The following is a 288358-nucleotide window of genomic DNA, read 5'->3' as shown; positions in this document are numbered from 1 at the left end:
GAACATGGCCACCATGGCCAAAGCTGTCCTGCAGGCTGCACAGAAGAAGGTGGTGTCACAGGTGAGAGGGTGGAGTCAACATCAGACGGCAGTTACAATACAAATTTGGTGATAGAAGTTTCCTGTTAGAAAGTTCCAGCTATTAAATAACATAAAATCAATTTCCTGCTTTGATTCACAGGTCCAGAAGAAGGCCTTCATAGAGAACACTGTTCCTCTCATCATCAGCCTGAAGAGCCTGCTAGAGCAGAAACACTCACCAGTCCTGAGAGACCTCATGGCCTACCTCCAGGTGACACCACCTCTCTGCATATTCATTCCATTGCTGTGGGGGGAACTGGTGTGCAGCATGATGACATACACTATCATAAAAACAAAACCATGTACATAGATCAAACATAAGCATTAAAAGATCAAATATTATAAGGCAAAATTTATTGAATGCTATTATATTTAACATTCAAGATGTGCAACAGCAACAAGTGTGGATCTTGGATCTACAATAGTAGACGGCCATTGGTTAAGAGGCTCTTTTGAGGCTACACCCATCCTCTCTGTGACACAAGGCTGCTGTTACCATCAGGTGACGATGCAGGAGTACAGCAACGAGGTGAAGGAGTTTTTCTGCGGAGACGAGCAGCTGGCGGCTGAGGTGGAGTTTGCTCTGAAGACAGCTGAGAAGGAAAGAGAGATGGAGGAGCAGATGGACAACTGCAGCCTGGCAGGAGACGCCAAAACTCCCACTACACAGGTTGGAACACAAAACATACACAACAGAACTCTAATAGTGTTACACATCATAGTGCAATTTAAAAGTAAACTGCAATCCCTGCATTACTAATAATATAAGCTGGTGCAGTTTTCTTGCTATTGGATTATATCTTGCAATTGCCACTATTCGATAACAATATTCAATAACCTTTTAAAGGTGCCGTGTGTAAGATTTAGTGGCATCTAGTGGAACGGACTTTTGGCAGAATTGGAATATAATATTCATAAGAGTGTTTTTAATTAGTGTAAAATCACCTGAAAATAAGAATCGTTGTATTTTCATTACCTTAAAATGAGCCCTTTATATCTACATAGGGAGCGTGTCCTCTTCCACGGAGGCCGCCATGTTGCATCGCCATGTTTCTACAGTAGCATAGAATGGACAAACCAAACACTGGCCCTAGAAAGGGTTTTTCGCAAGTTTCGCGGCCACACTTGCAAGGGGACAGGAAGGGTTTTCAGTTGGTTGCAATCTGCAGCCTCACCACTTGATGTCACCAAATCCTACACACTGGTCCTTTAATTTGATAGTTCCATATACTTAATTTGCACTCAGTTGTTCCACAATATTTTAGTTGATTTTAGAATGATGATGTGGATGAATACGTGGAAAACAAGTTTTTGCAAATACTATGCCGTTTGTTTGTTTTTTAAATACTGCATTCAAATTTTAATTGATATTTACGGTTTGACTTGATTACAATTTTTAAATAAAAGTTGTACTGTTCTTACATTAACAAGTGTGGTCCAGTGTCTCTGAAGGTAAAATGGTGATTCTGGTCTCCGCAGGGTTCAGTCCCAGTTTCTCCTGTCAAGTCCAGGCCCCTCGCTCCATTTATCTTTGCCACTCCACAGCCGCCACGTCCACGTTCCCTGTCTGCCAGATGGACACTCACTGACAGGTAGGTTTACATCACAGGCGCTGACCAACACATGTGACTCACACTGCGCACTTTTGTTTTTCTTTGATAAACAACCTCTGATTATATGATGCTCAAAGAACACAGACTTCATGAGTCCAGAATCAGACACCAGCATTGTATGCAAGTGCAGTTTGTCTTCAGTTTCGCTTGGACTGAGCAGGGGGAAGTCACTAAAAAACTATGCCATGGTTTAGTCAGTTTAATTCAAAATTAGCTGTAAAGCAAGCTTCTTTTGGCATTTTGTCTTTATTGGATAGTAGCACAAATACAGACAAGAAACATGAGAGAGCGAGTTGAGGAATGACATTCAACAAATGTACACAGCAAGGAAAATCAACATAGAGATCTGAAATTTGCTTGAGTTAGGTTATCTATCCCAGTGAACATTATGTCTGCTTTGATTGTTGGTGCATTATTGTGTAGTATTCAAAGCAATGTCCACTTACAACTCTATTATCACACAACAATAACATAACTTTAAAAGATAAGCAGACGTGATGTTCACTGTGATGGACTACCTAAATCAAAGTTTTAGCCTGCAAAAGGATTTTCATGCTGTTCAGAAGGATTGGAAAATAAATTGTTCAAAAGCTTAAAACACTGTTAACAGTAGGATAGCCGGCAAATTAACTTTATTACGCTGTGGAAAGTGTACTGTACAGTTTTGTACAGTACACATGATTTGAAGTAAAAGCATGCTAAAATACTGGGCTAGTGCTAAAAGATGAATAAAATAAATAATCAACAATAATGGATCAGAAAAAAGGAACTCCTGTGTGTGTGTGTGTGTGTACCAGGTATTCCACAGGTGGTTGATGTAATGTCCTCTAAATGATGGAAACACGACTCTTTATGTGTGTGTGTGTGTGTGTCTGTGTGGTTGCAGGCATGTACACACCAGATCCAGGCTGGAAGAACACACCAAGTCAAAGTCAATCGCTATGGAAAGAACAGGTACGACGCACTTAAGATTTAAACTTTACATGTTTAAGAAAACTCAGCTGAACTTCCACTGAGTGCAGTGAGCTTTAGTTTGGAGTTGTGTGTATTCATGTCGTGTAACTTTGTTTCCAGTGATGCCTAAAGGAGCTGTGAATGACAGAGCTATCAGCACACCTAAAGGTATGAGCCCACAGCACTGTTTAAACCTCTACAACACATCCTAACACCTGTGGCCTTTTTCCATTGATGAACCATCTTGGGAGTCGAATCAAAGCACACCTGACCCGCCTCCAAGCAGGGAGTGGTGACGTCAGATGGACTTTGTCATCATTCAGGAGCCGGCTAACTTCTGGTTTAGCCCCCAGCTAACTTGAATGAGGATAAATGATTCAATTGTACGGCCCTTCTAGACTTTCCAAATGTTAGTGGAACAAATTAATCAAATTCTGATAGTGAAACGAGTCATTTGAGAGTGGTTGTGATGCTCAAAAAATTTTATCCACCGTTTCACAGCCGCTCCTTTGACCACTAGTCACAGCCCGGCACACTTCCTGGGGGCTTGGGTAAACAGCACTAAAGAGGGCGCTGCTTTTAAACGTCATCAACTCAAGACAAGCGTGTCATCAGTTAAAGACACACCTTCAGGCGGGTAGCCTGCCCAGCCCAGCCCTGTCACGCTGGGCTGACGCACTGAGTCAAACCGAGTCAAGCCAAGCCAGTACATGTGTATGGAGAAGGGCTCTGCTGTTCAGCCTAGCTAGCTGAATAGCAGGCTAGATGTTTGCCCTTGTTAAGTGTTCGTGTCAAGCGGCTGCCGGAGGTACCCTCATATTTACTACACAGATATGAGACTGGTAGCAATCTTATCACCTAACTCTCAGCAAGAAGCCTATTTTCCAAAATGTCTGACTATTCCTTTAACATGATGTTTGTTTAATCCTTACACAAAACATTCATCCATTCATGAGCTACATGAATGGATGAGCTACAGCTACTTATCTTCTATAGCAGTGGTTCCAACTGGTCTAGCCTCAGGATCCATATTTTCCCTTAGACCTGGTCCAAACACTGACCAGTAGGGGTGGGTGAAAAAAATCGATACACATAAGAATTGTGATTCTTATCTCTTACGATTGTGCTTCGACTCACAAATGTCAGGAATCGATTTTCTAAATGTTAATTAATAACGTTACGTTGACGGATCAAAAAAGGCAGAACCAGCGCGCACACTAGAGTTATCTTGTTCATCTTCAAGAAAGGCAAGCGTTTGGGCGCTTTTTTTATGTTGATTTAACGATTCAATAATAACCTTTGGGAGATGAACATGAAGTATATTATTAAAACTTTATACGCCATCAGCCAGGAGCATTAAACAACAGCATTAAACAACTTAAACCATCTCTAGTGGGGTGAAGAAAATGACTCTGTGCTCAGTCTGTTTCACCTCAAAAACCCTGCATCTGTGTAGCCTCTTGGACAGTGGTGGCTTTCCCCAGAGATAACGGTGCAATAGAGAGGCTGCAGAGAGACATGAGGTTAATAGCAACTCAGTGGAGCAATCCACCTTTTTCTTCTGTTTTATGTTCCGTGTCAGTAAAACCAGCTGAAAATATTCAGTGTCAGTTTTGTTCGGCTGTTGTGGAGCAAACTTCCTCGTCTCTGAAAGACACAACAGTCAACATATGTGCAATGAGAGGGTCACATGATCCACAAAGCTGACATCAGTAGGTTACTACTTCTCACTATAGCTGCAACTAGGAAGCAGGAAGTGGTGTTTTAAAATACAAGCACTGTTCTAGACATTCACTAGATTTCAAAGTAAGGTTGTTTTTGTTTATTTGTTTTTTTAATTTTTTTTAAAGTTTGACCAAAGTGTTCACAACCCACTCACAATGAAAGTGAACCATGACCCACCAGTTGGAAACCACTGCACTAGAAGGTTGCAGGGGGCGACCTATCCCAGCTGACATTGGGCACCTTGGACAGTCACCAGTCAATCACAGGGCTGACACACAGTGACAGACAACCATGAACACTCACATTCACATCTACAGGCAATTTAGAGTCAGAATTTAAACTGCATGTTTTTGGAGGAAACCAGAGCACTTTCAGGAAACCCACATAGGCACAGGAAGAACATGCAAACATCACACACCCACACACACACACACACACACACACACACACACACACACACACACACACACACACAAGTAAAAATTATTTTTTGATTCACCACAGAACAACAGCAGTGTGTAAAGCCTGTTTTTGCTTCTCTGTGTTGTACAGTCGCTGTATGTGTGATACAGGCAGAGCATTGATTTAGAACTTTAGAGCCAGCCAATCAGAAAAGAGTATTTTCCATAGTTGGTGTACTCTGTCAGCAACTTAGACAGCTACCAAGATGTCAAGATAATAAAGAACATGTATTAACCCCAGTAATATCTGCAACAGTTTCCTTTTTTTATTCACATAGTTAATCACTTACAGTAATTACATTTTAGATGACTTTTAGCAGACATTGCAGTTGAATCTTAGTCTTGGCAGTATGGTGAAAGCTTTGTTATTTTGTTGTGTTGTTACCTCATTGACAAGAACTTCATTGTCCATCCTCACTCCCAAATGTTCTTTCTCACTCTGATATAGGTTGCAACGTCAACGTAACTTTTGATGAGGCAGTCAGCGCCATCTTCAGTGACCATGGTAGTAAGAACCTCATTATAAATCAATCCTAATTTCTGTGTTGAAGAGAAGTTTTAAGTTAGCTTTAGCTTTTAGGTGGTTTGAAGTTTAGGTTTAGATGAATGTGTCTTCTGTCTACTCACAGGTCTTGACAGGGAGACCAGTGTTCTTCATGTGCAGTCACCTGAGCAGCAGCAGTAAGTAGCACCACTTTTGTCATTGTTCTACATAGTCCATGTTTCAGTGCCAGCTCTGCTTTTGCAGGCACCTTTTCATGTGGGCTAAAGGAGTGTACAGTACCAATAATGGCATCTAAGTACATTTTTTGTCTTTTTAGAAATCTAAACCAGACATACACAACCCTCCACACGTTTGATCTTGTGTTTCCAACACAATTCAAGAAGTATTTGAACATTAACTATGCTCAAATACAATAAAAATGTGTCTTTCAAAGTGTTGGTTCTCCCAAATCTCAAAAGGAAATGTTTTCTCACTTATCTCTAGAGATGCATTCCTGCCTCCTCTCCAAGATCAATGGAGGTGAATGGAATTGAGTTTGTGGAGCACAGAAATGATGATGTCCTTTTTTCAGTCTGGTTTATTCATGGAGAGCTGTTAATATTCTTCGATATATCATTTAATTTAAATGGTGAAGCTTCTAATATTATGTTGCATTTAAAGCTGTATAATATCCCATGTGTAAGGTGTGTCATCTGTGTTTCAGGGGGGCTGGTCTGAGGCAGTGGAACGTGCAGTCTCCTCTCCGTCAGAGGAAGTCAACCAAAGTTTAGTTGACATAAAGCTTCATTTCTTCATGTCTATTATTTATCTTTACTACAACTATCACCCTTTCTACTCCTTAAATATGAATTTCTGTCTATGTACTGTTATGTATTAATGTTCTATCATCCTTATCTTTCATGTTTGTGTTTTATCTTTTTGGTAATAAAGGTGACCTTGACTTCAGAATAGTTTTGTGGCCTGATTCTTGCAGGTGGGCACCATGTTGTCAACAAAATCTCTGTTCTCTGGGGAAATTTCCTATTTTTTGTGGCAAATTGGTATTACTATCGTATGTTTGTTTTTTCCCAGGTCTACAAATTTGGAAAGTCAGATTCAGTGAAAAGACAGCACTGCTCAATGCAAATAATTGATTATAAATCAGTAAATTCCACAGCAGTGTATACAGTACATTAATATGGAGAAAACTAAACCTCATCAGTTTGTGTTTCAGTATCACTGCATAGAGAAATGTTTGTACAAAGAACATAAATCTCATAATCATCTTTAATCCTGAAATCCAATGCATAGCATGGATTTGGATGTCTGTGTGTAACAATCAGGTTACATCTCTGGTTCTGAGTCCAGGTGTTACTGAAATTTACATCTGTTGGTAGATTTCAAAACTCAGTCAGTACAATAACTGATGGCTCTCCATCTGATTATTTGAAAATTTCATCCTTCCCTTCAGAGTTTTGATCCTCCTACAGAGAGCAAGATCGTTGATGTATCCAAATTGCAAAACTCTGCAGCAGGTCATGATGGGGCTGGGCTTACATTGGTTACTGAAATAATTTCTTCAATAGTTAAAACACTTACTCATGTATTTACCAAGTGGAAGCTGTCCCTCACCTGAAATCTGGGGATCAGAGATCATTTTGCAATCATCACCCTATCTCTATCCTTCATTCGTTATCCTTCGTTTTTAAAAAATCTTGAAAGTATGGATGAATGCATACGCTTTGGGTATATTTTTGGACTTAAAAGCTTTTTAAACTGGAACATAATATTTTAGCAAAGATATCTGAAGAAGACTTAGCAAGACAATCTAAACAGAAACCAAAGTTTATGTGGAATTATATAAATAAGAGAACAAAAATGAAAACAACAGTGGGAGACTTATGTACCACTCAGAATAATACTAACTCCCCCCAAAAAAGACAAAGATATTGAAAATGCATACATATTGTGAGAATACTTCAGCAGTGTGTTTGTGACTGAACCTGAAGGGGACACACAGTGCCTGAACTGCCAATATTGGAAATCCAGCAAATAGAAAGTTTAATAAGAACTACAGAGGATACAATACTGCTTTTTTCAGAATATTAACATCTATAAATCACCAGGGCCAGATGCAATACATCCTAATTCTAAACAGATTGGCTTGTGTGATTGTTGAACGTCTAACAGTATTGTATAATCAATCATTAGAAGAATCAACCCTGTGAATGGAAAGAGGCACAAATCAGTGCAATTTTCAAAAAAGGAAACAAATCAATAGCAGGAAACTAAAGGCCAGTTAGGCTAATATCTTGTAGGTAAGATAATGGAAAATCTAATTAGGACATATATATTGTTGACCATATGAAGTCAAACAGACTTTTTAGTAATAAGCAATATGGATTTTTATCTGGAAGATCAGTTACACTTCAGTTTCTCAGGGTTCTTGATAAGTGGTCAGCAGCTTTGGATAGAAGACAGTCAGTCAATTGCATATATATGGACTTCCAAAAAGCTTTTGATACAGTTCCACATAAGAGACGACTGGCAGAATTCAAATTATTTTGCATAGATGACAGAGTTACAGACGGGACACAGTGACCTACAGTTCCACTGGCATCTGTGCTGGGCCCTGTACTCTTTGTTGTCTATAAAAGTGATTACCACAAACCTTAACATGGTAAGGAAAATGGGCTACTTCCGCGCAACAGGTCATCTGGTCTGCTCAGAGTAAAAACAAGGATAAAATCTTGTGATCAAATGTTGAGTAATGTAGCGGTTATGGTTAAAAATCAACAACAAATGAGAGAAAAAATACAGCTTCTGTGCTCCCAAGACTCGGCTGAAAGAAAAAAAGTGGTGCAGACACGAAAAATATTCCCATTGAAATACATTTGAAAGTTGTGCTGAGTGTCATGAAAAAAAATTGGAAAATTCGTGTCCATGTACACGAATCTATAGATTAACTATCCGACCCTAGTAACTTTAGTCTATGTGTGGCATTGTGAGGGTTGGGAGGACTATGTATGATAGGAAACCAACTACACCACTTGGGGAATTGCACCCCGGGAGATATGTACAACAGAGAAATGGGTATTACCAGTTACCAATAACCTTCAGTTCACAATTAGACAAGGCACACAGACTCTATTGAGGGGACAGAGACGTGATTCAAAACAAAAGTATTTTTATTGTCAAATAAGAAAACTGGAAAATGGTTGCTGAAAGACAAATTAGTGATTAAAAGACAATATGAAGTTGTAAAAATATTTATTACAAAACTATTTAATATAATTAAAATCTTTTACCATTAAATATAAGGGTGTTACTAATATTTTCAAAAAGACAAAAACCTGAGTGGACTGAGGCTGTTAAATGGGGTGGCAGACTACGCAGAGGTGTGTCTAGGAGTGCTACCTTAAACTCACCACAACCTAAACTCACTCACACAGCAATGGGTGAACCACTTGTGTATCCCGGTGCTTTGAATCACAGCAAACAGTGAAGGGACCTCCTCCAGTAGACTGGCCCTCAGCACCACTAAACTAAAGAAATAAAGAGAACTACTAACAAGGTTAAACAAAATACAGATGCCAGTTGGTTCTACCCTACTACAATGTTTAGAATATGACACAATGGCAACACTAAAGGATGGGCAGGTGAAGACCTACAAAAGAAACATATGATTAATATTGTTCTCCACCTGCATTGGCAAATTAATTCAAGTTTGGTGCGGGCCCTTCTTACCACCATGGTATTGAGAAGTCTATAAGCAGGAAGACTGACTGGAGGCACTAGCAAGGAAGCTAAAACAATGGTTCAAGTTAGCCATCTATAAATACAGCTACTTTCTATCAATCAAATAGCCTACATACCTCTGACCAGGGCACATGTGTTTTATATAATCTTGGCCTGATTAGTGGATTGGTTAGAGGAGGAGTCAAGCCTGGGGCTGTGTTCACTGACACTGCACGTGACACTATTCACTTGCACTAAGGGAGCATTCCCCACCACATATGGAAGCTGCCAGGACATTGCATCTTTATTTCCCACTGTTAGACTCTTATTAGACTTTCTTAGAGTGTAATTTGTGACACATTACAACAGAACTGTACCGTTAACTAAAGTGAAATCACATATCAGCTTTACTTTCTAAAATGGTCCAAACAACATCCTGCCTGACCCTGTTAATGTATAACGATAAACCAATAAAGTAAAATAACAAATAAGGAAATCAAAATATATTTCTCACAGATTTTACCATATTACTCACGGATTTTACCGAGTTATGTGAGTCCAGTCAAGTCTAGTCTGTGCATTTTGTCACATCAGAAGGAGATTATCCACAGCTGCTCCAAGGTCCGAATAACTCCCAGGAATTAATTGCCCGGTGGTTTCAGCAAGAAAGCAACACAGACTTGTGTGCAACATGGACTTTAGACAAGAAAACAAGAAAGACAGATGACAACAGCCCATTTTCTGCTCAGACAGGGTTCTTCATGCTTTGTGCCATTTTGGACTTTGAGCATCGTCACCACATCACCACTTTTAATGGTAGGTGAATGAAGGGGTTGGTTTATGAGTGGGGGGTGTCTGTGACAGGCTGGATGGTAGTGATAGCAGTTTGCTACAGTATCTGTTATTGCAAAAGAACCCCTCAAATATGTTCTGTTGTTAGTACACAATACCTGCTTGTTGTGAAATATATTCTCATACATAATAAGGTGAACAGTAAAACAAAGTACATTTACACTGATACCGTTTTCGATGCCTCGATCGGGTAGATATGAGTGCATAGGTGCATATATTATCATGTCATATTGTGTTTTATAATGAGCTAATTTTGTATGGCTTTTAGTTAGTTCTATCTTATTTTATCTGTTTTGAAAGGTGATATACAAATAAAGTTTCTTATTATAATTATCACATGTTTGTTGTACAGAACTGTTAATGAGATAATGGCCCTTTCATTATCAATTACAATCAGGGTAATTCCCACACCTGTGGCTTTTCAGATTCAATCAAATGGGTGGGTATAAAAAGGCATGCAATCACAATGCATAATGATGCACAATGGCTGATTTGGCACTGTTGCAGGATGTGGCAAATGGAAGACTTTGGAGAGAGTGAATTTTCAGAGACCAGCAAGATATGCTGGCCAATGATGATGAGTGGCTTATGAGCCAGTTCCGATTTACATGACCTGTCCTCTTGGATCTCTGTGCTCTATTGGGCCCAGTGTTAAAGAGAAGCACCTGCAGAAAGCACACCGTGTCAGTCCTTCAAGTCCTGATGACACTGGGATTTCTAGCAACTGGCACTTTCCAGAGGTAATTGGCTGACAGGTCAGGGATATCTTAGCCAATCTTTAGCCATGTTATGCCAGACATGTTAGGAGGTATAATTGGTTTGTCGCATATGTACATAAAGTTTCCTTACATGGTGGGTGAACAGGCAAATAAAAAAGTGCAATTTGTAGCAATGTCCGGTTTCCCTAATGTAATCGATGCTATTGACTGCACTCATGTTGCTGTAAGGGTGCCAAGTGAGAATGAATTTGCTTTCATTAATAGAAAGCATTTTCATTCCCACAATGTCCAAATTTTATGTGATGCAGACATGTTACTAACAAATATAGTGACTCGATGGCCTGGGTCAACCCATGACTCATTGAGACACAGCAGTGTTGGGCGCAGACTCAAGGCTGGAGCTGTGCATGATTGCTGGCTTCTAGGCACAGATGATTAATGTATTAAACTCCAAATACTGCAGTGCCTAATCCATTTACTGATTTTGCAGGTGACAGTGGATATCCACTCAAGTGGTGGCAGTTGACCCCTTTCCCCAACCCACAGACTGCAGAGGAGAGGAACTACAATGTGCGCCACAGCCAAGTACAATGTAGTGGAGCGCACTATGGGGCTTCTTAAGTGTTGTAACATAACATTTTTATTAATATAAAACATAACCAAGTCTGAATATTGGAATATGTCGGAATATGTCAAGTTGCCAAATAGATGATGAAATAGATATAACTGCTAATTTATTAAATAAATAATTTTTGACCACTTCCAAGAGCCTGGCAGGAGAGTGTATGAGTATTTAACTCTACTATGTAAGTTATATTCAAAAAGTAACGTCATTTTTCCAAAAACAGCTGTTGGAAATGGGCGGTTGTCTTATAATCAGGGTCACCTTATATTCGTAGTATTATTTATATTCATACCTCAAGCCCCAGGATGTAATGCCATCGAGAGCTACTGTGACTAAACGCAGTGAAAAACACTTTGAGAAGACAGATGAGCTAAAAGTCAAGCTAGCTCTGACCACCAATTGCTGAACAGCTCTCACAAACAAAAGCTAAAATATTTTGACAGTAATTGTTTGGGTCAACGGGCATATGCATGTAAATTGGAGACAGAGAACACCAGAGAACACTACACTACAAAGGACTTGTGAAAAGGCCTGTTTGTGAAAGGTCCAAGTATTTTTTCAGAGGTCAAAAAGAAACTGAATAAATGAGATGCTTACTGGGTTGCAGTACTAGAGAAACAAATATGTAAATAAAAATTGCACTTTTTTAGTTAATTTATGATTTGCTGTATACTTAAGAAATAAAGTCAAATTCTCTGAATCGCATTGTGTCGAATCAAATCATGTATTGCACTGCATGCATTGGCAGTTGCTTCATGTGTGTCTTTAATGTACTAGTTTGTTGGCAATGCATGGAGATGCATCTTGCATCGGTTTCAGTAATGCAGATGCACATCCCTACTGAACACACAACACATTACTTTGCACAGTGATATGCATGTTCCAGAGATAGTGTTACTTTGTTAAATGGTCAGCAGAGGGTGCACAAAATCAATATTACCCTGACTTAGTATATGCTCAGTAAACAAGTATACAGTATTTCCATCATGCTTGCCCATTTCACCTACTCCTTTTTCCTCCTTCCCTGCCACTGAACCTCAGAAAGAGGAAACAGATTTTCAGGTCACAAAAAGGCCAAAATCCAAACACTAAATTCTTCGGTAAAATTAAAAATCTTTCACAGTAGTGTACTGTGTAGAGGTTATTAACATACTGTATGTATACAACAGACTGATAATGAGTTACATGAAATATGAAGAGAGTAATCAAGGATCACAAAACACAGAATCAAAAGGATATAGGAAGACATTAATAAATGGAATGACAAACTGAAAGTTGAAAGCCTTTTAAAAAGTATTTTGGAAAATCCCTTTAAAAAATGACTGTTATTATTAACCACCTTTAATGATCATTTTTTAAGTGTCATAATCAATTGATATTAATGTCTTACTTACTTACTTAGGCACATTTTTTTATTCTGTACAAGTATTTTGATGGCTCGATCAAGACTGTATACACTGAAAACTTTTTTCTTTCAAAAACAGTTTATGTTTGTGAAAAACAGAAAAAGAAAAACAGTTGTCAAAAATGGCATAAGAAAAGTTTGGACGGGCCCTGTATTCTGCTTGTTGGTTTTTCTCTTTTACTGTAAAATAAGAATGAATCACTGTGTGTGCATTATACTGGGCTCAGGTTATTACTGAGCTTATCAATGAGCCTGTGTGGGATGTAAAAACATGGAAATGACCCATTAACCCACTTCCTCCATCTGAGCTGCTGGTGTTTTCCTGGTAGATTACAGTGACAGGTTTTCTGGCGTTTGTATTGTTAATGAGCATGACCGTTAGTTCACTGTGAGGATGAAGTGTAGGGTAAACACACTTTAAATGTATTTAATCAAAATCTTTTGACATATCGGTTAGTTATTTACACTGTTACTGCAATAAGAAATGTGTCACAGTGTTAGGAGACACTGATTTTCAGTCCATTTAGTCCAAGACACTGATTTTCAGTCCATGTTCCATGCCATGTCATTCCAAACACATGCCATGTCATTCCAAACACAAATACATTCTTTGACAAGACAATATTGTCTTGTCAAAGAATGTATCTGCAATTCAAAGTCCAGCTGTTTTCCACAGATTAACAGAGCTAATAACAGTGAGGCAGAGTCACGATGGGATCCCATGGGGTGTGTGTGTGCCGTGTTCTGGCTCCGACGCAGTTTTGCTCTGTCCTCTGCATGGCGTCCTATCCCACCGGGAGCATTTAAGAAGCAGAGCGTCTTGATTGTGGGGAAGCTATCTGCCTTTTAAATTCAGTTGCACTCCTACTACAGTAATTATGGCAGCCTAGTCAAAGCTGAAAAAGCACCCTTAAGCTACTGTAAATACTGCAGTAGCAGGGCAACTAAACTGCTCAATTTTGTGTTTCTACTATGGTTAAGTAAACTATGTAGTTAAATGGTTTCTTTTTTATATACCTTTACTAGTCTTGTTAGATCCTAGTGCTGCATTTGACACCATTGATCATCACATCCTATTACAGAGACTGGAACATTTAATTGTCATTAAATGAACTGCACTAAGCTGGTTTAAATCCTATTTATCAGATCATTTTCAGTTTGTACATGTTAATGATAAATCCTCCCTGCATGCAAAAGTTGGACATGGAGTTCCGCAAGGTTCTGTGCCTGGACCAATACTATTCACCTTATATATGCTTCCTTTACGTAATATTATTAGGAAACATTCCATACATTTTCATTGTTATGCAGATGATACCCTATTATATTTATCAATGAAGCCAGATAAATCCAATCAGTTAACTAAACTCCAAGCATGCTTTAAGGACATAGAGACCTGGATGACCTGCAATTTTCTGCCACTAAACTCACACAAAACTAAAGTTATTGTGCTTGGCCCTAAACACCTTAGAAACACATTATCTAATGATATAGCTACTCTGGATGACATTACCCTGGCCTCCAGCACCACCGTAAGGAATCTGGGAGTTATCTTTGATCAGGATATGTCCTTTAACTCCCACATAAAACAAATTTCAAGGACTGCCTTTTTTCACCTACGTAATATTACAAAAATCAGGCACATCCTGTCTCAAAAAGATGCAGAAAAACTAGTCCACACATTTGTTACTTCTAGGCCGGATAATTTCACTTCCTTATTATAACGCTGCGCTTACAAGTCTTTAAAGATTCTCCAGCTGGTCTAGAATGTAGCTGCATGCGTACTGACAAAAACTAGGAAGAGAGATCATTTCTCCCATTTTAGTTTCACTGCACTGGCTTCCTGTAAAATCCAGAATAGAATTTTAAATCCTTCACCTCACCTACAAAGCCCTAAATGGCCAGGCACCATCATACCTTAAAGTGCTCATAGTACCCTATTACCCCACTAGAACACTGTGTTCCTAGTTTCTCCAAAAGTAGAATGGGAGGCAGAGCCTTCAGCTATCAGGCTCCTTTCCTGTGGAACCATCTTCCCGATTGGTCTCTACATATAAGAGTAGGCTTAAAACTTTCCTTTTTGATAAAGCTCATTGTTAGGGCCAACCAGGCTTGCCTTGGACCAGCCCTTGGTAATGCCGCTATAGGCCTAGACTGCTAAGGGACTTCTCATGAGGCACTGAGCTCCTCTCTACCCCTCCTCCTCTCCATCTGTACACATTCATGTACCATTAATAGACTAGCAGGGACCATGGCTGCAGGGACGCCATGGTGTTGTGGTCCTGTGGGTGTCCTGCCTTGACACCACGCCTGCTGTTATTGTTACTACTCATATTTCTGTTATTATTATCGTTTTATTATTATTGTTGTTATGCTTCTCTGTCTCTCTCTCCCCTTCCCCCCCTCCTTCTTTCTCTCTCAGCCCAACCGGTCAAGGCAGATGGCCGCCTACCTAGAGCCTGGTTCTGCTTGAGGTTTCTTCCTGTTAAAGGGGAGTTTTTCCTTGCTGCTGTCGCCAAGTGCTTGCTCATGGGGGAATTGTTGGGTCTCTGTAAATTAAAGAGTACAGTCTAGACCTGCTCTATGTGAAAAGTGCCCAGAGATAACTTTTGTTATGATTTGGCGCTACATAAATAAAACTGAATTGAATTGAAAAAATTATTTGTCTGTTTTAATTGTGTTTATTGTTGATATAAGATCGGAAGTATGCACGGGGGGTTTTATTTTGAAAATTGACCGGATGCTCTGTGCTGTTTCTGTGTCTGACTTCCTGCCTAGCTCGAGCTGCTCCATGCAGCTTGACGCGTCTTCTGTCAAAAACAGACAGGACGCGTATCTTTAGCACAGTAGAGTGGAGAGCCGCTTCTGGGACACTTCTGAAATGCGCTGTGGTGGGATCACAAGCATTTCTGTGTGGCTAGAGTGGCTGCAATCAGCTCTGGTGGCCATGTCAGAGCTGGAATGTCAGTCTGTCTCAGTGGCTAATTGTCACTGCAACTAAAATAAATATTTAAAACCCTGATGTCCAAAAGGCTTTTTCAAGACTGTCCTACTAAAAAAACCAACACAATAGGTTGTAATGTCAGTTGCCCAAAAGCGACATATAATTACATTTGAGTAACAGAGGCCATCTGGAGGCCGTAATAATTATGACAGAGGAGCAGTTGTACAGTTTAGATGACGTATATAAAAGTTGACAAAATTCCTAATTCAGAGGAGGTGGGGTGGTGGGAGGCTGTAATATAGTTTTTTTAAAGAAAAACATAACTATAATTGTCCCCTAACCTTAACCCTGAGTTATTATTATTGTATAGGAGTATGCCCAAATACCAGTATGTTATTCAGCAAAGCACAAATAGTGGAGTTATTTTTACAAATATTTGTTTCATGCAAATATTTTAGAAAATGATTTGTTTTCGAGAAGAAAAAAAAACCCATGTCAAATACCAGCGTGCAGATTGGTTACATCACTATCTCAGTCTTTCTCCTCTGCTCTGCTGTTACATCTATCAGCAGGTCTCAATGAGGGGAGTCACATCCTCCTGCTACATGATGCACATTTCCTAATATGGACATCACTCCCAGAGTTGGAGGTGTGCCCCAGAGATAACGCTGAGCTATTGACACACGCGAAGTGCTCCCAGGGGACTCTCCATAACCTATTGTTCCCCTTCTCCTGTCCACAAAGTTAAGTTGTAAAAAATAGGCAATAAATGAAAAGTGCAAAGCAATAATCACCTTTGAAGTTCTTCCCTACACATTACAGGGTGTGCTGTCTCTCTGTGTCATGGGTGTGTAAATAAGTAGAGGTCTGTCTGTAATGAGTTGATGAGTAAAGCTTTAGCTCAGTAGTCAGCACAGTCATCTATGATCTGGGAGACTCTAGTTTGAGACCCGGTGTAGGGACCTCCTTCGTAAGGTAGTTTATTCATGAACACTTATTGTAACACTTTAATGTTCTAAAATTAAAAGCGTAATAAAAAGAAAAACAGGATTTTTAAACCTCTTTCCACTTTTATTTGAATACAAATACAAATAATTTTGCTGCCTCAACAAATACAGATACAAATACAAATACTGGGCCCTCTGCACATCCCTATTATTGTAGCCATGACGACGGAGGAGGCCTAACTTTAAGAAAGTAGTAACTTAACCTTAACTATAACAAAGTGATAATTTTAACCCAAACCATAATCTTTCCCTAAGCCTAACCAGACCTTAACCACAGCGTTGTCACATCATACAACATCATTATTTTCTAACAGTGATGTGTAACAGTTTTGGCAAGCACAGACAAATTATGTTGTCCTCCCGATTACTGCCAATAGGGTCACCAGATTAGAAGACGCTCCTGTGTGTCATTCTGGAGTCACATGCTCAAATGACATATAGCCTTTGTCTAATTTGGAAGGCTTGTTGTTTTCTTCACAGACAGCCATCATAAAGAGACGTCTGTAAAATGATGTGTAGCTGTAGTTGTGAAAAGGCCTATTGTTTGCTGACATGTTAGCCAGAACAATCTCACAATGATACTCATCAGTTACAGTCACAGTATGCAGGAGTGGATACATCAGTAAGAGGATTCTTTTAGTCTTTTCTGGAGCTTGACCTTGATCATGAAAAGGAAGAGCTTTAAAATATTTCATCAAGTTACTTTTTGTTCCGATATGATGCTTGACCTAAGCAGCAACAGTTTCTCATGTTCATAGAGGCATTTTTAGATGATTTCAGAATCTCATCTCAATACTACTTTGATCCGGGAAAGAAAATTACAATTTTTTGCAACTTTTCTTTACTGCTAGTGTCAAAACCAAAGAATTACAATGTCCGCTGGTCTGTTTGTCCATTTGTTCATCCAACAGTGGTTCAAGGTGTTGAATGCATTTTAATACAATTCAGGTTTCTCAAACTAGGTATCCATCGTGGAGTTGAAAAGAGGCTCTTCTTGGTTGTAATCGAGCTCAGGGTCCAACATGTCACCTTTGCTGGGACAGAATGACAGTCGATCTCCTAGCACCCTGTCCAGTTCCTCGTAAAAGGGACAGTTTATCCTGTCCTTACCAGACTTGTTGTTTGAGTCCTTGGCTTATCTGAAAGCATTCTTGAGGTGTTTGATTTTACGTTTGCATTGCTACCATGATTGACTGTAACCATTACCCTCCATCTTTTTCGAAATCTCCTCATAATCGCTGCGATCATTGCAATATGAATCATCCAGTTTCCGTTGTACTGATTCTTTGGCCCAAATGGAAATTAGACAGCATGTTTTTGTGTGTACTCCATCCATGAGAATCTATTTTCAATGTGGCCCAGGACACATTCATGTGCACGCTGCTAAAAGAATGTGGCCATATGCGGCCCAGACCACCTCTGAATATGATCTGAACAATCGGATCTCAGTGTGTCCTCAATGCGTCTTGGGTGTATTCACACCTGTACTTAGAGCTGTCCGCTTGTGATCAGATCACCCAAGACGCTTTTTAATACCAACTGTGAACAGGGCCTCTGCCCTGCTTTCAACCATCCCACTTCTGCTCGATTTAGTTAACTCAGACTGCTGAAGCTGCATATTAGCTTCAGGTGAAATTTGGAATGCATTTTTACACAGAACAAGGGCTGTGGATTTAATCCCTCATTTCTTACAGTGTGGTTGCATTCTGAGAGAACAGCTTCAGGGTCAGTATAGAGTTGGGATTGTTACAGCGACCAAGACCCATTTCCACATCCATAATGGCACATCAGTATGGTATTAAGACAGACTTGAAAAAACCCAAACTTATCCTCTAAGTTCAAGTAAAGCTGAACATAGTTACAATAGAGATACTATAGGTTACTATTTGCTTATGATAATATACAACACTGTATCAGTACATGACCATTGGTAGGAACTACATTATCACAGAAGAGAGACAAATAATCTTGGAAAGGTATCACATTATCTTACTGGCAAATGTATCGCCAGTATATTACCTTAAAGGGGACATATTATGCTTTTTGTGATTTTCTGTCATTTATATACTGTTCTGATGTCAGATGTTCAAGATGGTCACAGGTCCAAAACTTGAGGTGAACTAATGTAAAAAAGCACCATGCAAGTCAAAAACCAGGGCTTCACTCTGCTCTGAACACTTCATTTGTAAAGTTACTTCTACTTGCTCCTCGTGATTATGTCAGATTGTTTGTGCACGTCCACAAATGGCCATCTGTTCCATGGCCTTTGTTACTAAGGTTGTTCCATGGGTTGTTCACGTCGTCCACTCTCATAATTCAGATCTGATTCAGGCTTGAACATGTACAGATGTATTTGAGAAGTTTCCATTTCCAGTAACGAAATCCTACTACTACTACAGTGTCTCCTTTATATAACTGTAAAATGGCTTACAGTGTTTTACTGTAATGTTTCTGAGAGTACTATACAACAATTGCTATTACAGTACCATCTATTGAGCAGTGACACAAAGTAACAGTAAGTTACAGGTCAGTAGGTTGCAGGTCGTCACAGTGTGTTAATATACATAGGCCATGAATGGTATTAAAGTGTACAGTATGTGATTGTCACGGTGACAGAAGCCAGTATTGGTAAAGTATCTGTCAAATCCAATGTGTACTGTGTAAACAGACACTAATCAGAAGGAAAAAAAGAGTGAAAGCATTGCAATTCACTGTGTATGTTGTAGTTTCTTGTGCATAACGTACTACCTGGTTAATGATGTTTGAGGGTTTTTCGACACAGAAAGCTTCCTTCTTTTCAGTTTTTATTATGTATCTGTGCAGTTACACAACACTCCCAAATGTCCAAACATGTGCTATGGAGTTCACATAGAGGGCAGGGGTGGATCAAAAGTTGAACCAGTTTCAAGAAATTCTAACTGAAATCAATACAAATAAGATCTTTGTCAAAAGAGCTTAAGATAGCAGAGGTTTAAGTAAATATGAAACCACATGATGTTCCACAAATTGGGTTATAAAGGAGCAGATGCAGTGTAAATCCGCTGGACCCACTGCAACAGCATTACTCGCCATTTCAATTGAGAATCAATAGAGCTTTTAACTCACAGCTAAATGAAAAGCCCATCACAAAGGCTGTGGTGTAAATTGTGATTAGTGATATATTAATAAGTAAAAAGGCATATATTTTCAGCCAAATAAACAGCTGTCTGCTATTTTGTGTTAACAAGTTGGGGATTACCTACTGAACATAGTTAAACATTTACGTTTACAGATTCAGCCTTAAAAATGACTTTGTACATGCACTGAAGACCTATACTGCAATTCTTTGTCCTGCCAAAAACTACATGCCAGGATTTGACATGAAATTTGCTGTGCGTTTTGCTATCATTATTATTATTATAACCTCACCTGGCTAACTTAATTGTCTGTTTAGATGATGACATATCTGTACTACGAGTTAATGAAAATGGCTGTGTGAATTGTGTTGAAGAAAAAAAATTTCAGTGTATATTCATGGTCTCCAGGGATCACCAACATTACACCAAAGTTTTACACTTCCACAAACATCTAATGAAATACTACAATCTTATTATTAATAATGTATAATAGTAACAATGATAATGGTAATAATAAAGAATATTTGACTTAACTTTAACTTCAAGCAGCCTACTATCTGTGTGATTAACAGCACAGGGCCATGTCTTACTCCCATTGGTCAGTTGGTACAGCTGTGTCTATTCAGGTTATAAGACACAAGGATTACCCACACTATTTGCTGAGTAAAAAACAAACAAGTCAACATAAAAAACAATTTAAAAAACTGTCCTGTTTGGAGTTATCACACTAAATACAAAATAAATGCAATAACATTCATGTTTTGAAATAAAAAAAACAACAGACAACTGTGAAAACTCATGTATGTATAAAGAGAACTGGATACAGTGTCGGAGGCGGGGCCTCGTTCATTCCTATGAAAGTTGCTCAGTGGTGCATGAAGCAAAAAAAAAATCGATTTCCTGGTATGAAAGTACCCGGATCTTCTGCATTGTGCGGCCCATAATAGAGCATGTGCACTTGTGACTTTCGCTGGCCGAGTTGGCTACTTCCGGTTTAGCCCTCCGGCTAACTTGAATGGGGATAAAACAATTCAATCATGCAGCTCTTCTAGGCTTTTGAAATGTGATCGGACCAAACAGATTTAATTCTGATAGTGAGACGAGTCGTTTCGCGGGGGTTGTGACGCTCAGAAAAAATTATCCGCTGATTTACAGACGTCTCTTTCACAATGTAAGTCTATGGGAAAAAGTCTTTTTGGGCTAGTGTGCATCACGTGATGTTGTAATTACACGGTTTGGCTGCTATGCCAAATTTACTTCAAAGCCTGGCGCTCTTCTTGTATCCAGTTCTCTTTATACACCCATGTGAAAACTTAGCTGAAAGTTTTGTCTTCTTCTTTTTTAAAAAAAAGTTAAATGACAGTTTCAATCACTAGTCTGTCACATGGCCCCCAGGCTCAAACTGTCAGTGGAAAACAACGCAGGAACTGAGCTCTCACATCTAGGAAGACCTCAGACACACCTGATACTGTATGTTTGCTTAGCTCTGAGCCTATTGTTAGAAGCACAAAGCTTAGTTTATTAAAAGCAGTGGGAATGCCTTATGATAACACAGACAGTAACTGAGTTACTGAGGTCAGAGCACATTTGGAAATAGCTGAGAAACTCCCATCTTAAATCTCACACTGACCTAATTCTTTTAAGTTCCACATAGACACACTGATGTAACGTCAACACCTCTGAATAGTGCAAAATTGCAGGTGGGACAGACTGTAAATACAAATAAGCAGCCTTGGACATGAAGATGATGACAGGTCCTCATGAGCTCAGTGTAAACCAGGGCTCAGAACAGCATGGATATTTTTAAAGACAGATGTTGAACATCAGCAGGCTCAGCTTAAACCATACATAAGATGAATATTACAAGCAAAGTTTACAAGCTTGGTCAAACTAGAAAAGCCTCTCAAACAACATGTACACATATCACTGTGGTAGAGGTCTTCACAGGTCTGTTGGACCCGATCCAACATGATGTGCAGTATACATTCAAAATAAAGACACAATCAGAGAGGGACCTAAGGTCAGTCAGACATGATCAGATTAGTCTAATTAGACCTGATCCAAAATACAGTCCACATGAACAGACCTAAACAGAGTCTGATAGCAGCATCATGCTCCACCAATTAATGAGCAGCCACTGTGGAAAAGAACAACTGCACATGCACATTATTCCTGCACTTCACAGTCCACACTTGTCTTGGTTAATAGGAATAAAGTGGAACCGTAAAATACCTCTATGTACACCATGGAACAATGAAGGTCTATATTGAAACACTCCCTGATTTTGTTTTTCTCAAATAACCTCTCATTTCTACCGTGAACATGAGACATTCACTGTAAAACACAACATCAACAATGACAGCTATTGCAGTGAGCAATGCTATTAAAACAAGATTGGTAATTAGTAATATATTGACTGTAAAACTCGCCTTTTCTGTTCTTCCACTGAAACAAGCAGGTTTCTGACCAAATTTCCCCCCAACCCCCATGAAAACAGACAATAAGATAAATATAAGAAAAGAATACTGTATTCAAAAAACAGGAAGAAGAAACTATTAGCCTATAAGAAAAGAAATGTTTCAGAAGAGAGAGAGGAGGACAATGTGCAGCAATAAGCTCCTGTCAGTGCTGGAAGAAGTATTCAGATCCTTAAAGTAGCAATACTGCAATACAGAAGTACTCCATTACAAGTTAAAGTTTTACTTGTCTTATACTTGAATATTATCATTATACATGCATTAACATGAAAATAACATTTCAATTTTAATTTTAACATAATCTTAACCACCTCATGTGCTGCTGGATAGTTTAAGTGATGTATCATGATTTATCTACTAGAGATCTTTCACTGGCTGTTCCAGGGTGCAGTTCATGTCAGAGAAGCAGAGGAAATTCAGGTAAATGTTTGCATCTGCATTAATCACCAGCGTCTTCAATACCAGTAGTGGAAAGTAGCCAAGTACATTTACTCAAGTAAAAAAGGGCAGCAAGGGTGCGTTCCAATTGGGTGCTCAACCTCAAAAATACTAATCAGCTCAAAAGTGGAAAATGTTGATACACACCGCCTGTTAAGCTTCACATTTTATAAGAATAATGTGGCTGACTTGTTCAGATCTGCTGTATGCCTGTGTTGAAACAGGTCAATGCCTTCATTGTCTTGTATACAAGTGAATTACTGTAAATACTATTCATGATCTGAGGAGGGCCTGTGGTCAAAAGGCATCAGCCATGATATTCTAATAAAATGTGAAGCTCTACAGGCATTGTTTGCTTGATGGTGTGCCACCTTTTTCCACTTTTGAACATTTACTCAACTTGTTCTACTACATGTATCTGACAGTTTGTATTGGTTACTTTGTAGATTCAGATTTTACACACAAAATGTGTGATCAACAAAGAAAATATGAGGCATTATTATAATTTAAACTACCCAGCAATAAATGAAGCAGTTCAAATGAGCTTGTTCTTGGATCTAAGTAAATGTAAGTAAAGATCTGAGTACTTCTTTGAGTACTTCTTCTGTCTTAGACAATACCAACATTCTTAATTAGAGGGAGAGTGAAAATAAGGCACAGTGGAGACTCCATGTCTGTTTGACTAGGGCCCCTAAAATCTCTAATTCCCCCTCTGGGTGCAAGCTCAGTATAACCATGTGAAAACCCTCCAAAACAGTGGAAGGGACTGGTATAATTGAAGTTGGAAAGAAAACACAAATAAAGTTTAAACTAAGATTATGACTGGTCACATAGAGGGAGGTAAAGGGGACAAATCAAAACATTTTAACAACCTTCCAGTCTGATCCTCCCTCCCACAGTAGTAAATTGCCCTAAATGGGGTTATTCTTAGGCTAGTCAGCTCTCAAGGCCTTTTATGTCCATCCAGTAATTGTCAGAGAGCACTCCTGAGGAAATCACTCTTACTCTAGTTGGCAGATAGGATCACGGATGTTGCCTCCTTCCCTTTGCCCTCTAAACGTGAGAAGGAAAAGCAAAAAAAAACAAAATGTTAGCTGTGATGAAACCCTCGCATGTCTGTGTGTTTATGAGTGGGTTACTCAGAGTTTACCGGAATTGTGTAGAGGGAGCGATGGGTGGGGTACAGTACTGTGTGTGTGTGTGTGTGGGGACGTGCATATGTAGGCCTATGTTGGTAATAATTTGGGACTGATATATGTCCTCTTTGTCAATTCAACTCAGTTTTGAGACGTGTCTTCAAAAAAATTGGACTTGGCCAACAGGCTCAATGCTAGTTTTATTTTTGTTGCTGAATATCAAAATATTTCATCATCTTAATTCTCTTGGTTCTCTTGGTCCATTTATCCAGTCTATTTCATGTTTACGCACAGATATTACTAACAAACCAACATGAAGTCACTCACACAGGTCTTTAACCTGTCATCCTGCTGGACAAAATCGAAACAAAAAAAAGTTTATTCTGGTGACTGAAAACAAGTCATTGTACAAGTATTGTGTATTTAAATGATCTGAAAGCAATTGCTGCTTGCAAGGTAGGAAATCAATCTAAAAAACATTGCTTTATCACATTTTAAAGAGATAAATTAAACGTGACAATAGACTAAACCATGGAAAAACTCCTGCTATGGTTCTTTTAAGGAATTGTGCAGATTAAACTCTAAGTGTCCATGTGCAACAGTGTTGATATCTTCAGAGTCATGACTTTGATGAATACTGTCTGTAAAATTGTATTTTCAACCATTATTTATGCCTCCTCCATCACTGATATCTTTCTTTTGCTCTTCTCTATTCCTGGAAATACATGCCAAAGTTGTGAATGTGGGACACTTGCAGAAAGGCAGAGATGGGTTATGAAACTTACCGAAACTTACCACACTAAATTTTTTATTTATGAATATCAAGAAAATATTAAGAATTTCTCTGCAACTCCCCTTTTCTATGACCCCAGTGTGAAATATATGAGAGATTACGATCAAAAATAAACAACATGACGTGTGTGCTGGGGTTAACTGTGTCAAAATATGCAGGAATGAGATTTATACTCCCCAGTTTATGATTCAGAATGTGTCACATACACAGGTCAAAAAATGAAACTTCAGCATAATGCTCTCTCCTGCAATGGAAAAAGGGTAGAGATCATGCAGTCTAATGGAGTAAATCACTTTCCAATCCAACACAGATGTGCTTTTATTATTTTATCAGCTCCAGAGGTATTAATTCAAGAGAACAGAGGCCATTCGGAGAGACACATGGTTTCCCTTATCCCCAAATCTTCTCCCTGACTGTAATCATTTCATAGATGGGCCAAGACACACAAGCTCAGAGTCGTTTCTTGACAAGACAGACTCTGCTCAGCTCTCTGAAGTCCAGGTTCTCAGGAACATGATGAACTCTGATAATATTATGGAACCTCTGGCCCTGCACGGCTCTCCCACCACAAGCCAAATGATACATCATTGACTCCAACAAGGCACTTTAGTTATACATCAGGGCAGGACTGTTAGAAAAGATGAAGATACACCGTTCAAGTACAGTACAGTTATCTTGTCTGTCTTTTTCTTGGTTTTAGCTATATCACTTATTCAATTTAATTGATTATTATTTAGTACATTTCATTATCTCAGATTCATGAGGTTCGATCCAGGCAGCAACTGCCACGGCTTGAGGCTGAAGCCAGCGTAGAAGTACCTTAAAGTGCAAGGCTACTGACGGCCACCAGATGCTCCAACTGACTCCCATTCAAAGAAGCCTCAACTTCTCTTTGGAAAGTCAATCATTTTGTTCAACAAGTCATTATAGTCTCAATCCCTAAATTCAGACCCTCTAATAAGTGTGCTGGTGGACATTTTGGAAATTATTGCTCCATTAATAAGATTTAAAGACTTATAGTAGCTTTGATGTCTGCTGTGTGGGCATTGATTGACAGTCGGCTCACCTGCTGCTCTCCCCGGCTCCAGGACTCGCACTGAGTCGCACTATTGTTGCAATACAAAAGTAAAAAGAGTACAATAGTAAAAACACAATTAATAACTGTCCTTTAAAATGGCGCTGTCAAAGTCCAATACCACTAATGGGCAATAAACAGTTCAGAAAGGGGAGTTATGTACCTAAGTTCTTGGGGGCAGCACAGGGGGAGGGAATTGTGATGGCTGTTGTCCTGTTGGCTTCTCTGCTTCCAGTCCAACCGTTCCTCCGCCTCGTCGAATCTGCTGCAGCTGCTGCGGGGAGAAAAAAAAGCACCTGCAGTTGTGGGTTTACACAAACAGCAGCTCACACAACACACAGGATGGGTTCACTTGGTTCACGTTCCTTTACTTACTCTATAGTGGGCGTTGAACCAAGTTTTTCCACCTCCCACCTGGCTCGTCCACGGCTGTCCATCCGGTATCTCGTCTTGGGCCTTACTCTCATTCTGTCTCACTGTCTTCCATCAGCAGACTTTCCCGGTGGAGCACCTCAACTTTGCTGTCCAGACTAATGGAACCCCCCTGGGGTCACATGGTTGAAAAAAAAACTTGATATGTAAATCTGTGTGAAAGGATTTGTAAACTGTGCGCATTGATTTCCGAATTGTGCCCTTGGATTCACAATCTGTGCACATGGATTACATGCCCTCTTCTGTTCTTCAGAGAATGGACCTGCCTTGCATAGACTGTAGTAACCACATCCACCCAGTGCGTTCAATTTTATCTAGATTTAATTGATTTAGCTTTGTGTTTTGGGAGTTTCACTCAGCTTTTATGTGTACAAACATACAAACACAAAACTAAATCAATTTAACTGATGCTGATAAAACCTAAACTAAATAACAAAGTAAAGACATGCAAATGCTGAGATCAAGTGAATAAAAAACTAACTTTAAGAATGTCCCGCTGTGACTCTGAAGCTTGAGTCTGAGTAGTGGGGCATGTTACCAGAGCGTGAAAGGCACAAGAAGAAACAACGCGCACTCCTTATTTGAAAGGTCTCGGCTCCAAACAGAAAAGACGGCGCCAACCATAAACTGCAACTCTATGCTTCAAACCAGCTAGAGTGAAACCAAAAGGTGACTTCACACCTTGCTATGTCCATCTTTATACACAGTCTATGATTCTATCTGACCTTTTGTGAACAATGACTTATTAATATTTCTATTCTTCGACAAGTTAGTAAGTTAGTAACATTTTATGTATGTATTGTTTTGCATTGATAGCTCTAAAATCCAGGCACATCACTGGTAGGAGACCCTGGGGCAGACCCAGAACACACTGGAGGGTCTACATATCTCTTCTGGCCTGGGAACGCCTTGGGATCCCCCAGGACGAGCTGGAGGGCGTTGCCCAGTTGAAGGATGTCTGGGTTTTCTGACTCAGTCTGATGCCATCATGACTCAGTCCCGGATAAGCGTCAGAAAATGGATGGATGGATGGCTCTAAAATTTGAGAGAAGAAAATGTTCTGTCTAAAATCAATCTCTTGGTTCACTAAGTTTCCAAATACTAAGCATCATTTTTACCTATTTTTACCTTTATCTACCATGCTGGTCAGCTAGATTTCTAAGTGTTTACAGCTCATACTAATGTTTGTTAGCAATAATTAATGTTATTATTATGAAAATGCTCAAAATAACATATATTCCTCCTTCATTGAAAAATCTAGAATCTATAAATATGTGAAGATATTTTAATTTCAGAAGTTTAACTGCTTGACACAAGATGTTTCCTACTTCACTGTAAAGTCCATTTTCAGGGGTTGTGCACTGGAGGCTTCAAGTTTCCACATCACACTTGTGTAAATTGAATATTGGACCAGGATTGGCTTCCAAACTAGTTGTGATGTCACAAATCAGCATTATCAAATGCTTGTATATACCCAATGTCACTCTACTGATAACTTCAGCATGATCAGTAACACTGCAATAATAGTATTAGAGTCCATAGTATAAAATCAATAGAACAAAATAAAAATGAAAATAAATAAAAGTAAACTAAAAGAGAGGGGAAAAATGGAAGAGAAGTTTGATTCAGGAGAGATTATCCTAATACTCAGGGTCTATCAGAGTGGGATATCCAACCAATACCATTATCCTATAATCACTTTTTCTCTAAGGGTTCTCATGTAGCTCTAGCTCCTCTTCTACATATCTCAGAAAGGTTGCCAAATCTTATGAACCTTGCAGTGTGTGCATAATTTTTTTCTAACCTCATATAACACAAGATATTCCTGATGCACAGCGTATGAGATTCAGGGGATGCGTTCTTCCATTTCAGTAGGATTAGATGATGAGCAAGCAGTGTACAGAATGCTATGACGTCACTCTAGAGCTTGTTCAAAGAGTAGACATCAGAGGGTACTCCAAAGAGAGCTATAATAGGGTAGGGGTCTATAGTCACCTCAAGGACCTCTGAGAGTGTCTTAAACACAGAAGTCCAATAAACAGCTAGCTTGGTGTGGACAGGTTTAAATATAGCATCCCAAGTTTTGTCTGTTATGTTCTCACCCAGTTCTTGCTCAAATCTATGTCTTATGATGGTGAGGGAGGCGTTTTGTTGGGCAAACAGTGTATTATATAGGTTAGATATTGTGCCCTTAAATGATCGTACAGGTGCTGATAAGGAGTCAATATCAGAATCTGGGAATTGATAGTACTGTTTCTGGACAAAAGGTTTGTTGTCTGATTCTGGACGTGCGGATAGCCAATGGAGAATTGGCCGAATACTAGCTGCCCAGCTGGCATCAGAAAGTTGAACTGGGCTCAACATTTGCCACAACACAACCCCACATCATCTGGCAAGGTGCTGCATTGGCGAATTACATACATACAATTACGTACATGCCTGGTGGATTACTTTGTAACATGAACGCTGTAGTCACCTGTTCACAATTGTTGCAACGAAAGATAAACATTTGCCATTGTGATGATTTCCAGAGTTGTAAAATTCTGTCTGTGAGTATTACAAACCGCTTTGCATTGTTTTGGCTTCTGATAAGTCCTTAAATGCAGTTACTCTGTAACTCTTACTCGCCTTCCTGGATCATATTTCATTGTCTCACGAGTACTTCCCACAACACGCCCCTACCACCATAGACCCCTGCACTGTAGTGACACACTGCCAGATTTGGTCTGAATGCAGCCTTAGTTTGATTTTTGGATTGAAAGTGACATTTGAGGTGACAGAAATCACTGGGGTCAAAGTTTCATCCTCGTTCAATGACCAGCTGAAAATAGCAGTATGTAGGGTCTTTAAGGAGTTTTAAACACTTATACTTAAAAAAGATGCTTGAGTGTAAAGAGCCGCCAGTTTTGCTGCTCTTTAATTTGACACCCTCCTCCTGGAATCTGTTGTTTTTGGAACTCTTGTTGAAAACAAACCTTACTCAGACACCTTTTAATGACAGGCTACTGTCAAACAAGCTCACACATGCTGCATCAACACAACATGTGCTTTTCAGTGATGTTGACGGTTTAGTTATTTTGATGTTCATAGATGATATAGAGAGATATGATTTTCCTTCTTCAAACCTGCTAACTCTATACTGGAGGTGGTGTATGTGCAGCCTTTTGTGCAGCTTTCCTTCTAGATATTCCCTCAGCATATGTTTAATTGGTAGACTTTTATTCATTATGGATAGTTAATGATGTTGATGTATCTGTTCATGTGGTAGGAAAATGTTTCCACATTCAGCAGAAATAATAAACTGCATTAGTCTAGAGATTTGATCATTAGAATAAAGAAATTGCCATATAAAGCTACCTGTGCTGCGCCATTTGTGGGCAAGTTTCATGAACAAAATGTCACCAAAGAGTAAAAAGCAGAACTTTTCACTGCAGAGCTTCAAGTCAATAAACTTAGGAACTTAGGAATTATAAAATTTATATAAAATAAAATAAAAACAAAAACAGTTGTTTTATCTCAGTAAATTGGCAGCCATGTGGCACATCACACTGATACAGTTATGAGCAGAATATTAATTTTTACATTAAGTTTTAAGTCAGGGGACTCTGAGCAATACCATGTGTGAAGATGTGTTAGGCTGAGTGCCTCACCAAATTTGATTTATTTGAGCAAAAATACATTACAATACATTGACCTGTGTAAAGTGTTCCTAAGTAAGTGTAAATATAAAAGAAAGAATAAGTAACACTAAAAGCAGTGTTGCAACATTAGTTTAGAATGTGATAAGCCCTGCCGTGCAACAAGACACAAGAAGCTAACATAGCTGCAGCTAGCATGGAGAGCTTGGATGACAAGACGGAAGCTAGCAGTGGCCAACAAGTGATTTTCCGTGAGGTAAGGAAACTGAATGCGTAGCTACTCTTGAAAATTGACGAGAAGGCAGAAACACAAGCCACTGAGATCAGAAATAAGTTTGAACAGTTAAACGGAATGTCGCCATCTTGGAGCAGAAGAATGAGGACTTAGAGGCAAGATCTCATTCGATGCACCTTGCACATAATCAGTGTGAGGGAAAGATGAGAGGACAGGAAACATATTCCAGAATTCATTTCACACTGCTTAAGGATTCTCTCGGGCTGGATAAAGCTTCCTTGCTGGACTAGGCACACCGTACTTCCAAGGGAGAGACTGGGAGATGACCAACCAGCAAGAGCACTGGCAGTGAAGGGCCACTACTTCCAGGAGCCAGAGGGCTATACAGAAAAAAGAGATTGTAACTCTGGATGGTGGCAGGATACGTATTCAACCCGACTACACCCAGAGGATCACCGATGTCTTTGAGATGTCTTTGCAAAAGTACTTGAAAAGAAGCTAATGCCACCCAGCATTATATAAGCCATAATTTCAGTCTTACATAAAAGAGTCAAGGATCATTTGAAATGTGACTCATATTGGCCTATAAGTCTGCTCTCAAACAATTATGATTGTAACTAGAGCCCTTGTATCAAGACTCAACTCTGCCATACATTCTGTAAGTCGTCCAGACCATTCAGGGTTTATCTCTGGGCGACAGCTTTCTGGAAATCTATACATATTATTTAACATACTCTACTTGCCTAATGGACCACCCTCACTTGAGGTGCTAATCTCCCTCCATGCCCATAAAGCTTTTGACTGCACTGAATATGAATATCTAAACTTAGCACAAAAAGTAAGGACGTTTGTGTTTGGTAATAATCTACCAAATACAATTTTCCTTACTTTTTGCTCCTAAAGGCATGCATCAGAACTAACAAGGTTATATCAGAGTATTTTCCCCCTTACAGCGGTACTATGCAAGGCTGTCTGATGCCCCTACTCCTGTTTAATATAGCCATAGAGCCCTTAGCTATCGCAATAAGAAAAGAGATAGGCATGGGTATAAACAGGGGTGGCCACCCCCATAAACTATCATTGTACGTGGATGACCTTATTCTTTATACCTCTGAACCTGACACATCTATCCCTAAAGCCTTGGACATTATATCTAAATTTGGGAAAATATCAGGTTATAAAATTAATTTATTCAAAAGCATAATATTTCTGATAAATTATCATGCACAGTTAGATTTTGATCTGTTCCATTTAAAGTACTCAGCAACAAATTCACGTACTTGGGTTTCATTGACACATAAATATAAAGATTTGTTCAAATGCAATGTGTTGCCAACGTTAGAGAAAGCCAAATAAGACTTAAACTGATGGTCACGTTTCCTATTTCACTAACAGGGAGGATAAATTCCGTCAAGACGACTATTCTACCAAGACTGCTGTTCCAAGGATTGGAAAATCATATCTAGAGAGATGGAAGGAAGTGGGGGGATTGGCATTAACACATTTTTGCATTACTATTGAGAATTCAACATTCACAAAGTTATCTATTGGGTACTAAATTTCTATCAGGGCATTGGACCCATATCGGCGGCGATGGAACACTTTGCTTGTAATCCAGTGCAACCCATTCTCACATCAAAATGTGTAATAGCTACGTTAGTCCACAGTGCAAAATGTAATAGTTTCACAATAACGGCTCTAAAATTGTGAGATGCCTACATTTTTTTGGCCTATTCTTTTGATTGGCCTGCATCCACGTCACGTGACTGTCAATTTTCTCTCTGCTCAAACAAACAAAATGGCTGCCATTCCTTATATTCTCAGTAGAAAATGCAATATTTTAAAACTTTAAAGTTTTTGGCATTAAAATGCATTTTGATAACATTTCTAGCAATAAATGTGCTTTTTATTTTCATAATCTTCATTCAATGAATGTATATGATGTTTAATTTGTCAGTTATTACGAGATTTAGATTAAGATTTTTGCAGGCTTTCTATCGTTGCTATGGTGGTTCCTATGGATGCTGTTATTGCTGAAACCATGTAGTTGCATGCTGTGTAGTTATCTCAGCTATTATGTTATTTGTTATTTTATGTAACTGTTTGATGATGTTCTTTCAATAAAAAACATAGATTTTAGAGTGCCCCAGGGATTAACTGAATTTGAAATCCAGAATTTGAAGCTTTGCAATTGGCACAAAAAGCACCAGATCAGTGTATAGATGTATGTATTTATTTTATTATTATATTTAATCCCTATTTCATTTTTAATCATTCCATTTACATACCTGTTTGTTGTGTACTTTATGTTGTTTGGTATGTTGTCTTGACTTCATATATTTTTGAAAATTTCAATAAGAAGATTTAAAAAAAGTTTTAAGTTAAAGCATTAATAAACATTCTCAAGTTAGTCAAGTGTTTTCCTTGTGAAGAACAGCAGACTATCTGTATTTGACTCTTGTGAGAGGTTAGGATCACTCCTGAATTTTGTTCAAGAGACGAAAACTGTTGAATGTGACAAATTCTCTGAAGTGAGTTGTATTTACCTCAAAAACAAATCTATGGTTCTTGCCTGAGGCCCATTATACTAAAAATAAGTTAAATTATGGTTGATAATTTATTAATGTGTTGTCACTGGTGAATATTTGTATATATAATCGTGTAGGAAAAAATCCAGCTACATCTGAGGAAAAGTCTTCTCGAACTACATGAAAACATAGTCCAGAACCACTGAAGAGCATAAGATCAGGGGTCAAAGGCTGAACAATACTTACCTTCTTTTTATAATCATATAATTTAGTTCCACATTATCAAAGACAGGTTAGAGGGGAAGAAAAACTAAAGGAAGGAATTTAACATAGGCAAAAACTATGCTTATGTCCTCATTTACCCCAGCTCCTGCTCACTGTCCAGTTTATTTTATCAGTGGCTCACATTGTAACTCTGACAGGCTGCTTAGATAAGACAGGAACACTGTGGAAAACAACCTCAGCCCTTTCTTACTATGTTCTGTCATTTTCATCGGTAAAATTTCCTGTCATGTTAAAGAATAGATACTGTTTAATTACAAAATCAGACAGGCATAATTTTAAAGAAAATATACTCTTGAACATATGAGTGTATGAATGAGGTCAACAAATATATTGGCAACCTGCTTATTTGATTATATGGTTCCCATTCTTGACATTTTGTGAATTTTATACCCTGTGGATTTTCAATGAAGTAGTTTAGAGTTAAATATCCACACTGTAAAACAATGCAACAGGGTAAAGAAAGCACACCCTTTCCAGAAGATTTGAGGGTGGAATTTTCCTTTAACTACTATGGCATACTGTGATAGACAATAGAAATCAATCACTTTTTTTCTATTGGATGGGCTGGTAATGACACTACTGAGGACAGTCATACTTCCCAGAGGATCAGCCCACTCCATTTTGGATACATTTTGTCTTTGACTGGTGAAAAAATTCACAAAATGTCAAGAATGAGAACCTTATAATCAAATAAGCAGGTTGCCAATACCTTTGTTGACCTTATCCATGCTCAATCAATCAATCAATCATTAAAGGCACAAACAATGGAAAACTTAAATGACAAAATTAAGATCTTAGATCAACTTAAAAAGGAATGAATGAATGAAATGCAGCATGAAAAAATATAAAATATAAAACAAGAATCAAAATAACGATATACAATTTTATATACAATAACAATAATGTTATAATGTTATAATAAATAATGTTTAACTTCAAAGTTATCTGAGTCTTAACTATTCTTAAAGCATAGCAACATCTTAAAAGCAAACATCAGTCAATACAATTCAATCATCAATATGAAATTATCAGATTGTGAGTCAAGCAAGAGGAAAGTTAAAGTTAAAGGCAGTCTCAAACCACTCTTGGATGGAGGAGATGATGAAGAAGTCCATGAATAACACAATGCTTGACTTTTTATACCTCTTTGTTGGACCTGTATATGTGACTATTGATTCTACAATATGGGCAAAGCTTCCTTCTTGTGCGACTTATTGCATAGCTTGCGGATTGTTCATGTCTGTACATGGACAGGATTGATGTATACAGTAGAGTGCAAAAGTTTTAAACACTAAAAGCAAAGTGAGGATACTTTCAAAAATAATGCCATGAATAGTTTTTATTTACCTTAATACAAAGTTCAGTAAACATCAGAAACCTAAATGAAATCAATATTTGCTGTGAGCAGCTTTGCCTTTAAAACAGTAGCAGTTCTCCTCGCTACACCTGTACATAGTTTATCAGGTAGTTGGCAGGTTGGTTGTTCCTGCATCTTGGAGAAGTTGCTGCAGTTTTTCTGTGGATTTAGTTGTCTCAGCTACTTCTGTCTCTTCATGTAATCCCAGACTGACTCCATGATGTTGAGATCAGGGCTCTGTGGGGGCCAGACCATCTGTTGCAGGACTCCTTGTTCTTCTTGTTGCTGAAGATAGTTCTTTATGACTCTGGCTTCATGTTTCAGGTTGTTGTCATAATGCAGAATAAATTTGGGACCGATAAGATGCCTCCCTGATGGTATTGCATTATGGATAAGAATCTAAACATCTTAAGTGCCTAAAACTTTTGCACAGTACTGTATATCTCTTAAGCTTATATAGAAGTCCAGCAGATAGAGAATATCTATGAGATAGCTCTCTGCTAGTCAGAACTTGACTTGTCTTCCTCCTGCTCTCCTAATTGCAGCAGACCTATGATCTACTCTGGGGACGAGGGACCTATTGTTACCTGACCCCCCTTTCACCCAGACCCAGAGAGGTGGGGCGGTCAGTCATATGCTCTGGATTGCAGAGCAGCTTTGTATGTGCAGACTTGGCGAGTAGGTCAAGGCAGGGTTTCAAGGCCAGAGGTGCAGTGCGCAGATAGGCCATGACAAGATCCAAAGAGCCAAAGCAATGAGGTAAAAAAAGCTAAAAAGCTCCTCAGGGGATCTTCAGAGTTTCTACAGGTTTTCTATATGAAAAATCTTTTACATTGCATTGATTTGATTCAGAGTTAATATGAAAAGGAATGATTAGTGCAGCTTTAAGCACATAAGAGAGAGAGAGAGACTACACTCCTTGGGTGGTGAATGACTGAAATGGAAGTCCTCCCCACCCATTCCCATTGCAAATTTCACATTCATAGACAGATTTGCTTAAGATTCTTTGTATTAAAATGAGTTAAATCAGGTATTCAGAGAGCATGTATCTGTTTTACATAAACTAAAGCAGCACAGGACATTTGACAGTGAGTGTTGCCAAACGTAACAGAACAGGCAGGTTCAGATCTACTGCTGTGGAAAGAGGAGAGCTCTGTGATTGTGTTTTTACCACTTGACACAACCTGATCTGTATGATGTAATGGACTTCAATCAAGAACACCTGTGAAAACAATGACTGCATGAGTATACCCTGCTATTGTGAATTATTCACTCTTGCCTCATTCAGGCGCCACCGCCAGCATTCCTCATATGACAAAGATGACTAATGTAGTGATTCCACCTGAACACTATGGCAAAAAATCTCACACTTCCACCTCATCAGGATGGAGTGAATGTTTCTCAGTCAAGAAGCAGACCAAGGTTTATTAATCTTGAAATTGAGGCCCTTTTTCACCCTCACTGTAGTCAGAGTATCTTTGCTTTATCTGGCTTTATATAACCAAACAACGGCAATTCTGGCTTAATTCTGGTCTCCAGAATTTTCTGCCACGCTGCAGTGTTGTTTCAAACTGTGTGAAACTTTGCAAGATGGTTACATAACTGGCCAAGTGACAATACCTGCAGAGACTCTTCACTTTCACATCAGAGACCAGCTGAATCATTTGGGGCTTTTGGATTTGTCTCTGGAAGAGCTTCCAACCAAACACTAATGTTTTTAACCAGCTTGGCATTAGCACACACACTGTGCTGTGTGTAGTTTGCCGTTGTGATCACCACAATCCTATTTTTGTTGGCATGAGCACTCGTATGCATATTCCATTATCTGTGTTTTGACAACAACCCCAGCAAAGAGCAGAGTGGTTCCGTGTCATCATGTGTTAACAGAGAATAGTTGTCAGCAACATGGGAAACACGAGTAGTTCTGGTTTCTCATTGCATCATTTTATCCAAGAAAAGACTGTTGTGTGATTTGTACTCAGGAGCATTAAAAGAAAAGAATTTTTGCAAAAATTTGTGAACTCTAAGGCCAGGCCTCCTTCCACTGCATTTTTAATTATAATGAGTTATAATGTCTCAGCTTTCAAAATGTCCCTGCATGACAGCATTGTTGATTTGATTTAGTTCCTTATTGCAGCCCACAATACAAAAAGTACTGAATGGAATGAACAATATACTGATCATTTTGGTATTCTAACCAATAATGGGACAAAAACTGGTATTTTTCCGTATTTTTCTTATTGCCATTAAATCCCATGAAAACGCCAAAACCAGTGTGTTAGTCCATTTCTCAATACTTTCTGACTTCCCCACCCTGTAGGGCTGGGCAATATATTGGATTAATTTGATTAATTCAAATTTCTGTTTGTGCACAGTGTAAAATGTCTTAATTTGAATATCTAATTATCATATGCACAAAATGTTTATTTTTAGTCAAAAAATAACAGTTTACAGAACTGTGGTGACTCTAGATCGACGTCCAGTTTTTGGCCTACTGTACTTACCTCCTGATTAAGAGGTTTAGATAATCTAGATACATTTTTGGCCTGTTTACTGTCTGATCATCTGACTGTATGTATGTGCTGGTTGGATGTATAGCTTTGAGTTTAAAGAGATGTCCATATAACCCAAGAGAGCTCAAGAATCGCCACAACAACTTCTCCTTCTGAACTGTCCTTGAAGTAAACATTGATCAGTGTGGTCTACATACAGTCTGAACTCTTCTTCTGTTAGAGAAGAGAGTGACACATTCTTTATCCTCCTGCCTTTGTCACCTTATCATTCTGCTACCCCCCCCCCCCCCCCCCCCTTCCCCCTCCCCCCTTGTTTGTACCCTCACCACTCCACCTGTCAAAACAAAACACCTCTAAAGTAGCTGTTAACCTTGCACCACAGGGGTCCCTTTATTAAAACTAACAGAACAGTCCCTGCGTTAGTCAATACTCGCGCTAGCAGTTTATTTTAGTTAAGACAGGTGCTTCAAAGTTCACTGTGCTGTGCTTAAAATAGTTTCTGCAAAACAAAAGGAATTCCTTAAGTGTATTAAGTGAATCTGTTGTCTTATGGTTGAAATTTCTCAGTTTTGTTGGGATACAGTTATCCACATTGTTATCCACTTAAATTTGTATAATCTGACTACTTCTACAGGTGCAGGGAATAAACAATGACCCTAGTTGACTAAATGTCTTTTTAAATGAAAATACTTCATTATTGCATAAATGTGTTTTTGTCAGGATTTGTTTTACAGAATACTTCCAATTTTACTTTACTTAAGATTATTTTGGGGTGTTTTGCCTTTAATTGATACACAGTAAACAGTTGAGACAGACAGGAAATATGAGAAGAGACATAGGGGAATGATATGCAATAATAAAATAAAATGTTTATGATTATTATTTAATCAGTGTGTTTATGTGAATTTACTGCATGTAACTGGTTAGTTAGATTTCAGTCTGTTTTCTTAAACATGATGCATACGAGAAAACCAGTTTCCATATCAACCCAGTTAGGAGATTAGAGAAACCTGATTTCCCCAGCTACAACACCAATTTGTTGTAGTCAGAGTTTGTGCATCTATTCTTGTTAGGACATTGCATTGACTTTCATTCATTGTGGACAGCCAAACCCAAACCCTAACCCTAACCTCAACATAACCTCAATTCACACCTTACCCCTAACCTTAACCAGGACCTCAGAAATGACATTTGGCCTCATTAGGACTGGGCTTTGGTCCCCATGAGGACTACTGGTCCCGACAAGGTTGGAAAAGGTCCCAATGAGGTAACAAAAATGCACACACACACACACACACACACACACACACACACACAATGGTTAACACAGTATCCCATTGTGCCCACACTGTTGTTTAAATGGGTTTTATGGATTCATATTGCAATTATTATTATTTTGTACTGTGCAATTTCTAATAAAAAGCACAATTGCTTCTCTTTAATTTGAATTTTGAAATGTCTAAAATAGTTTGAGACAGAAGTGCAGCAGAGACAGAGAGACATCACTGAGCTTCATAGAGAGAGAGCAGAGAGCAGTATGTGGGTGTGTCTGAATTCCATTACCTTGCTTTGTTTTTCCAGTTAGTGAAGGAAAAACAAGGGAAAGAAAAAAAGCTGGGCAGGGTGATATCCAATAAAGGGTCAATATTTGGAGGGAATATGATATTTAAATAACACCCAGCAAACACTGACATGTTATTTGACCGTTGTTTGAACGTCCCTTCAAGGCGTACTGTAATGGTTCAAAAATAGTTCCAAAATGAAAGCTGTGCTGATGTTACCTGGCTGTCAGTTGGATGTTCTCCCTGGACTTATGTATACAGTTTATGTATACAGTGAACATTATGCAGTTTTATGCATACTATATGTCTAGATTAACAACATCATATGGTCTACTTTCTAAAATGGTCCAACTGACGTCCTGGTCTGACCTGGATGTCTGTTATACCTTTTAATAACATGTCATTTTCAAGATAATCCTGATAATAAGTTATATATAACCACAAACATAGCATAACGTCACTATGCAACCAATGTTTTCTGAGTAGAAATACAATACAGTCCACTGCTGGAAGCTATGACAGTATATAAGTTGTTTTAGTGATTCAACAAACATTTTATTTCATATACTGTAAAGGTTTCTAAAATCAAGAGTCACATTAATGAAAATGCCTTTGTTGTGAAATCTTTATCACATCATCTGATCCATACTTTGGTATTTCCTGTCTTATGAGAGTTAATAATAAAAGACAGCACTGATCACTTCCCTGCAGCTCTCTCTCTCAGGTCAGTGGTTCCTGCACAGACACTCTGGGTGTGGATAGAAAGAAAATCTCTGCTAAATCCTCAGGTGATACCGTATTTCTGCGAGGCATTTAGTAGAAGTAAAACCCACCTGATCTCAGCTTTCCCACCTTTTCAAATCCTAGACTAGAATTGATCTTTTGGTGGATATAATTCTGCAGGACCTCAGTTCAAATTATACACATACTGTATAGCACATAACTTTACTGACAACTGATGTTATTTGTTTTAGTGTCAAAGAGCAAAATGACATGTTGTCCACACACAGCAGGTGTTATCACCTGCCCCATGCCACAGGAATTTCATACTTACTGTTTCTAGAAAAAATAACATTGTTTTAATAAATAAAAATAGGTGTGGACCCTAATCTTGACCAAAATAGTTTAAATGTTTAAATTTGTGTAATTTATGTGCTATGCCGACAAAATAAAAATTTGTAGTCAGGTTACAGTTGCACTGTGTATCGACTCCTCTATAATGCTGTACACAGAGTTAAATTAAGTTTCAAGTCATGCGAGTTTGTTACATCAGTTGAGCTTGTTAAACATGTGCCTGTTCTATTGACATAGACAGTGCACTGTAAGTGGAGTTAATTGCCAGAAAAAAGTGGCAACATGCTCCACAACAATCAGGAATTAAGAATATCATGTATCCAATAAAACACATGATATGACCATACTGATTGAGCATCAGCTGGAGAATATTAATTCCTGAGTTTTTAACACACATATGCAATAAGCCATTAGAGTCCCAATATCTCTGTTTTGGGTGCTTTTCTTAGAAGACAGGCAAAATGCTGCACTCCCTGTCTGGAGATTAGTTCAGGTGAAGTCAGTTGGTTTGCCTCTTCGTTCAAGCACTGGATAGAAATGGTATTGTCGATACCACCATGAGGAAAACTGAGATATAGCACAAAACCAGAAAAAAAAATCACCTTTTGTGAATTTGCTCATAATCTTAGTTGAACATATACAAGGGATGATTATTGATTATTCTGACAATTGTTTTCTCATTTAATCAATTAATTATTTCTCATCTATAATAGTGCCAATCCTAATTTGCCGGAGTTCTTTGTTTGATCTGACCAACAGACTCAAATATATCTAGTTTACTATCACATCAAACATAGAAAAGCAGCAAATCTTTAGAATTGAGAAGCTGGAACTACATCACGTTTGGCATTTTTGCTTGCTGATTAATTTTCTGACAATTGACTTATCATTTGGTCGGCTAATTGTTTCAGCTCTACTGTTACAGTCAACTTGATAGTGAATGCCAGCTGGTGTTACCACACAATGGCTTACAAATGATATTTCTGAAAAATAACAATTACAGGCCTATAAAATAATTTATACTGTCATCTACTGTGCTGTAAAACATGGTGTGGTTGTTTTGACTGTCTCAATGATTAAACAGTAGCATTAAATCTGTGAATTAAGTTGCTTGTATAGTTTCACTGTGTAATTCTAACCATGTGTTCATAAGTGTCACTGTCTTAAAGCTGTGATCAGTGTGGACTGATAGAAACTGGCACATTATGTTGATTCTTACTATAAAATGTCAGTGGCTGACATTCATTCATTTCCTGCTATATTACTGATTTCTCTCTTATCTGACCATCGGCCGCCTCCGTCTTTAACCATCTTGCCTTTCCCTCCAGCTCTTGTCGCTCCCTGTTCACCTGCAGGCTGAGTGTAAATCTCAGTCCACCTCCTCCACCTCTCTGTCTGGCTGGCTGCCACTCCTCCTCCTCCTCCTCTTTCTCTCATGACTCTGAATGCTCCGGTGGAGCCCAGCCCCCTTTACTCTCCTCAGCTGGAGGAATTGGATACATTCACACATGCTCTCACACACAATCGCTCAGGCAGCCAGCAGGCGAGGAAACACAGGCATCATGACCCTGCCTGAGGACACACTCCATGCTGAATCTTCCAACAAATGACGCCTTTTCCACAACTGAACTTCAAGGCAGAATAAACCTCTTTGACAACATGATGAGGAATCTCTAAGGGAGTTTTTCTTCCTTTTTAAAAAACTACCAACAAGGGTGACAAGTTGAAGTTTCCTACACCTCAGGGATTGTTACAGCAACATGAGTGTCAAGAGGAAAAAGGCTGGGCTGGTCATCAGCTGGCAGAAGTCATTCTCTATCCTGGCTCCTTGGAGGAAAGGTACAGTGACCTTTTATCTTTTTCTGTGGCTGTACCAGTGGCTTAACCTTCCCTACCAGCTTGCAATTTCTGTGTCTGCTGTGAGATGAGACATCACAGTAATTTCAGTCACAGGGTGTGTTTTATTTTACATCGCTGATCTCTCATCAGCAGACAAATGCTCTCATCACAAAGCGATGCTGCGAAGCGGGCATTTGTCTCAGCGAGCAGAGGGATGATTAGCACTCTGCTGTGCTTTGTATTGTAGGAGGCTGACATTTTGATTGAGCAGAAGAAGTCTTAAAACAGTGGGTGTACAGGGGCATTTTGATGGGAAGCAAATCTGTTGTTGAGCTTAGCAGCTCCATCATATGACTCAAGACTCAGCTTAATAAGAGTTTAATTGGATTCCCAGACAGTAGATTAACTTCTCTCTCTGAAGGGCAATAAAGTGAACCCTGTAAACAGTTACAGTGGTTGCAAACCAACTTTTTAGACCCGATTCTTCATCTTCTCTTGCTGTTAACCGTAAAACTTTTCATTTTGTTTAAAGATGTGGTTTGAATGGAAACTGAGAGCTGTAAAAATTGTCTGTGCAGACATGAAAATCACATGTATATACCACCTACAACATGTGTTGACTGTAACAGAGAACAGGATAGATAGCAGCTTTCAAAGAAGGACAATTCATACAACAATGCAGTTCAAGGGTCTTTACGTACTGCTGGGTAATTGAGAACTAGCCTTTATGTCTGCTTGACAAAACAGCCATGAAAGTGCTTACGGTTGCTCCATTAAAGCAGCCGTGTGCGTATGACTTTGATATGATATAATAAGGCTCAAGTAAAACACAGATGTGGACTTAATTACAGTAACAGCTGATAATTTATAATGACACAACTGTAAAACGTAAACTCTGGTAGCATGATTCATCATCATATGAACTCATAATTAGAATTTAAAGCTGATTTGATTTTATGGTGATTTTGAAACAGCAGAGCAAGCTAATAACACATCTGACATATAAAGTTGTTATGGCTAACATGTTAGCAAACGGTTGTATTAGTTTTACAGTTGTGTTTTTTTCCACCTGATGAATGTAAATCTCTCCTTTTAGCTCTGGTTTGGAAAACCAAAACATTTAGCTAAAAGAAGCTAAAAAGCTTCGTAAAATGGCAGAGTTGATGATCATTCTGTAAGTAAATATATGACAACTTAAGATCTGCGGTATTAATTTTTTTTTACCACTTTGGGGCAGCAAAAGAAGTTAGAAACACTGAAAAAACACATTTACTGTCATGTTTTGATTTGTGTACAATATTCCCTCTCCTTTTAACTCGGGTTTGGTCTCGACCAACCCTGAGAAAATCATATGTCTCTTAGCTGCTAAATGCTCCACTATGTTCACCAGCTAGCCTCTAACTGTGTCTGTCTGCTGTTTGGTGGTAAGTAGGTAGTGTATAGTGGGTTTATTAGATTTATATCAATAGAGCTGCAAAGTTCATATTAATTCTAATAGATCCATTGTTAATATAAAAACATTGATTAGTGGCGTTTTAAGGGGTTTTAATTATTACATTATCTGTCTGAAGAGTCTACTTTGAGAGTTCTACATCTCATCGCTCTTTCCTTTCTAATCCTGGCGTCAGGTTGCTGCGCATTCCTCATATAAGCCTTGGTCAGATATCTCTGTCAGCTTATTTACAGTACAAGCCTCCACACCTGCCGAGGTGCAAATCCTCCAGCCGCTCTGTTGTGGGAGGGATGATAAATCTGCTCATTGTTGCGGCTGTGAGGGAGCCCCTACGCTCTGTTGACAGCAGTCACATTGTTTGCCATGTTACTCAGAGTAGGAAGAAGAGGGCCATTGTAAAGATAACACTTACATTGTGTACAGTGCAGCAGGGAGCAGCTCTTAATTGGCGTGTTCTTATGTGTCTTTGTTATCGTTTCATCACTGTTTAGGTTGAGGAGAGAGGGGGATATTGTCTGCCTTTCTCCAAACTGTAACACAACATCACTGGCTGAAATATGATGTTCTTTGTTTCAGGAGACTGTAGAAAACTGTGGAAAACAAGCAGAATCCCTCCCTCAAAAGTGGCATGTTTAAATTCTCTGCTCATCATTAGGTTACTAAAACCCTGAAATATGCAAGACTGAGACAAATTCAGTGGAATTCTGTAAGAGACAGGATTATAATTTAGAGTATGGTTGTTAGACATTATTCAGACATCAGGAATTTGAGTTTCACACATGTAGAGGAGAAGGTTTCGCTCACTGTTTCACGTGGAGGGTTCGAAGATTTTCTCAAAGGATGCTGACACTGATTTTTAATGCTTTTACTACATCATTTTTTGTGGGTATTTCAATGTCTAACTTTACCATTACAACTAAAAAAGGTAGCATTGTGAGGGTGTGAAAATACCTGTGTTGGTTAATTTTGGTGCCAATCATAGTTGAAGGTTATACTGTACTACTACTACTATGTGGTTTTGCATTTAGTTTCCTTTGGGTCCGGATGTTCCTCACCAAGAAAACTACAGCACTGGTCACCCGTCAAGCAACCTTTTGTGGTCATGTAAATAATGACTGTTGTCTGTCAGAAGCATAAGTAGTGAGACGTAGAGTCTTCATGGGTCCACTCATTTCTAAGGAACCCAGACCCAGGTCCAAATTTTACTCAGTGTAATCAGGTCCAGTAGGGTCTGGTTTTACTGCCATGAATCTTGGGTCTGTATGTCAACATGTCCAGTACCTGAGTGGATCCAAATGGACTCAAGTATACGTGGTATCAGTTCTGATAGTGTGGTACATCACAATCACTGGAGAAAAAGAAATTGAGGTGTTCTTTATTGACAGGAGGGACAAGTTAAAGGAAAAGGAATACAAGGAGGTAAAACCAACTGGCACATCAGCTGTTTGCTCCTGTTTTATGCAAATAGTTGATAAAGATGAGAAAAAGGTTCTGACAAGCAAACTGAACCTGAGCTTAGTTTAGGAAACCCAGTAGACCTAGTCTACATGATTTATGCTGTTAAATAAATGAAACAAATTCTTGCTGTTGGACTTTTGGAATTTGATTCACAGATATTAAATAGGTTAGAACATTGTTGTTATGTCTGTTTATCACCACATTTTGGATTGGGTCTAATTATCCTCAGGTTTATTCGGGTCAGGTTTGACTGTGCTCAGGTCACCCTCTGATCGGGTACAATTAATTTATACACTTAGGATTCTGGTAGGTTGTCCTTGGGCTTGTTTTGGATCATGAAGATCTCTAGAGGGGTGTCATTATTGAGCTGAAAGAACCCCTGTTGGCTGGATTGTCTGACTTTGACCATAGAGACCACAGTTCACAGTCTGCCTCCAAATGTCAACAACAGATTCTTTTAACCATGACCATGATCTTAAAGTCATTTTAGTTACCTGAACTGAGAGTTTTGTGTTGTAAATATTGTAAACAATTTGATGTGTAGCCTACATATTGATTGAATTGATTGGCTCAACCTGAGATCTACACCAGAGTCGAATCAGGTGAAATCTATATATGGACCTTCTTGGTCACACATTGCGTATTACTTGATGAAGACTTAATGACAAAATGTTGTAATTCTACTTAATACATCAACTTTTTGGGAGCATCTATTCAGTGTGCAGGCACTCTTTTCTCTTGAGATCGTCTAAACCTAAACACTACAACAACTACATGGATTTAGTTTAAATTTTAGATAGCAAATGTGGACAAAGCTAATGTGATTATATGCTGTATTAAGTTTTGTGTTCTTCAGTATACAGAAGTTATGAGGTTCTTGTTTCTTTTCATTTGAGTATTTTCCATTTTTGGCTACTTTCTCTCCACTAGATTTCAGAGGGAATATCATACCTGTCACTTTGCAGAAAGACATTTAATACAAAACCCTTGTGTACAGCCATTGTTTACTGTTGCTATTTGGTGCTGTGTGATTCAAAATGACTGAATGAACTTAAAGCGTAAAAGCTCTGAATGCATCCTAAAAGTATTTTGGGTATATGCAGACCTTGCTGACTGTCCTGAAAATAATTGGCTGCTTGAACTCCTATGTCCTGTATTTTGGAGGGATGAGAAATCAAACTCTAAACTGTCAGAGGAAATTAGCCAAAGGAGTTTTGACTTGAGTTACGGTGCTCCTGCACATTCTTGCCTTATCCTAATGGTTTCTGATAGGACAGAGCAGAGTTGTGGGCCCCGTTAACTTTGATAAAGAGAGGGAGTCTGGGTATCATCCTTGCGGGTGATGACGCCATGGGCGAGAAAGCGGTGGAAAACAGGGAAGGGATCCTAGCTCGGCCACGTGTTGATAGATGGGTCCAGAGGTGGACTGCCTCTCCTGGGTTTAGAGGACAGTGATAGTTGGGGGATGGGAGGAAAGTGTGCAGTGGTACGTCCTGCTCATCACACATCTGCTTTATGTCAGCTGTACTGGCACCAGAGCTGATTATTAACAGTTGTGTCATATGACTAAAATTACATTTATAAATCAGACTCCATAAAACAAGATGTTCAGACTTTCTACTGCTGCCCCAGCAGTACCAGTGGTAAGTCTTGACCACTGACCACCCAGTGCTAACAGGGAGCTGACATACCCATAACCCACCTGGGCTGTAAAAATAGCCGGCTTGTCACAGCCTGTTTTTGACCTCTCCACTCAGGATCTGAGAGGCCAACTGAGCCAATTGTTCAGCCCGAGGGCTTACACATGCCTAAATGTGGTGCCTCAGACAAACTACCAAAATCTCAGAAAACCTCCTAAAACCTGTCTTCTGCATTAAGCAGCAGCCGGACAGCACACACCTGCTGCAGAGTGAAGACTGTGAATCTGTAAATGGTGTAAACGGATGAGGAAAACACTGCCTTTTTCCAGTTTCATGAGTCACTATGAGCAGCTAGAAAAACAATTTCAGGAGAATGTTGTGGCTCGGAAAAGAAGAGTTTCAGTTAAAGAACACATAATAATATTTGCAAATAACTCAGATCATGAGCTGAATATCAACATTTCTATGTCTTCGATTTGTGAATTTAAGCTCCCTTTGCATGCAGTTATTGTTTATGTTCCATATATAAATCATGTTTGTCTTGGAAAACATGACACAAATGGCAGGCTTGGAATGTGGCGCCTGAATGATAGTAGAAAAACCCCTGCAGGAGTTTCTGTAGGTAATTTGAGCACAACACGCACACGTATGGTCACATGCGGTGACTCTTTTTTTCCACTTCAACAAGCTGCTGGAAATATTCCACTATAATCTTGGAACATGTCGACTATATCATGTCACTCAGTTCTAACAGATTTTTGTGGCATATTTAAGCTGTTACTATTCCTTTCCAACTTGTTCTGAAGGTCCTTTGGATTCACAACTTCCTACTGAATTTAAGCCACTCTCACTTTGCTTTAAACATCTTGATATTAGCCCAAATTAGCTCAAAACACGGTTCCTTCCAGCATGAAAGCACTACATAGTACAGCGAAGCACAGCTGTGAAAGTCGTGTAGAATTGTTGCAAATTGATTAATCAATCTTAGCTCACACCATAAAACAGTATGACTGGAATGAATTTGTATTATATTTCATCTTAAATATTTTTTTTCAATATTAAATATAGAAAGAAAATATTATATTTTATTTCAATATTGCTATAGTAGTAGATAGTTACTGATAGGTAGGTGGTTTGATGGTAGAAGCCAAACCACATAATTACTGGTAACAACTTGGTTTGGTGTGAACATAAACTGTGAAACTTGAAAAAAAGAAAAAAAAAAAGATGGCATGACGCCCCTGCACATATTCTAACATTTAGTCTAAAAGCAGCTGCCTACATGCTTTACACCTGTGCTGTATTTATACATGACTCACTGTCTGAAGGAGTCAGCTGTTTGAATAAAAGAACTAGTACCAGTGAATGTATTTGCTCATGTGTTTATTGACTCCAACACCCACTGGGCTCTGTTAACCCCTGGATGCAGGCTTCCAGCCTTCCAGGCAGCTTAGAGCTTTGTTCTTGTGGTGTCCAAGCCCAAGGTATCAGAGAGGGCAACAGGGCAATCCACAGACTCTACCTTAACACCTTTAGTCTTGAGGACTCTGACTCTATAAGGCACTTACTTGAATGACAATACTAGCAATGCCTGGAATGTGAAATGAATATGATGGGAAATGGCTGAAGGACATTTTTAGACAGAAAAGAGGCTTAGGATGAGTCTGGGGCAGGAGGATGGCCTGTCTGTAATTATATGTTGTGGGGTTTAGTCAAGCACAGAGACTGGAAATAGGCTGAGTCAGCCAGTGTAGACAATTACAGGATAGAATATCTGTTTGTGTTGTTTGGGAGGGATGAGGACAGCTGGATCAGGGCGACACCTGTCCAGCTGACGGTGATTGCGTGGAGAGGATTGTATGGGAGGATGGGGATTGTATCACAATAGCAAGAAGTCAGATTACACGGCTGAGTTGGCCAGATGACTTCAGCGTGTAATTAAAGTCAACCTGCTCTCCTTCTTATTGTCTGCTGGTAATTCACAGGAACAGGCATGCACTGAAAAGCTATGTGGGAGAATAAATAAGCCAGATAGCAAGTAGAGTAAAAACCAGCGCCTGATGTTTGGTCTCCAGAGAAGCAATGTGTTGTTATTCTGCTTCATAAATTTCACAGCTTTCACATTCTCATCTGGTGTTTTTTCAATTTCCACATTCCTGGTCTTTGGAAACAAATTCTTGGGCTGTTCTGTCACTGAAGATAGATCGGCTTCCACTTAATGCTGTTAATTGAGTAAAGATGACTTGGACACCAAAGAGGACTTCAACAGAGCTGCAGCATGCAAGCCAGTATCCTAAGGAATTATGTTCATAATGGATGGTTCACATCTCAGGATTTATGTCCAGTGCCAACATGGGAAGTATTGTGTTTTTTATGTAGAGAGGCAGAATGTAGGGGTGGTGGATGGACATGTGATCCAAATTAGCAGTGTGGCTCTGTGGATTGCTGTGACAGTCAGTTGGTTGATCGGTCCACTATTTAAGTCCGGACTGAAATATAATTATCGTATGTATTGCCATGAAGTTTGGTACAGACAGAAGATGCATCCTATTGACTTTAGTGACCCCCTTACATTTCATCTAGTGCCACCAGCAGATCAAAATTTTCACTTAACTGGTGAAATGTGTAAACATCGATGGATTGGTACAAAATTTTGTACAGACATTCATGGTTCCCAGGCTGTTTCTTAATGAACCTGACTGTTTATCTATGAACTTGGTATTTTTGGTTTTGAGTGGTAACTAAAATGACTTTGGTCATGCTCTGACTTTTCGACACCATTATTAGGTCAGAATTCTAAAATGTTCCAATAATTTGACTAAATACCTGCAAAATTAATGACATCCCCATCAACCTCATCTGTACTTTGTGTTTAGTGCTAATTACAAAATGGTAGCAAGCTAACATTCTAAACTAAGATAGAGAGCATGGTATGTACAATACATGTATAGCTGCTAAAACAGTAGCATGTTAGCGTGATGATGTTAGCATTTATCAATCAAAGTCGAGCCTCACAGAGCCACTAGCATGACTCTTAGTCTTGTTTAGTTTTGATCTTTTTCTAATCTCACCATACTGCAGGAAGAAAGAATTTTGGTGTAGAGCATTGCAAAATGTTGGCGCTGAATGTAACCTGGGGTTTTACAGAATTGTCCAATAGCAATATTCTTGCTGGTGATTAAGTTGGCATATAACTGGTGTCTTGAGTGCAGTTTGTTTGACTATAAATGACAGAGGTTCACTTGTGCAGGATGTGTCAGCTGTAGTGATAGCTTTATTGCCTCTTACTCACTCTTGACATGTGCCGTGTAATTGACAGATTGAACACAGAATGATTGATGAAGTAGATCAACTGAACATTGCAAATTCAATGAATATTCTCACTAGCTTATAATAGCTGGTACAAAGAAGAGGGGAACTGGTTGCTAACACACACTTCCTGGTAAAAGATTTAAGTCCTGAATAAAGTTATTGTAGGTAAAAGTAGGCTTGATGGAAACAAAAACATGCTATCTGCTTCATATCTGGCTGAGATCTGAGATAGCCACTGACCCACATTTTGTTACTGGTATTTTGCTCCAAAACATACCTCACTTATGTTCATACTCATGGAAAGGTGCATTACAATGTACTGCAATATTGAGATTCCAGGCTGCCTGGTGAGTTACTGTTTGATCTCTTTAGTGAGGGAGTCCAGTCCACAAGCTTTTAATTGGAACTCCAGGTGGATTTAAGAAGCAGAATGCTGTCTATTCTTTAACAATGACCCAATAAAAAGCATCAAAACGTCATATTGGCTAGAAACTGGGTCAGTGTGGGGCAGTTTCACAGTCAGATACTGTTTGGGTTAACAGCTGTGCAGATTGACACCTGAATGCAACATCCATAAATATTTTGGTAATTTTACAATCTTCCTGCTTGTTAGTACATGTTCAACTCACTCTAACAGTGGTAAGAAAGACAGGAAGCAGTTTGTAGTTTATGTCTAATAAGGAGTTTCATGTTTCAGTTTTCTTGTGCTCATTTGTCACAGTCACAAAATCCATTGATGTCAGGTTTTTCTGCTACGTTCCATGGTGGAAGCATTGCTCAGGGGGCCTCCGACCATGGGGCCCCTTATCCCTGACTGACTTGTGGGTGAGGCCCCTTGTAATCGTAAGAAATGTAGACCATCAAAAAAACAAATACAAACAAAAACTTTTTAAAAAATATTGCTTGAACCTCAAATGGCGAGACAGTGTGAAATAAGACAAGGGTGTTACTACATCTTATCTGCAGAGAACAAGCTCAATTCACACAACCCTGGCTCCTAGAAATAACGCTCACATTAGGGGTGTAACGGTACACAAAATTCACAGTTTGGTATGTACATTGGTTTGGGGTCACAGGTTGGCACATTTTCAGTACAGCAGAAAAAAAGAAAGGCAGAAAATAATATTTTGGTCCTTTATTTTGAAACCAGGGTAACCAGGGTAGCCATGCTACAGCTAAGTGGTGCACTGCCAAAACGTTCTGGGTGAAACTTGTGCTCTAGAATTATTTTGACAGTAAGTAAGTATTTTAAAAGTAATTTTGAGTCATGGAGTATACCAAACTGAACATTCTGTGCTGAACATTTCGGACGAATATGCATATCGTTACACCCCTTGTTCATATACAACTAAATTGTTTTCACAATTACATTGCATTGGCAAACATAATCGCTTCCTGGATGATGTTCAGAGGCATTGTTTTTTTTATTGAATTAGGTGCATTTATATATCACATGGAAGTCTGAGGGAAAGGGTCAGGATGGATGCTGGAGAGACTCAGGATAATTGAACAACAATGTATCAACATTGTTCGGTATCCTACTTTTGACCTGGGAAAATTAATTGCAAGGCTTGTTCCAGCCAGTGCTTTCTATAATTGCGTCATACAGTAGCAGCAAGGGGAGGAGAGGGCCTCAAAGACACTGTGCCCAGGGGCTTCCACAGCTTCATCTCTGTAAAAGAAACAGCTTAAGCTTAGATAACCACAGACACACTTTAAACACAGCGAAAAATAAAGCCCAGCTTCTGACTTTGTGGTGCAGTATTTAAGTTTTATCTTCAGTAGAGATTTTTTATATCACTACACTGCTCCTTGACATCATCCATGTTTATTTGTTGACCTCAAGTCCTTGAGCACAATTACATGTAGTGTAGATTACTTCTAAAACTTCCAAACCAAACATATAGTAAAGCTGTTCATTAACTCTCTGTGCCTGCCTACATGGTAGTTACTGTACTATGGGTTATCACTGCTGCTCTGTAGCCCTCTTAATTCTTTTATCTCCAGGATAAGTGTGAAACACAGCAGCTCTCCTGACTCTGGCACTCATTACACAACTGACTGGACACTGTCTTGATACAGGCAATTATGAGATTATCAGGAGCTGCTGCTGGAGACACTGGACACGGGTGTTAAGCCTTTCTATCTCCGGGTTCACAGTTCTGTCAAGAATACAGTCTGTACTCTGATAGTATAGAAAACTCCCGAGATACACCATCTTTACTTCATTTTACTCAGTACACTGGTGATGTAGTTGATATTTGTTTTGCACTTTTAGATTGCCCATGGATACTAAAGCTATTCAAAATTCATATCAAAGACTGAATGTGTCTGAATTACACCTGACCAAATTACAAAGACATAATTCAACATACAAATTGGAATGATAAACAACAATAACATCTTTTTCAATACATGAATGAGTGTTCATCTGAACTTGGAAAGTCAGTTATGTTAACTCAGTTCCCTTGTTACCTGCAGTATACAGATGTATTTTTAGAGCCTAGTTGCCCAATATATTAGTCAGGAAGTTGGTTAAATGTCACCAAACAGGAGTAACCCTAGCTGTCTTGCTAACTACAAGTTAGCAAGCTAGCAAACCATGCTGCATTTCTTTTGTGAAACACTTTATACTCCAACAGGGCAAGCAATGCTGCTTGTTAGTACATGTTCAACTCACTCTAACAGTGGTAAGAAAGACAGGAAGCAGTTTGTAGTTTATGTCTAATAAGGAGTTTCATGGGCTCTTGTGCTCATTTGTCACAGTCACAAAATCCATTGATGTCAGGTTTTTCTGCTACGTTCCATGGTGGAAGCATTGCTCAGGGGGCCTCCGACCATGGGGCCCCTTATCCCTTGTTACCTGCAGTATACAGATGTATTTTTAGAGCCTAGTTGCCCAATATATTAGTTAGGAAGTTGGTTAAATGTCACCAAACAGGAGTAACCCTAGCTGTCTTGCTAACTACAAGTTAGCAAGCTAGCAAACCATGCTGCATTTCTTTTGTGAAACACTTTATACTCCAGCAGGGCAAGCAATGGTGGGACACCATTTTGAACTCATTGTTTCTCTCTCTGTCTGTTCCCTCAAATGTCAGCACTGTCAAACATGGTTTGCAGTTCGTCACAGCACTAATTGGTCTGTCAAGCCTCTACTCTCTGCTCCAAGTAGATTTACTTTGTGTCTGCAAGCAAATTCACTGATTAAAGTAATTCCACTGAAATAAATGGATTTCATTCTGAAATGTTGCTGTTACAAATGCTGGTGTGACTTGGTCCTTTGGCCAGAGTATGCTCGAAACAAATTGTAACATAGCTGAAACACTTTCAGACAGTCTCTCCTCAAAGACAGTCATGGTGTTCACTCAGTTGTTCACATGGAAACTGACAATAGAAGTGTGCAGAATGAAATATGTGTATAAATAAGTGTCAAAGCAGAAAGGTTCTGGAGAAAATAGCAGTGAGAAGGTTTTCCTAAATGGATAATGCCTCTATGAGCTGGAAGCATTTTGCATTGCACGACTATTGTTTGCATTGCCGGTGACTCTAAATCCTTTTACATCACACTCTGGCTTTCAGTGGCTTCAGAGGTATTGCTCAAGAAACAGTCAACAATGATTTAGGCTACCAAAAGCTTAAACACATAATGGGCTTTTTAATTCTCTCCATACAGTGAGGTCATTGGGAAAAACAATAAGCCTCAGTGGTGACCTGCTGAAGCCACAATGGAAATAGTTGCATGCATTCTACTATTTTTCCCAGCATTCACCAAAAACAGGAAATGAGTTTTCTAGCTTACACAGAACAGAATTTATTTTAGGAGTCAACAGCTCGAATTGAGCCTTTCTTAAAACTTTTTTTTATGTAGCATAAGCAGCTCGAGGCAGACTCCAACAACAAGAGCTAACCACAACCAATGTCTGTATAAGAAAATAAATTGGTGGAATCTAGTAAAATAAATGTTAGGCTTGACTGTACTGTTGTGAAGTTACACTGAAACTTCATGGTAAGCAGAGGAAAATATACAGAGAGCATCATCATATTCACTGCCTTGATGAAGCCACAATGTGATTCAGTTAGCCAGTTAACAGAGTAAACAGTGGAAATTTAATTTCCTTCAAAAGGGTCAGGTTAAATTCTTTTGAAAATCTAAGAATAATTTCTGCTTAACTGGCATTTTTGATGTCCAATATGCTGATTCAGTTGCAATATTCAGTTCTACAATTGTGTGCATCTTTGCACAACAATATGTACAGTATGTATGGAAAAAAAGTTAAAAAAAAGTTGCCATAATCCAGCAATTGAATATAATATCTAACTTTCTGATAGCAAATGACCACAAGTAATAATAGACATGTAGATCAATAAATTATGAGTACTCACAGTGAAATAATGATGGTTTGGCTTTTCAGTAATTGCTGTGAATATTCCAACAAGTCTTTCAAATTTAACGACATAATACAATTCATATCATTAACAAAAAACAACAACAATAACAACAGCAACAATAGGAAAAAAAAAACAAACCAAAACTACCACACAACCTATTGTCCCTATCAGGAGGACATCATCGAATGCCTTCCAAAAGTATTACGAATGACCGTTTCAACATTCATATGAGTGTTTTTCTAACTGCTGTTAAAAGGGAAGTACGTTGAAACATTAGCATTGTTGTGTTTCTAGGTGTTGGGGTGTACTACTGCATATGGGAAAAAGTTGTCTAAAACTTTTTGTGGCTCCAAAGGGAGCTGTCTGAAATCTGATAAATTGCCTTAAGTGATGTCACTTGAGTCAGCATGGGTTGGTGCTGAAGACTACAAGTTTGAAAATTAAAAAAATCTGGGGGTGTGGAGTTAGGAAGAAGAGAGGTTTCTTCTGTACATAAGCACTGTGTAAGCACAGGGCAAGCACACTTTTTTTTAGAAAAATGACTAAGTACTTCGTTTTGTGTTGAACCATGGTGGGAAAACACAGGCCTTGTTTAAAACGGGAAGAGACCTGATTCTGAGCCTTTAGAAGCTGATATGGTACAACCAAACACTGTACTATCAGTGTTTTGGCAGAGCTGCTTCTATTCAACAACAGGGTTATCAAAACAGTGGTCATTTTCTAGGAACTATGGGTGCGTCGCTGTTTTGTTGAGTGATTGACTTTGAAATCAAAACAAGATGTTTTCTGACGAAATTCTGCTGCAGTACAAACCAGTGTTTCCAGTTTTCATCGATTTGATGCACCTGCAGTTTAATTAGAGGCGAATATGGGGTTGTTTTTTATTGGTCCAAATCATAAATATTTCACATTTTCAGCAGATAAAATAGTTGTGCCAAGTAAGAATTAAAGTTATAAAAGTATCCATTCAGTTCCAATCAACATCCTATGTTTCTAACTAATTACTTGTGAATCATTCATCATTCAGTGCGGGCCTCCACCCTTCACAATCACAACATCCCCTCTGCCTCATCTAAACCACACAGAAGGAATTCCACAGTGATTGTCCATATCCACACTGCATAATTACTTTTAGTTTTGCTTTGCTGTGCCTACTTTCAATAAGCCAAATACTTCCACGTCTGTTCAAGTTCTCACAACATGCTTTTGAGAAAATTCCCCTCCAAGGACTCCCTCCTCCAAAGTTCCCCTCAGAGAGGATAAAAGCATTGGATATACCACTTCAAAGAACTTTTAATCTCATATTTGCCTTGGCAAGGTCTCCAATTCACCCTGCAGGAAGTCGCCCAACCTCTTCTATTGTTGAGGTGAGATCTCGCACTCTGGAATTATATTATTCCAAAAACGGTGCTTAGCTGCAGTTTCAGTTCAAGCATTTTGACTAAACAAATAAATCAACCTTAATCTTAATCAGGGCCCCTGTATTTCCCTGAGGGGATTTTTTTTTGTGTTTTCTTTGAAAATTCAAAGGTTGGAAGGAAGGAAATAAATGTCATTTGATTGACAGCGAGACATATCAAATTGCCCACAGTGAGAAACAGGAGAGGACACATATGACTGCTCCCTGTAATGGTCTTAACTGGAGCCTCAGATCAAAGCTGGACAGTCAGATAGGGGACACTGACAAATTGTATGGATCTTGTGGTATTTGAGTTAAAGAATGCAGGATTACATAAATACCAGTCCTCGGGTTTCACCAAAGCATCCACTCATACCACTATTGATATACCTTCTATTAGTGTGTCTGTGCAATTCACGGTCAAAAGACTGGAATGATGTTAACAGAATGGTTGAAATACATGTAGACAGTCTTTAATTTTGTTGTTAAAATACCCTTAGAAATAATCATAGTTGTACAAGCCATGAATTATATAATTCAGCTATTGTTGAAATACCTTAAGTCAAGCAAATCCACGCTCTGGCAGTCCTAAGCTACACTTAAGTTTGGCTCAAAATCAGGTATTTCAAGGTCTTTCATTTCCTTTGAGGTATTTAAGAGACATTAATTCCTGTGTACATTACGAACTGGAAGCCCAGTTATGCAGACGGAGCAGACTGTCCTCCCAAGAATAAGTCATTTTAGCAAATGCGCAATGATGACGTATATGTTTACATTTACGCTCAGGTGACAAAAATCACCAGTGGTCGTAGGAAGGATCAGTCTTCATTTCATCAAGTGCCCCAAAATTATATTTATTTACTTTCAAGTGACAATGCCCTCAAGCAGCTGCTGGAATTATGTCTCTTGTTCATTGAGAGCACAGGAAGAAGTTGCGTGACATTATGTGAGAAAGAGTGACAAAGTACGTATACGCAGGAGTTCAGGGTGGATGAGTGGGACAACAAAACATGGTCCTTTGCAACAGTTCATTACCTATCAACAGTCTGACTATGATTGTTCCCTAACTTCAGCCAAGTCATCATTAACCCCAACCTGACCTTAAAGAAGTTGTCATTTTAACCCAAACCATAATCGTAAGCATAACCCTAACCCAGTGATTTGTACGGTTTTGGAAGGCACTAAGAACCAATAGGGGTGTCCAATCAGAAAAGGCTTGTTTGTGTCATTCTGGAGGGCAGTTATTTTGTGGTTTAATGTGGAGGACTTGTTGTGAAGTAGATATTTTAACCCAAACCATGATACTTCCTGAACCATAAACAAGCTGTTTTTGTGCCCAATCCAAACCAAACCAAACCGATCAGAAAATTCTCAGATGGCTGTTACAAATAATGTATTTGTTGTTTAATTTGAAGGACTTGTTGAGATGCAGCTATTAAAATAAACTTGTATTTCTTGATTTGCTCTTCACAGGTAAAGGAGACACGTTACTGGACAGCGAGGTTGTTCTGACAAAAATGAAGCTTTTAAGCAACTTCAACGAGAGGCTCCTTATGACTGACGACTCTACATCCACCATCTCCACAGTGTCGGTTTCCAAGCAGGACGTCTCGGACCCCACCAAAGCTCCCAAGGTGAATTCCCACCTTTATGTCAAGTCCAGGCAGCCTCAGCTGGAGTCTGGCTCAGACTACCTGTCTGCAATTTTCTCAGACCCTCAGCTACCGAGGCTGTACAAGTTTGAATCAGAGGACTCTGGAGTGGAGCTACCCAGTGGAGCTAACTCTCCGTCCACCCCGACAGGCTCTGAGCAGAGTTTTGTGGTCCACAGTCGAGAGTCATCTTGCGACTCCTGCAACTTAAACTCTGACCCTGCCACTCTCCCTGATGAACTATCCACACATGGACAGAGCCCTGAGATTAAACCGGCAGAAGACTTGGTGGATAACAGTCTGAGTACAGCAGTGGATACTCAGGACAATGTGCTCATGCCCTTAAATGAATTCAGTTTTTCAGCTGAGAGTATAGAACTGCACATAGGTGAGAACCTGGACAAGGACCAGTGTGGGGCTTCAGGAATCAACCCTGAAGGAGATGAGGAGAGGTCTGAACAGCTTGAGGAGAACAGTGCTGTAACTGAAAGGATCTGTTCAGAGAATACGAGGCCTAGGATACAATCGTCGACAGAAGCCTATGATGACATGACAGGCAATGACTTTGAGCCGGAGCCTTTAAGAAGGAGTGCCACCACTGACAGCCTTGAGGAGTACATGGACGAATGCTGCAGACTCAGTGAGGTAAGAAGAACATGATGTCTAAACATGCTTACTCCAAACACTGACCTCAATCACTTGTGCATCCAAATGCACAAATGCTGCCTTAAAGGAAAACTATTGTTTCTTACAACTTGGGTGCTATTTTCATAGTTCTAGTTATCAGTTCAATCCGTTATGATAACATTTTAGCCTACTCACCAAAGTAATTGCTGAGATCTTGGAATGCGCAGGAGAAACTCAAGTAGTCAGACAATCAGACAACGCTTTCGCTTGATTAGCTACCACTTTATTCAAAGGTAAAACTGAAAGTGAGCATACCTGTGATGTCGCTAATATTCCCTCTTTGCACAGGAAAACTGAGTACACACAACTATGCCAGGTACAGTAGGTCAAAGTTTAAACAAGAGCTGGGTCTGTAAACTATGATAGATGTTTACAACTGATTGTTTGGGTAATAATTTTATTGTTCACCTTTGTTTTCTCTTCCAAATAAGTTTGACTAACCTGTTTGTTTCCAACTTGTCTGATTGTCTGACTGCTTGTGTTTCTTGACCTTTCTGACCTATTTTTTGTGAAGTATTGCAAGATCTCAGCAACTGCTTTGGTGAGCAAGTCTGTTGAATTTATATGCAATCATGCTGCTTGTAAAATTCGCAATACATTCAGTCTTAACACACTTTAAGAAATATTGTCTAAACAAGCTCTTACATGTCTAAGTTGGATGTTGTTACTGTGTAGTGAGTCATCTCAGGTTCAAACACTTACTGCTGCTGAAACACAGTGATAACAACCCTTTGCATTCATACTGGATCATCTTGTGTGTGTGTGTGTGTGTGTGTGTGCTGTGTTCTGTGCTTCCAAAATTGTTGAATACGGACAATTATGGTTCCTCCAGACTTGAGGGAAATCCCCTTTGGATGAGCAACAAATATATTTTATGTCCTCTGTCATTAATTCTAATTTTAAACCCTTTCCAGCCTTTATGTCACCAGGTAATTACATCACTGCAGCTGTAATAAGGTTCTCAGAGTCAGTACGTTTCTTGACTGTATTACGTAATGGGTGAAGGTCCTTCAATTTTCTGCTAAACAAAATAATGTAAATAGTATTGAAGCTATACTTGTGCTTTGACCTCTTCCTGTGCCAGGGGCATGACAAAAAAACTGTACAACTGTACTCATTCATAAGGACCTGCAAGGGCATGTTTCATTCATGTTACAGGAAAAAAAGAGCCACTTTACTGTTCACATCTAAAATGAAAGAACAGAGTGTGCTCTACAAGGAGAGCACCTGACAGCTGTGGGAGCTGCTAAGTCAAAATCACCTGTTTGATCTCCTGAAAACATCACAGCCAAGCTCTGAGACTGTCTTTCATTATGGGCAGCCATTAGCGTGACAATCTGATACAGCCATAAGTTTTCCATATGAATGCCATGTGTTGTTTGACTGGAGTGAGACAAATTGGAAATAATGAAAAAATGTTTGATACACCTTTGAACCAACAACCCTCTTTTGAAACAGGGAGTATTGTTTAAAAGGGGAATTTATTTACTTGTAATTTTTTTCTATGGACCTTTTTGACCAGTTTAATATATAAAAGAGCAAAGTAAATACTTAGAAGAAGCACAGTGCCATTACGCACAGTCATTCACTGTGTTTACCTTCATTATATCACCTGAAAATGACACCAGACTGCTACAGAATAACCACACACACCTGTACACACATTAGACTGGTTGGTTATAACTTGCCTGTTATTGTGTTATGTGGGTCACCAAGGATCATCATAGCCTCTTTTCCAACTTTCTTTTTAGCGAAAGTTGCGTTCCATGTTTTATTCCTGAAATGCATTGTTGTGCAAGCAATTTTGTGTCATGGACGATGTGACCATTTATGATGTGAGATACAGTAGAGTTAGAATTGAAATACAGTCATTTTGACACCATCACATAAACAGCTTCACCAAATTTTGTTATTATTTATTTCTACTGTCACTGTACCAATCATCTGTTAAGAATCCCACATTATTTGCCTCTGGCTGCAACACTCTGCGCCTCCACACAGCAACATGATTTCCTGAAGTATTTCTATTTGATGAGCTAATGTTGTCATACTTCATATGTGGGATGACTGAATCTGGTATGGAGCCTGGTACTGAATCTGGTATGGAGTGCCAGTAAGGAGAATAAGCTAATATCTGCCAATAATATTGGTCTTGCTGATGTATGGTTCAGGCTAGAGACCTTTTTTACAGAAAACATTTTTACATGCCACAGTAGGGAAAGCACAGTTGCTTCAACTGCTTCAGTTTCAGGCTCCTGGTGTTGTTCATGCTGGCTCACTGTCACAATGTCATGTCATACTGAGACACTCGAATAGAATAGAACACCTGTACTTTTTCTACTATGCCAAGTCAAAATGTCTGCTGTAAAAAAGGCAATCACTTTTAAATCCTGAATATAAGGTTGGGCACCACAGATTTATCAACATACTAGAACACAGGGTTTAAACAGCTCAAACTCTTCAAGCTATTACTGCTTTTCAAAGCTACAAATGTTGTGCCACATTCTTCCTCAAAGTCCTTTCAAAACAATGTCATGTTCAAAGGCTTTGGTGTAGACAAGGCTAGCAGTCAGACAGGCTGTGAGGTGGGGAGGGCATGCGTTACAGTACGCGGCAGCTTTTTCATTGACCTGCATGTCATGCAGCACCTGTTCATCTGTGCTCAGAGACTGGAGATTTTCCTGCAGATACTGTTTCTGACCGCCAACTCCTCTCTCATCTGGACCCTCCCTGCTTTCCAAGCCCAGAGGATGGTGGCCTACCTGGATGCATCAAATAGGTGTCAAATATTTCAAATGACTCACATATTTACCCAGATAAAGGCTCTTTGATAGGTCTCTGGGGCCCTTGTGAGGTAATGGCGTGTGGCAGTGGCTTTTAGGGGCCCAGCATGACAGACTCTAGGGGTACATTGTTGACAGGCAGTTAGGTGGTATGCCCCCCACCCCCATCATCATCACTTGTCACCACAGCTAATAATGTAATTCCTTTCCCTGCTAAATGGGACTCTGTAGTCCGGGCTGAAGGATATTGGATTTTCCTTGCCCCAAATACTTGAACATCAAGGACTTTCTCTATGTTTACCTCCATGTCTTTTCTCTCCCACACTGTTCCTCTGTCTTAACATGGATAACAGTTTTTGACACAGTTGTGCTGCAGAAGCAAACTTACTAATGTTACCATGACAAGGAAATGCAAACACTGCCAGGTTGAATTAAATACATCAAGAATAAATTCTGTAATGTCTGCAAGTTAGATATATTTTGTGCATAGCTGTCATATTTCCATCATCAGGCAATAGCGGTGATCATATGGAACCGCTTAGCTGTGTGTCTGATCTCACGTTTGGTATCCACTTTCAAAGCATATTTACCTCATCAGCACTAGTGTGAAGTGTAATTAAAATACAGAGCCTGGATGCCTCTGGTTTACTTGAATTCCTCAGCTGCACAACATAAATGAGAACAGCACACACATGTTCCTTCTCCTTCTGGAGAGTTGTTTTCATTCACTTACACCATGAAGGATTTCAAGTCCCAGAAAAGACAGTATTGGAGAGCTGCAGGTGAATGATGTCTACTTGATATACCACTGTCTAGGTTATGTCTATCCACTAATCCAACTGATAAACACCCAATAACACGTCTAAGACTAAGAGGACAGAGGCAGTGTTCATTTCATCAACAAAAACTATGGAAAGAGAAGTTTGTTGATGTCTTTCCATGACTAAAACATTACATAAAACTAAATAAAAAAAACTTGCATACATTGTATACTCCTGAATGGTAAAATAGTATCCTTTGTCATCCCAAAACATCTCTCTGCTAATGTTAACTAACTTTATCAGTACTTGGAGGGAAAAAAGTTCTCAAAATTCAAAATTCTTCAACTGTCCCATTGAAAATTAGACAAGGGGTGGTAACAAAACAGCGAGGACAAAAACATGCAGGCCAGCACACCATTAAAAAGGAAAGTTAATAATGATATAACATTATCACAATAACAAAGATTTTAATGTTACTTTCATTTATTGTTACATTGAGTTGGCTATATTTCAGCTTATAGGCTACTGACAGGAATGAGTGCAGGATTAATGTCAGCTGTCAACCATTTAAATCTTCTTCTACAAATTAGAATATATATATATATATGAATTCTCAGAGTGAATTTATGCACTGTATAGGGTCAGGGTTAGGGTTGCACAAAAACAAAAGGTTGTGTCCATGGCACATACACTACCTTTTATAACAATAATAATAAACTTTATTTATATAGCACTTTTCTTAGAAAAATTAAAGTGCTTAACAGAAAAGAAGTTGCTGCAAGAGGTTGATTTGCTAACAAGCCCACAAAGTAATGCTTCATATTTGATGGATGCAAAAATTGCAATAGTGCAACACTACACCTGTCAGACACCTGATGACACAAAATGATCATGATTCATACATGTCCGAAATCACACAAACACATTTTTTTTCTACTTACCTCACAATACAACACACGTAACCCTATAACCAAACCATACTATACCATGCCATACCATCATACTAACTGTACACATCAAAGATGTTGACAGCTGTAGTATCTACAGTAAAAGCTTAGAGGACATAAAATTGTAAAAAAGCTTAACAAAAATTAGACTTACTGACAAAAGCTAAACTGAAATGACTTTATCTACTACCTTATGACAATAATGAAACAACTAAAACTGAATCAAAATCAGAGGCCAACAGTACCAGAAGAGCATATCCAGGCACATATGTAGTGTCTTCCAGTTCCTGTCTGGGTGCTTAGAAAGATATAGTGCAGGGAATTGAGGATGAAACGCTATCTGTGTGTGTTAAAAGGACCGGTGTCTGGCTGGGAGAAGCAGTGTACGTGATCTGCTTGTACCTTCCTCCCTATCTGGATGCTCCACACACATCTGGTGCTTCATTCCTTTCCACCACTGTCATGTTTAGGAAAGTATTTTGGATGCAGCAGAGATAATGGAAACATCTACAAGAGAGGGCCAGGAGAGGCCTCTGTTTCCATGGTGATCTTAGATGTTATTGTCTTATCATGCTCATATTTTGAATAACTTGATGTGAAATGGGGAAAATGAAATCACAAAACTATGGTAACAGCAAATGAGCTCTCAACTTATAAAGATAGTGCCCAATTTTTCACAAAAATAACTAGGACAGTCCCGGCAACAGCCATAGTAAATGACATGCTCACTCTTTTAAAAAAAATTCCACATTTACACATGGAAGAGTAAAACCTGTGAGAGCCATACAGAGAAAAAACATGGTTCCACAGTGGCTCTATGGTGCTGTCCGTACCTGTAATGACTCAACAACATGGTCATTTGTTAAAATAAAAAAAGGAGGGTGGTTCTTTACAATGGTTGGGTCAGAGCATCATATTTCTTGTAAAGTCTTGTTAAATCATTTGAATGTGGTTCCACAGAAAACCTTTCTGAGCTTTTACACCACACTTAAAACCCCGGAAAGGGATGACAATGTTGGTTGGCTGGCTGGTCCACTAAGCCAGCCCAGACTGAAATACTTCAACAACTACATGACATGTGGTTCAGACATTCATGGTTCCCTTATAATGGATCCTACTGAGTTTGGTGATCTCCTGCCTATTCTTCTAGCACCACATGAGATTGACATTTTTGTTTTTGAATGAAATACTGTTCTTCAGAGGAGGTATCTAAATCACTCCTCCAGCAGGTCCAAGTTTTAACTTATCCAGTGACATATCTCAACATCTACTTGATAGATTGGCACAAAATTTGTACCAATTTGAAATAGACATTTGTGGTTCCTTTACGAGGAATCACACTGAATTTGGGGATCCCATGACACTTTTGATTTTTGAATGAAATACCTCGATAGACAATCTGACAGATTACGAAATTTGGTACAGACATTTATTTCCCCTTCAAGATGAATTGTAATAACATCTGGGACCATCATCAGGTCAAAATTTCAGTTTGATACTTGGTTTATCACCAAATAGCTGCAAAACTAAAGATGTCCCCATCAGACTCAGCTGTATCCTTGTGTTTGATGGCAATTAGCAAATGTTAGCTGCTAACACTTGGCCCAAAGGTCGAGGTCTGTCCCAGTCCCATACTACCTTCTAACTGTGTACTAAGTGTACTGTTGTTGCAGTTGGTATACGAGAAATCAACTGACTTCATAGTTGTATACTAACAGCAATACTTGCTCTGACAGATTGCAGATTTAAAGTGCCAAATAAACATCTGTGAGTCGCTCCTTCATTTTCTTTAGGCAATCTTGTGTTTTTAGTATACACACAAACTTTTCAAGGTATACCTAACTTCACTTCAGTGTGAACACACTACATACCCAAAACCTGCTTAGTCATTCATTAGTATGTAGAGTAGAATTATGACACAGCTTTAGTCTTGTTGATATAGTAGGAGCGTATTTTGTGAAACCCTTTAATGTGCCTGAATACACTATATTCTGAGCCATTTCCAGTGGTAATCTAACTAATGTTTAAATAGTTTGTTCCCTTTCTGCTCATTTTCAGTTTATTTCTTCCCTTTTAGTCCCAATTCCATTTCAGTCCAGAACCATTTACACCCATGAGTATGAGGGCTTCTATTCAAACAATATGAATAGTCAATTTTTTAAAATGTTAGAATTATGATCTGGACACTTCTGCTTAGCTGCACCATAAATGACCCTCAGATGATAATACATAACAGATATACATTGCTTCCAGCGCCCTTCCACTCACAAGGCTCCATTTATCATCCTCCTAAAACCAGTGGAACTATGGGATTCCTGTTCTGACGTCATGTTCACCTTAAGCAATATTGGATGCAGTGTTTCATCCCAACACAAGCGCATGCTGTGCAGTCGCTGTAGGCCTTTAGCATTATCCAAACTTTATGTCTTATATCAGACATGCAGCTTTTCACATCCTTGTCACCTCCTCAGTCAGTCCCATGTGTGAGACATTGTTGCCCCTTGACTCATGGGCCCAGCAGAAACACAGAGGAAGTGCAGCAGGGTGTGTGTTTGTTTGTGTGTGTTTGCCTTTTTTAAAATGGCTCTGTGCACGCAAAAGGGGGCATTCCTGAATCCCACTCTCTCTTCCCGACTGTGGATCACTCACCGGTCTCTGTGGGGCCACAGATAAGATCCGCCTTCCACCCCCAACAACTACCCCTGAGGAAGTGAGGGTCATCTCCTGGAAGGAGTATTCTTCCTTATCTTAATTAGCCACCAATAAACTTCTACAGGTCTGATAGTCTGGATGCAGTAAAGAGATTCTGAGGACTCAACAGATGAGGAAATCCATCAGCTAAAAATGACGTTAACCCTTTGAACCTAATTTTGTGTCAACAACCAACCCCTGCATCAGAAAGTCTTAACTCAAATTTGAACACATACATAGACATCATAAACACACTGCTAGAAATCAGTGATGTCCTTCCAGTGGATAAATGTCCCTATAGATATTTTTGAGCATCGTAAGCAACCCAGGTGATGCTGTCTGTACATCCACGGTTACTGCTAACAGGTGTTAATAGTTGCTTATGTAGCATGACTTTCTATGGAGCAGATTTGAAATATAGCCAAAAAATAGAGTTTAGCTACCACAGTGACTTTCTATTTATCGAAAGCATAATGGGAACCCTGGTACGAAACTTGCAAAAATATATTCACTTAACAAGACAAAGAATAACAATCATAGCTATCTCCTTTTTTGTTTTATGCTATCAGTAGATTTTTGCACAGAACTTAAGCTTAGAATGTCCAATCAACAATCATTTTGAAGCAGCATTATGTTTCCTTTTTAAATTATATTATTTATTATTTTTATTATATAATATTCACTCTCCTTTTAGCTAGGGTTTGGTCTCCATCAACTCATGAGAAGAATATCTGGTTCTTTAGCTGCTAAATGCTCCACTATGTTCACCAGCTAGTCTCTAACTTTATCTGTCTGCTGTTTTGTGTTGAGCAGGTAGTGTTTATTTTTTTACTGAAAGAGTTGCCTGCTGCTGGACACCACGTTGATGAGGGCAACAGTTGTGAGCAATAAAAAACAATGAGCTTAAAGAGGCTAAAAGGCTAAAAGGCTCTGCCGTTACTATGAGTGACCCCTTTCACACTGTCATTTGATCCATTGATAATATAAAATTATCGATTGGTGCAGCTTTAAAGATCTCAAAATATCACATCAGTAGCTTCAATCCAAAGATATCCGTGCTTGTGCCATGAAAACAATAATGTCAATCAAGTCATACTACAGATATTAAATGGAATTTAAAAATCTAGTTTTAGAGGTACAGCGATCTAAACTCCAGCTCAAAGTATGCTGAGTCTCTTATTATGTACTATGACACAATCAAAGTGAGAAAGAAAGCTTGAGGCAAAGTGTCCTCTGCATCACTGCAGTGTGGGAACTGGTTCATGGTCAAGAGCCTGTGTGATCTTGCAGAAGGTTTGTCCATCAGAGGAAACGAGTGATGTCAGTCCTCCAACCTGTTATGGCTGCTGGCCCATTGTTTGGCCAGTGTTTCCATCATAGCTCCCAGTTGACTGACTGGAGTTTCAGCGTCAGCAGCACAGGAAAGGGGTTTCAGAGGAGGGGGGCAAAGACCCCGACCTGAGCTCACATCCTGCTTTTGTTGGGACACTTTTAGGAATGTTGATGACTGGATAAATATTTGCTCAAAATTTCCTTTTTCATAGTGTTGAAAAATGTGAACATCTGCAGCTCGGACATATAAACTTAACAAGTTTTCATGCTTCTGTGGGTTCTTGTGATGCAGTAACTCATGTTCAAACTCAAACAGAAGTGAGTTAAGTCCTGCACCACTCATGTCAAAACTTCTTGTTTGAAGTTTTACCTTGATGAAACCAGTCATTATTCCCCTTTTAATAGTAGTATATGTTACACACCTTTTTGCATGGAGCTAGCATAACTCATATCTGTAGTTTGTATTACAACACCTTCATTTGTACCATGGAAATGTGGAAAATAAGAAATTTGAAGATTAGTCAAAATGACATCCATTCTGGTATTCTGGTATGTGATGATTACGCAACTAAGTCAGGATGAAGGCTGAAGCAAAGATAAAGAGCATCACATCAACCATAATTCCTTTTTATTCTTCATCCCTACTGGATGATAACATGAATTTATTGGGAGACAAGCAGCCAATGGTAATGGAATGCTCTTACAAGTGCAGTTTATGTGGCTCACTTGTGAAAGTGCTTTAAGAAGCCATAAAGTGCAATGATAAGAGCATAAACAATGTGTTAATGGGTTATGTTTAGAATATTACAGGGGATATCATACTTGACAAATTACATCATAACATGAAAGTTTAAATAATACATTTGGTCTCAGCTTTTTCAATCTGTATTTATTAAAGGCAGGCAAAACAAGAACTTTGTTTTAAAGAACACATCATATTTACATATTTCTTAATCACATAGTTTAAAGTCACCCTGATGTAAATTGTTGAAACAAACAGTGCTACTGATCTATTTCTTTTAAATACATTTCCCAGGCAGGGTAAGACTCAAACCACTAAACAGTCAGTGTGGGTTTACATGTTCTTCCACTCATTTTGTTTCTGATGTTTACATACTGTAAACTGCGGACATCACATACAATGTAACTCTCATCTGCTCTTGCAAACACAATAACAGAATGTATTAGAACTAAATGTGAAATGTTGAAATTTCAGATAAGGTGAATGATTTAATACTTAGGCCCCTCAAGTTCTAAATACATTTAGTAAAATGAAATCATACATTAGTAAACTACTAATCAACTTTAGAGGAGACCTCCACTGGAAACTGCTCAAGGCACTGTTGCTAGAGTATAGTCTACACCTGCAAGAGTCCTGTGTCCTTAATGGGATACTTACTATTCGTGTAAAGCACTACATAGATGTAATCCTTTGGCACTTGACTAAAGAGGGACATACTTTTTGTAATACTGATTTACATGGTAGCAGTAGTTGGGTGTACAACAACAAACAAAACAAAAACAAAACCCCTCACGAACAAAAAGTCGCACTTTTTTTTTTTTTTTTTGTCTCCAGCCACTCCTCTTGGTATATTGTTATTGTGTTCATCAATGGAAAAAAATGTCATAGTCATTAGCTTAAAGCCAAACTGTGTGGAATTTCCTGTGATGTAATTATAGCATCTCTCAAATTATGTTGACAAATATGAGACAACCCTGGTGAAAATTGGTGTATATATGCCTGCACAGTGTGTGACAGTGTGACACAGTGCATACAGGATGCATATTATAGACAGTGATGTCTTAAACCTTAAACTCATGACACGATAATGTGATGTGAACAAGCTGCTCTGCTAAAAATATCTATCTAACATCTATCTATAAACAAGCATACATCTGTATTGAGGGGAAACAGAGGTGGAGGTTATTCTGAAATGCCATGTTCAGTGTCACCATGGCTTGGGTCTGTGCCTCCCCTTGGCCGCTCCATTCAGAATGGCCTGGAAAGGCCACTAAACAAAGGCCTACAGTGCATGAATTTCTCCTGCCTTTGAAATGATTTACAGTCTATTCTCCTGCGCTACAGAGCTGCTAGCCTTTAGGAATGTCCTTTATATCAGTGTCTGTGGAGATTTTGTCCCATGATATTTTGAAGCTTTTCCATCCTGACAAGAATAATACTGGAGTCGACCCACCTGAATCATCATCAACATCACAGGACCCCTGCTGGAGTTGCCTGCAGTTTGCCTGCCTGGGCAAACAGGTCAGTGTATGATACAGTCAACATGGACTGCACTACTTCCTGTATCACCTCGACCCATGCACGTATGCAAGGATCCTGTTCATGGACTTCAGCTTGGCATTCAACACCCTCATCTCAGAAGTCATCCTCACCAAACTCATCCAGCTCTCTGTGCTCGCCTCCACCTGTTTGTGCCCACCTCCACCTGTCAGTGGATCACAAACTTCCTGACAGACAGGAAGCAGCAGGTGAGGCTGGGAAAATCACATCCTGCACCCGGACAGTAGTCAGCACTGGCGCCCCCCAGGGATGTGTGCTCTCCCTGCTGCTCTTCTCCCTCTACACCAATAACTGCACCGCAGGAGACCCGTCTGTTCAACTCCTGATATTTGCAGACGACACAGCAGTCACTGGCCTCATCTGAGACGGAGAGGAGTCTGCATACAGACCGGAGTTTGAACAGCTGGCCTCGTGGTGCGGTTGCAACAATCTGGAGCTGAACATGCTCAAAACTGTGGACATAACAGTGGACTTCAGGAGGAGCCCCCAGCACTGCCGCCCCTCACTCAACAGCACTGTTTTGGCTGTGGAATCCTTCAGGTTTCTGGGATCTACAGTCTCCCAGGACCTGAAGTGGGAGTCCAACATCAACACACAAAAAGGCCCAACAGAGGACTTGCTAACTGCACCAGCTCAGGAAAGACAACCTGCCTCAGGAGTTGCTGATCCAGTTTTACACTGCAGTCATCAAAGTCTGTTCTCTGCCCATCCATCACTGTCTGGACAGGAACAGACTACAATGGCAGAAAATGTAATTTGTGCCAACCTGCCCACCATCCCACCGATACACCTCCAGAGTCACAGAACGGGCAGGGGAAATCACTGCAGACCCCTTATACCCTGGACATAGCCTGTTCCAACTTCTCCCCTCTGGTAAGTGCTACAGAGCACTGTAAACCAAAGCCACCGGACACAGGAACAGCTTCTTCTCCCTTGCCGTCACACTTGTGAACAGTTAACTAACTGTGGCACAGTGCAATAACCCTGGAACACTACCTATTGCACTTACAAATTACATATATTTATTTTAGTTTAAAATGCAAAATGTGCAATACATTTCACTCATTACTGTATATCTGAACAGGCTGTATATACTGTACACAACCACCTACTATATGTACATAAAGTGACACTTTTTTCCTTACCATTAAATATTTATCTCAGCACTCCTTGAACTCCTCACTTCTTTGCACAATTTGTATCCTGGTTACAGTTCACAGAAACGGCTCCATCTGTATATAGTTATTCCTAAACTGGAGTCAGATTCCTTGTATGCATAAACATACTTGGGCAATTAAAATGATTCAGATTCAGAGTCAGATTCTGATTGATGTACATTATGAATTCAAGGTGATGTCTGGCATGATTACAACTGAATTAAAAGTACTGAATATCAGTAAACCGTTCTTCAAAATTTCATAATTTAAGATTCAAACAGCAACAAACTACTAGAACTCTCAACTCAACAAACTTCTAGCAAACTAGCTCACTCCTGGTGTCTGGCTAACCTGCACACCCCCTGCTTATCCAGGTACAGCAGAGTTCCAACCCTCTGGGCTCAGGACTGGGATACCTGGAGCACATCTGCCAGCTTATTGAGAAGATCGGCCAGCTGCAGGAGACCAACCTCCTGCTGCAGAGACAGATCTGCAGCCTGCAGAAGGATGGCAGGATGGCAAAGACCAAAGAGGTGTGTGTCTGTTAACACTGCAGTGCTTTTACTTGTGTTTTTTTCTAATCTATCTCTTGTGAGTTCCACAACTTCATGGAAGTGCAATCCCTGAAGAACCACTTTAAATCACTGTTGAGTAATTAATTGAAAGTAGCAAAACGGACATGAATTTAATTAAAATTTTCCAGGTGCACTGTTTCACCAAATTCCCAAATTAAAGTACCAGATATCTACATTCAGTACAGTTTGAAGACAAACTCCAAACCAGTGGTAGTAAATTGAGACCGAGTGCTCAGTGACCGAGTGAGAGAACAATGTTCTGCAATACAGCTGAAGTAATTTATTGCTTTCTAAAATTAAGTCCATATGTAGAGGATAGGATAGTGATTTTAGAACACTCGGTCTTTGTTCTAAGTGTGGACTGAATAATATAAAAGCAATGTCAGCAGGCAATTACAACAAATTTGCCTTTTTCTCCTGTAAGCAACAATAGCTAGTATTCCAGTAAGTGACTATTAAATGTGTACAGTTTGGCACAGCAAACAATGTGGGAAATAAAATCCAGAGCCTGCTTTCCTCACTCACTCTGATCTCAATGACTACACTGGCTCTCTGTTATCTCAGTGCTCCAAAGAAAAACACAAATAACTTGTGTTGTTTTGAAATGTTTTATCAGAGCTGTGGTCTTTTACAACAGGACAGCACCTATGAAAACTTGTGGGAAGCATTTTCAACATGCGCAGTGAGAGACATGTTTTGTGGGGTTCATGGCTCCCAGGACAAACTATTGGAGTCCTACTGATATTAACATTTATTTAGGTTTCTTTAGTAAATATTCGAATTAAAATATTAGATTGTTTCTGCAGTGACAGTGATCTGAAATCTGACAAAGTTGGCGCTATAATTTGATATACTCTGATAAGGAAATGCTTTTTGTCTGCTGCACCTTATTAAAAGTTCCGACTATAACCATTTGCTCCAGGTCTCATCTTCCCAGATCCTGTCTCAGTTGTCATGTCTGTTGAGACACCAGCTTGAGGTTAAAGCTGGCTGATGCGTGGACACTCCTTCACATTGATTTGTGCAATATCAGACACTAAAAATGTTGTTGATGTTTGTCGTGTTACTTTAATTTGATAGCAAGACATTATCCAGCTGGGTGGTGGAATTTGTTAACTGTACTCTTTGTCATGATCTGAATCAGAGTTGTACGTATTTCTGAGGTCACAGGACTAAATCGTTTGACCGTATGAACATTTGCCTTGAACTGTTCTCTAAATAGGAGGAATGTTGCTTTCTTGTTTGATGCCTTGGCACAGGACAGAGAGGGAGGATTCAGAAAACCTGGACTGACACTAGTCTAGTAAGTTTGGGCTCAGGGGCCGGAACAGCTTTCCTCTGGAGCATTGGGTGAACCCAGCAGGGGTCAAGGACTTCAGAGTTTCAGAGTCAAAGAAACGAGGCAAACAGAGTGACAGAGTGAGAGAAGAAATGTATTTAGTTTATACATGCAGGTTTTATTAAGTTTATAAATGCTCATACCTTTACATCCTTATGCAATATTTCTATATTCACTTGAAGACTGAAAAGGTCTGAATCTTGACTCCTGACAGATGGACCACACCGGCTGCTCTCCCAAGCCCTTTTGTCCAATTCCCTGCTGTGATATTATCAAAGGCAAATCCACGACTGGAGACAAAAATGACACATCAAAAGAAGAGCAGCCCTAACTGGAACACTGTCTGAGATCTCTGAATAGACCATTAATGACAGCTCAGTGTGTATGTGACAGCTCTGGTTCACTTGTCACATCAGCACCAGAAGCACAGCTGGATATACTGAGAGCAGGCAGAGGATAAACAAAAAAGCGGTTACACCTACAGTAGGAAGACCCCCCACCCCCATCAGCAGTGCAGTAGACCACCAGACCACCACAAGTTACATTTCTATTGCCAGAATACATCCCATAGCCCTTTTTGACATATCACTAATGCAGCGTTATAGAAATAAAATGTATGTAATCAAGAAGTAGAATTACTTTACAGTACACATCTTGCTCCACTATTCTCAAACTTGATCTTCCTCCTTGAGTCGAGTCTCCTCAGTTATGTGGGGACAGGAAGCAATGGAAGGGACATTCCATGGTGTTTTTTTCTCCTTGACTGACTGTGAGATACTTCCAACAACCTTATCCTTTGCTGATGGTTTAAGGGTCATTGACTCCCCATGGGAATCCCTAAAGATGTGATAAACTCCTGTGTGGGGTTCTCCATACAGATAGTGTGTGCCATAGTAGCATTTGACTGACTACTATCATCTACAACAGTCACTCACCATGCTTAAATATTAGCATAAAGCATAACACTTTGAAATAATTATTAACATAATATTAATAATAATAACATGAAATTTTAAATAATAGTTCATTTAAACACACTTGTTGAGCATCCTTGGTCTATTAGTCTTTTTAATTGGCCTAATGCGTTGTTTAATTAGCCAAATAATGATAAATGATATACCTGAAGAGAAAACAGTCATGAAGTATAACAACTGGCCCTGTGAGTACCACGTGACAATCAAGATGAGCTTCTTGGACTGGAGCAGTGAGACGGAGCTGAAGGTGGAGTGTCGAGGGGTCCCGGACAGCGAGGAGAAGTGGACGAAAGAGGGCTGGAAGAGATACTACCTTGAAGCTATTAAACAGACTTTTGGTTATGGGGCGCGGCTCTCTTTTGCCCTGTTGCCTGTCCGCTCCCCTCCCTCTGCTGCCACGTTAGGCTACAACTCACGGATACAATGTAACAAACTCGCTAATGAACTTGTTCCTGTTATAATACATAACAACACGCATACCATATTCATTCTTTTAGTTTTTTTTTCTCTTTAATGTGAAGCACTTTGAGCTGCATTTTGTATGAAAGGTGCTATCCGAATAAAGTTATCATCATTATTATTATTATTATTATACTTGTAGGCACATTTAGATTTACTCAGTAACACATAGGCCTACTCCGTTCCTATAAAAAAATGGAAAAACAATGTCTAAAGAAATAGGAATCGAAGTTTAGCACCACTCACCAGAACTAAGCAATGTTGGGGTATGTTGAGCTTGGCTTGTTCTTTCTGCAGTTTTCTCTTCTTTTTCCAGCTCTGTGAAAAAGTCATCAACAACTATTCTGCACAAACCCATGGCTCAGGTCTTCTAAATATCTTCATTGCATTGGTGATGGCTAAATGCAGATTATGGCCAAAGCAACTTAGCCATTGCCAGCTAAGTTTTTGAATTGCAGCCACAATATTGGCCCCATTGTCCGTGGTAATATAGGCCATTTCCTCTCGTCCAGGAATACTCTTGGAGGGAGGACCTGAGGGCTTCCGCCAGGTTGTCACCTGTGTGGCTTTCTGGTGTGAACACAGTCTCTGTTTGGGAATTACCAAGAGAAGTGTGTTCGCTATAAGCATCAAACTCCAACTGTTTACTTTATGCTTCTTTCTTTAGTGTCTGTGTGTATATATCCAATTGAATTTTATCTATAGATATCATGAGTACTCAAGCCTAGAAATAATGAATACTAATTGGACACACAAAGGAAATCCCCATATGTTTAACAGACTGTCCCTCCCCCTCATGCGTGAAGCTGAAGTGACGAGCAACTGATATGTTTTGTTTCTCCAGAAGCCCTTCACCCCATGAAGGATCTCTGCCAGCTCAGTTGTTATTGTCCTGTGACTGATGCTCTTTGGGTGACCGGGTTTCCTTTTTCCGGGCCTGTCTTCACCTAACTTTTGGAATATGACTGTGGTGCTTATAAAGAATGACCTGTGCAACATAGATGTTTGCCTGAATCTCATCTTTACAACCACACTGTTGCTGATTATTTTACACAGGTTGGAAGCTTCAGTGAAAAAACACTGGTGTTGGCTCTGTATGTATGTTTCAGTTGAACAGTGAATACCTAGAGGTTTAACAAAAACAAAAACCATGAGGCATAACAGCAACAGGCCTTTATCTACCCCATAACTAATACAAATGACCAGTGGTTATGTAATAAAGCTGGGAGAAGGGTGCTTTTGTGTTGATATCAGGGGAGAAAATGTGTGTGTGTAGGCTGATGTGCACTTGGACGTGTTGTTCTAGAGGCCCATTTGAACTTTTGCCTCTACAGTAGGTGAAAGGTAACTCCAGAGCAGGCAAAGAGATATTTTGGCAAAAATCAGGAAATGACTCACACAATGAGCCACTTGGGTTGCATGATGAAGCTGTGCAGGTGGTGTGTGTGTGTGTCTGTACACATACTCTACACACACATAGAATCCTTTTTCTGGGCAGGAGTATAAACGTGATTCCACACAATAGAGCAGGAAAAAACACATCTCATCCCCTGGCTTTAATCTCATCCATGTGACACTTCTGTTGCAGGCTGCGTTTATATAGTTTGAACTATTATGGGATTTTACGTGGAAGTGATGTCATACTGGAGTTCCCTTTCATTTAGCATGGAGGGATGTGAACTTCAATTAGACTGATGCTCTGGGATGACTCAGTCGATTGTATTGTTCTTTGTCCTCCTGAAGTACAAGTCATAGGAGGAATATACAGTATACTGACTCACATAATGGTGCATACAGTACAACCAAATATGTAGGAGGATGACTGGTCCATGAACTCAAACAAAGTAACATTCTCCAGCAAGGCCATAATGGATTAAACTTGCATGCACAGATGAATAATTCATGCTTTTGAATTACAGTCAGGGTACTGCAGAAGCAGTTGTGGCTCTTTAAGTCAGTTATGGAGGAGAACCAGTAGAGTTAGAGGCAGGTCAGCAACTATGTTTTTGTTAATGAGGTGCCAAACAAACTAAATTAATTGCTTAAAAAATATGAGGCAGTGTTGGGGAAAGAGTTACTCGTCCTTCCCCGGCCTGGTCAAGGTAAGTAAGCAATGGGTCCCAAAGAGCTGAGAATTTTTTTACTGAATTGGTTCTCAAGAAACTGAGTCTTTCAATCTGTATGACTGAAATTATGTCAGCCATCCATCTCTGGAACGAAGGGGGAGAGGGTGATTTCCATTTCCTCAAAATTAGTCTTTTGGCGACAATCATCCCCAGCATCAAGGACTGTTGCATGGCTGTAGGAAAGCACACAGTGGATTGTGAGCAGCTGAAGATGGCAAGTCCAGTTTCTCATTGGATGGTTCTTTTATAGGCATTTGAGTACCAATTGAATATTTTGGGCTAGAATTCAGTAAGTGAAGGGCAGAGCCAGAAAATGTGAGACAGTGTGTCATCTGACATCTGTCACACAGTGGTGAGACAGAAGGGTAAACCTTGTGCAACCTCGATGTAGAACAGTGAAGACGTTGGACAATTTTGAACTGGATCAGCTGGCGTCTACCGTTAATTGAGCAAGACTATTATAGACAGACTCTTATCCCATGCAACTTCAGATAATTCAATGCCCAGTTCCCCTTTCAAAGCCTCCTTTTCACAGTAGAGGCTATAGTACAACCATCAAACAAACATACAAACTTGGAAACAAGATGCCTGGAGTCAGGAGGATTCTTTAAAATATCAAAAAAAATTATGCTTCCCTGGAAGGGATTCAAAGATACGAATCTTGGATTGGACGTAGTGCCTAATTTGTAGGTATTGAAAATAATGTGAGTGAGACAGCTCAAATTTATCTCTCCTCTCAGCAGACTGAATGATGCAAACCATCTATCTACATACATATCTTCAAGAGAAATTTGACCCCTCTGCCTCCAGGCATCTGTCTGATCATGAGGGTAAAAAGGAGTGGTTGAACTTGCAATATCCAGCTGCACCTCAGTCTGCATTGCTCAGTTGTTTTGATGTGTTTCCTGCAAAAAATCTTATCCGCATATAGAGATTTAAGATGTTTAAAAACTATGTCCTTTTTAACAGCATGGGCAAGCCCCTTGACATTCCACAAAACTATTGTAATATCCTTGCCCCCCAACTTCATTCTAACATGATACCTCTGCATATGCAAATAAGGAAGAGATTATTTCGGTTGAGCACAAACATAGTAAGCAGTGTAAAGTGACTTCCAGCCTTGTAAAAGTGCTATAACGAGAAAAGAAAAAGACAGACATGCCTGAACCATAAGTAAGAACAACACACATCCCCACCCACCCTCCCTTGTGTCTCCCTGGAAACACGAGGTTTCCCGTTTTCATCCAAAGAGAAGCTGTTGGGCAGGTAACTAACTCTGCTATCACAAAACCCCCTCTTTGCGAAGATTTAAAACACAGGCTATATGATACTGTTAAAAACTGGGGATCAACTCTTTGACTTGAAAATGGTGGATGCGTGCCAGGATGGTTTGCAGCTTGGCATCGGTCGCCGGTTTCAGCTGGGGAGAGTAATGCACACGGTTGACTTTAACCGGGTGCGGGAAATGCTCTTCCCCAAGCATCTTGGGAATCAGTCTGGGGACTAATTCAGTGGGTTTACCTTCCTCTTCTCCCTCTTGTATTCCCAAGATTTCAATATTGTCTCTACAGGAGTGGGCCTCTATGTCAAGCACTTCGGTTTGGAGCTGGTAGTTGTGCTTCATTAGCTCTGAGTACTTAGCTTCAAGTTCTTGCATGTGTGCTTCACTGGGAATTTGCTCTGGGTTAACCATATGGGCTTGTGAGTAAGCCTGTGACTCCACAAGTGACTGAAAGTTGGTTTCAAAAGCGTCAAAGCGTTCGTTACTGGCTCAGATATTTCCTTGCATGATATGCAATAATATATATATATATGATATATGCATTAATAATGCATAATATTACAATATTCAGCTGTTTGTGTCTTCTTCCTACTATCTTTCTGAACAGGACTTTTTCCAACAGCACTGCAGCTGTGGTGCAGCCAGTCTGGCCTTTCAGGACGCGCAGAAGCGACACTCCAGAAGTGAGTTTTTGTCACCTAGTGGAACGCTCTCTGACCTGTCCACCATCCCTGAGGTCACCCGGCACCCACTTCTATCAACCAGGAGAGGTAAGGCTGACATATATTTTCCTTTTTTGTGTGTCCTTGAAGGTGCTGTTGAACAAAAGTCCTTAACAAACCATCTTCAGGGTGACAAATAAGCACATTGTAGGAAGCATACTGAGACCTTTAGTTTAGTTTGTGAACACACACCCACACATAGACACACAGACACACAGACACACACACACACACACACACACACACACACACACACACACACACACACACACAGACACATACCCAAAAACACGTTTTCCTGTGCAATGAGGGATTATTACTGACATTTCAGGTGGATTAAATAGACTGGATAAGCTTTTGGCTTCTTTTCACAACTGCCCACTTAAGCTACAGACTCATTCAGTATTGTTTGTTGTGAGTCCATGACATGCAGCTGAGTCCCCTGTAGGTTACTGAAACCATCCCAAATTGAACTTTGCATTTAATTACTAGTGGGATCGGCATTTAATAACCTGCTCCAGTGGGAAGTGTCAACAAACGTACATGCGCACAACCATGTATTAATGTTTTAATTTCAGTGTTTGTCTGGCACTTTCCCGAAATGGATCTAATAGGTGTGTTATTAAAAAGCTTTAGCAGTACTTAAGTTTCATAATCTGACCCTGCAGCAACCCCATGTGTTTTTAGGCCTCAGTGTTTACCTTGTCATCAGACACCAGCTCCAGGTGATGTTAGTCATTTGGGAACACAGTCATCTCCCCAAATGTTATACTTACTGTTGTGTTTTTGGAGTGGTTAATGCTGCCCTAGGTGATTGGTGGCCGATAGCTCAGTGGCCCCACGGGGAAGATGAAATTATAACTCGAGCGGGGACACGGGCGGAATTCCTGGCATCCTGCTCATGACAGGAACACATAATGTCCCGTGGACTATGGAATGCCTCGGTTCTTCCTCTGACGGGCAGGAAACTGGATCTGGAGAAAAGGTTGAGAGGTCATGAAAGATGGGAGGCCCTGCTTAGGTGTAGTAAATAGGAGAAGAGAGCTCTGCAAGTGCAAATGTTCAATATGAGACTGTGGAATTGAGTTTTATTGTTGTATACCAATCACAGATTGTTAGGAGTGTTTATGTTTACACAGGAGCATGTGCATGGACTAATGAATTACAGACTACAAAAAAGGAGTGTTTTTATTGGGTTTGTTGAAGTGCAAGGTTAGGGTAAGGGTTAGGGTACTGTTGTATTTTTGGGTTGTTGCTGTCACTGACAAAGAGATAATTTGCACAAAATCATTCAAGTTTGAATTAACTGGCTTTACTTGCGCACAAATATTAATGACAAAGCTGTAGTCTTAATGTGGGGGTTTCCTTTGTCTAGCAGAGTGTCATGGTCAGTAGAAACTGTGAGCTCCTGTGATAAGGGAAGATGTATTTACATGCATGTGGGAGAAGTTGGGAGTGGAATGAACAGAGGTAAAAAAACAGGCCTGTGCTGATTTCCATCACCATTCGTCATAACAGTCATCGCTCCCTCCTCAACATGGAGCAAAGGCCTCCAACATGTGAACAAACACTCCACCTCCCAGACCAAACCTAAATACAGTATATGTGCACTTTAAAGCTAACTCATTGAAATTAAAAATATCTCTTATGACATATGTTGTAAGTCACAGTGACCATTTACATTTATGAACATGTCTAAATTCTCCTGTTTGACTGAAACTGGCTTTACAGTGATACCGTTTTGGGCCCTGAGCAGATCTGAAATGACTATGTCCAGTGTGCAAGGTATTGCTCATGCTGATAAACCCACAGAGAATTATCACCAACTCTGCAGTTCCCCTCATCTCTACTGAACTTTTTAGCCTCTTTCAGCCAATTGTTTTGGTTTTCCAGTCCTCAAATTCTGCTCTCATCAGCCTTGTTTCGAGCAGCATCAGGCAGCTGAAAGGCAAAGTTAGACACTAGCTGTGAACACAGCTAAAGAGCCAGATATTTTTCTTAGGAGTTGGTGGAGTTAAAAGGATTGAATGTGGAACTCCCCTGGAAAATATTAATTGCAACAGCATGTAAGTTCACCCAAAAGTCACCCAAATGTGTTTTCTCTACATAAGGAAATGATTTTAATGAATGTTAAAGAAAGTGTATAAAAATCACAAAATGTTCACACTGAACATACGGTACTTGGTTAGGGAAAGATTGTTATCATGGTTAAATATCGGTAAATAATTTACTTTCTCGAGTAGTCTTAACCTAACAACATATGAGAAGGAACATGTCACAAGACCGCAGCACTTTGTAGACTGGAAAAATGGTTGCAAGTAAACATAAACAGCACATTAATTACATTTACTCCAAAACACTATTATTAGTAGTAGTATATTTAGTGGTTGTTTTGCAATTGTTTCCTTTTTTTCTGTTTTTTCACCCTAAAAAGACAGAACAATACACAAGATAACAGACACAATTCATACTTACAGTATGACAATAAATGAACAGACGAGGTTCATCATATGAATACAGCTTTCACTGTCTACCCGAGTGAACCCTCTCCACACACACAAACACACACACACACTGTAACAGCTCCTTGTATGTGATTTGTTTTTCAGACATGAGCAGCGAGGCTTTGACAGCCGTACCTCTTTGGAGGAGAGGCCTGAACCGAAGGAGTTACACTGAGGGGGAGGTCCACTTCCTCGGTGACAGCACCGAGGGGCTCTCCATCCCCCAGCGGAGGGTGAGTCATGTGCACATGCTGTAGATCCACTGCAAGAATCACAGTCAGCATAGTCTTGATGGTATGGAAGAGCAGGACCTCTTCATATGAAGACAAATAAGCCAATTTGCTGCCAATAATGAGGAAATTTGACTAATGCCCAAACAGATTTCCTCCCATCACCATCAGCTGTTTTTAGTTTTGATAGCTAGTTTGCTTCTAAGCACTAGTCATTCAAATATACACTAATTCTTGTTGTGGAAGTTGATCCATAGTATCTAACATATTTCATGACTTATATGATTGGTGACTGTTTTTTTTTAAAATAGAAAAATTATTTATTTTAGCACCAGTTGTATTGCAACCATCACATGCTTTCACCTTAGAAATCTGACTTTTGGGTTAAGCAAGTCTGCAGGGTGCCCCCTAACCCCACCCCCCAGCCAACACACTCTGAATCACTTAAAGTTGCCCAATGTCCACATCTTCTGTTCACTGTCTTTATGGCAAACAGACACAGCAAAACTCTTACTGATGACACATGATGAATGAGGGGCCTGGAGGAGTGATTCTCCTTCTGCAAAGGCCCCACTGTTGGGAACTAACTGTAATTAATGCAGCAGGATCATTTTTTAAGATCCAACACAATAAGTCTTGTTTTTAGCTTGATTACTTTTTTTATTTTTAACTTTCCAAAGGTTTGACACATTCATCTGCCTCATGGTACACTTACAAACTGTTTTTTTCTGAAAGTCATCACCTCCATTTGCTGATAAATACCATTAGATGTTGTTGGAAGCCCAGGAAGAAGCTAATAAATTGACCTTGAGTTAAGATTATTTTGTCAAACTACTATTCACAAAGTCAAAACAGAATTTTCACACTCAAGTCCTTCCAAAGGGTTTTAACAACCTAAGATTTATACAGTTAGCAGTGCATGTGCTCTGTTTGAAGTTAAATCATGAAAACCGCTTGAATTTAATTGAAATTAGAAACTTTTTGTTTATTCTGTCACAAATTATAAAATATCATCTTGATAATCTGATAGATTTGTGGATATGAAAGGCCTTGGGGCACACCAACACCTGGACCCTCAAGCTTCATTGGACCATGCGTGTCTTACTGTCATCAGTAGATTTTGCTGTGTGTTCCTGCAGGGTCACTAGTTTGTCACAGCTAAAAGTACATTAGTATTAAATTGTTGCTCTTGTGTGTCTGTTCTGCACTCTCACTGTTCAGCTGAGTGAAAGCTACACATGGGGCAGAGTCAAAGAACTAGTGAGGAAAACTAAGCTGAGGAACCATAGCAGACTGGGACTGAGCTCCACCTCACTGAAGATGTCCTGTCCACAACTGTACAGGTGAGCAAACAGCAGTGGCAATACACAACAGACCACAGTTTTCGGTACATACCGTCTGGAGTACACTCAGCAGTAGAGACACTAAGGAAGAGAAATATCAATGAAGGGTTTAGCAATCAACCAAACTGCAGTTTTTATTCCTACTCTATGAAGACTTTCCAGACAGAACGCAACAGAAGAGATACATATAGTTCAAGTTCAAATGTTGACACAGATTGTCATATTTTTTCATGAAAGACTATTCTCTCCGTATGCTTATGGAGAGAATAGTGCTTAATGATAAAAGTATGAAACATTGAAAAATATCAAATCTGCTCCCAAACTCTCTGACGAAGCCCAGATTTTAGTGTCCTTTGTTTTCGTGGTGATGTCTCGACTGACATGGCATCAGTTCAAAACCACTGAAAAGGAGCTGTGCTCGCCTCCCTTGTTTGCTGAACAAAACCAAAAAAAAGGAGAAGGAATGCAAGTTATTTGACTGCAATGAATAAAAGCCAGCATGAGGGGAAAGAAAGGCATTTTTGGGGTGGAAAAGTGGTGACAGCTTCAGTGACTTTTGAGCAAGAAGAAGAGAGTGACAGGTTCCTGGCAGGTGGAGATATAAGGAGCTATTAGCTTCATTTTTGCCCGGGAGAGGAGGGGTCTGGGTGTGGATGAACTGTGGTATTTCTGTATTTGAGAGGTTGTACAGTGTAGGAATCTGATGGGAGGCCCTTCAGCTTCTCTCTCTGTCTTGACTGGGGCTTGGCACGGACCCAGGCGGACAGAGGAGGGGGTGGAGTGTCAGGCCTGAGGTATGCCTGGAGGAGTGGGAGAATTCCCCCGTGGATTTAAGCTGAGGCCTGGTGAGATATGGCTGCAGTCCAGGATTCATTAGAAAGAACACCGTCCTCCTCCTGAGATGTGCACACCAGCCTGCTGCAGTGCTTCTGTCAATTTGGGAATAATGAACAAATGTTTTCTCATACTCGCAGACTGGGCTGTCCCACATATCCACCAGAAATACTGTAAAAAGCCAGAAACTCTCAGTAATAGTGGTCTGCTCTTCATTACAGGCCTGATCTGGGACCAGTAGAACCTGCTGGCAGAAACAGGAACTCCATGATTGCCCTGGGCCAGCAGAGCAAGTTGGACTTCCCTTGGCTACAATAAACATCCAGGTAGTGCACTAGTACCATATACTATATTAAAGGCCTGTATCTAGCAAGATACAGACCAATCCTCAAAATGCTTATTGTTAAATAATAAAAATGTCAACAGTGACTATTAATATGAGACAGGCGATGGACCCAGGGTGCAGGCGTGGAAAGCAAATGCTGATACACGACTACGGTGTAAAGCCTCACACTACTAGACTGCATTTCACTCAGCTGTAATCACTGTCCAGTGGAGTTCTTGACAAAGGTGACGAGAGCACTTTTCTAAACCCTGCCCAACATCTTTGTCTCCCCCTCAGATCAGATCCAGATGGCCTCACATGGGAGGAGAAGGAGGACACAACACAGGGGAGATGATTCAAGACTGGGGAAGAAACAGTGAAGAAGAAAATGGAGGGAATGAATAAGAGAGAAGAGCATGAGGGAATTAAAGGAGAGGAATCTCGTATGAGGGATTCAGTTGTTGCACGTGAGGGAACATGAGTGTTTATTTGAGACTTGTTAAATGTATATCACAGTGAAACTTAGAAGTCTGATGTTCTCATATAAAATAATCAAGATGGGGCTAATTATATACATCTAAAACGATCTAAACTGTGACATACTGCATTATACATGTTGATATATTTACAATAGGATAGGTTTCCATTAGAGCGCTGCAAAAACTGTAACAATCCAACTAATGTGAAATATAAACATATTTCATATTTTTCATTCTGTATTTAAGTTTGTAAATGTGTTATAGACAGACTGCTTTGTATATAGTGTGTGTATATGTGTGTGTGTATGTGCGTGTGGTGTTGTATAACTGGGGTGCATGCAGAGATAATGTGTATGACGTGTTCCAGTGTGTGGATCATACATCATGTTAAGGTATGGGCTGAGGATAACATGTCAGATAGAAACCACAGCCTCACTGCAGGCTACTGTCTCCTCTTATGTAACCTTTCAAAAACTCTCTTCCATCAAACAGCAGCCTGCCTTAACATTCACTTTTTTCATTCTCATCCCATAAACTCTGATTATAGGAGGCTGCAGAGGAACATCAATCTCTTGATATAACTAGAATACATATAACTAGTGTGTTTAATAACATGCAAAGCTTGAGTTTGCCACATTAAGCGCTCTGATTTATGTTCTGTGCCAGTGTTGCGTCACTGGAATTCTCTTGTCTTGTCCCAGATAACATGGAGTCATGAGTTACAGTAGCAGAAAAGAAAAGTTGATGATTTCTGAAATTGTGTAAAGGCCTCATAAATTGGAATCATAAACATTGAGTATAAGCCCAAATTTTTCTCTCAAGCAGAAACAATTTCAATGAATTCACATCTGCATCCAAGCAATCACACCACCTCAACAATCTGCAGTATGTTCAGTCTTAACACACCTTTGAAGCTAACCCAGTTTGAAATTGGTGATAAAGGGGCTATTTGCTAGCACAGTCCTGTTTTTCAAGGTTGCACTGCAGCTTGATCTATGTACATTAAAGTCATTAAATTGAATACTGCATAGCTGATATTTCTGCCATTTTTTGTGTAGTTTAAGAAACAAAATGATGTGTAACTCCTGACTTGTCATGACTTGTAAAGCTGCACTCAGCAGGACATCCAAGGAAAATATGTCAGTGCAAAAATTCAGTGATTCAGAGCAAAAGCAGTGAGTGATTAGCTTTAAGGATGGAGACTTGGTAATAATAAAAAATAACAAGAATGACCTTTTCTCTACAGAGTAACCAGAGAAAAAAAAAAAGTTTTTGAATGCCAAATTTTGTTAGGACAAGGCTTTCCACGAACTGCCACAGCAACAGATATAGTAAGTAGCAGCTGCTCTGTTGTGTAAGACAAAGTGCTTCCAACACCACAAGACAGCATTTCAGTTCTGATTAAAGGTGGAAATGCTTCAGAAATATTGTCTAGGTATTATAATACCAAGGGATGCTCCATAGTACGCTATTCTAATGAACTCCAAAGTGGTAAAAAAATGTATTTACTGTATACTGTACAATAAAAGTGTATTCCTCTTGTGTCTGATCAGTCAGCAGAAGGAGGGATGTATGTAGAATTTTGTAAGGCAACAAGAACTGTTTGTGTGTAAATTATAGCTGATGTTTCTGTGTATGACGTCAGACAACTGTATCTGTATCTTTATTGTATGTTTCAGTATGCACCAATATTCAAATTTATTTTTCAAAATAAAGTTAAATCAAAAGTAGATATTTATGCGTACTGTCATTGTGTTCATAGCACTGGTTTTACACCTGCCATAGAGTAATGTGGAGTAACAATTCAATGCTCTCTAATCTTACATTCTCTAATATTTCAGTGATAAATCAACCACTGTGAGCATATTGTTGCCACAGATGTACGCAGAGGTTGATCAGAATGACATCAAAAATTATTCCACACTGTGATGTTATAATTTAGCTGTAACATTTACCAGACACTTGTCACATGGTAGGAGAAACTTCCATTAAATGTATAGTAAATGAATATTAGACCTCCTGTTTCAGCTTCCTACATGTTACCAGTAGTTATTGTTTTAGATGAGGAATGGTGATAATGTGGAAAAGGCAACATTTTCTGAAGAAACTATGATAAACTGTGTAGAGAACAATAAATACCCATAACTGTTATAGATGGGTGTCACAGTGATCTCTCTATGGCCAGGTTTCCATCCAAATTTAGCAGAATTTTTAAACAAATTTCCAGAAAATCAGCGAAATCAACGAAAATACAAATTCATGCATGTTTCCATCAGCTGCTGTTATATGAATATTAGGAGTTGGTTCATCAAGATAGTGGTTTTAGTGGTGCTAATTCTCCAGTCAGTGCCATTAAACCATTGCAGAAGAGGACAAAAGAGTGGCAGTATGCAGTGAAATACAATGTAGAAAACATGATGGAAATATGATATTTCAGTTTTTTTCCTGTATTAATTTGAGGAACATTATAGTCTCCTCATCACTCCACACAGATGTTTTTGTGTCTTCAGTGATGTCCTATGCTTCATGTAGGTCATCATTTATTTACTAAGTCTGTTTGCATTACACTTACACTCATTTTTCTTTTATGGATACACCAGCTTTTTCACCTCAGCCAAGCATCAAATGCTTTTGTGATTTTTTTTTTTTCAATTTTTGCCATTTCCAATCCAGAATTTTATGTGCAAATTATGTGAATAAAAACAGGTGGATGGAAACACATCTTATGTCTCTATTTTTCTGTCTCTCAGTACTAGCTGTCCTCTGACCTCTCTCCCTCTCCCACCCTCCTTTTTTCTCTTTTCTTCTCTCTCCTTCCTTTACTTCCTGACTTTGTTTTGGCTGGCTCCTGTTGTTGCTTTATCTGTCACTACTACAGTCAAGTATTCAAAAGCTTCGTAGTATTAACCCCTATATTTTATTGATCCACCAGAGGTCCCTACCTGCCCCCTTGGATGTGAGCTGGGCCATTGCAGCTGCCTTTAAACAGCCGTCAACCATCAACCAGCCCTGCTCCATCAGCTCATCAGTCTGTGGGCAACTATACAGTCTCTCACTTTATCAGTCATGCTACAGAGCTTACAGAGTTTTGCCTTTTTTGTGCTGCTAGCTTGAAACCTTCAGTAAAACCCAGAAGAAACAAACTGCCTCAGTCTCTGGTCTGTTCACTGCACTCGGGTCCTCACTCTCTGCCATCCTCACATTATCCACACATCTGTGATTCTGGACACAGATGTGTGGGCAAGCCCCTGTTTGCTCTCTGCTCATACATGTGTTTACATCATGTGTTGTGTTGTATGTTATTGATTATATAGCTTCAAGTCATTGTTGACTTTCTCTGTTTTGAACCACCACCTTTCCCTAACCTTAACGAAGAGCTGTGAGTGTCTAAATGTGACTATCAGCAGATACTGTATTGTAACATCAGATATTTTGATGGGAAACAAATGAAATACTTTGTCAGTGAAGCTTTTTATTCTGATATGATGAGAATCAACATTTAGAGATGTACCAGATTTAATTAATATTTCCTCATTATGTTGAAAACAAAAGAAATCTGGGTGGCATTAAGTTTACTCCAAAACGTATTTGTTGTTGATCGATAGCTGTTGATAGTTCTGTCTAAACATCTCCAGGAGAGAGGGTTGCTTATGGAGACATAGATGGAACAGATTCATTATTGCTAATTCCACCTGTGCCTTTCCTGCTGTGTCAAATCACAAATCCTCCTTCAGAAATGGCAAAACTCATATTTTGGTTTAATTCGTATTAATGTTAATATTTCATGGCATTGCATCCAAAGTGTTATGCCAGTTTCATGCACACTCTGCGTTAATAATTTAATGAGTGTTAACTGACCTCAGGTGGTCAGAGTGATTAACTACAACTAAACTGACACTCGATCCTCTTCAGGAGAATGGTGCTTTGCAAATGAGCTGTCTTAAAGGACAGGTTCATAATTCTTAAAAAAATTAATTGCTGAAATTACTGATAAATTGATTACAACAAGCAAAACCTTTCAATGTTTCAATGTTTCAAACCCCGGTTCCTGACCGACAAAGGAAAGGCCATGTCGAGGTCATGGTTCACAACATGCCTCCGTCTCCACTGCAAACGATGTGGAATCCTTTCTCTGCTGTACATCTCTCAGTCCTTCCATATCGGTGCAGCTACCTTTGTGGCTGCCTTGGTTCCAGCATCCACTTGCTGGCAATGGGTCGCTCGTCTTCAGCAGATACAAATGTTATGTTCACCCAGGAGTAAATGAAATAACATTAGCTCAACAAGCTATGAGCACTAATACATAAGGAGACAGACATTAGTACCTCATTGTGTGATAATAAAAATGCTCCATTTAAAAATGGTTAGCTGGGTTTCATTGCTCTCATTTAGGTAGTATGATCTCATATGGGATGCATGCTTGCATTCCATGGCTTGGTACAGTTCATGCCTCAGATCATCTAAGTTAGACTTGTAAAGCTCTGTGAATGAAAAAAAGCTGTTGCTGATTGGATGGAGTGCTTTAACACCTCTAATTATGTTGCAGTTGGGCTTGTAGAAGCGTTTCTGTAACTCCCCAATCATAGAGTCAAGGATTGGATAGAAGATGTATAATTCCATGGTTGTATTTATTATTTGTTATATTTATTTATATGGCATCAGTGCACTGAAATTGTAAACTTCACTGGGAATTTAATAATCATAAATAACTATAAATTAAAAAAAAGCATATAGAACAAAAAACATATGCATGTATATATTAAACTTGAATTAAGAAAAAGGATAAAATATACATAGAATGCTGCCTATATATCTTTAAAAAAAAAAAAATCGGTGCATATCGGACAACATATACGCCGATACAGACATATCTGTCATGGTCAATATCAGTTGACCAATATATTGGTCAAATGATATTGACCATGAACTTTTGATCTTTGTTAAATTGCTCTGGGTGCAATGTTATTTCTCAAAATGCATCTCTGCCTGTGTTGCTGTAGTGTATCAGTTCCGTACAATCAAAATCTTGGCTTTGCTCCCTCACAGTTTTCCAACCCTGTGTCTGAAGCAGCTGTCTTTTTGCACAAAACTTGATGCTGTCTTAAGCTGATTCACACAAAGAGGCAGATTTCAATATTCAAACAAAATGTCCAATAAATTCAAAACAATGCAGCATACAGCCGAATTATTTTGTAAAACACATGATATAGAGAACTCAGGATTTCAAGTTCAAATCAAATAAATCTAGAAATCTCCTTGTGCTGTCCTGGATAGCCTTAATCCGTTCCTCCTGTTTTGCATTCTTCTTGGAGGAAGTGCATCGGGGTGAACCACGACCAAGGCAAGGATGACAATGAGGTGTATGCAACAGAATGTATTAACTGTGTCACATTATGACATAAAATGCCTAATAAAAAGGTATAATACAGACACAGCACAGAGCATTTACGAGTATAATGTGAACCTCACTTTGTATTTTATTTTGAGGTTGTCCCACCTTAGAGATCTGTGTGGGGCTGACCTCACCCTCCGACCCCATCTGCTTTATTGCCCTGTAGAATTCAACATATGTCAGAATACCCCCAGCTGCTGACTTCATTACAGCCATGACATGACATTAGTGTTACCCATTCACCATTTCACACAGTGAGAGTGAAAGCTAATATTTACACACAGGTCCACTGCAGACTGAACTTCTGAGTACATATAAGTAGCTTGTTCTTCTATTCACAGTGATATTGTGAACAAGTAATGAGCATTGATATCAGGAGAACACGTGTAAAGTATTAATGGTATTAACAGAACAGTGGGGTGGTGTTGTATCATAATGCACATAATGAAGTGGTATTATATTGTTTTCAGTAAATAAAGGCATAAGTTTACAGTGAGATTAGGTTTACATACCCCTAGGCTTTTTTGGCTGTGTATCTTGCCCATTAAGTGGGTTATTTTCAGTCCTCATTGTTAATTGTTTGTGGGTTTCTTCTGGTTCATCCCTGTAAGAGAAAACTGTTCTGTCCTGACATCTGCTGGTGATCATCAGTAACACATTCACTACACTAAGGCTGCGTTCACACTGCAATCCTTATTGCTCAATTTAGATTTATTGCTCAGATCCATTTTTTTTGTTTGGCTGTTCACCTTATTTTTTAAATGTGGCCAATATCAGATTCCAGTGTGGACATGTCATTGGCCTGAACTGACCAGCATGTGCAAAAGAACAATAACAAAGACATCAAATGCAGCCTGCTGTTGTACAGAATTTAATATGGAAGCCACTGAAGTCAGCATTTACGGTTTCATTTATAAGATGATGTGCAGTGGAAGCCCGCAAATTCATGAGCAGATGACTTATGAGGTCTAACAGCTCACTGTCCCTCCACTGAGTACCTCCCTCGTAACTGTCTTCCATGTTTGTATTCACCGAGTGACTCTCACCAGCGCAGAATTGTGACGAGTCGATCTAGAGTGATATAAAAGCTGCATTAATTCTGATATGACTGTTCAGACTGAGGTCGCATTGCAAAAATCAGACCAGTATCTGATTTACGACCACATATGAAAGGCTACATTCAGACTGCAGGCAAAAGTGGCCCAAATCCAATTTTGTTGCTTATATGTGACTCAGATCTGTATGTTCATAACAGTGTGAACAGCACAAATCACATGGAATCTGATTTTTTCAATTCTGATGGGCCACTTTCATACGTGGTCCTAAATCTGATACATGTCTGTTTTTTTTTATTGTTCTTTTGTGCATGCTGGTCAGTTCAGAACCATGAGCAGCTCACACTGGAATCTGATATTGGCCACATTTAAAAAATAATGTGAACAGCCAAATAAAAAAAAGGATCTGAGCAATAAATCCGACTATGTTCACACTGCCCTCAAAGTGACCCAAATCAGAATTGAAAAGATCAGATTCCATGTGATTTGTGCTGTTCACAGAGTTATGAAAAATTAAAAAAACAGATCTGAGTCACATATAAGCAAAAAAATTGGATTTGGGCCACTTTTCATAATATCCTCCTGACAACTGCCTGATTGACACTGACATTTTCGCCCTCTTTTTATTCCATCTCACAGTTCATGCCTTAGGCTAGTCTGAGGAGTTAGGCACTGTGGTTGATAGGATATGAAACATTGTCACTCCCTCCAGAAAATACATGGGACCACGGTTCTTCAGATACAGATAGCTTTATCTCCCCTCCTCATCACCATCATAAATCACCCTAAGCCACTGTTGAACCGTTCAAATAAACAATTGTACAGAATAAGGACACATTAGTTCTTGAAACCAAAACATAAATCTTCAACAGGCAATGCAGTGTTGCTCTTCTTAAATTTAAAAACTTCTAAATGGAGTTTAGTGTACTTCTCCTGCTTCACATCTGTTTACATGCTCTGCTTCAGGCGAATTGTAACAACAAAAAAAACCAACAAGTTCCTACACAGTGGTGCTACACACATAGATCAGTATCCAGGAAAATAAATCATATAAAAATAAATATGTAACCTGTGACATAAATATTATTTATGGCAGTTAAGGTTACATTTTGCATTTTAATAAAAATATAAACTTGTTTTTCATTGTTGTAATGCAGAGCCCCACATCTTACATCTTAGTCCTGTAGTTCAAAAGAAATTAGTTAGACTAGCTACTTCATCCACCCTTCTTTTCAATGATCTAAAACCGTCTTTAGTATCAGTAAACTACAAACTTGTATGTTTATTCACAAAATGTTATCTCAGCACTCACTGACATGTCAGACTTAGTGTTTTGACCAATTCAGTCAGTCAGTCATATTCTATTAGACAGTCTGAACATCTTCGTCTTTTATCTACTAGTAATGTGGTTAAATTTTTATTTAGATACAGAAACTGTTTTGTGGAATTCAAACTTACATATTGTCCATGACTCATCATCTTTATTTATTAAAACACATCTCAAACAAACTTCCCAAGTAGTGTTGACTGTTGCACATTTTATTTTTGTGTTTATTTTGTGGTGTAATTTCCATCCATCATTATTTTTTATCTTCTCTTAGTTTTTAGGAGAGGTCTTTGTATACCTCTCCTACTCAAGCATGTGTGTATAGCTGAGTATATGTAGATAAAGGTGTGTGTTTTATATTGTTTGTATTGCTTTGTGGACATATCAATTACATCTTTTATAAAGTTGTATCTGTTTAAAATGTGCAAACAAATAAATAAAGCTATTATTAAGCAAAAGTCAACCAGAAAGTATAATCAGTTAATTAACAGGGTACCCCTGCCATTTAGTGTTGCATTTCTATAATGCTGAAGCAGCTGTCTGCAGTTATGAATCAGAATCAAATGGCACTGTGGTGACAACAATAAAATGATGTAAATAAGACTGTTAGAATAATTTCTGAAAAAATACTGAAAACAACTGAATTGTGTTTGTCTTTTTCTATTGATGATGCTGACTGTAACCAACCTTTCTGTTTACCTGTGCATCAGTGAGTGTATATGTACAATATAAGACAGCTTTGGCAGCTGAGAATACAACAGTGCTGCTCTCTTGTAATGTCTATAATTTCCATCCAGCTTCCCCATACCACACCACCCTTGGTACTGTGGGAATGACAAATAATCAAACACTCACAGACCTCTGTGGCAGAATTCCAACTTTGGACAGATGGAACATTTCTCTTTCTGTTTGGAAGGGAAACAATGAGCAGACTGTTTGCCAGAATCCACCTCCAGAGGAATTCAGAAACAAATGTGTAAAATGCATTCAAATGTGTTCTCCCACTGGGCTATTACACCCACTGCAGCACATACCATGGTGGGCAGGCAAAAAGCTCATTCAGTTACAAAAGATGATCTGTTATTACAGCAATCATATCAAGTTCATATTGACCTCATGAATAGTAATTTGCCAAAATAGTCTTTACTCAAGGTCCACTTACTAGCTTCCCCCCCTTGAGCTTTCATCCACATATCATAGTCTTCATTAGCAGATAGGTTTTGGATCAGATGTTCACTCCAGGCCAATGGGCACAAAAAGATAATACAGATGGCTCATGTCAGTCAGTCCATCATTTAAGTTATTTAAAACAAAATGTATTGTCAGGGTTATTTTCTCAGACTTGACACAGAAGACAATATACAACTGTTTTCACAGGTTGAGTAGTCCTCTTCCTGCTTGAAACTTCTTTTGGGCAAACAGCTTTCTCAATTCAGGGGGGTAATGAGGAAGTCCTTAACTGAAAATATGTCACAACTAGGATCACTGTAACAGTTTAAAACAGTTTCTGAAGAGTAATCAGGCATTAAGTCATGGGTGATCAAGTTAATTTATACTTTACTGTAATTTGTATTTCATATTTTGTGTTTTGTACAGTACAAAATCTATATTGAACAACCATAGATCTGACTCAAATTCTGCATTAAAAAAAAAAAATTAAAAAATTGATACAGCTGTCAAGAAACAATCATCCAAACAACAAGTCCCCTCTCTATCTTTCTCTCTGGTGTGTTCTCAGTTCAGAATCAATTGACATTAACTGCTGAGGGCCTCAAAGGGATACATGATCAAATGATCTGTTAAAGCAATGAAAGTAGATGAAATCCTAGGTAGAGTTAGGTAGAGTATAACACCTCTGTTTGAGTTTCATGAAGCATCTGTGTGGCCACTGAGACCAGAGAAACAGTTGATAAGCAGTTAACAGATCTCCATCAACTGGGGGTGGCCAACTACCATTAAGGTTGCAATGGTGATGCTCACTGCTCTATTCCATTTGTCCTTTAATTGAAGCTTATTAAAGTTTCAGGAGCAGGACCACACCTCAACTGCGCCACTTCCAGCATTTCTATAAATACCCACCCAACCCTCTCCTCTTTTATTCTTGTATTCTGCACCAGAACCGAGATCACACAACATCAACTTGAGCACTCTAAAACAATTGAGCCACTACTTCATCATAAGAGCAACATCTTCCATCAACTCACCTGATGTTTCACTGTTCCCATCAGATAATGATCTACTGGGATGAAATCGGGATCCAAAGTTTCCACCTGCCCACAACAACAAACCCAGTAACAGAAGCCGAAAATTTCCCCATCACCTCCATGCCTGATACCCCACTCTCTGTAGTCCAAAAAGTCGTCCAGGAAGCACATGAGTCTGGCAAGCATCAGCTCAGTTTCTTCCATGGTCCGTGTCCCGCCCAGTTCGTCTCTCCTCAACATTCAAGACTACCCAGCTCCTCCAGTCCGCATGTCAAAGTGTCCTTGGGCAAGACACTGAACCTCAAATTGCTCCTGATGGCTGTGCCATCAGTATGTGAACTGACAGGTTGGGACCTCGCATGGTAGCCCCTGTACCCATTCAGCGTATGAATGTGTGTGTGAATGGGTGAATGTGAGTGTAGTGTAAAAGCGCTTTGAGTAGTCTGCACTATACAAGTACAGTCCATTTACCATGATCGGCCCATTTTCTTGTCCGCCATTTCCTAACTCACGCATCAGCATCCTCCGTATCACAACCAGGAAATAGTTGGGAAAGAAATGCATTATTATCAATCTTTCAGCACTGCATGGCAGTACCACCCCCAGCATTAATAGCTTGATTCCAAGCGAAGACTTCTCCCTTCACTGCACCACCATTAACTACGCCTCATCAAAGTCACTTGGAAAGGGTAGTGGCTCTCAAAAGTGGACATCACCAGTGCTTTCAAAGTTCTCCCTATCCATTCTGACTTGTCATTTCTTTGGCATCCACTGGCGAGGTGCATATTATTTCATCATTAGGCTCACTTTCTGTTGTTCAAAAGCAACCCTAAACTCTTCAACACCCTGTCAGAAGCCCTCTGTTTGATCCTGTCTAACAACCATAAGATTCCATTCCTTGTCCATCTCTTGGGCGATTTCCTCATCATTTCCCCTCCGTCATCATCACTTGCTTCCAGCCTGGTCACTCTGACTTCAGTTTTCTCCGATCTTGGGGTTCCACTGTCTGCGGAGAAAACAGAGGGGCCCTCCACATCCATTGAGTTCCTTGGAATCACTCTTTACACAAATCTGTTTCAAGCTTTACTCCCAATCAAAAACCTCAACCAAATCAGTTTTCTGATCTCCAATTTCCTCCTTGCCCCGAGCTGCACCAAATGCCAACTTTATCCTACACATCATTCCCCAAGGGCAAGCCTTTATCTCTCACTTGCTTTCTATTTCTTCTTCCGACCCAACACTCTTGACTTCCATCTCCCTGGACAGTTCAAGCTGTGCCGAATTCTGTATGTGGCTCAACCTTCTTACCAATTGGAATGGAATCATCTTTTATGATGACCAACTGACTCACCCGCATGACATCCATTTGTACACCGATGCCACTCCCTCTGCCGCTTTGGGGGGTTTCTACAACAGAAGATGGTTCATAGCAGAACGGCTCCCGGAAAAATGAATGTCAGGTCACTTCCTCTGCTCTCTTCGAAATCTACCTCTTAATGGCTGCTGCTATTCTGTAGGGCCATGAATGGTCCCACAAGTTCATCCTTAAGTACTCAGACAACCCTGCAGTTGTAGACATAAACGACAAAGGACGCTCCAAATCCCCATCCATCATACCGTTCGTGCCAATATATTCTCTGTGCAGCTCATGTTCCCGGTCACTCCAACGCCATCACTGACTCTCTCTCTGTTTCTCATTTCAGAAGTTCAGAAGCTTGGCCCCTCATGTAGATACCCTCCCAACACTGGTTCCTCTATATTCAGCACTGACATTCATCTTTTAAGTTCCACCCTAATACCCCTGATAATTGATTGCTACATAATCCTCAACCCTCTCATCCTACTGGACAGCTTGGAAAAGCTTCATTACTTTCATGACCAGAACAACATAATCTTCCTGTCGTTAGATCTCATCACCTTTACTTGTTTCATTACCTACGCCCATTCTGTGATAACTATTAAAACACATACCATAAAAGTTTATCTTAGTGGCATCAGCTTCTTCTCCAAACTCATAACTGGCAGTTGGGGCCTGGCCTCCAGCCATCCACAGATAGCTTCACTCCTCAAAGGACTCCTAGTCCAAGAGCCAGCTAAAAAGTTTGCAGGATGTGCTTAATAAGTTCCACATCTCCAGGTGAGAAATGAGGGTAGATGAAATGATAAGCTATCTTAGGTTAGGTCTAGCCTAGGTTAGGTTACCTATGGTATACCTTTGTAATTAAACAGGAGCCAATGATACTCTCTTCTTACATAGAGATAAGGCCACCCTACATTCTGATAGAGAAAAATAAGTGACAGCAACTAAGTTAAAGTATCAAAGGAACTAGAACTTGCATAAGGAGGTCTGTATATTTAATTCAATGTCAAAATGAATGAATTATATCTACCAATATGAAGCGTAAGAGAAAGGAATTCATGCTGCTTGTGCAGAGAGATACTATTCAGTAATATCTGCATTGTAGTGTGCAATACCATCAGGAACATCCAGTAGACACAAGTAAGCCGACCTAAGTGACTTTAAGTTACTGCTGGTATATGAGTTTTGGCGGTTGGTATACAGTAACACACTGAACAGGACGGTGACAGTTGACTTTAAATGCCTTTGCCTCAAAACTAGGGAAACCGATTAAGGTAAGCAGTAAACAGCTGGCATTAGAGCAGTTGACACTTGAATTCAATCAAATGTTTGTGTTGATGGAAGTCACTACTGTTGCCATGTGATGGAGGATAGAAGAGCTCTTATCTTAGTTAAATCTGCTGGATGGTAACAGATGAGCACTGTAAAGACTGCAGCAAGTGGGAGGACAGAATCTGGATTTGAAAAGTATCAGAACCAGGACAGCCTGCAACAGTACTTACCCACCGACCATTCATGCCCTTAATTCTTAATTCACTAATGTGCTATTTTTTTAAAAATTCGGTCTGTAAGACATTGAAAATGTATGGTGGTATACATGGTATACATCTTAGCTGGTTTGTGGTACTGATAGTATCACTATATGAACGCTTGTTTTGATTATTTAATTTTTATGTATTTATTTTGTGATATGAGGTTTTGTTTGTTTTTGTTTTGTGTGAGCTCACCAAAGCAAATTCATATCAACTATGTTCAAATGGCAAAAAAGTATTGGATCTATTAACAAAAGTAAAAAAATAATATTACTTCACAACAAGAGAGAAACATTGCTTTCAAGGCAAAGAAAATTGTGTTAAAGCCAACAGAGGTTCTTGATATGAGCATAAAAATAGACCAAGCCTTATAAAGTAAATTACTACTAGCAGACACACTGTATGTGGCTCTAGGGCTGGCATTATTGGTCTGTTGGTAGGTTGGTCCACGGTTTCACCCCAGACTGAAATATCTCAACAACTGCTGAATGGATTGTCATGAAATTTGTCACAGACATAGGAGGAAGATGAATATAAGGATGAATTATAACAATTTTTTGTTATCTCTTATCTTTTCATCTAGTGCCATCATCAATTCAAATTTTAATGTGTCCAATACTTTAGTGTATGACCAAATACCTACAAAACTACATAATAACATTCCCATCAGCCTCAGCTGTACTTTGTGTTAACTGGTTTATTAAACTAAGAACATAAACATTATGGACCCTATCTTACACCTGGTGCAAAGTGGCGCCAAGTGTGACGCAAGTGTCTTTGCTATTTCAAATTCCCGTCCAGCGCCCACGTTGTTTAAATAGCAAATACACTTGCGCCCATCTGAGTGCCCATAGGTGTGTTGGTCTTAAAATGAGGTGTGGTCAGGCACATTGTTGGCACATTGACATCTTGAGGCAGTGGAAAGCGATTGCATGATTGACCAACAAAAACCTAAAAAAAAAATAGGCAGATGCACAACACACGTACACCATGCTTGTTACACACACAGAAACGTGCAGCAGCGCACAAACATGCAAAAGATTACAAATAAAAGGATTACAATGTGAAAGAGTATTATTATGTAAATTAACATATTTTAAAAAACTACATGTCCTAATGATTAGTCATCATATTTATCAGAATTAGCTAATTGCAGTAATGATGGATGAAATTGTCTAATTATTTGACTGAATCGTGGCAATACACATAAGTATTTAAACAGACTGGTCAGATTGTGGTTGTCTGTCAAGACCCAGCAAACGGATATCAACAATGGATCAGACTCGGATGGACTTTCCTGCTACATCAATACATGAGGACATGAGGAACAGCTGAAGAAATAAATGAGGTGAAAACAATGATTAAACTAAAAAAGGCAAGAACTCTGGACAGCTCCCAGCTGCTGCTGGGGAGGGAGGGTCCAGGAGCAGCAGGGGACAGTGTGCTTGTTATGGATCGTGCACTTTCACTTTGTGAATGAGCAGATCCGTTGTCTCTGCAGAGAAGCGTACCTTCTTATTACTTGGCAAATGCGCCATTATAATAGCAATCCGCCAAGGTGCAAGTGCACCTGGCTTTTCAGGGGAATGGAAGATGACACTTTCATTAGTTTGTTGCATGTTATGCCCCAAACACAACCACGAGTAATTAAGAGACTAAGGACAGCCCTTTTGAACCATGCGTCTGGCACTACGACCATTTTTTCCACCATTAAACTAGTAAAAGTGATTTTCGACACACCCGAAATGCATTTGTGCCATACGCTTCAGACATGCATGCATATTGTAGTCACAACCTCAATGAAAATACAATGTTAATTCCCTTGTAAATCCTGCGCTTAGGCTTTTTGTCTGACCACTGTCAACATATGTTTATAGCAAAGCTTGGTGCCAAATTGACAAAGTAGTACTCTTTCAAAGAATGATATTCTTGTAGATAAGCCTCTGTTTAGGCCATATATATAATTATAGAACATTAAAACACCCTAACCCTAACCCCAGCTGATGAAATTCTTTCAGGGTGACGTTTAATAAATTATGCTTTTTATTATAATTCATTAGAAACCAAGACATATCATTCATATAATATGTGACACATTTATTTATTTAAATGACAAAGACCTTGAAAATATTATATAAAGCAACAACACATTTTGTAATTTTATTACCTGTGAAAATAATACATAACATGTGCAAGGCTGGTTTTAAAAACTGTGAAAAATGAGAAGATTTAAAATGTTGTTCCATGGAGGCTGTCATAGACTATCCGCTGTCTTGCTGATGTGGGATTTAGAAAAACAAATGGCTTCTCACAAAGCAAGTCCAGTACAGACAGGGTGTGATGGAAGTACTGATCACTGCAGCATGATGTGGCTGTTGAAGCAGCAAAGGTAAACAGGGAAAAGGAAGTAGTATGAACAGACAAATTTTTACAGTACAGGTTTTACAGTAGCAGGCTGCATGTTCATTCTCAGTTACCATGGTGACGTGCTCCATTTCAAGTCAGCCAAAGCTTCAGGAGTTAGCTTGCTAACTCATTGCTGCTTCAAAAGCCAGATGTGTAGTTGTTGCACAGACTGTGTATGATCGGAGTCTTCAGAAGTCTTTATCCCATCCAGACAGCTCATCAGGAGGCTCCTCTGTGTCCGGAGGAAAGATGTCAAAGTGACTGTGATCCATTGGCCCCCTCAGCTGCACAAACAAATGAAATCATTATACTTTTTCAGCATGTGATCATTCACAAGAGCTGGATTCCCCTCTCAGTGCACATCCTTATAATTAATGGGGCTACTTCAATTTGCATAATGACATGTATACATGTAAACAGCTGAGAGGATATAAATCTAAGTAACAGAGTGCTCTTTTCATTTGAAGGAAGACTTTTGTGTTGGGACTGCAGAATGATATTTAGATCAAAGAGGTTTGTCTGTTTTTACGTCAAAATATTTAGGAATGATTATTTTTCCTATTTTTCAAGCACAGCCAGAGCAGCCACATATTATATTTCATTTTTAGACATGTATCTTAAGCATATAAATCATATCAGACCTTTTGTAATATCACATAGAATGCAATTTAATACCTTTTTCACAGTGATACCGGCCACAGTATGAAAGTATGATGGAAAACCAGGATAAGGACAACAATACCTGCAACTATTTATCATTACATCACATGTTTCTTCCCAGCAGTATATAACAATATTTCCTCTTGATATAATTAATTAAATCAAAGCAACCTGGACCTGGATAAAAATTGATGGATCAACGGATTAACCAATGAAAAGTGATTAATTACCTTAAGTTTTTGCTGAAATTAACACATTGTGAGTGGATGAGCTTCCTAGCTACTGTAGCTGCAGTAGTGACACCACAAAAAAGGATCAAAGAGCTTCCTGCAGCACCTTCCACTGTCGAATCAGTTTCATAGCCCACAACCACATGCAAACACATTTTATAACCAACACAGCAGTCAAAAGAACATATTTAAGACTTTTGTAAATGGAATTTACTTTTAATATCTTCTAAGGCTCTTTCTTGGGGAATCTAAAATTCAATGCAAGACCTGCAGATACCCTGACATAGCAGCACTGTAGTAATCAACACATCGTTTTTCTACATCTAGAATCTTGGTCAGTGGTCTCATCTATTACTATCTTTGTCTAGATTGACTCCAGTTGTCTGTTGGAGCAGACTGGAGCAGCTGCTCTTCTGACAGTTTGCTGTCTGTCCACCACAGACACACAGTATTCTTTAATATCTCCTCACTGTTTTGCTGTTATTGTTGTTATTTACACACATTTAAATACAGGTTTCTCTAAAATTCTGTGGAAGAAGTCACAAAGTGCAAACTGCTAAGTAAATTAGTCTTTTCTCTTTGTTTTTGCAGTGATTTTCAGTGATGTCATCAGTCTGCTAGTAGGTATGAGGTGTGTGCTGAGCTGGATTTGGAGGATGGTCAACAGAATATGTGCAAGTAAAGCAACATTACCAAATCTTAACTTACAGACACCTCCTTGTTAATAGACTACACCACTAGATGTTTCCTGTTGCTTTCAAACTTTTCAAAATCTGAAAGATTAATGAGTTAATATAGGTTTACCAGTTGACTCTCACTATGAACAACAAGACAACAGTATAGAACATACATCAGTCTGAAGACTGTCTTAACTAAAGCCCTGCTACAAAGTTGTGTTATTTATTTTTAAATCTCTTCTATTAAAAATCATAAGGATTTGTCATCTTACTGTCATATGATGTGGATAATACTGCACACAGGCTCACAGGCTAACATTTTTACTATTCCTGCATGTCATAAAAAGACAATTACAATAAACTGAAATGTTTTTAATATAAATGCAGTGTAGTACTGGCTGTCTGCTTGTTCACACTCAGGAAACAAAGGCTAATCTCACCTCTCTCTTCAGTGGAGATGAGAGTTTGTGACGCCTCAAACCCTCCCAGTTGAAGCCTTGGAACCACCTTCAATAAACACACACACACACATGCCAACTTTACTAGAATTTACAATGTTTAAGATAATGTTGGTGTGAACACTGTTTGGCTCCACAGCATGAGTTTATAATGATGTTGATGTGATTTGGAGAGTGAGACCTACTTGTGTTTCTTGATGTCAATGATGCCATTCTTTTTGTTTCCCAGCCTATCCACTGGGTTTAGTCTGAGAGGGAAAGAGAGGGCCGTACATGTCAGGTTTAATAGACCTGTGGAACAGCCAGGAAACTTCACCAGGACACACATTACTGAATCAGTCAAGCACATGGCTTAATAACTGCAGCAGAACACAGAAGTGTATGACCAATGTGGATTAGACCCACATCAGTGTGACTGTTGTTCTCAGCTGTGGTGTAACATCACTGCAACATAATCATCAGGTCATTATTCTAAATGATGCTGCCTGGTGTGCTCCACATCTCTGATTATGTCTGTTTAAATGTCACTGAGCAGCATTAATTATCCTTGTATCTAATATAGGCTGGTGCGTCACCGTACTTGCAGAGTCTCCTGATGAGGTCGTCTGGACGCTTGCCTATTCTCTTAGGGAAGTCCACTTTCTCAATGCCGTGGAGGACCATGGTGTAGATCTTTATGGGGTCTGAGCCAGCAAAGGGGGGGCTGGAGAGAAAACAGGGTCTTATTTTTCCTGTTCATTGCAAAGATAAAAATGAAGACTGGTCTGTTTAAAAACAGTGCAATACTGAATGACTTGAAAATCTGTAATGCAAATGTCAGTTCATTGTCATTATGTGGTAACACACCTGGTATTCAAACACAATGGGCTTCATGCAAAATCACCCATATGAATTTCTATTCATTCTTAAAGGAAGTTCAACATTCTGGAAAATACATCTATCTTAGCACAAAGACGGGGGGAACAGCTAGCCTGGCTCTGTCCAAAGTTCAAAAACACACCAATACCTCTAAAGCTCACTGATTAACATGCCTGTTAATTGTATTTAACCTGTGCACAGACAGAAATGTTAACCACTAGGGATGTCTCTTGAAACCTAGTTATGAATTGGAACCGGTGCTAAAATTTTAAGAACCCAGGGTATTTTTAAGGTCAGTTCTTTTAACAATACTTTTTTGCGTTTTGGTGTAACTTATGGTCGTGCCGCAATCTCTCCTCTCTGTTCTCTCCTCTGCTCTCTGTGTTTGACCGAGGGCGGGGCTCAGCTCCTGCACACAACACACATACAAACACACAGAGCAGACAGCAGAGCAGAGAGGCTGCAGTGGAGACAGTGAAACAGATTTATCAAGTTGATGACAACTACACTTGTTACTGTAAGTGCAATAAAACCTTCACAAGTAAAAAGCCAATACGTACTTTATCAAACCACCTGTTCAACAAGCATGAACATGTAGAAAAGCGATATTTTTATCTGCTTAGCCCACAGTCTCTCATTCACTGCAGGTATGTTTTGCACAACCACAGTGTGCTAGTTAGGCTAATAGCGAATTGTTATGAACTAGCTAAAACAAAAGATGTGTGTATGTAGCCTAATGTTGTGTTCACACCAAATGTGAAGCAAATTTTTCGCGCGTTGAGATTACATATAAAGCCAATGTAAAGACGTGAATAGACGCAAATTCGCATGTATTTGCGCTGGGCACTGCGAATGGCGTGAATAACTCGCTGTGAATGGTGCAAATATGCAAAATTTGCATTGCAAATGACGAGAAATTCACATGTAAGCTTATTCGCGCAAGTTGAAAATATTCAACTTCAGAATGTTGTTGAATGTTGTATGAATGTTGTTAGCAGGAGGCCTGAGCTAGTAGGCAGGCTGAGCTTCAGTAACATCACTGGCTGGCTCCCATTGTCCAGGTGGGGACTAGTTGGTGCCTGCCATTGCTCACTGGCTGTTTGGGGCGAATAAGCACAAATGATCCCGCGGCCAAACTTGCGCGAATTACGTGAACAAAAACAAATGTTCCTGCGTTCAAACTCGTAACAGCATTTCTTTGAGATGGATGATAAAGCGGGCAAACTTCTGGTCCACCAAGCCTGCACAGCCTTGGCCTCCAGACCGATTCTTAGACTCAGATCCCCAGCAGGTGAAATCATCTCCAACCTTGTGGGAGTAAATGAGTTATTTTCTATCTATTACTCAGAATTTTACACTTCAGATTCTCTCCTGATATTTGGGAAGACGACAACCCTCTTGATCAGTTTCCCTTCCTTAAAGTTGACAAGAATCTTGCCAGAGGACGGGGTGACCCTATATCTATTCAGGAAATACAAGAGGGTGTTTTCATTACCAAGTCATTCAATAACATATTTCACAAAAATTCCTTCCCCCTATTTGAAAAGTGTAAGAAATATCTGAATAGGTGGTCTACCTTGTCTCTGGTAGTTAGTGTCAGTCTGATCAAGATTTTTGTTCTACCTAAATTTTCATACCTCTTTCAGCATGTCCCATTGTTCGTAAGAAATTGTTTTTCTTTCAAACTGGACAAAATTATATCCTCATTTTATGGGGCAACAAACCAGCCCATATTAGGAGAACAGCTCTCCAGCTTCCCAAGGACAGGAGTGGTTTAGCACCGCCCAACTTTATTCAATACTACTGGGCATGAAATATTGAGAAATTGCTCTATTGGAAAAGATGTGGCCATACATACCAGTTTGGACCTGTATGGAGCTCCTATCATCTCATTTTTCTTTCTCTGTTATGTTCCTGTTATGTTGATCTCTGGCTGTCACTAATATCAGTGAAAGCCCAGATGTTACCCACTCCATTAAAATATGGACCAAATTTTGTAAATTTCTGCCAACATAGGTCTTCTACATTAGCTTTGGTTCACAATAACCATCTATTTGAACCATCTTGCCTTGACCCCACATTTCGCACTTGGTCGGAATCATTATCTTCCATCATTGAGAGATAGAGGCATTACCTCTATCTCTGAACTTTACAACAATGAAGTTTTCCTGTCCTTCACTGAACTCTCACTGAAATTTGGCCTCCCTAATAGCCACCTGTTTTCATTTTTTCCAGATCAGGCAGTTTGTCCAGAAGCAATTTCCTCACTTCCCCAGTCGCCCTCCTGACTCTAAAATTGACTCTTCTGAATCTTGGTCTTGTCAAAGACATCTCACATCAGTTATTTATAATTTAATATGCTCTTTAAATCCTGATGTCTCTATCAGTCCCAAAAGAACATGGGAGGATGACTTGGGAATGGGACTGCCTGATGACAAATGGAAACATTTGTCATCCATTTAAAAATCGGTTCCTCCTCAACAGAGGAAGAACAGAGGAATGACTGACAGTGACTGATGTCTGTGTTCTTCATTCATTCTAAACTTCACTCAGTATTTTGATGTCAGGAATATTATTTATTTCATTGACATTTTAGATTTGTTTTCAGTGAGATATTATTGAGTTTGTATAGTTACTTTGCTGTTACATATTGTTATATTTAAAATATAAATCAATTCTAATCCTGTTCTGAAATTACTCTTTTCTTAAATAATATACTTTTTAAAAAGCAATTATTTAGTAATGAAAATGAACTGATAAGAGTATTGATAAAATCTTAACAATCCTAACAATACCCATCTCTATTTACCACAATGACAACAACATCATTTCTGCGCAGCACAGTGTGGGTTTCTAGATAATCAGTGAGCACAGGTTTTGGTTTGGGGACATTGTTACCAAACTTGCAACCTCATTGGGCCTCACACAAGAACATTCTTTTATTCTTATCCTAAAACTCACTTTTTTCTGTGAGGGGGTCTGGGCGACAGGTCTGGACCACTTCTAACTTTCATTTGTACATTTGATTGAAAATTGATGAATGCCACACATTTTCTTGAACAAATCTCTTCATATGAGTGGACTTGCACTGTGCCTACAAGCACAAAGTGACTGCAGCCAGCATTGTTCAGCGAGAAATAATTCTAGCACTTAACTCCCCCTAAAACCACTGTCATTCTTACATTTCTGTTTGTGTACAAATTAAACAAATGAGATATGATGTGTCACACTCACAGCCACAGACAACTTCAAAATGATTTTTTCTCTGAGTTAGACAAATCACAACATATCTTACTGACTTACTTGCCAGTGAGAAGTTCAAATATGAGGATTCCCAAAGACCAGCAATCAGCTCCAAAGTCATGGCCTTTGTTCATGATAACTTCTGGGGCTACGTACTCCGGGGTCCCACAGAATGTCCAAGTCTTCTTTCCAAGGCCGATCTTTTTAGCAAAGCCAAAGTCTGCCTGAGGAAATGTAGAGGAATTAGGGAGATATGTCAGAAATAATGCTACTGAGTACTGTGATAGCCCAGTTACATGTCTCTTAGGTTGAGCTGTGCCCTCCCAAACAATTTCTTTTGACTCTTTGTTGTCATTAGGTGATGTTAAAACTAGTAATTTACAATTAAACTGTGACACATTGTTTCATAAAACAATTTTATTAATCATTAGCAATGAGTTAGGATCTTGTGGATTAAACTGAGAAACTATTTACAGCTAATGCTAATGGTATTCCTTTATTTTTTTGTAATGTATAGGCCTAGTATTTCTCTGTTCCCCCCTTCTTGTGTTCATTGCCTGGCCAGAAAGGTATAAAAGTTCCCCTTTTGTGTCTTTGTGAGTCATCTCAGTATGTTCATCGCTTAGGCTTGTAGCGCAATTTCTGATTTAGACCTCAGTTCATAGGAGGCAAGAAAGAGCTGCATTATTTTGCCTGTTAAATGTTCACATTTCAGTTGAAGTGATTGTTTGTCATGAACATTAAAATTTTGGTAAATAGAACCCTTGAATTTCACTGTGTGTCTTATGCCTGACTTGCTTGGTCTCTGACAAGTACTATTATTTAAAGGCCATCACTCTAGCAACCATTATAACATGTGGCTTACCATTTTGACATAACCCTCAGCATCCAGGAGAAGGTTTTCAGGTTTCAGGTCTCTGTAGACGATGCCCATGGTATGGAGGTAATCAAAGGCCTCTAAGACACAACCAGTACAGAATCTGGCTGTGGATTCCTCAAAATAACTCCTGGTAGGAGAGGAAAACATCAATAAATTAATGTCTTGTGAATACGCAGAGCAGATTAGTGGACAAGATTAGGAGGGTCAGTTGTGACTTAATATCCAGCAGAACCACCTGACAATCACCATGGACTCTGAGCAAACTGAGATAGTAACCACCAGTTACCATCTCAGGTACATTTACAAAGGATTTGTGTCCCTTTTTAGGCACTTTACATTCAAAATGATATTTGTTGTTATTTACTAAAGGACCGCACAGAGAATTTAATGTTTGCAGAAATCAGGTTTTATCATACACACAGGGAGGGAAAGAGACTGTAGCAGGGAGAAACAGGGAGAGAGAGAGAGAGAGAGAGAGAGAGAGAGAGAGAGAGAGAGCGAGAGAGACAAACACAACAAACAAAATTAAAAGCTGCATTATAAAGTGACTTTACTAGAGCTCAGCACCACAACACTGTACAAAGGATCAGCGATGCTGGCTGTTATTTTTCACATCATTGTACCTTTCTGTTTCCTGCAGTTGCCTCCTTCTTATTTGTCCTGTTAATGGTTCATAGCAGGTGCAGTCCAGTATGAAATGACTGAAGCAGCCAGTAATACTGAGGCCAATAAATATGCATGTTATATTATTTGTATCTGTTTACAGCAATAATCTAGTTAAAGGAGTTCACAGGTTTATCTAATAATCTCCCACAATTATTTTTCATAACACATATATTCATTCATCTTTTTGTTGGGCTGTAAACATCAGGCTACGTAACTTCAAGCTTTGCTGGATGAATGCACTCTTTGAGTTACAAAAATGTCCTCTGTATTGTATCAATATTCCAAGTGCAACAGCAGGACGCGCTTTCTTTTGTGCTCCATTGTTTTCAAGATGTGCATAATATGTGTCAAAAGAACCTGGTATCAGATCTAATTTAGTGCTGTAGTTGTAGTAAATAACCTGATAAATAGAAAAATTGCAAAAGTGATGAAAAATTTTGCGCCCAACAGTAATTTGTGGCAGGCTTTGTAAGTATCCTCCTAAGTCTTGTTATGTTATTGCAGCATATTATTCTGATAACATATGTTTTTGTAGAAAAATGAAGCAATTCTGCTAAGAACTGATACAGTCTATGTATTGGGACTCAGTATCCCAAGGTTATATCTGGACAGGGTTTGTTTTGTGCTGTCTGCAATAGTGTCTTTATGAAATGGAAATGGAAAGACAGACACAGCAGCTTTAAAATGACTCTAATTAAGGGAATAGTTTGGTTTTTGAGGAATTGAGCTATTCTGTCTTCTGACCCAGAGTCACTCTGCATACCAGCTTTTAGTCTCTTGGACAGACTGCATGTCACCTTTGGTTATGAATATAACACTCCCTACCCAGAAGTGTCCCACATGGGGAGAGGTAACAACTCAAACTCTGCCATCTTCCAATCAGTGCCTCTTCACTTATAGACATTATTTAGAGTTTTGTAGGAGACTAAAGTAGACAGATGCTCTATAAACAGGATTAGTGAGCAATGAAGCCTTCACTAACCCCTGCTACCTTTTGAGGCTGCCAAAGCAATGAAAATGCTAAGTACAGCTTTAAAGGATAGATTTTGATTTAACAATACTCTTGTGCCATATGGACAGGGAAAGAACTGATGACTGTAATCATTCTTCTTCTACATACTAGCTGTGAATCCCTTCATAGCACAAGTACAATAAAGCTTCAGCCATCTGAGTTAAACAAGTCAAGTGGGTATGTTCATCCTGGCAGTCACATGAAGGTTCATTGCTGCTGCTTTTACAGTGCAGAAAGAGATCACCTTTCATGACCACCAAGGAGAGGAGGAATGATTACAGTGACCAATAACTGTACATGTGCATATTTCATTTGTTGTAGTTGCTATTAATGTAGCAAAAGGACCTACACTCACATGTCCCGAAGCACAGTCCACAGCTCTCCTCCAAGACACACCTCCAGCAGCATGTAGACAAACTTGTCATCCCGAAATGTTCGGAACAACCTGAAACAGATGCACAGACAGTCAAGAGACTCTTGTGTGTCATTATAACATAATGTAATATTACTATTACAATGGCCAAGTATTATTGTTGTGATACAGTATTTATCCTGTACACACTATGTCCTTATGATGCACATTTATTGCCCTATACATTTTTGTTCACTTAAAAAGTGAAGAGTTGCTATGCAGCCATTCACATAAAACAATGACTGCAGAAAACTGTAGTAATTCCAGTTTGAAAATTCTTGGGTGCAGGCTCTAAACTAAACTAACTCCCTCTCTAAGTAAGCAAGTTTACAGTCCAATAAAAGATTTTAACATCTGAGAATTTGGCATCTAAAATAAAAACTAAAAACCCTGAGACCCCATGAAAACCAGGAAACCAGTAAGTGACGTGAAATAATAAGTAAAACACTGAGTGGTACAGTAGGAGGTGTGAGACAAACAGGAGAGAGAAAATCACATTTTGGCTGAGCTTCTCTCTCTGAATGACAGTCAACAGACTGCTTGTTCAAGGCCTTTGTTCTTTAAAGTCATAGTTCAGATAAATCTCAGGGCAGCTGCATTCTGCAGCATGTTCCTTAGCAACTCCACTGAGAACAGCTCTCATTTTCTTCTCTGCTGAAGGAGCATACAGACGTGGCCGAAAATATTGGTACCCTTACACCTTTTTTAAAAAAAAAAAAAAATTCTCAGAAGTATATGGTATCCATCATTCTTTATTTCACATTGAATATAACTGAAACTTTGCTTTTAATTTACAACTTAACATATTATTTAATACAATAAAAATAATGAATATGGCATGGCTAAAAATATTGGTTCCCTTAACTTTATATTTTCTAGCACAGCCTTTGGAGACAATAACTGCAGTCAAGCGCTTTCTGTAACTCTGAATAAGGTTTCTACACTTCTCCACTGGTAGTTCAGCCCACTCTTCTTGAGCAAACTGCTCCAGTTCTCTCAGGTTTGATGGGTGCCATCTCCCAACTTCAACTTTCAGCTCTTTCCACAGATGTTCAATGAGATTCAGATCAGTCTTCCTGGGTCTTCTATCATGGAGCACATTTTCATTCAGACAGCAAAGGATGGTGTGACTTGAACTTGAGGATCAGCTCGGATCTGTATTGAAGTTTTCCTTGGTTCTTTCTCGACCATCCGAGGAATCCTTCTGTTCAATCGCAGGCCAATATTCCTCTTGCGACCACGTCCAGAGATGTTGGTTACAGTTCTATGGGCCTTAAACTTCTTAATAATATTGGCAACAGTGTTCACAGGAACATCAAGCTCTTTGGAGATGGTCCTGTAACCTTTACATTGACCATGCTTAGCTACAGGGCACCAATAACTTTGTCCACGTTATTTTAGGATGTCTTTGTAGAATAAGCATAAATTCAGTTATTTTGACAACTTTTTTGTTTTGTTCCATTGCAAACTAATCATAGACATGCACTGATAATAAAATATCTTTTAATTTCAATACTGTTCAGGGCGAATGGTGCATTATTTTAATAAAATGCAACCACTCCCAATAATTTTGGATGTCTGGAAGAGGTTTTCTGTTGGCTATCCCATTCTCCTCTGTTCAACATCTATATGCTTCCACATGCTCACATTATGGAAAACAACATAAGATCTTACCACAGTCGTACTATTATATAATGGCTTTAGAAATAAGCCCTTGCTTTGTGTGAGACACTTGAAGCTGAAAGTGTAATGTTGTATGTGTGTGTACGTGGGGCACACCTGATGATGAATGGTGAGTTGGTTTGCTGAAGGATGTTCTTCTCAGAGTAGATGTGCTCCTGCTGTCTGGTGTCCACAATGTGCTTCTTCTTAATACACTTCAGAGCAAATGTAATGTCCTCGTCCTTCAGCTTCACCTGAGAAACAGCAGAGAGGAGCTAACTGAGTAAAGAAAGCCACTACCAATCAGTGTTGGGGTTAAACTCCTACCAGGGCGGATATAAATGCATGCACCCATTCTATTGTCTTCCTAGATAAACATTAATGCATCCGCTTTCACTAATTGATTTAAATTTTGAAACCAACCATATTTGAGCTTAGTGCTTCTCATTAATGCCAAAATCTAAACCTATTTAAATTGTAAGAAAGATATAATTCAACATCAGAGGGGATCAGGTGTGCCACCAGATGAAATCAGAGACACATTAACATTAAAACCTGTAACAGTTTCATAAATATGTGCCAGTTTTGCTATTCTTTGTCACCAATTCTTATACAAATAATATATATATACCTAATAAGAGAAGAACTGAACAGAAAGTAAGTATTCAAGCATACTGATCTACACAAATGATCTCCATCACAACAAAAAGATTCTGTATCCCAAATCCGTACTACATACAAATTCTAAACAAGTTTAAAGCATGTAGTGTTCACACTAGATGTACACCATTGTCCCACAACACAATGCACAAAGAAAATGGAGGAACTGCTCACAGCTGCAAAACATTAAATCTAACAGTGAATGGTGGTGAAACAGCTCAGAAAACAAAACTTTACTTAATATTGTCTTTGAGTCACTACCTTTAGTTTGATTTCCTTTGTACCGCACACATATTACATCATTTCCTGTTAGTCAAACAGTAAAGTATGTTTATTGCTTATACAGTATACTTACTGCAGAAAACAGCATACTATAAAGATCAGTATATAGTACATAGTGTATACAATCAATATGTAGTCTGGAATTGGGAAACAGCTCTAGTTTACACCTAATGATGTAGAAACATTTTAAAGACACTGATTTTGTGATGATCTGTGATCGGCTTAGCTTAGATCACTTTGTAATCTGACTCATTTGGCAGAAAACCAACTCACTTAGCTAAACTCTGTATACCAGAGTTGTCTATCCCACATTCACTTGTTTTTTAAAAAATGTGAGTGATTGACTAATAAAGTCACATTATAAACAGAAATAATCTAATCAGAAGGTTGACTTAACGTCAAAGCCATTGCTAGAGGCTGCAGTTCCTTTAAAGGCAATTAGAAGAAAATTATAACTGCACTGATGTGACCAAAAGGAAGAGCTCAACTCCCCCAATTACTCTCTTGAAATACAAAATCAATACATGTCATGTTCTAATGTTTGTCCTTGTGTTCCTTGAAGTCGATCGTAAAGCTTCTCCTGCAGCCAGATGCCTCTAACCTGGCGGCTTGTTCAGGTGTTACAGTTTGGTTATTATTGATCAGTGCAGGAGTTTTATTTCAACACTAAAATTATGCTGCAACTGACATTTTTTAGCCTACATGATGTATCTCATACAGTATATATAAGTGTTTCCAGGTCATATTTCACAGATTTGAATGCAGTCCATCTTGTTTCCCTGTCCAGGATATTTGCAAGTACGTACGTCTTAAACTACGATACTGAGTCAAATCAGCTGTAAATAAAACCCAACTAAATCATTTCCAGTGTAAAGCATCGGGCTGACTAATGACACATGATATTTGTAGTGTTGTGGTGCTGCAGCTCACCAGCTCCACTCGTCCAAATCCTCCCATGCCCAGCGTGGCTATGACCTCCAGCTCCTGGAAAGGCTGGTGAGGAGGCAAGAGAGCAATCCTCTCCCGCAGCCTTCTCAGCTCCTGGGCTTCCGCAGAGTCAATCTGAGGTGAATGAGGCCTGACGAAGGAGCAAGACAATTACATTTGAACCTTGTCCTACATTTAGGCCTCAGTAGTTAACCACTGAGACACTAAGGTGCCCAGACTGAAGAAAGTGTTTAGTATTTGCTTTCATTCAGTAGACTGTCAGCTGATTTATCTGCTTATCTCTAATAACGCTGCATGGGGAGGGATGACCACCAACTGACAAACAGTGTAATCACATGCAATAAGTCACCACCATTGTCCCCTTACAGGCAAGTTTAAAGAACATGTTGACAGTGTCATTATGTCATTCTGCACTCACAGAGCGTTCCTCCTCTCATCACTCCTGGAGAGCTCCTCCACGTATTCCTTCAGGTAAGCCTGAAGCTCCTCATAAGTTCCCACCATCTGGTTGAAGTTGCTGGAGAGAGGAGGCAACATGAACAGTGGAGACTACAGATGCAAATTAGCTTCAAGCTAACTCTGGTGCAGTGCATCTTTAATGTTTCAAACTGCACACTGTCCCATTCAATAAATAAATAAATGAATAAAAATACAATTATTTCAGCATTGTGTGCGTTGAGTAGTGAATATAGATTATCACATGCAGATGCTGATGTAGAATGCTACATCAGCACCTACATTAGCTACCTTATATATCTGAATGATAAATCAGGCAAAGGACAGACATTGTGCTTGCATTAGCTTAATGTATCAGCTTCATCATTCATGCTTCACCATCAGTGGCTCATTCATCAGCTGTGTCTATCTTAGATAAGTAGCATTCAATGATATTCATGCACATGCATGTACAGCGCATAATTCATAACCTGATTCTTCTCAACATCACTCATCACTGCCAATACTGTTTGCTGCTGCAGCCCCTTTACCACCCCAAAATCCTTCTCCTTATGTATTGAGCATTTGGTTTTGTTGATTTAACTGATCTAATGTTCATGCATCTTTGTTTAGAGGGAATCCGCTCACTAGCAGAATCCACATCACTGCTCCAATTCTTTAGAAGAACCAAATGTAACTATATAACTATTTACAACAATTTTCAATTCCTTCATGTAGTCCACTGAAAGTGGCCCCAAATGAATTCTAGTTTATTATAACTTAGGTCTTGCTTTTGTGGTTTTGACCATCATTTCTGTTATTTAGCTAAAAAAAATTCTGATGAGTCAAGAAACATGAGCAGTCAGGAGGTCAGACAGGTTGTTATGGCGCCAACGGTCTGTCCAGATGATCTAAACCGCTTTATTTGGAGATCAAACTGAAAGTGAGTGCACCTGAAAGACTCCATTGTTCAACAAAATTGTGCGGACACAACTACAGTAAGTACAGTAGGTCAAAGGTAAACCAGGAAGTCAACCTAATGCTTGTGATGGATGTTTTTGAAGTGTAAAGTGGTTTATAATTGCAGTACATTTACAACAGACATGTTTCTTATTTAGCAATGTTGCCACATTCCCAGATCTCAGCAATTTATTTGTTGAGTACAATGTTATCATATCTGAAAGAAATATTAGTCAAAACTACAGTACATTTTCTCTATGGAAAAGTGCAGTATTTCAATAAAAATGCACACATATGACAGTAAGTACAGAATATGAAATACTAATATAAACATCAACAGATAGATTTTGATTACACACTACTGTGCTTGAGTATAAAGTATTGGTAGTGGGTTAGATAAGAGGAGGGGCTCCATAGAAGCCTCAACACCCTTTAATCCATCCTTGGGAAGAATATGAAGCAGCTGTTAAAGAGTGAACCACAGTAATAGTTCATAAAGGTGCAGATGTGCTTATTAACTAGGGGTGAGCCCAAATACAAATTCGTTATTTGGAAAAGCAAAAATAGTGGGTTTTTTTTTACTAATATTTATTTTGTACAAATATTTTAAAAATGACTTGTTTTCGGGAAGAAAAAAAAACATCAAATACCAGCATGCAGGTCGGTTACATCGCTATCTCAGTCTCTCTCCTCTGCTCCGCTGTCACGTCTATCAGCAGGTCTCAACAAGGGGAGTCACATCTACCTGCTACATGACGCACATTTTCTTTATTTCCCCAGAGATAAAGCTGAGCTACTGACACATGCAAAGTGCTTACAAGGGACTCTCCATAACCTGTTGTTACACTTGTCCTTCCCACAAAGTTAGATTATAAAAATTAGGCAATAAATGAATAGTGCAACGCAAGAATCGCCTTTGAAGTTCTTTTCTACACGTTACACGCCGAACTGTTTAACAGTTTAATATCCTAAAATTAAATTATTAATTAATTATTCGAATACAAATACAGATATGAATAATTTTGCTGCCTCAACAAATATAGATACAAACACAAATACTGGGCCCTCTGCACATCCCTGTTATTTACTGAGGATTTATTATCATTCTCTACATTGTCAGCTATTGTGTTCAGCTGTAGAAAATAACATGCCATGTAAAGCATCATCAAGCTACTCACTCTCTGTCCACCACCAGGCAGTGTGTGTCATTCTCATTGCAGATGATGTTGGCTGAACGAACATCCTCACTGTAAAACATACATGTACACTTCAGTCAAACAAATGAAACCAACACAAACCCACGTGTACAGCACAGATAGTTATTTCTACAGTGTGATGAGGCATGTCTTTGTTCACACAGCCCACAGCTCATATTGGAATCAAACAAACTGCGTGGTGAGCATGTTCATGTCACACAGCTGAAACATGAAGGATCATTTCTATTGTTTGCTATGGGAGGATACATTCATATAGTATGTTCTGAATGTCCTGAAGAGGGGATTTTTTCCTCTGTCTCATGAATAGAACTACAGAGATGATGATTTGTTAAATATTATTTTGTAACCTCTAAAGGAAAGATGTTATTAAGTTCCATTCTGGTAAGTGTATGATCCTGCATGTATGGAGCTTAACAGTCAGACTCCTGTGAGTCACACAACTTTATGGATGTGCGTCAGTAATTTAGTACTTACATATTTGGTGGCCAGGAGATCTTAAAGGATAGGTCCAAAAGAGTGAAAGAGGTTTTCCTCACTGTAATCATTCTTTCTGTTCATACTGGCTATTAAAAGATCCCCTTCAAATGTGCTTTCAATGTAAGTGATGGAGGCCAAAATCCACAGTGTGTCCACACAGTCATTTAGTGCAATAATCAGATTCCCTCTTTGTGTTTCCTCAGACAGTGTTTCCCTGTTGAGCTGCGGTGGAAGTATAGTAACAAAAAGAGGAACTTTGGCACTAAAAAGGCTGTATCGCTGAAAAATATCTACTTGATTTGACTCATTTGGATGGCAGCTTCATATTAGCTTCAGATAAAATTTAAAATACATTTTTGCACAGAAGGAGGACTGTGGATTTTGTCCCCCATCACTTACATTGTAAGTGCATTATGAAGGGATCTTCTAATGGTCAGTATGAACAGGAGGAATGATTACAGCAAGAAAAAACATGTTTCAATGTTCTTTTGGTCACCTGATGTCTTAAGACAGACTTGAAAAATTGTGAACTTGTCCTTTAACGTACTGTGTGAAAACACATACACAGCACATACAAAAATACAAAATACAGTAAAGATGTTGTTTGTACCTGATCAGAGCTTTCTCTCCAAAGTAGTCTCCAACTCCCAAGGTCTTGATTTCCTGTGGTTCAGCACAGCCCTCTGTGCTCTGAGTGACTATCACCTGCAGATGGCAAACATTAGAATGAGCACAGCAAGAACCACAGTTCATGCATTGGTGTTTGGTCTGTCAACATTAGCTGTATTGTTTTAATCATGAACACTGAGAGAATCATTCTTTTGCAAGTCAGTTAGTATAAAAACTGAAAGTTTCCTTAAATGTTGATGTATTTTAAATGTCCTTCCTGAGCTTTCAACTGCATCAAGAGTAAGATGTTCTTAACAGATACCCCTGTCATCCTCACTATAATGTATAAACAAAACATAATATCACACACCACACTGCCTCTGGTCCTTGACATTTTATTATATATGTATTTATTCATTTTTATTTAATGTGGCAAAACATTAAATAAAAATGGCCTAAAGGCCACCTAAGCAGAGCTATTGTAGAATGCTGATTGTCCAATAAATACATGAACCTTAAATTTACCCGCAGACAATCTAATTTGGCAGCAACAAATATTACATTTAAACTCTGAGTTCATCTCCGAAAAGGCATTAAATCTTATGTTTAAATCATCAGAGCCTGTTGTAAATTACTGAAGGGCTACTGAGATCAGACAGTAATGGAGTGACAAGAACATGATCCCTCACTGGCTTCCTCATACAAGTACTGCCAAAACTCCGCCACATCACCCAAGTTTCGAAATGTTCAAAAAATGATTTAAAAAAGTTTAGTTTTTGCTTTCAATGAAAAAATATCAAGATTGCAAGAGAAATCTCACCTCTCCTTTCGCGATAATAAAGAAAGTGTTCCCCTCTTCACCTTCTCTGATAATGTACTCTCCTTTTTCAAAATAGTCCTAAAAAGATAGATGGTCGGTCTTTGTCTTGTCCACTCAAATGCAATCTTAAACAATTTATTCAAAAACAGATAGTGTACAGAATTTATATTTAAAAAAAAAAAAAAGAATTAGAAAAGACTCACAACTTCAAGACAATCAACTATCTTGGCTAGTTTCTCCTCAGGCAGTTCTCGGAGTAGAGATACACTTATACAGAAACAAAGACATACACACATTAGATATAATGCAATTGATGATAAGTAACTTGTCAGATTTAACAAAAATTGGTTAAAAATGTAAGAAAACAATATGATACAATATACTGACCATTACATTAACTAGCAACCATGAGTTATATAGAACTATAGAAGAACCCCACAACTATAATTGCTGAATCACTGCAGCATAGTGCTAGTTAATATTACAATATAGTTGGATGCTAGCTAATTAATTGGCCATTAAAAGCATATCTTACATCACTAACAAGATGTAATAAATTGGTCAGGGGTGGCAGTAAACAGGATAGAGAAAGATGGACTAATAATGAGAGAGTGCAGGTGTTTTCAGATGAATGTGTCAGTGGATATTGGTAGTACAACAGATATTTGGAAACAGGGAGCAAACAATTCCCTGTCCTTGTGAATACTTTATTGTTGTCTTTTGAAACATATTTTTAGTGAAACTGTGTCAAAGGATGGGTCTCAATGCCTTAAAGTAATATCATGATATTGCAGGGTAATTTTCCAATACTGGTATTCATGAAGCTGTACTAAAATACTGAAAAATAGTTTATTATTACTTGGCATACTCATGTGAATTACACCTCTCCTACTCACAGCCCACTTTGATCCAAAAAAGTGGATGCACAAAAGGGGCCTTTGTGGGGACTGAGAAATTTTGGTCCCATGAGCCCCAAGCTAGGTCCTCTTAGCGACGCACATGGGCAAACAGACCAGTGGATGCCATACTATACTTGACAGCAATATATAGTCTTTACAAACATGTCAAAGTTTCTTTAGAGTATACTGTCAACCTTTCATGCTGAAAACACAAGTTTCTTTGTAGAGTATGTCAGGTTCTTAGTACCTGCGCAGAAAGCTGAAGTACTCCTCATGTCTGGCCTGTGTGGTTCGCATCATGATAGTCTGGAAGGTCTTGCGGTCCAGTACCCAGATGTGAGACTGGGACACAGCTGGATGAGAGTGGAAGTATTAACAACTCATTAAACCCATCACATTATCCTTGCTCTGGAGGATAGTGTGGGGTCCTTCTTAATGAACAGGTAATTTATAAGTACGCTGCATAAAAGAACTACAAATTCCCCCCAGTGAGAAATGATACTGACCAACAAGGTGACATAAAAAGTAGCTTTTTTTTTTAAAGGCATTTGGTAAGATTCAAAAAAATTATGTAAATAAAGATAAACAGTTTAATTTTTTTTCATCATCATATCAATGGCTTATCACAAATCCATTGCACTTTTTGATATTAGCTTTGAAGGTTTTTCACCACTTAATATTCAATGAAAAACATGTTTGTCATAACTTCTGCACACTGTATTTGTTCCAGACTTTGCACACAATATACTGTATATAAAATGACTAGATTGTAGCTACTGAGTGCTTATAAAGTCCAAATTATCTGCAGTGCACAAATTATGTTAGAGGAATAGTTGTATGCTTATTCACCTTCCTTCCAACAGTCAGATAAGATGTCTATGTGTCTAGGTGTTAAGTATGGAGCTGGAGTCAGGCAGCCCAGTCGCCAGAATATAACGTTGGCATTGTACGTTTCTGCAAACCATTTCAACAAAACATCATCTCAACATTTCTACAAAACGTAGCGTATTAACATTTCAACAAAAAGTATCATATCAACATTTCCAAAATACGCATCATCTCAACATTTCTAAAGTGACGAAGTTCACATGTGATCTATATGAGCTGACTTTCCTATTGGGAGGAGGAGGGGTAAGTTTCTTGACAGAAAGTTGTAAAAGTTGGAAATCAGCAGAGAGCACGGTTCGAGACCAATGCCCGCTTCCCGTTTCAACCAACAAAACTGGGTGGGTGTTTTTAGTGAGACGTCAGGACATTTACAGCTGTTTTTATTTTATTTTAACCCAAACCATGATCTTTCCCTAACCCTAACCAAGTGGTCTTTGTGCCTAAACCCAACAAGACCTTAACCATAGCGTTGTCACATCATAAAACATCATTATTCAACGGATAGAAATGTTAATACCGTATTCTATGTTTGGTCGAAATGTTGAGATGATATGTTTTGTTGAAATGTTAATATGCTACGTATTACATGTGTTAAAATGTAGATATTCAACATTTCTGTGGTTTGCAGAAATGTTCAATGCCAATGTTTTGTTCTGGCGATTGGGTTGAGTCAGGACATGTTGTTCAGCCGAAAATAGTTCTAGCACATAACTCTGCATAAAACCAGCTGCAAATAGTAGTTTTCACATTTCTGCATAGGCATTGAATTAATTAATGATAATGGTGTAAGAAGATGAAGAGTGGATGTTTTTTTTGTTTGTTTTTTTAAAAAAAAGACTTTAATGCAAGAATGCACAACATAGATTTACATTTGCTTACGTGTGACAGTATTCTAGCATTCTTACAATATTTATACATTTTCAGTAATGCACTGTATATACTATATATATATATATATATATATATATATATATATATATATATACTGTGCCAGAGTGGAGCACTGGAACCCATTTTGGAACTCGACTCAGACTCAACCTTGATGACTCAGACTCGACTTGGCCTCGAGATCTAGTAACTTGACTACAACACTGAAACATATGTCACAAATTTTTAAACTTTTATAGTTTTAAAAACAAGATAAAGAAACAGGAAGTGAAGCTTAATCCATAAAAGATATATGCTGAGCCAACCAACCTTCACATACCACCTACCTATCAGCTGTGCACTCAAGATCAGACTAGAGATGTGTCCACTCAAGTAAAAGATGTGTGAGAACTTGCTATCCTACATTTGTACTTTTTAAACAGAAAACACATTTTATATTGTGATATTTAGATATTTCTTTACTGGAAATGACATATATTATAGCCAACATCAACTTAACCAGAAACTTCCAGCTCCCTGGCAATCTCCTACCAGCCAGCTGCTACCTTATTTAGGTTGGAGATGAGGAGGTATCGTAGCGATAACTCCTCATTTCAACTAAATTAACCAGCTGTTCCTCCACTTTCAACGCAAGCAACAGGAAGCAAATAGAAACAGGGCGTCCAATAAAAGTTCAGGTCAAAATGGCGCACTGCATTGCACAGTGCTGTGTTGCTCGTGGCCAGTTAGGACATTCCAATAGAAAAAAAAGCAATCAAACTGACTTTGTTGCTGACGCATTCAGTAAGGACATGGTGTAATTGTACTCCATTGTACAACCATCAGGTCAAAGTTGCAGTAATAACTTTCAAAAAAAATCTATTTTCTAGCAACCATTTGTGTGCAACACAAGAAAAAACTGAAAGCAAAAATGTACACTTAAGATAAAGTCATAGACTATCTATTTTAAAATCCAATCATGAATTCATCATTTTAAGTCAGAAGAGGGAAAGACAATTCTAAATACAAAATGATCTGCTTATGTTTTATTTTACTTTAGGTTTATTAATGCATTATTGAAATGCAAATGTAATTCATACATTTGTATTAACTCTTTTGAGATTGATGTATTTTAAAATAATTATAATTAAACACCATGAAAGTCTTCATTATTCTAGTGGCACACCAAGCTCCACTTATTATTTTCTTTCAACCTTTGAAAACCTATTAATTCATGCTACAGCTATACAAAAAATAGCTTGTTAGAATGAAAATATCAGCACACCCATACAGTATGTAAGATATGGATGAGTAATTTGAAAATATATTTAATATCTCCCCCAGTGAATTCTCATCTGCTCATGTGCCACACTGTCAGCAGGTATCTTACAGATGAAGTGGATATGGTTGTTAAATACACAGAACATGAATATAGGTGAGCAGCTGGGAGTGAATGCATGGATATAATCCCAAAGGTGAGCCATACTAAGAACCCCAGATGGTTTTGTTTTGTTCAATGCTGCTGTCACTCACCTTTTACAGAGGCTGTTCTCTTACAGTTGTACAGTATGGCCAGTTCTCCAAACGCTGTACCAGGACCCATGTCCCCCAGCAGCTTCCCATTCTGGATTACCTCCAGCAAGCCCTCTGCAGTGTGGAAACCACAATATATAATCCAACCCAATTTTATTATCTACATTTTGGTTGGATTTGTTTATGTTTTGGAGAAAAAAGCAGATTCTAATTTTTTTTTGAATATATATATAATTTTTTCTGTCTCTGACATCTGTCATGTTGTCACATGTCACATGTTTACGTTGTAAGAATTACTGATGGTTGCTGTTATACTTTTGAAAAAGCTTTTCGATTTTGTTACAAACTGATCGGAGGTTTAAGTTTACTCCCTGTTTTAATTATTTAATTATTATTATTTATTCTTATTTATTGATGTATTTAGTTGTATTTTGACTTGTCTGATAACTGTTTACTACATACCAAATTCCCTCTTTGTGTTACTATCCCTCCACCTCATGGCCAGAGGGATAGACTCATGACTATTAACTCAACTGTACAACATCTTTGACAACAGCTAAAAGGAAAAAATACTGAACCAGGTTTCTTGTAGTTATTATTATAATAAAAATATCTGACACAAGGAAGACTTCTCTATCTTACCTGCTGTGATGAATTTTAGGAAATTTTATAATTACAATATTACCTCCATGACTTTTCCTAAACGCCAACTGGTGTTGTCCAAAATGTACAAAAACATACAAGGTAATATCCCCCAAATCTCTCAACATTTCTAGTTTTAAGTGGGCAGAAAGTCCCATCAGAGCTCCATGTATTCTGCTGAACTGACCTGCTAGTACGTAGAGGTAGTTTCCGGGTTCCCCCTCCTGGATGACGAGCTGTCCCTTGGTGTAAACCTTCTCGTACATACAGTCAACCATCTCTCTCATGTGCTGTGGCTCTAGCCTCTTCAGAAAGTCATTGTTCATGATGGCATCATTGATGAGCTTCTTGGTACTGGGATGGAAAGAAGAAGCAGAAACAGTCAGTGAAAAAAAGTCACTTTCTAATTATGAAGGTCAACAAATCAATGTCCCTCTTGTGTGCAGAGTGAAGAGCAGTGTTGGAGAGTAAGTGAGATAAGTAGTTTTGTACCTGCTAAATGGGTAAGTAAGGGGGTGTGTGCTTGAGTTATTCATATTCAGACTGATTCTGTGTAGCACAAATTAATACACTGCTTTTTCTGACACAATAATGTCAAGTACAAGTATATTGCACTGGAAAAAGAAGCAAGCAAAGCAAAATGGTTTGCACCTTTTTCAGTTCATCAATATTATTCTTTTGGCTGAAAGAGAGCCCCATGTAAAAAGTTAAAAAGATGACATTTTTAGATTAAAATGATATCAGTGCTCAGCAACCGTAACTGTGCATGGCATTTCTGGCAAGTTTTTAATTTCTCTACATGCTGAAGTGGTATGCATGGGTTCTAATGAGAGTGATACTTTGTATCTAAAGACTTTGGAGGGTTAAGTCTTCTTTCAATTGTCTTTCCAAAAGCAATAACATAAGAGCAAAAGTGTAAGGAATGAGTTAAAAGTGTTTGTCTGCTCTGAAGTAAGCTGCCAAAGTAAACAAGCCTGGCTAGCTTACTACAGTAGTAATATGACATTACATCCAAGTCCAAGAGTTAGCATAAGCTAACTACAGTATTTTGTGGGGTTAAAGGTTATATTAGAAAACATCTTATTTAGTTACATTTTTTAGTGTGTTCTCACATGTCATGAGAACAAATGTAACACTATCCTAGATAGTAAAGCTACTATATCAGACTTTAGGCTAACGTTAGTGTTTCTGTGCTATTTATACTATTATTACCTGAGATACTTTTGCCAAATGCATCAGTTTGTCCTTCACCTTGAAGCCCTTTCTCTTGTACAAGGAAAATGCTTGAAAATATGATCTATAAAGCATGAATCTAATCTTCATGTTGTTTGTCCAAACAACTTACTATGTATTTCTATGTTTCTATGTCTAGGCCTAGGGCTAATGTCTATAAAAAATGCATGCTGATCATGTATTTCCATGTCTTCTACACGGTCCCTATGCAGGATACTCATTACACAGGACTCAGTATAATATCATGTATGCAACCATCAAATGCTCTTAGATCCCCTTTCAAGTCTTTCCTTTTCATACAAGTCAACTGGAGAGTTTTCAGCAGACCCTGGAGTTTATGTTAATTATCTAGCTAGCTTCAGCTGATAAACTCTGCCACTAGTGCAATAGTTGTCTAAAAATGAGAAGCTGTTTTTGTCTACCTCTGTCAGAAATCAAGGACCTTGTTTAAAAAGTTAGCATGAATTCAGTGGCAAATCTTAGATTGCATTATCCACTGTGAATGAATTATTCAACCATTGTACATATAGTTAAAAAACAGTAATAGATATAATATCAGTCAGTCAATATAATATATACAGTATGTGAGGGAAAAAAAGTGTTGTGTGATGTTTTGCTTGTTTTTTTTCAAAAGTTAAATGTTCAACGTGTATATTTGTCCAGTAAACACAATACCCTTGCATTGCCACTGCTGGAACTATAAAATATTCCCACCTCCCATGAAAATTGAGATGCGCCACATAGGGCAAGAATGAAGAGAAAATGACATGCTTTATTAAAAATTGTTACATTGAGGCAGGAGAATGTGTTGTTGCCATTGTCCAAAGCAACATATGGTTTAGTGTAAAACTACAGGTTAAAGAAATGTTCTCATATTTGTTACAGGAGAGGAGGTATCTTGAATTGGATGCTAGAATTGTTATTATTTTCATAACATTTCAATAACATATGTGGTCTTATCTGTACTGTATAAATACTGTTCTGTTTTTATCAGACATGGCCAATTAAATCTTGCAAATTTGTGTTCTAGGTCCAAGCCACTGCATTAATCTTTGCAGTTACTATCAATTTATTCAGCAAATTTCACTGAGCTTGTGTTTGTGTGTGTCCCTGATTACCACATCACACAGATGATATGCTAGTGCATTCAGTGAAAAGGAGGCTGCTGAATGAGCCTGAGAGTAGTGGGCAAGGGAGGCAGCATAGGTTGTGTAATTGAAGCCCATAATGATCCAGACCCTACATTTAGATCCTGTGGCCTTTTGTTTACCTCCATGTCTTCCTATTATCCTGCCATGCTAATAACAGCTTTTCACATCTGCACACAGTTGGGGGGCGGGGGGTAGCTGTTGCATCCTCCTGCCGATGATATCCTGTTTTGGTTGATCACAGTTGATCAAACTGTTTAAATGACATATAATAAATTATGGCTAAAATTTGTTTATAGTCTCAGTGCTTTGTCTTTACTTCTTCAGCAAGTATGATGGCTTTACAAAGAACTGTCTGTGTGCAGAGTCCTGCTTGAAATTGATTGGCTATTGCCAGATTTGAGGCAGACTTGTTGCAGTAAATAACTCAGTTTACAGTGCTCAGTGTTTAAATTGAATCAGCTCTCTTTACCTCCTGTTTGCATACATCTTTCATTTAGTAAGGACAATGCAAAATATCATTGTGTCACAATCAAAGGAGTTAATGTATGGAACAACTGCAGTGAAGAAATGAAAACATGGAACAAAAAGAAGACTTTTTAAAAATAACATATTGAACAGATATGGGATGGATTTGTGATGTTTTGTTTGTTTCCAATGTGACTGATTTGTTCTTGTGTTGTTTGAGTGATTGGTTTGTAATTAATTTGACTGTTTTGTTCTTGTTCTGTCTAAATTTTTGGTTCTTGTTTGATTTGACAGAGATGGGTATCACTGACACTGGTGGTGGATAGTTGAGTTTTCATATTAATTGTTTAAAGTTTATTGTTAAAACAAAAAAAATGGGTAGGACTAGAAATATTTTTAACTTCTTCCTTCTCCTTTTCAAACATGGAATACCTTATTTGAATTGTTAACTGAGATTTTGATGTATGTGTTTGCTGATGATTTTGTTTGTTTTGTTTTCTTGCTTTTATATTTTATTTTGTTTTTTGTCTTTTAACATGTTTGAAATAAAATTAAAATTGAATTGAGTTGAATTGACAGTGTTAACAGCAGAGCTCAGGACCTGACGCTGTCCATTACGCAAGTGGCATGCAAGCGCAGCTTTTCAACTTTAAAATTCATCAAGAATAGATTACAGAGCACTACATCTTGAAGTGTTCATGCTTATGGCTACAGCAAAAGACATTCTTATGGCTTTAGACACTGATGGAATAATCGACAGGATGGCAGAGAAGAGTGCACTGATGAGATGTCTTCTCACTGCCTAAGAGGACATGCTATTCTATTCGCTCCCTAAAACTACTGTGCTGTACTGTTTTTTTTAAATGATGTCAGCCGATTAGTCACTCTTGGGGCTCTATTTTAAACATGCAAGTGCAATGACAAGCACAAGGTGTCAGGCCTCAGGCACACAGACTGTTTGGGCTTCTCCATGTGCACCTGCTATTTTGGTTCATGTATGTGCAGCACCGCAATGTGCAAAAGGGCTGAGTGAAGGTGAATATAGATCCGTGGTTGTGGTGATTAATAAATACTCTCTCAGCCAGTGACATCACTGCTCTCATAGCTCTTAAAGAGTTGTGCCAATCACAGTTAAATGTGATAACCACAGCTAAAGAAACAGAAAGATTTTCTTAAGGAAAAGTCTGGTTCACAATATGAACACACATCACCACAAATCTGCAGCCAAAGACAGATGGAGTAGGTTTTTCCATCAGTTAGCTACTATAATAACAATAGGAATAAAAAAAGAAATTGATTTTGAAAATCAATCATTGGACCAACACTATTTCAGCAATAATTTTAATGTATCTCACCTCATACATGGTCGCATAGTTTAGTAATTAATGTTACACAACAGCGTTTGCACTGCCATGTGTTTTAAGGATAAAACATGAAACATCACCTTTGCTAAGAAGAAAGTTGGAAGAGAGGCTGATGAGCGACATCTCCTTCATAAAAGAGCAGAATATTGAGATATAATCAGCCAGTCTGATGTGTGTAGAGGTGTGTGGTTATACTATAGCAGCCTGGTGACATCAGATGATTTAATGAAGGTAAACACAGTGAACAGCTGTGCGTTATGGTGCTGCGCTCTGGCGCTGCACTTCTCAGAGGCTGCAGATTTATCAACATATCTGTCCTGCTGCCTTTAGATGCTGCAGGGATTTAATGAACTGAAAGAGAAACTTCTCATACAGTATAAACAGATGTGAAAAACAGATGAGAATCACCCACGTTCATTTATACTGTAGATTAATGCAGACTACCACATTAGTTAAATGTTGGAGAGTTTTGGTTGGAGAGTGTTTAACTGATATAAATTATTCATATTTTAAGCATAAATCCATTGTTGCAGCACATCTGCAGCAAGTATTTAGTTTGATCCTGTTGACAAATCCCAAAAGCAGCAGCTGATTGATGTTGCGTCACAAATTGACCTAGTTCTGAGATGTCTGTTTTCAGGGCAACATCTAGGACCAAATTTCAACCAAAATACAATAGCTGTCTTTGCACTACTGTCTGTGCCTCTGTCAAACCTGTCACAGTGTGCTCTGCACTGGTCACCAAAATACTACACAGACGTGCAAAGCGATTTTCAAGGTTAATACCAAAATACCAAACAAACCGAGTGCTGCTTAAATTGGTCATTATACCTCCACGAAAATACGTCACTGGGTCCGCTCCAATAGGGTATAGGCATGCTGCTTGTCACAGCCTGACAAGAGCAGTGAATGAACGATTAAATAGTGTCGTAGCATGAATTCCTGACTGTTAAGCCTGATGTGTGAACTGCATCAGATAAGCTGCAAACACAGTGTTGGATGATTGACTATAAATAGCTCTCACATTTCCAGATCATCATAGGAAAGCTTTTATCCAGTGCGAAAATCAAGTTTTGGCTTTTTTGCTTCATGATGACAGCATTGCATTTTGTCATATACTATGTTCATGACATATCATTATGCCATATTTGTTTTATTTGTGAAGTTACAGATTGTAGCATAAGTGCGCTGAGAGCTTTGTTGCCTATATCAATTGTCAAACAAATAAAATCCTAAGTGCGCCTCTTGTGTGTGTCAACTTGATATCTATTGCTTAGCCTATATGTTATAAATAGCCTGATATTGTTTAATGCAACATGTGTATGTTTGGGTATGTTGGGGAAAATCGACGAAAATTGCCAGGGCCGAATTTTGTTCCCAGTTTGACACAACTTCTCACCAAAAACACGCAGAGTTTGCCAACTTTTACATGTGACCTTTGGGTCAGGAGCATTATACCAAAATTATTGGTAATCACACCTGTTGGTAAGACATTACTTTCTGCATTATGTTAAGTATGCTGGGCATACTTGCCCTCTCTCTACTGAGTGTGAAGGAATAAGACAGAGTCCACCTTCACTGCTGAGTATGTAGTAAATGGTTCAAGAGTTCACTATCATTCATAAACCTCTGATTCAATATGCAAACATTCATTGTTAGTGCTGTCAGGAGTAACAGTGGGGTCACTGAGCTATGATTGGTTGGGGTCCAATGCGTAGTCTGCCATGTCACTCAGCCAAGTCACAGCAAGAATGTAACACTCTTTTACTATCAAATCTGACACAGTGACGATGTGGAAAGACAAAAACAGTTTGTTCCCATCATAATATCTACCAGGAGGTGTAAGATCTAAATTATGTTACAGGAATGGTTTTAGAAGCATCAGTGGATACACTTTCCCATTCATAAAATAGATGTAACTAATGTAATCCATTGCAAAAGACATGAATTTGAGCAGAGTCACCATGCTCTGTGAAGGATGAAAAAACAAACTTTTTATAGCTACCTTTCAAGTTTATAGGGGATTGGTGTTTCATACTCTTTAACTTACTTTGAGTCTTTGCGGACAGGCTTTGCGATGGACATGTGTGTAGCTCTGAAACCCCCGCAGAAGTTCTCTGAGGTTGGTTCAGCAGAGACACCCTCTTTAGCTTTGAGCCTGCGGTGGACCTCTACGGCGACCCTGTGGAAGCGGCTGGGACCCTGGTTAATGACGCTGAAGCGGCGGTGGCTGTGGTGGCAAAGGTTCGGTGGCGAGCGGCCCAAGCTGTTGTTGTAGCCAATAGCATCCTGGAGCTTGTCAATCTGGGAGATCTTGGCCTCCAGTTCCCTCCGTAGATGCTGCAACTGGAGCTCCTGGGCTCTAAACTCTTGGTCACGTTGTGCCAGCTCAGTCTCTAGGTGTGTGATCCGCAACCTGACGATTAGAATCTGTTCAGTCTCTAAGTGCACATAAAAGCAGCATCACAAAACCAGATTACTGTACACAAAGTATAGTAGTGCTGTACTTTTCACTGCATGAAAGTGCAGTCCAGAAAACATCTAATGAGAAATGGTGAAGCATGGCCAGATAGACCAATCAATTACTTTTTTTTTTTTTTTTACTTTTTTTTAATATTTGGCATTTTTGTAAAGCATTTTGAACTGCATTTATATGAAATGGTGCTATACAAATAAATTTGAATTGAACTGAATTGAATGTTTCAATGAAAAAATGACTCTCAAAATTCCTTGTTTTATTTATTAATCAATTAACATAGTGAAATGTGCCAAAAGGTGGATGAGCATTCCTATGGAAGCCCAGTGTAAAATGATGTTGCGACCTATCATTAGGCCCGGTAGTGTGTATCATGCTGTGCTGTCATAAATCTACTGAGCCCTCTGACGTGACACAATTCTCTTGCCCTGACTTAACTTACCTTTAAACTGCCTTTGAGTCCTACTCCTACTCAAGCAAAGAGCAGATACTCAGTACTTTGTAACCTGATATCTACACTGTATCTGTTTAGGCTAAACTACGTTGGTTACAGTTTCGTATGACTACCATGAACCGCTCAGTGTTCCAGCTTTCATCAGTGTTAATTTAGTTCGACTGGTCTTATAATAGAAACATAACCTTCAGCAGAGATGATGTCCCCTGAGCTGTCTTTCAAATGAAGGAAAATGGTTTCAATATGAAGTTTAGTGTAGGTGTATTGTTTAATAGAAAGTATTATAGTGTGTAAACCATGTATCAACTTTTTATATACTGCTTGTAAATGCTAAATGGGGGACTTAAAAAGGGACTTAAAGTGTTACCAAGAAAACATATAACTTTGACACTGTAGACCACTGTTTGTTTCCCATTTTCTACCATTTGTTGGACTATGACCATAATCATTCCCTAAGTAGTTCTTTTAACCATGATGATGAAGGTTCCCCTTAACACAGCAGCTATTTTACAGTAGCTAACTCCCTAACCCTAACCCTAACCCCAACCCACGCCAGAATCTTTCCCTAATTGTAACCAAGGAAACCCAAACCATGATCTTTTGCCAACCCTTTAACAGGGTTGTTTTTGAGCCTAAACCTAACCAAACCTGAACTACAGCAGTAGAAAATCAGAAAATGCTAATATGAATCTTTTTACATTACATTACATTACATTACATATTTTGTCATTTAGTTTGAAGGATTATTTTGCTCCACAGTTATTTAGAAACTGAATTTTGTGGCATTTCCAGAACAGTTTCTATATTTGTAGTGTTTTGAGAAGCAAGAACTAATGACAGCCCAACAAAGGGTTGAAATTCTTGTCGCAAACAAATTCTCTACTGGACCTTGCCAAACCACAATGACCAACACATTCTCATAATTAAACAACAGTGTACGTCTAAAATTCCACCCTCCAAAAAAACACCTTTAGTTACATTTGAACTATCTATAGTGGCCATAGTAATGCACTCTACAATGACATATAGGACCGTAATATGCCACTTTCCAAAACTTTTTTAACAAGTCACTGTTAAAAAATAATTGTGTTTTATGGTGTGACAACGCTGTTGTTAAGGCCTGGTTAGGTTTAGGCACAAAAACCACTATGTTAGGGTTAGGGAATGATCATGGTTTGGGTTAAAATGATCACTTGAAACATTGTTTATACTTCCTTAAAGTTACCCAATCTTCATTGTCATGTCAACAGTAAACACCACAACGTAGCGTTTTTGTAAAAAAAATAGTCCCAACTTGCGGTTGGAAACATGAAATTCATGGTTGGAAACAGGAAGCGAACAGTGGTCTCCTGCAGCAAAGTCCACATTTTGCCACCTATAACCATCCATCCACCCAACCTGCCTCTCTCTAATAAGGCAAAATCATGTTATCGAGTCACCTTATACTGACGTCATCTGAACTGCATCACTTCCCTGGGTCAAAATTACTATGGCCGATAACGAACGATGGCGTAAACTATAACTAACTATATCTTGTTTTTGCTGGCCTGAATTTTAGACCTATACTGTTGTTTTTCTTGTGAGGATGAGCTGCAATGACATAAGCAAAAATGTGGGTGGTCACATTTCAGCAGCAAAGGTTAAGGGGCCACTACAGCAAATGACAAGTAGATCATATTTTATTTAACAACTTTACTACTCTTCCTTGTGAGAATGTGAACTTATTAACTTCACATTATTTGCCACCACAAACTGTGCCAGGGCCCAATTTGTTGCATTTCCTACTGGTCACATACATATTAATACTCTACTATTCATACATTGATAATTAAGTCTAGTAGCCTTTTTGTTACTTGTATACTTATGCATCATTATTAGAATATATTGTTTATACCAAGTAGTTCTTATCCCTAATGATTCCAGACTGATGCTGTACAACATACAGAATTCACTGGTCATATCTAACAATAGATATTCATAAGATGTGACTCTAACCTCAGGACGTCTGTGTCCAGGCCAGGAGGGTCTGTGTGGATGGAGGCCAGGCAGCTGTTCTCCTCAGCCCGCGGGGCTTTTATCGAACCGTTGCCCATGGCCAGGCATTGGCTGGCCACCATAGGAATGGTCCTTAGGTTCAACTCACGGCGATGACTGTCTTAATAGGATGCTCTGCAAGTTGGGAAGCTGCTCTTACTTTGTTGATGTCTCCTTTCTTAAATGCTAAAAATGTTCTACAGAAATGAAAATGACAAGCACTGTTCATGTTATTTTTATTCATAATATGAATGAAAATGTATCTTGTATCATCTTTCATAAATATCATATTACCTGGTGCACATGGGTAAACAAAATGTCATATTATTACTTGTGTTTATCCAAATGTTGGAAATGTCCAGCACAGCCTGCACCTGTCACTGTACTATCAAATCATTATCCCAAAGCATCTCATTTTTTTGTGCCATGCAATCCCAAATCTATACTGCCATCTGTAAAGAAAAAGAAAATGTTTCATTAATTACCTACAGCGTGGCTGAGATATGCATTCAAAATGACAATCCACCTGCTGCCAAAAACACTCTTCACTGCTCCATAATGCTTCTAGAATTCAACGTTGTCTTTTCTGTTTGCTGTCCACAAGCACAATGACACTCATCTGTGCTGGGAGGGATCTTTTACCATTTCCAAGTACTGATTAAGTGGAAGTGTCTGGCTACCCCTGGTGGTCTAATGGAGTTTGACATTTTTTGTGACATTTTGAGAGAGACCTTAAGAAAGACTAGGGTGAAAGAGATAAGGGGAGGTTCAACTTAAGTATTTGAGATTTTAAGGCTTTAGAAAATAATCAATTCTATTTTTTACATAATGCTTTCTGTTTTAATTCTGAATCCAAAATCCTTTTTCTGTTTTATGTTCTCACTAACTTATTCTTACTGGTAAATACAAACCTACCTTTATTGACAGGAGATATGGTTAATTCTGGTGGGAACACTAAGGATAGGCTAGCCAGTTGCATACAGTTAGCGTACGCTTTTCAGAGTCTGCGCCTATATTGTCTGATCAACAGTACAAGCCCTGTACACCTCTACATATTCAATTTACAGTGTTGTAAAGCAGAAAATTATCACATTCAAGAAGTTTATACCAGCAACCTTTCAGCATTTTTAGTTGAAAAGTGACTAAACAATTAATTTATGCTGATTTATTTTCTGCCAGTCAACTTAAGTTAATCGAGTTATCCTCTCAGCTCCAGTGGTTTCATGTATCATTGTTTTAGCTGCAGTAGACATTACGAACAAGCAGTTTGCTGCTGTTTAAAGGCTAAGAGTACTCACAGAAAATATGGATTTCATTTAAGTTTCTTCAGATTACTGCACTTTGTTCGAAGTAAATGGATTAATAAAAAATATTCATGACATTATTTTTTGAAAGCATCCTACTTTACATCATCATCTGTGACTCAGGGGTTTTACAGAATTGTACTATATTAATTTCATGTCTGATAATGTGTCAGAAGTAATAAAAGAGATTCTTCACTGCAGTTACAGTCAAAAACAAACAAACAAAAAAACATGAAAAATCCCAAATCAACAAAACACAGGCTTGCACACACACATACGCACGCACACATGCACACACACACACACACACACACACACACACACACACACACACACACACACACACACACACACGCACACACACACACACACACACACACATAAATGCAAACTAATATTCCACCCAGTTGAAAATGGGTTTCTTTATTCTGAATCAGTGACAAATTGCTTCAAAATTTTGCTTGTACTGAACAGTGAATCTGTTTGGCAATCAGTGACGACAGCTGCCATTGTTTGGATTATAAAAAGTAAAAATAATTTTTTTTTGAAAAACAAAAACAATATCATTACCTTATAAACATTTAGTTCTGACACACTAAACTAATAGGTACTCAGTGAATCTTGATTGCAGTGAATACCCCAACTGTGGATGGAAGTCACATTGAATATTGGAAAACAAACTTATACATCTAAATTCAATGTTGTGGTAGCACAGAAATCTGCACAAAGGTCACTCAACTGGCAGATTTCAATTGACTGCGCAGAAATAATGTACAGTATATCTTATGTTCCATTATCAATATAGGAAAAAAAATGAAAACAAATGTAAATAGTGCTTTATAAAGGCTAAACAATAGCATGCAAATCCAGTATAATGCCCTCTTATCCATTCTCAGATAATGTACTAATCTGACAATTACAGAAAAAAAAAATCATCATGATTTATACTTTGATCAAAATAAGGCAGGTTAACTGTGTTTATGTACATTTATTCTACTAAATCTTCTTTACTTTCCAAATATAAATACAAACAGTGTTACCTAAAAAAATATGGTGCAACTGCTAGTGTAAATATAAAGCAGATTGTGTTAACACTTCATTTGAAGAGCACTGTGAGGCATAAGTGTATTATCAGCATCAAAGAACTTTAGGCCTTTAGTATGGATTATTCTCACTGAACATATTTACTGTGTATAACAAACATTATCACTTGCTGTGATTCACCATTCACCATTTCCTCTTTTCAATACCACAGTAAACACAAGAATCTGACTGGCTAGCAGATGTCCATGCTTAAACTATATTATATAGCAGGTAACCCTAGCAACAATACTAAGGCCTGAAAGTATGTTGCCAGTGAACTCACTGGAGAAACTAACTGACTATCAACAAGATTAAAATGAGTTTCACACAGTCTCCATATCAGAATAATGCACTACAAGGTGTTCCAATATAAGAAAGTAGGGCTGCAACTCACAAGTATTTTCATTATTGTTTCATCTGTCGATTTTTTCTCTTTAAAAGTTTTGTTTTGCCCAACCAACAAACCCAAACATATTCAATATATGATGATATAACATATATCATCATATATAGAAAAAAAGAAGCAATTTCTCACATTTCAGAAGCTGCAACCATACAATGCTTGTCATTTATTTTGCTTTAAATGACTTTCATGACTGAATAACTAATCAATTTAAACACATTTGCTGACTTACAAAAAGCAGCTCTTAAATCATCGTATTTCTTCAATCTTTCTGAATAACATAAAGTTAACCGCTCCAAACAACCACTATCCCAGGATCAGGGTCCAGTGAATATGACATTAGGCGAACGGACATGTCGCTCACTGATTGGCTAGCCAAAAACAAAACACTGTATCCCTCCCAAACAGAAATCAGCTCAAATGAACTGGATGTTAGACCGAATTAATAAAGTGAAATGAAAAGGCAATCTAATTATCAAACAAATCACCTAAATATCACCCATTTTTTTTACATCAGAACACCATTGGGTACATTATTGCTTACTTGGAGAGCTGATCATCAAGCAAAGTAAAAAATGCATACTGGCATTAAAATTATTCCAACCAAATGTTGCACAATTACAGCTTTGCATTTGATACAAAACCAAAAATATATGTGTACTCTTCATATAAAATGAGTCAAATAATGCATATTTGGATTCAGTTACTTCAGCCACATAAACCATGGATGACATTCACAACCAGTTGCAGCTTATTTGTTTAAAACTCACGCACTTACATAAAAATTGTATTTTGTAACCTGATTTCACACTCAAAAATTTTATGATTGCTGTATTGCTTGCAGTGTATTACATGAGTGCACTTTTACTACCATATACAGTACCAGTCAAAGGTTTGGACACACCTCCCTAGAATGGGAAGGTGTGTCTAAGCCTCTGACTGGTACTGTAGGTTGAAGACACATATAAGTTGTGACATAGCAAACCAAGTACATAAAGCAAAGGAACAACTTGCTTTCTTAATAAAAAAAACAAACAAACTGTTAGTTCCATCTTTGTGCAAAATAGAAATGTGACAGTTATAGAAGAAAATGCATTGAAACTTCCAAAAATAGTAAGTTAAAGGCGCACCCCTTCATTTTGTTATAACATCCAATAGTGACCAAATATCTACTCTCAGCTCACTTTTGATGTTTTGAAGCTCAGCTGTGTTGAGTTTCAAAACAGCAGCAGTGAGCTGAAAGAAGAGCTGAGAGCAAACTAAAAAGACACAAACAAAAAGAAAAAAAGGGAGTGTATCTTTAACTTATTTGGTGAATGCTACATTACATGACAGGAAAGTTCTTACTGAAATGACAACTTTAAACAACACAAGTAACAATCAAATTCTACTTAAATGTTTTCATAAAATCAGATGTTATCAGTCATGAATTGTGGTAATGATCCCTTTTGTATGATGGCCAAGAGCCCTCAACACACCGCAACAAGAAAAAAACACACAAGTAAAAAAACAAAACACAATAAAATACACAAAACAAGTAAATAAACAAAACACATATACACAGAAAAAACGCTGTAAAAGTAAATCAGCATTTTCTCTAAATATGATGCATATGTTGTCAAACAGATGAAGATCCTCACTTAATTTGCTTGTGTTGTGTATTTTGCTTGCGTTTTCTTGCGTTGCAGCGTGCTGAGCTCTCCAAGCCACCATACTTTTATTACTGAAAGGTTTCTTTTTCAAAATGTAATTGATTTACAGTAAAACTTCCAATATTACATTGTTGTTTAGCTCACGTGATTTTCAGACTATATTTATTCACACATGCAGCTTTTGCTAGAATTTAAATATCCAAATTGAAATTGAAAAATCTAAATTAAAAACTGAAGATTCAAATATTTAGAATTTAAAAGTAAGTTTTTTTTCTCTATTTTTTGTGTTTTGTAGCACACTTGCACTTTCACCAGTTGAAACAGTACATTTCTTGTAATCTCAAACTACTACAATCAAACCCTGGAAAATAAGCAAATAAATAAAAATGAAACACCATTTGACCCAGGTCTGTTTACACGGCAGCTGTCAATATGACATAAGGAATGCTTCTGTCCATCTGATTTTCAATGAAACAGGAAAGTGTTTTGTGTATCACACTGATAAAGGGCATTGCTTCTTTAGATTATTATTTGCATGTACAGTAATGGTCAGTCAAAATATAGACTTTTAATCAAAAGCCATCTATATTCAGAGTGACAAAGGTAAATAAATGATTGAAGGAAGACTTATATCTGCTGATATTTTTGAGTCAAAAATTGAAAATACTCAATGTTCATGCAATACATCTTATTGTATGTGATAGGGATTGGATATATGGTGTATGCAAATGTGAAAATAGTTAAGTCTATAAACGTTTTGGTGAAAAAGAGGCCAAAGAATAGTTTTTAAAAATTGTAAATATATCAAGAAACAATTGTCAATAATCTGTACATTATCAAAGTGTGAATACTGCCCTTTGAGAATTTTGATGCTTATTCTGTTTGTAAAATCATGTTTCATCAATTCAACCTATATACAAAGACTGAATACCTTTATACATACAATCCTTTGTCTTATATTGTACAATACTTACAATTACAGCATTGAATTTTGGTGTACTTTAACACCTCAATACAAAAAAGTAAAGAATATCATATATGTAACTAGGCATGATGTGTGATGTGGTTTCAAAGCATTTCCTATACAGCACAACCATTCAAACATAATGTCATAGCTGCAGGTAAAGGGATTTTTGAGAAGGCAGTGAGTCAGATAAAATCAAGAAGGAATCATCAAAAGGGTCTCCCTTTGTTTTTTGGTTTTCATGGAAACACATGGCATCTATCTGCTCTGTGAGCTGCTCTGAATTCTTAATCACAGTTACAGTATTGATGTCACATCAAACACAAAAAAACAGCATGTGCTAAAGTGTCCATGCATCGCTTTCACTAGGAGTCAAATAAATCAAAGTGTATGAAGTCAAAGAAACACATCGGTAGGTACAGTATCTCCCCGTGGCAGTGATGGTTGTCCTGTCCAGAGAGCCTTCAATGACTAACTAAAGGATGGTTCATGGCCTCTACTTTCCAGTCTTATTGAAGTCATTTTACTCACTGCTGCTGCTGGAGCCTCCAACGTTACTGGCCCTGTGTCCAGCTTCCTGGAAAAATGTCGAAATGGCAACTCCAGGTTTGGGTAAAAACTCAAAGATATCTCCAAATTTCTTCAAGTTTCCTGTCTGTGGCTTCATGGAGATGCTCTCTGGTGGCCCTACTTCTTAGCCAGTTGGAAAGGATGTTGACCCTTTAAACATATGTGTAAATACAGCTTAATCATTTCACTTAATCAGTCACACAAGCAAGTTTGTAATGCATAAAGAACATAAGTCATCAGTGTTTGATGTACAGTGCATTTTTTTGGTGACAAAGAACTGTAATATTTTTTACCTTTTCCTGAGAGATGGTTGAACAGTAAATTCCAAACATCTATCTAATGTTTCAAGAATTTAAAACAAAAAATGTGTTTCAACTTTGCAATTCTTGGTGGCAAAGCCTAGAATTACCTTTTGCTCCATAGTCTTCATATAGTCTACTATAAATTTCCCAGAAATGGAAACACATTTATGAGGAGGACGTGACACTACCACATCCTCTTTTTAGATTTAAAAATATGATCTTTGGCGCAAAGTAACCTGCCACATTATCCACGCCTAGCTGACTTTGTGTTGTAGCAGTAGCTATGTATTTCTGTCATGAAAAAAATGTATAAATTCATTTTTGCTTTAATAATGCTTCCTGTGAAAAGTTAGTTCTAAAAGTCAAGTTTACAATGATGAGATCTTTTGGCCTTTGCTGCATACAACAGCCTGCCAGTCATCCTGAAGTTTCCCCTTCATTCTACTGAAGAACGTTTGGTGCCTGAATATTAGTATTGCATCTTTATGTGATTTGTATCTGGTGTGTATTTCTTTGCTGTGCTGGTTATACAGATATACAGCAAAAAAAACCCAAAACAAACAATAAAAACAAAACTGCAGCCAAACACGAAATGCACTGTATATCAGAACAGCTGTGTATTAAAGTGTATTTTGAGGGATTTTTTCTTTTAGATGTTTGATTTAAAGAGGACCCATTATGCTCATTTCAGCTCTAAATTTTTCATTTTTGGACTCCACTAGAGTAGCTTTCACAGTTCACCGTTCAAAAAACTATTATTTATCTTATACTGACCCTTTATGCAGCCACTCAGTATACAGTTTCTCTTTACAGGCTGTTTTAGCTCCTGTCTCCTTAAGACCTCCTCCCAATGAGCCCACTCTGTTCTGATTGGTCAGCTTTACTATCAGAGTTGTTTAACTTTACCTCCAATGCAAACCAAACATTTCCTGTTTTACTGCTTCAAATTAAATGCTTTTAGATGACTAACTAAAGGGAGACTTTTATTGTGAAGAATTTACAGGAAGTTAAAAGTGCTCCTCACTAAAATAGCAGAGGTTGAAACAACAACATATGGAGATATTTGGAACTATTTGATCGGCTCAGTGTGACTACCCCCGGAGCAGATGTCCATATAAAGAAATCTGTCATAAGTTGACATCAGCTTAAGCTGAAAGTAGAAAAAACGTTGGAAACTGAGCATTTAGAGCAGTCTGAAGCTGGTGCTTTTTGCACACAGGGATTACTTCTACATATGTTTACCTCATTATTTGACACGTTTGCCACCATTAACATGAACATTCGACACTGTGACATTATATATATATGTCTGAAAATAAGGAAAAGCGTAATACGTCCCCTTCAAAGATATTTGATCCTTGTGATGTGCTCTTTCACCACAAATATTGTCTTGGGCATCATACAACAGCTCAGAAAGATTCACCTCATTCAGTGCATGCAGTGAAGCACACATTCAGCTATGAATCAAAGTGGATTAGCATTCTTCAGAGACAAGCAGCAAACCAAACCCCTGTTAGTGATCAAACTTTTACAGACAGGATTAGGTGTACATTAGAGGGTTTGGTAATGTAAACATTTCTGGAAAAGATCTGGCATGGTGCGGAAAAGTTGGTGTATCAATAAAAAGAAAATGTGACACAGAATTAGCAGATACATTTTGATGTCCATAAAGCATGTGACCTAAATGTGTGCACTAATGCAGAGACTGTAGTGTTCCTTAAATTAACATAGTAGTGGGATTTAAGACACAACACAATTTTGTCTCAGAAACCATAGATAAAACTGCCTGAAACCTTAAACAGAACAAATTATGAAAGAGCAACAGCCCCATAATGCTTTCTCACTGTCTAAAATACAATGTTTTACACAAACAGTAATTACTAAATTGAAAAGGAAATTAATCGAAATTAATTATCCCCAGCCTCCTTAAAAAGTATTTTTAAAACATTTTTGAGAACAAAATCAAACTCCTCAGAAATGTATGTTTATTTATGATTGTCATTTTGAACACAATCAACATTTTGAACATTAGAACATATCTGGACATACTTATGATTGATACAACAGCTAAATCAAGGCCAGCTAGTGACTAAGGCATGAGTTAATGAGGTACTGTGCAGCAACGGGACACAATGAATATTTTATTGCTGGCAAGGTTCCAACAACAATCTCTCATGGCAACATTAAATCCAGGCAGAGCGAAACACAAAGCTTTGTCAAAGAGCAGCAGCATATAATGGATCAAGCTCCACGCCAGTCAGTCCATCCATTTCTTCAACACTGGGTCACTTGGTAGAGTTAATGAGGTTAGCTTAACGAGCACAGCCACTCCTTTAAAAAGATGCTTGTGAATAAAATATTCTGTAGTTCTTGATAAAAAATAAGATCTCCATTGTCTAAGCAGGTTACAGTTTTCTTCATAAATGAATGAGGCAATGTGACGGTTGCAGCAGCATGCCTTAAGGGTGAGCAGCAATATTTCCATCCAACACTATGAGTTGTATACTGTGCCTCAGATTAGAAGACAAACAAATATTCTACAAACACTACAGTTAATACACAGAGACTGACAGTCATAAAGCAGGAAGTGGCTTCCTGTAAAATTTGGCAAAACTATTTACAATGAACTGAAACCAGAAGGAATATACAAGAAGCTAAAACATAGAGATGTTGTTTTCCTGCTGTACAACATAACATTTAGTTTCCAGGATCTTTCATGCCTGAACTTTAAAAGCTTCAAATGGTTAGGAGATCTTGGTTGAGACCCTCCTCCATGACACGAGTGTTTGGTTCGGAGATGTTAAAAGCAAACTGTGATTGTCTGGAATAACTGATTCCTCATGAGCAATGAAAACTCAAACCCAAAAGACTGAATTTCAGGCTGTCCCCTTATGACTGATCATCACACCACATGGCATGGCATGGTTTGAATATAATGTCTGTCCAAAAACATTACTATCAACACCACCGTTAAAAAAAAACATTTTTATCATTTGTGTAGCATAACAAGACTAAAAGTCACACTAGCAGACTGTAGTGACTGTGATGGCCATCACACCCAAATTTAGATTAGTTAGATGGAAAAATTAACATGAATGTGCATTTTCTGTTTCAGTTTGTCCTGGAGGTGACACTACAGGAAAACCTAGCTGATTTTGGCAGTAAAGAAAAGGTCCTATGTAAATGATTATTAATTAATTATCAATTTCTTGGCAATTTTGCCATTATTTTTTGAGATAAGTTGTCAAGCAAAGTGTTGGTGAAGAAATAAAGAAGTTGCCAAAATTGAATTTGTGGGATCTGTAGAAAATGATAATTGCAACTCATGTAAAATAAAATGTAATACAAAAAAGTGATAATGTAATAACCTGTCCATAATGTAATGAAAATGTATGTGTATGACATTGTAACTTTTTGCATAATGTTTTAAGCAATATGTGTATCATCAGTTAAGTCTTTTGCTTCTGGACCCTTGATCTGCCATTTCATGTGAACTACTTAGAAATCCTAGTGCCAAAACCTGGACATCCCTCGCACACATAGTTGAAATGCTAATTAAAAATGTATTAATGTTACTATAGTATATGTTAATTTGTTACATGTTTCTTTAGAAAAAAATTGCTTCTGAAATTATATCACAATAACCATCACAAAACATAATATGTTATTATATTAAAAACTGAAATGTTATCAATATTTTGTTACACTATAGGCAGATTATTACATTATCTGTTTTTTAAATAAATAATCTGTACTTATTATGTTATGGGCATTTGATACACTATCAGTTTCTAAAGGATCCATATCAAACTTCATGTAAATTTGGCCAACACTGCCATACTATGCTGCTGCTAGAGGGACGGAAATTCTCTTTTAACCCGGTGACAGCCTTAAATATGATCTTAGAGGTTTGCATGTTCATCAGTACAATATGAGCACATGACCACAAATTCAAAGTGCAGACTTTAAACAGCTTTCTGTCACTGTGTGAACATTTAGTAAAAATATTAACTAATATATATGCAGTGCTTGTCCATGTTTGTTTTTTAACACTTTATCACAAAGAGGAGAGTTCAACTAAGACTTTCCAAATGCTAACACAATCTTTCCAGCCCCACAATTCAGTGCAGCATGGTCTATTACAACAGAACAAAACAACACAGTACAATAAGTTAATAAGCATTATCCACTTCACATTATGCACAAATATCATGCATATGTAGCCACATTATAATTTTTCCTTATCCAATCTTATTAAAATAATGCATAGATATAAAAATCCAATACATAAACATTATCATATGTATTAAAATAAACAATCTGTACAAACATTTGCCATATCTTTTTAGGATTTTTTAAAATTTTTTCCATGTATAACAGAATACGGAAAAAGTAAAAAAATAAATATCCTATGTACAATCACACAAGCCATTCCAAAGTTATCGTCACTGCAAGGAGAAAGCAAAAGGCAAAATATCATATATTAGTTCGAACAATATCTTTGGTGAAGTTAGCAAAATGTGAGCTGCCAGAGTGATGCAGAAAGCAACACATTGTCACACTCTCATACTTACTTTATTCCAACATCCTGGTACAGGTAAGCCATCATCTCCCTGGAAAAAGAAAAACAAGATGTGAAGTGAAAAATTCTGTGCACTGCAGAGATGAACAAGATCATCATGCAAGTGTGAAGAAACATACAGAATAGCATAAATAAGCATACAAAACTGTTGAAATTAGTATTCTCCATCGAGCAGCAAAGATTGTTTTGGCCATCCAGGGTTCTGGAAGTCCCATTTCTTTTTTCACAGACAATGTTTGGTGACTGGCAGTTGGATGGGCATAAAACTCAACTTGCAGTTAAATTATCAGTACAATATATGATCAAATATTGAAATTCAGGTTATTTAATAAGGAGTCAGGTGGTTAACTACCACTCCCACAGTGCATTTCGCTTAGATACAATGAATTCCTTAGTCCACTAACAGTGAGTGGACGCTGGTTTCAATGATTATCAAATTGTCCAGGGGACTGCTGTGTGTCTATGTTAAGGAACATTAAGGATATCATTACAGAAAACTTTGAAATTTGCAATTATAAAAATTACTTCCAGAACCAGTGGATCCCCCAACTATGCAACTCTATACCATATTTTAAACCAAGAATTCATCATTATTAATACAATAGACAAATGAGACCATAACTGAGAAGATAAGCAGCCTCCTTCATTTTACATTGTACCACTGAGTCTGGGTTGGATTTGGCAGAGTTAGAGGTTCTGGGAAAGTCAGACTGTAAAAAGGGACCGATGGGCAAGCAAGAAAGCAAGAAAGAAAGGGTCTTCTCATTATCTTGAGATGGTTTTGAGAGACACTAGTACCACCAACAGGCTAGTACCAATCCTCTCCGACATGGTCTCATTTTTCTTCAGTAATTATGTCGAGGTTACACCCATAAATTGACAAAGATGTGTTGATGCCTTACATAACCTTACCTGCGAAGATGAAATTCAGAGATTAGAATCCTATATTGTTGATTCCTTTCTCCAGATTTCTGAAGCATGAGCAAGGTATCTTCCGATACCATATCTAGCAACCAATAATCAAATAGTAAAGCCAGACTATATCTCCCAAAATCCCCAAAAACAAATTATGAAGAGTGTTAAGATTATGACATGACTTGCTCAGCCTGTGAACAACTAGGTGTTCCAGTGAGGTGCAAGAGCAGTTTATGTTGATGTTAAATAGCTCTTTTCCACGGAAGAGACTCAACAAATAACTCTGATGGGCTTAGGTAACTAGACATTGTCACAAAGCAGGATCTTTCAGATATATAGTGCATCATTAAAATGGAAACAAGAGGAGCAAACACAATTATCTCACACTGCTTGGTTTGTGACTGAAGTAAGTGTGTGTGGGCCAGACAAAAATGTGGTGCTGCAGCACTGATGGCAACCCCTGAAAGTACCTATGCTTAAATTTACCTCCAGGAACTCTTCTTTAAAGTGGGTGGAGAACAGTGGAAATGAAAGCAGAACCCACGACAATGGAAAAACATGAAGTTGCCTTTAGTTAAGTTGCTGCAAGTGTGCTGCAATGATGCTATCCAGGGAAATACCAGAACTCTGACTTTCTTTGAACAAATGATATTAGCTCCTACTGTGCTTTTCACAACCTGTGGTATTCTGTTGCCTTGAAGATGGAAAAAGTGGTGCTCCATGCAAGAGATGACAGAGGAAACAAGGATTATCAAGGAAAGTTCTTTGTGTACGGGAACATAAACATTTTAAGGCTTTAGATTGAGGTGATTATTGATATTAGTCACAATCATAGAACTGCATGTTAACAATAGAAAATTTGTTATGTAGTGACAAGTAAGTATGATGAAATGGTTGGGAAAGGCTTGTTCATTATAATTCTACAGGTGGTCAGAGGGAAAGTTATGTCTTGTTACTGGGTTAGTCAAACCAACGATTAACAGCAGTAATTACATTTTAACCTCCATGCAATCATGCAAGTTTAAGTGAATCTATTGGACAAATTTTGAGAGCCTGTGGTTAGGGGTAGCTAAAGGCATGCTGGGAAAAGTGAAGGGAAAGAGAGACCACCATACCACAGGGCAAGGGGCATCCAGCCCGTCCAGGCCTGGCAAGCCTGGTTCACCTTTCTCCCCTTTAAAGCCTCGGAAACCCTGTTTGTGAAATCAACCATTGAAAAACCAGTTTTGCAGCTCATTTGCAGCAGAGGAGTGTTTGTCCTCCACTGCTTGATGGCAGGAGGATCTGTACTTCTGTCCACTGGATGATTGGATGCAGGTTTACCTAAACATGCAGGCAACCTGGGACTGACAGGAACTGGGCTTACCAAGATCAGTTTGCAAAGTTTATTTTGGTCTAGGACATAATGAGAAAATGTTTCTTGGACAGAAACATATACTTTAGTTCACAAGGGTGAATGGATTTAGAGTTCTGCAAGTGGACCCAAACCCATTATTACTGGGTTACCGTTTGGGTTCAAGTCATTTTTTTATGCAAGGATTGGATTCACATCCCTGCTTCATTGTGTCAAAAGGAACCATTTAAGGTGCATCTGGTATCTGATAAGGATGCTTCTTGGGCACCTTCTTTTAGAGGGTTTCTGTGTATCCAAATAGGTGTAGACATGGGGGAAACCCAGAGCTTGCTAGAAGGATTACAAGGAATTGTCTAGGGATGCCCCAGGAGTAAATGGGGGATGGGCTTCTTTCCGTGTGTTGCAAGTAGCCATGGAATACCCAGTGGGAAGTGAGAAAGAGATAGAGTATAGCCAGTGCATTGCCAGGTGAGCTAATGGATGAAATTAAGCAAAAATAGTTTTGGGTTTCCAGTCAGGTACAGGTCTCAAATTTGATAGTATCTATGGGTTCAGTTGGTCTGGGTCTTAAAGACATGGGTTTGGGTCCGTGTAGAACTTAGTTTGCTTCTCCTCAGCCTGTCCGCTATGCTTCAATGTGAAGGACAGGGCTACAGAGCTGAAATAGGGAGGCTGAAAAAATTTGAGACAAAATGCTTTGGTGTCTGTTGATACTAATCAGAAATGGCTGCCTGGTTCCTGTCCGTCTCATTCCTGGGGAAAAAAGTTCCTCAGACAGAGTTCTGGTCTGAGGTCCATCCAAGTCATTTTTCACATGACCTTAATATATTTTCATTTGTACAGCATAACCTTTTCCTTGCTGAGTACCTCTGCATATCTCTGAGAGACTGCAGTGGACATTTGGACCAGACCCTCCCTGAGGTTGATTAGAACCATTGATTACCAGAGCCAAAAGGAAGTCGAATACAGAATACAAAAGCTTTAGAGCAACTGAGGCAAGCTAGTGCTCCTTCCCTTTGGCTCTTGGTTACACATCAGAATACTGACATACCAACGGACAGGGGGCATCTAATCCAGGTGCTCCTTGGTCTCCCTTATCCCCTTTGGCCCCCCTGTTGCCTTTCTTGCCCCTCTCTCCCTGCAAACAACAGCGTATTAAAAAAGACAAACTTTAGTCCTCCTCATTAAGCCACACATGAAGCAAATGTTTGGTTTTTGTAAGATTTCATCTGTCCGGGGTTCCAAGCTATGTGTTATTTAGATAATATGAGCAATAAGTTACTTTAATTCACCAATGGGTTCAGTGTGCTTTTTTCTATTTTCATAATAATATATGATTCTGTCATGAGATTTTAGTGGAAAGGGAAGGTAAGTAGTGAGTGTTAGGGAAGAGGGATTAAAGCCAGTGCATTGGTGAGCAGGTTTTATTCAAGCATCTTGCCAACGACTACCGAAAAGCTTATGTACAGTAACAGCAGCTTTTATAGTTAGAGTAGGAAGACACACATTTCATTTAATGTTTACATTTATCAGTGCAGGTGTCTGCTGAACAAAATACTGTGTAAAAGTAACATGATAATGTCACAGGAATAGCAAAGTGTGCAGGGTAATATCAAGCAGCCAGGTCTCTTACAGTAAATCCTATTGTCTTTTTCCCACCCAACCTGGAAAGACAACATAGAGGAGGGTGGGTGGATATAATGAGTAAGTAAGAACTTACAGAATTTAGGGGAAGAGCACTAGTGAGAGTGTCTTTATCCTCCATGATGTGATGTGTCTCAGAGGGGAACAGAATATGTGGGTGGGGTTTAGTTCTAAGATTTAAATCTAATTCTCTGCTGGAAAGTGGGTGTGGCTCAGGAAATACAGCGTAATACAGAGCTGTAGAGAGATAAGAAGCTGTAGAGAACTATGGACATCCACCAATCTGCATTGTTAGATCAGAAGGACGATAAAAAACAAATGTTTTGCTGACTGATATCCAAACACAGCCCTCCTATTGCTGCTAGCTGCTATGACCCACAAGCTAACAGTCAATCCGGAGTCTGGGTTGTGGACGTTGTGGGGCATGGCTGCGGGGATGGTGTGAGGATAGTGGCGTGGTCCTGTGGGTGTTCTGCCTCGACACCTTCTACAGCTATTATTGCTATTATTATTACTAGTCATATCTCTATTATTATTATCGTTGTTATTGTTATTATTGTTGTTATTATGCCTCTCTGTGTCTCTTCACCCTCCCCCCCTCCTTTCTCTCTCAACCCAACCGGTCAAGGTAGATGACGCTTACCTAGACCCTGGTTCTGCTTGAGGTTTCTTCCTGTTAAAGGAGAGTTTTTCCTTGCCGCTGTCGCCAAGTGCTGCTCATGGGGGAATTGTTGGGTCACCGTAAATTAAAGAGTACGGTCTAGACCTGCTCTTTATGAAAAGTGCTTTGAGATGACTTTTGTTATGATTTGGTGCTATATAAATAAAACTGAATTGGAAATTGAATTGAAAAAGTGGGATTTTATACGATGGGCAGGGTTAGCTTAACACCCCAAATCACATTTGATTAGATAAATGTACTGTATCTGTACACCCTCGAGTTCAACATGAATCATCAAAAATATGTTGGAAAATGTATTTTTCTTTTCACTTCAAAATTCTATTATCCTGCACCACCCAAAAAATAGGATGATTAATGGTAAAAAAAAATAAAATCAGAAAACATCCTCAGTTTGATAGCTTGGCACTTGGAATAAGTTGCCAAACAAAATGCAAAACCCTAACTTTAGTAACTTTAGACTAATGTAAAACTGGACCGTAACAAGATCATAGTATCAACAGAACCCCTGCTCACCAAGGTCAAAGGCTGGATCGCATCAGAGTAAGAAATTACACTTTATGTATATAGAATATGACTGCAGTGTTTTCCCAGTGCTGTCTTCACATCACCCGCACAACTAAAGTCATATTTTAGACTGTGATCTGGTTTAATGCTTTTAATGCTGTCTCAAATGGCTCAGATGCAAAGCTCAGCTATGAGTGCTGCTATCTGACAGAGGCTCACAGAGGAATGGAACAATTTTTTGTGAGATTATGGAACCCACTGCATGAGCTTTTAGGATTTATGACAAGACTACAAATATGGCAAATAAACTACAGAAAACTATTGAAAAGTCACTGGTTACATGTTGAAAAAACTTGTTTAATCTCACATACATTTAACTGTGTCTTAAAATGATAAGCTCAGAAATAAAATCTTTTGCGTGCTTCCGTCTACATATAGCATATGACAACATTTTGACATTGCCAATTTGGGGTATTGGGAAAGGGATCAGGCATGGAGGGACTACATGAAGGCTTGCAAGGAAGAGGTACTGTTAAGTAGGAGTAGGAGTAAAGAGGAGGTGTAAGAGGAGGAAGATTAACCCAGGACTACATTAGAATGCAGGAAGAGGAGGAGGAGCAGGAGGCCAAGGTTTGTGAGAGGGAGAGAGGGCAACCCCGGCAATAAAAAGAGCCACGGGCCACAGAGCAAGGTGGAGGGAAGGAAAAGGGGATAGGAAGACCTGCGGAAACAAAGGACAGGACAAAGAGTAAAAACACCAACACTATCCCATAGCTTTGTCTTCAACACATTCAACTGAACAGTCACATTTGTATATGTTTATCAGCAGTATTTTCTTCACTTTGCCTACTAGAGAGAATGTAGTAGCTGAAATATTGAAATATTGCTACTTTTCAGTAGAGCTCAGTTGAACGTGTTGAGAGAGGTTATGAAATGTGAAGACTTAAAAGATGGGAGTGGAAATATTAAAAGAGTCACATGTTAATGGGAGGGAAACAGAAACATTCTCTTAGAGGAAGGGTATGTGGACATTACAAACAAATCTGTAATACACTGCAACCTGGAGATGAAGTTCATTTTTACTCAGTATCATTTTGCAGGGCTCTATTGCCACTCTTTGCAAATTAAAAGAAAAGTTCAAGAACAAAATATGCTAATTTACTTTCTTCCCAAGAGTAAGCTGAGATCAGTATCAATCTCATGTCAATATGTTAGTGAGGACATGTTTAGCCAAGCTTAGCATACAGACTGGAACATGGTTAAAAACAGCTAACCCGGCTCAGTCCAAGGTAAAAAATATGCCTACTAACACGCTGGAAACGTGGTCTAGTGCTGGAACTATTTCTTTTTCCTATCTCTACTGTCTGTGCACAGTCACTGCACGTGGCTGCTGTTCACCAAGACATTGTACCAGCACAGAATTCCACTTAAACTGACTAATTATCATTTTTACATTTCTGATTGTGCATGGAAAAAACAAGCAAGCTTTAAGGGTGTTAGAAAGCATATCTTTTAACGTTGGATAGACCCAGGCTAGCTGTTTCCCTCTGCTTCCAGTCTTTAAGCTAAGCTAACCATATCCTGCCCAAGCTCCATACTTCACGCACGACATTAGATTAATATCCAGCCTTTCATCTCACTCTCAGGAAGAAAGCAAATAAGTGTACTTTCCAAAATGTTGAACTCTTCCTTAAATTACTAAAATAGACCAAATAGTAAGTTGTAACTTCAAGTATAAACTGAATCCACATTATGTAATCACATAAAAGACAGCAAAGCTGGAAATGCTTGAGGCAGAGATAGCTGTCTCCAATGTCACTTACTAACATCTTTGTATTTGTCTTTGATAAATGAAAATTATGTGTTTTAATATTATCAGAATTATTCATTTCCTTTGATCTGTTAAAGTTTATTCTGAAGTGAATCAGTGACCATCAGGTTCAAAACAAAGCCACCACAAAACAAATACATTTGCCTCAGAAATGCTAAAGACTTCTTGACGTGAATTATTCAGAATCATAAAAAAAAAAAAATATCAAAGAAAACTATCAGACTCATCTGGCTTTCTTTTCATGCATGATATCAAAGAGAGCATCTGATTTATGGATATCAAGCTCTTTAATTCACATCTACTTGAGAGTGTCATTGAAGCAGTCACGCTGCTCAGGTGACCTTTTATGGCCCTGCAGGACAGTTTCAACAATAATGGCAGATGTTAAATAATGCTGTGGATGCAACTGCAGCCTGCTATGATGAAATATGACTTCCAAAGACTCATACAGTGTTTAGTGGTCTGTGTGTGTTCCACAGCTGGTATGCAATGTGTGCCAATGAGCCAGAATCATGTCCCTAGTTCTGCTATCGTCATAACTTGCAAAACATAGCAGGTATTGTCTTACCCGGTTCCCTTTGAGTCCTTGTGGTCCTACTAAACCCTGCAAAAAGAAATGAGAAATAGCATAATGCATTTTCACTGAATGCAATAGTTGAATGGAAGAAATTTACAAAAATGTAGAGAATCTGTTTGGGTGGGGGTTAATTCATTTGGTTGGGCCACCCAAAATATTAATTAAATGGAAATGACTGGTGTCATTTCCCAAAATGTCGAATACTTCTTTTAGAAATCTCTGTCAACCACCTTTGATGGATTTGAGGTACTTTGACCGGTTACATAGTCTTTGTGTGATACATCTCTTTTTGAGGCCCTTAATGTCAATTGATTCAATTACAACATTTCGATACTGTGTACTGTACATGACAATGAAGATTGTATCTTTTTACCATCCCATGGATTGTGCATGGAATTTTCTACTCACACAAGAAAACAAATCTGAATAATATGAAGTATTATTTGATCTTAATATGAAGTTTATTAAATGACACTAGATTTTGGGGGAAAAAAAGTGCTTCCACTCCACTCATCCTTGCTAAAAAGTGTCCTTTTCACCAATGAGGTAACAGTTGCTTCATGTTGTGGTATACTGTGTATTAAATAGGAGTGACAGACTTACAGGGATGCCCTGAGGCCCGATTGGTCCTGGTAATCCTGCGTCTCCCTTTTCACCCTGCAGTGATGAGAGAAAACCCAAAGTGTTTAAAACTCTGAAACTATGCATGCATTTGTATGTACATATACTGTATGTACACACACACACACACACACACACACACACACACACACACACACACACACACACACACACACACACACACACACACAGATACTCACTCTCTCTCCCTTTGGTCCTGCTGGCCCTGGCACACCTGCTGGTCCTATTAGACCCTTTAAAACAAAAAGGGAAAATAAGTACCTGTCAGCAGTTACAAACAGGAAACTACTAGAGACAATATCATTATAAAATGCCTCAAATCAGTACATCAACAAGCTTTCTGGTGGACATGAATAGGTTTGATAAAATATAACATCATGGAACATTTATACCAAATTGTAACTAATCTTGAAAGACAGAAAAGGGTTAGGCTGTAATTTTCTGTCCTAACACCTGTGGCATTAACACCATGCTTGTTGAACTACTGTCCAAACTGTTAAAAAGGAGGGAAAATGAATAAAATGTCATCAGCTGCAGTTCTCTTTCTGAGTAGCAGTCAGGATTGGAGAGGAAGACCTTGCATCGCAGGCATATCCAGTAGATACAGTGCTGTATGGAATACGACTGTCCAAATGTACTGTATGACACGTCAACATGCAGCATGGGCATCTCTGCATGCTCCTTTTGGATAGTTCTTACTGTAGCAATGGCAGCTTTTGCAGCCCGCTGCTGGTACAGGATTATCAGGCAGGAGACTGTTGAGGCAAGATTGAGGACTGTGGATTTACACTGTCATGGTCTCTAATATGAGACATAATGTAAATTTTAAGCTGCACTAAGCAACATTGCACTTGGCTGGCCCCAGGTAGTAATGAGAGACTTTTTACAAATTTGAAATGATTGCCATCAAAAAAGTAGCTGGGCATGTCCAGCATAAACTAGTAGAGGCCAAAAATCCAAATATTGTACTATAATGGCTCCCATGGTAAATTCAGCAACATACATATATAACATACATTTCCACAGCACCCTTCTGCTGCTCTGACTTTCTCTTTTTAACAGATATACATTTTATGAAATAATAAAATCTCTTCTACTTTGCTGTTTTTTGAACAGTGTTAAGTTGCTGTGAATAAAACTCAGTATTTCCGGCATATGTTTCACATTACGGAAGGTCCAAAATATTTTTAAAAATGGCAAAGAAGAACTGACTGAAATTAATTAGTGAGTGAATTTAACACTTACTACTGTACACTCATATTTCACATTATAAGCCTCCTAGTAGCTCAAAGGGCATGAACCCATCCTTGAGCTATTAGAGGCGTTGAATTTTAATGCCAGTACCATGACACTGATCGAAAAAAATGGCAAAGTAGAAGAGGTTGTAGTTATTTGATTAATATATTTCTATTTATAAGACAAATTCACAACAGCAGAGTGGTTCAACTGTTGGTACAACTGTCGTTGTTTTGATGGAGTAAATCCTGTAGAAATGTATATATCCTGAATTTATCAAACAAACAGAACATGGTTAACATTAAAAAAACAAGCCTGTTTGTTGAGACTTTATGGTTATTTATTTTTAAACCGAGTAATCACAGGGTGTCTCATTCATGGGAATGCCTTTCTTTTATAGTTTGTGATGTAGACTTTACAAAATAATTGATGTAATGATTGTAGGAGGGGTTGTGGTCCAAAATCGCCACAGCAGATAGTCAATGAATGCAAGTGCATCCCCAGAACCCAACTCTGAACAGTCATCCTCACAGAGCTCCCATAGAAGGAAACGAGACAGGACAAGCATGGGAAGCAGGAAAGCAAGCTGACAAGACAAGCAGACATGGCAGACATCAAACAAGCTGTAGCGGGGGGGTGGGGGGGTGGAAGAGGAAGAGGAAGAGGAGGAGGAGGAACAGGAGAAGGGGGACCGGAACAGGACTTGCGCCACTCACCACTGGACCCGGTCTGCCGTCTAACCCATGAGCCCCCTGTATAGCGTTGTACACAGTTAGAGAGCAGAGATGATGGGGAAGATGGTGGGAGGAAGGTGGGGGGTGGGATCGGGATGGGGAGGTGGGGGGGGAGGGTGAGTGAAGCTGTGACTCAAGTGACTTCAAAAACACATTCAGATGATGACAAATGAAGGGTGATGGAAGTGGTGGAGGTGGAGGTGGTGCTTAAGTGAATGACAGTAATTGTCAGTAATTTCCTCTGCTGGTCATGGTTGGATGATGACATTAAGACGATGGCCCTGTTATTGCTCATGTTTTCACACTCATTGATATGCTATAACCATATTCATATTTGTAGATAAAAACGCACTAAAAGCTTAATGTACAAGCTGCAAGGTGGAAGCATTTAACAACATAATCTAGGATTTGCTACTATTCGAACATTAATGCTAATGAATGGCCATTTTCCTGTTTCCATTATTTCAGCTGACAAAGTCTTCTTGTTAGGACGGCATTATTCGATCATTTTCTTTTTGTCAACAAATTTCATGAAAAAACCAATGTGTTAGCCCATCTCTCAATACTGTCTGACTTTCCTACCCTGTTTATACTCCTCAGCCCCAAACCCAGTGGTTTCTACTGAAGATGGAACTCTTTAAAAAAACATAATAAATTATTGCTTATTGATGTGTTTTAATAGTTTGTGGACAACAATGAAGCTCTATGGCACAGTGGAATAAGATATATCAGGTTTTGATACACATACAATACTTTTTATTATTTCTTGTTGGTTTTGGTCTTTTCATGGGATTTGTCAACATTAAGAAAAAAATATAGAATATCACCAGGCTTATCTTTAAAGGGGGGATTCGATTTTCTTCTAACCAATCACTAGTATCTGATTGACATTGTCCTCATCAAAAAACAACAGCATATGACATTTGTTAGATTGTTAAAACGAGCTTTCAGTCGTGGATTTCAAAAGCAAATTGATTCTTTGATGCTGTTAAAAGCTCCAGAAAAAGCTACCCAAATATATTAATATGCAATATGTGCTCTCACATTGGTACAGAATAAAAACAAATACAGAAACACTGCCAGTTGTAAATGCCAGTAATTTGTCATGCTGCACAACTGTACAACAGTTACTTCCAATGATAGATAATGCAAGAATGTTAAAACTAAATAAATTAAGCATTTTTAGCTCATTTTCCAACTTAATTTACTGTATGGGCGGTCGATGTTGTCATCAGCTTTTAGTGTCCTCCCAGAAATTCTTGTGTATTTACAGTGTGTTTCTTCATGTTGCATATGTGTTAAATTGTTTCTTGATTTGCCTGTGTTTAATTACTTAATGTTTTATTTTTTTCTAAATAAGTGCTAAATTGTATTATTTGTTTGCTTGTTTTCTGTCTATTTCCAAGTATTTTCTTAAGCTGCAGTGTGTTGAGCTCTCTCTCAGCCACCATAGATTTCAGACAGAAACAATCCTGCTTCAGTGATGACAACATGATCCATAGTTTCACATAAAAAGAGGAATACTGTGCAATTTATGATGTGACACATATCGCTATCATGTGAAAACCTCATAATTTTACATTTTAACTTTGAATATATTACAGAGTCAAAGGGATATATTCATAAGTATGTAGTCAGAGCAAGCAAAGGTTTGGTTCTTAAAAAGCCAGACTTTTGGAGATACAAGGTTTTTACCTGAGAGTGACTGTATACTGTGTACATAAATGATTTTTAAATAAGGGTGTAAACAAAGAACAAAAGACACCCAAAGACACCATTTTGACGAGTTTAAAAGCATCTCAGTATAAAACAGCCTAAACATTATTTCAGTAACACTATGATTCAAAACCTACAATAATAAATATCTAGATTTGTAGTGTTATTTACTTCATTTGACACAATCCACCCACCCCCATTTCAACAAGATTATGACAATATAAAAGTAACTCTTCAGCCATGAAACATCAGTCAGTAACAAATATCTAAAGTGATTTTATGTCAGCTATAACTTTAACATGTCAGCACTGAAGCTGAAGCCGTCATTTAAACCCTGCAATGATCAAGATTGAGTTTGAAAACTTAACAAGATAGAACACCAATCTACCTGAAAGAAATAGAAAGATTTGTGAGGGACTTCTGTGTACTTACAGGGAGCCCAAGATGGCCTCTGTCTCCCTTGTCACCCTTCTGACCTGTCGCACCCTTCTCTCCCCTGATGCCTATGCCTGGCTCTCCCTGAGAGATGAGGTAAGATAGAATCACATCCTCAAACTTTTACTCATTTAATGTATGTGAAGCAGACCATATATAAGTAGGGGCAGATTTATTGAAAGTACTATTTTATGGAAATAATATCTCACCTTAGGCCCTGAAGATCCTTGCGATCCCTAAATGGAAAAAACAACAACACAGTGAGTGTACTGACACAATCTACACTGATTCTCAGTTGTTGCCAGTGCATACCACTGGCATATTTGATGAATAGTCAACATACAAATTAGGCATGTGTAAGCCACCTGTGTGGGGTTGCAAAGCCTGAATGAAAAGTAAAACTTTCTAATTTTTCCATATGAAACAAATTAAATGACTTCGAGGTGTTGAAAACTATTTTTTTAAATACTTTTGTTATAATAAATGTATAACTATGTATAACCAAGAGTACAAAATGTCCCTCTATGCAGATGATATTATACTATACTTGATTTAGAATGGTCATTATCCACACTTAACCACATTTTTGAGGCATTTGGAATTATTTAATTAGGTCATTAAATAAATTGGGGAAAATTAGGATTTTTGTCAATCAATGAACACTTCCAACAAGAACATGTCCATACCCTTTTGAAAAGTAAAGGAACTAATTCAATTTATGACGATGATTCTCTCAAAGATAAATTACTGTACATAATGAAAATTCCAACTGCACTAATATCTAAAAAAAGTTTTTTGACACTTTGTCTTTGTCACCTGTCTGTTTATCACCTACATTTAAAACTTTGGTGGTGTGCGAACTTGTGTGCTACTCCTGAAATGTAGGTGCTATCACATTGGGTGCAGTTGTCATTATTCTTACTGAGTACATTTGGTTGCATCAGTCTGCATTACGAATGAGCCACCCTTTAGATGAAGGGGTTAATTGGTGGATTTGACTCACCGCTGGGCCAACTGGTCCTGGAGGTCCTGGGGGCCCAGGAGGACCATAGATCTAAATACAGACACACACACAAACCAAAGCCACAGTTTACATTCAGCTAATACTCTTGCTCATAAAACATGATTATAACAAGTTATGCTCTGATTTAGCATGAAGCACTAAGTCAGAAACCCTTACCATTTCTGACCTGACCCTTTCTCCAGGTTCACCTTTAGAACCCTGTAGAAATTGGTGGCAAAGACATATGAGGACACAAAGTTGATGATATATTCACCCATCAAACAAACTACAGAGCGAATGAAAGATGAAGCAACACCATTTCACACTTGGGGTAAATAGAAAATGTATTCCACTATCCCCCTTTGCCAAGTCAAACACTGCATCCAGAAAGATGCAGTCCGAGAGGCACCATTGCGTACCATTATGCCTGGTAATCCAATAGAGCCTGGGGCCCCTGTAGCCCCTTTTTCACCCGTAGGGCCATCTAAACCCTACAGAACAAGGAAGGGGAGATAGACATCACGATAATGGCAGAGCGATTCAATTCAGGGGCTGATGAGTTGATCTTCATATTACAATCAAAGCAGAAAAGACAAGTGAATAAGGTTTGTTTTTATCCAAGTAATTACCAAAATGTTGCATCAATCAGCACCAGGCCAGTGTATGTCCTGTCAATGGTTTATTTGTTTTTTTGTATTTGAAGTGAAAAAAAAATGTGGGGATGGGATGGGCCCTTGAAAACAGTTCTGAGAATAGAGAATTTTGACTTTAATTGACTCATTTAATTAATTTTCTGAAACATACATTTCAGGTCAAAACAAAAGCATTTGCTTAATGTGAACCGTTTCAGCATCTTTAAAAATGCACTATCTTGCAGTTTTTATTTTTACAATTGCTGACATAGAAGCCAAAAATTTAGAAAAGAACTTGTTTTTTGTTTTTTCATTTCAAATCCACACTGTCACCCACCAGTATAGCTTAGTGACAATCCTTTTTTTAACATTATAATGACCCAATGTTCATTTTCTTAGTGCTAGAGAAATGTTGTCAGGGATTCATTGCTGCTCACCCTACCTCATTCAAACAAGACAAACAAAAGATGTATGAGCAAAAGCATAATAAATGTCTCTCTCTTTATAAATCAGTCACTATGTTACATACATAGAGATTTACAGTACTAACAGTATGTACTGTAGGGCTTTCCATGTAATTCCAAGCTACAAATAGCATAGGCCTTTGTATGGGGGCACATTTGGCCACATTTGCCACAGAGAATTAAAAGTTAAACTCAGTTCCTGGGGTCTCTTCCAAGCTAGCGAGTCTCTAATTAGATAATAAGAGGGCAGCTAGAAAAACCAAGGCCTTTCCTCTGGATAATGACAGATGTAGGACTCAGGCTTTGGTCAGTGAACCCCAGGCTGTGGTGTGATGTGGTGTGGTGTGTGGTTAACACAGTCACTCACAGGTGATCCAGATGGACCCATGTCTCCCTTGTCTCCCTTGGGTCCTGAGAAGCCCATGACACCACCCTCCCCTCTGGGACCTTCAGGACCGGCCGGGCCTGCTGGACCAGGCTCTCCAGGTTTCCCTCTGGGGCCCTGAAAACACAAGATCTCAATACTTATTATGGTTGCTTCATTACTTGTCTTACTTATTGTAACATGAATAACAGGAAACTGCGAAACTGAGGAGGCTTATTTTCTTTTTGCATCAAATCATACTATGAGGAGCTTCAACCATCATTCCAACATATGTGTTAAAACATGTAATGGGTTCTGTTACATAAACATTAATTAAAAAAATAAAGTGCCAATAATATGGGGTGCCAATAAGAAAGTCTTACCTTCTCTCCATCCAATCCTGGAGCCCCTGGTAGGCCCACTTCACCCTGAGGAAACACCAAGGCTGGATTACCAACTGGGAAAAGCAGGCAACTGCCCCAGGGCCCCAGACTGTAAGGGGCCCCAGGTTTACTTTATCTAAATTGGTTTCTAATCAACTGATTAATTGCAAATTTATTGGAATTTGCACAAAAACAAAAGTACAATATCAAGTAAGGCCAAAGGATCCTTCATTATTATCTAATCCTGTGGTTGTGTCTTGCAGAGGGGATATTAATATTGTGCACATATAGTGCATATTCTAAAAACATTGATTTGTGTATAATCAAATCCCCATAAACAATTACTCCAGTTAGTATTATCAAAGCATAAGAGTACTGGTAAATTATATAGTTTTCTTTGGGCTATAATGTGTAATCTGCTGTGTGCACTGTACTTAATGGGAACTTGGAGACACTGTGTACATGACACAATGTGCAAAGGGTTGGAGGTGAAGGGTCAATAGGGGCCCTACAGTCAATATATGCTCCTGGGCAACTAAAATGTTAATCTGGTCATGAAACCCAGAAAACATGAACACAAACAAGCTTATCTCTAAAAGCCAATGTGTAATACATATGTGTCAATTGTCTTTCTAATGTCTCCTACCTTGGCACCAGTGAGCCCAGGGGGCCCTGGAGGTCCAGGTAATCCAGGCGGGCCCTAGAAGGATAAGAGTTCATTCCATTTAACAAGAATGAACAAATCCTAAAAATTATTGTGTTTGCACACATCATGATGAAACATAGACAGTACTCACCATCAGTGGTATGTTGCGAATATCCTGTGGAGGAATATTAAATGTTAAAATTATTCTTTATTGTATACTTTAGTTTTTCTATATCTAAGAAAAGTGCAGCCAAATAAGAGTGACATACATTTTCATTGTTGAGGATTTCAGCCTTTCCTGGCTCCCCAGTTGGGCCTGGAGGACCCTTTAAAGTAAAATAGACAATCTGTAAACCTCATCGTGAACATAATGATTATATAATTTTGTGTATTATACTGTATTTCATAATGTTGTCATGACTTACTCTTGGTCCAGCTGGGCCTTCAGGGCCTGCTTCCCCCTAGAGGATGAATGAAGGTATAACATTCCATAAATACTCGTGTTAGTATTTGGCAAGTTGTCTTCTTATTAAGATGTTCTTGTTAAGTCCTTTCATAATGCTCTCCTATCCTACCTTGTCTCCCTGGTCGCCTTTGTCACCCTGTAAGAGAAATATCATATTGTGACTATGAGTATTAGCTATTGTGGAAGGACTCTGTAATGGAGTCATTGCTGTATGTGCAGGTATCTATCCACTAACCAAACTATTTCTCTTTACCTTGGATCCCATTAGGCCTGGCAGACCTGGTGAGCCTGGTTCTCCTTTAATTCCCTGGGTGGTGATGCTGGGTTCTCCCTTCTCCCCCTGCCGTACAAACACAACAAACTCTTATATAACTATACTACAAATTACTACTGTATTAATCAGACAAGAACAATATGACCAAAATAATAGTGTTATCTGTTACTGGATACCGTTTGTTTTCAAAGCTGCCAGTCAGTGATATTTTAATGTTAGTATTCCTTACATCTACATTTTCTCATTTTCTCAATTTATATGACAAAAACCTCCATGGGACTCTGAAAGTATACAAATAAAACTCTGAATATACTGAAAAAAGATGGATTTAAATATTTACTGACAAAACATACTGAATAATTAAATGAATAGATAAAATATACAAATCAAACTAAATTTCACATTGCTTGTTGTTAACAATGTTAAAAATGATTTTAAATATATGGCCACTAGGAGCCTCATTCAGTACTAGTCAAAAGTTTGGACACACATTCCCTTGAATGAGAAAATGTGTCAAAACTTTATATATTACTATATATCTGCAAAATAAAATCTGCAACCCTCATAATGATAAAAATATCCAAGGTGGTTCACACAATGGGATGAGGCTACAGTGATTCATATGGTATGCAGATTAACAAGAAATCTACATCAAACAGCAGGCAACAAGTGAGTAGAACATGACTTCATTTCGAGCTTTGAAAAAGTAGTTTGACTAAAAAAAATCTTGACTCAAGGTCCACTTACTAACTATTTTTGGAGCTTTCATCCACAACTAATGGTCTTCATCAGTGAATAAAGTTTGCTCAGTTGTCACAGAGATTGCTCACATGCCATCATGTGACCTAAGTATGGAATTCTGGTCAGGTGGTTGTATATGGTGATAATATGGAAGGGGATGGTTAAGCCTATCTCTGTTTAAAGATGGTCTGTGGTGTCAGATGTGAAGGCGGTTGATAATCTTTGACCTCTTCACAGTGGATGCTGTGAGTGGTTTTGGTCTCAGATGGCTGGTGTCTTTTTCTAGTGTTCATTCAGTCTGTTGTCTAGGCTCCTTGCTTTTTCACTGATGTAATGCTGTCACATTACATGTGACAGCATGATCTCCAGGTATCGGATGCTTTGTGGCAGGAGCTGACTTCTTGTGGCTTGAAGACTCTGGCTAGATGTTCTGTAGAGGAGTCCCACTGGGATGCTCCTAGTGGTCCCTGCTGAGTTAGCTCCCTCTCTCTATTCTCTTCCTCCGTACAGACTACTGATGTTATGTGTTGTGTAAGAGGGTCCTCACCATGGACACATGATGATATCTGAGCCGTCTCCATTACAACTGAACAAACTCAATTGGCTGATGAAGATTGTGAGATGCAGTTGAAAGCCACATAAACAGGAATAGGACTTGAGTTTCTGCATTACTATGCATTCCCACAGATCACAGCACATACAATAATTGTTTTTTGGCAATTCATTCCTCTTGGATCCAGAATGAATGCATGTATGAGTGTTGTTAGAAATTAGAAATGGTATGATAATGCTTGTACAGTACAACAACAAGGAGGTAGCCCGCCCAATTCATTAAAGCTGGCTAATTATACCATCCATTATGAAGACCAAAGCCCTCCAACAAATGCCAGCTGAACAAGCTGACATCACAGAGAGTTAAAAATACCATGTTATGGCTCATTTGAAGCTTTGGCCAGTCACAGAGACAAACAATGACATGATGAATATCTGACTTCACAGACATCCAGTTACTAGAGGAAAAAGAGTGACTGACAGAAGCACAACCAGACAGTTGGGATGCTCATTCCATGCCAGGCCTACCCTGTAGCCTCTCTTGCCAGGGATGCCAGGGGTACCAGGGATGCCAGCCTGGCCCTTTGCAGTGGAAGAAAAACAGTTATGACCTGCTGGTCTGGATTAAGCATGTAATAACTGCTGCATAAACTGCTCAGTAGTGACTTCACCTTTAACCCAGGAGCGCCTGGGAAACCTGGTTCTCCCTACGATGGCCAAGATGGCACAAAGGTCAAAGATGATGAGAAAAGGAGTAAAAGAGAAAGAAAGAGATAACATGAAAAGAGGATGTACATTTTCCTGCAACATTCATGATCTGGGAAAGTACATGCAGACACATCTACAAAGCAAGTATTCAAATAAGTATAAAGTGAAATGGAAAACTGGGAATGATTAGCGTCTGTCTAGTGCCAGCCACAACATGATGAACCCCCTGAAATTGGTTGTTAAAAATAGAAATGAAAACACACTTGAGTCATTTAATCAATTTGTGTTCATGCTCTCTTCTTCAGATTAATGAGTAGATGATTTAAAGATGATGTATAGTCACAGCTGTGACCACACAAGCACAGACATAGCAGGCTGGCAGAGGGAGTTCCTACAATGCTGTTTGTCCCAGGGGAATATGTGTGCTGTACACTGTGGGTCTGATGATTCCTTAACATAATTTCTCATAGTTTTAAACAGTGGATAGCAAGTTAGGATGAATATGTTATCTCAAAGGATGAGAAAGGCAACATGCAAAAGGGAAATGGGTAATACAGGAATCAGTTTCACAACATCCTTCAAAGTAGTACCTAACAAAGACTTACTGAATTCTGAATGAACTGAATTCTGTTGACTAACCTTCACCCGTGACACACTGGCATTCCTACTAATGCCACAAAAGTTCATATCTTTTTGCTGAATCAGTACATGTTCTACATGCATCAAACAATCAAGTTTTGAGGGTTTTTCGAGTTTCACTGAAAGTGCTGTGCCCCTTTTAGGCCACTAGAGAGCAGAGCAACACTGTTCAAGGTTGTAGTATAGATGCCAAGATGGGAAAGGAAGGTGAGATGTCAATGTCAAGGCTGTGGCTGTTTCCTGGAAGCAGTATGCACCAGAGATCATTATTTGCTATGGATTATCCATACTATCATACAGCTTTGACCGGCTTAACCCATGATTGCTGTAAATCACCCTGATGAAGGCTTTGCGCTGAAACACACTGGCGAAATAAAGAAGATTCTCCCAGCAGTCAGCTTAGTGTTGCAGCAACAACACACTCCAACAAGTAACCCATGATTGCTGCAAGCATTGGATGTCACCATTCTTTTCATCAAATCATACTTTTTATGGATACAAATGCTTAACTGCAGAATGCAAGTAACACAAGTTCAAATAGTTAGTGTCAAAATTTCCAGTGATAGTTGCAAAATAACAGAGCACTGTAATCTTCAAAAGGCATATGAGCTCCAACAGAAATATGAACATATTCTGCAATGAAACACACATTTCACCAACCATCACCCTGATCTATATCCACAAACAGATCATGCACCAGGGTGAAACATTATTAAATTTAACCTAATTTCAGAAATGTTTCTCAAAAACTTCAAACTGGAAAAAAAAAAAAAATGCAAAAAAAAAGTAAAGGTATTTTGGAAAAAAAAATTGACTATATGCCTCTACTATTGCCTTAGCTATTATTACAACTACCAAAACAACAAATACTAAATAAACACTACTACCAGTGTTGGGAAGAGAAGCACTACTTTGTAATGTAATTAATTAGTAATGTGATTACATTTTTCAGTCACAAGTAGTGTATGGAATTACAATTTGAAATTCAGTAATTACATTACAGTTACTAATATCAGTAACACTCCGTTACTTTGACAGTTTGGGAGTGGACTGGTAGTTTGATGGAGGGTTGATAGCATTTTGGTCTCTGTGTGTTCAGTGGACAGACTGGTCCAGTAGGTGCTACTGTAGCCTGGTGCAACATGTTGTGTCTTCTTAGCTGGCTTGCTAATGTTAGCAACCTCCTCAATCAGAAATCAGCTGGTTGGAGTTCGAGGCTGTGAGAACAACAAAGCTTCACTGAGAGGACAGGACTTAATGCAGTCACTGGGGTTAACATTAAGCTGACTGTTGATGATCAAATACCTCTGTAGACTGACTGCTTATTAAACCATGTATCCTTTTATTCTTCTGCATGTGTTAAACACAGAAGATGGAAAATGTGGCTGTGGCTTTCAAGCTGTTTAAAGGCACCGTTGATGGAGCTGATCGCTGAGTAACAGAAGTAAAGAAACAGGTGGGTTAATGTCAGTAATTACTTTTTGAGTGATTAGAAAAGTAATGCGATTAGTCGACCTTTTCAATGAGTAATATCCAGTATGTAAATGATTACATTTTGCCCAAAACTGGCCACTACTGGACTCTTTAGCCTACCAATTACTTTTCTCAAACAGCACTTAAGTACAGTCTGTACAATTATTCAGAAAATAAGAAAATTCAAATTCATTCTCTGTTATTTTCATATTTTTTTCAGATCCTATTGTCTAATCGCAGACCTTCAGATTATTGAAAGCTAATGGTGTCATTGGGGCTGCACTTTTCACACTCATGTCAGATGGAAGGTGGAGATGGAAAGGACCATATCAGTCCACTAGCCAATGTGAGTTTTTGAACAGATGAAAGCATTGCTGGACCTCTATTATCCCTGCTACCCTCAGGAGGACCTGAGTGGTGATGGCTCTAATCGCACTGAGGGGTTCATTACTGATGCTCCCCAACAACCAACTGCCCCAAACAGGAAACCGCTTCTCCCTTTCATCTATGGCTGCTCCAATCAGCTTTTATCATTCCTCTGGTTGCCTCAAAAGTTTGTCCTTCGTCTGCTATGATTCTATTTTAACATCTCTCTCAGTCTGTGACATCCAGTGGGTGTAGCCCTGCATAGATCTGTCACACTGGCATGCCATGCAATGATTTATCAATACACTAATCCCTTCACTGAAGCCATGAAGCCACAGGCTTTCCACTTCAGAGGAAAAGTACAAGGAGGGATGAGGTGGAACCAATCAGTCACCCTCACATTTAAAGAAACCGTAATCATCCTCCACTGATGCTGCAGGATCACTTGTTTTCACTCTGTTTGTGCTGCAGCCAACTTGTCATGTCACGGTCAGTTTCAGAGAGAGGACATGGAGACTGAGCTACGCACTAACAGGGTTTCTGTAGTGACTTACAAGTACAAGTAAGCTTTCCATGTGTACCAAAACAGTACAGTAGTATGCTTGGCAACAGATGGACAGGATTAGTCTTAGACTGATACAAAGCTCTTACAAAATTAAGATCACTTAATCAGTAATAAATAATAATAAACACACCAAATGTTATAGAAAAGATCTACTTTATAGAAAATATTAATTGTAAAATATATTAATCCCACTTGTTGAGAAGCACCTTTAACTGACTGGTAAAGGTCAGGCAAAGATTGTATGTCCAGATTTATTACAAGCATACAAGAACACGTGTTTCAATAAACAGTTTCAGTGTCTACCACAGTGTCTTAAAGGCTTTACCACTCTGAGAAGCGGTGCTTCTTAGGTCAGAACACAGTATGAAGTACCACCAAATTCAATCTCTATCTAACTGAGCACTGTTACTTATCATAAGTAATGACAGTTTCTAATGAATGTAGGAACACATGATGAAGTTATTTTAAGTAGCAGGCTATAGATAGCTATAGAATGGAATTCTGGCAAAAATGTGCAGCTGTGAAAAACAATATTTTTTAGCATCTTTTGCTAAAGTCACTACGCCTGTCCTTCCAGAACCCATTCCCTCCCTGTCCACTAGTTGTCCTGCATCACCTGACCTTCACTTCCACTTGCACATTTCCTCTGAATCCCCTCATCAGCTCCACCTGTTTCTTAGCCACTGTTCTCTATCAGATCATTGGTGTTGCTTTCTTGCTGTTCTAGTAGCCACTGCTTGCTAGTCTATCTACACGCTATCTGTACCTGAAACTGTGTTTCACAAAGATAGTTCACTCATTCACTATTCCCTGTGACAGACACTCCAAAGTTATCTCCACTGTATAAGTCATAGATTTAAACACTGATCATATGTTTGGTCATGTATGTCTGTGTGTGTGTGTATGTGTGTGCATGTGTGCATCTGTGTGTATTTGTGTGTGTATCTGTCCGCAGCTAATTCCGCATTCTTCTGGACCCATCAGCTTAATATTTTTTGTGCACATCTATCACTGTATGCACAAGGACCTTTCGTGGTTGCAGTGATTAACAATTGTTGCAAAACTTATTTTATAACACATTTTATAACACCATTGACTGCTGACTTCTCACTCCTCTTAACCGGCCAGTAGCGGCTGCAAGTGATCAACAACTACAGCAAAAGGCATTTCTGGCAATCGGCTAGGCTAAAAACAAGTCTGTTGCAGGCCACGTTTTGGCCTTTGTCGTAGCTCAAAAACTGACATCCAGAAAAGTTTGGCCTCATCTTGAGCCGGAGCATTTGGAGATTACTTTCATACCCAATATGTTATGATCCACTAAAGAAAGGCACAATAAAAGATGAATAAATCCCTATTTTTGTTAGCTTTGCTGCCATCCTGACTGTAAGGGAGCTGGGAGGGACAACTGAGTGAGATTCAACTCTTATATGGGGGGGGGGGGGGCTTTGCATTTATTGTCTCGTTTACTGTTACCTTATTAAGTTTATACCATTAGGCAAACCCAGTTACAGTTACAATACCATTATACTATTCTATGCATCTTAAAGAAAACTGAGACTATACATGCCCCCAGACACACCTAGCTGAGATCTGCACTCTACTGAGGACACTCTTCTTGTTTACTCTGTAGTGAGCAGTAAATTGAATGCACTATGTTGTAAATAGGGGGTGATTTCAGACACAGCCCCAGACGATGGTTTGGGTCAAACCATCACACTGAAGATAGATGTCATCTGATATTCACATGTTGCACAAAGCTGTCTTGTTCTTGATTATTTTAAGCAGGACTCATTTGCCTCCAATTAGTCGTAGATGAAGGCTTTTTTCAACTTAAAAACATGAACAAACTGAGGAACCATGTCAAACTGTTCAGCTCCCTTCACTCCAGCAGAAAATGTTTGATCTGATCTGGAAGAATTCAATAGTTACAAGGCCATTTATTTACTGTTGGGGGCTCAGTACTTCCGCCGCAACATTGTTAGCGAACCACAGGTTATGAGCCATGTTTTCCTATGTTTTGTCATTTGGTGCCACTGATCAGCAGGTGTCAAACTTGGCTCTCTTTCAGTTATGGTGGCTAATTCTTTATTTTTGTGATAAAGTCTAACTTACAATAGACTAATCTAAGAGCAAAATGAAGACCTAACACTGCAGGCTAGTCTAAAATCTATTTGTGAAATTGGCAGTTGCCAATTCATGACCTGCCTTTGCCTTGTCAGATCTTGTTTGCCTGTTCGGACTGTCTTTTTCTGCGAACCTGTAAACCATTGAGCAATTAGTAATTAGTAAAGTGCCTTTATTCACTTCTGCTCACGACTCCTAAATCCTCTGTCTAAAAATGGTGTGCCAAGAGACAGGCAGGTATAGGGGTTAATTTTTTGCTAATTTGTGCCAATTCATTACTATTTGTATTTATTACTCTGAATTTGTCATTTATACTCTCACATTCAAAAAGATAAATACTCTTAGGACCATGAATATGCTTAGTAAATTCAATGGAATTCTACCTGTTGGATTATGAGATACCTTTTGTGTAAATTTGACATTTGGGCCAGAGAATGGAACTAGTGGAAAGCTCATGGGTGTCCAAAAGGGAAATGGTTCAGGGAATCATTGTCTAGGGACCATGAATATTTGAATTAAATATTGGCACATGGTATCTTGGACCAAACTCTAAGATGGATAAATCAAACTCAATATAATTTAATTGCTCTCTTCCCCTCTGCTCATAATGTTTCCTACAGCTTTGTAGCTCATTGCTTCCCCAGAGATGCATTTTCATTCAGTCAAAGAATTGTGACTGTTGGCACACACTCTTCTTTGTCATGAAATCCACCGTCCTCCCATCTCTTTGTCATCCCCTGTTGCCACTCTCAGTGCCCACAGGCATAGTAAAATCAAAGCTGCTTTCAAAGACAGGGCTTATTAGATCAGTGGAGTGGAGGAGTATTTCACCATTGTGGCAGACGGGACTGGGTCCTGTGGTGGTAGTCGTGTCTGCTTCCTTCATGGCTAGACATGGGCCTGTTGTCCGCTGGGAGCTTTGGAACTTAAGTGTTTGAGTCTATAGAAAAGTCATCATCTGTGATTGGCACCAAGTAGATATTAATGATTATGACTCATACCACAAAATCTCTACCTGGCCCACTATTTCACTCTGGCACAAGGCACCAGCAGCCAACTCTCTGAGATTATATATAGAACAGATCTCCCCTGGGTTAATGAAAGCATCAACTCCTTAGGCAACCATACCCTAACAATGAAGGATCAGTCTGCAAAAGCACTTTCTCTTTATTATTAAACAATAAAAGTCTTTCCAGATTGCTGTTTCCTGTGGATACCAACGAATATGTGCCTTTCTTTAAGTTTTTTCCTCTTTTGATTTCTTCTTCCTCTCCCCCCATATGTCCATCTGTGGGGCTTAATGAGGAAAACACACACATGCACAGGGCTGCCGCTGCTACTGCTATGCTACTGTGGCAACAGGAGAGATGCTGTGGTCGCAGGTCAGCTGGGACTCCTGAAGTGATGGAGTTCGTCAGAGAAGGAGAACAAATTAGAGAAGTCCATAAAAGATACAAGGACACTGTCACTGTTGTGGAGACATGAGACCTTTGACAAACAAGGCTTGCTCAAGGATCTTAGCCTAGTTCCAGACCTCTGAATCACTGCCCACATCTCTGATTTGTTCACAAATTGAAATAAGTCTGCTGTTTATTGATGGCCAGTTGACGGCTGTTTCCCCCAGTTGGTGAAACATTTGACATATCAGAACTTTGTGTAATCAGTGAATTGGAATGCCCAATGGTAACATTTAGAAATGAAATAGGGCAGCATCAGACATCTCATCGCCAACTGCCACTGAAAGGTGAAACTAAGAGCAGAGCCAGATAGACCAGATAAACTGTCATGGCCATCCAAAATACAAGTACTCAGTGCTCATTCTTGCCAGGTAGAGCCTCTGAGACAGCACAACTGAACGTAAAACCACATTTATTGCCTGCAATATTGACCCATACTACCAAACCAATACCCTATAACTCCATGTCCTTATACATGCTTAAATTCAGTAGAGTATATGAAGCATTTCAGGTTATTTGTGATCAAAGAGACAGCAGCTCCTTTAATAAAATACAAGGTGCCTTTCCACTAAGAGATAAATTAAACCAAGTTTCAATCATCCAGACTCCAGCAGTGATGTCTGTGATCTTGCCATGCATAAATAAACCTCGACATGCCACACACACACAATTCCGTGCTTGACTTTCACTCTACCTTCTCTCCTTTCTCTCCTGGGAAACCCCTCTTTCCTTCATCTCCCTACAGAGTTGATGGAAACAGCAGCTCAGAGAAGCAGCAGGGCAGTAAAAATAGACACACCCTTTCAACCAGGGGAAAATCAAAACACAAGTAAAGGCTCATGGGGAAAAGGGAGTGCTCCTTCTTGACATGGACCTGACAGGAGGAGATCTAAATCTTTAGAGATGACATCACAGGCCTTCTATCATGTTGGTCCCTAGACTGAAGCAGCATTGCCTTGGAAAAAAATCAAACAGTAGCCAGGAGAGAGCTGATTTCTCATCCAGACCCAGGGCTGAACCTACCACTGACGACACTGAGGTCATGTCCTTAGTAGCTTTCACTCATAATCAAGGGGGTTTGAATCTCCTCAAGTGTAGCTGACCATCTATAATCGGTAGTCATACATTATGACTTTTTAAAGGTCCTCAAAGTTTGACAAAACAATTCCCACTTAATGTCAGTTATCTTTTTCCAAAGCTTTCAACTGTATCACAAGATCCTCAACAGTGTTTGCTCATTTGTCATGGAGATGGATTCGTTGATATGCAAGTATCAATAGCTTTTATGTTTTAAGTTGCACTTTTATGACTTCTCGTCCATGTTGGCTTGAAGAACACAAACAGTGTGTTCATACACCTGACTGATCTATAACTCTACAATAAAGAAAAATGAAATAAGATTAATAAGACAACTGAGCAAACTCCACCCACCTAGGAAAACCATGAGATGCAGCTGAAAGCTCTGATAAAAGTTAATGAGTGGACCATGTTGTTGGATTTTTATTTTTATTTTTTTTGTCAAAAGAAAAAAATTGATATTGATTTGGGTGTGTGGTCAAAATGGTTTGTGCTGGAGTCGAGGGTGCAGGGGGGCACTTGGACTTGTAGCCTCCATACTTCTAAAACCCTGGCTATTGCCCTGGACAGAACATAGAAAGTCCTGCAACCTTAATAAACAGCTGTTCCTACTCCCACTTTTATGTTGCTTTGAAAAAAGGTAAATAATCTTACCTTGATTCCTAGGTCTCCCTTGACTCCCTGTGAAACAAAGACAAATATTTTAGATGTAACAACTGAAGACTATCACAGCAGTCCACTAGATGGAGCACAAGATCCTCTCTGACCATCATAATTAACAGTGAATACTGTGTCCAAAGCTTCATAGAGTGAACATTCAAACTCAAGGAGCAGTTTGTATTTCATTTAAGAAGTTATCTAATCCTTTTCGTGCAAACTGGAAAAAAGTCCCACCAAGATGCCAGATAACCATGCCTGCAAAGGCTTCTCCTCTGTCCTCTTAGTAACCTTCAGCTCAGTAGCCTGATGCGCTCATAAAGCTCATGGCAGAGAACAGAAACAGGATTCTGGGATGATTTCATGGGAAAACAAAGCGAGACGGAAGAACGGCTTAAGTTTACAAGGACGTAATATGAACAGAAGCTCACAGTGAAAAGGTTCTTCCAGCAGTCCTAACCTTAGAAAAGCATCAGTATAAACTGCAGAGGGACACTGTGTTTTCATTGTGACCTTTACAGCTCAACCTAAATCTGAGATTTTATATCTGCCTTCAGGCAAATATCACTTTAACAGAGTCGTGTTATAGATATATGCAATGGTTTTGCTGTTGTAACAGAAGCAGCCAAACTGTTTAATGTTGCCCAGATGGCTGAGATGTTTTGCTTTAGCAGATTTGAGTTTAGTGCAAGTGGAAGAATAAAAGTTATGAATATATGTGAAAGTAATGAATTACATTGTCATCACATAATGAATTACTTAGTCTTGAAACTCGACACAGTTTGCAGTTGAATTTTCAAAACATCAACATCAAGTTTGAAGATGCTTTTTAGTATCATAGCAAAATAATAGGTTGTATCTTTAAAGCTCCACTAATCATTTTATAAAAATATTTATCAAATAATCAAATAACTCTGTGAAAGGTGTCACTCTTGTAATGACAAAACCACAGAGGATTTTCACCATCTCTATGGTTGCCTTAGCCCCTTTTGTGATATCAGCAATTCTGTGATTTAGTTCGACAGACACAGTGTGTGGTAATATAGGATTTAAAGTCCTAAGTAAATTGCATATTTAGTCCGCTACAGCATACATATCTGCATGCTGAAACACAACAGAAAAGAAAGAAATTGATATTTTATATTTTTTGGTTTCATGATGGTGCTCCTTGGTTTTGCATTAATACATTGCAATACCATTCTAGTTCGAATACAGTTCTCTGTCTATGCTGATGAAGAACTGAACCCCCATATTTACATAAAACAGCAATGTCAGGGTTCTATGAGCAGACGGTCACACCGACCAGCAGCCTGACAGCAACAGCAGCCTGCTACACAAGACCCACAGACTCTGAGCAACAACACACATTATCAAATGTATGAAATGTCATTTTGCAGACTAGATAGTTAACGCTTAGCTGCAGCACATTAAACAGTATGTAAATGTACCTGCAAATGTCACTTTGATCTGGTTAGATGATGGTGTGGTCCTTACACTACCACTGCTAACAACACTGTCTGTCTATGACATGTACTGTAGCTACAGCACAAGTTTGTTTACTTTGTTTCTTGTTGCCCTGCTTGGGTACAGCCTGCCTGCTGCTGTCAATCAAACACACACAGAGAAGAAAAGGAGCATTTCTGATATTTCCCTGAAGACCTTTTTTTCTCCCTTTTAACAATAGATTTATACATTTAAAAATATGTACTGACATTATTTTAGACTACAAACAGGGATAACTAAAGGTAATTTCAGGTGGACTTTAAACATTGGTCTCATCTTAACATTTTGTCATTTCTAACAGATAGTAGACAACTCACTACTAGATAAAAGGTAAAAAATAACTTTTTGATTTTTCACTAAAGGTTTGTCTAGTAAAGGCTATTTGACTGAATCACAGAGTAAAATACAGTAAGTGCTGGGGTCACCAATGGTACTATAGTTTTAAGCCTCTTTCAACTCTTGTTTTGGTTTTCATAGCCTACAAACTCTGCTCTTAACAACATCTCATTTCATGTCCAACAGCCAACATCTGCCACAGCTCCCTTCTTCTAATCCTCTTTTTAACATACTAACAGGATATTTTTTATTTTTCCTTCCTTTTTCTCCTTTGTCTTGTTTGTGATTTTCATTTCTTCCCTTTTCACATTTTTTGGCATACTTACATTTGTCATGTATAATATCCTAAAACACTAATGCTGTATAATGACTTGGCTTAATGTACAACAGTTGTACGTGAGTGTGTGTGTGTGTGTGTGTGTGTGTGGATGTGTGTGTCCTCCAGAGGAAGTCTGTTAAGCCATGGAAAGTGGAGAAGGACAAGCACATGGGGAGTGTAGCGGGCATAGCTCACTTTGCCCCCCACAAAGCTTCAAAGCCAGGGTTAGACCCTTTAAGCTGCCAGTGTGCGTTTGCGTGGATGTGAGTGTGTGTGTGTGTGTGTGTGTGTGTGTGTGTGTATGTGTGTGTGTGTGCATGCTGTGTTCATTCCTGTTTATTCAGTATTAAGCAGAATATTGTGCAATAACACAGCAATATTACAATATCACTTTCCATTGAATAAATGTCAAAACCATAAATGTGGCAGCAGATGCTACCTGCATCATTTTGTGAGGTCAAGATCTTGGTATTTTTATGATATCAGTTCTAAACAACTCCCTTTTTTAACCATTTAATATAGAATGAAAGAATGAATCTGATAGGAAGGGCTAGACAACGTGATTGAGATGGAGGTCAAAATCCAGAATCCTCGTTCTATGCAAAACTGGTTCAGCTGAGGCCAATATGAGGCTTCAGCAGTTTGAGTTCTACAAATTAAGTGAGTATCTTCCAAAGTTATGGTCTTTATGGCACAAAATACCCTCTTTGTGATGACACAACACTTCCAGCTTGCGCTCAAAGATGGCTATTTACAACAACTGGGGAAAATATTGACCAATCAGAGCTTTGTACGGGTCCAGAATGATTCCCTCATTCACTCATTTCCTACTGCCTATATAAAAGACAGTGAGCAGTGAAGTCAGATTTATAAATCATCATGTTGCATTATCACTCACAGGTATAGTGTCCAATGACTGCCATGGACAATATCTGTTTTTCCATTATGGGAATTTTTGAGGGCACTATATAGAGTATAAAGTTCACACTTAGAATTCAGACACTCAAACTAAATGGCGGGCAGTGAATATAGACCACTATATATTAAACAGCGAGTGATTTCTGACTAGCTAGCTACTTAGCCTCATCCATGAAAAAAACTGAGAAAAATGGTCACAAATATTCAGCAAGCTTGGATGAGATCACGGATCATCATGAAAACCATTTGCTGCTCCACATAAACCCTACCGCAGCCAACATGTCGACTGGAAATGATGCGGGCAGGATGGATATGTCATTTGCTACTGATTGGTTAGGGAAACCAAAACAAAATAACACCCCTAACAAGAGACTGGTTCACATGAACACAATGTCAGGATGAACAGATGAAGTGAAATACATTGCCAGTTCAGTCTGATTATCAGGCTACAAGATACTCACTTCATTTGACTACAGCTTAAATTATACTTCATGTGTCCACATAGCCGCATGGGTTCATATGTGATGTTAATTTTGTCATGTGCCCATCTGCGAAGGTTCATACAGTCATCCACATCTGTGTCCATGTTGGCATATATTTTAGGGCCTGATTTTCTCAATCTTGAACCCTCATTTTAGCTTTCACCTGAATTTTAGTATGCATTTTGTGTATGGAACATGGACTGATGATTTTGTCTTCTATTTCTTACATGGTATTTGCATTAGGAATGGGTCACCTCACAGCCAGTATGGAGAGGTGGAATATTTTTAAGGACCAATAACTCATCCCAGTGTTTATATTATATGTGAGTGTTGCATTAAGGTGGCCTTTAAGAAATCTGAACCTATCTTTTAAGGTTTCATTTTAAACTTTTTTTTACAGATCTTTTCAGTGACACATACTGTAGACGTGTACACCCACAGTTTAATATGAAATAGCTATAAAACAGGTAGAAAGTGGAATACCTTTGGGCCTTCAGGACCTGCTGGGCCAACATCACCTCGATCACCCTTTGGAGAGACAGAAAGATAATTATTTATGGATGATACATTCACAGAATGTTGAATTTAATGTTGATTTGTTGTTCTTCTCCTGAGGCCTTCTGAAAGTTCTTTTATGATCCCGGCTGTCGTATTTCTACTTTCTTTCAAAAATACAAGCTTACTGCACACAGACAGGTAAACTGTTTTACTTTTGAAAACAATAAGACTGCATGTTTTTCAGCCAAAGCGTAGCAACAAGAAATGAAATACTACTTCCTTCTGCTCCTGCATTGATCTCTGCAGGTGCTTGAAAGCAGAGGATACATAAAAGTCATTTTTCTTGACCATTACAGGAAGAAAAAGCTGGTTATTGCTGTATGTCCACAATGAAAAACCAATCATTTACTCGATGGTATACAGTAACTTGTGTACTGGAATAGACTTTTTTTAGCCACTCTAACACATCCTGGAGTCTACTGACACACATTTGTTTTCAAAAGTGAAATACAGAAGGGAGCTCACCTTTTGTCCTGGTATACCTGGTTCACCCTGGAAAAATAAACCAAAGTGCGTTTGTTTTTTGTGTCTTTTTGGAACATATTCAGCTAGTATAACAAATAAAGTATTTCACGTTGAGAGATGTACAGTCATGTTTTCCACCCAGATGGTTCACAGATCATGCTGCAGCTTAGCTCAGCTATTACTGCTCATGCTATAAGTCCATCACAAGTGAGAACCACTTCCTGCTGTGAGTTCAGCTTGTGTTCCACAGTGAGGGGCATTTACAGGACAGGAATTCTTTGACCTCACAATCTACATTCCTCCTTTTGAATAATCTGTGACAATTACTGCATCATGTGGAGATTGACTTGTCCCATCCAAAGGAAACACAGAGGTCTGCAGTGTTTCTGTTGTGCAGGTGGAGTTGTTCTGAACTTCAGAGCAGCTGTACAGAGACCAAGTTAAAATGACTTGATCCCTGTTTTCATGTGGCTTGCTTCATTTCGGACTGAGTCTGTAATAACTCTAGAACCATCATGAGAGGCCACAGTGATGCTAATCATGTTTTTTCAGAATTGTAATTTTATTTGTACAAGAAGGGGAATTAGTTTACCTTCAGTCCTGGTAAAAGCTGCAGAAACAATGTAGAAATCGCAAGAAGGTTAATGTTAAACCAACAGACTTTCAATGATGAGAAGGTTCTGGAAAATCAAAGAGGGTCTGAACCAAAGCTCACCCTTGGGTCTTTTCCTGGTTTGCCTGGTTCCCCTGGCTTACCCTGCAATGAAAAGAGCAAAAATCCTTATAACATAGTCTACAAAATTGTCTACAATACCAGTTCCATGATGCCATTTGAATCGACAACAATCCCATTTGTGAAAAGAGTGAGAAACTGAATAAAGTAATGCAGTCAAACTAGCACAACAGTCAAGTAAACATGCATCAGGATAGAAGTTGCATCTTAAAGGGAAAAATCACCGCTATGAATATGATGATTTCTTAAAGCTATGTCACCTATGTAGTAGAAATGTCCAAATGTTTTTGAAATTGGTGCCCTATGACTAGAGAAAACTGAGAAAAAGGCTGTAGATTCCCCATACTGCTCTTGAGGGGGAATCCTACAACAACCAGAATGCACTGCGCGCATCACGTCCACTCAGACTAACTGTGTCTACTGATGGTGTGTTTATGGCCAGCAGAGTGGCCATTTAGCAAAGACTGAACAGCATTATATCTCTTTACTGAGGCTTATTTTCATTTACAAAACGTTTAACCTCATCCTGTCTGGATATATTGTACCAGTGTGCAAGGATCATAAAACAAACAGTGCGCTGAAGTCAGTTATGTTGATCATTACAAACTTATTGAGAGCTGCATGGCTGCACACAAGCCAGAGCCGCCAATGAATAGTCAAAAAAGTCAAAACACCTCTGTGTCTGCTGTCTCCATTTGAGCTTGTTTTGGGGAACAATCGTGGATGAAGTGGTGAAAAACTGCAACCAACCACTGCGTCTTTTACCTATTTCTGACAATGATGAGTCAGACCCCGGATTGTGCTCAAACTGGATGCAGGCACAAAAGTTAACTTCAAATTAACAGGTAGCTTAACACTGCTGTTCACTGTTCTGTATTCAGAGTTAAAATCCGATATAAAGTTCTGTCAGAAAACACATTCAGGTTTACCAAAGCACCGCAAAGCAGAGTTTTCAGTCTGTCTCCATTCTCTCTGACGATCCTCACCGGTCACTGGTCAATGCTGCAAAGCTTTCAGCTTTCTTTCAGCTGCCATTGTAATGTACCTCCACTTCCTCCTATGGCCTTGTATCATGTAACTAGTTTTCTTCCAAATATGTTGATATTTTAAAGCAGTAGTATGATATTTTATATTTTAGTGTCTGCTTTTCCCTATCGCTTGTGTAACATGGTAGGCGCAGTGTTTTGGGAGACCCACATTTGACAGTCCTTGAAGGCACCACTACAGAAAATGAGGAAACGTAGTTTGTAGTCTAAGGCAGATCTCCAAAGCATAATGCGTCACCTGGTGGACTCTGGGCTCTGGGTGCAGGCAACATAGGGGTGCTGAACTGAAAAGTTGCCAAGTAGTTTACCGTTCTCAGACTGCAATATGGTATTCACTGCTGAGTCATGCACTGCAGCATGTTAAGGTTTTAATGGTGTCCCCGAGCAAAGTGAATGTGACTCCGCCTATTTCCAGTCCCGGCTAATATTTTCAATATGTTTACTACATTTTCACCTCCTTGGAACCAGTTGGAGTTTATAAAGCACAAATACAGTGTACACGTCATATAGGATATGGTAGACATGGGAAAGATTCCCTTGTTAACAACTTGCAAGAGTTCACCTTATTGGACATTCATGTGATTGTAAAGTTGGTCTCTATCCACCACTTCTGTTTGTACCAAGGCTGAAATGTAAGCAAGGTGGCTAATTTACAGGTGTAGGATTTACATTTGTGATTGAACTGTCTCAGATTCATTTTCAGACACGTTCTCTTCCAGACAGAACCTGCTGGGCTCAGACTGGCACTTACCGGTGGGCCACTGGCTCCACTCAGGCCTGGAGGTCCGGGGGGTCCTGGAGGTCCCGGGGGTCCCTGCGCTCCAGGCTCGCCCTGCTGAGAGACCTTGAGTTACAACCTGCCATGCTGGAGAAAGCCTAGCCCACACTGGCCATGCCAACACAACAACTTCAAACTACACTGCAAATACTGCAGCAGGGGTGGCTAGGAGCAAGGTTAGCTGGGGAGTAAGGCAAGCGGTTATAATGCTTGAGTGTGAAGGTTCATTCTTGACCTTGGGAGCACAAACCTGTGTTAAAATATTCTAAACTCAGGGATCACTTATTAGCTTTTTGCCAACTGTATTCCATGGCCCTCAAGGAATGGAGTTTGCTCAGGTGTCGTGACATGGTCCTAAACTCTTACCCAGGGTCCTAGCAAGTACCCTGAGTAAGGGTCTCTGACCCAGGGCCTTTGCTAATACCCTGGATAAGAAGGTAAGGAAGGATAGGAGGGTAAAACAGTAAGAGGCACTGGAAGCAGAGAACAGACAGACCCAAACTCATCACAGCATTGACTGGAAATTACTCTTTGGTCCACTGACTCCTGGTCACTGTACATTGACTTTGACCCTTCACAGTCAGCCTGAAAGAGAAAAAAAAAGCCCCAAATTGGGTACAGCGTTGACTGGGAGGGAGTCAAAGTCATCGACCAGGAGTCAGAGGATGTTCAGAGAAAGATTAAGGAGGACATTCACATCCAATGCCAGAAACCATTGTTGAACAGAGACAGGGGTTACCATCTCTATGACTATCTGTTATCACTATGGTCTGCTTTGGTTTACTTTGGTCACGTGATGACCCCTCAACATGTGCTGAAGAGGGCCACTGGAGTCAAAAACCTCCAGCGAAAGCTATTAAGTGAACTTTGCGTTTAGAATATTTTATCACAGATATGGTCATGATACTGTTTCTTCTCAGTGACTACCTTTGTTTGGAGAGCAAGACACTGGGAATTGAGTGACACTGATGTAGGTTGTACAATTTTTTATAGGCCACATAGAATAGAGGCTTGTGGTTTAACTTTGACTTCTCATTGAGGAAAACGCAACTGCAATTAGAGAGCACAGAAAATGTGTATAAGTTATTATTGTTTGTATTTTCAATGAATTCATGTAGGTTTTACAATGATACTTCCTACAGTTTCTTTAAAACAGACAGCTAATCTGTGTGTGGTTATTCTGAAGGCTGCCCATTGACAGCCAGAACCCTGGGAATATGTCAAACCAAAGCCAAGACTAAACAAAATCAAATGGAAGCTTACAACGAGCACAGGATATGAAGAGCATAAATACACCTCAATGGCTGAAATACATCTGTCTGGCTGCTGGACATCCTGAATCAGTGTCTCCTTTGTTTTACTCTAATTGCTGCTACTTATCTTTTAAAAAATCTTAAAATCAATTTCCTGATTGCTATAGGTCAATATTTTATGGTGAAAACATCTCCATCTGGATATATTCATTATCATATAGGGTGACAACTTTGCATGGCACAATATTTAATGCATTTTGGCACAGTACATGATTTATTTGCACATGTGGTCCGACTTAGAGAAGTTCCTAACACAAAGAGCTGGCCTTACTTCAGTCACTCAGTAATCACTGTGTTACTGTAGAAAAACACACATGTACAGTAGCTCAGGACCAGAGAACACTGCCAAGTCTGGCACTGAGATAATGGAGAACATATCCATCGACATTATATCCTGTACTGCAGAACACAATGTGTCCAGACATGATTTATGTCCCTGGAAGATTTTCTCACTGATATGGGTAGATTGCAGCTGCCAATTGCTGAAATTTTTTTTTGTTCAGCACAATTTGACTATATTCATGAAAATATTGTATGTATCAGGATGGAAATCCCATCATATCAGAAGGACAACACTGAATGGTTGATATTGTATTTATCACAGAGAACCAAAGTGAACTTTTTCTGTCAGTCCAACCTGTGTTTTTCACATAGCTCTGATCTCCAAACAAAGCATTATGTCCTGCTGAGCAGACTGCACACTTGAGATAAACAAGACAGAGCTGATGCCAACTAGGCCAATCTGCACCAGATTGCCAAATGACCCATGTGGCAGCACACCGAGGCTCCTTCACACACAGCTTTGCCTAGTGTTTTAGGAACCAATGTAAAGTAAGGACTGTATGACAATGTCAGTCATAACTTTAAATATCTCTCAAAATGTGTCAAAATATATGATAAAGAATTGACAATGTGATCAGCCTATTGATCTGAAGCTTATTCTTCAAAGTGGATGAATTTAATAATGTTTTTTTATAATTTAATATGTACATTATTGAATTACAATTAAGGGAATTACATTATTTTTCCAAATATACAGTGTTAATGTCTATCAACAGTTTTGAAAGTATTACCACAATTAAATGCATATTCTATTATATATATCTAATAATCAATATCACTGTCAATTATTACATAATTTTGAAAGTTATTTTCTGCATTACCAGTTGCGGTTGTTGTTAATCAAGCAATCATACTGTTTATTATATGATTGATATTAATATTCAGCTATTTTGCACAGCCCAGTGTCCTTCCGATTAAGGTTCAATGACAACGTTTAGTGTCATTACAGGGGGTAGTGTGCCCTTTATGTAGCAAGGCCAGAATGGTGGATGGTATGTGGCACATCTCACTTTCATGCAGGAGTCCAGAGACTGAAATTAATGTTTGTCTGTCTTTATAAATTTGGCTTTGGGTGTATCTGGTTTTGGAAAATCTTGCAATATCAATGTTCTTGTTTGGTTATAGGGTGGATTCTGCATTAGCAAAATGAATTAAGTGGAAAAGGTAAAGTAGTTCACTTAATATTTTTTCAGATTGTTTATATTCAAAATGTTCTGGTTAGTAATACCCCCTCGTTAAAAGCAATTACCAACTTAACACATTTTGACCATTCTCTTTTAATCTGCCTCATGTGAATCCCAAAACTTTGTGAAAATTATTGCTAAACTACTCTGGTAACCCTTTAAGGTTACAGAATGATGGTCAGGGTCAAACAAGAAAAAGAAAAAGAAAAAAAAGAACTTTGATGTATTTGTCCTTACTTTTGGCTTTGCTATGAATGTCACACTACTTTCTGCATTGACCCTGAATGTTGCCCTTGAAAGTAAATCACTATAGATGCATATGAATGCAATCTGTAGGAGTCATGGCTGTATGAAGATGCTGGGAGAAATGCTGACCTCTGTATAAGCATTGCAAGATTCTAGTTCAGGAAAATTTGACTTATTGGCATTTCTTTTATCATAATGACTTATCAGTGGACTGTGAACACTAGAATCTACTGTGCATGTATTTGTATTTGTTGTATTTTCTTGCTATTGGCTATGCCCACTTAAAATGAAAAAGAACATGTTTAAATGCCTTCATATCCTTTAAAGAAAGCTTTAAATAGTGCTTTAAATTTTTCATGGTTTGTCTGAAACAAGAGAGAAACTTCAGCATTTTTTTGGTTTGATTTCCTGTCATGTACAGAAAAGACCTTTGGCCTTGAATATGACTAAACATTCAGAAGCAGTAGCAGCCAAAAGTTGGTTAATTACAGCTTGACGGCGGAGGAGCATTGGGGAGGTTTTGGCGATGGTCGACAGCGGTTGGCATTCACAGGAAAGAGAGGAAGGGGCAAGTAGGGGGCAGAAAGAATTGTACCTTGAGGCGTTTTAGGATTAGAGGGCTTATTGAGGGCATGTTGCGCACGGTGATGGGCAACATCTGCCGGGGGTAGTCACAAAGCACAGGTGGCCAGCGGTGTAAAAAGGTTCACAGGGCAAAGGTCACCAGGAGGCCAGAGAAAGGAAACAGGGTAGAACCAGAAGAACGAGGGAGGAAGGGGGTGGGATATGGAGGAAAGAGAGAAATACAACATAACATGAGAGTGAAAAGCAAGGAAATGGGAAGGCAAAGGAGAGAAAACAGGAAACAAGGTTGAAGAAAGGAAAGACAAAAAGAGGCACCAGCAAAGCAAACTATGGACCTGGAGTGGCAAAGGGGACAGTTGATGTACTATGATGCTTACATTCTTTATTTCAAAAATATGTGAAAGTATGCCAATTTCTTGAGATATTTTCTGTATCTGATTGTTGCCAATCATTAAGCATCCCCTACTGAGGGTTTGTATGCATCAAAGACCCCATTAACAGTAAACCAGGCCCCTAGATTGCAGCAGAGCAGAGATCAGGTGGGTGCCAGTCTTGCCACAAAGAGAGTACAGCAGTACAGTTACAGTGCACATCCAGACTTACTGTGGCCAACTGTCCAACACAGGGTTGTACAATACGCCGCTTCTGTTGAGATGACCAGCATCATCAGATACAAGTTTAGGAGAGGGCAGTAAAAGTGTGATTCCACTGATATCTACATTTTTCCCACTGACACCAGGTAGAACCAGCAACTTGCCTACTTTTTACATACCGTACATATTTCCACAATTCTTATTCAACAAAACAATCCTCACCAACTGAAACCCAAAAGAAGTGCTCTGCATTCCTTCCTCTTTAAAACACATATTTCTAGCTTTAAGTCAATTTTGGAGCACACGTCTTTTCACTGTGAAAAGAGTGATCAGTCACACTATAATTAAGTAGATCAGTTGAATTCCAAAATTAACAACAGAACTATTTCTATGGAAATATATACAGTATGTGATAAGTAAATATAAGTGGGGGAATAAATGTAGTAAAAGTAGGCAAGTGTGCTGCTTTGTCTTTCACCATTTCCAGCTATCCACCACATTTGCACAGAGGTTTAAATGTAAAGAAGTCAATGGCTGCCAATATTAAAAAGAAATCATTTAATCACAATAAAAACATTTTTTAATTTTATTTTGTGTGGACATTACGTATGATACAATTGTCATAAAAATAAGAATTACTTCATTTTTATTTCCATGACTACTGCATAAATAACTATTATGTAATTACTAACAAAAGTCTAGAACCACACTAACAGCTCTGTGGCTGTACTTGAGCTAAATGCCAACATCAGCATGCTAACATGCTCACAATGACAGTGCTAATATGCTGATGTTTAGGCAGTAACATTTAACCAGGTTCATCATTCTAAGTTTAACCTATTTGCATGCTGATCATAACTAAACACAAAGTACAGCTGAGACTGATGGGAATGTCATTGCAGGTATTGGGCAAATTAATATTTTGGTCTCATGATGGTGTTAGATGTCTTTGTATCACCAAAGTGGTCTGTCTGCTGTGGCTCTAGATGAGCTTTGTCACGTCTAAGAAAATAACCGTGATGATGTCATAGTGATGTCATCAGTGTTATCTCTGGGCTTTGAAATTACAAATTTAGAATCGACAGCCTGTATTACCAACAGGGGCATGAAGTTTGTAAAGATGTGGGTGTGGCAGGGCATGGGGGGTCTAACAAAAGGCATGTTTGAGTGGCATTCTGAGAAGTAGGATCAAGTGTTTTTGGCATTTGATACTAGTGACTAGAAGTCAAAATATCTCAGCTTCTGGTGCTGCATCTCTTACTCTCTTGTAAGTCCTCAATCATCATACTAGAATATCACTTTAACATTAGGCAAATTCCAAATCATATGAATTGCGTCTTGTTAAGTTGGTAATTCATTTACCCACTTTAGCAAGTAGGAGTTTGTATATCTATCTTTGTTGTCAGAAACTACTGTCATTCCTAAGGAACTACAACAGCTGGCAGTGATAAAAGTAACAAAGTAGACTGTTTTTACAGAAACAAATGGAAAGTGACATTTAAATTGAATTAAATGATTTCATTTTAATATTTGTAGTCCTGGGCTTTGATATGGCATTTATCATCGAGTAACAATTTAAAGAGATAATAGTTATATTCTTTCTTGATGTCCCTTTATTCTAAGTTTTTCTTTCTTAAGAAATCACTTAAAAAAGCTGTTGAACAAAATCAAGTGATTATTTTTGGTGGACAGCAGAAGGTTGATGCGTGCCTTAGCTCTACGGCACCGGCTCTCTTTGCGGCACGACTTGGTGACAACCCCGCTGAGGGTTATCTATGGGGGTGTTTAGGGGCACCCACAAACCTTCAACATCAGAGCCTGACTGGAGCGCAAGGCAGCCAAGGTTTTCAGAGGGAGATCCTGCACAAAGAGGCCCTGCACACCAGGGAAGTGGTCATTTCAATTAGTGCTGGTAATGGTGACAATGAGCCATTATCCAACGTGAGTCATGTCTTGTGAAATCTAACTTAAGATGCTTTAATTTTAACCATGAGGCTGCTTCAGAAATACACAATTACACAAAGACACAGGAAATACTTGCTGTTACTGGCTTTGTCCTAAGAGGCAAACTCTCACACTTCTCTCTCAACACTGAACATTTTACCTCCACCTAACCCCCCAACCCCATGGGTCTCACTAAAGGATTGAGGCCTGGAGTGTGAGCAGACAGCAGGGATGGACCTCCCATACAGAATGCTGCAGGGGGCTCTGGAAAGTGTATGAAAAACAAATTCAACAGACATACAGCTTGTTAGAGGGGGGTGGGGGGTGGCTGATTTCCCTTGCAGGCTAAAAACATCAAACCCAAAATCCTATCTGGGTACTTCTTCCTCTGAACGCCCCATTCTGAACTTTATCTAGCCTCAAGCATTTGCTGTCCAGAGATGTATATCACAGCCTGATGCCTTATCGATAGCAACTCATAAAACCATTTCAGCATGCACTGCCATGTTATTCTGAGCAGCTCTTAAACAATGTAGCAAAACTTTGATCATCTTAACAGGAGCAGTTTAATAACTGAAAGGTTGAATTATGCTGGAAATGGACTTAGCTATCTGAAAAATCCCCCTATACACAGGAGACTCTTATTCTTGGCACCCCCACACACAGGCTCTTATCACATCTGTATGCTCCAGCAGACTGCTGGTAATTGCCTTGTTTTCTCTCAACTAGCCAAACCCAAGAGACGGTAGGCCAAAGAACTGCAGAGCTCTTCCCATGTGCTACCCGTTATTTGTCTGTCCAGCTTCTGCAATAGTTTTTCCTCTTCCAACTTCACTTTTCTACTCTAACATTACACAACTACACATGTGAGCCTGTGAGAGATAATGTTGTTAATAGTTGTAGGATAAACAGTATGGGTTCACTTATAATACAATATGGCAACAGTGTAGCAGATTCAAATCATTTCTACATGTTAGCATAGACATTGATAATTAAGTGGTAACTTTTTCTGGAATTGTAATGAGAAACATTTAGTTCCAAGATGATGTTTTCTTACCCGATGTGTGTAGTCTCCACAGACACCCTGGAGGGAACACAAAAAGTTTAATCAGAAAAAAAAGACAACAAGTAGTAGTTTCTCAAATATTTCTACATTAATTAGAATCACAGAGTTTGAAACAAAAGATTAACTCTGCTGATTTTACACCTAACAAATACTCAGCCTGTGAAAACAGTTTTGTCTGAGAAAATGACTCTGATGATGTCATTGTGATGTCATCAGGAATACTTAAATTTGGGCTTATAGACTACAAATTCATCACAGAATACCAGCATTATAAACTGGAGACATGGAGTTTGAAAGATGTGGGTGTTTACCAGGCAGGAAGGGTATAACTAGGGTGCAATTTGCAGAGGCAGGGGCAGGGGCAGGGGCAGGGGATCCCCCCCCCCCCCTCCTCTGGTCTATATATCCCTCCCTCTGCTGAATTATTTTTATCTCCAGTGGGGACAAAAATGTATCCCCCTCATAGTGATTTATGCTGCCTCACCCAAGGACAAGGCATGAACTCGACATCACATCGCTGAGAGTGAAAATATTGCGCTACTTATTGAATTAAATTTTAAAGAATTGATTAAAATATTACTGCAAATGCGGTGGTCAAGTTCAGTCAGTGTTTTATTAATTTATTAATTATTTCTAATTGACATTGTCAATTGACGTTGTGTGTAGCTTTGTATTTTGTATTTTGTATGGTGTGTTCTATGTGGGGTTTCTTTGTTTTGTTTTGTTGTTTTTTTGTTGTTTTGTCTTGGGGGTTTTTTGTTTGTTTTTTTTTTTTTTTGTTTTTTTTTTTGCTATGTACTGTTTGTTGTTGTGCTGTAGTATGTTTTGATTGTAGGGGACTACGGATGCAAATTAGCTTCGTGCTAACTCCGGTGCAGTGCATCTTTAATGTTTAAAACTGCACACTGTCCCAATCAATAAATCAAATCAAATAAAATTAAAGCTCATAATTATTTTATAAATGTTACTGTAACAGCTGCAAGAAATAGTCTAACATGCTTCATAGTCTATAGGCCAATTGCAATAACTGATTTTTGACCACTTGGGGGCAGCAGAAACAATCTTCAAACACAAGACTGACATACAGTGGAAACCGCTTATAGTGATCACAGTTACAGTGATCAACCGCTTATATGGATTAAAAAAATTGAGACAGAATCATTCCTATACAAATGCTGTTTAAATAATTTGCTTATAGTAATCAAGTAGTCTGCTTACAGTGTTCAATTTGGGTCTTTTCATACATGAAAACATATGTAAAAAAATTTAAAACTATGGTAATTCTATTTTGCTCCCATGACACACGTATGATATGTACTTAGCGGCTACAGCACCATTATCAGGCATTGCAGTACCTCCGCTGGTTTGTGTGGAGGTGGTTGTAGGCATGTTTATTTGTAACCTCCGTGAAACAATCAGACAGTAAATGTTTTCTTTGTCTCATTCACTGGCTTTCTCACTACAACTGCTCACTCTCCTCATCCACACTCTAGCTCGCTCGACCACTGCTTCTCTCTCTCTCTCTCTCTCTCTCTGTGTCTCATCTCTTTTAAAATGAGTTGGGAAGCCAGCAGCAAAGCCTAACTGTACTTTTAATGTTATCAAAGTAAGAAAAAGGTCACCCCCTCTTCTTAGTAATGTTTTTGTCCTCCATTACAGCAGGGTTACAGCTCTAATCAGTCTGACCACCGGCTGTGGTTGGCCACTGCATTACCCCACCCCCGCAGCCTAACGCACAACCTGTCTGCTTCGGGCTGGTTGCCTGAGGCTGGTGCTGTAAGCACATTGAAATCATGATGGGAAAAGAATGTCTTTGTCTTAAAAAACATAGTCTCCTTAATGCTTATGACACACTGCCAAAAACAAACCAACAAGCTGCAGCAGCAAAACAACAACCGTTTGAAACAGCCGTTCTGTATTCTGAAAGTCAATAAAATTCAGTAAATAGCGAAGCTGCATGTTTCATTACTTTATATTCATGTAATAAATATACAAATGTCAATTAGATGGTAATCTGCATAAGAGATAAAGAAAAAGAAAAAAATTCGGTTATAATAATCATCCGATAACTATAAGCGGTTTCCAGCTGATATGGCAAACTGTCCAGCAAACACTATGCTGGAAACCAGGTTGATGAGAGCTGTGAGAGTGAACCAAAACAGTAAAGTTGTGGGCCATAACACCAAAACAATGAGGTGAAAGAGGCTAATGCTCCACAGAGCCGAGAGGAACTGCAGAGTTTGTGATAATTTCTGTGGCTTTACAAGTGACAACTTTCATGTTAAAAGTAGTAATTTGTTTTTTAATATAAAAAAATATTGATTAGAGCAGTATTTTTAATGCAGTGGTTTTGCTACTTTTCCTCAATAAGTCAGTTGCCTCTAGTGGTATTTGCATGGCTAAATACCACAAAGTTAAGAGAGAAATATATGTTTTTTGTAATACAGGTGAACAGATCATTGTAAGTAAAATTTCTAAATATTTTGTCCACCACTGCTAGCTACTAAATTGTAAAGTCTGTTAGTCACTGACCAATTGACAAGTTGTAAAACTTTTGTAACAATATCTCACCTTCTCCCCTTTGGGCCCTGGTTCCCCCTAAAAGGAAAAACAACATAGGTGAATGGGACACATTAAGTGGTTAAACAGTTATCTTAAAAGATTAGCAGGCTATTATGTCAGGACTGATATCAGACTTCAGACACTTACTGGCAGTCCTTTAGGACCACGCTGACCCTGAAAAACAACAGCAACAGACAGTCTTGAAGTGGGTTTAGGCAGTGACATGCAGCATAACAGAGTCCAACTGGACTGAACATAAATTCCTCCCAGTAACATGATTGAAATGAGAAAACATGTCAATGTATCAATCAAACTGATGAATTAGCTCCTATCCTCTATCTATCATCTAGAGTCTATTCTAATTACTTATTATGGATGAAGCCATTCAGTTTGACTTCCCATCAGGCCCTGGGGTGTGCCCAGTCAGTAGCTGTCAGAGCGCAGCAACTTGTTGATTAATGAACTCAGGGAGAGGGCCCAGTAGGACACATCTAGTTCACCCCATGCTGGTGACCCCACAGGCTCAGCAGCTCCAAAGCCACTTTGTGAAGGCAAAAGCATCTCTATACATTTACCAGACAACCCCTCAAAGCCCTTTTCAATACTCCCTGACATTCATCTGGAAGGAGACTCAGAAACAAGGTCTCATTATGGGGCCATTAATCAACATTCAACATTTCAACAGTATCCAACCCCACTTGGCCTCCTGGAAATTCTGCCATTTGTACTGGCATGGAGTTCACTGGAGCTGGACACTGTAAGCACAAGTCAAACTGCTTCGAAAAACAAACCCAGGCATGATGACTTCCCCCCTGTCTGACTGAGAATAATGATTTTCAAACAGACGCATGTGAGAAGCTACAAAAAATCAGCATTGAGTGTGATAAAAACCAGACAGTCAGCCAAGGCTGGACAATGCTGAAATGACCACAACATCATTCAAGTGGAACAGAGCTCTTTTATCTTCAAATTTTGTATTATAGGTGGAAAAAATCCAAGAAGGTCGTGAAAATTAGTTAGAAAAATTACCAGCAGTCACAGTGTCCAAAATCGACATTCTTGTCGATTTTGGACAATTCTACAAAACCCTGAATTGCATTTTTTTTCTTTGTTTTTATCAGTGCTAACCTTTTTTGAATTCTTGCTTTGGCATTTGAAGTAAATCATGATGTGATGGATGTAATTCTTGTAAAGATACTGGGCTGGTTTTAACTTGTAATTGTGTCTCTTCCTGAGGCCACTAACCTCATACAGGATTGATATGAACCAGTTAAATAACCTGTGGAAACTGGATATCCACATACTTTCTTTGGCTCCATAACAGTGGAGCACTAGCCAGAGTAAGTGGTCTTCAGATCATTAGTCACCAACGATACTGAAATGGATGATTTAAAAAATCTAGTCCTGCTTTTACACCTGCATGATGTTCATTGCATGGCTGATAGAAAATCATATTATTTGTGAATATTGAATGTTCATGTTGATAAAAATGCTTGTGGCATTAAATGTTCTCAAGCCTCAGTAAGTACAGTCTAAAATGCCCATTTCAGTTAGTCAGATTTTTACCTACTAACCCTGACTGAAAGCCAGATTGCGGTTAAAAGCTCACATCTGTCTAGATCTTTTCCCCACTGCATGGAGCTCACTGTTAGCCCATTACTGTGGTGCATAAATCAGGCACCTACTCTGTTTTTCTTATAACTTTGTGGGTACAAAATAAACAGGCAGTTAAAGTGACCTTAACAGCAAAACAAGGTTCAACGCAATTTTATCATATTTGCTTTGGCTTGTTGTTGTAAATTTCATTTAACATGCCGAAAATGTATATCCAAGGTTTTATGGCCTCAAATGAATGTTGTACCAGTGGTAGTTGTATTACGGCTCAACTCAGTTTATGACAAATTTAAGGAATGCTTACCACGTCTCCCTTTGGCCCATTCTGTCCCTGTGTGAATATTAAAACAGTCAGTGCAGGTGGTAAAATAATTGAATCAATATAAACAGATACCTCCACTTGATTTCCTCTGAAAAACACCTTACAGATTTCCATAGCATGTTTAACCCCAACCTATAATAACAGTAATGACACTAATAGAGATTTTATTACAATAATGACCATAATCATTCTTAGCTTAATTATGCCCATTATCATCATAGGGTGCTGGGTTCTGGGCACTGAAAAAGCACTCAATTACTCAGTTATTTCACTTTTTGACAGGAACTTGGTTAAACTCACAGCCTTGCCATCCAACCCAATTGGACCCTAGGATAAAAGAAGAAGAGATGTTTGAGTATATGTAGAAATCAGCAATTGCATCACAAATTTCTGCAGCAAAATACTGTATGGCTCCAACAAAAAGAACAGTGGGTGTGTGCAAATATTGGCTAAAAACAGTTATCCAGAAAAGATTGTGATAGAATTTTAAGCTCTGTGATTGAATGTTTCTTGTTGCAATTTATGCACACAGTGTTGTAACTTTGACTATTTATCCAAGAACCAGACATTTTCTAATGTTGCTCTATGATTTAACTGGGAGAGTTTTACACCGATCCAAGCTGTAGAAGTGCTCAAACTGTGACATTGTCTATGGGAAAAATGAATAGAATGTGATTTTTTACGTCCGTAAACAGGGGTGCCCCAAACAACTCCTTAAACTTTGCAACTCTATTGTTGAAGCAAGACTATGTAGCTTTCACTGAACAGCAGCTACTGTGGCCACACTGTGGTGTAGGGGTGTGCCCGAATACAAATACATTATTCAGCAAAGCACAAATAATGAGTTTTATACGAATATTTGTTTCCTACACAAGTATGAGATGAATCATAAAGTAATGTTATATACAGCAATATCTATCTGAAGTTTGCCAACATTATGCAATGTCAGCCACCATAAGCTACTGCTCATGCGACACCAAGAAAAGCTGCAGCAAAACCCTGGACTGAACGTGGACAATGTATTGAGCTGAGCAAGAGTGGGGTTTGTTGTCCATGAATTCAACTTTTCATCTGTAAGAAGAGGAATGTTATTTCTCCTTTCAAAAGCTACAAAGTCTCACCTTATGACCCTGAACAACATGTTAGCATTGCCTCTAATTTCTAGTAGACAAGTTAGCTAACTTGCACATCAAATATCTTGAGTCAAAATAAGAACTAAAATCATAAAAGGTAACTTATTGACAGAGTGGCCAATATGAAGATTCACAGATATCTTCAGCAGAACACAGTTGTTCATTAAAATGATATTTAACCTCAAGTAACTCATCATTATTGATTGAGCAGGAACTGCAGACATGTCAGTCTTAGGGAAGCTTGTAGCCTTTTTCCTGATTTACTATTGAACTCAGGATTTTTGTGTACTTTATTGTTAAGTATGACAATTACTTATTACAGTTCCACTTCTAAAATCTAAAGCTTTAAGAATCATTTACTGTATCAACTACATAAACAGCATGGCCAAGACTTACTGGAAAGCCTGGAAATCCTCTTGTTCCAGGTTGTCCCTTAAGAGAAAACAGAAAAACAATCAGTGTCTTCATTGTACCACAGACTGACATGAAAAACTGCTGGAAGAAGGTCTGTGTAAGAAGATACAACTCTCCTCCCCAATCCCTCCACTGCATGGAGGTATTTGGTTATAATTGTAATTGATTTTGACATAAGGAGTGATACTGAAGACTCAAGGGAATACTTGAACAAGAGTGTGTGTGAGTGTGTTCTCTACACAGGAGGAAATTAGACACTGAATGCAACACTGAAAAAAGAAAAAGACCAAGAGCTCTAATCTAACAGCGATGGACGAAGGTGAAAGAGCTCAATGAGTATATGTCAATAACACTCGAGATGGAGGTCTGTTTGAGCTTTCTTACCCTGCCTCTTGTACTGGTACAGGACATTTAATATCCGCGGGAAAAAGAGTGAAGGGAGAATAAAGATGTCGAAAAAGAAAATTAGAATGACTAATGACTATTGAAACAGATTGTATGTCTGGGACCAGAGGTAGTTACATGAGGCTTTGAAAGGTTTCTCTTTCCAGGGATGTTTTGGTTTGTTTTGGGAAAACAGGATAAGGCTTCATAGTTTTTTATACAATGAGAATTTATAATTTGACAAAAAAAAGCCATGTCTGCAATGTCTACTGTCTTTTCACAAGGCTTTCAATCTCATGGTCTTCAATGATGCAGCTGAAAGCTCTGTAAAAAAAACTAGTAAATGGAGTATGAGACTTAAGTTTTTTTTGGCAGAATACAATTTCTAAGGTCAAGATTTAAGTCAACATGGATGAAAAGTCCAAAAAATGCTGTGGAATATTCTAAAGATACATCCACTGATGAAGACTAAAATGCAGTTGAAAGCTCTAGAAAAAGCTAGTAAATGGACCATGAGTTCCACTTAAGATTTTTGTTTTTGAAAAATACTATATCCACCTTTCATGGTCACAGACACTATGAGATTTCATACTGGCATGGAAAATCCATTTTTCAGCTAAAATATGGAAACGAGTATTATTTCTTCTAAAATTGTTTCATGTGTGTATTTAATAAATCATTGTGTATGTGCTACAAATCATCATATGGATACTGTATGTCTAAAAACAATCACTTCTTTGGAATCTGTCGTCAAGTTGTAAAGTTGAAAACCTTTCTCGCAGCGGAAAATATCTCTGCACTCATCCATCAAACTCGATGAAATGACAATGTGGCAAAGAAGTGGAGGCACTTTGCTCACCTAAGCTGTCATTTCCTCTCGTTCTCCTCACCTCTCTGTTGAATTAGCTCCCTTGTTCCATCTAAGGTCACGACTGGAGTCTCTCATGTTGATCTCACCTGCTGCGGTAAACTACCCTCTAAGTGTTTCTGACTGACTGGCCCTCTAGGTTCTGGACTTGGCTCCTACTGTGCAGAGCTTCCTGCACAGCCTGTTATTTATTAGAAATGCCTATTACCATCCAGGAGGAGTGGGCACACACAAGTATAGATTGTAATAACCATCAATTACAAAAACAGATGTCTGTTCCACTTAAGTTTGCTAGACTCTTGGTTATGCCATCTGAAGTGGAACAAAAGGTAAACTAGGAAAAAGTTTGTTTTTTAAGGCATGTATGCAACTTATGTCTTCCTGAAAACTGAAAAAGGAGAAGACAAAGAAACATGAAGTTCATTTGGCCTCTTAAGAATTTGGGTCATAACAAGGGGTCCCATTAAGACCTGGTGTCTGGATAACTAACAATGACCCCATTGTCTCTCCGATTGTTTAGAACTGTAAGGTCTCTTTGTGTCTGAGAGCTTGATGTGTGAAGCAGAAGTCTTCTATTGTAAAATGGTAGCTAATAATAAGACTTGGCTTTCAGGCAGGCAGCAGTGACTCAAGATAAGAGGTTTATTAGGTGTAGGGAGAGTTGAAGACACTTACAGGAGGTCCTCTTGGTCCGATGATAGACAGACCTGGTTCGCCTGGTGCTCCCTGTGGACAGATGGAAAGACAAGGAGAAAACATAACTAAGAGATAAGATAGAGAGGGGATTCCACTTACTTTCCCAGCCACCTCTACAGATATTATGAGAGAAATTCTGCACACTAATGCATTTTTTAAATACTGTAGCTAGCCAGCCAGGAACACGCCAGGAGGTGGATGCTAGCAAGGTGGCTTGCTAGTTGTCAGTTAGCAATTGCCAGCTAGGTAAGACACTAACCCAACAAGAAATTTGAAGGGTCTGTTACACATCAAAGTCAGTTTGCTCGTCACGAGGAGCTCGACTAAAACAGTTGTATAATGTCTTCTGTGGCTGCAGAGGGAGCTTTCCACAGTCTGAGAAAATAACTGGGTTATCTCAGCTTGGACTTGAAGACTACACATTTATACCAGAATTTGCTAAACGGAAATCCTGACTTACAAACTGGATGTGGAGTTTGAGAGATGTGGGAATTTACCAGGCTCAGGGGTCTTAAAAAGTTGCTATCAAGTTGCATTATGAGAAATGTAGGATCCAGCATTTTTGTAGCTTTACCCATATACCCTAAATGTCAGGATACCTTAGCATCTGCTTAGCATAAATTCTGACCATTCTTTTTTAGTCTGTCTCTCACAAATCCCACAACTATATGTAAATAGACTACTAAATAGTTGGAGTGCCCCTTTTAAAAACATTGTTCAAGAGATGTATTTGTACTATAGACTCTTGTCTCCAGTGCTGTCTGCTCCAGCAGAAGTTATATAAAAGTAGATGGTGTGACGCAGCTAATAGGCTAGCTTTCTCTGTTTTAGATGCTCATGTCAGCTTGCGGTTGATCAACAGTGCAAATTCATGGGTCAAAGTTCCCCAAAGTTGAACTCTATGTAAAAGATTCACATGGAATTACTTTGGCTCAAGAACATATCTGCTGATTGCAGTGATCATACTGACATTTGTTTATTTCGATCTGAAATTTCAATGCTGGTGTGACAGGGCCTTAAGTGTTGAAATGAACACTTTCATCACAGTTATCAGGGATCTGTATTCAGGACTGTACTTCATAACTCGACAGTGTGACTCAAAAGGTCAGCAGTGCCGGTGTACAAATGATGGAGCTCCTCTGCACTCTGGCTCTGGCACAAACTGGTTGATTTGTATAGTGCACAGCCCCACTGACCCTCCTTGCACAATCCCACAAACCACTGTGGCCAGACTGGCCCAACTCAGGTTTCCAGCACTTTCCCTAATTAGCTTTTCTCCTCCTGAAGAGAAACCCAATCACAAGGACATACCTGATTGTCCCAGTCATCCATCAAACACAAAGGTGATTCTAAATATTTCTGAACAAATGTCTACTTTAGAAGGCCAAGTATTTGTTTTCTCACTCTTGGTTTGATGGCAGATGTATCACTCGAGGGCCAAAAGGCAAAGGTAATGATGGAAAAAGAGTGTTTATGTCATCTGAAGCAGTTTTCAGTTACTTCCTTGGTTTTCTACAGCTTTAGTAGATTAGACAAGTGAAGATCTACAGATATACTCATACAGAGATTGGATTACTTTGGTTGTAAGGGGTCAAGGTACCAAGGCAAAGTTAGAATCACAACTAAACCAGGACCCACTCAGAGCAAATACACTCAAATAAAACCAATTGCTGTGGAATTGCAAGCAGACACAACTATGTAGATCTCATTTCCTTGAAAGTGAAATTTTCTCGAGCCCATAAAGAGTTCTGTGTCCATCTGCTGTGGTTCTCTTTTCTTTGCAAAACCAATCCATCATATCTTTCTGTTTTTTCTCTCAGCCTGGCTCCATTTGCCAGTTACTTGCCCCAAACACCCTCCCACAAAAGCCACAGAAGCCATTTGTTTGCAGAGAGCAGTGTTCTGGAAAAGCTCGTCTTCACTTATTCTCTTTGTGCCTGCCTTGCTCTTGCTTTCCTGGGGATGATGCTTCCTTTTAAGAGATGATCTACAGCCAAGTCTGCTGTGTATAATTCATACATTTCTTCATCCTCTCTGTCCTGGCAGCTACTGTAAGAGACTAACCACATATGGGACAAATCCTGATCACACTATTACAGTATGTTCCCTGCCTCGAAATAAAAAAGAAGCCAACAGATTATTTTGGATGCAGAGCTGTAGAGGGCTCCAAAAAGCCACCACTACATTGTCTGGTTCTCCGCTTACCGTCTTGGTGGTCAGGTTACTATTTTTGTTCTCTCACAAGTCAGGCTGTAGATCAAGAGGCTGAAACTACTTTTGTTTTGGCTGACTGACCATATTAAAAATGCTTGGCTAACAACCACACTTGTCATTGTGCTATGACAGTCAAGAATGTGCTGCGTGTTTCCCCTTTCCATGCACATTTGGCCCTACACATCACAAATCATGTTGTATTTGATGAGAACAGATCTGTAAGTCTGCAATTTCTGGCTTTGATAGAGCTGATAGGAGGGAACGTTATGATTGCTTTTGCAAATGTGGAGAGCCAGTTTTGAAAAGGATTCAAATCCAGCACACACATTAGTTTGTAACATGTTGGGGTGAAACAAGAGTCTTGTTAAAGCTGCATTCATAGATGTTTTGTTTTATTGCTCACCTGAGGGAAGTGGAACATGGAGGACACAAAATCTTGTCACAACAAACATGTTAGCAAGCAGTTGCTTGTTTACATATCAAGCAGAGCAACATCATCAACCCATTGGAGTCTGTTTCTGGCCAACATATGAATCTTGAGAAAAATATCTGGCTGTTCAGCGACTGGATATTCTGCTTCTTACGCCCGCTAGTCCATAACTTTTTCTGTTTGCTGTTTGGTGCTGGGCGGGAGCTAGTGCTGGAAAAAAAGCTGATAAATTTGCTGGCCAGAAAACCAAAGCCCCGTAGAGCTGAGCAAGCTGCACAGTTGGAGATAATTCTCTGACTGTTAGTCACAATAAGCTACATACATAGTCAATTTACTCAATGTTAACATGAAAAATATTTATTAATGCAGCTGAAAATAAATAGATCAGTGGAGTAGTGTGAAGCCATTGATAGGAATGTCTATTGCAGCACGTATGTGGTTGCACAAGCATGTGTATCTTTGTGCGCATGTACAAGAACAAAAAACACAACAAATAGTGATCAAAAACTCCAAAGGGTGCCTTGTTTTTCTTATTATTGCCCCACTATGATGTTTGAGTTTCACTTTGCAGAATACACTGAGAATGGACTTTTCACTTAAGTAGTGTCCAGCAGTTAAATTTTTGAAATGAAAAATTGTTGCATATTGATAGATTCTGGATTTTTCAATAAGGAGAAGGAGTAATTTGTAATTTCAAGTGTTTTTAATGAGGCAATTTAACTTTTTTGTCTAAAAATCATATCAGACACAAATTATTATTCAAAGCAGTCTTTGTCTATGTCTTAAAACATGTCTGGAGGGGATCTTAAAATTTTACTTGTAAGCAGCTTTGCAATCTTTGAGTTCATAGACAAACTCAAAATCAACCTTCAACAAACTGCGGGTCGAGGTGGTTGCACTGAGGTGAATAAAAATGATCATCTTGATTTTTATTTCTCTGTGCAGCTGACATTGGCAGATTCATTGCATGTTTATTGTCTCTATTGACACACTTTTGCATTTCATAAAGCCAAGTGGGAGATATCAGAGCCTACAGTAAAACTTGTCTTACATGTAATTTCCACCATGAGGCCGATATCAATCTTTTCTCTCCCAGCTGACAGCTCATATTTATGCTAACTTCAACATGACAGAGAACTCAGATTTAACTGTTGCGCAACACACCAGTAACAAAATTTATTTATCTCAACATATAACTATATTCATTCTACGTTCTCTTTGAGAATCTCCTCATGTACTCTGCTGTGGCCCCTATAAATGTCTCTCCACTTTCTTTGGGGAGTCTTAAATTAGAACTTTCAGACGCTTATGTGACAAATTGTTACTATTGTGTTTCATAGTGTAAAGAGTTCAGGTAATCCAACCAGGGTGGGAAACCATTTACAGAATGTGACCCTCGTGCTGTTTCAAAATACAGACCTCAGTCCCTGATATAAATCACAAACTACCTGTACACACAATACAATGAACTGTTCACCTACTAAGTCACATCTTAGCATCGTCATAACCTATTTTTATTTCACTGTTTGTCTGGCTCATCCAACTTGTGCTAATACAAGTAGACTGGATTGAACATAAGTCACCAAAAACACCAAACCAAAGCCAGTAAATTATAGGAAAAAAATGTAGTTTGGTGCTAAATTGTTACATTTTTTGTGAAACCCTGCTAATGGCCCATGCTCCTAAACTTACCTTAACCCCTGCTTGTCCTTTTAAGCCCTGGGATCAGTCACAGCAGACACAGTCACATGCAAAAGAGTGTGAAGGGGGGAGAGAAACACAAGAGAGAGAGGAACCATTGTTAGAGACATGGAGAGGGTTTGGGGCATGCAGCATCCTCAGGGCTGGTGATGGGGAGGTACTGAAAGAAGTACTGTAAGGGGGAAGCTAAAGGTCTCAGTATGCCTCAAACAAAGTGCTTGTCTGATTGTCTAACAGTGTCTGAAACATCCTTTCCGACAGTAGAATTGGGAGTCTGACAATTAGTCTATCAGTTTTTTAACTTTATAACTCTGAAACAGACAATCCAACATGAACGCTCATTTTGAAAGGGGTTCTGTCATTGCTCACACAGCTACCTGCATTACCTTCTAAGTGTACAAACAAGTCCAACAACGTGAATTCTTTGGAAGAGAGACCGTCTGAAAATCTGTGTCATTAACCCAATTTGTACATTTTATTGGTATATTTTTCTTTTTCCTTCTGTAAGTTTTTTACTTTTTTAGTGAGTCTTCATACGCCCTTTTTGAATTTTTAAAATCTCACCAGCACAATATTTTTTATTTCTTTAATGCATTATTGGGTTTTTGTGTAAAAAAACTAAAACTAGTGACATGCAGAGGACACAGAATTCATGGGGAAAAATCGCTGCCGCAAGTAATAGACAATGATGGCAGGCTTTTTACCTGTGGATGTGGTCCTTTGGAACAGGTAAAAACACTTCCTCTAGATGTGTTGTGGACATCATATTGTATGAACTAGTTCGTTTGAAGAAAACTGAGGCCTAAGGATCGCTATGTGTAAGGTAAAGGAGCAACATTTAACCTAAGGGGTAGTAAGTGCAGCATCAAGATGGACTCTCTTAAAACTGTAACACAGTGATTTCACAATTCACTTCCTTTGAGAGTGGGCATAAGGAAAACACAGCTCTATTCTGGGCGTAAAGTTAGATGAAAATGGCAGTGGTACAATTAAAAATCAGCTTTGTTTTTATGCTGTGAAAATCCTTTTGCTGGGTGAGAGGCCTGCAAGTTATGGAGACCACAGTGTTATATAAGTTAAAAAAAATATCCGGTGTTAAATATTATCCATATGTGACAAGGTTGAGATTGTTTGAAATATGGCCATATCCAAAAGAAATGTTCAAAACTAAGAATATGTAAAGTGTGGTAATGCTATAGATTAACTGCACAGCAATGACTGGAAGTAATAGCAAAGTAAAAGAGATTTGGTGATACAGTGTGTGGTTATACTATACACTACACACTACAGGCTGGGTGGCCTGAAAAGGACATAAAGCACATGCTGTCATAAAGAACTACAAGCCCAGAGAATAAATTATATACAACTGTTAGCTGTGAGATGAACATCAGTAAGGTCACATTCAAATGTAATTGTTGTTGTTTGTGTTGAATTTGTATGGAGGATGTTTTCTACATTGTTATCTTACATCTTATCCCTGACCTCTGTCACCATTCTAGGCTTTTAAATGTGTGCAGTATCACAATTGGACTGGCTATTAATAATACATACCATGACAATAGAACCTAATAATACCATAAGTTTTCTTAAAGCTAACACTAATATTTTCACTCACTTGATATAAAACTGCCCACATTTGAATTGAACTGTTGGCTGCTATAGCAAAATCAGGTGATGTATGATGATACAAAATTACACAATTCATAACTATATTGACTTTATGGTAACAGCCCCCTTATTTAGCATTTATAAGAAGTATACAAACAGTTAACACATGGTTTATAACACACTTTAATGTAGTTGTAAGCAGACACTATAATTGTTGACAAATACTGTACATTAATAAGCACTTAAAATGTCTTTATATCTGATGTGTTATAAACAATGTACACACTGAACACTGGCACTAACAGATCAACAGTCTTCTTATTTATTGTGGGCAACACATTTCAGCTTGAAGCCGCTGATGATGGCTTCAAGCTGACTTATGTTTGTTTTTGCCTACAAAAACAATCACTTATTATTATTTATATATAAATATTTATATACAGCTTATAAATGCTAAATGGATAGATCAATGTGTTATAACTTTGTTAAATGCTGATGGGGTATTTCCAGTCATTACTGTGTAATTAATGGATATCTGCACAAATAAAACAGTGTGGTACAGCGATACAATATGTGCTGGCAGAAAGACTAAAAAGTTGTGGCTAATTAAACTACTATTATACATATTATAACATATGGTTACAGTATGTGTAGTAGTGGTTATAGTTGCATTACATATTTGTATAGTAATGCCACAATTAACAAATTACAATTTAATGCGTTATCAAGTTACAATGTCAGCTGTTCCGTGCTAATTTACAACTGATCTATCATAAATGGTCAACAATTGAAATGCTGCACTTACAACATTTATTAGGTCAATAATACATTTGGTTCTGGTAATAAGACATGGCAGCCTTTCCTTTATATTTCTACCTTGCTTAAGGACTGATATGTTGCCTCTGTCATTGGCCAGGTTATGTGAATGTAACCACTACAATAGTGCACTTAATGCACAAACACTCACCATTCTTCCAGGAATTCCCATACTTCCTTTGTCACCCTATTGACCAATGCAAATTCAGAAGGAACAGGGGTCAATGAGAAGGTTAGACTGAAGACTGAAGTGAACTGTTGAAGGGATACCTTGACATTTGGACTTGTAGCATCTTTGTCATTTTAAAGGCAGTACATGAACTTTGAATATACTGTTATATTATAAGAACAGCAGTTACTACATCTGTCTATCACCAGTAGCGTTCTGTTAGCACTGTTAAAATGATTCACTGAAGCCTAATGGGAGATTCTAACACTGAGTATACAGAGTTTTTACAAGTCTTAATGCCATGGTATCATTTTAAGGAATAAAATAATTTGTGTTAAAAGGGCTTAAGTCAGTTAACCATGCCATGCCTAACGTTGAGAGGAGACAAACATTCCATGATATTGTGATAGAAATAGCTACTTTGCTGCAGCCATGCCCAGCCCAAGAATCCTGATAGATTTGAGATGTTTAAGATAATATTGCAAAGTAAGCGTCAACTCTATGAAATGTACAAAATTATTACTTACATCATTTGAAGCAAGAGTTTGGTGGCCATGACAAAAAACCCAGTAAAACATATTTGGTGTAAGACCCTGCTCTGTAGCTTCATGGTAAATGGTAAATGGACTGTACTTGTGCAGCGCCTTTCTAGTCCTCCAACCACTCAAAGCGCTTTTACACTACGAATCAAATTCACCCATTCACACCTTGAATGGGTACAGGGGCTACCATGCAAGGTCCCAACCTGCCCATCAAAGGAAATCTAATCATTCACACACATTCACACACTGATGGCACAGCCATCAGGAGCAATTTGGGGTTAAGTATCTTGCTCAAGGACACATCGACATGTGGACTGGAGGAGCTGGGAATCGAACCGCTGATCTTCCGATTAGTGGACGACCCGCTCTACCTCCTGAGCCACAGCTGCCCCATTTATGTATCTACAGTGCACACAGCAATGTGTCAAAATTATTTATTAGATAAAGGTGCCCTTTTCTAAAGCCCTGACCTTGTCCTCAGGAGCTCTACCAGTGTCTGAGGATCAGCAAATGCTCTGATGATGACAGCTGTATGAAGACTCACTCCTGCAGGGTGTCATGGAGAAAAGGAGGGTCATGGGGGAGTTGGGTGATTCAAGGGATAAGGTCAGTTGTAGCAGCAGGTTAGGGCTGAAGATTCTCTGAAGATTTGTGGAGAAACAATGCATGACTGAACAAACTGTGAATAGACTTTTGGGAGTATTTGGGGACACGTGCATTATGTCGGCTGGTGGCTTCCCTGATAATGAATTGCCTTGAAGCCCTGGACATACATCATGGACCACTTCAGGTCTGAGAGATATTCAGAGGTTTCCCAAAAGCAACTTACTGCAAATCATATTTTCAAGATTTCTTAACTAGTGCAGTGCCCGTTCAAAATGTGCCTGTTCCGAATGGGCCGACTGCTTGGCCTCTAGCCACTACTTCAACGCTTAGAAAATTAGGGATGTGCAGAGAGCCCGGTATATTTATTTGTATCTATATTTTTTGAGGCAGCAAAATTATTTATATTTGTATTTGCATTCAAATAAAAGTGGAAATAGGCATAAAAATCAGGTTTTTGTTTTTATTACTATTACTTTTTACTATACGACTATTATTTGAAGGATATTAGTGTTAAAATAAGTATTTATGAATAAACTATCTGACAAAGGAGGTCCCCACACCGGATCTCAAACTCAAGTCTCCAAGATCGTAGATGACTGCGCTGACTATTGAGCTAAACCAAGTGCATCACCAATGTGCAGACAGACCTCTACTTATTTATACACCCATAACACAGAGACAGCACAGCGAGTAATGTGTAGAGAAATACTTCAAAGGTGATTCTTGCTTTGCACTCTTCATTTACTGCCTATTTTTTACAACCTAACTTTGTGGAAAGGAGAGGGGAAACAGCACTTTGCACATGTCAGTAGCTCAGCTTTATCTTTGGGGGAACACCCTCAACTCTGTGAGTGATGTCCAAATAAGGAAATATGCATCATGCAGCAGGTGGATGTGACTCCCCTTGTTGTGACCTGCTGACTGACCTTTGCGCTGGTATTTGACATGTTTTTTTTCTTCCCGAAAACAAATAATTGAAAAAATATTTGTACAAAATAAATATTCATAAAAACACACAATTTGTGCTTTGCCGAATAACATATTTGTATTCGGGCACACCCCTAATACATACATACAGAGATTCCTTCCTTTAGTACAGAGATGTCAGCATTAATGTTCACAGCTCATTTACTGACTGTCTACCTGTCCTGGAAGAGGGATCCCTCCTCTGATTTTACCTTTTATTTCCTGTGTAAAGTTTCTATGCAGTCTAAATTGAGCATTATGTCCAGTATTCTGTACATCCCTTTTGCGTATGGGGGAAAGATGGACTCTTAATGGCTAAAAATAGATGTAAACACAGAACATTAACAAAGTGAATGAGTGATTGTTAAGAAATGCTGGCCATACATGGTATCAAAATAAGGGTCTGATATAAAGATTTAAGGGATGTTATTGGAGTTATGACACACTTCAGTATGTTGTCCTAGCAGGATTTTGGTAGGGCACTTCTCAGAAAGAGTTGGATTTGGCATCCAAAAACCAGGCTGGATTTGGGCAATACATAAAACCCACAAATCCCAACATGTTTGTGCACTACTCAACCACAAAACCATGAAATGATTCACTCTATGGGGGTCAGCACTTTCACATTGACTATCTTGTCTGTCTCTGTTCTGTATATATAATATATAAATAAAATTATATATACAACAAGGCAATTCAAAATGCTTTACATAAAACATTAAAAGCATTAAAGGTGCAGTGTGTAGAATTTTGTAGCATCTAGTGGATCACACTTTTCAGAAATGGAATGGAGCCTGCCATATTGCACCACCATGTTTCTACAGTAGCCCAGAACAGACAAACCAAACACTAGATCTAGAGAGGACCTTTCGCGTTTTTCACAAGTTTCATGGCCACCGTGGGTTCTCCTACAGGCTTGGAGGGGGAGGGGAATCTGCAACCTCACCGCTAGATGCCCCTAAATCCTACACACTGGTCAAAGACAAAGTGCAAGAGCAATCCATTATAAAAAGACATTTAAATACAATTAAGAATAGTTATTAAAGAGTTAAGAGAATAGAAAATAGAAATAAGCTAAAATAGAATAAGAGATAAAATACAAGAATAAAAGTTACAGTGCAGTGCAAGAAATGAATCCTCAAATTTGATTAATAAAAGGCAGCAGCAAACAGAAAAGTCTTGTAGTTATGTAAATGTGTGTCGTCTGCATAATTATGGTAACATATTTCGTTGTTTTCCATAATCTGAGCTGAGCCAGTGGAAGCATGTAGTTGTTAAACAGACGAGGCCCCAGAATGGAGCCTTGGGGAACTCCACAGGTCATTTTTGTGTGCTCCTATGTATAATTACCTATAGACACAAAGTAGTCCTTGTCTTTTAAGTAGGATTCAAACCAGCTTAGTACTGCGCCAGGAAGTCCCACCCAGTTTTTTAGTCAGTCTAGTAATATGTTGTGGTTGACTATGTCAAATGCAGCACTGATATCCAGTAATACTAAGATTGAAATTCTGCCACTGTCTGTGTTCAAGTGGATATCATTGAACACCTTAACAAGAGAAGTCTCAGTGTTGTGGTGTGGTCAAAATCTTGACTGGAAGACATCAAAACAGTTGTTTAGTACCAAGAACTTGTTCAGCTGAAAACAACAACAGCTTTCAACAATTTTACTTAAAAATGGGAGGTTTGATATGGATCTATAGTTGTTGATGTGGTGCTTCCACATCTGAAAGCACCATACCAGTTCTCCTTTCTGTTTATATCTATGTAGACTGAGTCTAGGCTTGAATTCAGCTGTTTTCAGTCTTGCAAGATCAGATGTGCTGGTATATCTGTCATTAGTATGAGGCATATTTTTAAAGCTTTTAAATACTATTAGGCTACAGCTGGTCTCTTTGAAGCCCTGTCCAAGGTCCTGATTTAAACCACAACCTTGGGGAAAATCTGGCACGACCAAAATGGTTTTAATCCAGAGCTGGGGGCTTTACATAGTGCATAAGTGCATAAAGTGATTATTTGTTGCAGCCACAAAATACAACCTTGACTAAAGCAGGTTTTATAGCTGTAAGATGAATTGAGTGTTTTGTGAAACCTCATTCAGTTCATGTGTTGCACTACATTCCATAGACAGAAACCTGATCGCTGCTGCACTAGCTTCTCCTGTATGGTCCAAAAATGTTTCGACCATTACTTTTTTCCTGAAAAGATAAGGTAGATTGTTTTGCCACTGCCCCTCACCACACACACACATACACACACACACACACAACGACATACACAAGCACGCATGCACATACACTCACACACACATACATACATACATTAGACCCCACACATACATATTGTACACACTCCAGTCAATTGGATTTATGTAGGTCCTTAGTGGAGCAATACTGAGGTGTCTGAGGCATATTTACTGCCTTAATGAGCCTCAGCTGGACCCTAGACTTTGGCCCACCACACACACATACAGTCACACAGCTGACAGCAATCACACCAGCCTCTACTCCCTCTACTCCCCTACTTGTGAAATAGACACCCATGAGACAGCATTTGTTATGATATAGTTTGCAGTGGAGAACATGAAGGCAGATATATGCAGGGATTGTGTTAGCTTTCATTAATTATGGTTGCCAGTCAATAGCCATGGATTGGTAGGAATTATAGGAATACTGCACACTGTGAGCTTGGCCCGCCTGCATGTGGAGAAATATAAGTGGATACATAGTGTATACGTGTAGAGCAGCTGGGGTGCTCAGTCTAACTGGGAAAGTGGGGTGACGTGTGTGTATGTTTATGTGTATGTGTGTGCGCGCGTGCATGTTTGTCTATCTTTGAGAGAACCAATTTCAGTCAAAAACCAGCTTGTGAGGACATTTCTGTGTTGTGATGACATTTTGGCTCGTCATCACAACTTCAAAGGGCAATTTGAGGGTTAAGACTTGGTTTTAAGGTTAAGGTTAGAGTTGGGTTTTGGTTCAGCTTAGGATAAAGGTTAGGTTTAGGCATTTAGTTGTGATGGTTAAGGTTAGGGTAAGGTGTGTGTGCATGAGTGTGTGAACATGCATGTGTGTGTGTGTGTGTGTGTGTGTGTGTGTGTGTGTGTGTGTGCGTGTGTGTGTGTGCGTGTGTTCATGCATGTAAAATGAGGAGGGAACAATGTGTTTTTGATCTATCATATCAGTGGGGTCTACCTCCTTCGGTTATAAAGACCTATACTGTCACATTATGACAAAAACACACTCTATGGAAAACACCGCTCCCTGATTTTCAATTCTTACAAGTCCTCTTTGCAATAACCACATCCTTCCGTCCTCATTCAGTCAAAGACTGCTCCTGATTTCATTTCCCGCTGCTTGACGGGTGTAATCAATCACACATCCTGGAAGGAATCTCATCCTCGCTTTGACACAAACTGTCAGCAGAACTCCGGTGGAGGAACAAAACTTGAGGCCAGTCTCTGCTTGAGACTGTTTTATGGACCTGTTTCACAAGTGGATTTGTCAGAATCAAACGGGGGTTTGCTGGTTTTTAGTGGCAACATGAGACAAAGTTCAGATACTAGATGGCCACCTGTTGTCATGATAGGAACCATGTGGGTTTGACACATTTAGACTGCTGGGTCAGCAGAAAGAAAAGAGGAGTGTTAGACAAAAGAGTTCATGTCAAATATAGGAGCAGATTTTGTTCAGAGAGATTAAATAAGCATTACTTTCAGGCTGTAGAATTTATAACACAACAACCAAGAGGCCATGGCATGACCCAGCTAAGAGCTCATGAACTGACAGTGTTAAGGTCTTAAAGCTATAAGCACTGCTTATACTGATATCTCTGAGGTTTCTGAACTGAGAAGTGACCACAGAAATAATAAAAATAGAAATAGTTTGTTTGACTTATTTTATTATAGAGCAAATTTATCTGAACACATTAAAACTCTAATGAGTCTTGGATGGATGGCAATGTGCAGTTCAATGCAACGCTGTCTCCTTTAGAAATACATTCATATACATTGTGCCCAGATTTCATTCTTATATTAAGAAGAATTGCCTGCAAAATGTTTACTTTCATTCTATTTCATTTTCTTTCCCTACAATATGTGCTCATGAAATTTAATTTCTGTGTTCAGGTTACTCAAAGCACTTGGTTAAGAAAAAGAATGTGGTGTTGGATAAATGTGGGAAAAAAATGAGTGCTGATTTGAAGCACTGAGGCCTTCTGTCCCTAACCTTAACCAAATCAACTTAACCTAAAACATGCGCATGCATAACTGGAACCCATGTGTCTAGTTACAACGTCCTGTGCGTCAAGGTGAGACACTGTAGGCCTACCTTTTGCGGTACAGCAGCCACATGGTTACGAATGGCAATTACATGACAATGGGGGATTCATCTTCCTTCATTTCATCAGACTATCTTAAATCAGTTGCTTTAAAGATAATTCTGGGGAAACACTTTGTTGGGGAAAGCCAACAATAGCTTATACTAGGCTTTCTACAAGCTACTCAGAAAAAGTAGTTTACTGCATTAAAGTTATTTCACATGAAGAGACATTGACACAGACACTGTTAAGTAATATAACAGTAATATAATAGACAAATGGACTACTTTTGGGGCATGGTAAGCTATGCATATTAGATAGTGACAGTAGAGAGATGAGGGGAAAGAGTGATAGGGAATGACACGCAAAAGTTCCCTGCCAGAGTCATATCAAGGACATTGTAGTTCAAGGTTGGTGCCTTAAAAGCCAGACCACCAGGGCGCTGTGATACACTCATTGTTCTGTGGTGCAATTTATTAGCCTGCACTGCAAGACAAATGAGGTGGTTAAAGACTCCATTATGATATACTTCCATACACTTCACTGCTTTTTTCTTCAAAAGAAAATAAATTATAGTGATGTGGTGTTTGGTAATACTATGCTGCTACTTGGTGGAAAAACTATTTGCTGTTGGAAATGCTACATGATTTTGAAAATAACTAAATTAAATGAATACTACATAGAGCATTTGGATAGCTAGTAGTGTAGTACAGTTTGTTACATGTAGCATCTCTGCTCCCCAACAATTTTAAAGACATCGTAATTTGGCAGTTTGTCCAAGAGTGAACGTAACGGGACCACAAGCAGGAAATAGTGCATGTCTCCTGGTGAGGTACTTACTTCTTGCTCTAATTTATAATTCCATTAAAATGTGTATCTGTGACATGGTAAAACACAGTGTAACAGTAACACAAGTCGAGAAGAGTTAAAGTCAGTGACTCAGTAATGTCACTTATACAGCAATATGTATAAAATAATAATATGAGTCTGCTAACAGTAGCTAACATTAGCCATGAAAAGCTAATGGTTGTACCAGATCAAGTAAGGCTGTAGCAGTGAAACCCCTGAGTGCACTGAAGTAAATAAATGTGTGTTGTATTTCTTATGAATTCAACTTTTCATTTGTAAGAGAAAGATTGTATTATTTCTTCTTTCAAAAGTTGCATAGCCCTGCTTCCAGGCAGCAATTATTTTCCCGTGAAAACATTTGGCAAAACTGAATTAATTGTTTATAAATGTATTTTGCAGGAGACACAGTTGTGATCTGGCCATCATGTCATAACAGCAGGTATCTAATTTCACTGTACATATGCAACTACTCAGTAGAGGGCAGACAGAGAGATCAATACTGCAGTGATGACTATCTACACATGCAGATATACAGAGACACACAAAGACACAAGTTAAAAAGACAGTTACCGGAAAGCCTGCTCTTCCAGGAGGACCCTGAGAAAGGGGTGAGAGAAGGATGGTACAAAAAGGATAGAGTAAATTTTACAGATAAAGTACACATCATGAAAGAAAGCTGCATTGAGCCAGGCCAGAATAAGATGAATAGGAGATAATTGATCTTACTATTTCTTACAAAAATGTTTTATTTTGGCCTTTTCAGCTCAGTGACAGCTCACAGAAAGAACATTATTGATGCAGTAACATGCCTCTTTAAATTCTGGTCAACAGGCATTCAATCAATCATATTTTAAGACAACACAAGGGGTTTTCTCAGCATATTAACAACAGAGTTTCGTCATTTCACCACAAAGACTCATGCAAAGATTGTTTTTTAGAGAGCATGCTCTACTTTGCTGGAATTCCTCATGTCTCCTCATGCATAATAAACCTAAATAAAACTCCTAACTGGCCTCACCCTTCTTGAATACCTTTCTAATGCGGACATGACAACATGTCAGCATAGTGGCTTCCATCAAAAACAATTCACTATTCGCTAGAATACAATGGCTTTCAGTGATGTCCAGTTCCAAACACAAGAATGAGCACATTGTCAAAAGTCAAGTGTGTTTTGTTTTCATTGAGCAAGCGGAACAGCAGCTCTTAAGAAAAGGATGGAGGGCTAATTGGTTGGAAGTCAAAACAGGAACTCTTGACAGTTTCCAAAAAGCTGCTGAGGCACTGACAGTCCGCTGAGGAGAATGATAACTGCCTGCTCTTGAATGCTGGCATGTCATCAATATTCCTCATTGAGGAGTCCAGTGAGAGAGCCGCACTTCCCAGAGAGAGAGTGTGTATGTGTTTGTATGTGCGTGTGTGTGTGTGCATGTGTGGATGACTTCTGGCTGACTGCGACCGAGGGGAAGTCATTCTTCTTACATCAATAATTCTGGATGGAAGGAACGTCAAACATTTATGAACTTTTTCTTATTGGCTTTGATATTATATTCTAACTATAATTGTCTATTAAATGCTGTTGTGTTGTGAATTAATTTTGAGTAGCAGCTTGATGCTCTGTTGGAACAAATGTTACCAAGTAATTTAAAGGAATACTCCAGTGAAAATCGATTTTTTGAGTATCACAATGTGGCTCTGAAAAGTCTGCATCTTGTGGAGCACTGCAGCTGTAATCTGATGATCATCTTCCAAATCAAACTTCTTCAGCAGAATAATTCACTTCTCCACAGTTGATCAGATGTTCAGTATGTTCCGAACAAGCTTCACTTCACCAATAAATAGCTAAATACACTACTTTCTGTGGCGCTTCAGAGGTGTGCCGAGAAGAAGCGCCTCACATAAAAAGGGCCAATTAACCCACGATGGGGCTATATGGCAAAAATAAAGTGTTGAACCCCTTGTCCTTCCTCTTCTCTGTGCTCTGTATATATACAGTGCCCCATCATCTTCAAACACCCATTAAGTACACCCTGCAGACTACATATTACATGTTACATTTTGACTGGAGACTTAAAAAAACAGCTGGTACCTGTTCAAAGTTTGCGGTATGTTAGTTAATTTTCAGCAATTCAATCAAATACAATTTTATTCAGATATATGCATCACATACACAGGATATCAACCACAAAACATGTTTTTAAAACTAGAAGGCCCTACTACAAGATGACCTCAGGATAAGATTGTGATGCAGATGCATCTTAAGGCCCTTAGCATTTCAACTAGCGTTGTTATTTATTACAGCACAACACAGAATTGTAATCGTAATTAATTAAATTACAAAAAAAACAACTGACACACACTGAACCCTTTAGTCATGTCGTGTTTGGAAGATGCTTGGTAGTCATATTAAACTGCAGTAGTTTGAGAAGTTTCTAAGGATGTTTTTCTATATGATTTGACATATTTTTTGCGGTGACAGTGAAGGAAACTTTTTAGCGCCATCTTTCAAGCCTGCATGTAGTGAATATTTTATAGTCAAAAGATTTTCAATGGAGTATTCGTGTAATACTGTTCTTGAGCTTATTCTGATTGTGTTGTAATTAACTTGTTGAGACTTTGTAATGTTTTGGTCTGATCTTTGTTTCATAAAATCAATTATACTATGCCGTAATGTCACCTTTTTGTTGCATTTGGTATCATAATGTTGTGGAAAGTGTAGAGAAAGAAAAGCTGTGTCCCAATTCTGTAGGCAACCACATACTAACACAGTATGTACTATATACTGTACAAATAATCATAGTATATTGTTTTTTACATATTTATATGTTTTTTTGCAATTAGTATATAAGAAATCAATGTACTTTATGGTTCTGTAACAGGAAATGACTGACACATGTTAATCAAACTGCAACTTGGCAATGTCACTGTCAATTAAACTTCATAAAGAGAAAGCAATGACAGAGCTAGAAAGGTTAACACCTCCACTTTTCTAGATAATCAGTCACTGTTTGATACAAATATATGTGTATGTGTTTATTTTTACTTGCATTGGCTCATAGGTGATCCCCTTAAAATCCAATATTAAACCCAGGATGGGAGCCAAGTAGGGAGAAAGCTGAAAACGAAGTACAGCTGCCACTGTGTTGGTTACCATTGATTTATGAAGCAAAACCACAATTTTACATCTTGTGGGTCTTTTTGCAGGGTCTTAATTTCATACTCTACTCTCACCCATGTGATAGCAATTTACTTGTACATCAGTCTTGAGGATTCTAGGTCAGTGTGGCTCATGCTTGGCTATCCAGATGAGCACTATTTCCACTAACACAAGCTGGCAGTCAGAGGGCAGTGCATGAAGGTGCATGGCCAGGTGCTGAGTGTGAACATACTGCACGTAGGTGCCTGCCTGTTCACTACTGGGTCTCCAGGGGCCGTCTGTTTGGGCAGAGGTCACCCACTGCCGGAAGGAACCCTTCACTTGAATTACACAGTAACCTTACAACATGTGGCTCCCATTTGGCAAAGTGCTGCTGAATGAATGGGAAGGCAGGGAGGGGGAGGGAGGAGAGGGGTATATTTGGCCATCGTACGTGGGATGTATGGTCCACTGGGTACACCACTGCTCAATAATAAGTGAGCTGGGATGTATAGGAGAAAGGTTGGATTTACTGTTGCTCCATTCTTATTGGTGTTATTTTACCCAGAAGCTGACTTTGGTGTTACCCCAGAACTGAACTTGAACACCAAAAAAAACACTAGATATTAATTTTCAGTGAATATGAGGACCTCCTTTTGTGAAGCTAGGTGCACAGTATACATTATAATTGTTTCAAATGGATGTTGTAAATTATGTTTCTGTGTTTTGAGCTTCTGACTGACAGCCTCTGAAGGGACCCATGCTGGTATCCTATTCAGCTTCATCAGAGTCAGAGGGTGTTTCCTATCATCTCTGATTATGTTAAAATGTGATACATGCACAAGCCCAAAGCAAAGTCCAAAGGCCAACAGGGCCAAGCCCCTTATTATAACAGTCATGATCTATTACTGTATATGAACAACAGCACAGTAGTTTCAAAAAATGATGTCATGTCACTTTACAGTTGTAGTAGGATTTTAAGGAGATAAAGGTCTGGGAAAATGTGTTGGCCATGTGATGTACTAGCAAATTAAAATGGAATTATCAACATCAGTGGATTTGTTTGTGTATGCTAAATAAATTCACACAGAAATTTTGTATAGAGTTCTTCTTCAGGAAACTTTGACACAGGAATCTGTGCCATAAACCAACTGCAAACCATTTATTTTGACAGAGCTGACTTTGAGGGAACAGTGTCGTATATTGTAACTGAGTTGCACCAAACAATTTTGTACAACCATGTTCTGTCTGGCTCCACAAAGAGATTTGGCATGGTTTGTAGTTGTGAAGTTATCTGAGTTAACTTAGTGACCCAGAGATCCAAGTAATCACACCAGGATGTCACCTTCCACCTAATTTGCCAGGACATGTGGATGGATTTTGCTGTGCCACTTCCTGGTGTGGCACCAACCTACCAAGAATATCTTGTGTCTTTATTACTAAAAACCTAAACCAATGAGCCTTACCCAAGGCATGGGTGTTTCGCATGTTTAAGCAAGACATAAGAGACTTGTAGGAACTGACTATGTCTCAATGCTCAGATCCTGTGAGTGTAAGAGAGTGGAAAATCCGCGTCGCTGTCTGACCTCATGTACCTTAAAACCTCCTCTGTAGGAACTATCTCTCAAATTTTCCACGGAGGTATATTTGGCAGAGGTGATCTTAGAACTGACACGGCTGCACAAAAGTCAAACTCATAGTGGCCAGATGTTTGGAGCAGTGTTACTAAACTGTGCGCCTTCAAGGCTCAGGAATGAGGAGGTTTTCCTTCCAACCAAAGGCTTGATTTCACCTGTTTACATGCATTCAACCAGAGATGTGGAAATCCATTATCTATATCTGCTTATTCTGTGCAGGTATGCACAGTGCTGAAGCCTATCCCAGTGTACACCTTGGACAGGTTGCCAGTTTATCACAGATATAGACAGAAAACCAATCACAGTAACATTCACACTTACAGGCAATTAAGAGTCAATTTAGGAGGAAATTCAACACCCCAGCTGGCTAGCCAATTCAAACCCAGCACCTTCTTGCTGTAAGGTGACAGTGTGAACCACCACTTATTGAACACTACCAGATACCTCAAATGTTAATTCAAACAGTGACTTCTGAAAACTGGAAGCACTTGTGCAAATCAGAAATGTGTGGATAATTTAAAGCATAGTTTAGAACCATGAAATGTATCTAGAAAAGGCAAAACACTGGCACCAAATATTGTAAGTTTGAGTGGACCTATTTCACACCAAAATGCAAAAATAACCAGTTACTTTACCCCATGCAGGTTACACAAGGTGTCTTGTCTACTTACTGGAGGTCCTGTAAAACAAAGACAGAGAGAGAGAGAAAACATTTAGATTCATGGTTAATGACAACATATATTACATACAGTCATTTATTTCCAGTACACACTTGTTCAAACAGTCAGTCAAGTATCTCAACCTTCTTATTTGTGACTGCCTCATAGAGTGTTGAATTCTGTAAACAGGGCTAAATTAATCTACTTAGGGGCATAAATGAGCTGTGGGTTCCTGTTCCGCCCCTAACAGCCATGGGCCTTTTTCCCAGTTGGTATTCTAGACATGATTGTGAAGAAACCTAGATGTGAAATAGAAATAGTCTCTGCAGCCCTATGTATTTTTTTTCAAGAGGAAAGCAGAAATATACACTTCAACTTCAAAATGTACAGTTCAAAGCTAGGTTATGACCCACTGATGTGTACAATCTCTGTCTTGAAACAACAAGACACAAGAAATGATTCCACAAACACAGCAGGCTGTTTTCAAAGACATGTGATGTTCAATCATCGAAGAATAAACCACAGTATCAATTTCAGGGATCTTGATCAGTGTGCATCTGAAAAGCTCCATGTGTGGTCCCTGGGGAGTGCCACACTGAGCCCTGAAACTTAAAAACATTTCACTTCCCTGGCAGCATTGGAAATAGTCTGCCTACCAATCAATCCTGGAATTGATGGAAGGAAAGAGAAAGATGCCAGATGATACATCATCATCTGTAGCCTGAGCCGGGGACGAACAGGGGAGCAGGATTATTCCTTGAAGAATTTCCACCACGCCCAGTCCAGATTAATGCACGACACTTGGTCCAAGCAGCAAGACCTTTTTTCATTCAGGCAGTCCAACTCCCAGTAAGAACCAGGGTTAAAGTGATAAATCAATTGGCCTGTGTCTGCTGCTCATATTGGCCTTTTATAAAGATAATATAAATCAGATATAATAAATCATTGTCAGTCACTGCATATGGATGTAATGATTAGATATTCTTTTTGGAATCCATCAGTACTACAGTGTTATCTTCATGGACTTGATTCTAATAATATACATGAATGCATGTTTTATCATTCTTGTCATGATCTTTTTCTATAGAAAGTTTTAGTCTCCCATTGTGGCCTAAATCAGTGCTTTGTACCTTTTTGAGTAGTGATCCCTAAAATTAATAAATACATGAATGTCTCCTTATGACCCTTCAACAGTGGTTGCGTCTTAAGCCTTGTTCACACATATGTTTTTGCATTTTTGCAGGTATGTTTGCACTGAGCACATAATTTACATATTCAAAACAAAACAAGCAAGCAAACAAACAATCAAACAAACAAACAAACAAACAAACAAAAATAACAGAAATATTTTCTTTAATCATTCCTTTAATTTACTGTGACCCCTTAGATTTATCTGAGGAACATCAACTGTAGGTTAGGAACCACTGATCTAAATGCTGTTTGAGAAGCTTTTTTTCACCAATCAGAATCAAAGATAAAGGGAAATAGAGAACATTTGTAGTTGTCTGCATGAACATTGTAGTTTTGTCCCAAAACTGGTAATGGTGTCACTGTCCATGGAACCCCTCAAACACGTAAATCCCTTATTTAAGAGAAACTCAAATGTCATGTGAATTTAAAAACTCTATCCTGTTTGGCAGTTAAGATTGTAACAGGCTTCAAAACTCTCATAGCCGTGACTCACTCTCAGCCCCATAAAATAGACCTTTCAGAAAACTCCAATATGCTTCCCTTGACCTTTTCATGAGTACAATCAGAGAGCCGCAAGTCATCCGACAAAATCAATTACTGCTGAATCCAGACAGGGGTCACTAAACATGTCGTTACGTCAATCACAGCAAGGTGGGGAAAATCACTAATGACAAATCTCTTATATGAAATGTCAAATTGAATCCCCTGCTTTATCTTTGAGGCAGGTTTAGTCCGTCTGCACCTCAGGCAGGTCCATCCCAGCCTGGAAGCATGCTGTCAACTCAATTTGTTCACTTTGCACTCTCATAAAATGAAAAACAGTTGGAACAAAGAAAAGAGACACTTTAGGGGACGAAGAAGGGATTTTATAGACAACTTGAATAAATAACTGCTTGGTAAAAATGAAAATCAAGTAGTTGTGTGGAGTTTTAGTATAACCCCAAGGGTAACATTGCCCAAAGTCAAAAGATGTGTCATAAATTCAATTTCTTTAAACAGAGGAAAGGATACAGGCTCAGGCTAGAGGGAGTGCAAAACATTTGTTCACTCTTCCAGCCCCAAAGACAGGTTTGCATGAGCCAAAATGTCCAGGAGTAACACACAATACAGTCAATGTGACAATTTTTACCCTTTGGACTTGGACATTATTCTCTCTTTTCCTGTTATTTTTGTGCTAAGCTTCTTGTAGTAATTTGAAAAGTCATTTTCTTCAGCTTGTGCTGACTGGGCAAGTACTTTTTCATTACAAAGGCCTGGGGGCAAACAAATGTCAAAGCAAAAGTGCAACTTGGAAACTACAGGTGGTATTTAATTGTATTTTTGCAATACAGTACAGATCATCCTTTGCTGATACAGAATCCCAGACTAATATATTCTGTTCACTATAAATGTGAAATATAAATCCAAAATATCACTGACTGTCAGCAATGTTCAATTCAATTATCCTGTAATGTATTGTCTTTAATGCCAGGTGGTGAAGCCAAAGATCATTTTCCACAACATGGACAATAAAGTTCCTAATTTGCTAACTAACTAACTTTATTATGAAACGGTAGGAAGTGACAAGTTGCTATGTCTATTTATTTCAATAAAGAGCTTGGTGGTAGCTTTGTTGCCCAGCCTGGCAACAGTTGCAAGCACTCTGTTGTCGCCAACTTCAACAAACACAGATTTTTCCCTTTTCTATCACTGCTGCTGAGAGTCGATTATCAGGTTTACCTAAAACTTTGGCCCAGGACAAGATGTAGGGTTGGGCATTGAGAACCAGTTCCAAATTAGAACCAGTTCCAAAATTTCGATTCCAAAGGAATCATTAAAAAATTTTCATTTTGATTCTGCTTATTGGTTCCTAACAAGATATAACCCTTTATTATTGCAAACAAAGGCTACATATCTGCAAGGACATGGCAATCTGCCAGGACCTGTCTATGTCACCCATCAACACAACAGTATGTCTATTTGTTTCACTACGAGCACGCATGCATGGCTGACATCACATCAGTAGTGGAAGATGGATCAAAAGTGTGGCTTCACTTTAGAAAAGAAAACGATATCAAGGCAAAGTGCAATGGATGTGTGAAATTAATTAGCTGTAAGTCAGGTTGCACATCAATTCTGACCAAACATTTAACGTTAAGGCAGCACAGCATTGATCAGAAAGGCTGTAACATTACAGTGTGTGATGTCTTGCTGTCTCCAAGCCCATGTGTGTCATTGGCCAGTAGAACCAGGGACACCCAGCCGCTACACACCGTGTATGCATGTAAGTTACTGTATTCCTGTTGTCATTAACCTGTCGCTTTTCTTTTCGATTTTTTCTTGTTGTTAAGCAACATAAAGGAACTCCTCATCTGCATTCAGTCCGGTTGGAGTAACAGATTATTGTGTTTAAAGGCTGATCAGAAAAACACTGTACAGCGGCTTGTCGTAATCACAGGCTGAATTTTACAACTCTGGAAAGTTATCATGCTGCAACCCTGTTTACTAGTGCGCAAATGTGAAATGCGTCTGTGTGAATTGGCCTTAACAGTGACAGTACACTATGTCATGGAGAGAAAGATGAGACAGAAAGTATTCAAAACAAAAGCAGAATGTTCAGTTAAAAACACTTTGAATTTACTTATTTTAAGGAAACAATATTAGTCAAAGTGAACGCTTAAAAGAATAAAGATATTTTTGATATTTAAACATTCCAAATTGCATACCCAAGCACAGTTCAGTATTACAATGTCAATCAACTGGCTTCTTTAGTCTTTATTGAATCAATGTCTCACAAAGAATGCTCTCAGCCCACATTTTGCTTGGCTCTGCCTTAAACAGTTGTCAGAAAGGCATGTTTGCTGCTCGCAGTGATTGACATATGTGTCCTTTCAAACTGAAAGACTTTCAAACAGACTTGTATTACTAAAACACACTTCACGTTAGCAAATGCTAACCTATGCTAAACCTAACCAGGTACACTTTATAAGCACCCAAGTGTTATAATTTGTGAGGTTTCTGCTTTGAGATGGAATTCTGGTCATGAAGTCTCAGTTACAGCAGGGCGTCTGTTTCACTCATTCCTGTAGTTGTGATCCATTCCCTAAAGGGTAAGCTTAAACCTTCTCTGCATGCAAGACTGGTGAAAGCAAACATGGAAGCAAGATTCCTTTTGCATTCTGGGCCTGCCATCACATCCTGTTGGCTGGAGCCACTCACTCAGGGGACATACTGTAGAGCACCTTGGTCCAAAGGCACTTTCGGAGGCCTGGGGGAAGAGGGTTCAAATATAGCGCATGAAGTGGCGCCTGACAAGGGGCTGCTGAAGCAACAGCTTTACGTGCAACAAGCACTGGGCACAACATGAAACGAACTTTACGCTCATAAACACACACACACACACTGAAAGGGAAGTTGCTTGACTGCACTGATATCATGTATGCCAAGCCTTCTCCTCTGCTGGGCTTAATGCTGTCTAACTATTGCTAACACCTGTTGTTTCTGCTTATGTAAGGGCACTGGTTTGACATGGCCGGAAATGGAGATCTAATATTGCATGCCAACATGCAAAATCATGGGCGTTCCCCCTTTCCTGCTCCTGTTAGAGTCAGTCATTTATTCAACACTGGCTCTTGCATGTATTTAAAGCAATTACGCAATCAAATGTCTGGGACACTTTGCTGTAATACAAAATAATATCAGTAAACAAAGAGTATGCCCATAACCCTAAGTGCCCGAGTGTTCTTCTAGAATACTGCAACATCATGGCTTTCACTTCTGCATCTGCAATAACTCTAAACATTACAAACAATCCTAGTAATTTCTCCTTTATTCTCAGATTACTTGACCTTTTGTGTTACAAAGAGTAAAGTAGCGTGGTGGGCAGGTGGGCAGCCATCTTGAGACTATCTCTCTCCCAGGATCTGGATCCAGGAATAACCCATGGAATTTCAGTTCTGAAAATATCCAGATCCAAAAACCCACCACAGCCTCCCCATCCTCCCCTGCTCTCTCAGATTCCCTGCCTCTCTGGTTGCTCTTGTAAACACACAGCAGTGGTCGGTGCAAATGTGTTGGCTGTCACACTTCTGTTTGGTGAGTGCTACAGACAGATTCGAGGAAATATGTCAGACTGCACTGGAAGATGATTGAAACATAGGACATGAGACAGCAGATGTAGCCAGAAACATATCAAAGCCAGTTTTAGTTCTGGAAGATAAACGTGAAGGCCTGGTGAGCATGTTATGTTCCCAAGGAGGGAGTCCTTAAAGTCTTCTGTAAGGAGTGTTGATGTTGAGTGTTGAGTGTTAATATCTGACAAGTGTTTTATTTGAAGCATACTGACGCCCTTATGATATAGGCTGCTAGTTTCTGTAATCTCACAAATAAAAGAGTTCTTGCATATAGAATCCCTTCCACAAACAATGACCAAATGAAGAAAAGTTCTGTTTCTGTGTTTAAAGTTTTAGAGCTAGTAACCATGTGCAACGCATGGATGGTCACATCTGATTGGACAAACAGAGAAAAGGTTTGCTGCTGCATAGCTTTGTGAAGAACCATAGAGGACTCTCCATGTTATATAAAGCTGGAGCTTTAGTTATAAGTTTTCAGTTATGCTGAACTGCAATACTGCTTTAATTTGGATTTAGTGAGATTTTTCTTTCTTAATCTGACAGCTTGGAGCAATAAATTGCCTGATGAATTGTACAGGTGGTGTGAGGTGTGTTTGAGATCTTAGTCCACCTTGTGCAAAAACTCAATGTTAAAGGTTTCATTTAGAGATATGGTGACAGGAAAGTAAAAGAACTGTATGCATTGTCAGCAGAGCATGTCCAATCACCTTCACAGCCAAGCATTAATCACTTGGCTCTGAGGCCCAAACTGTTCAATTTTTCAGAGGAAAAGAATACGATGCAATGTAAATTCACTTTCACACTTCAAGGATTTTCAGCTGCAGTTGTGCAAACAGTTGAGGGATTTACTAAAGGGTGTGTATCTATCAAAGGATAAAACAGAGTGAACTTTTGCACTTCTCTCTGTCATAGGGAGGGAAAACGCCTCCACCTCTTATTGAAACCTGGAAAAATCATTTTTCAAATTTCACCATTTGTTGCAAATATCCCCCGTCACACATAAAGGCCTTCACTTTCCAAATGAAAAATGCACATACACAGTCTTTTGAGGAGCACAAGTGAGGTTTGTTGATGAAAAGATGAAATGGGATGGACCTCTCCATGCTCTTCTGCTGTCTCTGCATCCACAGGAGAATTAATAAACACTAACAGCAGTGATATTGAGTTTAGAGCTTTCCAAAAGAAAAAAAAATCACATCTAGACAAACTAACATGTCATCAAACACCCTTTTCCCCTGTTCCAGCCTGCCCAGAGAAAAGAGAGGCCCAGTAAAAAGATGAAATACCCTGAGAAGCAGACAGAGTCAGGACAAAGGCTCTCATTCTTTATCCTCATCCTATGTATATTAACTATATACAAGACAGCTCAGCCATTCCCATAAAGCCACTATAACTTTGTTGCCTTGTAAAATATGAAGTCATAGTTCTAAAGCTGCTTGTGATTTTTTTGGCTCCATGCTAACTTGATGTCAGGCTATGAGAAAATGTCAAATGTGAAGAGGAAGTTAACACGCTAATATGAAAAGATGCTTTCTAATAATGCTGAAAAGCCACTTGGAAACTGTAGGGGTGATATTGCTTTGGCTGTTGGACAGAGGGTGAATATTCTTTGGACATAGGACTAGAGAACAAACCTACACATCCAGTTAAATTTCCAACATGTCATTTATTTTGAAGAGGGAGGTTCAAGGCCAAAAGGTTTCATACAAGGAAGAATTTTTCCTCTACAGCCTCTTTGGGATGTGACACCTTCTGAGCCTGGGTTGTGTAGCAAATATGCTTTAGGGGTGGAAAGGGGAAGGACTTGCCACTTGTGCTGATGAAATATCCATGTGCAGACTGTAAAAGTACCATTCATTTATTGCCATTGAAACCTCTGCAGGATATCTAATGCATCAAATCAATGAACCATATTCACATGGTGGCCATTTTTCTCTGACGTCACGCTCAGGGTGGGAAGCTGTTAAGTAAAGCCTATGTGAGAATGGCGAGATGGTCGCTTGAACTTCATTTTTTATTTGTAACATTGAAGTGATAAGTGTTACACGGACCCACAGTTGTAGTTTGACATCTTTTTGGGACCATGGTTGTAGTTTTCTCACTGTGTGAAAGTTAATCAGCTGCTGTATCCTTTTTTCAATCCTATTTGGATAGCAAACTTGAAGTTTGCAATTAACTTTAACGTCAATGTTAGTAGTACTAAAGCTGTCAGATGAGAATCAATCCACTGGCTTGTGAAAACATTAAAAAGTAACTAACATTATATGGTTTCATGATCAATCTGCATCAATGATAGAGTAATATGACAGCGGAGCAGCTTGTTGTGTGCAGAACTCCATTCAAAAATGTTGAGATTTAATATTGCTGTCCTTTTCTGAAAGTGGGCTGCTCACATAAAACATGATAAAACCTGACAATTTGATTGACAGACGGAGTCTTCATATCGGTGTGAATGTGACAGTTTAACAACCAAAGCAGCGGGACTAAAATCAGAGTCTTTATGAAGTTTTTAAGAGCTGTTGAGTGAATCGGGCTAATTAACGTTAGCTGCTTTATTTCCAGCCTGTCTGCGATGATGCATCAGCTGGTTTTGTTCAATTTCTTAGAAAGGATCCCTGATTAACTTTCACACAGCTTTGTAGATACAGATTTAATTGTCAGAGAAAAATGGCCACCATGTGAATATGGTCCATTAGATGCCAAATAACCTGCCCTGAATTATACAAACAGCATCTCATTTCATTAAATCCTCCGTGGCTGTTTAATGTCATGCCATGCTTGTCAATGAATGTAGCTGTTCTGCTCTCAATGCCAAATCCTTTTGTAGGGACACTGGAATATTTTCCAATAAGACTCAGACCAAAAAAAAATTACGCTGCTAAGCCTGGGATTAAATAATTACACAGCAGTTTTTACAGCAGATCACCACAAAGACGACATTGTATCTTTGCCAGAAAAGCCACTATTAACCTGATGCAATGATTATTCTCTGAAATTGCTCTCAGGAGGAAAAGGCATGTATTAAAAAACTTCTACAGCTCCACTCCCATCTGGACAGAGGACAAGCTCCCTAATGCAATCCATGGCAATGAGTGGAACTGAAGTAGAGGTGCATAAATCATACCTTTGTTTACCCTTTCACTAGTCTTTCTTCAAGTTAAATCACATGCTTAAAGCTGCATTAATGGACCACTTGGGGGCAGCAGAACAAGCAGAAAACACATCTGACATATTATCACCCTATAAAGTTGTTACAGTGAATGAATTGGCAAACAGTTGCATATTTACACATCCAGCAGACATGGAGCAACATTCATTAATGTGAGTCACGTCTCTGGCCCCTTGATGAATACATTTTTATTAGTTTTTAGAATGGGAACAGACTTGGGTCCCATAGCCAAGGTACATCACTTTCTTTAGCAGTTTATTTTCCCACAGAATTTTTTCTTAACAACATTAAACACTCATGTTTGTCTCCAAAGGACTTCTACTGTGGCATTAACACATTATTGTTTATTGGCCAACAGCAAAAGGCCAATCCCAAAAGCTAAAGTTTGGTAGGTTTTAAAACAGTACTGTAACATTAGTGACAAAGACAATATTCCCAACATGCTAATCTTTAAGTTAAGTCACTTTTAATATTAGCATGGAGTTGAATCAAACTTTTTGTCTTTGTCATGTTGCTAATGTTAAAATGCCAACATCAACATCTTTATAAATGACTGATGATAAGGTTATATTTGCCCAGTAGTACTCAAACATTTCACTTTCTATGAGGCTTTCTTACAGAGCTACTTTTATTTCACTAAGTTGCTAGGTGTTCAACTTTCTTCACCAGCTAGTCACTAACTTTGTCTAATATTCATTAGTGCAGCTTTAAACAAAAGCAATAATTGAATTGTGGCTAAGTCCAATTTACTAATGAGTTCCAATGAGTTGAGTCAGTTCCAGAGTCTGTTTGAATCTGCTCTGTTGGTGAACAGTAGTGAAGTTCTCTGAGCAATGTGCCATATACACAAGAGCAGGCTCTGTGGAGTACCCTGCTGAGTGATGAAAGACATACTATATACAACATAAACCTATGTCCTCTACGTCATATTTCACTGTATTAGTTCCATGTTCCCATGCAACAAACACTTCACTGAGAGCTTGGGAAGCTAATAAAGCCCAGGGTCTATCATTAAGAAATTAGGCTGAACATCAGCACCCCAGGGTACAAGGTTACATTTCCCTGACTCGCTAATTCACCTAACCACTAGAAATGCACAGTCAGGGCCTTTTTGCAATAGGCCAGAGCTTTTAATGAGCCTGTAGGCCCAGCTCCTCTTTCATTGACTTAATGGTGGGGTTGCATTCAGGCGCACTGAGGGTTTATTCAGGTTTTGCTTTTGTACATGGTGAACTGTTGTTAAACCTTAGGGCAGGAATTAGCAGGACACAAAAAATCTGTGGAAGGAGAAGAAATGAGTTTGACTTTCCACTTAGAGAGGTCAGTGACAGAGGTTAGCTGATTTCCAGCAAAAGCTCACCTTCAGGAAGAAAATAAAAGCACTCAATAGATAATTCTGAACAAATAAACAAAAAGAGGAAGAAGTGCCAAAGAAAATGAGACAGACTAAAATAGAGAGTGATAATGTGAGAGAAAACTTGTTGAAATCCACACAGTGGCAAAAAGAAGATGTGAAGGATTTTACCAACAGAGCCACCGGAAAAAGCTTCTTCTCAACGCCTTTGGCTAGGATGCATCCACCTCCCACACTGTAACCTAAGAGGGGCCCCTGCGCTGTTAAATAACCTTCAAAAATCCAAGGTCCTCTGTCATGAAAACCAATATGTCATCCAGCGCGAAACTTCCTTTGTTCGATGTCACCAGCTGAAGGAAAGTATGGGAAGTCAGAGAGAGGCAGGAGAGGTGTGTGTGGAAACAAAGAGAGAGCAGTTGCAATTCATTTGCTCCGGGGTTTTAAAATCATCAAGATTGATTCAAACGTATCCTGTGGGTTTTGGAGCCGTTCCCCAGAAGCTGTGGGCGGGGCGGGTGGATTTCTGAGGTGGGATTTGAAGTGAAAGCTTGATGGGTGGAGAGGCTTGAACAGACGAAGGCTGTGCCAAAGGAAGATCTACTAAAGGGGATGGGGATTTGATTCAGATGCTGTAGCATGCAAGTCATCGCAAAGCACAGCCAGAAAATTGTAAGCAGACTGAAGATAGTTAGGAAAATGACGCCAAGTGACTGTCTTAATTTCCTATCGTCTGCTATGATTAATATGTTTGGATTATTTGTAATGCCTCCTTCTCTAAATGGATAATCCAGCTTTCACCTTGAAAAATAGACACAAATTTGCTTGCTTTCTGAGAGAAGCAAAGATTGGTACCAAGCTAAAGCTAAAATAGCTCCAGCACAGAACTCCCCCTAAAACCACAAACTCATTTTTACGCTTCTGTTTGAGAACAGGTTAAACAAGCACAAAGAAAAATCTTTCTGTAAAGCTTGCTCATCTGAGTGTCCCAAGTCAGACTGACCTTCTTATCTGCACAAACTTGATGACTACCTCAGGTCATCATCAAGTAGTATGAGGATTTCATGTACGCACCTGATCCTTGTATGATAAGTGCCCTAAATTGGTATCTATAAGGCTACCAAGTGTGTGGACTCAAAAACAGAGTGAGAATTAGAGAGTCAGAACATTATACAGTTAGACAATGTTACACTTTTGAGTGCAACAGAGGATCTTCCATTGTATTTGTATTTCCATTGTATTTTTCATCGAGACTTGCTTAAAGACACTAATACATCTGTTGAAATATGATTTTTTCCTAGAAAATAGTCTGCTTAACTGTATACATTGCCATGCCAAAATATGCTAATAAAATCATAAAATATGCCAATAAAAACAATAAAATCATAAAACAAAAAACAAACAAAAAAAACTGTCAAATCATGTATGGTTTATTTTAGTTACAAATGTTATTTTACATTATTTTAATATTTATATGTATTTATATTTTTATTTCAGTTGATTTTGGTAACATATTTAAACACCAAATTCAATCAGGTTAAGGCATTATACTCAACAGGTTTTCTCTATGTGAAGAAAATCAGATTATCTGTGATTCATACAACAAGTGAATTTCGTTCATGAATTTTCTTCGTACCTAACAGAAAAATACAAACTAGATGAACTGCATACCAAAAAAGACCAAAAAAAGAGGTGAATATTACAAGTTCTCTTAAATCACTCATTTGTGTCATTAAAGAACAAGTTTGTACAAGTGCTTCTTGCATGAGGCCCAGAGTGTGAGTGAGCTGTAGAGGTGTGGTTAGGTGTAATTTTGGACACTGGATGGAGCCAGGCTGGCTGTTTCTCCCTGCTTCCAGTCTTATGCTAAGCTAGGCTAAACACATTCTGACTCCAGCTCTGTACTTAACATGCTGACATAAGATTGATATCCATCTTTTCATCTCACTTTTGGCTATAAATGTATTTCCCAAAATCTCCTTTAACAAATGCATTTTCCTGCAGACCAAACACATCAGGGACACTCATTCACAAATCCTCACAGGCTTCCTGCAGTGTCAGATTCACAATTCACTACTTTTCCTAAACTTTAATTTCTTGATTTATAGACTTGACAGTTTTTTAGCATGATTGATGCTGAATATTATCTTATCCCTACTGACTCATATTACATTCACAAATGTTGGAAATGTGAAAAGACAGTGATCCAACAATAGCCTGTTTTTCCTTACTTTTCCAAACTTTTTGTCTAATTTCCAAACTTATTAAACACAAGCCAAGTGTTCCTAAAAAATCCACACTTGCAATGCGCAGGAACCTTGCCCTTGAAACTTATCTATAAAAGAGTCCGTGGTAATATTTTCATCATCCATTGAATTCAGTTTCTAATAATAGGCCAAGCACGTGGCAGTTCTAATGGGAGCATCCAGGCGCCACTCGCTTCCTGTCAGCCACACTTAAACAACAGACTGTGGGCGTCATGGGGGGGAAACCCCACCTCTGCCTGACCCTTGAGCACATTACTTAACCAGACAAATGGCATCTCAGCAAAGATTAAAACAACAATTTCATCAAGGTAAACCCACAGAGTGTTTTCTGTATGGGTTAAGACAACACTATGTGCATTGTACAGGTTACACACAGTTGCCCTTCCTCCACCTTTTGATGCTGAATGTGCGTATGTGCATGTCCTTCATTAAGACAGTCCTCTGAGGCTTATAGTGTTGTTTTCAGAAGAAGATAAATGAATTATCAGTGAAGTCTTACAAAAACAGCACAAAATCAAAATAATCAAGAGGAGGTGAAGCCAGTAAGTTACATCAACAAGTGTTAAAGAGATATCAGATTTCAGCCTGTATTCATGATGAGACATTAAAGGATAATTCTGGTTTATTGCAACTTCAGTCTTACAGTACTAGTTTTGGCCATCATTCCTACAGAACGATCATGACCATGAACTGCAACGTCCCAAGTTTGTCATTCCCCATCTCTCTCTTCCCTCATTTCCTGTCATTTCTCTCCTGAGGGCTATCAAGTAGAGACATAAAATGGCCAAAAAATAATATTTTAAAAAAGTGCAGGTGCATTTATCAGTTCATATGGTAAACTTATTTACCTTGGGTGTTCATGGCTTTTACAGCTTCTATTTGTTTTGCATACAGGGAATCTAAAACACATTCCCAATGGCATTAGCCTAGCTTTTTTAATACTAAGCAGTACAAGAGGTCTTCTGCCAATAATTTAAAAGGTAGGTTCACAATTTTTCAAGTGTGTCTTAAAACAACAGTCAGGTGTCCATATGAACAGTGAAAGAGGTTTTCCTCGCTGTAATCCTTCCTCCTGTTCATACTGACTATTAAAAGATCCCCCTCAAATGCACTTTCAATGGAAGTGATGGGGGCCAAAATCCGTAGTGTGTCCACACAGTCATTTTGTGCCAAAATGCATTTAAAAGTTGAAATTATAAGAAATTCTTTCTTTGTGTTTCCTTGGACAGTGTTTCCTGGTTATAATAATCATAATACCTTTATTTATAAAGCACTTATCAAAACAATGTTCCAAAGCAATAAAAGAATAAAAGTGCTAAACAAACATAAAAAGCAAGCCTGACAATAAATAAAAATGGCAAAACCCATAAAGCAGAATAAAACACGAATCAAGTAAAATCAGGGAAGGCAGTGCGATAAGAGTATGTTTGGAGCTTAGATTTGAAAGAAGCCACTGACTCAGCCTGCTTTATTTCCTTGGGTAGGGTGTTCCAGAGCCTTGGGGCTCTTATTTCAAAAGCTCTGTCCCCCTTAGTCTTCAACAGAGAGTCTGAAACAGACTCTTTGAGGATCTCAAAGTGCAAGCACAGTCGTACAGGGATAAAAGGTGTGAGATATGATGAGGAGTCAGACCATTTAGTGCCTTGTACGTAATTAAAAGAACCTTGAAATCAATTCTAAAACGTACTGGAAGCCAGTGTAAAGAGGCTAAAACCAGGGTGATATGTTCAGACTTGTTTACTCTGGTTAAAAGCCTGGCAGCTGAGTTCTGTACTGTCTGTAGCCAGTCCACAGTTATTGGATGATTATGACCAGTATGATTATGGTAAGAAAAACCTGTTTCAATGTTCATTTGGGCTCCTGACTGTTGTTTTAAGATAAACTTGAAAAACTGTGAATCCATCCCTTAAAGCTGAGATTAACAACACACTTTGATTGATTGCTCTTCTTGACAAAGGGATGTAAAACCAGCAAAATAATGAAAAGGTTAAAATACTTTCAATTAAAGAACATCAATATGCTACAATCTACTCAAAAGGAATTTAGCTTACGTAGACACCACCTAGCCTTTTTCAAAATGGCAACTGTATTGTAGTATCATTAGTTCTAGACAATTTCAACACCTGCACCATGAATACTTGTCTGGGTGATTGTCTGTGTACTTTGGTTAAATGATCATTTCTTTAGGTTTGGACACATTTAAATGTAATAGAAATTTATTGCATTGCACAAATTCTTTGCTGTATGGGTCCATGTGGTTGATTGTACTGACTGCAATTTCAGCAATCACTCTGGTGACACCAGTGTTATCAGAACTGATAGAATTAATGGACAAAACTATAAAAATACATGTCAGAAATGAGAAACGGGGGGTTCATGTAATACTGATGTTTCCTCTCATTTCATACAGACTTATGAGTCTGACAAGGGAACAGGTTTGTGTTTAATGAGCTTTCATAATGGATTTTAACACACATTTAGAGCAACTATGAGCTGCAAGAATTTTTATGAGCTAACATTTTTCAATTTGTGAGTCCATTTCTCAATTTATTCAGTGAGGGGCCACTAACATACATCATAATTTTTCAAGAAATGTAATCACAACATAGATTTTACATGGCTATTAGTTGCTTTCCTGACACCCTGCTGTCTTAAAACAACCAAAACACACTAGATAACTGTTCTCGGGTTTCCTGTGTGTATACTGTACTGTCAACTTATGGTGGTGAGTGAGGCAAATGCTTTTAGTCCAGCTTTGTCACATTGCTAATGTGAAATATCACAGACGTCAGATCTCCCCAAGGACAAGCAGGGCTGGAACCTCAGTTCCCCGTGTGACTTCATAAGTCAGTCTTCTGCCAAGTTTAAGAATGAGGTGCTGTGAAGATTTTAAGAGGCGATTCATTCTTTAATTGAGTTACCAGGCAGGAGAAATGGTAGCCGGCACACTATGCTATGCAAGCTATTAAAACAGAAGCTCAGACAGAGAGAGAGGGAGAGAGATTGCTGAAATAAATGGAAGGAAAGTCAATGCTTTTTCCATGTGTGCTGTAGGAGTTTGGCATTTGGCCAGCTTCACACTCCACACTAGTCCTAGCGTTAAAACGGGGGCTCTCACCCTAATAGCTCTTGCCTGTTGGGCTAATAACAAAAACAGAACCACCAGCATAAACATCACAAGTCTTATGGGTTAAAGGGGACTAAAGGGGTCTGGCTCTAATCAAAGAGGGTTGAAAACAAACTGGAAAGACGGAAGTGAAAGAAAACCTGAGAAAATTTCACTATAAGACTAAAAAATATTTGCAATGTCTAGATGGTATCATGCAATCCTTTGACATGTGAGTGGAAAAGATTAGATTTGGGTCTAAATTCATAAACTGAAAGGAAACCTGAGACCCCAGCACCTCTCCAAGCCTTCCCCATGCAGTTTAGGAATATCTGGCCACCAATGTACTCCGAAGTCCTTGAAGTGTTTCTGTGGCTCCACGAGGCCGAAAGATGAGCTCGAGATTCAAGCTAAGCACCCCTCATGCAGTCTGGTGGTGAGACCACAGCAAAGCTTGGATTTCAGCTTCTCTGAAATAACACCCAGGCAGCCCACCCCCCATCACCCAATACCTACCCTTCCTTCTCACCCCTTACACTGAGCAGGGCTCTGAGTTTCTGAAGGCCACTGTGGTTGCCCATATACAGTATCTGGAGTGAAACCAGAAGAATATAGTTTGCATTCTTTGTTTTTTAGAGTGCTGCATTCCTGGTAGGATGGAAAGGGCTCTGAAAAAGCATTTAGACTGGGAGATATTTAAAAGCACTCGGATAAAACACTTGGGGGATTTAGGATTGGAAGGCCAAATCCAATCTGATACACCAAGATTGAAGATTAGATGTGTAATGATTAAATAAAACATATCAAGAGTCAGAGATATGGCTAGCTACATCAGTACACCACAGATCCAAAATAAATGCTGTCTCAAATTTATTTTGAGATATGGCTGCTATGGCTTATCAAAAACTAATCCCAGTGCATCACTGCCGATGCTAACTGTTGTGGAGTAGAAGAGGACATCATTTTCTGAGGCATTTCTGATTCAGTACTTAGAAAACAAGATGAAATATTGATTTTCCTTTGTAAAATGTAGTTACTCAAACCAACACATGTTGTCTCCCACAGATAGAATCTGATCAAATGCAATAAAAGACATTTTTGATATCCAGGCATATGTTGCAGAGGAACAGCCTCCATCATCATATCCAAGTATCTTGTTTGTCATTAGCAGAACACTTGAATGTCAATAGGCCAGGCTCAGAATGGGAGCTGTCATTAGAGACATTAGTCAGCTGGACTGCCCCATCCAAAGCAAATGAATCAAGCACACATGGAGACATGATGGGTGTAAACAGTCACTTCAAAATAGCACACAGGAACTTTGTATTTGTGTTAAGATGAAGAGTGAAACCCACATTTATAGTGGATTTAATGGCACTACAAAAACTAAATGGTCAAAAAGTGTTTTGGGGGAATAAATGCTCAACTAATTCATACAGTTAGACAGAGTCTGATGTGTGGTCCTCAGGAGCCAGGAGGTTGGTAAGGATTGTTCGACAGTTACACTTAACAGGAATGTGACACGAGAGAACCAGGTTTAGCCTGGTCTTTAGGTCCTCTGAAGGACATGTCAAATGACAAGTGCTTTACATATTCTGAGATACTGCTACTCAAGCATTTCCATTTGATGTCTTTTCTTCTACATTTCAGCGGGAAATATTTGACATTTTACATTCATTTGACAGTCTGTTAATAGTCATTTTGCAGATCAATGTTAATATGAGGAATCAATGAATCAATTTAAATATGAGGCATTGTACATTTCACTGATTATAGTTCTTACTTTTTAGGGAACATTTTGAGAGCAGGATTTTTAATATCTTTTGTGGTATTGCTAATTGTACTTTAGCAAACTTTCTGAACACATCTTCCACCACTTCCAGCACCTGAACTGGGACCAAGGCTTGATTACCAACTTTGTTTAGAAATATGAAAATACGTACTACTATAGCACAGTATCTACTATCATATATTATACTATCATATAGGTCTTTACCACCCCATCTTGAGGCCGTTTATTATTTCAGCTGATTTTGTGCCTACAAGGAGCACATTCCTTAATTCATTTGTGTTTAATGTAATTACCACACAGCAAACCTAGGGCCAGGAATAATGCACAGAGTGGGGGAAGAACGGGGGGTGAATAGGGGCCCAGCAGCTCAGTTTTGCCCTGGGGCCCCCAAGCAGGTTAAACCGGCCAAGTCTAAGACACATTGTCTCCAATTGTAACATATTTTCTGAGATTCTCTCTATTTAAATAGTATTTTCAAACCTCCAATAAACCTCAATGAGAGAGCTAGATATGAGAATTATGGTTTCTTTATTATGGAGATGTGTCACATGACCCCTCTGTTTTTTCTGTTTATGTGCATGGACAGTGCTAGCGCTGAAACAAGTCACTTAGTTGATTGATCTGTTAATCTGCAACATTTTTATTTTATTTTATTTTTTCTGCACAAGTCGTTTAGCAAAAATGCTAAACATTTACAGGCTCCAACATCTCAAATGTGAAGATTTGCTGTAAATTGAGTATCTTGGACAAAACAAGCAATGTCCATAGCCTGTGGGAACTTGTGATGGGCATTTTTTCAGTATTTTCTGACATTTTATACAAAAATTGATCAACTGATACATTGAAAAAATGATTAATAGATTGAAGAATGATGAAAATAATTGTTAGTTATAGCCCTATAAGCGCAATACAATAATCACTGCTGACATGTACAATATGTCTTAAGTGTGTTATAATCATACACATATACTGTGATGCTACCAGTACTAACATTTCTGTGTGTAGCATGCATGAGAGAAGATGATAAAGTGAAATTAAGGCAGCCAGGAAACCACAAAACTGAAATTACATTCAAACACACTGATCATTAATTAGGCCTGTATGTCATCACCATAATGTGCTTGTAGACTGCACACAATCTCCTTGTTGTTATTTAGCATGACAGAACTGTATGACCAGCAGGGACACAGTAAATGAGGATGTGAGCCACACAGGAGAGCATTGTAATTCCTGTGGCAGACCTTCAGGTCAGTGCTCAGCGGATTGTCTCGCTCTCCTTCCCAAACAGCCTATCAAAATAAACAGTAATGGCTGATGAGGGATGGCACGTCCACTGCAAAGACAAACAAAATGAAAAGCTCAATCACACGATGGGATCAGGTTTCGTATGGAGCAGCCCTAAATGAGGAAAACAGGCCTGGCCGCAAAAACGGCAGTTTACCTCCAGCTTGGCAGAGTTATGACTGACAAGACATTCTCGCATTCCTTCATCTCACCACCAGCGACCCCTTGTGCACTCCCACTTATTCTACCCCTCTACTGTCTGGAAGTTTGAAAGATAATATAATCTCATGTGGACCACTTATATTAGGCTTGTAAAGTAGAATGTTAATATGGGACAACCCATGCTACACATTTTCGGATACTATGTTATGTGTAGGTCAAGTGGAAATTTGGATCTGACAGTTTTGCTACAGGAAAGGTCAGGGGATGACCAAAATCACCAGGAACCATCCTCTAGAGACTGTGAAAGTTCACAGCAAATCTCACGCCAATAGTAATCAACCTTTGTTGCCCTGGAACATCCTGAGAACGCTGCTGCAAGTGGAGTAAAAACAGGATAAAGGCCAGTTAATATGATTAAAAAAGAAAATTAAAAGAATGGACAGTGGAAATGTTTTTTTAAAAAGGATGGGAAATGAAATTTCATTTTTCTGTCCCCCTTAATATCTTTTCGATTGAAGTTTTTCATGTAATCTCTCTTCTCAGTCTCTCTTTGTCCCTTTCTACCGTTCTCCTTCTGTCACATAAACATCAGCTCTGTGGACATCTGTTTCCAGATGTTTTCTGCCCATCTACATAGACAGGTCTACCATGTGATCTATATCAGACTTCCTACACATCTGCCCATCAGATCTACAGTCACACACACACACATACAGATGCTGGTTAAAACTGCGGCTGGGAATTGAGTTTAGGGTTTTCCTTTGAAAATGTTTTAGTCTATGGAAGAAATTATGTTTTTTTATTATTTACTACATTCTTGCTTTGTGGTGCTCATAATATTTTAATCCTGTGATTTATGTATCTTGTTACCTGGAGATATGACATTTTTTTTGTTCTGTTCTGTTTCCCTCACAGCATGATAAAATTTCATGATAAAGCCCATTAAACCTGACATGATGAGAAATTTGTTATGATAATGAGAAAACCTTGTCTGATATAACCTTGTGATTAAATTGTTATGTCAGAAAAACAGCTTTAAATCTACATTTGTTAGTGATAATAAATTGTATAATCCAGGCAGCACTGAACTGAGCATAGCACTAACACCGACGGTAATCCGTTTGAGTTTTTTGGGACTCCATGAAATATTCCAGCAAATATTTAAATACTGAGAAGATGGCCTGCTTTAAAAAAACAGTGTAAGTAAAGCAACAGAAACTCTCAACATCAGCAGTGGGTAGAGTTCAAAGCTGGGCCACTGACGCACATGCACATGATCACAGAAACTGCATAAAGCCCTACTAATCTATTAAGCAGTTGTCCAAATCACTTCTTAGAGCACTCAACAAAGACTTGCAGTGCAAAGAGCACAGAAACCTCCTGGGCTTTGTGATCTCTGAGGACACACGCATAAAAAACCAGCTTGAAAAACAAACCTACACTCCAAAATCATTATCTTTCATCACTAAATAAGAAACAGGTGTCATGTTTCCTCAATCCCATTTCAGTAAGAGGGGATGTGGACTTCACATTGCACACCAGAAATTAGCCATGTCTCCCCAGATGGACAGCTCTTGCTACAGGGCATCCCACAAACTGTTTGTGTGTGAGTGAATGTGGAGGGATCTTCTCAGACAATAAAACATACTACCCCGTCTGTTCTGCTTCTTTGGACCTGTGCCAGCCACTTATCTGCTATTCTGCGACAACTCTTCAACCTGAGCTGAACCAGGAGAAGATACCAGTGCTGTGGAAGACGTCCTGCCTGATTCTTGTTCCCAAGAGCACAACTCCATCTGGCCTCAAGGACTATAATACAGTTGCCCTCACATCTCATGTGATAAATGTGTTGGAGAGGCTGGTCTTGGCCCACGTTAGACCTTAGAATTTGCCTACCAACCTCATCTGGGAGTAGAGGATGCCATCATCACTTGCCGCAGCGAGCTCACTTGCATTTGGATGGAACCATTTGCACTGTGAGTATCACATTCTCTGATTTCTCCAGTGCATTTAATACCATCCATCCACTGCTACTGAGGGAGAAATGCTCTGTCGGGTGAGGAGTAGTACAAGAACTCCACAGGGAACTGTGCTGTCTTCCTTCCTTTTCACTTTGTAGACCTCAGACTTTAAATACAACTCCGGGTCATGCAACTTGCGGAAGTTCTCTGATGATTCTGCAGTGGTTGGGTGTATAAGTGATGGGCGGGAGGAGGAGTACAGAACACTGGTAGACGATTTTGTGGAGTGGTCTGGAAGAAATCCTCTGCTTCTAAATGTGACAAAGACCAGGGAGATGGTGATCAACTTCAGAAGGAAGAGGACAGTTACACAACCCCTGTGTATTCTGGGAGAGGATGTTGGCGTGGTGAAGGACTACAAGTACCTGGGCATCCAAATCGACAACAGACTGAACTGGAAGACCAACAATGAGGCTGTATGGGATGAGCAGACTCTTTTTCCTGAGGAAGCTGAGATCCTTCAATGTGTGCAGCAAGATGTTGGAAATCTTCTACCAGTGTGTTGTGGCCAGCACACTGTACTTTGCAGGAACGTTTTTCAATATAATGCACTCCAGTACACCACCGCCCACTACCACTTCAATAATAAACACAAAGTAGAATTATTACCTTTCTGACAATGTTGACAAAAACTGAAAATGTATAAGCTTCATAAAAGTAGAATTTATTGCAGAGCTGTTATATTGGATTGCATTAGATTGCAAAGGTGTACCTAATAAAGTTCCGGTGGGTGTATATTCACTGTGTATTTACTGCTCCTGTGCAATGCTATAACACACACAATCTATCTATCTATCTATCTATCCATCCATCCATCATCCATCCATCCATCCATCCATCCACAGGGGTCAAACTTCAGAACACTGCAGCCGCAGTTTCTGCCTCTTCTTACGTTGGCATCTGCCTTCTTCAAAAATAGAAAAAGCTTAACATTCAGAAGTGAATAAATTTGTATCTATATTAGTACCTAATTAATAGAGAATTTGGAGATACAAATTGGCATACAAATGATAAAATTATAAAATAGCCACCCCCAAACAAACCTTACAAAATGTAATCCTGCTCAGGAATGACCAGTGAAACTAGTTTTGTCCAACAAAGCAAAAATATACCAAGAACATGAACAATTTTTTTGGAACTTATCTTTTATTAAAGGAATTTTCTGATGTATTACTTTGATATGGGGTATGTTGGGGCGGTCATTCATGTATGTCTAATTTCTTCCAATCATGATGTTTATCATTACAGGCAATTAGAGAAAAGTACTCCAAGACAAATATTTCTGAGCCTTAACCAACACTAATAAATGTTTTTGATGTAAAAACCTTGTGTCTGTGTGTGTGGCCATGTGTACTGTATCTGAACAAGTGATTAAAACCTGGAGGTGGTCACTGGCCATGCACTTCCAAGAATTACAGACTTAAAAGCCTTCAAAACATGAACCTCAGTGCTGCCACAGAATCCAATAAAACAATCCCAAATTGCTGACGACTCCTTGGGGTGATAATAAAAATATATTTGTAACGGTTTCCGGAAGGGGGAAGTTTGGAGGCATGAGCGCTGGGCCCCTGCTCAGAGCTGGCCATGTTAGTCCAAATCAACCATCTGCTATTCAATTGTTACCTGAAGAACAAAAACTGGACGCCATTGTGTGTCCCTGTGTCTCAGATCAGCAGAGTAGAACCTCTGAACAAACACAGCTCCAGTCGCCCTGTGAGACCACTAACACAGTGCTGAAGGCAGGGGAGCTGTGGTGTCCATTTTAGCTCGCTGGAGCGAGACTGAGCCACTGCGGCGACACAGTGGTTGTCCAAACCCCCTTAGTAGCATCAGGTCTCATAATCTGGGATATCCATGTCATCATGCATGAACAGGCACAAGAGGGTCAACCGTGACGGCAAATACTGGGGCCACCGCAAATGAGAAGACCATCCTTAAAGCTCTGATTCCAGGGGTGCAGTGGAAGTTAGAGCTGCACAGTTGAGCTCTACTTTGACAAGGCAGCAGGACAGTTAGGGAGGACTTCTGTTACAATACTGATATGACCTGTGACAGAGAGCTTAATTGTTCAAGTTATCCAAAGCAAGCCCTTGAGTCCAGTAACATAATGAAATTAAAAAGATGTAAACTATAATCTTCATTTCATAGTAACAAACCACCAATACAGCAATAAGACGAAACCCCAGAGAAGCTACAATACTCATATATTCAAATGTGATGGACAGAACAAACACGCTGAGTCCAAAATGTTCACATCCAGACTTGCAGACTGAGCCCTCACACACATTGGTTAGAAATACCCTGACATGTTCACTATCACGTCCACAATGGTGCTGGGCAGGGAGGGTAAAAAAAAGTGCTTTGAGAACTTTAAACCTCACTTGTTTCCATGGATGTGAATGCAAATTTTCTTTGTTGGGTGAAAACCAACTTTTGCCTTTCTAACTCTGTAGATTACAATGGACAAATCTGAAGATGCATATTCTGTTTTCTGGACATTTTATGTCCTTATTAGAGATGCAACTTTAGACAGCTCTCTGCCCTCATGGACTTAACATTCCCAGGAAATCTGCCAGTCCGTAATTGCAGGAAAATCATTTGAATTCAGCCACATACTGAAGATTTTGCTAATCACACAGCCTTGCCAGTACATTTGAGGATGACACTAGAGGAAGGCTCATGGAAAGTCCAAAATGGAGAGACAATCCTCTGGAGAGCATGGATGTGCTTAGTGAATTCCATGCTAACCTGCCCCTTAGATTTAGATTTCTTGAGCACATGTGGAAATGTTACCCTGATGATGTTGCTAGAGCAAAGGTCAAGGGGTCACCAAAATCATTAAGAGTCAGCCATTGGGGACCATGAATATCCAGTACATAGTGACTTTCTTGGCAATCTGGCTGATAGTTGTTGAGCAACTTCATCACTGGACAGAACTTTTTTATTATAAGATTCTGCAAAACAGGACAAGTTTGAATGTGCTAGATGCCTGTCCTACTTTCCACTTCACTACATTAAGGGAACACACTTCCTGCACTGGCACTAACACTGATAGTATAGTTCATACTTGATAATAATTCCTTCTTGAGAATCTCCATCACCATATTAATTAGACCAGACTGAGGTTATTTACCTTGTAATACCACAGAAAATGTTCTCAGAAGAATATCAGCCTCTACAAGTGGCTAAAAAGAAAAAAAAATGCTTATACAGCAACTCTTATGTATGTGTTTTTTGCTGCATCCAAGTAAATCTTTTAAATGCCTGCCAGCATCAAGCAAATAACACAATGTAATTCAATATGTGACTATATGCAGATCATGTCACTATGGCTGCATTTGTGACAATATACCAGTGTATATGGTATCTATCATAGACAGGGTGTTAGTCGTTTTTTGACTGCCAGAATTCGGACAACCTGTAAAACAGACTGTGTATGGAATGTGTAATTCAGGATGTGAAGAGATGTTAGACGGAGAACCTGGATCATCCCCTGACTGCTCTCCCGAGCTTAGGTTTGACGACAGCATCCTGGGACACCTTAGTGAATGATCAACATGGGACACATATGTCTGTGACTATGATCTCATCAGTTAACTGCTTAGGTGTGTCAGTCCATCTAGGTTTGTTTAGGATTGTTTTTCAGTGTGGATTGTCCCTTTGTTGTACATGGTTGAATCCAACTCCACCTGATCTGACTCCAATTTAATACAAGTTTGGACAGACTGACGGATACAATTCATAGTTGTCATCATCTGTTTATCCAATAGAATCAAGGTACATGTGTTGTTTTCATCACTTTCCTTTTCTGCCCATTCAGTGACCCAACAAAGGTATTTCTATACCAACTCTGAATTCACATAAGTTATTTCCATGAAACCAAGTGTTTTGAATAGTTCTTGCACACCAAAGGCAGAATTAAGTGCGATAAGAAAAAACTTGTATTGCTTCTTCTGAAACTTTGCAATCAAAAATGAGTTTGACCTATGAAATTTGTGTGTGTTTATTCATGATACACTAGGCTTTTGCATCTGAATTCCACTTTGGACCCCATGAGCAACAGATTTAAGTTGGTACAGAACTATGCAACCAATGGAACTGTGAAATCCTTTGCGTAATACAGCTGGCTATATTCAGATTGTGATCCAGCAGTTTGTACTTTCCACATGTCAAAGTCACAGTGACCCAAACACACACACACACACACACACACACACACACACACACACACACACACGAGATAAACGTGTTGCTAAACACAGGTGGTTGTGTTTCTCTGGTCCTCACAGCCCATGCCATTCCAGCAGCATGGACAATCTACGAACCAAAGCCGAGCATTACCACAAGCAGCAAATTACCCAGCAGCCCTCAAAAACTGCTGCAGAGACCTACCATGATACTGTTTTGGAATGTCAAAATGTGTCACAGAGTAAGGAGCACGACTGGTGTTAGGCCATATCGTTCTGATGATCTTTGATGATTAAAACAGCATAGATGCTAGCAGCAACAGGGTTCCATCACGTAGGGTTAAGGTTAAGGTAAGGGGAGGTTGAGAGTTTTTATAATCACAACAATCTAAAAGTTCAAAGATTTGGGAACATTTCTATGTTTAGCAAGAAACACTGTCCTTAAAGAGCAAAACCCAAAATCCAAATTTAAAGCCATTTAAAAAAACAAACGAGCAAGGTGATATCTCTCTTTGCTTTTAGGACGGTGTAAGTAGGAAGGACCTTTGAAAACCTAAACTCTATGTGACAATATCAAGGGATTCATCGAGATATGGCAACAAGTCACTGATGCTGTGGATCCCTTTAGGCTGGACTTCCTTATGCCTAATTAACAATTGTGTATCAAAAAACAATCTCAACTCAAAGTACACATACTAGCTTTTTCCGGAGCTGACAACTGAGAAACCACCATCTGCTGATGAAGACCACATGAAGCTCTGGTCAAAAAACTAAAGTAAGAAGACCCTGAGTTGGCATTGTTTTGTCAAACTACTATTTCCAAGGTCAAAGAATGAACTCTGATGCTTACTTAATGCTGAAACTGACTATGACCAAGTGTATGATATTTATTGTAGTTTTGTTATTGTAGTTCCTTGGTGGTTTTACATGAATATGCAAATGAGTACGAACATGTGCTGATTGTGTATCATTTTGAATAGAGTGGTTAGAGACATATCTTATACAAACATTAAATGAAACATAGAGTCATTTTTGATGCATAAGAACCTTCCAGAGCCCACCCACAGCCAAACCCCACTTGTCCCTCACACACAGACACACACACATGCACACACTGCTGCCTGTAGCCTGTAGTTTACAATGGGAGAGGGAGCATCAGTAGCGTTCTCGCGCCCAGCCTCTCTGGATCAGTCTCAGTCATCACCTCCCTGCTGAGCTGATGTTGACACAAGGTAAACAATAAGAAAAAAACACACACACACACACATACACACACACACACACACACACACACACACACACACACACACAGGGGAGATTAAATCTTTGAATTCTATGAAGGAGGCCTTGACAAGCTTATAGCTCTGTGCTGATCAGCCCCCCATCCACACATTCACTTTGAGAGCCTGTCTCAACCTCTCTCTCTCTCTCTCTCTCTCACACACACACACACACACACACACAAACACACACACACACACACACACACACACACACACACACACACACACACACACAGTCATACACTCTATGCTGGGAGGTATACTCCAGTAGTAAATAATGATATCAGGCTTTGGTGGGTGCGATGTGAGGCCCAGCATGCCAGATTTAATCTTTCTGCACAGTCTTTACATAAGAGTATGAGGGGCCCCAGGTCCTGGCACCACAACACCAAAAGGGTCTGGGGGGAGACTCTTCAACTATACAGAGACATATCATACTGGTTGACACATTGGTGTCATGTAGACTTGTGGAGGAGGTGAGAGTGAAGCTGATAAATTGGTGGTGGCTCCAAAGTTCTGACTAAAAGACAGACTAGACCAGGTTCATTTGGATCCACCAGTCTTAGGAGCTGCAGAAGTTAATTTTTTTCTTTATGTGCTTGTGACTAGGTGAGTTGGAGTAGAGTTAAACTGGTAAGAGTTTACAAAGGCTGATTCCAACATTTTAGTATTCAAGTTGCTGATGTCCTATAGCCTAAAATGGCAAGGATTACAAGGATTCAGTGTAAATTACATCCTGTGAAAAGTATCTGAATCAACAACAACATATCATAAATATCTCTCGCAATTGAAACTGGTTAAAACTCTGGAGACATGCGAGAAAGTCACTGTTTCTCACCTCTGAACTACTAGCTGAGAAAATCTGGAAAAGGAAAGTGACTAAACCACATTCTAAAGTGCCCTTTAGCAACCTGTTATACTCTAACACTGAGGTTGTAGTGAACATGTGAATGTGAAGCATGCTGCTGCTAGAAACCAGCATGGTGCACTGTCAACTTTCCCTGAGTAAACACACTGCCAAACAGCTAAAACACACATTTGCCTGACGACCCGATGAGGGGGCCATTCAGCAAAGAGCAAGAGAGTGTCCGTCACCTCCAACTTGTCACTACCTCCTCCTGCACCGTAAATAACCCTGTTTATGTTAGGAACATCAAACAGCTGGTTAACAGCTAGATGAGCAAACCAATTGTCCACCCCCCGCTCCCTCCACCTCCCTCCTTCAGCAGGGCATTGCTCGCCTTTTTTCACTCCTTCTCTTCCCCCTTTCCTCCCCCTTTACTGGTGCGCAGCGCTCTCTCATTTCACAGCTGGGGAAGTCATCGTGCATAGACACATGGTGTCATCATCTGCCTTCACATACAAACACACACAGACAGGCTGCCGGGGGGTGAGCCAGCAACAGGTTTGACCTCTGACCTGAATAGATAAGAAGCCTGTTAACTATAGAGAAACTCAGCTAGAGAAGATCACTTCACCTGCAGTTAGTGAGCAGCAATCACCTTATTCACAAAAGAAAACATTTTGACAAATAGGAAGTAGATGGGTGTCTTTAACTATGTCTCATACAGTATGTACAATATTAAATGTCAAAGTGTGCTGATTTTGCAGTTAGCATACAAGAAAATAATGAACTTCATAATTTTTTTTCAAAAAGGAAATGATGCAACATATGTGACCACAGAAATCAATCAAACTGAAACTTTGGAGAATAATTGACCTATTGAACAGTAAGCAATTGTAGCTTCTGGGTTTTGGTTGCTGGGACTTGTTGTTTTGGGACCTAGTGGGGATTCGCTGTACAATTAAAACATACACATGGTGGTTATAATGAAGGGTGATTTCAATATTTTGTAGACTTGTGACTATTTTTGTACTCTTCTCCCGGCCGTGTTAAGAAAGCTTCTAAACTGTACTTTAAACCTTCATGGGCCTGGATGAAGTTATTATGAGTGTCATTATTTCTCATTATAATGGTACTGTCCTCTCTTTTTGAGATTATGAAGGTTTCTAAATTATTACCATTATTGTGGTTATTTCTTTTTTATTTTCTGTTTTTTATTTAATTTTCATTTATTTTGTAGATGGTATTATCAGTGTTGTCATCGTTGGTAATCCACGTCAAACAGCACAGGGGAAAACATTTCATCTACACAATATACTGTGTAACTGATACATTAGTACTGGTGGTATATTATTTAGTGGTATTGATGGTATATGGTTTCAGGAGAATCAGTTTGTATGAATGTCGTCTTTGCTACATCTTTTCTTTATTATTATCTTTGACAAAGTGTTAAATTATTGAGTACAGATCTTTTTAACTTTGGCACCTTGATGAGTAGCAATATGCGTTGACTTTTTCTGCATTTCATTCATATTTTTTGTGGGCATTGATTGCTTACTTAGGCATCAAGAGCACCTGTTTTGTGTCACATAATGTCAGATTCAAGAAGCACTTAATCCTTTGTTTTTCATAAAGATATAAATGCTAATGTTGAAACTGTCAAGCTTTATGTAAGCTGATTAGTTAACACTTCCATTTTTCTGTATAAGTTCTGAGTGCACTATGAGTCAGTAATCATTGCTACGATAACACAATATGCAACTAATCTAAGTGACTGGATACTATGAAACTCTTACAGTGTAACAAAAGTTGATTTATTCAGCTAAATAGTGTATAAACAGTTTGTAATGAATCATCCTCTTACTGACTGTATCTGGAGCATTTCTGCTCACTGAAAAACATTGGTTTGACAGCTTTAGCATGCTACGCCTGGGTGCAAGATATTTTTATTGAAACTGCAAAGTTATTATTAACATCAGCATGTCACAGATTGGTTTACATGACTTCCCCAACATGGTCCTTTTAAAAGCTGACCCCAATCTGGCAGGCATTTTGTCCATCTTTTGAAGTGGGTTTGATGGCAGGACTCTGGTAAGGCTTCAGTCTGTTGACAGCTCCATAGTATGATTGACGTGCTGCCGAGCAAACACTAAACTATTCTTAGATGGGGGGCTTTTACAGCAACTGCAATTGATAAGTGTGTGTTAAAGTTTGGGAGAGGTTTGGGTCAGTTCTGGAGAATAGCTTAACCTGCCTGCAGCCTTAGTCTCCTGTGACATGTGTTCCCAGGCCTGCCTGGTAGAAGAGCCAAGTTTTTCAGCTTTTTAGATTGGTTGCATTACCATTTGTGACCAGAATTCACAGATATAGATGGATGAAGTGGTATGTGGAGGACCACACTAGAGGTAGCTTTTCCAAGGCCTTTGAGTGATAGATTGACACGACTATTTGCTGTGTAAGAGCCTGGCTGAACTTTCTGTCTCCAGCCATTCTTGGATCAAATCAGTGCTGTTACTGGAGTGTCACATAACGCCGCAACCTGAGCACTTCGATAGAGCCTCTTTCACTTCTCACTTCTTCACAATAAAATGTTCCCAGTCATCCTTAGCTCCACTGCTCCGGGCTTTTAGTGTCTCGCTGACTAGTTCAGAACTGTGTCTCTGGTAAAGCCATAGAGTTCCTGCTGCATTCTTCAGCTCACCTCAGAGACCTGACGCGCTAACGTCTTTACAAGACAACAAGAAGCTAAGAAGTAGCTCCTACGTGGGAGCACAGCACATTCTTCGGCTACTGACAGGAATCTCAGGCACTTTGGGTCCACGTCCAACAACAAAGATTCATTTGAAGGGGGAGGATTAAATTGTTTCCGTAGAATGGATGGCATAAAAGAAATGAATGGGAAGAAGAATGCACCAAGAGAGAGGGACTGATGAGTGTCTCTGGCTTTTACTTATGTGTACTATATGTCACATTTATCAACTGTTTAAAAAAACTGAAATTAAGCTAAACATCTTAAAAACAGAAGTGAACCTGACAGGATTGTGCGTCAGTAGAGAGGACGCCTTTGCCATTAATCATCATTGTTTGTTTTCACTGCATCATAAACTCACAGTGTGAGAGATGTCCAAGTGCTTTTCCTTCCTCTCTGTCATCCAAGAGAAACCTCCAAAGGTTATGGAGCCAAAAGCAGTTAAGATAAGAGTGATAGTACAATGTGCGTTATGATAGTATAAATATGACAATGCACCCTTTCAATGCCAGTCTCACTGTCTCCAAAGCCAAAATACTGAGGATTCTCAAATAAAAGCTGATATTCAAGTAATGGCATTCTCCAGTGACGAACAAACTAAAAATTGGTCACCATTAAAGGCCAGATGTTAAAGTAAACATAAAGGATGGGTGGAATTATCTATACTTTGATGGCTGAAATGGTGAACTTAGCATAATGTCCATTTTCACAGCAGCATTCCATCAGTACAACAAAAATGTTTTCTCTCACTTATTAATTTCAGTCAATTCTACTTTAACATTTTTTAATTAAACCTTTTGCTTATTAAGTTGCTGTCAATAAAACTAAAAACTTCTGGTGTTTTATACTAGATGCAAAAACGTGAATTATCCAGTAGTACTACAGTTTGTTGAATTTAATCCCCCTATTTCCTGTCTAAGATATATTGGTATTGAGAAGGTATCACTCCATCCAAGAGGAGGTAACTCTCTGATGTTTTACTTTCCAGAGGGGAACACTATTGGATCCACCATCTGAGAACCCTGTCACCTCATGTATTGAATATAAATTGTGACTTGAAGTGTTTTATGTCATATACCTCTATTTATTGGATATTTAGATTAATTTGTTTATGATGTTCACCTATCTATCTATCTTAGGAAAGTCATCTGAATAAAAGAGAAATGCGCATGGAGCCAGAGTGTGTGGCACTTTTTTCCTACTCTCTTATACTACAAGTCTATCAGGATTATGTCCTATGAGTCAGTGGAAGGCTTTTATTGTGAAACATGCATGAAGGGATGGTAGTTTAACACTGAACGAAAAACAAAAAAACAAAACAGTAGACAAAGAGTTATTAAGTGAGTAAGATCTGTTTTTCTCTCATTTCTTTTCACATAAATATGTAATGTACTTTTAAAATTAGGAACATGAGTAATAAAGGCTTGGTTTCCTCTGTAATTGAGGTAAATATATTTTCCATATGACAGATACCCCTTAAATATCTGCAGAAAGGCTTTATTTGGACGTCTTGCCTTTGGTCACAGACAGAGACAGTGCACTGTGTGCATGTCTGGTTTCAGGTATACTCATTCTCATATTATCATGGGCAATTTTAGGGTCAGAGAGAGTGGGTGGTTGAGGGTCAGAGGTCAATATGACCCCTTGTAGAGTCTCTGGAACCCGTAACGGATCCCCCACCCCTGGCCAGACAGCTTCTCTTTGGTGTATTTTTCTGATCTGATGTAACTCCTCCCACTCTGCACAGCCCCTCAACTTCTGATCCATCAAAAGCCTCCGCTAATAGCACTGAAAACATCCTGGGTCCTGAGAGGCCTTGTATAGGCCTATGATGGGGGGTAAGGGGGTATGGGGTAGAGCTGAGGAGGGAGGGAAGGCTTATGGGAGATCCATAGTTCTGTCATACCATAATACTTGCAAAAGTATATGTATGACATTTGTAATGGAGTTAAAGAGGTAAAGAGATAACCTGACGTGCCAGATGGTTTGTTACACAGACCCATCTAAGAAATAGTCCTTGGAAACTGTTTGGAAAAGGGCAGGCACTTTCAAAAAATACTTGGCAGGTGATTGAATGAATCATCTGTCTATCATGTCTATCACTGTCTTACCTTGAAAGACAGCTGGATTCGCGACACTGATACAAGTGCATAACTTGAAGCCTGTTAAGATGGATTCTCGCGTGATCGTGATCTCACAAATCTAGCTGCCTCACAAGGTAAGCAAAGAGCATCGACTGACAATATCAAATCGGTGGGCGTTTTAACTGTCAATTGATGCATTGCATATTCATCAATCACTCCAACCTCTCCACATCATGTTCATATAATATCCATTCTCATGGCCTCACTGATAACTATAATGCCAAGATTTTGACAATTCGGAACTTTTTGATTTAGCAAAGCAAACTGTTTTTTCAATTTCACTCTTCAGTAGTTGATAAGCAACCCTACTATATCATTATGTTCAGTTGAGGTTGACATAAAGTGTATTGTTGCTGTGAATTGTGGGATATGACATACAACTTGTGTGGTTTGGATATTTTTAGTTGGCAGAAAACAAAAAATAACAGGTAGTTGTAATGTTAAGCTAATGGAGCATCACAAGGACTTAAAGTTAGATTTGATGACATAGATATTAGCTAAGAAGGTTAAGATCATGGTCAGTGACCACATGTTACATTTCTTGTCAGACAATGTAGCAATGGACACACTTAATATTAACTTTGGATATCAGGCCTGACTTTTAAAAGACAATGTTACTTTACTGGCCAGATGAGAGTGAGACTGAGCTTTCATTCTGATCCTTTAGCAGATATAACTGAATATCATGCTGATATTCAACACATGAAATTTCAATGTGATTTAATAGGCAACATACCTCTGGAAGAAGAGCAAAAACAACAATTCATAGTGAAAATTAACATAATCTTCAGACTGTCAGACTGGGTTAGTATGTTCTGGGCAACTGGGTCTTTACAGTAAGCTACAGACGATCATTTGCAATGGAATTTCTGTTGAAAGATAAATAAAGGTCAAATCACCATGACTTCAGTTCTTTACAAATGACTAGTTACAGTCCAGTGTATACAGGACTTTAATTGCACAATTGCATTTAAAAATGTATGGCACAATTTGCATTCATTCGCACATGAAAGTGTAGCCATCTGTGAAAATGTGCCGTCCTCCATTGACAGTTACAATGACAGAACCAGGACTATGAATAGCCAACACTCATACCAGTCAAATAAGGTCACTTTTGCCCCTGCGAGTTCCATTTTGAGAAATAATTAAACATTATTATTGTAAAAGTCTGCCAGTCAATCTGAGGGTAAATCGCTGTATAAAGGCCATGTGCGTCACAAACCCTGAGGCTTATGGCTCATATGAAAAGTCCATTGAGCGTGAGGGGAAATGGCATAAGCTGAGCGTCAAGGCTGATCGGACAAATCAGTGCCGTATGTCCAACACAAAAGGTAACCCATCCGTGGGTGAAGCCTCTCACACTGAGCACATCTGGAAAAGTCCTTGTTGGTATAAAGGCGGCATGAAAGCAGAAGTTTAATTCACAATGACTGATCTGTGTATTAATTTGTCCTTTTGAAGGACACTGATATATCAGACACAAGACTTCTTTATGATGTGTCCAAACACCATGACCTAAACCTCTTTGTGTTAAACTTGTGCCTACAGCACTTTAAACTAAATCAAGATGAAGTTTGAGGCTAAAATGAAAACAAGTGACTGAGGTTTGTTTTTATTTTTGGTGTTGCTTAAAATGTCCCTGAAGTTAGTAACAGGGCCGTAGGTACCACTGAGAGCACTGAGGTTATGTTCTTTGTATTTTCACAGAGATTTGGGGAGTTTTAGCAATGTAGGGCAAGTTTCTTACTACAATTAAAAAAACACATATTGGTACACGAGGGTAAGTGGAAATTTCACGTGATAAAGATATTTTCATGTAAATGTAAATGTGAAAATACAACACAATTTCACATATGATAAACTGAATATACTGTATATTGTAGGTATATGTGGTTTTCAGACATTTCATATATGACATATAATATTTCACATGTGAAAATGTTAATTTTTATAAAGATAATCTTGACCAGTTTCAGGCAAACAATAAATAAAAGTAAGCCATCCAATAAATAATGAATACACAAAGGATTCAGTATTTATTTGTGGCAGTGTGGAGAAATAAAATGTCAGCAGTTAACTGAATAAGTCTTTTACAAAACTTTAAGGGGACTCATGACATATTCCCACATGTATAATCCTGGCTACAGCCCTTGTTTGCATTCAAGCACACAGTGAAGGGCCACATAAATCCCTTATGTAAAAAAACAACAACACATGGTTAAAAAAAGGGAACACTGAAGTCATGGGCTGCTTAACTGCTTCAGTGTCTATTAGTCAGTGTTGGGCAAGCTACTTGGAAAGTGTAGTGAGCTAAGCTACCAGTTACTCTACATTAAATGCAGCTGCACTACATTGATGCTTTCCCCCAGAGAAATGTAGCTAGCTAAGCTACAGCAACATGGCAAAAGTAGTTTGCTACATCAAAGCTACTTTTATAATTTTTATTCTATTATTATTATAATTATTATATGTTATATGATTGGCAGTTTAAAAGGTGGTATTTTTATTAGGCCCACTCTTTACTAGTAGATATATCTACATACATTTCAAGCAAATCATTTTGACTAACCACTATACTTTAGTTTTGTAGACTTGCATTTTTGTTGTAACCTCTGCTGGTCAATGTTAATAACTACAAAAGTAATATTTCAGACTAACTGAAACCTTTCCTCTGTTCCCTAATTTTCCCGCCATCTTTTCCCTTTTATATATATTAATTTATTTTAGCTTGTCCTTTCCAGTTCCTCTTCATCCGCAATGTTAGGTTCCCTCTGCCATCTTTCTATCAAGTAAAATCAAGCTTGTGATACGTGATGTCACCATCATACGGAAGTGCTTCCGTTAGCTACACATACACAATTCCTCCATGTATGGTGGTGGCGTCATGTGTTGATCCTCAGCAGTTTTATTTCAGACCACAGCAGAAAGCTCCACTGCGCTTTAGCTTCAGAAATGCTTGGAAAAATATAGCTTGTGTGCACACTACCGCGCCAATTGATCAATAAAAGAGCTTCGCTAGTGAAAATGGTACCGATGCTACTGCCCAACACTGCTAATAGTATACTGGGTGCATGTTTTATTTGATATGACAAAAGACAGAATGGAGGAGTTTTCTGTGGAAACCAGGCCTGTCTGGCAGAAGTTTGATGTCTCATAAAGCTCCATTCAGTAGAATACAGCTCTTTAGAAGCTGAGCATTTGAGCCATGTTTGGCACAGCCCCTTCTCCTGTTGTCCAGGTTGTAGGTTTCAGCTTTCCACATTCCTCAACTCTTTTCAAAGCCAAATATATGGACTGGTCTTCCAGCAACCAACTTTAAATGCAGCATAGAGTAACAACATAGGGAAAACTACAAAACTGCCAATAAGCAAAGGGCAGGATGAATATAAACAACATAAAGTTAGATTCTTATTCAGTGCATAAGCCTGAGATTATATTCATGTCATCAGCTGGCGAGATGTGTCAGGAGCTGAAACATCTTGTGAAAAACAGCTCCACTGTCCAATGTAGAGAGGAAACATCCATCAGTGTCACCACAGCAAATAAACCTTTTCCTCCTCAGCTCAGTGTTGATGTTGCAGCTGGACAGAGAGAGAAAAACACTGCAGTTCTGGATAGAACACATTTTTACTGGCGGACATAATATTATTCAAGGTCCCAGTCCTCTGGCCAATCAGACTGTGAGCCAAAGCAGATAGCCTGTCCCCTTATTAATATTCAGCATTGATTTGTTTTATTTTGGAGCATCTGTCAGTGACTTAACACTGTACATGTGTAGTGCCTGCATGCCTCACAAAGTCAAACTGAGCAGTTTGATGGCAATTTTATGTTAAATGGAAGTGAAATAAAAGCTTATTTAGGAGCAAAAACAATAAGAAGATGAAGTTATCAATCTATGACTGATCTCTTAAATAAAAAGGAAAGTATTACACCATGCATTTCAGTCCTGGGCCATTAACTGTGTTTTTGTACTACTTGGATTTATCTGCCTCTCAGTCTTTTATTAGCTTCAAGTGTAGAAGTAACCAAGAGTTATGATTTTTATTGTAGAATTCATGTTCACCTGAAATATCCAGTAACATTGGGAGTACTAGTTTGACAAAATCATTTTACTTTACTCAGTAGTTTTTCCAGTGCTTTCAACCACATCCCATGGTCTTCATCAGCATCTTTGTCAGTGAATCTTCACTAACGCAGACTATTAGAGTGAACTTTGAGTTAAGAATATTTTGTAAAATTTGTATTGAGCTTTTACTCCAGTCAACCTTTTTACTAATAATTATGAATTCATAAAGGTCAAGGTCAATGACAAAATCATCTACAGTCTAACATTCTTTAAAGCCTCTTCCACCCCTTCAGGCGAATGGGATTACCAAACTTAAATGCACACATGTTGCTTGACTCACCATAACAACAAGCAAAGACGATTTATATGTTGATTGACAGCAAGATACACTGATCGGTGGGACTGACATTGGTCTCTGATGTCAAGGTTTAACAGCATATTAACCTTGTTCATATTAACCTTGTAGACACGCAATATTATTCACTTATTGTACAGAATCTGTATCAATACAATTAGACTTGCTTAGGAAAATAAGTCTGTATTTCATGGGGAAACCACATCTAACTGCTGGGCTTAAAGCGAGCCGATGTAATTTGACAATTAGTGTTAATGTGACAATTACAGGATAATGCTAAATGCTAAAATATAGTATGACAGTGCTGCAATTAGAGGTGAGTCATAAAGTCAGCATACTAGCTGAATAATGTCAGTTACACAGCAGCATCTATTAAGTTTGCTAACATTAGCCACCATTAGCTACTGGTCACACCAGACCAACTGCGACTATAACAGTAAAATCCCAGAATATGTTGATTTGAGTAAGAATGCATTTTATTACTTATGAATTCAACTTTTTATTAGTAAGAGGAAGGTTGTGTTAGTTCTTCTTTCAAAAGTTACATAGTCTGACTTTAAGATATTTAAATATGCGTTAAAAATCTTTAGTTTAGACTGAGATATTTTTGGACTTCCTATCAGATATTTAAGGGATTGTTTAAAGATGCTGATTCCCTCATTGGTCAGTTGCTCAACACCATATGTTGAAGAGGCCAGAGTGTGTGTGTGTGTGTGTGTGTGTGTGTGTGTGTGTGTGTGTGTGTGTATGTGTTCCCTTCAGCCCAGTCTTTTAAGTGCTCTTAATTACAACTGAACTCTGAAGGTGATACATGACCTTTTGCAAATGAGCTACCACAATTTAACTACCTTTCCCACTGCCCTCATGCAGCCAGCTGAAGAAAAAAAAAAAAAAACAAAACTCAACTCCGTTTCCAAAAATGTCTATGAAACGTGCTGTTGTTGGCAGGCAGCCCAGGTCTGTTAACATAAGAGCGTGCTCCCTGTGGGTTTCCTAAATCGCCCCAATACCCACAGGATGTCTGGAGCAAAGCAACACAGGCCTCACACACTGTATGCCAAACTGGGAGACTGTGTGTGTGTCAGGGGGTCTCAGTCACAGAGCTGTGGGTAGCTGACTCTCTTGACAACTTACAGTATATCAACTTTGGCTCAGTGTTTCCTGTAAACAGCCATTATTGAATAAATGTATCTTAATGACTCACATTAGCTTAACAGAGCTTATGTGGTGACACAGTGGCAGTGTGTTTGGATTGGTGGGTGTGCACCAAAGCACTATGTGTCGGTCACTATATACTATGTTTCCATCTGTCAAGTAAATTAAGTTACACACAAATTAAGATGCTAGTTTGTATGTTTTCAGCTGCTCCTCTATAAAGAATAAATCATACTTCTGAACATCTTAAATCTACCAATCCACCAATTTCACACATAATTGCAATTTTCCCCCTTTGTATAATGTTTTCTGTGGCTTTGAAAATAACCCTGATGATGTTATAGTGATGTCATCAGTACAACATTAAAACAGTATTATTGACTAACCACACTGAATCACATCCAATCTCATCTGCAGTAACTCGCCAAGTCTTTTAGACTGGATATGAAACTTCTCTCCAGTTCAGTGGGAAGAGCAGTTTTAGGAGTGTGTGTTGTTTATTAAAACTTGGTCACTGACTTTTGCTACAAAAGTAGTAGTGTGAAATCGAAAGTGTGATATTCACACAGGGACTGATTAACACCATAAAAAAGCTTGAAATGAGCGAACATGAGCAACGTGTCAGTGAAGTGTGAATTCAACAAACATATTTTGTTTGGAGTGGCTTCACTTTGCAGATTTGTGATGATTGCTACTAAAACTTACTTAATACCATACTGTGAACACTCTCACTGGCTAAACCTCAGTTCAAGCAGCAGTATTGTTAACTTAAGCATGTAAGACATAAGTTGTTTTGTTGGAAATTTCAGGACCATCTGGAAAACAACTCAACTGTCCGTGAGACTAACATCTGACTTTGAAAATGAAGTGGAGGTGCATGTGTGGGGTGATCTCCATCCAATGCAAACAAATGTTGTTTTGCATTCACATACTTTAGTTTTTCACTCTCAGTTCCTCAGCTGCACGTTTATGAAGACGCTTTCAACCAAACCAGCCTCACATGCTCCAACAAACTAGTGTTTGTTGACACTAGAAAAGGTTTGACTGCTCATGATACTGATAATTGATCACATATGGACATAAAACATGACATATAACCTTACAATGTTTCTGGTTTATTCTCATACTTTTGGACATATTAATAATATTTAATACTCTTTTCACCAAGTTAATCACTGAGAATTGGGAAAACTAGAAAGAAGTCTGTCTGGACAAAAAACAGTCAAATGGTCAGACAGGTTGGAAATGAACCCCCTGATATACTGTAAAATTATTACTCAAACCATCTATTGTAAATATCCATTTAAGTTTACAGAGCCACTTCTTGCTTTAACTTTGACCTACTGTACTTACAGTAGTAGTATGTAAGTAATAATAGTATTTGCACAGTTTTCCTGCAGCAACATTTCAGGTGCGCTCTCTATTTGACCTCCAAATAAAGTGGTTTAGATCATCTGGATAAACCATTGACTTCTTTACAGCCTGTCTGATGGTCAAGTTTGTCCATTCTTTGGATCGTTGTAGCAATCTTGCTGTGTTCGATGAACTCAGAAGTTACTTTGACACTCACACCTCCAGTTTTTTTAGCAATTCAAATAGGTTTGGTGCTGTGTTCACTGATGACTGTTTCCCTTTAGAAAAGCAACTGAGCTATTCAGAGCCTTGTGGGCAAGATTAGGAATGGGGACAAAAATGGCAACGTCTGAATGAGTTGGAGACTGCTGTACAGGTTGTTGTAAATCAAAGTACAGGAATAACAAGTCTTAAATCAGCATGTTTCTTTGATCACTATTAAAAAACATTATGTTAACGCTTTCTAGCAACCTCTACCACAGCCTCTGTGTTGTCAGAAACAGATGTTGATGGGGCAGATACAACCACCCACCAATCAGACTGAATAATGAAGTGAACACAAAATGGCAGATTAGACTGATTATCAGCCTTATTACTTTGGTGAGTTGGTATTGCCCAAAACTATGACAATGATTCATTTGTGTAGTAGCAAAAACTCAACCCGAACCTTTCTATAATCCTAATCTGCCTCCCTGATCTGCTGTGGTCCATGTGTTAAAACACAACAAACACAGAAAAGTCACATCAGTAAATTCGAAACCCTCTGGGGCTGCAGGGCTATGCCAAGACAGCCAGACTCCATTTGGAACCTCTTTTTCCCATAAGGACTGTAATTGTACTTGTGCGAGTGGGGTGCACCGGGGGAAGGTCAGATTCAATTACATCTAATTTCACCTTGCTGTATTCACTATCATGCTTTTATTTGGAACAGCAGAAATGGTCGCTCGTTTGTGGTCGGCTCTTGCTGAATGACTGCGCATTTCCTAAATCCCATTCACACAAACACGCACTGACTGGGCCAATGAGAAACGAGATACAGTGGAGGCTTGCATTGGAAAATATCTAACTAACTAGAGTCTCTGGTGCTGGTGCTCTTTGAGGGAAAGGAACTTTCATTTAATGCAAAAGACAGGAAGATCATTTGGATTTCTAATTTCTGATCTGCGTTGTGCTTAAACGCCGTCCAAACACACAAACGCACTCCGTCCGTATTTGCATTACTCAAATTCAGTCCTGACAAGACAGGGTAAAGGAGGTCAAATGGCTCATAAAGACATTTCTCTCAAAGTTGGCTGTGAACACTCTCCAAACAAGACGCTAACAAGTTTAGTGGTGTGCTGGGTGTGTGTTGTGTGTGAGCTGGAACAGTGGGAGAGAGAGGAGATCAGGTGGCTGAGTGCTCACTACAACATTTATTATGAGGAAACCAGATGGTGAGTTTGCCTCACTCATCTACTGCATCTCACCACTTCACACTTCATCCTTACTGCAAGTGTTATTTAGACAACAAAATGTTTTCACATTTATTCATATTCATGTATTTAAGGGGTGAACTGCCTCCCTTCTTGGATGAATATCACTACAGATCCTGTGTAACCCTTCAGATGTTAACTGAACCTTATACTAAGCAGATGTCAAGGTGTATCTGGATGGAGAGGAGTGGTGGGGGTTGCAGAGGGGGCCATGAGCCATCTACCTGCAGTAATAATATTACAATTATTTCTCTTTTGATAGTGTAAATCCAATAAGAAATAGTGACTTTCTCTAAAAATGTCTCTCCCACAGATACCGATCCCTTTTTGTCCCACAGATAGGCAGCCATGGAATTTTAAAAAGAGATTGCACATTGTGGAGTCTCTGATACTATCAAGCCCATCATTCCTATCAGTTCAGATAACATTTTATTTTCTGACATATGGGGACACAGAATCAATGGGGCAACCACACAAGCAATCTTACTACTAAAACTCACCACTGTAAAAATCCAATTAGAAGACTACAAGTTTGAAAATGAAACAAATCTGGGGGTGTAGAGGCTGTATTCACACTAAATCCAGCAATGCAATCACAGCGTGACGTCGGGTTGCATTTCGGCAAAAGTTGATTCTGGTTCAACTTCTTGCTGGACAGCCGCTGCGTTTTTATTGCTGAACCCCATGCGGTCCCCACTCCCGCAGCCTAAATGCACTACCCCCATTGAAATGAATGGGAGGACACATTGCCATGGAAAAACAGAATTTGGTGTGAATGCAGCCTTAAAAAGAAGTGAGGTTAGCAGACCTCTGTAGCCCACTCCTCATCTCTGCTGGAAGCTAGCAGCTCCAGGCTACAATAGCCACTAATAGCATAACAGTACAGTTGAGTGAATCAAGTCAAGTTGCATTTTGGGTAATGTAGGCACCAGGTTTTGACAAGGAAGAAGAATGGGTGGAATAAAAGAGATAATATACATACAATATACATATACATCATAAGTCCCACACTGTATGTACTCTTTTAATTTAGTTGTGCGGCTGTGGCTCAGGAGGTAGAGTGGGTCGTCCACTAATTGGAAGATTGGCAGTTCAATTCCCGGCTCCTCTAGTCCACATGCAGATGTGTCCTTGGGCAAGATACTTAACCCCAAATTGCTCCTGATGGCTGTGCCATCAGTGTTTGAATGGTTAGTTTCCTCTGATGGGCAGGTTGGGACCTTGCATGGTAGCCCCTGTACCCATTCAGTGTATGAATGGGTGAATGTGATTTGTAGTGTAAAAGTGCTTTGAGTGGTTGGAAGACTAGGAAGGCGCTATACAAGTACAGTCCATTTACTTTACATTACTTTTGTTTTAATAGATGTTGTAGGTGTTCATTTTAGGTTTCACTTCCAAAACCCCCCCCCAAAAAACCAAAACCATTTAGATAACTGGATTTAACTGTGGATCACTGTGGTTTACTGCTGTCACTGCATTCTGAGATCACAGCAATTGAACTGTTAGGTAAACCAAGTCCAACATGAATGATGGACAAAACAATGAAACAAGACTGGACAGGTTATAAAAGAAAAAAAAAGATTTTACTTTAATAGCAATGTCACTCATAGCCCAGATGGACAATGTTGGACTGGATTTAACAAGTGTGTCTCTATTGGAGTTGTGTGTTGGACCGTTGGACTGTTGGAACACATAATCACTGCATACGACACTACACTACCCTAAATGACAGACTGCTGCATATTGTGTTGGACCACACTTTCACACTTTACATGTTACTTTAAACTTCTCCAGCATAATTAAAATCCACCAATTGTAAAAAAATAAAATAAAAAATACACCTCAATCACTACATCATAGCTAGGTTTCTGTTATACAGTATTGCTATGCTGGACTATAAAGAAAATAGCTGACAGGTTACCCTGGGTAACCATTTTACAGGTTTACAGGTACACCTGTACAAGCTTATGCAATATAATACAATATAAGTCTATAAGCCTACCTTTGTGGAGCTTGTATTACAGTATATGCTATTATAAGATCATAACAAATAAATGTATATAAAAGAAATAAGCTTATTGACTTACATTTTATTTATTGCATCATGGTCATTTTAGAAGCTGAAGTTAGTGGTGGTGCTGTTGTTGTATTGGATGGCGTTATACTGACAGGTGTTTCTAATATTCTGCCCACCTCATGTAGGTACATTAGGGTGGATGAAACAAAAGCCGAACATTCTGAGCTTCATAAAGATATGATTTTTTGTAAGGCAGTTTTACTGGATTGCACTAGATTGTACTGGTGTCCCTAATAAACTGGTAATTCAGTGTATGTGATAATCAATTCAGAGTGTTGGGTTTTGGGTTGAATCAGGAACAGGTGCTAGAGTTGGCACTGGTTTGTTGATGGCTAGTCCTATGTTAGCATAAAATTATTTTAAAAAGTGCAAAGAATATTACACAACTGTGTTATTTCAATAATATATTGTATTTTGATTCCTCACCAAAACATGTTTTGTTGGAGCTCTGTTTTCATTTTCTAGCCCTCTACAGCTTTCTACCTATTATAGGTTATTGTGAACTGTGTTAGAAACAATGATGAAAATGTGACAACATTGCATTTCCTACTGATGACACAAAAAACACATCAGACTCTTTATCTTTTCTGTTCTTCTCTTCTTTCCCTCATTCCTCTTCCTCCTCTTTTGTCGGTATAACTTTCAGTATCCTGTCTCTTCCCTCTCCCTGTATCTGGCTGCCACATTCCTCCAAGTATGGCCACACACTGGCAGCTGCACTGTAAACTTATCACGAGCGAAGAAAGGGGATCTGCCGTGCTCTCTTCCTGTCAGCACACATGTCAAGGTGAACTTGGGGGACTCCTTAAATAACCGACTCCACGACCCTGGGACCCTCCCGCCCCCCATGTCAGCTGCACAGATTAGAGGAAGCCTCTTTTTAACAAGGACATCATGGGGTTTCTTTTTTAGCTGCAACCGTTTGTTCAGCAAAGAGAGCATTTATGCAGGAATGTTTTTAAAGCTACTGGATTACCTGGATGGATAGGATCAGTTTAATTGAAGAGGTGAAGGAGATATTAGACATTATTAAGAGTGTGTATCTATCCCTCTAGAGACTGTGATATTTAACTAAAAGTTCATGAAAAAGATAGTAAGTGGACCTTGAATTAAATCAAACTACTATTACAATATCAAGAATGACCCTTGTGCTCAAGATCCAGATACATTTCTAAGGATACAATACACTGTGATTCAAAGTCAGACGCAATTTAATATTGATCAGCTCAGACACAATAAGATGTGATTTTTATGTTTTCATGAATATGCTGTAAGTGTGCTAGTTTTGAGTCTAACATCACACCAACAACAGTATACACGAACAGTGATATACTTGGTGATGCTCAAATTATACTGGATGTCATGGTGGCATAGATGTTTAAGATGCTGACAGTGCAATCTTGACGTCTACAATTTGAGTCCAACCAGAAAAACCTCTGATGCCTGTCATCCCCGATTCCTCAATACTGTCCACTATCAAAAATTAAAAGCCATAAAATCATGTACACGTCATATCATTTAGTCATAGTTATGAGCAGCCAAATGGTAGAGGAACAACAGACCTTTAAAATACATCACCATCACATCTACCAAAAGAAGTCCAATGTTACTGTGGAACTGACACATCTATAAATACATACATTGGGTTATAACAAGGCTAACAATGAGTATAACCATCTTGGAATAATGCATGAACACTCACACTCAAATAATGGAAACTTTCTCTCTTCCTTCCCATTTTGCTGACATTGCATAAAGGCAGGAGTAGCCTTGATGGCTCATGTGATATAAATTCCATCATCTGCCCATGTTTATGAGAGTTGCTTGGCATGAAGCCCAAAATATATGACTGTGAGGACAGTATGCAGCACCTCACATGTGAGGACATGATGCGTAATGTAGTATACACAAAACATCCACTGGCCAAGTCCCTGTCCATTTTGAAATATATCCGGCCCTCAACATTTGAGCCTGTTCCAAAAGAGGATGAAGTTTTGGTTACATCTGTTTGTGGGTCAGCATCATCCATATAAATGTATATATGGGCACATGTCCCAGTGTAAATAAAACAACTTATGGCTTCAGTAATTGCCTTCAACTGAGAGGAGTTTGGGGCAAATGTACTTTGGAAGTATTGTTAGATGCTACTGTTAGTATTACTCTCCTAAGCATTGCTGAATCTGTCAGTTACTTCACCGTCAGCGCATATGCTGCCTTCTTAAATTAGTAGCAAGGTTTGTGGTGTTACTGGCATAAAATATGCACTTTCTGATTCCGCTGCACTCTTGTGCACTCTTGCTAGCAGGCCAGGTGATAGATAGATCATTTTTTTGACAAATGTAACACAGAACTTGGTTTATGACTTTGATGTTCTATCAGTGTTTTGTATCAGTTCACAGATACATACCTGTTAATCTTTAAACCCTAACAAATTATATATGGTCTAATCTGTTTTATATGGACATGCAGATCAACATGTATCTTTTTCTGTGCTGCTACTCTATCTCCCCCACAGAACACACACACACACACACACACACACACACACACACACACACAGCACTCCGAGTATCTGAAGATCCAGTTGACCCCAGTTGCACTGCCACCCTGCAAGGCGTTTTGGCACCGGAGCCCCTTGGACAAGGATTTGTATCTTGTGGCAATAAAAAAGTCACATTGTTCCTGCAAAGCACTGTCTACACAGGTTGTCTTCCTGTCCAAACCAGTGTGCTATTTACATCTCACAGACACAAGCACAGCTAAGCTCCTGTGGTATTATCATGAAATGGCTACAAATAGAGCCTGTTCTGCCAGTAAGAAGACACTTTCAGAATTGTTTTAACAAAGCATGGGGGAATAAAAAAAGACTATAGATCAGCTTTAGTCTGTTTGCTCCATCGGTCTGCAATGCTTGGGACATCATTGATCAGACTTTGATTTCTGGGTCACCCAAAGGGGGATTGAGACTGTACCTGTATCAGAATTTCTCCTGTCAAATCTGATTCACCAGTTATGACTGATGCTTTGAATATTCAGGGTGCAGTTGAGAGGTTATGAGTATATTTCCATTACTGTTGGTTTGCACTTAGGTCATTTTCAGACAAAATTGGAATAATATTTAGGGGGCAGTAGAAAATACTATAACACTATAATAAGCGCAGTGTAAAAACTCCTCAGCTAACAGCACTATCAGCACCATAGATTGCCATCAAAGGGGAAAAAAAGAACACAATGAGTCACTGTGCTGAAGAGTTTTCCTGCACAGTATTTAAGTCTTGCAATAGAGGAGCAAAACATCAAGATCAAGAAAATCTAGTAATTAAATGATAAATAACACTTTTAAATAACACAATTTCTCTGCATGGGATCAATAAACTTTATGTTTACAATGGAAATATTTGTAATGACAGCAGCAAGTTGCAATCTTGCACGATCAGCATTAGTTCGATACGATTTCCTTAAATGCTAGACTAGCAAACCCCCAGTGTTGGTTAGCTCAGTATTACAGAGATGGGAACTACTTAAAAAACTCAATATCTGTGTCAGTTATCTGTGTTCATGTTGATCGACCCAGTGAGACACAAAAGATCTAATTAGTCTTTTCTTTTATGTTAAATTGTGTGCTGACAGTCTTTTATTTTTGGCACTAAATAATCCACACTGACAGAATTCAAACTGAGCAAACAGAGTCATTTGTATCTTGACCTTGCTGCAGCCCTGAAGCTGAATTTCAGTAAAATAGGCATACGTATAATCACAATCAGCAATGCCCTCTTTATGACACCTACTGTATATCATAAGGGTGGAATTCTGTCCTGCCACTCTTTATATCTATCTACATAACTATCCAGAGTGTGTGTTGTTGGGTGGGTAACAGTTCTGAATGGGGTGAGGGCTGAACTATGCCAACCATGCCAGACTGCCAAGCTGTGTGGCTGGCAGGGAGAGGAGTGAAGGGGAGTGGGGGTCAGAGTGGAGGGGTCAGATTACATGCCTCTGTTCTCCGCTCATGGCTTCCCCTGGGATACCAGCCAGGTAAACTGTCAAAGCGCACTTCCTCTCTCAGAAGCGGCAGGCTTTAAAGGGCCTTAAACCCCAACCCTCCCCACCTCTTTCCTGCTGCCAGCCCCCCCCCCCCCCCCCCAATCTCCTCCTGTTTTTACCCAGGACAAATCCACCCTCACATCCCTGCCATGTTCCAAGCCAGTATGGCTGAGGGGTTAGATAGAAATGTAGTAATGAGCATAAGAATATTCAGGGAAAAACAAACAGAAGTAAATTTTCATAGTCCAGTTAAGAATGGAAACTATTACTATCCAATGTGGGTCTTGAAGACAAACCAAGCAGCAGCTACACCGCTTGAACCTGAAGCCAATGGAGAAGTGCCTTAAAGTGCAATGTCACTGATGGCCACTAGATGCTCCAACTGACTTCCATTCAAAAAGCCTGGAATTTATTGCTCTGTTAATAAGATTTGAAGATTTATAGTAGCTTTGATGTCTGCCATGTGAGCATTGATTGACAGCTGTGATTGACAGTTGGTTCACCTGCTGCTCTTCCCGGCTCCGGGACTCACAGAGTCGGACTATTGTCACAATATTTCACTAACTTTAATGTTACCTGATTATGATAGCGGCCCTATTAGCCTAATTTAGCTAAAGTAGCTAATGTTAGCCCAAGGGCGCAGCACTTGGTGTTTCCAGTAAGCTAGCGTTAGCTTGGGTCCGAGGTAGTGGGCCATGTTTCCAGAGCGTGAAAGGCAACACCCAGCATTCCATATTTGGAAGCTCCTGGCTCCAAACAGAAAAGATGGTGCCGACCAGCAGCTGCAACTCTTGTAAACAAACCTTATCCAAACCCTGATGAAACCAGCCCTAAAAATCACTCAAATGTACATAAGCCAACTGCTGTAAATGATGATCAGACAGGTCTAACCCTTTTAAAGGGTTAACTGCATGTTAAGAAATATCATCAGTGAATGTAATCTAAGGTTTGCAGAATTGTGCCAATCAAGGGTGACAGAGTTGAACCAAAAAGTTGGTGTGGAAACTGTGATGGATGCTTACAATGGACAGTTTGGATAATAATTGTACTATTTGTCTTTTTTTCTCATACCAGGGGGTTTGTGTACAACCTGTCAGATCATCTGTCAGACTGCTTTTTAGCAATGAAACTGTGTTCCCAGATCTCAGCATTTAACTTGTGAATACAATGTTATTAGTAGCAGTATGATGGTCAAACCTACGAAGTCCCAATTCAGCAGCTCGCCAAATATGAAACACTAAAATTCTGGATGAAATAATGTATACTTGTCAAACAGCACAAAATACATCAATCAACCATCAATCCTAAATTGTAATTATCAGCTTTTCTATCCTCAGAAGCTCACATATTTCCAGACTTTAATGTGGCTCCTCATATAGATCAATACTCTGAACCCTCCCCCATAGCTTGAAGTCCTTTGGCATTGTGATGCTGAGGTACAAAGCAAACTAAATCCTGTGAGTCAGGGCTTCTTTGCTGAGGCGGAAATGCGACATGGACAGGGGAGGGAGGAGGGGTATTGCTGTCTCACAATCCTTTCTTTCTTCTCTTTCTCTTCCCTCTCATCCAAGAAGAAGTGCCACTCAGCCTCTCCCTGGCAACAATGCGGGGAATCAAGTCAGTTCTTAGACTTTTGGCCTGAATTCAAGACTGCCATCACATTCCTGCCATGTTCCTCTCTTCTATAGTTTGACCTGATGAACTGCTAACTTGTACTTGCATTTTCATCATTTGGCTCTCTCTCTGTCTGTGTGGTGCAATATTCTAAATAAAAATGCAAGCATTGTTTGTGACAGTCCTGGATGAGGTGGGCAGCTTGTGTATTTTCACACCAATAAATCACTGAGTAATGTATACACATGTATCCTCAGTCCTGAAGCATAACAATGCCCTGATCTCATCTCAACAATCCTCAGGCTCTATTTATGTGACTAAGAGGTTCACTTCCTCTGATAGTTAAAGAAACAGATCTTATGAAGTCAAGTTAATGCTGCTAAACAAGTATTTGCTGTCCTGCTGCACAAACTGAATTTAATACATTGATAGTTGTCCATTTTTGCTGGAAAAAAAAGTAAAAGAATAGCTGCCTTTTGATCTTTCAAGTTGCTCTGTGATCAAAAATCTTGAAGGTAAGAGAATGTAACTGTGTGTTTTACAGGGTATGAAAGTATAATATAACATGACATAATGTATTGTTGAGTCTTTTGCCATATTGAGTTTTATGTATTTTAAAAGCCTATCTAGGGACGGCATTGCAAACTAGCTTTTGCTATAAATGCTGGGTTATGTGACATAAGTTCATGCTAGATACTTGTCCCTATACAAATAAACATTAAATAAAACAAATAATGAGTCAATGGTACCTGTAATATTGCCATTAAAAAAAGTAGCTCTATGTAACAAAATATTCAAAGCCCAAAGGTACACTAACTAACTTTCTGAGGGTTCTTTTTTCAGCTCCAAAAACTACTAAGTGGACCTTTGACCTCAGATTATTTTGTTTTTGTTGCGTTTCTTTTCATTTTTTGACTGCAGTTCCCAAAGATCAACTTCCATGCTCAAGTAGCCCAGGTCACTTTAATGTTTAAGAACAAGAACCAGGTGGGTGTCTATATCTGATCGGTCAGTATCAGTTTTTTTAAATTTATTTATTTATTTATTTTTTGGTTGTAGGAAACTGTAGTTTTCTCCTTGAATTTCTGTTCAGTATCAGCTCATACAAGCCTGATCTAAACATTACAAAATGTATTACTGGTCACCAATAGAGGTCCACAAAAACCATACTGTAAATCATCTACCCCTTAAGAGGAAGATGCCAACCATACCCCACAGGTAGCAAAAGTACAAGCACTACCAAATTCATCCTAAAATGGAAAAATGTTATTTTGAACTTGTTAAGACCTAAAGTTATGTGGGTCATTATAACAAACAAATCTGACAAATTATGCTTTGGCTGCCAGTGAAAACAAAGGCTCTGTGGAATATGCTTATCCTCAGGGAAGAATCTTTATTCTTGGCAGCATGGCAGGCCAGCATGTGATACTGAGTGAGAGGTGACACATACAGAACATAGTTTGACTTATCCAGTCAACCAGGCCACGCTGTAGGGCATGGGTTAGACAGGTGTATGGGAAGATTTTATATCTTCAACATACAAAAGTCACATTCAGAGATGTTTAAGTGTGTAAATAGTGTTAAATCAAAAATTTATCTTAAAACAATCAAATTTCATGAGAAAGTTAATTGACATATAAACACAATGGATCAGCTTTATGTTATGGATTTCTAATGAATTCCGAGAAGTTTCCTGGAAATGAATGACTTTTTAAAATGGTATGCTGTGTATGCTGCTGACCTTACTTCACATCCAGATGTACCACTCCCACCATTCATGGTTGTAATTGCATCTTGCGGACACAATTTCTAGCTTTAATATTCAAAGATGCACACAACCAAGGCTCTGCAGGTAAACATGATGTGTGGAACTGCCATCATGTTTAAATATAAGCACTCCAGGCGAGCAGCAGCAGTGATGACTGTGAGGTTGCTTGCAGCAAGAGAGCTTGAACAGAACATCTTATTGCAGCGGGTGTGTTGATATGTGATGCAGAGAGTGAAATATGCAGAGCGCACTCTCTGCATACTGCACTCCAGTTGTCTGCCTGAACTGGCTCATAGGCTTTGCTCCATTTTCATTGTTCGTCAAAAGCCCAAACCCTAATAGGGCCATGTGGTGATTGCACATACACAACATACCCAGACTGTTGATATGAGGCCCTCTCAGCCATAAGCAATGTGTCTGGTGATTCATTTCACTCCACTTAGAGCAGCATGTATGTTACACATATTTTTAGGCCCTTTGCTTGGTTTCATGGTCATGATAAACATTTGAAAGACAACAGACTCTGTGGCACCTTTAAGTGTCTCAGATTCTGCTGCTCTACTTTTAGCATCTTACAAAGTTCATTTTTCACAGGCTGCTCACAAATGTGTCAAGCTCAGAATAATATTCGGTGTCCTTCAACTGAAACATACACATCCATGACACTCACACACACACACACACACACACACACATACACACACACCGACCCAAAGTTACATAGCTATGTTCTCAGAATTACACAGAGATCATGTATTCATCTCAACTTTTGTCACAACAGACTCTTTATGACAATTTTACATATAGATTGATGGTAGAGGAATGGTAATTGGGTCATTAAAATCCAAAGGCTTTATCACATTGGTAGCATAAATCAAATGCCATCCTGTACCCTTCATATTATATGATGTTTTATCATCCTTATGCCCCACCACTAGTGTGTCAAATACTGTTTTGGGTGTTAATTATTAGACACGAATCAAGTTTCCAGAGCTTTAATCATCTGTCACATGGACTACCTCCTTTTTCCCATCTTTATTGATGATCCTGTTTCTTTAATCAAATCATCATCATTTAACAACACAAGCTTCAGTCTGTAGAGTCACCATTGAGGCGTCATAGTTCTGCCCTCTCCGTCACCTGGCACTTTAAATAATCAAAAGCATGGCAGCCATGTGAACATAGCGTGCGGTCAGTTCTGACTGGCAGGTGCCAGGTGGGCATTACATCCCACAATTCAGTGCAGCACAACAGGGACTGCCGAACTGACAACAGCGACAATTAACAGCCGGAGATGAGTTGTGGTATGGGAATATTATAAGTGATTATTTTTAACTGATACACAGGGACAATACTGGACTTGTATTGCATCAATCCAATATGTTTTTGAATAATAATAAAACTCAGCTCAATCAGTCAAATTGTAAGGTCATCCTGCTCCTTAGGTTATTGTAGGTCATTTTTAATTAATTCTAGCCATTTTTAAGCCATTGACTGTCAGCTTGCAGGGTTACTTCAACGCAGATATTCACACACATAAATATACAGTATATACTTACATAAAACAATTACCAAAACTATATACAATCTTAATAAATATTTATACACACAAATAGAAACCTAATGAATACCAATTAATATGTTGAATAAATAAATATATTCAAACAGTACAAATGAACTCCCCTCTACCCACTTCCCTCTTCTTGTTACCTTCCAAGAACTAATAATAAGTGTGTGCCCCCGGGGAATTCTTTTGTCTGAACACCCTGGGAGAAGAACAGGCAGTGATAGGTTTGTGCGTGACAGACAGATTTCAATTTACTGTTACAATTAGCTTAGCCTGAGTCTTACATTGTACTCCTCAATTAACAAATATTTTACTACTATCGAGTAGTGTTGGGCAGTAACACATTATTTGTAACGAGTCACATTAATATTATTACTTTTTTTCAGTAACGAGTAGTGTAAGGGATTACAGTTTGAAATTCAGTAATCACATTACAGTTACTAATCCCAGTAATGCCCCTTTACTTTTACACTTGAGGGTCAGCGTGCTCGCTGTCTTACCGGGATTAATGGAGCGTTTATATAAGTGTGGTCGCTGCAGTCAGCTGACAGATGCTTCAGAGCAGGAGAAATGCAACTTGCATTAATGTAGGCTTACCTGTGACTAACATTAGCCACAGGTATGCCTACATTCAGCAGTCACCTGATACTGGTTTAGTCAGAGTTGGAGGGTATATGAATCATACAGCAGAGATTGGGACTTCTTCCAAACTGTTTCATGCCTGCTTGTTAAACCACAAAAGCTTCATTTTCTATTTCTACATGTTAAATATAAATGATGCAGTGTGTGTGTGGAGGATTTTAAAGGCAACTTTGGAACAGCCCCATGTCCACACTGTGGAACACCAGACTCAAGCAAACTGCAATACACAAACAATCCACGTGTGTTCATTTAACCTGTGTACTAATATAGGCAAATCTGTGCATCAATTAACCATTTTCATCTAGTAATGATATTTACTATTAACTAGAGATCTAGTGACGGTGACCCGTCGTTACAGTGACAATAGCCCATTTTCCCAGTGACAAACAGGGAAGAGTGTGACTGAATAACATTCAATGAAAACTACTATCCAATTTTATGGTTATTATATTTTTTCTCTGAAATGATTATTCATTTCATAATGTCTTATTTACAGTATTTATTCAATACTGAATACTTTACCAGACTAGAATTCTGGGCAAAAAAAACTATAGATAGTTTTCCTTGTCACCAAGAAAATTATCTCATTTAAAGGTAATAAATATTTGCACAAAATCCAAATATCAGCTGCAGCTTTATTCAAACCTGTTAGTATCATTATCAGCTTGTATTGGTCAATTACTGTCACCCAGTCATTGTGTACCATTAACTGAATAAATTGCAGGAACTGTTCATGTACGTGCAACAGACTTTTTTGTTCAAATAAGTAACAGCTTAATATTACTGTAATGCAATAAAACCATTTACACAGCACATAGCACCAGTATTATCAATGCTGATGTTACTATGTCCAGGACCCTGGCTACTTTTAAGAACATTTAGGGGTCATGTTCTTTGTATTTTTGTCTGGGAATTTTGGGGCTTTTGCAGCCTCAGAGGACTTTAATTTAAAAACTAATCGGTGAGTACTTTTTTAGGCTGAATCCAGTATTTCATGTTGGGAAATAAAATTTATAAAAAATAAAATATAACTAAACATTTCACTAGAAAAGTTAAATAATAAAAAATATTAAAGACTTTTTTTGTGTTAAGTCCAAATTTTTTTGTGTCAGGTGTGTTGACTCGTAATGTCTTGAGGCATCAATTGTTATAACATATTTACTGATGATGTCAAATGAACGGTGTAAGATTGCATCGGTGAAAGCCTGACAGACATGACCTTTCCTGTTAAAACACCACAGAGAAATGAAAATAAAGTAGACAATAGTGCTTTTATTTGGTCTGTCACTTTTGGCTGACCACTAACTTGGCAACACAAAAGCGTCTTTCTCCCAGTCACCATTATACCCATTACACCAGTTGGGGGACAAGAAGCTGTAAAAATGTGAGACCATCTGGAAGGCTCTGAGTTGAAAGGCTTCCACACCTGCAGCGACTGGAGAATCTCCTCTGAAGCTGCGAGCAAACCGCCACCTTAACAGGCGTTCATGGGCCGTCCCACAGACACTTACTGCCATGTTAAAACACTAATATCCTATTGACAAGACCAATTAGCACTAATGTGTGGTGACGGGCACCTCCCCCTGTTCTCACAGGGTTGTGTGGGGATGGGAGGCAGACAGATCAGACCTGGAGGGGTATTCAGTTTGTTGCAAATAGGCAACCTCACTGCTGGATGCCACTAAATCCTACAGACTACACCTTTAATGTAGCTTGATAGTTTGGATAGCAAACCATGCATGCATTCACACTGTGTGTTGTTTGTCTACAATTACTGTAATTTACACAATATAAGTTAAAGTTCTACTTCATGCTCTGTCAGATTTTTAAGGAAGGAAGGTTTTTTACATTTCCAGAGTGAGTGAAGAAATTGGGAGAGAAGAGAGAGAAGTGACAAAGAATTGCAGGCTGTAGGCTAATGGTGTTGAAAGAAAAACGAGGTGAAAGTGAAGAAGAAATGACTGATTCATGATACAAAAAAAAGTTTATGGAGGAAATGGAAGCAGCCCTGGTGTCAGGTGATAGAGAGACATGAACAAATTCAAAGCAAGAAAACTGTAAAGGAACTTACACATGTATCTAGATGAATTACTGTTCTGGTGGATATTTTTAAAGGCAGAATCTGTTATCCAAATGTAAACTTAAGGGCATCCCCACTAACAAAAGTCAAAGCAAACCTGTCACAAAAGGATTTACAGATCTTTTCATACAGGTACTAACACTACACAACAACTCCATTCACATGATGTTTTCTTAAGCTGTTAAAAGGTTGACCTCAGTCACTGTACCCTAACAAAATAGGTGAGATGCTAGCAAAAAAAAAAAAATCTCTGTGAAAATATTTAAATACTGGGGAGACTATTTTCCCATTCCTGACAAAAAGCATGTTAGGAAACAACCATTGCATGGTGTGTAGGATGGACTTTAGTGTTGGTCATGGTGGGAAAAATGATGTTAACCAGCATGTTAAGTCGGTTAAACATAAGCACGCTTTCCTTTGGCAATGTATTTTTAACCCCCACACAACCTATTCTGCCATCATACTGTCTTGAGTTGTGCGGTGACATCAACACTCAGTCACTCAAGTCATAAACATGGGAATCTTTCCAATCTAAACTATCTATCCCACATGATGTGAAAGCAGCATAAGTTCAACAGGTGACACACACAGACACACCCCTTCTCTAACTGATGACTTAATGACCACCACCTGGGGGGCTGCAGCAGGGGAGCAGGTGGCTTCAGACAGTGAAGGAGTTACTCAGACAATTTCAGCTGCTTTAGTTTTGGGATGCAAATCTGAAACAATTATTGAGCATAAGTCACCTGGGATTCCTGGGGCAATTTAATAATATCTGATAAAGGCATCAAATCCAAAAAAAATAACTCAGGCCTCAGACATACAGTGATACAGCTGGTGAACTGCCACTGCCCATGAACACAGAGTGATGAGGCTGGTTGTTCAGGAATGCCTTGATGATGCCACCTCTTCAAACAAGCTTGCATCATGCCCAAATATGACACAAAATGGCCCTCACTGCTAGCAGAGCTGGAAATACACCTCCGCTTGTCATCATCAAGCTGAAGGGCACAAGTGCAGAGCGAGGGCACCAGTGGGCATGTACAATATCAAGTGTGACAGATAGTTTTTCACCAGTAAAACAAGTCTGTCATGGTCCATTATTGTCAGTATCATTGTATATTATTGATGGTTTTTTGAAGGTAACCGTTAAAGCAATCTCAGCTGCCCCCTCCCTTTCCATGACACATTTTATTTGTTGTATCAGTTTTTTTCTATCACTAGTTGTTTAAACAACAAAAGCTGATAAGTAAGTCCTCAGTAATAACCTGTTACCACACCCAGCCTGCTTTCAGTCATAAAAATGCCATTACACTCCAGCAATATCGTAAAGAGGCAACATGTTGATAACCTGGTGTAAATGCCCCATCTCTTTCTAACTCTTCTGCAGCTGTTTCCACTGATCAACAAGGAATGAGAAACAGCAATAGTTATCATCATTACATCAGTAAAGAAAACACTGAAACCCTTACATGGAAACACATGGAAACACAACAGTGCAAAACAGCTGTGAGCATGTTTTTGATGGTTGTAATGGATGAAGATCTCATTATCACAGACCCATCCCCTGCTCAGCCCAAACATGCTTGTATATGATAAAGAAACACATGAACTTTTACAAAGATGACCAGTAAAGGAAGTCTCAGGTCTCATGTAATTCGTGTGTGAAGTGTGATCAGTTAGAGAAAGTTTACCTTGCGAGGCAGCTGGATTCTCAAGATCACAACAACAAGCGAGAATCCATCTTGTCAGTCTTCTAGTCATGCGCTTTTGTCCAAACCACCACAATTAGTGTCCTATAAGGATTCTCGCATGATCTCGTGATCTCACGAATCTAGCTACCTTGCAAGGTAAGACAGTGATAGACAGATGGTTCATCCAATCACCTGCCAAGTATTTTTGAAAGTGCCTGCCCTTTTCCAAACAGTTTCCAAGGATGTCTTCTCAGATGTTTCTTTGTAACAAACCATCTGGCGAGTCAGGTTAAGAGAAAGTGAGAAATATGTGATGAAGGATTGAGGGTTGAGAAACTGACCTGGGGGACACAGGCAGCTGTGGGGAGCTTCCCTCGCCTCCCGCGTCTTCGGTAGACGTGCTGCAAGCTTCTGCATGAGAGAGAAACAGGAAAATAATGTTAGAACTTACTGACATTTTAACATCCTGCTGCACCCAATATGCATTTTCTGCAGTCAAAACCCTATATTTTTACATTTATCCATGGAGCCCTTGACATTTGAGCCATCAACTGTCTTAAATGACTGTATGGACATTCTGCTTTTGACTTCATATTTTGGGGTTGATACTCAATGTCTTGATTAAGGTATTCAATCTCTAAACAGCCCAGGTTACATGCAGTTGGTCAACAATGTCTTAGAATACTTAATTTCAGATTCACATTCACATGATTTGAAAGTGCGCAACCATGTTAATCTCAAACAGTCTTTTAAACTGTTTAGTGTTCAGAGAAATTCATCCGAAAAGTTAAAACAGAACTCTTGTCTGTTATTCTTCAACACAAGGCACAATATTAGTCTTTCTCGAAGTATCAAAGTGTGACGGTTGACCTCATTAGATCTACAAAAGCCTGCATGTGATTTGACCCTGGGCAGAATACAAAACCATCCAAGTACATTCTCCACAACATTGCAGTCAGTCCCACTGGTGGTGGTTACTAGCAGAGGAATGCCAGCACGAGCTGTTTAGAGGCCTGCAACAGGTGCTGAAGGGGATGTTATGAAGGCACTGTCATTCTGAGCGCTGCTGCAGAGTTCTGGGTACTGCCTGTTACCTCAGCGTGCCTGTAATCCCAGGTCGTGGGATTGACAGCCAGGAATCGAACAGCAGGTCATTAAGTAAAAATGTGCAACATTACGCTTGGCTGTTTTCCTTGCATAATTCAAAAAAGTTGTTCTTACAAAGTGTCTTCTGATCACATCTAAAGGTGAAAGGGTTTATTCCAAAAGACCTCAATCAAAGACTGGACAAAAAGCTTGCTGTCATTAAGAGGGACAGGACATGAGGACTCAGACAAATAATCTCTCTTAAAAAGTATTGGTGATGTTGCACTCACGAAACACAAAAAATGACATGGGGTAGTTATGTGAAGAATGAAAAAAAACAGCCTAAGAGAAAAGTTCAAACTTTCAAACACCTCTGAAAACCTGATAAATCATACATACACTGGGCACGATTGTGGGATTGTTTGTTGAGAAAAATGACTTAAATTGTTGGATGGAGCCTGACCCCAATTCCATCATTGGAAAGGAGGTTTCAGACGCTGTTAGGCAATCCAACAGGCACTCTATTTGAAGCATATTGAGGCCTTTCAAATCATCAAGGCTGAAGAGAAACCAAATGTTGATAAAACTGTAGGAACAACTAAAAAAAATGAAGGTCTTACAAGCCTTCCGTGAGTATTTTATTCCTAAGTATGGGGTTAGCTATAAAACACACTTAAAAATCTATGACTGGCTCAAAATAAGGATTCCAAGGGTAAGTGCTCTCGTCATTCAAAAGTCTCATGCGGAATCAATTGTACGACTGCACTCGCAGACACAAGCTTCCCTTAACCCACTTAATATTATTCATGAATACTTCCAGGAATTTATTTGGTTGATACTGGCAGACCCCGCTTGCAACTGGAGAAGTCTTTAGTAAGACTGACGCAGAGAGCTGTGCAGACGGAGCTCTCAATGGTCCAACCTGAACATTACTGGAAGACACATTCGTCAAACTAGATAATGGTGATAATGCAGAGTGGAGATTCAGTTAAACTGCAGCAGTCAGTTACAACAAAAAGAGCTGCACCTTTAACCACATCAAAGGTCACAACTGACATAGTAGCAGAGTCTGCCAGAGGGACAGAAATGTAATGACCACACTTCAAAGACTGTCATTAGCCTTTTACTCATGTCTTCACATATACATTCTCCTCTGTCTAATGAGTGTGGTAGCAAAATTATACCCTGATTTTGCTCTGTAGACAAAAATAATCCAGTGAATCTAGATAAACTTCAACGAGCAGAGCCAAAGAGCCAGCATTTCTGTAATAAGAGTTAGCTAACAGGAGGCTAGGTCAAGCAAAGAAGAAACTCTGGATACAGCTGAACTTTTAATCAACCAGTTGCCCTAGGGGCACAAATAAAATAATTGATTGATTGATTTTGAGTACATACTATGTTGGAAGTCTGACTAAATGAATAAATACTCAAAAATGCTTGCATGCAGACTAAATTAAATAGATTTTTAATCCTTTCTCTCTCTTTATTGACAGGTTTTTGGCATGGTTACATGTTTCTCAAATTTTTTGATTGTATGACTGTATGTCCACAGATTTTAATACACCAGAAATATCAGTAGATCTGTTCCAGACATATAAAAACTGTGTTCTGAATTGTGGCACTACAGTTCACTACATGCTTTGGGTGATGAAAACAGGACGTAATGTGATGGTCAGTGGGTTAGTTGTAAGCTTTGACTTGGCCCAGCTTTTTTAGCTTGTAAAGTGATGGTACATTTGCTACTAGCATTTCCTGTTTTCACTGTAATCATGGATACAGACAACATTCATGGATTTGTTTTGATACTGAAGAAAATATCTGAACGTGAGGATCATGAGGTGATATCTGAAGTGAGAGGGAGTGTGGAGTGTGTGAGCACAGAGACAGAGACATCAGAGGTACTGAAATCACTGGAAAGTCATTGTTTCCAGGACTTTGTGTGTGATGTCTGTGTGGATTTGACTGAGTTATGAATCTGAGAAGAAGGGGTGCAAGTTTTGATGCAAATTACGTCAATCAAGTACCAAGTCTTAAGTGTGGTGCTGACTGTCCCATAATGCAATGCACATTGAAATTTGCAACCAGCCACAATTTTTATTCCAGCTGTGTGTAGCTCCTCCATTTCTTGTGAACTGCATTGTGAGACAATGTCAATACTGACGTCACAGAACATAGTTCGTTTATTCTTTGTCCTACACACTGCAGGCTCAGAATTAAACTCAAATTTGTATGTAAGTATGGAAATAACAGCTCACTTTTGGAACTCATCATGTAAACCTGTGAGGGTTAACTCAGCCAATGATATTACTTCTTTCTGTAGCTCACAGCTCTGCATCCTAATAGGGATATTCTGTGTGTTACCAAGGTCATACCATGATATCCTACAGCCTAGTTCTGATGCATAGCATATACATGTAGAGCAGCTGGGGCGCTCAGTCTAACTAGGAAACGGGGGTGAGATGTGTGTGTGTGTGTGTGTGTGTGTGTGTGTGTGTGTGTGTGTGTGTGTGTGTGTTTGTGCCTCTCTGCCTGCCCCTCTTAAAAATAGTAACCTGATGCCAGAGTTTTTGATGTGGTTTTAACATTCTATTTTAAAGGGATGACAAAACCTTTTAGTATCCTGTAGTCTGATTAACAGTAAGACCTGGCACTGCTGCCCCATACACCTCCTGTTATGGTCTCTCAGTCCTGGCCTTCCCTTCACTTCATGGAGAGCCAAAGTGAAGTGAGTGTTCCAGAAGTAAGAAACCTTATTCGAAATCACATCATGAAATTGTGCAATAATGCTAAAAATCTAGCACTACAACATAACCTTGCTCAAGAGTATGTTGCGTGTTCACTCATTTCTCTACACAGAGTTTGCATAATTCTAAAATATGATGTAATTATGGGCCAAATCCACAAAGAATGGATTGCGCCTGCTAATAGCACCGTGAATTACGCAGCATTTGCACCTGCAATCTGCCCCATTTTAAGGCTCTATTCACGAAAGACGTTGCTTTAATGATATGCTGGCACAAACAAACCCATAAAGTTTTGCAGAGTGCAATTTGCCCTTGTTTCGTGTCTGTTTGAGTGAGCGGAGCTATATCCAGAGTTTCAGGCTTTTCTCAACATTTCAACACACAGATTGGTCCATAATGAAAACTGCAAAGAGCACAATATCAATCACAAACCAACTTGCATGTGTTTTGCTTCTTTTACTTCTCTAGTATTTCGCATCTATAACACAATCTACTGGAATGTCAAATGTCAAAATACAGCTATTAATGTGACTCAAGCAGTTCTGAAACATGTTAGATCAATGTCTGAATAATATTGTTCAGGTGTTACTGAATGTATCCAGGATTTCACAGAAACATCAATACTGATGTTCTGTTTGTTGCCCACAGCCGGCAGTGTGTCACAGCTGACTGCAGCGTCACACAGCAGTTGAAATGATAAGTGCGTCTCCAACTTGAGAGAGAGTGCTCATTTACACATGCGGCACAGCAGTGGTAAATTCATTAACACCGGATCGTTCAGGATCTGACAGTAATTAATATTCTGTGTTCTGCTACACATCTATACAGGTCAGCTGTTACACACAGATTCCAGGTTTATACGGTAGAATAGTTTGTAATAAAGCTGAACTTATGAATGAATCCTGAGCTCCATCAGAGCTGTCAGGACGTTTTTATTTTTAAGTAGCTGAAAGTCCGAGATAAGCCTACCACCCCATACCCACTTGATCCCCCCAATGTCTGACTGAAGATTTCATCCTTGATATCTTTCAATATCAATTCAATATCATTCAAGCCTCACAAGCTTGAAGATTTGAAGAGAGAGAGAGAGAGAGAGTCAGAGAGAGAGAAAGAGAGAGAGAGAGAGTGAGGAGTGAGTATGTGACAGTTAACACCAACTATCTGAAGATGCTAATAACTCGCGTATCGTTATTGCGTGTGGTAATTAGCGCTGGTCTTTATTAATTAGTTTGTTTATGCAACAAGGTATATTTGCATGGAAAGGGGCCAATTTTGTGCCAAATATATGAATATTACCTAATTTGCATACATGCAAATGGCACAGGTACACCATGATACTATTTGCTTGGCAGCACAGTTTGCGGGGCATTTCACCCCTTGCGGGTACTTTGTGAATTACACACTATCTTTTTGTCTCATTTGCACAGGTTTAGCGGCCGCAAAAGCCGTGCAATTGTTTTGTGGATTTGGCTCTATGTTTTTTCTTTAAAGCTGGAGTATGAGACTTTTGTCTCCCCCCTCTGGCAGTAAGAGTAAAGGGGGATGCTCAGCCATGATTGCCTGACACAGGCATGCAGCATGCTCACATATGCGAGATTGCAAAATTGTTTTGAGCGTCACACCGTCAACCCGTGTGAAATGATTTGTTTCACTATCAGACTTTGATCCATTCAGTCTGATAACATTTGGAAAGTGCAGAAGAGCTGCATGATTAATGGCCAACAGCACAGGAATGTCGCACCCAACATTTGATTTAAAAACTTCAGATCCTGTGAAATACAGAGAGATTTATCTGGCGGTGATATGTTAAATCAGCATTGTGTGACCTCGTTTGGCAAGTGCTTGACATAATGGATGTTCATTTATATGAAAAAGTTCAGCACTGCAGGTTTAATATTTCTGTTTTAAGTTACTTCTGGTGTTGTTCCCTCAAACCATCACCACCACAGATTAAACATAAGCTTGACAGGCAGAAGTCTATGGAAGTCTATAGCTGCAAATATCAAAATTAAATTGAATTCAAATTTCATTTACCATTTGTATGCACACAAGGTTTTTTTTTAATTCAATTTATTCTAATCCAATCCTCTTCTAACGTTAATGAAAAGGATAAGATAAAAACAGTTGCGATAGCAGATAACACACAGACAGCCCTGTTTTTTGAATGCTAATCAATTAATAGTTATGTAACTTTTATCAAGTTAACAAAGGTAGTGGAACTGTGGCAAGCATGGATGTGATGTCAGAACTTCATGCTATGCTAAGATTTTGAGGCCTCTAGCAGTAGTGTGAATTCTCTAAATGTATCTAGCAGGCACACTATTAGCACTTGGGTGTCATCAATCACACAGTCCTAAAGCATTTAATACTGTGTCGTGAAACGTCTTATTGATTCTTTTCTTCTTGACAGCGATCTTGTGTTTTCATCAGGAAAAGTCACTTATATTTGCTCATTGTAAATCCTTACTGTGCTGTATATCTTTACAATATCTCCAACTGTCAGCGTGCCTGTTTAGTCTCAAGCTCAAGTGTAATGTGTCATTCAGGTAGGTGAAAGTAGTGACTCTTAGTGTGTGTTTATGTGTGTGTGTGCAGCCATCACTAACTGTGCTCTGACAAAGTGCAGAGGTTCTTTGAGCACTTCTACTTGAGTGTGCTGCTTGCATTAGGCTGTCTGATTAGCACATGGGTCATTTATACTCCCAGATACACACACACACACACACACAAATCATAGAAATATATATGCATGTATTTGTGTTTGTGAGGTCTATGGAGGGCTGAGCTGCAGTCATACATACACACAACACAGTGTATTGGGTGATAGGTCTGTGGGGAGCTGAGTGAGGAAACCAGTGCAGGAGAGACTGTATTTTCACTTTTCTACACCTCAGTACGTGGCCTGCAGCTCCCATCACGTCTCTGCACTCACTATGTGCACCAGGCTAATGCCAGGCCTGCAGAGAGCACTTTGTGGTTAATTGTAAATGTTAAAGGGGCCATGTTTAGGGCCAGATAACGGCAGAGTCGAGGGGGGGTCAGGGGTCAGGGTGTTTTCAGGGGTGTTGTTAAGAGTATGGCAGTTATTTGGGTGAGGTATGACTAAATATAAGGACCTCACAGGGCTTATTCTTAACTTGGACACCTGTTGAGAATTTACCCTTGCAGTTTGAAGGGCTGTGGGCTGAGAATATTACTTAGCAGTGACATCAGTTATTCCGTTTCAAAGAGAAGCTTTCACATTGTCTACATTTTTTCAGAGGCCTTTGAGAAATAACATCTACAGGAAATAATTTAAAAGGTATACTTCAATATTTTGGGAAATTAATTTCTCTCTAGAGTTATGACGTGGTTAGCCTAGCTTAGCATGAAGACTGGAAACAGGGGGAAAGAGTTAGCCTGGCTCTTCACAAATCTCCATGATTCCTATTTAAAACATACAAATTCAAATATGGATCAGAAATATATAGTTTCATCAGGTTTCAAGGCAGAGTAATTCCCTAAAACAGCCGGTCACTGTAGTTTTTAGCTAACGCTACTCAAACAGGAGAAAATTGTGTATGTTAGGGACTATTTTCAGTGGCGGATGAATCCATATTTGGTGCTCTAGTGAGTACGTATTTCTGGCAGCAGGACAGTGTGTGTGGGATTGAGTCAAAATAAACTACAGTGTGTGTTCATGGTGATAACATTAAAAATATAGAATATCACCACACCCTCCTTTTCAAGAGAATAGATTTGTATACCATGTGGAAATGAATGGAAACCAGTGCATGACTGGATTAGTAGGAGTATGCATTTGCAAATGTGATGCAAATTCACTAGAAACATTACTCAACAAACTAAATGATTCTGCCTTGATCCAAATGTAATTGAAATAATAATAAGGACCCTCTCTGTGCTGCTGGAAAGGGGCACATTTTCCATAACAGAGGAAACTGGCCATCATTGAAGGAGACAGGGAGATGGATTCTGGACAGTGTTGGGTGAAAGTACCACAGACAACTCTCTCTCTCTCTACAAAAGGCCACATCTGTGGCTGTATCCCATTAATAATGGCTATATATACATGCAGAGCTAAACAAAGAGGCAGGCTGCATCGCCCCAGGCCTGTTTGGAGATGAAGACAGAGAGATCCTCCTCACTGGGCCCCACAGAGGAGCTCCACAGCCAGGCACTGAACCAGGACTCTGTTGCATCTTTAATGGGATATAACTGTTTCTTTTGGCTGCACTTACCCCACCATGTTATCTTTCTCAACTTCATTCATTGTCTGATGTGTTTATCTGACTGTACTGCTTTTCACTGTTCACTGCTGTTGTTTCATTGACAGGTATTTACAATTGCTGTCTCCACTCATAGCTGACATGACTTTGGTTGGCCACTCCAGAGTGTTTCAGTATGTACTGATAACACTGGTACAGGTAGTGTTTCTAATCTGTGGTTCGGGACTCAAGTCAAATCTCTCGGTTGACAAGATGATTAAAAATATTAGTTACCAAAAATCCAACAAATTTTTAAGTGTTTTTATTTCTTAAATTTAACTTTTTCCCTGTAATATACTAAATATGTTCACCTGTTCAAATGGTTGAACTGCTCACAGCTCATGTCTACATATACTTTCAACATAAAAACTCAAAAAAACTTGGTGGTGCTGCCCACTGACTCAAGGACTCAAGGTATGGATATCTGCCAAAACAGACACAGACATACAGTAATACATTTAAACACTGGGCTGTACACGAATGATGCACTCTTTTAGTTAAATGGATGTGGAAAATATAATTTGCAATTCAAAGGGCTTCCAGTGGCACAATGAAATTAAGAAAGGTTCAATTTTAACCAAATGTCCTCCGATGGAAGGAAATATTAACTTGAAGGAAACCAATAACTCTCATTTTGATTCCCTTGGGACACGGAGGCACAGTTGCTTTCTACTCAACTAAGTTAAAGTACTCTACAAGAGTACTCCACCAATTTAGCATTGCACTCCTGTAATATTGACGCATTCATGATAGACAGTTTGTAATGCAGCAGAACCAAAGATATTGTCTTGTCTCATGCATTCTTCTTTATTGTCAAAACCTGGCGCCTACATTACCCACAACGCAAGTCAACTGCCGACAGCGTGGTTAGAAATTTGGTTGTGCTATGCTAGTAGCAGCCTGGAGCTGCTAGCCTCGAGCAGAGGTGAGGAGCAGGATACAGAGGTCTGGTAACCTTACTTCTTTCTAACTCCACACTCCCAGATTTGTTCCATTTTCAAACTTGTAGTCTTCAGCACCAACCAACGGTGACTCAAGTGACATTGCACGCTGTTTATCAGATTTCATACAGCTCCCTCTGGAGACACAAAAATCTTTATACTACTTTTTATACACCTGAAAACAGACTTTGATCTGTAAAATCAAGTTCCCCTTACCAATTCTATACAATATAACTATTATGAGGTACCAGGTTTATCTTTTTTTTTTTTTAAATGATGCATGGAAACACATTGTTTAGGAAATTAACTACTTTGTCATGTGCCAGAATAGTGGCAATATGAAAAAATAATTGTCCAATCAGAATTGAGTATGTCAGTTCTGATTGGATTGTTGCATTTTTGTATCTTTGTATGTGTGAGCATGACTTGGGGTAATAACCTGTGATGAGGAGAGGACACTGAGACTATCTTAACACTTTGAACGAGACTGAAAACTGTCCAAATGTTATTATTTTGTCAGTGTGATAAATTATTATTCAGCTCTTCAAGCTATCAGCTTCTTCTCTTATTATTGCGTTAGTTAAAATAGTAGACTCAGGTTAACATATGGAGAGCGCAACACCTCTGTCCCCAGTAGGCGTCCTGTGCTCTTTCCTTCCCTGGTAAGTGCATTACACTGGCTCTGGTGAAAGGGGTTGGGATGGGGGTGAGGGGGTTGCTTCTGTTAGGCCAAAGCAAATGGAGGACGAGAAAACAGGATCCTGCGGGACTTCAATCACTCTGGAAGAGCTTGTTAGTGTAGCTGTGGAAGTGGTCAATGAAAGGGCAGCACAGAGGGCGTCTTTAGGAGCAACAGATGTGAAAGGCTGGGATAGAGCTCCTAACATGTTATCTCAGCACAGATTCACAGATGATGTGTCTATCTTGCCTAATCAATGAGTCGATTTAACACAAGTCCTATAGCACAAACTTTTTTCTTTTTTTTCAGAAGGATCGCAGTACTACTAATTACTTTTTTTTTTACTTATATGATATTTATTGAAGAGATTTAACTAACAGGTAATTCCTCATAAAACCAAAGGAAACAACCAATACACTTTAACAGGTGCTTTTAGGCTCGTTTCAGGTACTTTTTTAATCAATTACTTCTGCTTTATTATTAACTTCTAACTCCATCAATACCAAAAACTGAAAGTGACATGAAATGGAACTGCAAACAACAAACCATTATGGAACTGAATCCTTACCTTAATTTTGACTGAAAAGCTCAAAATTAAATAATAAAACAATAAAGAAATTAATTCATTTATTCATTAACAATGATGTTATTAAGACTTTTAATGAGATTTGACAGGAATTATTTTTGGATTGTAATAAATCAATGTCATGCGCTCAGTTTAATGGCTTTTTAATTAGTTAAAAAATAAAATTGACCAAATAACATAAAAGCCATCCCGTAATTTATACCTGAAAAAAATGAGTTTTTCAATGAAGGGAAAATTCAGGGAGGCTTTCATGCTAGTTGGTAAGGGGTTTTTACCCCTCAAAAAAAAAAAAACAACAACCTTAAACTGTGCAGATAATCCATTTAAACTCTTTAATGTATGAGAATCCATTAGTCTGGGGTAAACTTAATTAAATGCCTGAATACTGAATAAGAAAATTCTTAAAATATAAGTTTGCACCTGAAAATATCACCCAACGTCACAAAAAACAAAAACTCCCAACCTCAATAACACCTTAGATTGATAATTAATTAATGGACAAAGTAAATGAACTCTGGTTACCATAACAAACGTGTTTTGTTGTTTCATGGTGTACGGAACACTTGTGGAATGAAAACGGCACTTTAGCAGCAGCGGGTTACTAAAATGACCAAGTTTTAAGTTTTCTTCTAAACTGAAGAAATTCATTTATAATTCAGTTATGACAGAGCCAAACCTTTGGTCTCTTAATAGACAAAGTACGTTCTGCAGGATGATTGAAACAAATTCCCTTTCATAAGATCACACATTCCTCTTTCCGATACCTACAGGAGTAGTTTGTATACGTGTGAATGTAAGCGCTCACCTCCTCGAGGATCTGGTCCAGTCGGCCCAAGATAACGGGCTCCACCTGCTCCAGAGACAACATCCACGCGGAGAGCTGCGCGTCCCGTTGCTGCTGCTCCAGACTTACTATCCTGGACTGCAATTCCGACGTCCGGACAAAAACCACAATGCAAACTCCAAGGCACAGTAGAGATAATGCCATGCAAATCGTTACACCAGACAAATCTCTCCAATTTCTCCACTGCGGCTTTTTTGAAGGGTTCTGCTGCTCGGCGCGAGTCCTCCTGTCCTCACTCGCTTTCTCAGCGACTCCCCACTTCTGATCCTCTTCCATTTTAGATATCTAATTCTGGTTTTATCCACTCGGAGATCCCTATATTCATCAGGTGAATAGAAATCCTGACGACCTACAACTCTGGAGCTTGTGAGAGGCTGTCTCTCTCTGTTGGGGGGGAAAGTTTTGCAGATGTCCCTTTTCTTCTTCAGACTGTCTCCAAACTACCTTGCTGCCATCAGATGAGCAACTACATCAAAGTTAGAAAACTAGACATTCTGCTGTTTGTCAGGAGTCAGTCAGTGATGTTCCCGCTTCACAGTGACGGACTCTTACTCCTCTGTGTCCTGCTCCGCTTGTCCCATTAGCTACTTCTCCTCTGAGTGATCCCACAAGTCAGCCGTCAGTGCGCGTCTCTGAAACTCGATCTAGCCTCTCTCTCCTCTGCACAGCACTGGATGCCGCGTTCCCTTTCCTCACACTACTTGCTCCTCCTCTGAGTGGCTTTAGGTTAAATGCCGGGGCGGGATTCGTGGCGGTGTTGCTGCCCCCTTTGATCCGCGCACTTGGCGAGGGATATTTTTAGGGTGCGCAAAGCCAGGACGCACAGTCACACAGCCGGCATAGTGAGGCCCGCTGACAGTACTGCACGGCTCCGGACCAAAAACAACGCAGCACTCTGCCGCCCTGAGTCCGGATCTGCTGGATTCACTAAACTTGTGTCCAAAAATTCATGGAACACAACATAATTTCCACCAGACTAGAGACAGCGTTGCTCACCTGTACTAACACCAACATATGTACTTTTTTTGGTTCTTTGGTGCCAGTAATAAGTTACCTTTCACATTATAATAATACGTAACCACCGCCGGAACCACCACAATGCTACAAAAATCAAATAATGGATTAAGGGAAACCTGGAAATTGAAGATCCCCTCCAGACATGTTTTAAAACATATAAAAGTACTCTGCTTTAAATAATAATATTTGTCTGGTATGTTTTTTCCACAAAAAAGTTCAATTACCTAGTTAGAAATTCTTAAAATGGTATATACTCCTTCTCTCTCATTAAATATCCAGAATCTATGAATAACACAAGATGACTCCTACTTCACTGTAAAGTCCATTCTCAGTGTTTGTGCAAACACTGAGAAACACTCTTTGTGCTTTGTGTGTGTACCCTGCCAACTGAAAGTTGCCATCAGGTAAGATGAGCAGACCCCAAAACCATCCAGTGCCATGTTGCTGGAACTATACTTCCCAAGTTTGTGGCAGTTTGATTTAAACCAAATATTAACAACAATAAACATATATAAGAGAATTTGACACACTGCATCACTGCAGGACAGGGCCTCAGCATTATGATGCAGAACCCAGCTCAGCTGAGATAACAAATTACCAAGCCAATCAACTCCACAGTGAAACTGGGAGTTTTGGGGCCGATGGGGTTCTGGGGCCAAGGGGCAGTTACCGGTTTTATCAGTCTTGGTATATTGAGTTGGTGTGTTGGTATAAGTCACCTGAACTTTGTTATCTTTACATTAAAGACCACAATGGAAATAGTCTTGGACTTTATTGTGTCCTCATTAACCATTTTGTGGTTCTGATTTAATGTCTTCCTTCTTATAAAGTCAAACAAACTAAAGCTCAACATCAGTGAATGTGGACAGACTTCCAGCTAGTGAACATAACCAACCATTGATTGAAAAAAGTTTTGTTTTTGTTTTTTTGCAATTTTCCAATTCAATGTACCTTAAATGAGTATGACACCACTTTGACTTGAGCTTTAAAAGGTACACTCCGGGTATTTAGTATCGTATTTCCATGAAGTTAGAGAACCTGTGAGATAGACAGATTGAAAAAAGAAAGGTCAAAATCTGTGCAGCAGAGGCCAACATATCCTGATGTTTACTGCCTAGTATGGGTCAAGCTCCAAAAACACTGGAACCCCTACATTTCCCATGATGCAACTCAAAGACATCTTTCATTAGATCCTGGTTAATATGCCTGATAACAACCCACATCTTTAACACTCCACTTCTACAGTTTTTTAACAAAGGCTTTCGGTTATATATTTGAAGTCTCTGAGACCTGATGACACGATGTAATCAGAGCTGTTGTCTAAGAGTAGAAGACATTATAAAACTTTCACAGTCTGAGTAGCGCTAATTATACCTCCTATTAGGTAAACAGTTTTTCATTTGTAAAAGCAGTGGAATGCCCATTTACATTTTTGACCTTCATTAAACTAGAATGGTCACTTCAGACCGTTGTTGGTTATGTAACAAAGCACACTGAAAGGATCATTTTAAGACAAGGTAATAAAACATTTGCTACTAAAACATTTGGCCTTTAGACTTTCAAATATTCATGATCTGACATTTAAACCCACTCTGAATGACTACTATGAACAATTTTACACTTTCAATCTAATGACTAGCTTGCTTGTTATATGTCAGCCTTAAAGGAGAGAGTGAATCCTGTTCCTCGAAATACTGTTTTGTTGAGTGTGTCTGAGGTGAGTCCAGTTGTTGTATCTCCATTACATCTAGCCCAACCCTGATCATTAACAGTCACTTTTGAAGACGATGTTGCATTTTAGTTTTATGACCTGCTTATCTCGTACACGACACAAATACATATGATGTAATGTAGCCTTATTGCGGCCAACACAAACCTTTAATCTGCCTCTCCCATCCAGAGAGGAGAGATGAAGATCTGCTGGGTCAAGGTACATATCAGTTCAGGAGGAACCAGTCTTCTGTCTCCATTTCACCTGTCGCCATTAACAACTATGTGTATATATATATATATATATATATATATATATATATATATATATATATATATATATATGCTTTTCATCAACATTTCTACTGGATTTAACACAAAGCAGTTTGACTCATTCAACAGTGTAATTTATTTGTCCCTATTACACTAACACAAACTAATCAAGATGTTTGTTTTCATGCACTTTCCTAGTTTATATGATACTATTCTGCTATCATGCTTATTTTGGATAAATAATGATCAAATTAATCAACTTTCGACTTTTCGGAAACTTGAAACATGAATAGTTCTAGTTCTTTTATCCAGAGAATAAGGTTTGTGATAAAGATTCTCCTCCACCTCATGTTAATGAATGTTAGGATATGTGTGAATTCATTCAGCCATGGAAGTCACTCCTACACAAAGCATGACTCATAAATTAGCAGCTGGGCCACTACATTTGCAGCTGATACCAAGGACGAAGGTAATAAAATTTATATTTTCAGGTCACATTGCCACTCAGATTAAATATCCCCCATGAAGTTAAAACAGTCCCCAATGGACACTGAGTCTACAACACAGCAATTAACAAACAAGCAGATAAATTAGTATAGATTGATTGAAAATTACATGATAACAAAGTGATAAAAGTAGCTTATGGTTGGGGAGAAGCAACGTATGGTTTTACGGTTGCAAAAGTTAGTTCGCACCTGAGTACGATTGCTGTGTTCAGATCTGCCCAAACGAATCCAGGGAGGAAAACCAACCAGAGTCCCAGTCAACCAGACTAAAGAGTGCAGCTCTGAAAATGGCCTGCATCAGACTACATTCACACCAGAGTAGTCCATCACTGATTCTGGACTTCAGTGGAACAGCTGCTGGAAGGAGCTGCTTGGTTTCTGCTGCTGTTTTCAGTGTGTAGATGAATTCCTTCTCTTCCTGGTTGCTGGTCCTCAGAGGGTACGGGCCGGTCAGGAGGAGAAGACAAACAGTCCTCCCTCTCTGACCAGTTTGCTGCTGTTTTTTCACCCACCGTTAAATAAATAACAGTGTTCAGGTCAGCTCTGCTAGCCTTTGAAGTCCTCGTCTCCAGCCCATTAAAGCACAGGCTGAACACAGCCTGCTGGACTGCACCACTTTGACTGACTCTCTAACTAAGTCCGACTGAGCTGCATCTGTGTGTTGTAGGCTAAATATGCAGCAGATAATGTGAAAAATCATATCGGTACAGTCTTCTACTCATTAAATCTGATGGACTTTGATATTTATTGTGGAAGCCGTTAACCTCAATATATTCTCACAAGATACTTCGTTATTTTTTCTTTTAGTTTCTCTATGGGTGTCAGTATTAAATATTGTCAGTATCAGTTGGGAAAATGATCAGACATGGTCCTCAACAAACATACAACTTCACTCCTACTTTCCAACTGTGTTACTGAACCAGTCCAGTGTCCCTTCAAGACTCATATTGGATGAATCGGTAGATTCAGTGCCAGTGCAGGTAGCAGTGTGCCAACTAGTAGTGGATTAAAACAAGTGAATCACTCATCACTCGTGAGCCAGTATAAACACTGAAAGTTGAACAAATATGAAGAAAAGAGATTTTTGTCTGACTATTGTTGAATACATTCAAATATCACAGCTTTTGTTGATTTTGACCCGAAAGTGATGGGAAAAAGGCTTTTATTTTATTTTATTTACCACTATGGAAGTATAAAGGTTCCTTTCATGTGAGAAGCTCCCTTGTCTGGCTTTTCTGAAATAAATTCCACAATCACTGCTTTCATTGATTTTGAGATGAATTTGCTGAGAAAACACTATTTTCAGCACTACTGAAGTTCAAATAGTCATTTCTGGAGAATCTCCCAGAACCCAGTTTTTACAATAGAAACATTGAAAACTGGACAAATATGAAGAAAACAGGTTTTTGTCTGACTTTTCTTAAATATATTCAAATATGACAGCTTTCCTTGATTTTGACCTGGAATTGTTGAGAAAAGGCCATCTGTCCACCATGGAAAGAATTCCAAAATTGCAGTGCACCACACATTTTGTAGCTCTTGATCCTCTCCACAGGGACTCCTGTTGTCTTTCCAGGAAAAAGCGGGAAGTCCTGGACTTTATTATTTTATTTATTTTATATGGAGGTGGTCATATTGAGTTACTACTATACTCTATGATAATGGATGATATCTTTAATGAAACACATACAGCAGTCAATCATTGGAGTAGGCTCAATGCATTCAGTTCAGTTATTTAGCACAACTATAATTTGGACAGATTCCTAAAATGCTCCATGTTACAGACCCATCGTCACATTCCTGATGCAAAACAGAAGAGGTCACTGTTTTAATGTGTACGTTACTGTTGAGATTTTACAGCTAGTTGATAGTTTGAACATGTGTTCATGGTCTGCAGGGCCCTCTGCACATAAAGGTTTGATCCACTGACCATTAAAAAGCAGAATTAAAATTTTATAGCCTTTCTGTTTTATGTGGTGGCTTCCTCATAACACCATGTGGGTTAATCCCTGAAATTGAAGGGTGCAATACTTTTAATAATTCCACAGTGCAGCTTGACCATAAGATGATTGAACAGACGGTGGACCTCATGCAATGGCTCGTCTAATTGCATGTATAAAAAAGCACATGGGTGGTTGGCATAATGGCATTATGGTCTCAGGTCAGCATAGAAGGCTTCATAAAAAGAATTCATAAAAGAATTTCCTGTCTTGTGTCTTTGCACTGTAATTGTAGTCAAGACCAAAAGATGTCCCTCCGACTGTCAGCCACATCTTAGGACACCATGCGCCTGCAGAGGTTTATGACGACGGCTTGATGGGCCCAAATCCCTGCGTAATGATGCCATGTGCTGCAAGCCCTTGTAATTACAACATGACTCGGTGTGGCCAGCTGGCTTTGTGATTCTCCGAGCTAAAAAACACACTTTGAAAATGATCCTCAAAATGAAAGGTACATTTATTGCAATCATGGGATTCTTTCAAATTAAAAATGACTCATCCTGCTGTTATAACAGCTGTGATAGAAATTGTAGTTGTAAAGTGACTCGAGAATGAGTCTACCACTTGTTTTCATGCAAACTGATGCAGGTAGATGTTTCAGTCTGACTGCATTCATTTGACCTTCAAGGACCTACTTCAGTCTTGTCAATATAGTATATGTCATGGCTTCAGCTGTGTATGAGCTAAATATTACAAATACAGTATCATCCTGTATATATACAGTAATGGGAGTGTCAGAAATACCTTTGTTCTAGATTAATATTTTATATTTCCTATTTTACAGTAAGAGTTGTATGGATGTATTGTGGGTATTTGGTCACGGGATCATCAAGACCTAGTAATTCCTACTGTGGGAAACATTAATGTCTCCACAAAATTACATGGAAATCTATCTAATAGTTATCAAGGCAAAAGATTTCAGCCTGAACCAAAAAATGCCAACCTGCACATGGAAACATCAGGAATCACCAAAGTAATTAAGATACACTCCCCTCTTTTATTGTCTTTTTACATTGTTACTGTTGTTCCTGCTGTGTTTGGCTGTTATATGAAAAAATCAATGACTAATTTATACAATGACTTCTACATGAATTCTACATGACACAAGGAGATTGACATGAATATCTACATAAAATCTCATGGCTATCCATCCAACGCTTGTTGAGATATTTCTGCACCAAAGTAGTGAGGCAGCAAGGAGAAGCAGGGCTTCGGTTGCCTCTGCTGCCATCAGAGTTGATAAATGATAGTTCGACTATTTTCCAACCTGCCATCGCAGCTCACTATGTGACCATGGAAACCAGAGAAAGTATAGCAAGTGAAAAGATACGGCGGTTAATTTTACTGATATTTGTGCCCTAGATCTAGATCTAGATCTAGCCCTAGAAAATCAATGGGAAGAAACAGTCATGGAGCAACATCATCTTCAATGTCTGATTATACAGTCTGGGCTCATAACATTTACGATATCAGTTCGCTAAATTTGGTATATAAATCATATATGTATATAAGTCATATTGCTAACCATTTCCTCTGTTTTAAGCACCAAACCTCTCTGTTTAGCTGCGCGGTTAGACTACATTAGACTACAGCAGCCTTACATAAACTTCCATGATTATGAGCACCTCTTGGACTTTTCATCCATGTTGGCTAGCAGTTGAGGTTGACAGTTCATTCTTGACCTTGAAACAGTGGCTGACAAAACAATCTTAATTCAAGGTCCACTTACTCGTTTGTTCAGGAGACTTCAGCCATATCACATGGTCTTCATCATCAGATGTAGTTTGCTCAGTCGTCCCGGAGGATAGGCCATATGTCATCTGCAGCTCCAACTGAGTCGACTACCTGCTAATCTGCTGATGAAGATGGTGTGATATGGTAGGACGCTCCAAAACAAGTTGGTAAGTGGACTTTAAGTTAAGACTGTTTTTAGTCAGCTGAAAGAAAGTGTCTTTGGTGAATTTGAAATTGAACTTAAACAAAACATTAATTCAAACATCAGTTACTCCTATCCTGACCTTGCTTATGTGTGTGGCAGTTAGGTTAAGGGTTAAGTGTGTGTGTGTGTGTGTGTGTGTGTGTGTGCATCTTTTCTCCAGATAGGATTTGCCTGTTTGCAATTATCAACCCCCACTAATGGAGGAAGAGAAGAGAAGGTGGAAAGGACATTCATCCTCTTCTTCTCCTCTCTCTGATCACTCTCCTCTGAGGAAGTGTGTTAAGGCTGAGGACATTAAAGGTAGAGTCAGTGATTTTGAAGAAAGCTTGTTCAATACATTTTTAGTCAAATTCATCTCCTCATGGTCCGCTGGCTGTCTGTTCTGTGTGTGCGCTGAAAAAAAAATCCAATGTTCATACACAGCCCTGGCTCTATTAATGGGAGACAAAGTGGCTCAGACCGAGCCACACAACACTGTTCCAGCCAATCAACAGGGGACATTCGTGCTCATGCACAGGACAGGGAGTCATCAGAGCAGCTGTCCCTCTGTGAGGACATGACAGTCTCCTGCTTCCAGCACCCGATGAATGGAGGAGGAGGGCTGGTGAACTAGAAAGAGGCCATGGCCAATTCACATAGGCATAGACAGGCGTCCATCCAGCCTTTACTCCTGGGAGACAAATTATGGACAATGCAGGTGGACCTGGATTACCAATTATCTGACTGGTAGGCCACAGTATGTGAGGCTGCAGGGCTATGTGTAAGATGCGGTGGTCAGTAATACAGGAGCCCCCCAGGGGACTGTCCTGGCTCCCTTCCTGTTACTCTGTATATATCCGACTTTAGATACAACCCAGAGTCATACCACTGCCCTGTCACTCAAAGTGACCACGTCCTTAATTATGCATAACTTTACTTTTTGGGACTTCCTAAATTTGCACCTATTTTAGCAGTTAATGGAGATAAAGGGTGGGACTCCTGTGGGGTAAGGTGGAAGGCCAACATGGTGGGCCTGTGGAACAGGCCGCTGGTTTTACCATCCAACAGGGTCACTAGTGAAATATTTTACTGGGATTTGTCTGTTGCAGGTATCTGAAATTTTTGATTTATTAGAAGAATGTAGACTTGAAGAAAATTATCTCCAAAAAGCAAATGTGGAGGTGAAAGAGTTTAAAGTTTACCAAGTCTGGACTAAATGTACACAATCATGGGCATGAACTTATTGCTTTTTTAAAAAAGTATAATTTGGCTAAAAGTCAGAGATACTCTGTTAAGATGTGGTATATTACCACTGCATATTGAAACTGGAAGGTACAGAGGTGTGATTGAAGATGAAAGAATCTGTGAATACTGTGAGCTAAATGAGGTGGAGAACGAAATTTATTTCATTCTATACTGTCTGTACTGATTTTTGACAATTTTTTTTTGAAAAAGTTTATATGGCTTAGATCTGATAGGTTTTGAGAATGGGGCTTTAATTGAATATCTTTTTGATAATGTTTTTGCATTTTCTGAATACCTTTCTAAAGCATGGGGTAGGAGATGAAAAGTAACATATGATAGTTAAATTCCTCTGTTTTCATTCAGTCTTATGAATAGACTTTATTCATGACAGGAGTGTTTTTTGGAAAGACTTGTGTGTGAAATTTGCGCAAGCTTGGAGAAAATATGTGTCTGCTGCATTCAAATACAAGTGTAATTCATTAGCTGTCACAACAGCTAATGAATTACACTTTGTTCTTTGGGGCATCTGTTTTGAATAAAAACACTGTGTTGTTCATGTGGAAATAGGCCTACTCTTTGCACTTTTTTTCTCCGAGGTACACTATGTTCTGACTAAAGTACTGTACTGTCATACTACTGTAATGTTAACAATGAAAACAACTGACTTCCAGAGGGGACGCATGAGTCATATGCAATGCACTTTATACAAAAGGCCAATACTGGAAGATTGAGTGGGATATTTGGAAAATAAATCACGCCAGATAAACTTTCAATTCAATTCCATTCAATTTTCTTTATATAGCGCCAAATCAACAAAAGTCATCTCAGGGCATTTTTCACATAGAGCAGCTCTACTCTATCATTTACAGAGACCCAACAATTCCCCTGTGAGCAAACACTTGTCGACAGCAGCAAGGAAAAACTCCCCTTTAACGTGAAGAAACCTCAAGCAGAATCTGGCTCTAGGTGGGCGGCCATCTACCTTGACCGGTTGGGTTGAGAGAGAGAGAAAGAGAGGGGGGGAGGGGGGGAGGGGGGGAGACACAGAGAAGCAGAATATCAACAATAATAATAATAAAAATAATAATAATAGAGATATGACTGGCAATAACAAATAGCAGCAATAGCCAGAGAAGGACACCAACAGGATCGCGACATCATCCCCGCAGTAAAGGCTCACAGCCTGGATCCCAGAGTTTCCTGTGAGATGAGAAAGCACAAAAACCTTGGGGAAAAAGCCAAGATAGTAACATTCATTAATGGCAAATGATTGCATACAGATGGAGAGGACATGGATGTAGAAGAGCTGGCGCCCATTCAGTCCTATAGGAATTGCTCGGCTGGCGTATATGCCAAAAAAAGTTTGTGGGTTCTGGGTTTGCTTCCGCGTTGTGCAGCCCACTGAATATGCACAGAAGTGTTTCTCCTGCTGGCCCGCCTGCAAGTTCCCATTTGGCCCATAGACTTTACATTGTGATAACGTAACAGATTTTTAAATCGCTTTTCTCGGCTCGAGGAAAGTTTTACAAATATAAAACCTCCATGGGTGAAAAGGTCATAATAGAAAGAACCATAATTGATGTTGTTTGCAGTTCGACATGTCCTGTCAACAGTTTTACAGATGTCTCTTTTACATTGGTGGTCTATGGGGAAATGCTTTTTGGGTCACAGGGGTATTTTTTGTTGCAATACCGCGAGTGACCACTGGGAAAAATTGGCTGCAAGGCTGGGCAGTGGCTCCCTATCCAGCTCTTATTATTCATCCATGAGAGAGGTCCCTTAGCAATCTAGGCCTATAGCAGCATAACTAGAGGCTGTTTCAAGGCAAGCCTGGTCAGCCCTAACTATAAGCTTTATCACAAAGTTTTAAGCCTACTCTTAAATGTAGAGAGAGTGTCTGCACAGAGAGTGCAGTACTTTTAAAATCTTTGAACCTTGCATTTAAAATGGCAAAGAGAGAAAACTAGTCTTGCAGTCATTAGAGTTCTATATAGGGCTTTATTTATTTGTTTATTTATTTTTAATATAATTTTTAATGTAATGCTATTGTATTGTATTGTATTTTAGATTATGCATTGCCCAGTAATGTATTGTAATTTTAATTTTCTATGTTGTATTTTCTATGCTGCACCAAATTGCCTGTCACCAATGACCCACCGAGGGACTGCAGATGGAAATCTGGTGCAATATATGTAATATACATTTTCCCTGTCAAATAAATGAATAAAAGGTGTATGCAACTAAACGCTGGGTTGTTAAATATTTTTTATCATGCTGAAATGAAAAGCTGAAATAATAAAAGTAGGAAATATAAATTACAATGCAAATAAAAACAATATCAACAAGAAAATACAAGACAATAAATATAGACTACAACTGCAGTGCAAAAACAAATATTAAATCAAGAGCATTATTGACAAGATATAATAATAGTAATAATATAATAGTAATATAATAATACAATAGAAACTATTAACGATACTCTACATTTAAAAAATATCAAGAAGAAAATATTAACTTGAATGTGCAATCAAAAATAAAATAAATAGCCTAACTGTAGTGTAAAACAAATATTAAGTCAAGAGACTAAACAAATATAGAAAAAATATAACATGCATATCCATACACTGTCTGGTGCAGATGCTGAGCAGATAAAAGACAATTAAAAGAAAGACAGAGTCTGTGCAAACTGCTGTAATGCTCCCAAGGTGTTTATTTTCACCCACAGAATAACTATGTTTCAACCCAAGCAGGACCTTTGTCAGGTTAGAAGTGAGAGGGAGGTGGCCCTATATATATGCCCTGCATAGGCAGGTCAGCTGACGTCAGCAAGGTGAGCAATATTATTGTAAACAATAGAAAAAATATTTGAAGAAAATCAATGAAGATAAAAATCTATATTGATTTGGCACGTTCCAAAGACTGTCACTCTTGCTCTTTGAAATTGCAATAGGACCACTATCCATTGCATTGAAAACATCTCCACTTTTACAGGGAATATGGCGAGGTGGAATAGAACATTGTGTGTCACTTGACGCAGATGACCTTTTGTTATAAGTGAATAACCCAGTGGCATCCTTTCCTACAATTAAATTGAATCTAATGGAATTTGGTTCACACTCAGGATATAAATTACAATTTCAAAAGAGTGAACTTTACCCAGTAAACAATTTTATCTCATATGGCACTAAAGAAAAGGACATTATTGCCTTTACCACTTTTTTGGTGCATTGCAGGATACTTCTTGCCTGGAAATCTCCTACCTCACCATCTCAGTCTGCCTGGGTATAGGATGTGATGTTTCCTGACCCTTTAAAAAACTAAATATGCACTTAGAGGATGTAATAATCATTTCACAATGAAATGGCAACCTTTCATTTCATACCAGAAAACCCTTTTCTACCAGAAAACCTTTTCCTTGACCCTGGGGTCCAGAGCTGCTGCCTCCAGGAGCAAAACATCGGACTCTGTGTGACATCTGTGTGCAAATGTCATCCACCAATTCCCTAATTCCCTCACAGGCTCTCTAGGGTTTTCAGCAGCTTGTTGGAGGTTTGCAGTTAAGTTTTGCAGACCTCTTGCCTGAAAATCACTTTTGAAGCAGTCACATAACTGAAAGAAAGAGAAAGAAAGAGAAAGAATAATAATATGTATGTTGTTATTGTAATTATTGTTAATAATATTATTACTAGTAGTCATAAAAGTTATGTAATAACCATATTCATAACCATTAGTTTGAAAAATAGCAATGCAAGTTATAGTTTTTTTCCCCCCCTTTTGATAACAGTGACACAGATGTCACCAGTAAGCTAAAGCCTTTGAAGCTCTTCTGAAGTTAAATTCCCATGGTAATGGCCTAGGTCAAGCCAGACAAGCAACCTAAAGCTTGATTGACAGGTTTATGAATTTGTTTTGATGTGACTGTGCAAGTAAAAATTAGGCCTTCAAAGTCACAGTATTATCACATGACTATGCAATAATAACATTTAAAACACGTACATTTCACCACTTATTTCAAGTGTGACCTGCAGGCCTGTTGCATTTCCTCCCACTCCTCTGGAGATAGGGTGGCCAATTTTGGATTCGTTAAGGCCAGGGTTTTTTCCACTTCTATTCAAATACAAATACAAATACAAACAATTTTGTTGCTTCAACAAATATAGATACAAATACAAATACCGGGCCCTCTGCACATCCCTAGTACTAACCTAAATAACATGCGTGTGGGCTGCAGTGAGACCAATGGCAGCCACTGTACTCAAAGCAGTTACCACTAGCTGCAGCAGCCGTGGACTATATTCTGCATATTTGCAAAATTAGAAGTGTTATAAATCATTTTTAAACTCACTACAAGCTCTTAACAATGTTCTCGTTCCTCTCTCTGGACTCAGCATGGAGACTGGAGATGTAATGGATGATGCTGTCGCACTGCGTGAATGGCTGAGGTTGTTTAGCTTCAGCAAAAGCACAACTGCTGCAATCTGTCTTGAGCTTTTAGAAATAAGAGAAGGGTCAGA

At 38.9% G+C, this 288358-nt stretch overlaps 4 protein-coding genes and 1 long non-coding RNA gene across 7 annotated transcripts in view; 3 read left to right on the top strand and 2 right to left on the bottom strand.

Moving 5' to 3' along the window:
• The window catches only part of ncapd3 (non-SMC condensin II complex, subunit D3), a 21298-nt gene extending 15011 nt beyond the window's left edge, over positions 1-6287 (top strand). Inside the window, exons 27-35 of the mRNA XM_042434133.1 lie at positions 1-61; positions 182-292; positions 584-751; positions 1561-1673; positions 2581-2648; positions 2769-2816; positions 5283-5339; positions 5464-5515; positions 6043-6287. The exon at positions 1-61 is cut by the window's left edge and continues 148 nt beyond it. Of these exons, the coding sequence (XP_042290067.1) occupies positions 1-61; positions 182-292; positions 584-751; positions 1561-1673; positions 2581-2648; positions 2769-2816; positions 5283-5339; positions 5464-5515; positions 6043-6109 (745 nt within the window). The 3' untranslated portion in view covers positions 6110-6287. The remainder of the gene's footprint in view (positions 62-181; positions 293-583; positions 752-1560; positions 1674-2580; positions 2649-2768; positions 2817-5282; positions 5340-5463; positions 5516-6042) is intronic.
• Positions 6288-10404: 4117 nt separating this feature from the next.
• LOC121912253 lies at positions 10405-11390 on the top strand. The gene is made up of 2 exons (XR_006100041.1): positions 10405-10648; positions 11118-11390. It is a non-coding gene; the product is annotated as an uncharacterized LOC121912253 (long non-coding RNA).
• A 29372-nt stretch (positions 11391-40762) lies between these two features.
• si:ch211-250c4.3 (uncharacterized protein LOC100535981 homolog) lies at positions 40763-83991 on the top strand. Its single transcript, XM_042434103.1, has 8 exons — positions 40763-41106; positions 56231-57054; positions 69444-69602; positions 76432-76594; positions 79156-79283; positions 80502-80623; positions 81679-81783; positions 82080-83991. The coding sequence occupies exons 1-7, from the start codon at positions 41028-41030 to the stop codon at positions 81773-81775; spliced, it is 1572 nt and encodes a 523-aa protein (XP_042290037.1). The 5' UTR covers positions 40763-41027; the 3' UTR covers positions 81776-81783; positions 82080-83991.
• A 13259-nt stretch (positions 83992-97250) lies between these two features.
• LOC121911789 (cGMP-dependent protein kinase 2) lies at positions 97251-129290 on the bottom strand. Of its 2 annotated transcripts, XR_006099951.1 has the most exons (21): positions 129195-129290; positions 128671-128906; positions 125796-126161; positions 119720-119886; positions 118891-119004; positions 115850-115955; positions 114907-114970; positions 114704-114781; positions 113885-113979; positions 112759-112827; positions 110604-110702; positions 110168-110315; positions 108413-108549; positions 106577-106666; positions 104529-104670; positions 103724-103887; positions 100143-100265; positions 99748-99810; positions 99545-99611; positions 97609-97821; positions 97251-97503 (listed from the first exon to the last, which is right to left on the bottom strand). XR_006099951.1 is itself a non-coding variant. In XM_042433641.1 (20 exons), the coding sequence occupies exons 2-20, from the start codon at positions 128790-128792 to the stop codon at positions 97726-97728; spliced, it is 2310 nt and encodes a 769-aa protein (XP_042289575.1). In that variant the 5' UTR covers positions 128793-128906; positions 129195-129290; the 3' UTR covers positions 97251-97725. The 2 variants fall into 2 exon arrangements, 1 of the variants encoding a protein (XP_042289575.1); XM_042433641.1 differs by having other exon boundaries at positions 97251-97821.
• A 4973-nt stretch (positions 129291-134263) lies between these two features.
• Positions 134264-275973, bottom strand: col13a1 (collagen, type XIII, alpha 1). 2 transcript variants are annotated; one of them, XM_042432579.1, is made up of 40 exons: positions 275134-275973; positions 264369-264438; positions 208491-208498; positions 203620-203646; positions 195755-195790; positions 193171-193197; positions 188814-188864; positions 186869-186904; positions 185640-185666; positions 185322-185348; positions 183551-183577; positions 183413-183439; positions 180833-180859; positions 177842-177883; positions 173542-173625; positions 171727-171768; positions 171604-171621; positions 171012-171038; positions 170472-170516; positions 166428-166454; positions 156051-156137; positions 155907-155933; positions 155757-155792; positions 155601-155657; positions 155483-155506; positions 155332-155385; positions 154686-154730; positions 154306-154440; positions 153262-153333; positions 153020-153061; positions 152843-152893; positions 152049-152075; positions 151837-151923; positions 149671-149706; positions 147898-147951; positions 147680-147733; positions 147068-147103; positions 142890-142976; positions 139562-139600; positions 136991-139435 (listed from the first exon to the last, which is right to left on the bottom strand). In XM_042432579.1, exons 1-40 carry the CDS (start codon positions 275446-275448, stop codon positions 139433-139435), a joined length of 2043 nt encoding a protein of 680 aa, XP_042288513.1. In that variant the 5' UTR covers positions 275449-275973; the 3' UTR covers positions 136991-139432. The 2 variants fall into 2 exon arrangements, with proteins under 2 accessions (XP_042288514.1, XP_042288513.1); XM_042432580.1 differs by lacking the exons at positions 136991-139435; positions 149671-149706; positions 153262-153333 and adding an exon at positions 134264-134835.
• Positions 275974-288358: the final 12385 nt, after the last annotated feature.

This window comes from Thunnus maccoyii, chromosome 14 (genome assembly GCF_910596095.1).
Source record: "Thunnus maccoyii chromosome 14, fThuMac1.1, whole genome shotgun sequence".
Classification (NCBI taxonomy): Eukaryota; Metazoa; Chordata; class Actinopteri; order Scombriformes; family Scombridae; genus Thunnus; species Thunnus maccoyii.
Note: the sequence above shows the minus strand (reverse complement) of the source record. Positions and strands in the feature narration are given on the sequence as shown.

Coding starts and splice junctions, on each gene's coding strand:
- col13a1 (XM_042432579.1), bottom strand. CDS start 275,448: ATGGAAGAGGATCAGAAGTGGGGAGTCGCTGAGAAAGCGAGTGAGGAC. Junction 183,440..183,550: donor GTGGTCCTAAAGGACTGCCA/GTAAGTGTCTGA, acceptor TTTTCCTTTTAG/GGGGAACCAGGGCCCAAAGG. Junction 173,626..177,841: donor GTGTTGGACAGTTGGCCACA/GTAAGTCTGGAT, acceptor AAGGTCTCTCAG/CAGGGCGAGCCTGGAGCGCA.
- LOC121911789 (XM_042433641.1), bottom strand. CDS start 128,792: ATGGTGGCCAGCCAATGCCTGGCCATGGGCAACGGTTCGATAAAAGCC. Junction 114,782..114,906: donor TAGTTGATTGTCTTGAAGTT/GTGAGTCTTTTC, acceptor CTATCTTTTTAG/GACTATTTTGAAAAAGGAGA. Junction 99,612..99,747: donor ATTGACATCAAGAAACACAA/GTAGGTCTCACT, acceptor TGTTTATTGAAG/GTGGTTCCAAGGCTTCAACT.
- si:ch211-250c4.3 (XM_042434103.1), top strand. CDS start 41,028: ATGAGTGTCAAGAGGAAAAAGGCTGGGCTGGTCATCAGCTGGCAGAAG. Junction 69,603..76,431: donor GGATGGCAAAGACCAAAGAG/GTGTGTGTCTGT, acceptor CTTTCTGAACAG/GACTTTTTCCAACAGCACTG. Junction 76,595..79,155: donor ACTTCTATCAACCAGGAGAG/GTAAGGCTGACA, acceptor TTTGTTTTTCAG/ACATGAGCAGCGAGGCTTTG.